Here is a 219,970-nt window from a genome sequence, read left to right on the forward strand (position 1 = left end):
AAGAGTTCAAGAACTTGTAAAAACATCCACCTAAAGAAATTTCTAGCTAAACATATTGTAAATTATAAGTAACTAAAGAAGACATGCTATTAATGAGACCAGGTATCTACCAGTTTATGTTTAAAAAAATATATAGTAATTTGTAATTTAAGTAGTCAAATTAACATTTCATTCCTACAGTTATTAGCTGCCTGAGTTGTAATTTAATGGCAATATTCGTTTGATACTTTGTGGAAAATCTGGTTGACACGAGGAAGGGAAAAAACACGTTAGTTTTTCACGCGAGTCTGATATCACCAATCAGCTGGTAACTGCTGCATTTTCATTTATAACAGTTTAAATGACACCGTAGCGTTAACCAAATATTCGATTTACTCGACAGAATGGGCTTAATTTTTTGTTTGCTTCTTCTAGGTTCAAAAATCACATATAATTGACTGCCTGTAAAATTTTGAGAAAATGCATTAGTCAAATTTCAGTCAAATTTGAAACAAAATAATTGAAAAGATAGACAACAGTCCTGATCCAAATCGAAGTGATAACATCCCCGGTCAAACGGACGTGGTTGTCCAGTAGTTCATTAGATATCGTGTCGGTATTTCCACAACTTTTCATGAATATCGAAAGAATCGATACTTGCCAGCTGGTACACAGACACAAGCATGATCTACAAAAAAAAGGAAGTAAACTTTCATGTCTTCCATCTGTCAAAGTAACATACTCAACCTTACCACTCTTTTGTCCCTTTTTCCCATTTCGTTTCTACAACAAGGAAGCAAGACCACCAGTGTTTTTGTAGACGAAATTTTTGGTTGGAATCCGTTTCACTCTACACAACAAGATCAGCCCTCTAAATAGAAACCGCTGGAAGTGTCGCTAGAAGTATCACTAGAAACTCTTGCTTCCAGTCTTTCTCAATTCTTGTTTGGCCGATCTCGAATAAAAATCATACATTCTTTATCTTGAGTGTTTGACTGATCATCGAATGTTTTTCAAACCGTACCTTCTCAGTTCTAACACTAGCCTGTCGTCAAAAGTTTTCTACTGTTTTAACCAAACATGCTAACGGAAGCGAAAAAAAGTAGATAAAAGGTGAAGTACAACCAAACCTAGAGCGTGTTTCCTTAAAAAAAGTCACTGAGATAAATACTGGTTCAGATGTTTGCTTTTACATGTCTGAACTGTGTACATAAGTATTAAAATTTTATATTCAGCTTCATTCTGCGACTGGACATTCTGAATGAGTACCAAGTCCGGTTAACGAATCTTTTTATAAAAAAAAATTGTTCTGTTTGATGTAGAAAGAAAGAAAGTTGTCCACCTGGTTGCTGTGTGAACTAACCCTAAGAACCAAAATTTTCTAGACTAACACTAAAGCTATTTAATTCGACCCCCGAGGATTTGACCCAGTGCGGAGAGGTGGCCATGTTTACATGTATTTTTCATTGAGATGTCCATACGTTGTATCGAAAATTCAGCGATTTGTGAAATCTGTGAAAATGGTTAATGAGTTAGTGTCAGTAAGAATTAAACCCTTCATCCTTTTATGAACTTGCACTTCGCTTTCTGTAACATTTCTAATGTTTTTTCTTTTTTTAACTTAATCTTCCTTTGTTTTGATCTTGGTTTTGTTTTAGAAAAAACAATGGTTCGTTCCCTCGCCTTAAACCTCTTAAGTTGTCTATCAGTTGTTACACGCGTTACGAAGTCATTAAAAATTGAAAGTTATTAAGCATGAAACGTCCAATCAAAACAATGTCGAAGTCAATCCGAGGCTAAATCTTTGTTTGTGCCATGACATCGCCCACTGACAATAACTTTTCTGTGACTGAAATTTAATTCATTCAGTCCTAGAAGGCAGAAGGTCTTGAAAATCAAACTGAAAAATGCTATCTGAAAATGACGGTGATTGCCAAGAAAGGATAAGCCGACGCGTCGAATTTAAGACAAGCTACAGTGTTGAAAGTTTAACATCAGGAAGTAGCGACGGAGAATCCTATTCACCGCGTTTGCCTCATGTAAGGAGAAGGGACAGTCTGTTACAAAGAACAAAATCCTTCAGTCAGATCATCCACGAAATGGGCTCAAACACAAAGAAGTTAGAAGAAGAAATGTATGGACTTCTACGCGATATGGTAAGCTTCTGCTTCAATAAAAACCTCTTTTGTTGCCATATTCGACCTTCTTGTACCAAAACATAGCGTTATGTCTTTGATAATCGCTGCGCTTAGAGGCGAATCTCGCGTTAGATTGTTACCAGAAAGGATTTTTCTTCTCCACTTCTATTTTCGGAATGATTTTGACTAGTAGTTAGTTATGACATGAAGCTTCTCGAATGTGATGCGGCGGTATCACACAAAGGATGCTTTGCGTAACACTGGTGATAAGAAGCGTTTTGTCCGACAAAAGCCCTCGTGTTTAATTATTACAGCAGCCATTGTGCAAACATCGACAACACTAATCAATTCCATTTCCCATAACATATTAGAGTCGTATGCAGATTTACAAAAAAATTCATGTAGATATATTCAATTTAATTTACTTTAATTTTTTTGGATCAGTCCAGAATCAAAGAAATTGCGAGGAATCTCAATGTTTAGATTAGTGTTCTTGTCAGAATTAAGGTTTAATTTCCACCTGCTTATCACTTACATCCCCTGGGAATCTTCTGTTTAAGTCTTCAGCTCGCGAACACTAAGATATGATTTATTGTGTTCAACTTGTATCATCCTTTTTAATGAAAGAATATAAGTATGATTGGTAAATGACGGCGAGATTTTACTGCTTAATAACTTTTAACATTTAAGTTATTATGATAAGTTGTTAGTTCTATTTATTTTTTAAGTTGATTGGTTTCGTCTCCCATTTGCAAACGTTTTTCAACTCTCGACAATTTTCTCTTTGCTCAGTGCAGTGTATAGTAAAACAAAAGAGCTTAATGTTCTCAAGAATAAATGTTTTGGGCCCAACTCAGACTCCTTTTTGGCCCGAGCCGCTATGTATCAACCACATCTTGTAATTGATTCCTGTTTAGTACTAATAAAAGGTAGCATACTAGGTGTTCTAAATCTTTCACTTGGTTTGTGTCACAGGATACCCTTCGTAATCAGAACCTCAGTACTGGCCGGCGGCTTCAACGTCTACAGAGAGTGTCGGGAGCGATGAAAGAACAACTACAGGCCTTCTGTCCTGTGCGGTCAGCAGCGAGTCATCGACATCTTAATCACACGAACATTATGACCATGAATGAAAAGAGAAATTGTTACTCAATAGAAAATCTGCCCACAGAATCAACTTGAGTCCGAAATAAGGGAAATTGGCTATTGTAAACATCAATTTTATGGATCAGCTGGCTTTGTTTATTCAACAATTAAAAGAATCAGTAACACAGGATTCCAATAAAAACAGATGTAGACAGTCATCTAGTCAGTAGACTGTTTTCGTGTCCATCTTTGAGGTAAATTCAATCCGAGAAAGGAGTCATAGTTTTATTAAGTTTTGATAAAAGTAAATGAGGGGACTTTCCGTGGTTTTCTATGTGTAGTTATTGAATCCAGTCAAGAAGTTATCTACTTGTAATTGTTTAACTGGAGTATTTACTGATTAAAGTGAAGTGTGACTATAGCCTGGCGAGAGATTGTAAGATCATTCTCTGCGACACCACTGTCTTGGTTAGTGTTGGTAGCAACATTCACATTCAAAGGGCCTGGTGGCTTCTGGGACAATTGTCGCCCTCTGGGGTGACCGCATGTTGTGTGGGACACCCCACTGAGCGAGAGTTTGAAGAGTGTCCTACTTGCTGTGCGTGATAGAGAGTGTTATGTTCTCCAGATCATGGCTAACCACACGCTAAGAGTAAAAAAGCGTGACTAGCAGCACTTGAGATGTGACGTAAGCACTTGAATGGGTTACGCGCATCAAAAGCTCATTTCCCGTTTTCTAAAATATTCTTATAACTCACTAACAAGAACATTTGAGGCTACTTCAGAAAGAGGAAGCATACATCACGCTGTCTAGATCTTCAACCCCCTATCTATAATACAAACGAGCCAAAAAGCTAATCAGCACATCGTCGGAGCCTTTGAATTATAGGATACTAAGTAAAATCTCGTTGATATTGTTGGACAATACAAGCCGCCTTGTTCACCCACTTTTAAAAAATTCGGACATTAAGCCTTACCAATATCATTACTGACGTTTCGAACCCCTCCTATCGCTCTGACGAAGGGCTCGAAACGTCAGCTTTTAAACTCTTTACGGCAGCCAATTTACGTTATCAACTCAGTTGATAATACTAAATTACCCTGTTATACTCTCTCACCGACGCAGCACCACAGTTTCTTTAGAAACTTACCCCCCAGTATCATTACCGACTGTCAGCTCCAGTAAAATCTTAAGAGAATTTTTCATTCAATGAATGTCATAGCTTTTCATTAGTTCATCGAAAGAAAAAATAGATTCAAACCTCCTTTTTCTAAAAACAATATAGCATTTTGCACTCTAGAAAGTTGTTGACCTTTGTTTGCTGAACACAAATGAATTTCCTGTCAGATCTGTGTTTTTTTCTTCACCCAAGCAGAAAAGCTTACATTAGCTTCTCAAGAGATGTCTCTTGAAGAAAAAAACAGAGAAAGTTTTATCGGCCTGATTATTATATTTATTTTGACTTGAGAAAGTGATTCTCCCGCATAATATTCCTAAATTAATTGTTAAAAGAACTATCGAAACTGTTGAAATTGAAATTGATTACAAATCAAACATTTCAATCAAACGCACTTGATATAGTTCAGCAAGAGAGAATCAAGTTTGATTCTTCAGCGTTTACATTATTTTGTACACGCTCGCATTCAAAACAAGCGTGGTTTGTTTTTTTTTTATGAGTAACGTACACCTTTTTCCTTCCTCTCAAGAGTTTTAGGGTGCGTCAAACCTTATAATTAGCATGTGAAACTGCTGGACAATAACTATATTAGCTGAAGCAGTCTTTCATGTTCACAGGCGTGTTATTAAGGCTTCCCTCGGGGACAATTTAAGTGTTATTAATCATACGGTCTCGTGACACATAACTAGTAGATATATCGCCACAAGCCAGGCCGTAGATCACTTTTACATGGCCACAGATTCCTTGCGGATAATTTGGCGATGAAGGGTGAGACTTGTTTGACAAGTTCCTTTAAACAGATATGTTTTGAATATTTCTGACTTGGTCAACAGATAGCAGGGAAACTTCATTTTCCTATGGCTGAGAATTTCAGCACTAACCTCATATTTGTCTTTTACAGAGTACAATTTTGTTGAGTCAGATGATGACTCAGGTTTCAAAGATGATTCAAGCGTCGCATTCTCAGTGGAAAGCGGCCAGTCAGAGCGAGTTGCCACTTACAAAACTAAATCTTGGAACTGCTTCGCCACAAAAAAACAGGAAGCTAAAGTAAAACAAGAACAGGAAGAAAATGGCACCGGGTATGACAACCCACGAAAACAAAACTTCTTTAAAAGAGCAACCAGGAAGATCTTTGGCAAGACCAGGCGGATGTTTAATAAGAAACATGAAGATAACAAAATCAATACCACAGTGAAAACGGAAAAGAAACTGAAAGAAAATTATACGGAACAGGTGGCCATTATAATACCGTCAGACAGCTGTGCGAGTGTGAATGAGGAGCCAGCACCTTACCCTCAAAATGTTAACTTCATTCGAGCAGAGAAGATGCGATGCTCGATTCGAGAATCCCGCGGCTTGAACCCGCGGGAAGCTTTGCGGCTTCGCGAGAGACAAACTATGCTTCGAGTTCTGTTTGATTTTCAAGCATGTGATGACGATGATATTTCCGTGATGAGAGGAGAACTTGTTCAAGTACTCAACAAAGATGATAAGGATTGGTGGTGGGTTGAAAATGAACATCGACAGAGAGGATTTGTGCCGCGAAACTTTCTTTGGCCCTGTGGCTGTTACGGTAAGACAACATCTTTTATATAGAACTAACATAACTTAACTAAGTTTCTCCTTTTGAAGAAACAGTACATAGATGGCTACTTTTTTCAAGTAATTTTCTTGTATGAGTTGGCATATTTACAAAAACATCGGTATAATAAAGTCAATATATATCAGCGATGCTTAAAAGTAAAAAATCATCCAAAAATGGGCCAAAACGAGGTTGTCAAAATTGCTAACAGATTATTGGACACCTTTTTGTTTTCGTTCATTCAGTAGAAGGATAATCCAGGTCGAGAATTTATTTTTCTGAGGGAAAAAAAGAACAGAATTGACTCTGTTGATCTTTGGTTTTGTCATCAGCAAGAGAAATCTTTATTGCTAAAGCTTTATTACCTGCGACACACATTACCCGGGAGATGTGCTTGAGATAGCACACCAATGAATAAATGAATACGTTGAGTCCGATATCACTTCGGAATTGTTTGAAACTCGCTCAGTCGCTTAAACAAAGAAGAATAGAGATGAGTGGTCGGAAATGGAAATTAAAATTTATTCAGGTTCATGGCACCTGACATGCACTCTGTCGATATTTTTGAAATGTCATGCTTACCGTGGGAAACTGAAATGGAATTAAAATGCCACTGTGTTACAACCGAGTATCAAAACATTGACATTTCTTAACGACTTTTATTTTTACCTCATTAGTATCTTATTCCCGCGTTCAATTCCATCATAAGAATGCTTTTATAGTATTTGCCCATTATGATACATATTTATATTGAGAGATCAGTGAGAGTATTATCACATCGTAAAATACAGGCACGAACATTGCATTGGGCGCACTCCTCTGTGGTCGGGTGGGACATCAATACTTCGTAGAAAATATTCTTAAAGCTAACTTCATTGATTCAAGATTTGAAAGTAGATTTTATGGTATGTAAGATCATTATAAGGACAAATTGAGGGAAAGTTATCGCTCTCCTAATATAGAAAAAGTGATATTGCTTCTTAGATCATTTTCAGGATTGATGACGACTCTTCGCTTATCTCACAATGTTCTTGTATTGTCAACGGCTATTAACGTTAAAACGCTAAGCATCATTCACAAATGTAAAATTCGAGACACAAAGACTAAATGTAATGTCGGTTTTTTGAGGGAAGGGGTGGGTTTGCTTTTTGGTGAGGTATTGGTAACTAATATGAAGATGAAAACTGGCGCAAAGTGTTATCGTGCGCCAGTGGGCACGAGGAGGGTTAAAACTTGTCATAGCTAACTCTCTATCTTTAGGTGCCTATGTTAATTTAATTGCCTTTTAGCTAATTAACGTTTAATTTGTGATATAAATGGTTGAACAGCTACAGAGTTTTCAAATGCCTTTTTTTCTGCTGTAGTGTGTCAACAGTTTATTTTGGACAGAGTGACGAATGTGGGCCCAGTCCTCAGCGACCAGAACATTGAACAACAACGGTTCCAGGCAACTGATCAATTCATCAGGGAGGAATCGTTTGGCGAAAGAACACGGCTCATTGGAAACAAAAAATACACGAGTACATGGTGCTGAAGACCTGGTCATGTAAACCTGGAAAATCTGCGCAAGAGATTTAAAACAACACCTGATTGAAAGTGTTGGGCTGAAAAACGCTAATGACACTGCTTTTTTCGCTTTGTTGCTGTTCTGCCGAAAACACACTCGAATAATTTTGAATTTTATTCATGTAATCTGTTTTATGGAAAGTGGATGAATGAGTGAGATAAAGTTAAAAGTGGGCAGCTGGCATAAGAAGCCGTTAGTTTTTCATCTGGTCAAATGTTGTTTGTAAAAAATTTCAGTGCTTTGAGAGGTTACTTAAACAGATGCAATGTTGAGACATTATTTCGAGAAAAGTGTGATAGAAATCAATGCAATTTTGTTTAAATGTTAATCTCTATAAAGAGGGGATTTCCCACTATATTTCTGATATTTGTCATGTGGCCGGTCCTAGGGTAGGTTGAAATACGAAATTTGTCAAGTTTTGTATTTTTGAGAAGCGTATGTAACTGAAAGCGCCTTTCCACCAGTCTGAGTCAGGTTTTAGAATAACGTGAATGTACCGTTCGTCGATATTCTCATATCCTATAAGCAGGCCCTCGTTTTTTCTTCGACTTGTCTCAAATCTGCCCGCGCGCGGAGAAACTCGTGTAATGCAGTGAGTAGTTACCTTAACCTACGCCGTTTGAAAGCGTAACTTTTGAGGGCTATTGCAATAGATATTTAAAAATTGGAAAGTTTTTCCTCCTCCAAATGTATAAGAAATGACGGCCTAACGATTTAAGATTTGGGATGAAATAAATGGCTTATAAATAGCTTCTCATTCGGAGCACCCATGATACCTATGAAGGACCGAGATTTTGTATATTTTTAAGTATTATTATACTGTACGTAAATTGCTAGATTAGTTTGTAACTTTTATTTGTCAAAGAACCTTATTTTATTGTCTTGTACTGAATTAAAATACAATAGGGTGATTTTACAATTTATTTTGTTTATTATTTCACATTTTATTAGTTAATTGTAGGTCCGCATCAGCCTCATGGCTGCCACTTTTGTAACCTGCATCACTAAATAAAATGACTGATTGATTGATTAATGAAGAAAGGATGCTAGAGTCTCTTTCTTGGTATTTCGTGACTGTCTATCATGTAGCATAAATCGCAAATTCTGGGCGTGTTCAGTGATCACGTGACATTCGCGGTTATTGTAATCGCTTTGCCTGCAGATTTCTAGTTGCGTTGTATTGATTCGACTCAAAACCTTTTTTTCTCGGTTGACATGTCGAAAGGACCAGCAGTTGGAATCGATCTTGGTACCACGTATTCTTGTGTTGGAGTTTTTCAACATGGGAAAGTGGAAATTATCGCAAATGATCAGGGAAATAGAACAACACCAAGCTATGTAGCGTTTACTGAAACGGAACGCCTGATTGGAGATGCTGCAAAAAATCAAGTCGCAATGAATCCCTCAAACACGATTTTTGGTGAGAATTCAAAACATATACATTCTTTATAATCGAAGAGCGATGGCTGAATGTGTGCCCATGTTCCTTTGCAGATGCTAAGCGATTGATAGGTCGACGATTTGACGATCCTTCGGCGCAGGCAGATATGAAACATTGGCCCTTCAAGGTGAAAAGATGTTGGCTTTTTCGGAATTTGTTGAGTCTTGATTGAAGTCTCAGATTTTAATGGAACATCTTATTAAAAACTGATATGATTATTGTACAAAGTGATACCATTCTTTCTTAACTGTCAGTCAAAAGAAACGTTACCTTTATCTAAGTAACTTACTTTCGTTTTCTAGATCATTAATGACTCTGGGAGACCTAAAATACAAGTGGAATATAAAGGAGAAACTAAAACATTCTACGCTGAGGAGGTATTTAAGAGATTAATTAGTTTCATCGAGGAAAATATTATTTTCTGGAATACGAACTCATTATATCAATAGCCCCAGCCATGCCTGCTAGTCATACCTCCCAAATTTTACTTCACAACCAGTAACCGTCGATGAATTATTGATCTGCAATGACTCAGCCATGATTGCAACAATTCACTAAGATTTTGTAACTAACATCTGTAACAAATTACTTAAAATCAGATATTAGATAGATGGGTCAAGCTTCTAAAACCATGATAGGTTTTCTCTGCAACATCAGAAGTTATGTAATATTTTTAGGGCCAAGTAATCCTACTCCTTGTTTTGGACGGTTACCTCCAAGCTTTTTATCAAGATTTATTGGGTATTCTTTAACTACCAACAGAACCCTCCTTTTATCATTTGTCAATTTCTTGTTTACAGATTTCCTCTATGGTGTTGACAAAAATGAAGGAAACAGCTCAGGCATATCTTGGAAAAACTATCACAGATGCTGTGGTGACTGTGCCAGCGTATTTCAATGATTCTCAGCGCCAGGCTACAAAAGACGCAGGTTGGTTTAAGTGATACAAATAATGGGAGATTTTACAAACTATAGTAATGATTTAACCTTTTAACTCTGAGTAGTGATTGACATGTAACTTCTCTCTATGATATCCATACATTATCAAGCAAACAGGTAATTAGAATACTCTAAATTATCAGGTAGAATTTGGTATTTTGATTTAATACAAAATTCCCATTTATTAATTTATAAATGTGTAATGAAGTGTGTTGTAGCTAGAGGGGAGAATAACCAATCAGATCTTGGTAATTAAACCTGAATAACAGGCCCAAACAAAAAACTTAACTGAGGTGGCTTTTGTTGGTTATTTTCAGGTAGAGTGTGAAGTAATAAAGTATATAAAGTTTTATGATATGATGAGCACACTTGTGTTTAATGTGTTATCTGAACCTTGTTCTACTTTGCTCATCCTGTGCAAGTAAACGTGAAATTTTAATACGGAAAAATTCCAAAGTTGATTTGGAAAATTACGATGAATGTAATTTACAATGAACTCATGATGAACCTAATTTGTGCTTTAATGTTCTTTCTAAGGTGTGATTGCTGGCTTAAATGTCTTGCGTATTATCAATGAGCCAACTGCTGCTGCCATTGCATATGGTCTGGACAAGAAAGTTGGTTCTGAACGCAATGTCCTTATCTTTGATCTTGGTGGTGGTACATTTGATGTCTCCATTTTGAGCATTGAAGATGGTATATTTGAAGTCAAATCTACGGCTGGAAACACTCACCTTGGGGGTGAAGACTTCGACAACAATGTTGTTGATTTTTTTGTGGATAATTTCAGAAGAAAGTACAAGAAAGATCTTTCAACCAATAAACGCGCTCTGCGTCGCTTGAGGACAGCCTGTGAACGTGCCAAGAGGACCCTCTCCTCCAGCACCCAAAGTAGTATCGAGATTGATTCCTTGTATGAGGGAATTGATTTTTATACCTCACTTACTCGTGCCAAGTTTGAAGAATTGAACAGAGATTTATTTGACAAAACCAAAGACCCTGTTGAGAAAGCTTTAGGTGATGCTGGATTGGCCAAGAACCAGGTTCATGAGGTTGTGTTGGTTGGAGGATCAACTCGCATCCCAAAGATTCAAGAGAAGCTGCAGGATTTTTTTGATGGCAAAGAACTCAACAAAAGCATCAATCCAGATGAAGCTGTAGCCTATGGTGCTGCAGTTCAAGCTGCAATTCTGAGTGGTGACAAGAGTAGTGAAGTTCAGGATTTGTTGCTTCTGGATGTAGCACCATTGTCACTTGGAATTGAGACTGCAGGAGGAGTTATGACAGTTCTTATCAAGCGCAACACAACCATACCCACCAAGAAGACAGAATCCTTCACTACCTATTCAGACAATCAAACCAGTGTCCTAATCCAGGTAAGCAGTGGTGTCAGGGAAGAAAAATCAAAGAAAAGTGTAACTGTTCTCTTAGAATTCAGCTGTTGCCCTTAACCCATTAAATCAAGAAGAGCTCCCCAAAAAACCTGTTGGCAGACAGTTGGTCGTCTGTCGGCCGACAGACAGCTGACAGGTTTTGCCCGAAATATAGGCTACCTGTCAGCCGACAGTGGGCCGACAGTCGGCCGACTGTTGGTAATGTGTCAGTAACCTGTCGGTAGCTTGTCGGTAAAACGTTAACACAAACCTTAATGTTTTCTCTCGGTTTTCGCTTGATACAACATCCATCATGTGTAATACATTGACAAGAATAGCCTTTCATAGATTTGGTGGCTCCTAAAGGAGCCGTTTTGTGAGTGGTGAAATATACAAGATACTTCACTCGTAGAATCGTGATTTTAGCGGCGTACACCTAAATCAATTATCGCATCACGCATCCAAGTCTAATTATCGAATTGTTGTGTATAGTAATTTATTACGTAACATAACGAGTAGAAAGATTCACAGTTGTATCATTTATTAAATTTGAAATTGGAAATAGCAATTCATCCCAAACCTGCAAGATAGAGGACGATGTTAGCAACACAAATGCACAAGGTAAACATCATTGATACATACATAACATACCATAAGAGGCAGCGTTGCATTGTTGGGCGATTTGAATGAAAGTGTTTGTATTGATACGTAGCTTATGGTTATCAGAGTTTTTGGCCGAGTTTTCAATTAAATTATCTTCCAATGCGATTCTTAGATTGTCTGGTGTGTTGTAAATTACGCAAGTGATATATCCTATACGCATCTGATAACAACATTTTGGAAGAAACGTTTCTTTACATACTTTCAACTTTGCTGTCGATTGGTAAGTAGGTGAAGTCTGTCGAGTCATACATCACCATTACGGATTGTTATGTCATGTTAACTGTTCGTTTTTAAAACAATTTTTCTTTTTTCTTAACCTGTCGGTAACCTGTTGGTTAGCTGTTGGTAGACTGTCGGTAACCTGTCAGCCGACAGTTGGCCGACAGTCGGCCGACAGGTTTTTTGGGGAGCTCTTCTTCACAATTATCCTAACATTAGTATCTATATTCTCCAAACTCTTCTCTAGACATTTCATTTTGTACCTGACAAGAAGAATTTGTTTAACAGTCAAAGCTTCTTAGGTTGGAAATCACTTTATTCTCATGATGTTAATAAATGATTCAGTAATATTACTGTAAGGGGAAACTAGATGCTCGCTGCTCTAAGGGCTTGAAGGTTAAAGAAATCACCTCATATTCTGAGATGACATTGAGGCTTTATATTTGTACCTCCTTTTAGAGTGAGACAGTTCTTCTTTTAACTAATCAAAAGAAATACAAACCAGAAACAAATCAATAAAAGAGCTCATAGAGCAGTTGTAGTAAGTCTTAGTTCCTTGTTTCAAATTCAGCCCAGAAATAAATATCAAAAGAGCATAAAGAGTATTTGTAATAAGTTTAAGTTCCCTGTTTCAAGTTCAAGGAATTACTCAGTGTCTTTGCTAAGGGAATGCCACTGATCATGCCATTAGTAAAGTAGTCCCTCATATTAACAGTATACCATAGGAAAGAACCTAATAGGGGCTGGTTTCCTTTCTGTTGTTAAAGGTCTTTGAAGGAGAGAGAGGAGTGACATCAGGCAACAATCTGCTTGGAAAATTTGAGCTGTCTGGCATTCCACCAGCCCCACGAGGAGTTCCACAGATTGAAGTGACTTATGACATTGATGCAAATGGAATCTTGAATGTTTCAGCTGTTGACAAGAGCACTGGTCGTGAGAATAAGATCACCATCACCAACGACAAAGGCAGATTGTCCAAGGATGATATTGATCGCATGGTGCGTGAAGCTGAGAAGTACAAAGCTGAAGATGATTTGCAACGTGACAAAGTCCAGGCCAAGAACTCACTGGAGAGTTATGCATACCATATGAAGAGCACAGTGGAAGATGAAAAGGTGTGAACTTACTATGATTTTCAGTTGAGTCAGGGGTGAGATGGAAATTTGGCAACATGTATCGACATTAAAATTGTGTTGTTGCCAAAGGCAATTGGTTCCATTTCCATCAGGTTCAATATGTCATTTGACTTCTTTTGGGGTTTTCACGTGTGATGGTTGATGGCACACAGCTCTTGAGATTCATTTACCACTGCAAGTAAGGAGGGTTGTCCATGAAAATTCAGTTATTTAATAGTCAAAAGACTTATCACCAATTTTTTTCTGGGCTTCACTCAACTGAAAATTTACCTGAGTAAAATTAATGTAGTATGCATCAACACTTAAGTGTGTACTGATATACTACTTGATCTCAAACACATCATTGGTCTTGTGTCATTTAAAAAATATAGGCATCTGCAGCATGCAAGAATTGTTTTTTTAGCTTGATATGTCAAGATAGAACAATTAGTCTTAATGTTTTCATAACTTTCAAAAGAACAAAAATCTTGCATTACTTTACTTTAAGAGAAAAAACACAATTTATCTAAACTTGCACAGGTATTTTGTGGTCTCGTGTCTCTTTTATCCAAATACTTCTGAGAAAAAATAAAAAGTATCAGTGCCTTGCTTAGTGTAGTCTCCTTTGCAGCAGTTGTTTGGTCTTGTCACACAATACCCTCTATTCCTCATTTAGGAAAGAGCCATTGTGTGACAAGACCAAATAACAGTTGTTAAAGAGACTGTGCTTACAGTCCTTCCTCTAACAGAAAGAAAACCAATATTATTCATCAACAGTTAGTCACCACAAAAATATAATTCCACATAATTTTACTGAGAAAAGCTGACTGAAACTGTTGTATCTCCAACAGACCCTAACCAAAGATATATTGCAATCTTGTATAAGGGAAAATGCACTGAGCAGGAGGAAAAGATAATATTTCAAAGAGGGCTCCTTGAATGGTTGCTGACTTTTTGGATTTTGCCCTGTGTGTGTGAAATAAGTGACAAAATTCAGGTTGTTTACAAGGAATTGACAAACAATTGGGTCATTTTTAACTCGTGAATTGCGCGCATGCGCAAGAGCGAGTTATAGATACGATGTGGGGAATAGCATTCGCTCGCTCGATTGGTCGATTCCTGTAAACTTTTTTTAGATTTTAGTCTTTTGAGTGCATTTGATAGTTTTTGGCGAGCAATAAACAGACGAAATGGCGACCTTTGTTGCTAAGAATAGTGGTGGGATGAAAAAGAAGCCAATGATAATCTTAAAAGAGTTTTTTTTTCCTTTTAGTTTCAACAAGCGGCGCCAGCGACTGGCAAGCATTCAAGGATTCACACTGAAATAACAGAACAACCTTCGTTTTTCATAAAATTGTAATTTACAATCCTTGAACTTGAAAACAATCCGAAGATTCATTGAAAATATCACTTACTGCGAAGCGCTCGGAGTTTACAGATGTTCAAAAGCTTTTTCTGTTATAGCGTGAGATTGAGGACAAAATTGATCATTACGTTTCGTCGCGTGTGTTTTTCCTGTGTGAAGCAACGAAAGATGCCGGCGACTGACGAAATAACAAGTTAACACGAAAATCAAATAACACCTAAACAAACAATTTTAGCTACCGATTTTCAGTGAATTTTTAAAGAACAATTTTCTTTTAAGTTTCAAGACAATTTGAAGATTCAACATACATACAACGTACTAAAATGCGAAAGTTACACACCATAAAATTGATAAATAGGCCTGAAATGAAATTCTATCTTGTTATTGATTATACGTTGCCTAGCACGTGACTTAAATCTACCCAGGCGGAGATCTAAAATGACGGTGGCAGGCTTGGCTTAGTTATATCACTCAAAACTCGTTCCCGTTTGTCTCATTTGATAAAGAGGGAATCGTTAATGTTTTCATTAAGACAGTATTGCCTTGATTTTCTAATATTTACAACGAAAGCCAGTAAATTTCACTTTTCACCCACATTTACTTCCAACCTTTTCTTTTGAACCAGAAACAAAAATGATAGACGTTTAAAACACATGACATCATCCACCTTGTCAAATGTAATAGCATGATCGTTTCAATTGTAATGCCTTCTTATCCCAACGTTACTTTGTTTCTTTGCTACATTAGCGAACACTAAACTACTGCTCGTACTCTAGATATGACAATCAACCACAAAATTCCCTAAACCAGATAACATTAAACATAATCTAAAAAATCATGTGTCAATTCACGAGTTTGCTCACAGAGCACTTTGATTCTTTATTGTTGAAAATATCAGTTGAAGTCTGAGATTTTTCCTTTTAAAGATATTAATGTTTTTTATTTATAATTATTTCTTCAGGTGCGAGATAAGATCTCTGAAGATGACAGGAAAACAATTGTCGACAAGTGCAATGAAACTATTAGCTGGCTTGAAAGCAACCCTGATGCAAGTAAAGATGAATATGATAAGCGACAAAAAGAATTAGAGAGCATTTGTAATCCAGTGATTACAAAGTTATACCAGGGTTCTGGAGGTGCCCCTCCTCCAGGGGCAGGAGGCTTTCCTCAGGGGGGTGGGGCTCCTACCTCTGACTCAGCTAGTTCTGGAGGACCAACCATTGAAGAAGTTGACTGAGGAAAATGTTGCCTGAGGAAGGAGATTTGTTCACTGAACTTTTTGAGATTAAATTGAGTTATTCAGTGTTTCCTGTATGCTTTAAGGTAAAGAGAGCTCAGATTGTTTGAAGTTTAATGTGGTGAAGCTCCAAGAGTAATGCATGAAAAACAGCAGAAAAAGCATTCCTTGAAAACTAGATCAATCCTGTCTCATTTGTACACAAGTTTTAGAAACACCTTGTTTTGATCTCTGGTGGCTTAGTTAGGTATTGTAGCTTCTCTATTTGTTAAGGACCATGACTGAAAACTTTTTGGCCTCAGAGTTAAAGAGCCATTCACTCTAAGTTAGGACTGGAACATTGGGATCCTCTGCTTAGCAGGAGCAATTTTGATATGGATTTCTGAAAGTTGATTTCATAAGTTTGTAGTGTGTATTTTTTTAAACTGAATAAGAGGGCAAGAGTTTGTCAGGTGTGTGAAACACCTTAAGTATTCTGACAAATATTAAAACAAGATATGCAGCAAAGAAAAGAGGGGCTCAATCATAACATGCCTTACTTTGTGTTCATGTTTGTTTGTTGTGTGAGGGAGAAGGGGGTGGTGGTGGGGATAGAGAGTTTACTTTGGGAGGGTCACAATCAACTAGCTTTGGTAATCGTTGTCTTCCATTTGATTTATTTTTGCATTCAATTTTAACAAAGATGAACCCTTAGTCACCAAAGAATGTATTCCATACCATAAATTGTACTTTTAAGGGTTTTTTTTCTCTCAAGGGATTTACACTGTTGATTAGGTTGTACGTGATCCCCACATACGTGCTATTCCAGCAGTCCAGTTGTTCCCTTGTTCCAACCTTTCCTGGATATTCAATTATTTCTCCCAAACTCCGTCTTAGCAAAGTAGTATTTAGTTTACCTAAAACTGAGACAACACCTAGTCACGTTTTGGAGCTGGAAGTCGACTTCTTTTTGTGCTGATGCACCTCTTGTATAGCTCATAATTTGGTAGAGAACATAGGTGGCAATGATTCCCGAAAATTATGCGTGCCTCTTTATTGGTAAGTTTTACTTTGTTCGACCTAGCCTAGTGACCGTCATTTAAACTTGTGCTGTTACTCGATTGTTGTACGAAACTAGTATGTGACTGATAAACTAGTGACTATCGAAGACTTCCTTCATTCTGTAAAGTCGTCGAATCCCGACTTGGATTACTGTTTAACAATCTTTACGATCATCCATGAACCAAACAGTCGAATTGTTTTAAATCTGAACTACGACGTAGTTTTTTTTTTTAGTTTTTTTTTTCTCGAGACGTGAGCTTGGGCCGCCTGTGATCTGAAAACCCTTATGCATGAAGTACGCTCCAAAGTTGCTGTTGGGAATGGGCTTGATAATTTTTGAATTACAGAGTAGTCACTGTTGTAAGATTTTCGTAAGTTTGAGCTTATTTGTCTGAAAGCTTGGCCAATTTTGTTTTAACTTAAAAAAGAGTGAATGTTTTAGTAGGTACACCGAACAACATACGCGCACGACAACGCAAATTTCGAAATCTCATTCAACACGATGAACAATCTTTCCGATGCGCTTTTGTCAAAATTGACAAATTTGACATAACAAGAATCACCTCTGCAAATTTTTCGTTTGTTATGTTCCCTTAAAATGAAAATTACAAATTTAATGACACGAGGAATTAATACTAGCAGCTTGGGTAAGTACCCTTATATTTTTGGGCTTTCAAATTTTACTCCAGCAGTTTGTCGTTCCAGCAGTTCAGTTGTTCCACCGTTCAAACCTTTCCGGAATATTCAATTATATTACCCAGTCCCCCTCTTAGCGAAACAGCTTTTAGTTTCACTAAAACTGAGACAACACCTAGTCACGTTTTGGAGCTGAAAGTCGACTTCTATATGTGCTGATTCACCTTTAGTACAGCTCATAATTTGGTTTAAAGGGTAGATGGTAGTGCAATGACTCCCGAAAACTATGCGTGCCTCTTTATCGGTAAGTTCTACTTTGTTCGACCTCGCTTATTGACCGTCGTTTAAACTCTGGCCCGGGATCCGATTATTCAGCGAAACTAGTATGTGATTCCTAAACTAGTGACCTTCAAAGACTTCTTTAATTCCGTAGAGTCATCGAATCCCGACTCAGATGACTGTTAAAAACTCTTTAAGGTCATCCATGAAACAAAAAGTCGAGTTGTTTTAAATCTGAAAACCCTTATAATAATTTACCTTGCAAAGTTGCAATTAGGGATAGGCTTGATAATTTTCGACTTATAGAGTAATTACTGTGGTAAGGTTAAGCTTATTTGTATGAAAACTTGGCTCATTTTTTGTTTTAACCTTAAAAGAGTGAATGTCCTAGCAGATACACCGAACAATACTCGCGCACGACGACGTAAATTTTGAAATCTTACTCATCACGATTTACAATCTTTCCCATGCAATATTTCCGCTTATGTCAAAATTATCAAATTTGACATAACAAGCAACATTTCTGAAAATTTTTCGCTTGTTCCGTTTTCCTGAAAATGAAAATCACGAACTTAACGACACAAGGAATTAATACTAGCACCTTGGGTAAGTACCCTAAGATTTTTGGTCCCTCAAAATTTATTATTGTCAGGTGTTTATCATACGATACCAAAGACTAACTAACGGCTGGCGTGTGTCTGACTAAATAAAACATCAAGGTCTTGTTTTAGTTAGATACTCTATTTGCTCAGTCAAGCATCAATCGTCAGTAAGTCCCACATCATTAAAAAGCGAAAATTCTTGTAAGTACACTTACTACCATTCCTGAATAAATGCAGCCTCAAACGAGTACTCTTGATTTGGTTATCTTAGAAAAATTTTAAAGAAGTTGTTGTTCACTCGACTGAGTTGTGACAGTTTCTCCAAAGTCCATTAAAAAGAGACCTGCATCTGAGAGTAACAAGATTGTTCAGTACTTACCACAAGTAAATGCTGCATATAAATTTTAACAATAAATTTTGTCAGGTGTCATTTCCGCAAGCATACTGTATTTGTGCATTCAAGAGCTTCTTTTAGAAGCATGTGGGATCAATTGTGAAGGCCAGTCCTGACTAATTGCCTCATCTATGATTCCCTAAATATTGCAATAAGGAGATTTAAGTTCCATAGAAGGGACTTTTGTGGATTTTGTTTCTTGGGATTTTCACTGTTTGTCTAGTTGTACTCCACATACCTATTATCCTTTCCAGCAGTTCAGCTGTTTCACCACTCCAGCCTTTCCTGAATATTTGTGTACTCTACTCAATATCACTCGTATACAAGGCTTTACTTGTTACCCTAAAACTGAGACTGGTAGTGTAACTGAAAAAATAACATGGTATGTTCTTGTCCTAAATAGCCCTGCTGAAGTCTTAAGCTTGGATAGAGGTTTTAAACAACAAAATAGATTTGTGGCTGGTATGGCAATGTTGAATAATAATTCTTGAGATGTTTGTGCCAGAAAATGTTTAATGTTTTGTTGTAGTTCCAGCCTACAGGTAATGCAGAACAGTTAACCCTATAACTTCCATGAGTGATCAAGACAGAATTTCTCCTTACTATATCACTACAATATCAAGTAGACAAGAGATAAGAATAAAGGAAACTATAAATTAGGGGATTTTTAGTTGATCCAATACCAAATTATAAAAACTAACAATATGAGAATTGCATGGCAGTGAGTAAGGGGAATTACTGATGAGATCTTGGGAATGAAAGGGTTTGTCCTGCATGCAGCAATACATGACTGAGGTATAATAGGAAAGACAAAAGTATCTTGAATATCATCGTCTTTTTCTATTTTTTTCTTCAGATGCAACATGGAAAGACATCATAGCTGCTTTCCGTTGTTCAGCTGTCAACAACAGCTCTCAAGAGAGAAAGCTTATTCAAGGCAAACTTGAAAAACTGTTTGGTGGCTCAGAACAATGGCTTGCATGCCTTTCAATTCGAACTGCTTTAGATGCATTCTTAACTGTTATGAATTTTCCTCATGGATCAGAAGTAATATTCACTGCCATAAATATTCCAGATATGGTATCAGTAGTTGAAAGGCATGGCCTTAAGGTTGTACCAGTGGATTTAGATCTTGATTCACTAGCCCCCAAACCTGAACTTGTTGAACTTGCTGTAACAGATAAAACAGTGGCAATTTTGGCAGCTCACTTGTATGGGAAGTGGATCAATTTAGACAAAGTGTTCGAAGTGGCACATTCACATGGACTATATGTATTGGAAGATTGTGCTGAATCATTTCAAGGCCTGGGAAGAAAAGGTCACAAACTGTCTGATCTGACATTTTTCAGTTTTGGTTCAATCAAACATTACACCTCTTTTGGTGGGGCCATGGTCAGGGTGAAAAACTCACAGATTCTTTCAAAAATGAGAGCAAAGATACACGAATACCCAGTCCAAAACCAGTGGACCTACTTTAAGAAACTTTCTTGTTACTCTCTGTTAATGGCAGCTGGATTAAACAATTCACTGTCCAATTGGTTCTTGGTCAATTTGTTTCATCTAATGGGTTTCAAGTATAAGGAATATTTCATTTCCCTTCTGCGAGCATTTCCTGGTGGTATAAGTTTGGACAAACTTCGTCTTCAACCATCTGCTATGCTTTTGGAATTCATGTTATACCGGCTGAGTAGAGTGAAAAGTAAAGACTTCCGTATGATCAAGTTAAAAGGAGATTTTGTGAGCAGTAATCTGCCAAGTAATGTGTTTGTACCTGGTCAAAGAGCAGACATAAAAAGTTATTGGTTGTTTCCCCTGATAGTGGTGAGTATGCAATGTTATGATGTGTCAGACCCCTTCCCTCTTCCTTTCTCACTTGGATTTAACCCTTTTCACCCTAAGATCAGTATGCATATTCTCCATACTGTTCTCTACATACATTTTGTAGGGTGTTGACAAGGAAAATGTGTCTCACAATCAGAGCTTCTTTTGTTGGTGATCATTTTCTTATTCTCCTGACCTAAATGTATGATTCAGGGGTAATTGTGTAAGGGGGGATTTACATGCTTGTCACTCTGGAAATTTTAGTAAAGCAGAAGCAGCATTTTCTGATATTACAGAAGGAAAACTAAGTTGACCATCAGCTTTAAACAGGAGAATTTGCTTCTAATTGAAAAAAAAAGGTTTACAAAAAGGTTGTCAATTCTGATGATTCAACTGAACCTTTTCTCCTCTGGGATCTGAATTTCAATTCTCGACACTGTCTATCACACAGTTTTTGCTACTTTTGCACTGGAAATTTGTTATTTTAGCAAACAATATCATACAGTTGATATTTTTCTTTACATCTCACTGCTGCAAATTGTATTGATATAGAAATAAAAAATTACTTTCTCTTCATTCCTGAGAGTGAAGGGGTTAAGTGGCTAATAAATAGGAAAAGTACAGCCTGCCAGCCTGCCTGCCTGCCTGCAGAATGTAAACTTAGCCTGTCATTGTTTTTTCTCTTTACATCCTTACATCAATATCCATATTTTCCATACTCTTCTCTAGATATTTTCTTTGTTACTGACAAGGAGAATTTGTCATCAACTCAAAGTTTCTTAGATTGGTGGCCATGTTTTCATTCTAACTCCTAGGAGACATTACTAGTGTATGCTGGTCACAGTTAGGGTTTGAAGGGTTAAAAGTTATTCAGAGAAACTAAATTCAAAAACATAATGCAAAATGTAAAGCAGTCCTTATCTGATTTTTTTTAAGGATGACCCAGATGAAGTTGTTACTGCACTTGAGAAGGAAGGTGTTGAGGCATACAGAGGCGCAACGCAACTTTCCACTGTTTACAGAACAAAGCCTACTGCAGCAGACCAAAAAGACAAGGCTAAGATCAGGCAGGAAAATCAAACGGAAAAGCTCCTCTATTCTTTCTCAACATCTCAACCAGAAGTAGCTGCTGGTTCTGGTTCATCTAAAGGAAATGCTGCCAGCAGATACACTACAGAATTCATTTGCTCTGCACCAGTCAACACTGCAACCACAAAACACACCTTTAGCAAAGAAAAAGATGATGTGCTCTTTCCTCACAATGCCAAATACCTGATTGATCATGTGGTGTACCTGCCAGTGCACAAGAGAGTTTCATTTTGGCATCTTGAGCATATATGTAATTCTGTGGAGAAAGTTATGAAAAACCGAGTAGGGGTCAAAATTGCCAATACCAGCAATGTGTTATTTAAGTCCAAGTTGTAGATTTCAGAAAATTTTATTTTATTATTTGAAGATGTACTATATTTCCTTGAATAAGGGCCCATGCTCTACTATTAGCCCTCTGCCCTGAATAAGTGCCCCCCCCCCCCCTCCTGCTCCCTTGAAAGAGTTGGTATTTGTTTCATAATAGTTATTGTTTTTATGCAGAGGAGTAAACTTAAATATGAATCAAACATTGAGCTTTTTATCCATCATGAGATAGATAAGTAGTATCAACAAAATCACTATTAATGAATTATCTGCTATTTTCCAAGGTTTCTTAAAAATTATATTCATGGTAAAAAGTAAGAATTACAAAGGGAATAAGCAAGGATTATTTTAAAATGTTGAGTAATATATGCACCAGAGAGGAGAGACAAAAATGTCCTTTTTCTTATTATTGAAGTACCTCCTCAAAGCACAATGAATTAGTAAGTTTTAGTAATGTTTTCTTCATTGTTTTCCTTTTTTACATTCAGGTTCACAATCCAGTGTTTCCTTTCTTTTAAATATTTATTAGCAAAATGAATCTAATAAACAGAAATCTCAAAATGATTAAAAATAACAATTGCTGTGAAGCCTCAGTACTTTTTTTTGCTAAAAGGGGTTAGTTTCTAAAGAAACTGTGGTGCTGCGTTGGTGGGAGAGTATAGCAGGTAATTTAGTGTTAACAACTGGGTTGAAAACGTAAATTAGCCACCGTAAAGGGTAAAAAAGCTGACGTTTCGAGCGTTAGCCCTTCGTCAGAGCGATGTTGTGATCTCTTCTTGAATGTGACTTTTCCTTCATATCTTACTTTGAAACTTTAGTAGCATCTTTTGTGCTCCTCAAAATTGAATTTTGGCAGCCATTTTGGTAGCCAGTAATTAGTGCTATAGTCACCTGGCAGGAGGTGAGAGATGATGCAATCCTCAACCAATAAGAACACAAGAATCTCTGTAATCACTTGGGCAATTATGTTAATATTGTATAACTATTTTCTGAACAAATTCAGGTTGTTTTTGCGTAATTGCCAGTTACAATAAGAATACTATCAACAGAACAAAGTGCATGAACATCACCACAGAAACTTCCTGGAATGTACAGAAGTTTACAAAATGCTGAGGGGGTGGGGGGGGGGGAGCAAGGCTCTAAGACTCTGCAGGGGAGCATGTGGGAAAGGATTGCAGCCCAGGTAACAAAAAAATCTAAGTTACAATGCTCCACATTTATTATAAATACAAGAAATCCATATAAGATTGCATCTCAACATTTGGAAAGATACAAGGGAAAGGAAATAATCCTAGCACTCAGATTTGTACTGGGGGTGCCATATGTACAGTTATTATTGTTAATAAAAAGTAAAGGACACTCTGAAGACCAAATTATAAATACAGCCTAGTTTAAAATGTACATCAAAATGGTCTAGAGACACTCGAGGACATGTTTTTGCTAACTGATTTTCTTCCAATGTACAGGATTGAATTTATTTCACAATCTCCCCACACACTATTGGTGTAATCCACCTGTTATCTAGTTGATTTGTTTGCCCTGTTAGGTGGTAGAGCTATCACTCTGCTCCGCAATGTCAAGTTAACCTCTCCACAGTTTGCTTCTGTTAGCAAGTTTAAAATGGAATTTTCAAGAACAGATTCCACCAATGACTCAAACTCTGGCAATCTGAAACACAAAGAGCGGTTATAAAGTGTTCAGTAAGGTTTGTCTTTTAGTAAAAAATGTGTGTTATCTTAGGGCACAGGGGGAGATCTGGAGAAGGGTAGCAGAGTGTGCACATCCCCTCCTCCCCCCGAGATGAATTGCAGCCTTCTAATACGATTAATATTCTGTAAAGAAATTGTCTATTTCATTTGTCAGAGATCTCATTCCTTAGTGGAAGCACGCCCCTTCTAAAAAAAAGAAAAATCCTGGATCCACCACAAATATTAGAGGAACTAAATGCAAAAAAACTATTTGTGTGAGGGAACAATTGTTTAAACAAGAGTGATTGTAATTTTCTTGCTGCTAAAATGAACCACAACAAATGATATTCACCTTGAGGATGACAACAAAAGTAACTGTTATCAAAGTGTCATAAACATAGATGAGTACACAAAATAAAAAGAATAAAGTATCAGTTTTGTTCAAATGAGAACTGAGCTCTTGGGTGTGATTTCATAAAAAACTGCAGTAATGAGGGCATACTTTGTCAGGCTGTGATTGCAAAAAAGAAGAACATAGTAATGACAAACCTTCGCACTGCCTGTCTTTGAACAGTGCTTCTTTCATGATCTCTGTCAGCATCTGTCAATCTATCAGCTATGGACAGCGATGACTCTGAATTATGCTGTATAATCTGATGAGTTCTACTCATAACTCTCTCCTCTGTATTTTGATCCACAACAGCCTGTCATAGTACACAAATACAGCAGTTGGTATACATGTAAATAAAGTCACTTTCATTGGTGGCTTCATTTATTTAAAGCAACTGTTTATCAGCACCAAAATAAACTGACAGTGTGTTCTTATTTCCAGCTGACTATAATGTCATTATTAATAACAAAAATTGTTTTCCACATGTTACCTGTCTGTTGAAGGGAATTTGTTCCAGGTCACCTCCAAACTCACCATCCACAAGAGATTGGTCAGAACTTTGACTACTGGCTGAGGAGGGCCTAGAGCTGGTGGTGTATTGGGTTTCACAAAGCTGTCTGAAGTAGGGCACAGGTTCCTGGTTGATCTCACTCATCCTCTGATAGAAATTGTCATCATCAAGAAGACCCCTTGAGGAACACACACCCACAAAAAAAAAATAAAGCTTTAATACACACTCTTTAAAAGAGGCTGACGTACAATGTACCTAAATATGCACTACATTGCCATATAAAAACCCTTCAATCTAAAAATGGATTAAACAATATTGCTATTAATAACATTATTTAAGGGAGCCCTGATTGAAAAGATTGCACATGTGAGATTTTCTCATACATATCAACATACTGATTTGACAGCATTAGAAGTATATATAATTATATGCAGCATTCCTTTGTATGGCTTATCCCTTCAACTCTTAAGATCTGATTGTTAATTCTGCCCACCAACTGCTACACATTTCCTTGTGAATTTGCCATGAGAATCTGGTGCTAGATCAATACAACACCTTCTACCCCACTCCTGATAAGTTTGCCTTTCTTATTACCTGTTTGCTGGATAATGTATGGATATAATAAGGTGAAATTACATGTTAATCACTTCTGGGAGTTAAAAGGGTTAATCATTGAGCAAACAATTAAAAAAGGGAGCCTTTACCTGAATATAACAGAGAGTACATCCTGGATAATCCCTATCTCATGTCTGGAGCAGGAAACTAAAGCAGACAGCTCTTCTCTCTCTTTGTCACCAGTCCCTTGTGATAATACATAATGTCTGCAAAGATTTAAGTCACTCTAATGAAATCAACATTTCATGTGCTTAGAGACCCCACAAATAACAGCTTCAACATCTACCTTGATTTTCTGTATCAATTTACTTGCCACATCAACCACTACCCTCAACCATCAACTAATTACTCCCTCTGACACTTTCCAAAAAGCAGGAGTCATTCTCTTCTTTTCTCTCTCTCTCTCTCTCCCTTTCTCTCTCTTTCTCTCTCTCTCTCTTTCTCTCTCTTTCTCTCTCTCCCTTTCTCTCTCTTTCTCTCTCTCTCTCTCTCTCCCTTTCTCTCTCTCTCTCTCTTTCTCTCTCTCTCTCTCTATTCTCATTCATCATTTCATTTCTCTTCCTCTATCATCGTCCTTGGTGATCAACAATCCTTCCTCAGACTGCCTCTCATGTACATGACTATGAATATATGCAGCCTTTTTCTAGATAGTGTAACTCTACAACACAAATACAGCTACTCACTGGTCAATCATAAATTTGTTGATTGCAGATGGGAAGTTGCTGTAATACTCTCCAATTGCATGAGTCCTTGCAGTGATTCCCAGATGGAGAAGGAAAGACTCTGGAGGTACAGGTTGGGGGGGTGTTTCTTGTCGATCATAGTTGCTTGCTTTTTTTCTTTTCGTTTCTTTGGGTGAACCAATTGGTGGCAAAGCCTGATATTTTTTCAAATCACCTTCAGAATGAGACACAGGTAGGTGAGGGTGGCTGATGGATTTAAGGTGTGGTCCAGAATGAGGTCTCTTTATATTATCTTCAGTTATTGTAAAAGTGTACTGTTTCTCTTCCTTCATGTTGGTCCAGTCAATCAGGAGCTGGTTGTACTCTGCCATCTCAGTTTCATCTACAATCTAAAATTCCAAAGACCTTAATTGTCAACTAAATAAATGGAAGAGCTTGGATTAAACAATAGCAAAGTAAAAACTGACAAACCTCGCATATTATATCCATATCATAAAGTGATGGTGTGCCACAGGAGAAGAAAGAGACCTAGAAGGTTTAAAGAACAATTAAGCTGAGCCTTGCTTCCTTTGAAAATACGACACAAATACCAAAGAGAGGTCCATACAATGAAATGTAATTCAGTGCATAATTGAAAGACTTAATATAATGAGGCCTATACCTTAAGCAATACATTCTGCTGTGGTTTGAGGAAGCCATGATCAGGTTCTATCATTACCACCTAAGATAAAATTCATTACAAGTTGAGATCAACAGAACCAGAGACAAACTGAACCTCAACCACCTAAACATACAAGATAATGCTAAGTTGAGGAATTTCAATTCAGTGTCGAAAGTAATCTGACATAACATTGGTTTTGCTTTACTTCACTCTGTGATTGGTCCAGAAAAGTTGTGCCACCATCTCAACCAATCAGATACAAAACTAAAACCAATCACAACTTGGTTGCTCACATTTCCCCATGCTTGTGACAGTTTGGTGGTTCTAATACTGTCTCATTGTTCTCATTCGCTGTAAAGATATTTTCTTTTTTCTCCTGATTGGCCACTGCAATTACTTTGGGTCTAGATTTATGACAATTGAAAGGCGTTAAGAAATACAATTTTTATCAATTAGAAACTGATTGCTTTGTTTGTTTAGTACCTGGTCTACAGCTGATACCCATCTGAAGGATATGATATGGTCCTGTGATGTGTTTGTTAGAAAAAACATGCGACGAGACATGGTGTAAAGAGGAACATCACCAAATGGAATGCACTCTACTGACAAATAGGCCAGCTGAAAAAACACAAGTCAAAGTCATTAAATATGATAATACGTACACCTCAATTAATACATAAAAAGTTCATAACTTCATTTTACCACTTTTGACTTTAAATTCTTGTTAACTCTGAAAGGCTGAAGTCAGAGTGAATCATCAGACATTGAAAGCCAATCAAAGAACCAGCATGTCAAGTAATGATGTCTTTTGATTGACTTGAGACCAATTATGGCTTAAAGCTTGAGGCATAGTACTAGCTGCGGCAAAGACAGTTAAGAATTAACAAGAGGATGGCCTGTAATTTGGTGATGGCAGTAGCAACACCTTAGCTGAGGTGATACCAACCTGTTTAGGCACCTGGACAACCTGCTTGTCAGGGACTGTGTTACTGGCAACATCCCTGATAGGAAGAGTCTCTCCCATGATACGTTGGTCATATCCCACTCCAGTGAATGTTACCAGAACTGTCTCACCACCAATAATACGCACTGGTATATCAACCTACATGTTAAAGACACACCATTTAATAAGTTTGCATCGTAAGTGATGGACCAGAGAATCTAAGATTAAAAAATTTTATAAACTTAACTTAAACTTATTAGGAAGAGCTTTAAAGCACAAACATTTCTTAGAAAAAATTTTAGGTCTTGGGAAACTCAAGCCAGTGAGTGGTCTGTAAGGGTCTAGCACTGATAATTAGTACCAGACCCCAGTGCTCAAACCTTCTCCCTGCCTCCAGTCACTGGTCCAAAATCTTCCTCCAGGGAGAGAAATGCTTGTCTTGAAGGGGTAATCAGAATCTACACACAGGCTACCATGAATGACAACTTACCATGTATGTCCTGGCCTCCAATGGAGCAAACTGCCAGTAAATCAGAGCAGCACACCCTGGGGGAATCTCCCCTGATGGATTCAGACATTCAAAGATGCGGCAGCCATAGTTTTGCTTTGAACAAACGAAACATGAAGTCATTAAAAGTTAAAAAAATGTTGGCAACATACCAGAGACTTGATTGGCCGAAATTGATGTCATAAAAAAGAGCCCAGGGTGGGTACCTAGGTCAATTTTTGTTGGGTATGTGCCTGACTGGCCTCTTAGAACCCCAAGCTACCCCATTATAGTTTATTCTCTGGCTAATTATAGACTCCATCTTAGTCAGTTTTGGACAAAACATTTTTTTCAATCCCAACTTAGTCACTTTCTGTTTGTGCATCTACTTTATCAAGCCTTTTAAGTTGTTCATCCAAAAACAAATAGGCACAATTTTGTCAAACTGAATTTCTAGAATACTTTTCACCTACAGCACAAACATTCTGATACATTTGTTAACTGTAAATACTTGTAAATTTAATGTACCATTTTTAAATGCCTATTTACTTGAATTTTCTTAGCCTAAAAATCCAGAAAATGTGTGACCCCACTCAAGTAACTATATTTAAATGGCAACCCCATTAGTCAATCAAGCTGAGGAAGTTTGATCTCATCCAGTGGCACATCTCCATAAGCCTATTATCAGCAGCACATCTCCATAAGCCTATTATTAGGAAGTAACCCCCTCTTCCCTGGGAAAAAGGTCTCAGTGAAAGGAGCACAGTGATCATAGTGATAAAGTAATACTAATACTAGTAATACTAGTAATACTGTTGTCAAACAAAAAACTTAGGATCCTTGTGTCTGGCTTTTTTTGGATAATAAATAAATGTAATAAGTCAAGTAATGCATCCATAATTCATTCTGTCAATATCTCAAAATCAAATGACGATAATGAATCCTGCTGAATTAACTGAATGCAAACATTAAGACTTACAGCCTGAACTTGTGCAAGAGGCTCCATATCCAGCTCATACTTTACAACTCTGGATCCTCCATTGTACAGTTCATAGACTTGTACTGGTGGTGATGTCCCTCCAACAGGGACTGGCTCAAAAAGGTGCCTTGTACTGGCAAAGTGAACATAGTAACTGTCAAGGTCCACAGTCACACCAATGAAGTTCAGCTGGGCAAGTAAGCAAATAAACAAAGTTATAAGACAAAAATTATAGTGGACTGTGACAAATTAAATGAGATTTTTGTTTCAGATTTAGACTTATTTAAGTGAAACAAAGTTACTTCCATTTTTTCAACTCTGCCTGACTTGAGGTGAATTTCTACTGAAATTTACACAAGGAGTATATTCATTTAATTTGTAGTAATATATATCATACCAGGATTTCTCTTCCTCTCATCACCTTGAACAAGACAGGAAGCTTGTTGGTGCCAATAAATGAGTGGCTGCAAGCGTGATGAAACCAAAGAATTGATAATCGGACTAAAGGAGAATGACAGACATGTGTATGGCTCATGGGCCCATGGCTGTTTTATTTAATGATGATCAAAGTAAATATATGGGAAAGTTTTCCTGCATAAACAGTGATGTAAATTGTGACACTGTGTTTTATAGATACCTGTATGTAAGAGTAACAGTGTGACACTCTCCAGCCAACAACTTTCCTCTTCTGGGTTCAATGCTGAACAACTTATTATCCATGACCTGCATCTAAAGGAGTATACAATTCTTAACAAATGTTAAACACAATTAAAATTCCAAACTAAAGTATGTAAAACTCATGTCCAGGTTCCCAGTTTTTGTACTCTTGTCTGTACCTCGTGCAGTTCATCTTCATCATACTCTCCTGTTTCTGCCCAGTATTCTAACTCAAGCTGAAGATCACTTGGATACAAGAATGCCCTGCAAGGTAAAAAATTCTCTGTCATCAGTTCTTGGGGATTCAATACAACTTCTGATAGAAGTGACCTGATTTGACTTGGGGGATTCATTGACATAATTAGCCATCAAATATATTAAGTTATGAAGTTTACTATAAAAGCTGTCTTACAACAGTTTAAGCAGTGCAGCCACATAACTGTATCTTTTATCATTTGATTTATATTTTATAAGCTGAATATAAACTGAATGCAAACTGCAAATTAAAGTCTGTAAATTAAAAGAATATCTTCATTTTCAAATTGAAGTAATTCATCAGAAATGACAATCTTGGTATTAAAATGGATTGAAAAGGGCAACCTATCATTACCTACAGATAGAAACTGACCAATCACACTTGATTCTTATTGCCAGTATATTATAACATCAAGGCTTAACTGACTTATTAGTTTATGTGAACTGGACTTATAACATGTGACTGCTGACAGCAACTCTCCTTTTGAATCTGATGACTTCTGCCTAGGTTGTCAAAATGTCAGTCATTACTACCAACAACAGTCCTTCTCAGGACTACTCTCACTTAGATGATCAGACTACATGATCACTTGGTATTATCAGGAGTTATAATTACCATTCAGCAGGAACTGTGCCTGTGTTTTGTAGGTTTAGATGCACCACACATGGATCTCCATTCAAAGGTGCAGCTCCAAAGTTTAAGTCCATAATCGCTCGTGTATTGACAGGGACTCTGCGCCTGGTACTGTGTAAATTTGGATCACTTTATTTTAATATTCATCAGCATGATTTGTGATTGAGTTAATTATTACTGACAGTCTGAGGTGTAACTTACCTGTGCCTTGTGACTGCAGCATAAAGGAGTTCTGATGGTGACGGATCTGCCTCCAAACATTCATTGAGACTGCAAGTTAAAACAGTAAAGTTTTGACAAACACAGTAAAATGACACAACATTGATTCAAAATTAGTTTTGATAAGATATTATAAGTAACAATGTATTTAATCTTATTTTTGTTGACAAATACTCAATGACATCATCCCATTATACAAAAACAGAAGAGTTTTCAATTTCAATTATTCCCTGCTAATAAATTGACCGAAGAATTTTAGATAACTTGACTTGCTGCCTCAAGAGCATCAAAGACCTGACAAAGACATTTAAACATCAGAATCTTTAGAGGATCCTGAAGGAATCTCTACAAGGTCTTCAAAGATCTCTTACCAGTGAGAAGACACTGAAGACTTCCTTAAGATTCTTGAGGAAATAATAAACACACTTCAAAGACCTTGCCAAGATCCTCACAAATATTTTTGTAAAGACCCTCACAAGGATCCTGCTAGGATCCTTCAAGATCTTCAAAGATTTCACTTGGGATAATTATGAATAACCATTTAAGTCTACCTGTCAAGTGATAGGAGATTCCATATCTGCACTTTGCTGTATGCTTTGCCACTCCCCAGACAACGTACATCAGTCACAGACAGAGTAGGATACACTCCCTGACACTGCAGTTCAGCTAGTTGTCTTTTGGGGCAAGTCATCAGAGGTTTTCCACCATCTGCCAGAGGAAAATCAACATTTGAATTGGATGTGTCTGCTGTTAACACTCAATTGCAAAAATGTTGACATCTAAAAAGAATTTTCAATAAACAAAGACACCCTACAGCTATATGTGTCTACAAGGTAACTAACATATGTTGCAAATGGTGAAATATGGAGACTGTCCAAGCTTTCCTGAAAAGGAAGCTAGGAATATTGTGAAAAAAGATTTTACATGGATTGAATAATAAGAAAAGTAAATGAATGATTATGTGTCTGTGCAAACAATTCTCATGAAGCTAAGTCTCATTGTTCGTGGATCATGCTATTCAGGTGTCAATATTATTAGTAATCAAGAGTAAAATAAAATGACTAAAGAAGGAAATGTAAGGGTGTACCTGCCAAGTCAACGATATAATTTTGAGTGAGTCAGTGAAAAAAAAATTTAACATACCACAAATTGAGAGAAGTTCATAAAAGAGTTTGAACTTGTAGGAAACACGGCGTGAAGGATAGGCAGTTGCTGTTATTTTCTGGGAAGTTCTTGCTGGAATAATCCCATTTTGATTGCTTATTTCCATTGCTGCAATACACAAGAGAACAGTTAAAAACACTTCCATCAAACCGAGTATACTTCTTTCCAGATATTTTTATGCAGTACCAGATAAAATAACATAAAACTTAAAACAAAAAAACCGAAAAAAAACCCAGATATGACGAACTTACCCAATACATCTCTTGCAATCTGTTCATCATCATAGGGTCCCAATATCTCCTGGTCAATAAGTAGGTTATAGTGGAGACTGCAGTCACTATTATTATGGATTGTTAGCTCTTGAGATGCAGAGCTTCCCACAACAATGTCTCCAAAAGTCATAGCCTCCTCTAGACACTTTAAGATGAAAAGAATAAATTAATGCTCATATATATGTAGAAATAAATAAAAGGAATGATGCCAATTGGAAAGACATCCAGTGGAAAATATATATGTTGACTTGGCCCTTTAACTCTGACACACAAGTGATTAACTGCTCCCTGTGATATCCACACATTATCCAATGAAAGGGTAATAGAAGGGCTCAAAATTATCAGGTAAAAGTTGTTATCTTGATCTAGCGCTAAACTCCTGTTAATTAATTGACAAATGTCTAGCCCCTAGAGGGGAAAATTAACAATCAGATCTCGGGAGTTACATGGTTAAATGCTTACCACAATTTCCCCAAGAGATCCTTCACCAATAACTCTCACTAGATAGGACTTATCTTCTTGTGCTCTAGAGGTAAAAGACAACCCAAGTCAACTACTTGGCTTTGAATAATTTTCTGCTTTAGACAACAGTTAAAATGATGAAGAGTTCTCTCATTCTCTGCATGTAGCCCTGTTACATTCTCAGTAAAAACCAAAACTACTCCACAAAAAGGTTGCATTATAATCGAATTAGCTTTATCTAATTGATTTAGAGAAACATTATAATGACCAAATGATGATCAGGTTCCAGTTGACGTTTTATGAACTCCTTACTGTTGCTGGGATTCTGGTTGCAATCCTTTCACAGAGAGTTTTGTCTTGATCACATATTTTTCTTCTTCATGAGGTTTAAAGCTAAAAGTGTGAGCCTATGAGAAAAAAAGGAGTTGTTTACAACACATTGCTTATGACAGCTTCACATTGAATTCTGCAAAAGATGATAAAACTGATAGAGGATAAGACATGTAGATAAGACCAAAATTGTTTTGTCCTACTAGTAACACTGTGATAATTTACAGGGATCTTGGAAGACAATTAACAAAAAAAAAATCATTGCAACACACTGCTCATGCCCACCTGAGTTTCATTGGGTAGAATGACTCCATCAGAGGGATCAATGCTAAGACTTTTAAAATGAGGTCCAGGGATCTTCCATGAAAACCTGATAAGCAAAATTAGGCTTGTTGATGTTATAATCATATTATAATAATGTAATTATCAATCTTATACATTCAAACACATTGCTGGACTCTCGTTCTAAGAAAAAAGATAGATTTTATTTCTATTAATGAGAAAAAGGTGGGATTTAGTTTGACATTTAAAAAGGTTAACATAATTGAACAAACCTCAGTGGAATCCTGGAGGTATTCTTTACTTCAAACAGCCTTGTTGATGCTGTACCCAAACAAGTTGGTTTGAAATAAACAGTTCCCTGTAAAACCCAAAAAAGTTACTGTCAGATGAAATAATCATGGAAAGTCACTAGACAGATTCAATCAGAAATCACCTGATTTTCAAACTTTTCACACTTACGAAAACAACAAAGATACTTAAATTAAGATTTCATCCATAGCAGTAACTGATGTGTAAAATCTGATCAGTAAATCTCCTATTAGTGGTTTAATAACAAATATAATTATATGAGTATAACCTGATTATTGAGTTTTAGAGATGGAGTCTCTGCTGATCCAACAAGGTTGATTTCCTGTTTAAACAAAATTGTAAAGTACTCAGTATAAACTATCACATATTATACATTACAAAATAAATGTACTTGCCAAAAAAATTTGGATTTAATTTTATGAACAAAAATTCGTATCTATAAGTATGATACAATGTGATGAAAACTCATTTCACTTAATTTACAAAAAAAGTTAAAATAACCTGAGTAAACTTGTTTGCATCATTCAGCTTACAATTGACTGTGCACTTAAAGGCTTTTGCTTCTGTTGGTGCCATTTTGAAAATAATCAACTGGAAAAAAAAAGAGAGGTTTGAAGTATTTAGAAAGTTAATCATCCATGGCCTAAATAAACAAGTTGACTGCAGATCATTAATGAATGATGGGGGAAGCTTCTAAAGAAACTGTCAGTGGTGCTGCATTGGTGAGGGGTGTTACAAGATTATTTGGTTTAACCAGATGACAGAGTAGATAAATAATGTGAACTGGCCACCCAAAAGTGTTCCCAATACTGACATTTCAAGCCTAAGCCCTTCATCCGAACAAATCATTATTAACCATCATTAAAACACAATTCTAACCTGATATTTATCAGTAAGCAATCCAGTTCTAGGTCTACATGTAAACTCTCTGAAAAAAGGAACCAGAAACACTTACAGTTAGCTCAGCATGAGAGATTTAAAAACCAGAATTTATAATTAAGTTTGTTCAACTTTAATCACAATAATTATTATAATTATAAATACTACTAAAAGCTCTTAGGAGCTTCAGCCTTAAATTTATAGAACTTATTCTGCTCAATTTTCAATAAACAGGTTCACTTTCCCCTTTGATATAATTGTCAAATGCATATTTAAAAGGAAAAATCTATTGATCATTAATATTTGAATGTCATAAGCTGAGTATTTTGTTCACAACAGCCTGCAAATTAAACATAGGCCAGTTTGATTTGAGTACCAAATACTAAACTACTTACTAACCTTGCTTGCTTGAGCCACACTGCAGAACATTGGCCCCCTGTTGTTTTTGTACAGACTTTGCAATGCACTTGGTCCACACTGCCACAACCTCAGGCCAATATTCCACAGTAATAACCTCACACTTAGTTAGTAAAAAGTTATTTTTTAACTTATCATATATTATTAGGGTTAATTTTTTTTAAAGGGTTGCACTTATATTTGCCTTTTACAGACTGCTATAACTTTTTCCTCCTCTAGTTTCACCCACACTTGGTCTTTGACCTTTTGTGGAAAAGTAAAAGTAACATATTACAATTTATTTTGTCATTACCCTGATGGATCATCATCAAATGCAAAATGGATTGGATTCTGCCCATTGTTGCTCAACAGCAATGTTCTGTATGACATGCCATCCACAGTGGTAGCTGGAAAGACCTAAACATTGCAAAAAGGAACGAGTTACGAATCAAGTTTAGAAAGAAAAAGATAAAACAGCAACATTCTAATAGGAGTAGGGTAGGGTAGAATCTTCCTCATTCACATCAGCTAGGGTAGGGTAGAATCTTCCTCATTCACATCAGCTAGGGTAGGGTAGAATCTTCCTCATTCACATCAGCTAGGGTAGGATAGAATCTTCCTCATTCACACCAGCAAAACATGCTTTGTTAAATCAGGTTGAACTGAACAAAAATAAGGAACAGAAAGCTGAAAAACTAAATTTTAAAGAGGGTTCAAGTAATCACTAACTTTTAATTTCATTGTGCTAAATTTGAGGTCACCAAACATCAGTTTGAGCAGTTTAAATGGAGAAAACATTTTGACAAAACAGCTTAAAAGCTATTAGCTTTACTTTACATTCCCTTATTATCCCATACCAGCTGTTTTACATCCCACTGACTTCTGGGGATAAATGTTTCAGTCCCCATTGCAAATGTGTGTCCTAAAAATAATTTTAAAAAAAACTTTTTTCAGTGAAACCAGGAACACAGATTCATTGATGTTTCCTCAACAAAAATTCTAGAAATAACATTAAAACACATATATAAGAACTCATTAAAGTGTATGGCAACAAAAACAGAACTAAAGCACCATATCCTTGAATCTAACCACAAACAGAGTTCAGTTCATTACTAATTACTATAGTAATTAAAGTTACGTTCAGCACAAACCTGTAGCACTGAGTGAAAGGCACCAGGGAGGGCACAAAGTGGTATCCTCAACCAGGCGATAATCTCTCATACTCTGTACCATGATAGAAATAACATGATATAAAATTTCATCTAACTATCAGTGTGTGACACAATAAGATCAATCTATCAAACATTGTCAAAAATGTACTTCAATGGATAAGCAAAAAATTCTACTTAAAAAAAAATTAATGACATCATCAGAACTCTTAATTAATGACAAAGAGTAAGATTTTCCACAGAAGAGTGTTCAATTGTGATGCCATGGGCATCACCATCTGGGAAGGGGTGGGGGGGGGGGGGGGTAAAAGGGCATTCTCCTCCAGGAAATTGTGAAAAGAAATAGTTATTGCAGTAACTGTAACTAACTGTGCACTCCTTCATTCTGAGCTATAACTTCCACTGTTGAAAAGTGTTTGAAGCAAGCACAAAGGGAACAAAGAGTAAATTACATTTAAATGAAAATGAATTTCAAACAGTGGTTTGCTATCTTGAACTCAATATTTTAAATCAGAAGCCTTAAATGCATGAGAAATATGTTTGTTATGAGCTTGGAAAAGAAACAATCAAGTTAGGGTTCCTAACAAATTCACAAGCTCTTGTAACAGAACCTCACCTTATAAAATGCATAACACTCCAGGTCAGCACTAAAAAACTGATTGGCAGCATTCTTTAAAAAAAATACAGTCATAAATCACACTGTAAACAGAATCACAGTAATAGAAAAAGGAACCAAGTGAATGAAAAAAGCACTAACAATGATTATTGAAAGTATCAATAACTTACTGGTCTAAATGTCACTCGGAATGATGCAGTTTTTAAGGGGAGGATGTCTGCTTCATCAGGGGAAACAGAAAATATCCCTTTTGTATCTATCAGACAGAAAGGAGCAAAAACATTAATTGAGTATAAATCACAATACCACTTGCAATAATTATAATTAGTCTTAAACTAGAAATGGGCAAACAACAATTGTTAATGACCAACAAATTACAATTTAAATTAACTATAACCACCTTTCATCCACATGCATGTGATTTTTCCCTTTGTGCGATTTGTGATGTTTACTGTCTGTAAGTAAAAATAGAAAAAAAAGTGAAAACTTGAGCTCATAATCAAAGAAAATCAAAAAAGTGTTCTGAAACTATTTTACCTTCTGCTCCACAGCTTTAGGATCCAGCAGCTGCCCAAAGTCTGTGTGGTGAACATCTAAACTGACATGAGGAACAATGGCAGTCTGCAAATCATGAACATAGTGATTACATTGGAATCAAGCTTCAAATAGTAAATTTAAATGGAAGAAAAACATGGACCTTAACAAACAAACTACTTACAGTTTCTCCAACTGATGCATGACAAAAGAACTCTTCCATAGGTGAAAGTTCATGAACTGATGGCAGTAATTCTCTAGAGGAAGTACTATGCTAAAAAGAGAATACATTGAATGTTGTAATTAAACTACATCCTTTATTTCCTAAAGGCAAAACTCAAAATGAAAGGGATGATGTAATATTATAATAATAAGTAGTATATGTTTTAGCTCTTTAATCCCTGAGAGTGACTGACTTCTTCGTTCTCCTTATTTACAGTATTACCATTAAAGAAAATTTACAGGGCACGAGAATAATGGAAACAATCACCAACCTAAGAAGCTCCTGATGGTCACATAAATTCTCTTTCTCATTACCACAGGAAATGTCAAAAAAATGGTGTGGAGAAAATGAAAACTTATTTTAGGGTGTAAAGGGTTAATGTCACATCAACCTTAACTCTCAGGGTACCAACCTCCAGTGCCATTAGAGCTCCTTCTTCATCAAGTTGAAGTTTGTTTGTTCTCAGATCTTCATTAAGTTGCTATAAATAAATAAACAAATTAAGCAGTTAGGTTATTTGATACATTAGATGTACATTTAGATTTTGTTGAGGGCTGTTCTAGGGCAAAAGCATTTTGAAATAACTTAAATTCAAATAATTATACATCATGTTGATCAAAATTTATCTCTAGATCTCTTTTAGCAGGAACACCACCACTTACCTCTGGTGAGATTTTTGAGAATCCACGTCTAACATGGATGTGATACCTGTCCAGATGTTTCTTCTGCAAAACAGCTGATAAACGGATCAATTTATGGTAAGCCATTTTTCTTGTTTCATGTAGTAATTGCTCAGTATCCCCACAAGCCCAATTGTTCATTTTATGTAAATATGATAAAAAAATGTAAGACTGAGTTTCACGCTTATTTAAAAGTAAAATGCATAAACACTAACCCATTCACTCCCAAGATCTCATCAGTAATTCTCCTTGTGTGTGCCATAAAAATTCTCATCGAGCTAATTCTGAGAATTTGGTATTGGATCACCTAATAATCTCCTAATTGATATTTTTCTTTATTCTCATCACTTTTCCGCTTGATATTGTATTGATATTGTTGGGAGAATTTCTATCTTGGTCACTTACGGGAGTTAAAGAATTTCTAAATTATAAACATAGACACTGAATGTACCTGGTTTAACTTGTTCTGTATGACAAGTTCCAAACAAATCAACATACAATGGATCCTGAGAAAATCAGATGAACAAAACTTAATATAAACACTTTTCAAGATTACAGTTTGGACAAACAGAAAAATATCACCAGCCTAATACTAACACTGACCTGGTTTTGCACTAGACAAGTTAGTCTCCTGTAGTAATTAATTGGATTTGTTGGAGAAAAGCGTATAATTATGACTTGAGAACCCTTGCCAGGTAATAAACCACATGTTGTTTCCAGCTTGAAGACACTTTGATTGCAGTCGATCATGAACTAAAATATACGTTACAACGATTATCATAAGTACAAATGAGTAACTTTTAAACTTAAGTTTATCTGTTGATATCAAGTTATCTCTAATATTTCTTTTCCAAAAAACTGCCATTAAGAAGAATGGCACCTCTCTGAAAGGGGCACCTACAATTTATTTGTAAATCCCTTCAGTGGACACTTTCGGGCAACAAAAACAGGAAAACATCTTACAAAAAACCTGAGCTGATTTATTTCTTCATTCTAAAAAAAGAAGCATCTGTTGAATGTAAAACATGACAGTTAGCTTGAAAATTTTAGTGACCTGTATCTAGTAGCAATAATTACAAAATACTGTATGGATTTCAAAGGCTTTAGGGACTCAGTATGTATTTTTTGCTCATAATTAAGTATGAAATAATTGGACTTGATACTTTTTCTCTAATCTAAATGTGACGCCATTCCTTTAATCATCGAAGTTGTCAATCTCCCAGATATCATACACCACACTAACACCATTCAGTACCCAAAGGAGCTGACTTTGCACAAGTAGAAAATAAAAATATATCAGAAGGTCAAATAACCCTGTTTTTACAGAGAGCATCTGAGCAGTTACAAGTCTAATATTTACCTTTTGCAAATAATTGTTAAATATTGAGAGTTGTATTAATCTAAAAGTGTTTGACATCAATAATCCTTTAGAAGACAAAAATTTGCTTATTACATTAATTACCTGAAAAGCTGCAGGAACATCTGAATTGTTAACAACCTTGAAACTTTTAGCTGAAAACTTGCCAGATTCTACAACTCCCATATCAAGATAGTCACAGTCAAGAACAACTTCAGGCCCTAACAAACAGAATTAAATACAAAATACTGATTTGCACTGGAAATTAATTGATTAGACGGCAAGGGTGGTTCATAATATAATGCTCATAGTTATTATGAGATTACAGCTGACCTAGAATGAGGGTCAGGGGAAAACTTGGGTAAATTTTTGCTGGATATGTGCCACTGGTCCCTCAGAATTCCAGACCCATAAAAGTTTATTCTGTGGTAAACTAAAGATCCCATCTTAGTCACTTTTGGGCAAACATAATTTTTGCGATCCCAAGTTGAAGTCACTTTCAGTTCATGCATCTAAACACTGCACCCTAAAAAGGCCTTTTAAGTATATCATCCTAAAATAAATTGTAGTACCCCCCCCCCCTTCATGTAGCGGACAATGTTAAAATTGACATGTCCCAGTATAAATTATTTCAATTAATCATTTTTTATTTCCAAGTTCAACTTCATGAACTGTCAGAGCCTGTAAAAGCACTAAACATATCACTACCTTTGCCTATTCCTGTGCATTTAATAACAGAACAATTGGTAGCTCCAAGAGCTATAACTTCCAGATAATCCACTGAGTGAAAACCAGGATTCTGTGGAGTAAATGACACCTGAAAAAGAATAACGAGACAGAAAAAATACATTTTACAGATCACATACATGTGAGCCGTTTGCAAGAGAAGTAATATACTCAAGTGAGGATACAAGAAGAATAGAGAGAAAAATCTTCAGTTAAAAATTACTGTTAGCAAAGAACAAAGCAATTGAGTCCTTACTGGGTAATATAAATAAGCAGATTCACCTGCAACAAAAAATTACCTTAAGTTTGATGGTACTTTCTGCTGGGACAACACCATGATAATGTGAACATGAGAACACCATGTCCATATTGAAGGTAGAAGACGGTTGTAACACTTGGTATGGTGCATTAACCTATAAATTAAATTGAAAAGCTCCAATATAAAAAAATCAATGATAATATCTCTTGTATTTAAGGAACTGGTCAAGAAGAATAACTCTTACTGGAGAGAAGTTATGTAGCTCAATCCACTTGACAGCTGTTGTTTGAACAGGGACTTCACCAAAATTTAAATCTAATTCATCCTTGGTTGTGAACTCAGTAGGAGTGTTCTTGGTCTGCCTGGATATGCTGGCTACAAGGTGGGGAAATTTACCTGATGCGGGAGATGAAAAATAAGTTCAAAGGATGATAATGCAACCACTGATCAAGAAAACAATATGGCTTGGGGACATGCTGTGGCCTGATAGTTAGAATGCTGGACTACAGGTTGAGAGGGGTTCGAGACCTGGCTGGGTCAATGCTAGTTAGTGCACTGGACTGCAGGTTGAGAGGTCTGGGTTCAAGACCTGGCTGGTTCACCATGTTATGCAATTGAGCAAAACACTCTACTCCCACCACGCTTATCTCCATTCAGGAGTATAAATGGATGCTGACAATCATCAGGGAGGTCTGATGAAATGCTGGGGAGTAACCTTGTGATGGACTAGCATCACATCCAGGGAGGAGTAGTAATACTCCTAACTGCTTCATGTAAAGGAAGGTAGGATAGGCTTCTGCTGGGTGTGCCACTTGGCTCAAGTACAGACTTACCTAACATAATATGCTAGAAATGTATGTTGATCAGTTTACCTATTCCTTCCAATCTGACATGCTTTGTAAAAGGAACTTTTTGCTCAGCACCATAAGAACACACTGCAGTGCCTTCATAAACCAATGCTGCCTACAAAATAATGATCAGTAAAGGAATCAATACAAGATTCTGAGAGAGTTAAGGCATTGGAATCATTCAAAACTCCACATTGTAATCACCCAATACCCAATAATCAATGCACACCATAGACATCTTGAAACATATACCTTTGGGCTAAATGTCGCTTTGATATTGCATGATGTTTGTGGTGACAGAGTACCACTTTCAGGAACAATTGAAAATGGCTCCAACACTTTCCAATGGAAATTTGTTACCAGTTCACTGAAAAACAGGCAAAGAGAAAGTACAGTTGCTTGTCATCAATAATATTCCATAAAACAGAGAAGTAGCTAAAAATTTTGTTTACATAGAAATATATATATACACAACAGGTTAGTACTAAAAGCCTTGAGGATCTAATTCTTATACACTGTTATAAGCCTGAAAAAGGATTTTGATCAGCAAATGTTTTGCTTGTATCCAGTAGCTACATGTATATTTATCAAAAATACATATACCTGGTATTTGTGATTTGAAATACAACTTGCACACAGTCCTTTACAGCACACATGTTGAACTTAAGTGATTCTGGTACTGCTATATCTGCTTTTGGTAAGACTGCTTTCATAGGAACTGAAAAAATTCCCTCCTAAACAAACAACAGAGTAAAACACTGTAACATCAAAAAGCAAATTATAATAATCAAACAAATGCAGGACATCTTCGTAAGCAAATTTATTTATAGTTTTTCATTAGTTTGTCTTTGTATTAAATATTTATCATGCCAGTAACATCCAAGCTGGGACTCAATTCACAGTAACTTACATTTGTTTCAAATTCTATGCAATCTTCATAATGTCCCTACAAAATAATAATGACAGATCTTGTAAAAACAAAAATGAAGCAACTGTTTCAACTAAGCTCTACAGATATTAAATCAACTCGGATAGTTTAAGAATAACCACATTATATTATACCTTTTCAAGAGGTCTGAATGTAACAGGCAAAGTAAAGCTGGTTCCAGAGCTTAGCACAATTGGCTTAGGGTAAAGTGTTGTAAAAAATCTACTAGATGGAGACCTGGAAATAGAAATAATACAATGTGATAAGAGAGTAATGAAGGAACTGTTGGCTCAACACAGAGACGTGCATATGCATAAACTTTTTCCACTTTTTTAATGCAAAGGGAAAAATGCTTAACTTACCCCCACGGCTAGACAAATAACAACTTTCTTTCCTTATTCAAAAAATTGTTCATGGTATTTATGTACTGATTAGTTGGAAGCTTCAACATCCTCTCCTCTGGCAACCCGTGGGAGTGGGGAATTTGAACCTTGTCTTGGTGGGGTGGGGTATTTCAACTATAATATTATTGTCCAGTCCTTCCAGCCAAATACATGTCTTGGAAATCAGAGTTTTAAGGTAAAGAGTCTGTTGTTGCCAGCAAATTGCTTAGAAAAAAAATTAACATCATAAAATGATACTTACAAGCTAATAATCCCACAGAAGCACAAAAAACTAATACATGCCTTTCCTAAATTCTAAAACAAATGTTGATCATACAAAGAATACTACAACAAATTTTGCTTGGGTAGGTCATTTGAAATCAACTCTGGCTTGGGAGTAGAGGGGGTGGAAAATGCTAAAAATCTAATTGAATCATTGCAGCATTTTAATTGAATAAGCTCTGAGGAGCAAAGTACTCACTTGTAGTGCAGCTTTTTAGTTTTAATCTGCACATTCTTAAGCACAATTTGCTGTGTGTACTCTCCACCAGGCTCCCATCCTTGCCATGTGATGCTGTTGGCAACCTCTATTCCAAAATGATTGACACTTTGTTCTGTTTGTACTGGCATGGTGAAAAATATAAGACCCTGTAACTGAAAAAGAAGTTAAGTTTGGTTAGGTATTGTAGTATGACAGCAGGTGGGGAAAAATGCAACACTGCAAAGGGTCAAAGAATGATAAAAAGCAATCATACTAAATAATACTATAGCACAACACAACTACCAGGTGTTGGAGCAAGTTCTCACCATCATAGACATATGAATGTAATTTCTAGGAAATGCAACAAACAAACCTGGTGGCCCCACCATTATATAAACAAACTCATCTCATCATGACTTATATTTTCAATCAATTTGCACTTCAATCCAATCAAAGAAGCCTTTCTGGCCTGGATTGCGCATATTTGCAGTCCTACAGTAAGCTCCAGTTTCGGTAGCGAATAGTATCTAGACATCGAGATCTGTGCATGCACCGAGGTGCACAATATACAATTTCCACTTTGCATTGCTACTGCGCTGTATTCCAAATGCAGGAGGCAATTTTCCCATCTCATCAGCTGAAGTTGTATTTGTACAGTTCTCACCAATCCTTGAAGGAATATTGTTCATCATTTAGTTAAACAGCATCATTGAATGAACTCACCGACTAAATTAGAAAACCATTACTCTCTGCATACAATAATCGATATTCTAGGCTGTTCTCGATGACAGTACACGAAAGATCAAATTCGCTCCAGATTTACAAAGATGGCGCCTACAAAGTTGTTGTTGAGAATCACCGTAGTTACGAAATTACCATATTTGGCATAACTCGCTCCAGGTCTCTTGCTACATTTGACCTCGGCCGCGAACATAAAAACATGGACTCATCATCAAAGGAGAGTATAGAGGATATCCCGTAAGTTTTTTCATTTTAACGCTGATTTCTTGTAATATAGAAGAGGATTAAGGCAAATAATCTCAAATTGATGTCAATAGGACGGGATATCCAAATATACAACGAATGTGGTTAACGTTTACGAAATGCTCAAACTTTTGTAGTTCAGCATATTAAATCAGCTGTGATCTTTGCTTCTATTCTGTATTTTTTACGATAGTTTGAATCACAGAGGTAAAATTGGTGATCTCGTGTTGTTTTTCATCAGAGTGGCATTATTACTGACTGATCCTATGTTTTAATGCGATTTTAAAGCTTCTATATTGCGTTGTGCACAGATGTTGATATTGTCAGCTGTACATCTATTCTCCAGTCATGCATATATTTAACGCGGTTTCCAGGAGTTATAAAAACAAGTTCAGACAAGCAGCTGATGAGTACCTTATATCAGTCACCTGATAACTTGATATCTTAATCTATTAATCCTGATGATTTTTAAGTCAAGATCTTAGAGTTGATACCCCTAACTAATATTTAAACATTTGGTTTTTTTGCTTTAGAAAGTACTGGGAGTATATTCGAAACTAGATCAGAGGGACATTATTCTTTTATGGTATCTTCTCAATCATGAGCAGTCTTACTACACCTGTCTGAGCGACAGGAAAAAATTTCAAGTGAAAGAATTAACTCTCTTTTTTTGGTCTCAAGCCTTAATTTTTTGGGTTTGGTTTTAACTTTTATTAAATTCCTTATTTTGTTGAATTTGTGCTTTTGCACCTATGATGCAATATAAGTAACGTTGTTGCCTGGGTAAGTGACAGCTTTTTAAAATTGAATACTGTCAATTTTTTTACATACTTTCTCTTTCCCCTCATCCTGATTTTCTGATCTTTCACATATGAAGTTTATGTTGTTCATATAGCTACTTCCTGGTTTGGGGTCTTTGATCATTATTCATAGTGCTCTTGCTCAATCCGAACAGATTCTCTTAAAAAACTGAGATCTCCTTTAATGAGGTTTCTGATCTTTATAGTATGACCTTAAAGGTAAATTCTGATCTGTCAGATGGTACCACGCTAACCTGACAAGGAATGGTGCCGAGGTGTTGCTGCTTGCTTATGGCTGTGAAGGAAGCTATTTACTGAGACCAAGTAAAAACAACCCAGGGAACTACACTGTATCAGTCAAGTATGCTCTTAATTTGTAATGTCAATAGGTTTACCTAATGTGGCTGTTGTTCTTTTATTTTGTTTTCACAGGTTGTACAATTTTAGGCCCAGTCTTAATTAAGACACAATTTGATCTTGACAAATTATGGTGAATAATTGATGATTGTCTCTTTCTTTTAGGAGTGTTGATTCAGTAAGGCACTTTCCACTGGTTTATGATAAAAGAAAGTTTGTCTTTGGAGTTGGAGAATTTTTTAATGTTGAGCAGCTACTGGAACATTTCCAGAATTTTCCAATCATTGCAGGAGATACAGGTTTGGTAATTTGTACACATCTCCATTTGAAATCAATCAGAAATTAAAATCTACTTTTGTCTGTTATTTAATTCTTTGGCATTCATGTGAAGCCTCTTTCAACTTCTTAATCTCTTATGTATAATTATTGAAAAAAGGTTGGGTTTTTGGGGCATTAAATTTCTTCCTGACTGTCTAATTTTTATCAAGTTGATATTTAGACTGAACAAACAAGCATACCTACTAACATTGCTTAATATTCAAAAGCTTTAAGGTGATACTACTGTTGGATTATGAAATCATAATAACAAAATAATGTAAACTGAATTGACCAGTATCTTGCTAATTTGATGATTGTCTCGTACAAACAGGTCAAGCTGTTACACTTGCTTATCCATATCCTTCTACGGTTAAGGAGCCATCAGTATATGAGGACATCACTAGACATGTAGTGCGCGGGAGCTCTTTAAAGTGTCACACCTTTTCCAACCCAATTTCACCTGAAAAGGTATCATCAGACATGGATTGGTCGGTGAGTAAAAAACAGTATGAAATTAGCAGTAATTCAATGTTTAGAAATGATTTAACCCCTTAACCCCTTAGGATAGCTAGCAGGTAATATCAGATTTGAATATTAAGCCCTGAGAATAAAGGAAATGATAACCAATTATATTAGCTCTCAATGGTTAGACAAATTCTTCTTGTCAGCACCATAGGAAATATATAGAGGATAGAATGGAGAATATGCACACTGATGTTAGGATAGAATGGAGAATATGCACACTGATGTTAGGATAGAATGGAGAATATGCACACTGATGTTAGGGTAGAAAGGAGAATATGCACACTGATGTTAGGATAGAATGGAGAATATGCACACTGATGTTAGGGTAGAAAGGGTTATGGTCCAAGGTTTGCAGCAGAGTTCATGTAGAAAGTTAAGTATTAGAGTTTTCATTATTTTTTAATGGGATTGCTGTATCCAGTTATGTAGGGAAAAAAATTGTCAGTAAATTTTTTCATTGTGATTTGTAGGTTGCATCAAAGGAAGGATTTCTTACCAAAAGAGGAGCTGTTCATAAGGTAAACATTCTCATCATAGATTCATTTATTTGTTTTGAAATGTTTGATAGAAAAAAAAATCACTCTTCATTTGTTTCTTATGGTCTATGAAAGTACCAAAGACTCAATAAATAAAATGTAAAAGTAAACATTCAAATTTATCTATCAATTCAGAAAAGTAGTCAAATCACACTATTTGATTATGAAACCATGTTATTTTCTTGTAGAACTGGAAGAGACGGTGGTTTGTCACAAATAGATATATGCTTCAGTACTATAACCAACGAGGGGTAAGGATTGTGTGTAGTAGCTATTATGCATGTTGTGGTATTGGTGCACATTGGTTAAAGTTTATACTATTTTTGCAACTACTACTACTAGATATATTATGTTTAAACTCTCAAGGTGGTTATAGTAATTTAATACAGCTTTAATTTTTAATGTACAGTGTATGATTGCTCTTGCTAAAATTGGCACTCATTCTTGATCAACACACTTGAAAGGAATATCTAAATATAAACTTCAACTGCCTCTTTGCAGGATAAGAAACCTTTAAGAGTACTTGACCTCCGCCTAGCAGAAGAAGTCTTTAAAAATGACACATGTGGAAAGCCTAATGCCTTTAGGTAATTTGTTAAGAAGAGGAAATTGTAATGTTGATTACATGTATAGCACAGAAACCTGTTCATCAGGTATTTTTTAGTTAACAAACCAGGATAGTTGATGTGGATTTGAGTATTAGTGGAGAGTCATACTGTTGGGGGTTAACCCTTTAACTTCCAAGATCTGATTGCTAATTCTTCCCTCCAGCTACCACACATTTCCTTGTAGATTAGTTAGGAGAATTTGATTTGTTGATCAAGCTAGTTAACAACTTTTACCCCATTAGTTTGAGTATTCTCATCACCTGTTTGCTGGATTTAAAACAAAGATTCCTTTCATAAATGAGCCTTGTTTACCCTGACCTGTTGTGCTTTGTTTTTTTATTTCATCTACCACTGATAAAAATTTGTGAATTTTTATTTTTTTTAGCTTAGTTTTCCCAGACAGAACGTTTTTTCTTTATGCTGACTCTGTGCGGGAAATGCAAGAATGGATTGAATTGCTCAAATGGAAATTGGTAATTTTCTTTTGTGTGAAATGTGTTTGTTCTTCAGTTTGGTTGTATTAATTACCTGATAAATCTGACAATTCTTATTACTAGTTTGCTGGGTAATGCGTGAATTTTAAAGGGAGGTCACATTTTATCCTCTTTGTGGAGTTAAACAGTTACTGGATACAGTCATTCCTAATTGTAAGATTGAGACTGCATCTGTAAAGTTACATGCAGCAGCAACCCTTATCAAATGTGATTACTTTCTTACCATTTTTTTATACAGAAAAGAACATTATTTTTAGCCAAGACCACATTTTGTAGAGTTGTATTGTTGTAGTTCATTTTGTTCCATTTGAGTGATAAATTGATGGTACAGAATTTGATAATACAATAATTTCAGCTTCTGTAGGGTTTCCTCATTGCACCCCTCAAAATTGCTAATATTACTTAACTGCTTTAAATTTGAATAAAAATGATAGTCACTGTGATCTCTGTCATCTTTGATATAATTATGAATTCTATGGCCACTGTAAACTTCCATCTTTTTATGTTATGTGGAAAAATAAATGTATGAATAATTTCAAATCATTAATTTTTCCTAACAGAATAAAGTGAAGCTAAAAACTCGCTGTGGTAAGTATTTTGTAGCAAGTGCCATGATAATGAAGATGTATCTTCTCTATGCCCACCTTGGTAGGCCTTGTACTGAGTGTAAGCCTGCCGGGGGCAGTGTGGCTGTGTGTTGCAGTCGCTAGTCTTGTAATCTGGTGGTCTCAGGTTCAAACCCCCCACCTTGCTACTTACTGGATTTATTTTCAGTTGCCCTGTTTATGGCTAACTGGTCTGCATCCTGCCAACTGGGGTTCCTAAACACTATTTTGATGTTTATTTACTATGTTTATTTCCAATTTGTTTGAATCAATTTTTTTCTAACTTTGTAATTGCACTGAGACTTGTGAAATGAGTTATAAGAATGGCTTTGTTATTACTAGTATTGTTGTTATTATCATTATTATTAGTTTCCCTAAAGTATACTCATCACACAATGTTTCTCTTTCTGTATGGTGTATTACACATTTTATGTTCATATTGTTCTCCACATACAAAGTTGTTATAATATTTATTTTTTTGTTGTTTTCAGACACTTTATAAAAGTGAAAGGAGGTAATTAGCTAGCAGACATCAAAACACTTAGGAAGTTTAAAATATTCAGTACATACTATAGCTAAGTTATTATGTAAATATTGTTCTCAGAGTTTTTTATATACTTTTGTAAACATTTAATACATTTACTTAAAAGTGATTTTGAAAAAAGTTAATATTTCCTATTTACACAGACATCTATTGATTAACTATCTGTTGCACTTAAGTGCAGTTTTTACAATAAGAAAAAGAATGTTAAAATTTTAAAATAAATTCTAGAATACACTCTAAAATGTGGTTTGATGATGACAATAACATGGTGACATGATGATGGTTTGACTTTTCAAGGTAGATTATTGATCTTGTGGGGGCACTGATGTGCTGGGTACAAAAATCAGAGCCCTCTTTTAACCAGATTTTTATCATTCTTAGGATTAAAGGGTTAATGCCATAAACTTCCAGTCTGTCTACTTACACCCAATGGTCACCATACCTTCATTATTTGCAGGGTGGGAAATTTTTTTATAGATTACTCGTATTTGCTTACTTAGCTGTATGCTACAATCTGCAGGTATTGCCACATGTATTATAAAAATTATTGTTACTGTGTATATATACATATTTTAGAAAGATAATATATTAAACAGTTGTTTTGAAATCTGACTTGTAATAAGTCCCTCACTCTTATCCTTAAAGGTATGAATCTGTCTCATCACTATTTGTATATGTTGTGGTTCAATTTTATCCTTTGTTTAAATTTTATGTTCTTTTGATTTTGGGTATTGTAATGTATAATAATGAGTTTGAAACAAAGGAAAATAAAATTTGAACCAAGGAGAAAATTGAACCACAACAATATTTATTTGGTCATTTGAAGAATTTGCTCCTCATAAGCTGTTTCTAAGCAATTCACTCAAGAGAAGCCTAGTGTGATTGGCCATTTCCTGTTTAGGACATTGACTGTCCCCCTGTCCCTATTGATGTTACCCTGCGATACTTCTCGACTACGACGACAACAATAAACAACTGTTATAGCATACAAACAACCTCTCATTATGTTGTTGCTGTTGGACGAGGATCTCGAGCCCCATTTGGGTAGTTCTCTTGGGATGCTTTCTCGGTCTAGTAGCAATGAGCAGGTTATAAATTTATCCAACTAACGTAATGCTAAATCCCTCGCAATGGGAAAAGAAAAAGTCGACAAATTAAGTCCATTACATATTGGTCTCGAGCATCAATATAGGTAACTTATTTTCAGAAGTAGTACCAATCTCCAGTGTGTTCCAATTTGCATTATGTACTTCGGCTGACTTCCATATCCAGAATATGCCCCCATGTGTCGGCACTCAGTGGTCCAAGGTGGTTAATATCACTAGGAAGTTCGTCGAGTGCTTTTGTTTGACTGTATCTTCCCTCAAGCCATCGCTTTTTTACCAGATTTGTCCCGTAATTTCGGATGAAAATACTTCGCCACCACAAACCAGATTCAATGTCTTGCTTTATATCCTCTTGATTGAGAGAATAACATTTCCCCTTCCAAAGAAGATCGGAATTGTAAATAAAGTCATACCAGTCTTTACAAGTCTGTGATGCTTGACAGAGACTGTGTGTATCCAAGAAAGAAAATATTGCTAAAATCATTTCAGGTGGAAGTGAATTAAAGTCGCACATCTTACAAATCTGACGCTTTTGATTTCTATGGAATCAGGTGTCATGAAAGGCGCAAATCAAGGTGTATTTTAGAGATACCATGTTGTACATCGAAACGACTTCGATATTGTTTTGTTTCGCTTTGTTTACACGCGTACTCTTCCCTCAGCTGATCACTACAATAATAACAGCAGTTTCTTGGTCAGCGGTTTTTAAAAATAAAATTTTGGAATTTTATTAAATATGGAATGGACTACACAGCTCTGTGAACGGTAGAACTCATAGCGATCTAAATTTTTTTTCTTCAGTCTTTTTTATTATCACAATTACCAGCTAATCTTCTTCCCTGTAAAATAAGCTCCGGTTTGGATTCCGATGGGGACTATCTCTTTAATAAAGTCTTTCGTGCTAATACCCACTAGGGCTAACACTAGTGGTCATCTTTTGATCTCTCAATGGAATTTACTTCAAGAGAAGAGCGCTGTCATTGGTCTTACGTGTTTGTAGGTATTTAAAAAGTATTTATCGAATTATTTTTGATATGATAGACCACCGGTAAGCGGTCACCGAACGGAGAAGCCTCGGTTTGGGTGTGAGGTCATTTACAGTCACGCAATGAGTTCAGCGGTAATTTTGGAAAATTGACACCAATATTAGATCAGTTGACGGTGATGAATATTCTGATATTCAACAAGAAAATCACTGTTTAAGCTAGAAAAAAAAAATGAAATTAGACTCGTTAAAACCGTTGCTTAGTGGCCATTATATTTTGAATCCTATAGCATGCTTGTTGTACGTGATATTACGATGTTTGGAACCGTTTTGCGGATGGCTTTTCCCTGGTGAGGAATGTCAAATCAGCTGGGTAAGTTGAAGACTCTAAGGATATCACTAACACTTTTTCATACTCACGCATGTTTTCGTTCTCAAGCCTGTTTGATTAAATCTGCCTCGGTTCTTAGCAATTCAATCTATGTGTTTACTATAAACTCATTCCTGACACAAAATAAACGTATGATGGTGGAAATAAAATTTTCGTATTCACGCCTTAGCCTGTGTATCGTGTCTAATAATCAACACCTTTTTTTCAGTGGTAGTATTTCAGCGTTAGTAACGTCCCTTAATTCCTGAAATAGAATTCATAATTTTTTTATCGTCAAATTAACGGGAAAGAGAGTGTAGGAAATTCATTCAGGGTGTTAAGATCCTTACCAACAGTTTCAATACGTTTTTCAAGATCGTGTAGGGGTACAAAGAGGGGGGGGGGGGGGGGTCAGATCTCTCTTCTTGTTTGTGAGGTTTCAGGGAAATCTTGAGGTTTTCAAGAAATGAAAGAAAAATTTATGGGTTACATATACTTCTAGAAGCAAATCGCACCTCACTCTGGTTCATAAATTTACAAATCATGCTCACCAATCAATTTGGTCTTAATCACTCATCACATATAAACTCTTTGCCATCCTCATTAGTTTCTGTTTACAAGGGAAGTATCAATGTGACCATGTATCAAGCATTTAATGAAGAATTTAAAGAAATCATACAGTATTCATATTAATTTTAATAATGTTCTAATGCTTATTGTTACAAGTGTTGATTTGATCAGCAAACTATAAAATTGAAGTTAACAAGATGTTCCTTCTATAGCGGGACTTTGAGCTGTTGTCTTTTCTTGTAATTGTCCTCGCAGTTAAAAACAGAAAATGGAAGCCAGGTATTTAAACTCTCAGTATTGATAAACTTAAATCAAGGGTAAAAATCCTTGCCTAAAAGCTCATTGGCAAACACATTGCCCAATTGCAAAATTGTTCCCCTATAGGCTCATCCCTACTACAAGTTTATCATGTGGATACAAAAAGCTTGCCTTATAGCCTTTCTACTCTTTGAATTTTACCTATGAGAAAAAAGTTTTTTCTATCAGGAAATCATGATATGGACATGAAAACTTTAAGCTGCAACCCAGATTTATGCAACTTGTTAAGAAACTTTTTTTCTGTTTTCTTTCCTCCTTTTTCTGGATCTGACCCTAAATTTAGATATCTCTTTTTTTGACAAGCATTCAGTAGTGGTGCAGTGTCTGTTTATAGGAGTTTTCAGTTTTGTTTTGTTTATTTTTTTTTTCAGCCTCTTGGCAAGAGATAGCATCAATGGTGTTCTTGTTTAGCAAAATTGCAAACTTTGTTCTTTTTGCAAGGTCAGATCTTAGGCTTGGTCTCATTTACCTGATAATTTGCATTGGTGAGTGACTTGAGGTGCACTTTTGTTTCTTTTTTAAAAATTAAGAGTGTATATTGTCATATTTAAGTGGACTCAGCATTGAATAACATTAAGATGTGGTACATTTGACCCCATATGCATTTTTATAAAAAACATCTCAGGTAAATTCTCTTGTGAGCACAACAGGTTGTACAATTAAGGTGTTCAAGTTATTAACAAATGAAATGAATCAAGACTAGTTGTTAAGTTGTAATACTAACATTCTAGCCAAACTGATTTAATGGTTGTTACCAATGGTTATAGTTAAATGAAAAGCCCTAACAAACTAATAAAGATTAAAAGACTTCAAGAGTTTTGACTAAAAATAATTGATGCCTATCATTAGTTTTCACATTCTTTATTGTTTTTTTCTTCATCCTCAGTTTTGTTTTTGTTGTTTCCTGAGCCATCATACAGTGGACCTGATGAAGTATTCTTCTTCAGAGGACCAGCACTTGATGTAAGCTTTCTTGAAATATAAGCTTCACCTAACCTTATAACATGGCAAATTAAGTGAATAACATCTTAAAAGATTATTATGAATGATCATAATGATTAATTTAGTTGTTCTTGTTAACTTCATGAGGATCAGATATTTTTGTTTATTTCAGGATGCCTTACGTGATAACCCTTCTGTCACATGGTTGGTAGAATTTTATGCCCCCTGGTGCCCTCCCTGTGTCAGATTTGCTCCAACATTTGCTGAACTATCACTCAGGTAAATGTTCAATGTATTCCTGATACCAGGCAGGAGTAGTAATCTAATAAAGGTTTTTATGGGAATGTAAGAAAATTTTCATGATTTAAGATTGAGATGTGTCTTAAACAAAGACTGAGAATTTTGATATATGTAGGTTCAGTTTGGGTAAAGATAGTTTTACAAATCAGAATTTTGGCCTTAATTGCCATCAGGTAGAAGGCACTGTTAACTTGATTATAAAAAGGGTTTGATTAATGTTTTTAATTGTAATTTTCTTTTTTTTTTTAACTCCATTAGCAGTTCATGTAAAAAGAATAATCAACCAGATAATAATCTTGGATATTGATATTTATGACAATCATTCTTACCTTCAGTAAAAGCAACCTTTTTTTTCTTTGTCAATTAAGATACAATCACAGTCATCTAAGGTTTGGAAAATTAGATGTTGGAAAATATCCAATTGTAGCAGAAAAGTGAGTAGAATGATGAGAGATTGATGAAAAAGTTGCTTATATCATAGTAACAACAGTTTGAGGATTGATTAAAACACTACCAGTAAATGAATTTCTTCTTACTGTTTCTTTATTATCTGAATCAGCCACAAAGATTCCATATTTTGGGTAGGGGTAAATTAATTTATCACTGACCAACTTTTTTGAACTGCACTATCATAACATTATTAGTCATGAAATCATAAGCAAACTTGAAAACCCTGCAAGTTTTTCTTCTGATGACAAAGTGGAGAAAATGTATTGGTACCTCAACTAGGAATATTCCATTTCTAGTTCTTTTTATATTGGAAAGGATGTCAGTAGTAGTTACTTTCGGGGCCTAGTATTTAGCATCTAACGATAAGACACACCAGTTTAAATGAAGTTTTTAATTTTTTCCTTTCAAGACACAGGGTAGATGGATCTGCCATTTCTAAACAGCTTCCAAGTTTAATTCTCTTTGAAGGTGGAAAGGAGACAAAAAGAAGGCCATTGGTGGACAGGAGAGGTGTTATAACTCCTTACACCTTCACTGAGGTAGGTTATGATCACTGAACAGAATACTATAGAGCTTCATATTGCTTGTCAGAGTCTATTAACCCTTTCTCTCCCAAGATCTCATTGAAAGTTCTCTTTTCTGTCAGCTATACAATTATTATGTTGTTCCTTGGGAGAATTTGGTGTTGGATCAACTTAAAATCCCTGAATTGATAGTTTTCTTTATTCTTGTCTGCTTGATATTGTAAGGAAAAATTCTGTCTTGGTCACTCATTGGAGTTAGAGGGTTAACCCTTTCTCTCCCAATATCTCTTTGGTAAATCTCCATACTGTCTTCCATACAATTCTAATAATGTTGGTTGAGAGAATTTGGTATTAGATAAACTAATGATCACCTAATTTATGTCCATAATGTTCGCTTTGTAAAATGTATTCTGTATACAAGGCTAAAAAATTAAAATGTTTAAACCAAACATTTTCGGCTGTTTGCCATCATCAGGATTGATTTATATTTTTTTATTAATTCTAATTCCTTGTCTGCTTGATTTTGCATTGATATTGTAGGGAGAAATTCTCTCTTGGTCACTCATGGATGTTAACTCTATTGTAAGGGTGACTAGCATTTAATTTCTCTTTACAGTATTACCCCTGAATCAAACATTAAGGTAATGAGAATAAAGGAAATTATCACCAACCAAACAAGCTTTTGATTTTCAAGCAAATCCTCCTTGTTAGTGCCCAAGGAAATGTATAGAGAACAGTAAGGAGAATATGCATACTGATGTTATGGTGCTAAGCATTAAATAGTTGACCTTTGATAAGAGGACGATTCACAGAGCAGACCAAAAATATTGATTTTATGCATTGCTTAACAGGTCAACATTGAACGAGATTTCAAATTAACAGAACTTAAGAAATCTGCTGAGGACAGGCAAAAACTGGAAGAGAAGAACTCAAAGAAGAACAAAAATAAGGAAGATTAACTAACAAGAGAGGAATTGAATAATTTACAATTTTATTAACAAGCAGCATCTTAATGGAGGAGACACTGGGTCTTGCTTCTGGTTATACCGCTGGCGTATGATCAAAGAAAAAGGAAATGATTTTGCTCGTTAGAACCGTACTAAGAGTGCAGAGAAAAGAAAAAGAATGGCAGACTCTTCTTATTTCCCTCACACCTCTGCTGCTAATTCTTAAAAATGTTTGTGTCAATCTTTTTATTAGGTAGTGCTCTCAATGGAGTAATTTATAGCTTAATTACGCTGAGTAGGACCGAGATTTTTCCGTATTTGTAATAGAAATCTGTCATCGCTACTCTTGAATGCTGTTGTTCTTGGAGGTGCATTTCTAATTACGTACTGCAGAGTTAAAAAAATCGTTGCTTCTCGAACATTGTGTAAACCCCAAACGAGCTTCATTTGGCTCATTTCTATCGGGAGGGGAATTAGACAGTAGGAGGGAAGGGAGGGAGGAATGACACAGTCTGAGGGAGGAGTGAAATAACTCAGTATACGGGAGGGGTGGGTCAACACAGTGTAAAGGATAAAGGGATGAAACTCTATAATGATCAGTTCGTAAGGAATGAGAGTCTTACGTTCGGCCTAAACTCATGCGTCGCTGTAACACATTTCGACAGCAAAGAAACCATAAAATGACATAACGGAGAAATAGCTTTTGGTCCAAGGACTGAGATGCCGTAGGTTGGTTATATTAAAGTCGTCGTCCACCGTTGGCGACCCTCTACGTCTCTCCTTTAGGAACACGCTAAAAAGAACCATTTGAATGTCATTTCGCGGTCAGATAAACCTTTTAAACGACAACACAAGAACAAAGAGTCGTAAATTTTTACTCTGTTAAGGAAATGAAGGTTTCGTTTTTCGTTTAGGGTGTCTTTTTGAGAAAATCTGAACAATTTTTCGCACTAATTTGTTGTGTCTTTCAAGTAAGCCGCTTTGCAACAGTGTTTACACAGAGTGAAACCGACAAAATGCTAAATCCTCTGTAGATTGCGCTAGATTCTTTTTGATGATATGTTGACACAGCTTTACATTACATGAACCAAAATTTGTAATTCTTTCATTAACATCATGTGTGGTTTTTTCACATAAATCGTTTTTGAAAGAGATTTTTTCCTGGTTAGTAGTGCAAGCTCCCTTCTCAAAGCCATACACAAACTTAAGAAACATAATATTTGCCTGTAGTCAATATCTTTGAACAGATTTGACTAAGGCTTAGGGTTGTTTCATGTGGAAATATCTCAAGACAGCCCATGAGGTTTACAGACCAAAATCGAGACAGCTATTAAAATTATCATTCCAGTTGTGGAGGAGTAAGATTGACATTTCAGGGATGAAGTCGAAATGAATTAACCAACTGTCGGTGTGGCACCTACATGACAATAGCGCGAGAGAAATCATTTGAAGCCCTGAATAAACAAAACTTGCAGGTCGAGGTTGTCTTTCCATGACTAACACCAAGCGATCGAGTCTTCAAGGGTTCACCCCTTCTCTGCATTATGGCTATCGAAACTTCTTCAGTGGAAGCTTCCTTCCTTTAAAGTCCCTGGAGACCTCACAATGCGCAAGTGTATTGTGATCGTTCCCTGATAACTGCAATTAATTGATTGTGAAAGGTATGTAATGTGTTGTGTAGAAAACAGCTAATTACTCCAACAGTTTGTTTTTGCGCCGGCGAAATTCCGCCCACCACAATGAACAAGTTACGCATTTCCGACAAATGCTGACATGGCGGTGATTGGGAATCGAAAGAACGTTAGCGCGCGACAAAATGTATCGACGACCAAACATTATTTGGGTGATTTAAACTTAGAGTTAGTTTTGCCTCTCGGCTTTCCACCATTTTCTTTTAATCAGCATGATTCTTTTAAAGCGTCTCCGATAATGGCAATTAAATCGATATAATTTCACCTTTCGTGTGAAATATTTTTAAAGCGTGTTTTTTAATAAACGCTTTGAACCTAGAACAGATTTGTTACCCAAAGCAAATTGGCCAAAGATTCTTTCTATTACACATTTTAATAAATCCTTATTTAATAAGAACGGAACAATGAACTCGGTTGACTTTAATTCGAGCGCAGTCTGTAAAAGGTCCCATAAATTGTTTGGAGTGCTGAAGACGTTGCGTCATTTTAAGGCCTAGTTGATTTTGGTGGGTTGTGCGATTTAATCACTTTTTGAATACAGGTTTTATTAGCTGGTTTTAATGACACTCTCGTAAACTGTTGACACCTGCTTAATTCCAATTCCAGCCTTTTATTCGGTATTTAGGAAAAGACACCTCGTCCATTGAGTTTTAAGATAAAAAACGTGTGCTTCTTCGGGAGAAACGGGAACGATTTAGAACGAGTTAGGTTGGAAAACCTGCGGCCACTCAACCAAGCGATGAAGATGAGATTTCTTTGGCTCTGCTTTATTTGTTTAAGTTTCTCCAACCTAAGCGAGTCAGTTTGGTGGTAAGTGAGCAATTGATCCTTTAACTCGTTTTTGTCGAGTCTTCGCAGCCTGCTTTTCCAAATGCCTTCTACGAAATGTCTCTTAACTCGACTGATTTTTTTTCTTGGGCTTTCTCCAGGACCTTAGGAACACATACCACACTGTCAACGGATCCAGCGAAGAAAGCAGCTCTCCTGTGCTTCACAACTCCTCAGCTTAACACAAAACAACGAGATATTTGCCGGAGACACCCAACTCTAATGGCAAGTGTGGCCAAGGGAGCCAGAGAAGCGGTTGAAGAATGTCAGATTCAGTTTCAGCACAGGCGATGGAATTGTTCGTCTGTTCCTGACTCTGGAACACTGTTCGACCCGATCTTAAAGCGAGGTAAGCGAGGTCTGCTTTGAGCCGTGAGCATTACATATGTCTCACTTAAAGGTGACAGCTTCAAGATCTGTTTACTTAAACCCAAAGGGTTCGTTTTCTTAGGATGTAGATTATTTGTCAGGGACAGAATTGTAAGTCTACTTTGAAGCATATTTGTTTTTCTTCGAAAGTTGCAGCATTTATCGACGGTTAAGTTGGGTTCGTGTTTGTCGGCTCCCATAGGAAACATTCTAATAACTTTATACCGTATTCATGGGCGCTATGCTTGTGATCTTAACTTTCTTTTGTTCTGAGAAAATGAGACATTGACCACTCTATTGATTGTTTACAAAAGGAAGATTCCTTGTTTCTTAGCAGTCTTTAAGGCAGTTCACGACACACATTTTGTGGTTGTGATTCTCTCTGACTCTTTTCAAAAACCTAAGGAAGTGATCTTATTGTTAGAGACATAAGGGATAAAAAGATGTGTTTTGTTAACCCCCTTTGAAGTTCTAAAAACCGAAATCTACTAAGAAAAACAACTTCTAGAAGTAATGCAAAAAAAGCCAAAAGTTCAGTGTCGTGACAAAATTGGTTCTAATTTTATTAAAGACAGACTCAAGTGTACTTGGACACTGAGCTCTGAATCTTACACAGAAAAATTGTTCAATCTGAACTGTCTTCGGTTTCACTTTGCCAGCGTAAGGTAAAATCATTAACACGTAATTCTGTATTCAACTTTACTGACGATGATATTCCGTTTACTAAAGTTCAATGTGCAGTGCAGGAAATGTGCAGTGCAGGAATCATATCTCATTATTTAAACCATGATAATATTCCGCCATAACATTTTACCTGGCGTTGTTTTAACTTTTTCAATTCTTACTTGGAGACTTTTCCTTTTTCAACTATGAGTGCAAAATTCGTTCGACTTCAAGTAAGGTCGTTGGAGGGAAGCAATAGTAAATACCTAATGCACAGATCCCTAGAAAGGGGAAGAATGACTACGATTCTCGTGAGACAATCTCAATGTCATAAGCCAGAATGACACACAGCTATAATTCAGTTTCGTGATACTCAGTCGTGTCTGTACAGAAACTACAGACACCATGCTCAATGGATGCGGTTAGTGTCTTAAGCCTTGTTTCCTGAATGGAAATGACCGAACTACGATGTATTTCCTTCATATATAAATTTGCAGTATAATCACTATTTAGGCAGATGTTTTGACGTCAAAAGTTGGAAAAACATTTTTAAAGAGACCCTAGAAAAGACAACTATTACAGCGGATTGAAAAGAACTTTAAGGCAGCAATGTATTTTCTTCAGTTGAATAACTTTTTCATAATTTGTCTAAGGAAATCGGTTGAACAGCGACAAAACAGCCATGATATAATTTGATCGCTTTACAATTGCACCCGTTGTGCTGTCGGCAAATTTCAGTTTAGGTCTCTGAAATTCTCTTTTTTTAAACCCTCTGAGTTTTTCATTTAACTACAGCTTTAGAAGGGCTGATTAGGTTCTGCTAGAGCGCTACCCTTCTTTTTCTTGCTGATATCTAGCACGGAGGATTGTTTCTCCCCATTGAAGGTGACAATGACGAACATCCTATTGCGGAAATGCACTCTCTTTGCGTTCGTTTGATGAACACCACAAAATTAATTTATAGATTTATTCAAATTTTAACTCCTTCCAGAAACTGTTTATTCCGGATCTGTCAGTGTTCCGAGCATACTCTGGTGATACTTACAGTTTAAACCCCCAGATTTAGACTAAACATAACACACTGGAAGGTGTCATGGTAATGTGGCTTTCATCAGAGTGGGGGCCTGTGGGGGGGGGGGGGGAAAGGAGATTTTTCAGGGGGAACAGAGGGAGGATCAGTCGTGGCAAACAGAGTTTAAGGCATATAAAAGGAGTACTGTAGAAAATTGACTGCCAATGAGGGGGGAAGGGGGGTCGTAAGAATATTACAGAGCCCTATGGGGGGATCAGTTTAATTTTACCGTCAGACAACCAAACTCCTCTGACCTCCCCCCCCTCCCACCCCAATCAATAATGGTTCCTTATTTAACTTCTCGTGCACATCTCATGTGCACAGCTGAATCATCAATGTCCGTGGCTGTGGTTAAACCACAGGTAGCCCAAGCTCACGTCTCGAGAAAAAGCCAACGATAAATTCATGAACGCTTCACACGTTGTGTGACTCGGTGTTTAGTTACGAGAGGAACCGTTGAGAAATAGTATTGGGAACAAAATGTGGTCGATTTACAACGATAAATATTTCGAAATATGAATATTTTGCACGTAAAATCAGTAATACTTACATCCTGTGAGTCCGATGTAGTTTCCGGCGATTTCTGCTGTTTTAAGCTTGCTTTACTATCACTGTTGTCAAAAGACATAAATTTTTATGTATTTTGACATAAATAACAGCGATGGTAAAGCAAGCCTAAAACGGAAGAAGTCGCCAGAAACTTCAACGGACAGACAGGTGGTTAGTGAGTGTTATTGATTTTAGGTGTAAAATATTCATATTTCGAAATATTTATCGTTGTAAATCGACCACATTTTGTTCCCAATACTATTTCTTATAGCGTGTTCAAATTTTCAACGGTTCCTTTCGTAAGTTAACACCGAGTCTCACAACGTGTGACGCGTTCATGAATAATCGTTGGCTTTCTCTCGAGACGTGAGCTTGGGTTGCCTGTGGTTAAACAAACTCAGGTGGGGACAAGAAAGTGATTCACGCAGTGTAACTCTTAGAGCGGAAATAAAAAATTTCTTGACCGTTACTTGATTCTGTCATCTGCACACTGAGGGGAACGGAAGAGAAAACCTCAGAGGAACATTAAACAGCTGAGGCAGGATAAAATCTTAATCATGACATACGGTATTGTCTTGAATTTTTTCACTTTCTCCTGTTTGGAAAATAACATTGAAAACGTTTCGTTTATTATTACTTGACAAAAATTCATCTAAGAGTTCGTCGATATCAAAATGTCTTATAAAAACCAACAGATTAAATTCAACAATTCTTCCTTGGACCAATACCAGCAGTTAGTCTTAATTTGTTTTCTGTATTTGTCTCCCAAAATCGTGAAAAAGTAATAGTTTGTGGAAAAAATTTCTGTGAATATCTGAGATTCAAAATAGGATCAACTCCCTTACATATATGCAGCTGCTACGACTGTTGGAATCATTCTTTCAGATAAGGGTATAAAAATGCCATTGCACTCGACTGAGACAGTTTAAAGACCTTTAAAAAGAGCAGCACATGGCACCGAGTGCTTCACAATGTATTTGCTAACGCCCACGACATACTCCCCTTCCCTCCCCCCCCCGAAAAATGAAACACTAATCACATATATACATCTAAGATTTTGCCATGAATTGTGGGACCTGAAATATTTCTTTAATAAATTGTTAAAAATCCTTCTCGTGATTATCGTTGTTACATTTGAATAATACTCACTATATTTAAGATATTGCATGGCATAGTGCCAACGTAATAAACAATTCAATTTTAATAAGCAATTCGTTGTTTGTACAACTGTTTTTAAAACTTTGGAATTGTGATTTGTTAGCCTTTCTTTATGAGTTATTTCAATGAGACTTTGTGCAGTCTAGTTGAATATTTTACGAGAACCTACGCGGTATGAATTTCTATCATTATGACTATTGGTATTGTCATTTTTATTCAACCCTGAGCGCAGAACTTTTTTTCACCGTTAGTATTTGTCCAAAATAAATGCAGTTATACATAAAGTGATTATCTTTTTCATAGCCATGTAAATATCTCCTTATTTTCTTCTTAGCCAGTCGCGAATCAGCCTTTCTGTACGCCATCACAGCAGCAGGAGTCGCCCATGCTGTCACGGCTTCATGTAGTGCTGGGAATACCCAGAGTTGCGATTGTGACCGATCACCGAGTGGTCCCACCCAGAAGGGCTGGACATGGGCAGGCTGCAGCAGTAACATCAAGTTTGGAAGTTGGTTTTCAGAACAGTTTACTGACGCGCGGTCGAAAGGCAATAGTCCAAGGGCTGTCATGAACAGACATAACAGCAAGGCCGGACGAAAGGTTACATTTCTTGTCTTTTAACCCTTTCATTCCCAGAAATTATTAACATGTAACTTCTCCCTATAATATCCATACATTATCCAGCGAACAGGTAATAAGAATACTCAGACTTATCAAGTTGAAGTTGTTATCTCGATCTAACACCAAATTCTTGTAGCTCATGACAAGGAAATGTTTAGTAACTAGAAATGGGAATTAACATTCAGATCTTGGGAGATAAACTGGGAAGAAAGGAGGACTATAGAAAATTCATCGCCAATGAGAAGGGATCGCAAGAATACTGAAAGGTGTTGGGGAGGGGTCTGGTGTATTGTAATGTGACACAATTAAAACTCTCCGATCCCCACCCCTCCCCTCACGGCAATAAATAATGACCTCCTAAAGGTTTGTCTCTCAATTATAAAGTTAAAACTGTTCAGTATTGAGATTAAAATGGCTGATTGGTGCGCTTTACTTTATAAATTGTATTTATTTCCTAAGGCCCTTTCAAAACTAGTCTGGAAGAAATGCAAGTGCCATGGTTTATCCGGTTCGTGCTCAATGAAAACATGCTGGATGCAACAACCCTCATTTCGGGAAGTTGGGGATCATCTTAGACAGAAATTTGACAGAGCAGCAGAGATGACAATCAAACTGAACAGAAGAGGAAAAGAACGTTTGAAGCCTAAGAACACTCGCTTGAAGAAACTCTCGGACTCCGATTTGATATATTACCAATCGTCGCCAAATTACTGTGACGCAGACGTCAACGAGGGAACTCCAGGAACTTCGGGAAGAGCGTGCAATATTTCGTCAAATGGAATCGATGGGTGCGAGCTTTTGTGCTGTGGGCGTGGTCATAATATTCAACAGGACAAGGTTGTTAGAAATTGTAATTGTATATTTCTATGGTGCTGTCAGGTAAAATGTCAAAAGTGTCGAGAGATTGTTAACATCTACACCTGTAAATAAGTTACACCGGACTTACTGCTTAGTACAAAACTAACGTAGATTCTTCTAGCTTTATTTCATTTTTATATACATAGATATTTTGGGGAACAACTTAGTGGAATGTGGTGTATGTTCGTGGGTATAAAAAAAAAAAGAAAGAGTTTGTTCGTCTCTTTCCAAAGGGGCGATAATCGTTGATTTTTCCTTTTCCTGCCAAATAACGGTATGCATCGCATATAATAATAATAGTCATAATTATGTTCTTCATGTAGAGAAAATAATCGAAGTGTTCTTGTAAATTGATCGTGACACGACATGCGTGCCGCACCTAATGAAGTGCAAGATGGAATACAAATGTCTTTGTTTGGAGAGTTTTCCGCGATTCACAACGCATCCATGAGGTAAAAGGGACAACACAAATTGTATCACTGCTCATAGAAAGTAAAATCAAATCAAACTGAGGGGTTAAGCAATATCCTTGTGGGTTCGATGTGGTTCTTGAAGGTGCGTGAACAATAGACAACGGATAATCTCTCCTTTTCTGGAAGTCCGTCGCGCGAGTCAAATAACAAAGGAAAAGCACTCAAAAAGTGCATATGGTTATTGGTAATTATGAATGAGTACGTTAGGTAACCTTTTAGGTGTGTTTTTGTATGTTTCATGGGTCAGCAGTCTCCCTCGCAAATGAATATTCGACGATAAATGTAAGTGAGGGTATTCTTCCAAGGTTAGTATGGATTTTGTAAGGGAAAGTATCTGACATTTGTAGACTTCACACTAAACTATTTTTATGCAATGGTGTTGCTAGAAAATAAAATGTAAATCATAATGGGATTAAACTCGAGGAAGGAAACTCGAAATCTTTTTTCTTCAAAAAATTGGTAATTCATGGGACAATATTAATTATTTTTGTCAAAACTTTTATTGTAACCGTAAAAGTAGTCTCCTTCACTGATTTTTTTTTAATCGTGCGACGAACGTCACCAAAAAGGAGGGAATACTTGTAGTTTAGCCAGGGAACAGTTTACATCAGTGAAGTCTGCCGGTGGTTTTATTTAAAGAAAACATAGAGGTTCGCAAACGTTCATATGGGTTGGTAAGATATAATTACAGGCCTACAGCGGTCAGCGGTTGGTCGGAAAATGAATTGCATATAGCAATGAGATTACAGTGGCACTTGCATGTAGATATTGTAATATAGCGTTTTAAGGATATCTGTCTGAAATAAAGATAAGTTTGGGCAAAAATGAAAATTTTGTTTCCCAGGCCTCTGCCGGAAGTACATACTTCCTACTAACCTCGTTTCTCGGTTCATACTGTAAGTTATGGGTTTGTACAACCTCGTCTTTCCTTTTGGTCGATGGCCCAGGCGCGCAGGGTATGAAAGCGAGCAGAAAACGCGATGTTCCATGAAACTCCTATAACCACGGAGCCCAGTTAGTGCCATGTAATTTCTCATCAACTTTATCTTTCACCCTCAGCTTTCAGTCGTGCCAGGAAAAGTCTGCCACGACTTTTTCCGGCACGACTTTCTGCGGCACCACTTTTTTCCGTTAAGCAGAATGAAATGATTATGTGCGCACACATCTCGGTATCCCAAGATGACGGACGAAGTCGGTATGATCCTATTTACTTACTGCTTTTTTAAGCCACAGTTCTTTATCCCAGTTAGTACATTCAATTTTTTTTTTCGTTTTTTTCGTTTTTATTGATTTTTTTTTAATTTGCGAAGGAACGGGCTGGTTCCCGACACCTTTCACCAGTTTTTCATTAGTGGTTTTTATTACTTTTATATCTTAACGTAGAGGCACGTAGCGAGTGTTTTCATCTGACGCTTGAATGAAACTGCCACAAGAAAGAGAAGTACCAAGAGAAAAGAAAAACTGGGAAAAAGTCGAGAAGAAAAATCGAACGCGAGAGAAAAAAAAAACCAAGCGCAGAAAAAAAAAACCAAGCGCACAAAAAAAAAAATAGAGCGCGCGAAAAAAAAAATCGAACGCGAATTTCGCGAGGCACAAATTGGGCTCCGTAACGATACAACGTTTCTTTGTGGTATCCATCCCTCAGCGCAATCAGCCTTAGACCAAACTGTTTGCCCAACGAGCTTATTATTCATTAGTGTGATTAAATGAGCAGTCCAAGATACCGCATTCCGAACCAGATTCCATCTTTCCGTACTTTTATGCACCCAGTCTACACGCAGCCAGCTCTTGGAGATGTCAGCTTAAAGATGGTGGAGAGAACGATACCAGTGGTGGACTTTGCTGTGATGGGTTTAAATCGTGAAAAGCCTCCAACACTCGACGAAGAATCCGTGAGGGTACTGGCAGATAAAATTCACAAAGCGTTTAGTACAATTGGCTTTGTATATTTAACAAATCATGGAATATCTGAGAAGGAGGTAGGTAATCACAAAATGGTTTGCATATGCCTTGTAAAAATAATTGTAACAAGACGCCTAAAGGCGTTTCCGTGAGATGCGTTGGCTACTGAACGTAGCATTGAAAGGAATTCTGCAGTTACTGTAAAATACCACGACTAGTTAGATAGATCAGCCGAAGAAATCACTGCAGGAAATTTAAGTGTTGAAGAGATTGTGACATGACTATTTTTGTAATTGGCTGAAAATAGCGAAGAGTGGCAGCTCAAAAACCTTTGGATTTTTCTGAGACAAACTGCAACTCTACCCACTGGTTTCCTTGTCCCATCGCCTGTTTCATCCCTCCCAAGAGCAACAGCCCGGTTAAAACAATTTCCATCTCCGCTGTTGTTTATCAAAAAAGTCAGTAAGTTCGTAAACAGGCTGTATACACTTTAATACCAGTAAAAGACTGTACTGAGTTATTTCCTAGAGATTTGTAGTTAATTTTGTGATATTTTAAGACCACTGCGCGATGTCAATTCCAAAATCACCTTACGTAAGGTGAGGGGTTAATCAGGGTTCAGTAATCACACAAAAACGTACGCTTCCCTCGGAAAAAACGCAACCTTAATTAATGAATATGGAATAAGGAAAAACAACACACACAAAAAGGAAATCGAATAAAGCACCACAACATGTCAAATAAATTCGACTATTTCCTTTATCTAATCAAAGAATACTTATGGCCATTTCGTGCTTAAAGTACTTAATCTACAGATGAAACATGGTTGTGAACTTCTAATTATTGGTCTTGCAGCAGTGCAAGGTTGCTCTACATTATGGCGCTCGTACAAATAGAATACAAAAACAGCGCAAAATAGTATCCTGCATTTTTTGAATTTCCATTTGCAAAATTTCTTCAAATTGAGCCACTGGAATCCAAATCTTACTTTGCCTACACAGTAGCTCAATATATATTTGCTTTGTAATGTAATGACCTTTGTTTACTCGGTTTTCTCCAGCTTTTATACAATAAGTTTTCTGCCTTGGAACGAAAATACCTCAGAACCACTCTCAATGTGACTGCTCTTTTTATGACTGAGTGAAATAAGGTATACGGAAACAAATTCCACAGGTTCTGTTTTGTCAGTAAAGCAAAGGATTATTGTTGTCTGCTTCTGATCAATCCAACTGCCAATGTTTACATAACATAAAAATCAATAAAGATTTTACGTGTTCCTATTGGCTAGCTTTTCAATTTGTTCATGAAATGAAACAGAAACCCAGCTGGATTTTTACCCTAGTATGCTACAGGCATCCCACAGAATGAGTAGAGAAAAACAACTTATCAGATATTTTAAAAGTGAGGTATCCCAGGTTTCAGACTTCATTTCTTTTTAATAGTCTAACAACTTAAAGAACAAATTACATAACATTGTACAAAGTTGTCATGTGAATTATTTTTTGAATCATTCATGTTCTGTTTTGATCGGAGATATGTGTGCTAGATTGCAGAAGTTTGCCAGGCAGGAGATGGATTTTTCAATCTCTCAACTCAGGTGAAAAAGCCTTTCATTCGACCTACTGATGGTAGAAACTTTGGCTGGGTTTCACTTGAGAGGGAAAGGTAATGAAAATGGTATTGATGATTTAAATATATTGAATGTAAAAGTTTTATTGTTGAATTACCCAGGGAGGGGGTGATTTCCTATTAACTGCAGCTGGATGAGGTCACATTTTTCACAACTGGGTGGACTTTAGTAAGGTTGCCTTTTTTACTAGAAAGGAGTCACATGTTTTCAGAATATTGGGGGTAAGAAAATAATAGTATACAGGCAGTTTAACAAATTTGTGAACTCATTTTAGAATGAGTTACTTTATAGACTTTATAAGATAATGCATAAACAGGAAACCAACTAAGTTTGGATTGAAAGTTACATTTGCCCTAAAGTGACTAAGACGGGGTCTTTAATTAGCCACAGACTAAACTATAATGGGGTAGGGGTCCTGAGAGGCCAGTGGTACATACCCAACAAAAATTGACCCAATTAACCCCCCCCCCCCTCCCTCTCCTAGGCTGATTTACAGTTTGAAATAAGTGATTAGAGTGTAGGATTGTGTAGGTTTTCTTCTTTTAGACAGGAGGGGTCTCTCATTGGATTGATTAATGCATGTATTTTATGTTAAGTAAACTTTCATATGTTGTTATTGAATATTATTCCAGGTGGGGGCAATTAAAACAGAAGCTGTTTTGATTTAAAACAAGTTATCCTTGCAACTGTCAATTATCTAGTTTAGTGGTTAATTCCCTGTTTTTGATGTAAACCAATAATCATTTTTTCCTAACAGCTTGAATCCTTCTCGACCTGGTGACTTAAAGGAAGCATTTAATGTTTGTGAGCTTCATGATGAAACACAGGTCAGTGATACTACTGAAAGAAATATGTATCAATAATTTAAGTTACCACCTGACGTTTTAGACTGACAGCTTTTCTGACAAAACCTTGTGATGAATGACTTTTTAATGTTGGAAATTCTTGCTCTGAATAAAAGAATGCATTTACTCTCATGTGGTGCTACATCAGTGGGAGAGCACAAAAGGATACTTTTATTAGTATTATCTACCATTCACGTGCTTATATTTTTTACATTCATTAAAGGCTTTAGTATAATAGCCGAAAGCTCATATTTTAAGACCTTTTTAACCAGAGAACGTTTTTTTACCTTTTTCACTATGTCATATCCTGGTTACAGTTCAATTTTTAATTACCTACCAAGTTGATAATGTAAATTGGCCACTGGAAAGAGTTTAAAAGCTGAAATTTTGAGCATTAGCCCTTTGTCCCATCACTCTAAGGAAGAGCTACACTTGAATTGTCAGCTTATAAAGCCTTTATGGTGGCCAATTTGCATTGTCAACTCAGTTGATAATACCAAATTACCATGTTAATTGAATATTTGATATTTTTAGAAGTGGCCTGATGAAGAGGTACCAGAATTTAAGCCTGTGGTGACTTCATTTTTCAACAAATGCAAAGATCTAGCATTTAGAATTCTGGATGTTGTTGGTGTTGGACTCAATTTACAAGTATGTATTTAAAATATATAAACATATATTATATATATGCTGACATTTTTAAGTTGACATTTCGAGTATTAGCACTTCATCAGAGTGATTGGATGAAGGACTAACACTTGAAATTTCAGATTTTAAACTCTTTCTGGTGGCCAATTTGTATATGTATATATATGTTTATGTAGATATATATATAATGGCATCCTCGTCTCGGAGAGGCGATGGTCAGCGCATCAGTGTTGGTGGGCTCTTGAGTGGCTCAAAAGCCCGATTCTTGAGTGGCAATCTTTGTTGCAGCTGGAACAGATGTAATTGGTGGCCTCTTGATCTGATCTTTGACGTTTCTTTCTCGTCCCCCTCTTGATAGTCGCCTCGGCCCTGGCCTTCATCTCAGCCCTGTGAGCCCCGTCCTTCACACCCCGACGCCAGGCTTTCCGGTCTGTCGCAAGGATCTCCCAGGTGTTGGGGATGATTTTAGTGAGTTGCAGGTCACATATATATATATATATATATATATATATATATATATATATATACATACATAAGTTAAAGAATTAAAGAGGATGCATCGATTCTCTGTATATAGTTTTCTTTGTTCAGATAAAGTGCCACCTTAATTAGCTTCGGTGGAAATCGAAAGTGAATATAGTTATTTATATTTGTAATCAGGCAGTCCCTTACAGAGAGAGGTCTGGGTCAAGTCATGTAGTTTCACCATAATCAATGAATAACATGGAGTTTCCTTTTTTCCCTACACAATTTAAAAAGTACAACTTTTCACTGTAAATATGGTACTGGCTGCTGCACAGGATTAGGAAGATGCTGGAGAAACAGACCCAATGTTATTAATTGTAACTGTAGTCTCTCAGTACATTTACAACTCACAGCATTATAACCAGGCATTACAATGATATATCTAGAGTAACAATAATTGTAGTGAACTTAATTATGCCAGCTGCCCATCACAAAAAACCTTATTGTTGGGGAAAACCTGAATCCTCTTCCACATACAGTCAGGCAAGACCCGAAGGAGAGAGGTTGCTGAACTATAAAATGTTTGAAGCTACAGACTCCAATGGAATGAATTTTTTAAAAAAGAACTCAATAGATGAACATGAGGCAGAATGATTTCCCACAATGAAATCTTGCAGAATGTACCCTCGTTTATGTTGCTCTAGCAACTGTTGGTTTCAGTGTAACATGAAAAGGTTAATTTGCAGCTATTCTGTGAACCACAGCAAAAAGCAAAATGTTTCTTGTCTTATCAGCTGTGCATGATCATTATGTTTGATAAGATGTAAAAACCACTAGAGAAATACTTGTTCAAATATTTTCTGGCAGATATCAGCGTTTGTCAACTCTCTTGATTTGTGTTATTTGTTCATAGTGCATCTTTAAGATCAGATCCTTTATTTAGGTGGGTCATTTTTTTTATTCTTGCTTCATTCTTTCCTTCAAAGGATCCACACTGGTTGTCGCAAGTACATGGTGCCATAGGTACCTTGGATAATGCAACTGCCTTACGGCTATTACACTACCCACCCCTCCCTGACAAGTATAACATCAAGCCTGGACAAGTGCGCTGTGGGGAGCATAGTGATTATGGCTCAATTACATTGCTTTTTCAAGATGAGATCGGTGGATTAGAGGTATGAGTTAGCAGGGGGAATTCTGTTAAGGATTTAAAAATGGGAAGATTCACAATTAGATAATGACTTGTGTTGAGATTAAGAAATTGCATTTGCCCAAATTGACTAAGATGGGGTCCATAGTCGAGTATATAGAATGGGGTAGGGTTTCTTAGAGTGCAACATCACATACCCAGCAAATATCCACCTGAGAAAAAATGACAGAAGAAACTCTTTCAACTTCTATGTTTCCATAATTTGTCACATTAGGTGCTCCCAGTAGATGGAGAATACACTCCGGCTGTACCTATTCCTAAAACAGTGCTGGTTAATATTGGAGATCTCATGCAAAGATGGACAGCTGACAAATTGATCTCCACTGTAAGTGGAAACACACCTCCTAATTTTAAAAAATTATAAGTACCAAGAACCACAAGAAAAGGCAAGGTGAAGTTTAGCAGAAAATTTAAAGCTATCTTGTTATGTGCACAGAATAGCAGTTAAAACTATTTTAGATGCACCTTGCTGTATAGCAAGAATAATTTGTGACAAGGTATTATGATTCATTCTCCCAAGTGCAACTCTCTCGAGGACCCCTTATGTTTTGTTTTGCTCAATTCTTATTACCAGCTTTTCTTCCCCAAACTATTTGAGTCGGTGGTAGTCAGAGAAGAATTACACCATTGCAAGCTGTGATTACTGTCACTAGAAATACTAATAGTGCAACATTTGTCAATAAATTGTCTCCTTGATGGTTTTCAGAAACATAGAGTACTTATACCAGAAGAAGAAGTGAAGCAGAGAATTGTACGCCGTTCTTTAGCTTTCTTTGTTCACCCTGATAATGAAGTCATGATCGAGTGTCTTGATGGATCAAATAAACATCCTCCAATCACATCAATGGGATATCTACAACAGAGATTTGCTGCAACTTATTAACTTAGTCACAAAAAATAACTCAAGGGAATTTGTAGGTTCATTAGAAGCAGCTCAGGGTTGAAACCATGATTATAATAATTAGAGGTATCATGACACATACCCTGATGAAAAATATGGATCCAGAAAAATTCTGCTATACAAGTAAACTGTGTTTCTTTCTTTTTTTTTTAATCGATGATTTTGATTGCAACATTACTTTTTATTATTGAGTTACCTTTCAGTATCAAGTTCAATTTTAGAAAGGGTTGTTCCTAGTTAAATTTATCAACACTGTTACTTATGTGAGGATCAAACCCTTTGACTTACAAACTATCAAAGCTGTTGTCACTAAGACAAAGTACTCATGACAACTTAGTTGTACATTCCTTTCGAGAGTCATCCTTATTTATGAATGGAAGGAAAAAACGGAAACAAAGGAGATACAAACCAACCCTCGTTACACCAAGAACAAACATGAGTAAATTTTGGAGATGCCTAATGGAAGGAATTTAGATCATTTTTAGGAAAAAAGGTTCCCAGTCCTTTCTATACCAGAAATACACAAGTTCAAAACATTTTAAGAAACTCCCAAAAATAGCCAATGTTATAATGTCTCTGTTTTTGTTATTGGAACAATGTCCAAAAAAACTCCCCACACTTTGAATTCTTAAATTAAAGATAAACCTCATCACAGTGGTAAACAAACCCATGACCATGCATATTAGTTTATGTTAAGAAATGTGTTTTTTGTGCCATTTGGTTATCCATCTTTGAATACACAATCTCAAAATAATATGTTTTCAAAAATAAACGTTTACATGTAAAGATGACATAATGCCTCATTCACACCAACAAAAATCAGTCCTAGAAAACCGCGAGAGGGAATTATATATTGATAGTAATTATCTTATCACCAACTTTCAACTGTTAACTTTGATGTTGACAAACACCAGTTTTTCAAAATGATGTTTAGAGGCTGGGTTTATTTTAAGAAAAAAAATTCAAACTTTTTTACAAAACAACTTTGAATCTTATTTCAGTCTTGGTGTGAATGGGGTAGGCATCTGATAAAAGTAATTGTCTGAGACAGAAAAACCACATAAACATGCACCTTACAATTCTTAATTCCTCATAATAACACTTTTCTCCCTCTGTTAAATCATTCTGTCTTTAGCATGATAAATATTACTGTTCCCAAGGAGTTAAATACACAGAAACCAAGCACAAACTATTCTTCATTTCTTTTCAACCAGTTACTCACCTAGTTACCTAATTACGTACAATGGATAAAATCCCTGTATTAATTATATTTATCCATTATAAGTGTTTTTCCAAGGTTTGATTGACATCTCTTTTCTTCTTGAAGCAACTATTTGAGTAATGTTATCACTTAATTGTTGATATTGTAAATTTTTTATTTTAATCACTGATTTATTGTTAACTATCATAGCACAATAAATGTGATGAAACTCTCGTTACTGATATTTATATAATGTTAAATTAAGCCAAGAAGAATTGAGATGCTCAATTATAAACTAATAGCTGTAAAGATTTCCCTTCATCAATGTCCCTATGCCTAGACAAGAACTTTATTCAAAAACAAAACAAAAATAGTATTCACCAAATCTTAGAATAATGAATATTTCATGTTTCTCTTGATATTTAGTTTCATTTACACTAATGACTCTTGATGGTGAATTAAATGTTTTAAGCATTCATTGAAATTCAGATGTCAATTTGTTCTTCAAAGATGATTAGTATAATAATATTCTGCCATAATATAAAAGGATGAACCTTTGTAAGTGCCCCACCCCCCCCCCCAAAAAGTGTATCTGAAGAAAAGTATGTGATACACCAGCTTCTAATTTAATTGCAACCAAGATGAATTGTTATAACTCAAGTTACTATCTTGATCAAATTCTTGATCAAATTACAGTTTGTAGCACTTAAGCTGACTTTCAACAATACTATCCTGTCTGGTATTTGCATCTTTTAAAAAAATTTAGCAGTTGTTAGTAACAATTATGGTATAACCTATAACATAACCGATTTCCAAATTTTAGTCATGTGTTTGACACAAGCTTGTAACTAAAAGAATGTATAAATAAGAGGACTTTGCGCATCCACTGGCGATCATCACATCACTGCTCACCAGATGTGACTATCTAACATGAAAAAGGACTTGACACATTTGACAGCACTTTTAACAGCACTGTTGGTTAGAACTGCGATTGAAATTTAATATAATGAAACAGGCATCCCAAAATTTCTAACAGGATTCTTCTGAGGGAATAATTGTGTCACTTACAAGTAGAGGAAATGACCAAAGTTCTGTTTTTTTTTTTAAAACCGAAAAAAAAAAAAATTAAAAATAAAAGTGTGTTGAAGTCCCTTTACATGAAAGAAAGAAAGAAAAAAAAAAAACAATACATGTTACAATGATTAAATCATAGCTAACCCAGTTGTAAAACTATGATATCAGCTGGGGTTGTATTTGTAAGAAAATTTCATAAAATGGCAGCAAACCTACTTGTCCATCATCACTTGTCTCTTTAGAAGAGGACACCAAGGCTAGAGCACTTTTAACTGAGTGGCAAAAGTAATCTGGAATTGCTTTGTCTTCCCTTTACTTTGCTCTCAGATTGATCCAGAAAACGCACACAACTCTTAATCAATCAGACATAGAAATAAAAATGTAGAACTAAGAACAATTGTGACTTGAGCATTCACATTTTCCTATGCTTTAAGCAGTTTTCTTGTTTTTCACTTTGAGTTTTCATTGGAAAATGTAAATTTTGTTGAGATTGGTCCTTGAAATTACTTAGGTTTCGCTTTTTTGACACAGTTGAAAACAGCTCTAAAATAAATTCACTAATCTCTTTTCTTTTAAAGCCATTATTGCCGGCCAATTTTTTACTTTACCTTATTGTTGCTTCCATGACAATGTTATTGTTTCTTTTTTTGAAACTAGAGAATTCTAAGTCTAGGAAAAGTACAAATGAAAACTATTGCCACAAGATGTGCTGTTAAAGAACAAATAAAACATCTGTGGACATTTCATGTTCTTCTGTCAAAGGACTTTGTAAATGCACATGATTAATATATAAATTAAAAGCAACTTAGGTTCCAAGATGGCTGATCTTAACCCTTTGACTCCCTTAACTCCCATATATGACCAAGACAGGTTTTCTCCTTACATTATCAATGCAATATCAAGCAGACGAGTGATGGAAATAAAGAAAAATGTCAATTAGAGCATTACTAGTTCATCTAACACCAAATTCTCCAAACTAGCATTAGAAGGATTGTATTGCAGACAGTAAGGAGAGTTACTCAGATGAGATTATGGAGGTGAAAAGGTAAAATGTGTAGCAAGAGTAATCATAGCACTGAAAATGCATATGATAAGAATTGTATGCCAGATGCTAAGGAGAATCACCAGTGAGATCTTGGGAGTGAAAGGGTTTAAGATATTTAACAAGTATTGTGCTATTCCACTTGTTTAAGACAAGAGGAAACCCTTTGGACTAAAATTTCATATTTTTAGCAAAGAAAAAAAATGTTGGTCATGTTATAGATGTTCCAACATGTTAGAAACCACAACTTATTTCATTAAGTAACACTTAATCATTTCCACATCCAAAGAATCATAATTATGATAAAAAAGTAAAACATTCCTAATTTTTTTTGTTATTTGATTTTTGTTAGCAGCCTTATGTTTTCAAAGGTATTTCTTTTGTATCAATTGCATTTGACTGAAGTTAACAAAAAAATTAACTATTGGGTAAAATTTGCTTCCCTTTGCCAAAGTATGTATTTGTGTGACTGTTTTTCACTCTTTTGTCAAAAACTGTCACAAAGTCAAGGGTATTTACAAGATGCAAACAAGTTATTTGTAAATTTTGTCACAAGCACTACACTCTTAGTAAATGTTGGCTGTAAAATGAAGGTCATGCAATACATGATTATTTTTTTATGGCAGAAAAACTATCATTAGTAATGATAATAATAGTCCCTTAGTCAGATGAAGAGAGTAGACCATGTGTAAGCCTGGTCAGTCACCTCTGAGGCTCTCCGCCTTTGTAGAAATTTCTTTTCTAAGAGCTCTCTGGTGCATTCCTTTTCTTTGGATAGATTGCTGTCATAGCATTTGGCAAAGATTTCTGAAGTCCAACCACTTGCTTTTCCTGGAAGGTACATATGAAAGGCAATAGCATAACCTAGGGTCACTTGGTACTTAGAGAAATTAAAATATTAAGGGAAAAATGAAAAAAATATATTCAAACATAAATAAATGCATAACCATGTATAAATATCCAATGTAATGAAACATTCGCAACCCCCAATGTATTCAAGGCTTGTATCTCAACTAATCCCCCTGTGTGACTCTTTTCAGGCACCCTGCCAGACTATTCCCTTTCAAAATGAAGTTCTCACCTTCTGTTTACTGTACACAGAGAATTTGACTTACCTTTGAGGTTGTAATACATAACACATCTTCAATATGAACAAAAACCCCATAGTTTGGTGGACAGGAGAAATAATGAACTCCATCCAAGGATCCACTATGATTTCCAACTAAGATCAAGAAAAGGGTCAGACAATGAAATTTGAGCAGCAGTACTGGGAAAAAAGAACCACAAAAAACTGCCACATGAACTTTTATAAATTATTCCTGTTGTTTATAGCTTTGAATCTTACCTGGTGAATCTAAGTGGAGTCCAATGCAAGATTCTTCCCCATTAACAGGACCAATGTATTTCACTGTACCTAGAAATAAAAGTACATGCAATTAGCTGCCTAACAAATGATGGCAAAATGTAACTTGGCAATAGTATCAACCATCCATTTTCTATCATTGTTTATGATCTAGGAGACTAAATACATACCAGTAAGATGACTTCGTACAACAACATGATCACCAATACTTGGCAAAATCTCTGATCTTAGAATAAAGGAAACCAAAATTGAGACTCTATAACTTACATCACAATGATCCTAAACAACAAAATGAAGTAATTTTAGGGGACAGTCATTAATTGTTGCTTGACCGAGGCTGGGGGACTTTGGGGGTGGATGGGAGTAGTTTTTGGGAGGAATGGAGGGGATCACTCACCCCCAACAGAGTATAAAGGGAGACTGACAAGTAATGTTTCTTTTTGAAAATACAACTTAACATTTCAAACAAACAACTTATTTACCACAATCAACAACAGCACCACCAAAACCAACAGCAAACAATACTTATAATTAATGGCAATCACTCATACTTATGAGATTTCTTGTCTGTGTGTCCATCTAATGTTACTCTGCTTTCTTCGGCAAGGGCTCTGACACACCCTTGACATTTACATTGGGAATACATTTCATTTGGTCTGATGGGTTGATGCTGTGCACCAAACAACAAATAGATTAGAAATAATTCAGATCATCAGTAATTACCAAGAGCCGGCAATGCTGAATCATCAGTAATTACCAAGAGTCAGCAATGCTGAATCATCAGTAATAACCAGGAGCTGGCAATGCTGAATCATCAGTAATTATCAAAAGCCAGCAATGCTGAGTAATATTATTTTAATCTTGTAATACCTTGTACTTGAAGCTTCAATATCTTAAATATACAATACAGTAACAAACTCCTTTTCACACTTGAAACACGAGTTTCAAATTACACTCACAAAACTTGCATAACACCACAATCTGTCAGGGAACAAATTAGAATCTGCCTTTCCTGAATGAGCCATCACAATTTTACCAATTAACTAAATTTTACTTTATTAATTTGTTATTTTTTGTATATGGCAGCAAAATTGGTTAGGTGATGTAGTGAACTATGTGCAGTAAACTTGAATGTAGGAAATTAACTCAGCATGTAGGAAACCAGCATAAATCAGGTAAAATCTCACTACAAAAAAGGATCAAAAGAGACAAGAACACTTACACATGACCCTTTTGGTGGAGAAGAAAGTGATTTGAATCCTATCCTTCTTTGTTGATTAACTAACCTATGGAATGAGGAACAAGTAACATCAAGTTGATATCAAATCAAACTGACTGATGTGGGAACCAACACTGAGTCAAAAGAGAAGAAAATGAAATAAACTTCTCTCCATAGATCTCAAATGAAGAGGGAAAATCTCCACCATACAGTGCCACTCACATCTTTTTATTACAGTCCACTAATTGACTTGGACTTTTTGCCTGTGGAATATGTGGCAATTCCACTTGGTGGTCTGCCGAATCCTGCAAATAAATGATAAAAGTAAACACCAGTAATTCATTGACAGCAGTCAGAATGCCACCTGGAGAAACAATTCTTAAGAAGAGAATGTAAAAGGGAACACAGTGCTAATTATACTCACTGTTGGTCTTTTGGCCGCAGACATTGGCACACTGTAAATCAGTAAAAACAAATTTCTGTTAGGAAAAAACATTACTCTTCTGGCTAAGAACTGGTTTAATTGAGATCACATTTTCAAAGTTGTATTTGTCCTTTTGTTTTTAAAAACTGTAATAAACTTGAAGGCCAGAACAAAGAAACCAATGTGACTTACGTATTTGTGCTCCTTTTTTGATGGTCTTGTTGACCCCCAGCTTTTGATACACTTTTCTGGCTTCTAACAATCATCTGTACAGAACATACATGTGTAAAACAGATTACCATGAAATAGTAACACATTGGTATTACAGGTAACTTCATTTTCTTGGTCCATATAGTAAGTTAAGAAACCTATTTTTTTCTGCCTGGGTTTATGGCTTGCATGTTTGGCACTGGAGCCATAAATTCAAGCTGAAAAAATCTTTGTCTGTAACTTAAAGTTCAGACTCGAACCTGGTTAGTAAGAGGTATTTTTATCCAATTAAAATCATTCTAGAAATGAAAAGCTAGCGAATAACATGCTTATTAAAAGGAAAACCTACCCAATGGTTTGACCCCTTTACATTAAGTTTCTCTTATAATCTGAGTTTGTGATGTACTTGTAAGTTGGGTTCCTTGTTCATTTGTTTTTCACGTCCTTAAATCATGTGACCTCAGTGACTCAGAATGTTCTGTGTAATGGTGGTTATTTGGTTGTGTTGTTATCAGTACAAACATTGTTATTTGCATGCTATTGCACCACATGTTCAATTGAAGTAATGAGGTCTACAGCAATAAACCACAGGCAGACAACCCTGTGGGTTTGAGGCTGTGTGATTAAAGAAGAAATTCAGTGAAGTTCTGGAGGCTTTTGGCCCAGAACAGTCCCGAACTTGCACCCCTGTGTTTTTCCTTTGCCTTTGGAGGGGCATCAGTGCACAGTGGCAAATTAACCGTCCCGAAACCCCTGAAATCACTCAAGACAACACAGAAAAACAAAGGTTATTGGACTTTATTTATCTGACTGCCATTAAGTGGATTTTGGGGATGAAATGTTACAATTTGTGGTATTAAAGAAACATTTCTCAGGATCACTTGCATCTTACCAAGATCAACCATTGCAAATTACAAACAATGTAAGAGTTTGACTAGCATATCAAATAACTGATGTCACCCTGCCTCAAACCCACAGGGTTGTCTGCCTGTGAATAAACTTGGAGAAATTTACATCAGAGGAATTTTGTTCATTTGGTCCTTATAGTACCCATCCCTCAACTCAATAGGCCATCAAATTTACATCTATCATTAATAATTTAATTATTTATCTTTACTCTTTTTAACTTACTGGAAGTATAGTTTGTTTCTTCCTCAGTTCCTAAAAGGAAACATATTTGTTGTATTGTTACAATACTGTTACATAATTCGAATTAACAAATTCATTAATTTGGGAAATTTAGACAGGCTGGCCCTATTCATCTTCAAAGTTGGTTTAAAAGCTACACTCCCTACTCTTTGCACAAAGTGCCTGGGTTCTTTAACATTCTCTGTTAACCAGCACTGAGAAGAAGCAGGAGACAGGGCCAAGGTTTACTATCCTTATCTGAGAAGACTACAATGTCTAACCATTTCCAGAAGTCATAGCAAAGGCAGCACATTCAAGATCCTGAGTGTTGGTATAGCCTGGGGCTTGAAGCCCTTGACCTTCCCCATCGCAGTCTAGCATTTCACAACATGAGCTAACCAAGCAGGACCAACATAAATCAACAATCACAAGATTATACCACAAAACTATTCACAAATTGACTGTTTACTATCCCAAAGGTTATTATTGTTAGCTAATAATACTATGACACTCTAAGAGAGAAATTGGTGCACAAGTTGTATTTACCTCCATTTCTGTTCTCATAGAATGCAACTGCTTCTTGAGTCTAATGTTTTCTTTTTCTTAAAAAATGAAATAAAAGAAAACAATGATAACCATTTAATTATAAATTCAACAAGCCATAGCCTTATTGAGCGCTTAGCCGTTATCATATGGAGCATGGAGCAAGCAGATGACAGATGGCAGGGAATCAGTGAAGGATGAAATCAGAATCAACTTTCAAGAACAGATTTCATAATGGTAAGCTTTATGTTATCTATTCAAGGTATCTGCAGACATTGTGCATCAATGAAACAGGGCAGAGCCCTCAAGTTGATTTGCTGCCAAAGATTGAGATTTTGAGCACATAACCATTGATTGTGATGCCACAGAGGGGAAAGGGGAGGAGGAGGAGGAGGGGTGAAGAGGCACACCCCATTGGAAAATTGTGAATGATAGAAAAGCTAAGATATGCATTCCCTTATTCTGAGCATTTTGTGGAGATAGTCCATGTTACCGGTGCTCTCTTGCCATGGACTTCTCTGTTCAGATTAATTTCATACCTGTATCTGAAGAAACTTCTGTCTGACAAGCAGTAGTGTTTGAATTCTTTATCATAACCTCCTTTAGTAATGGACTAGTACTGCGGTCTGTCAAGATTGGCTGAACTTGGATTGTCTAGAAAAGAAATTATACGGTGAAATACAGCCACCTAGACTGACCAATCATAGCATGCAAACCAAGCGAGATAGATGACCTCATCAATTATTGACTGATGTATGATGTGAAGTCTGACTGACTTGTCATCTTGAGCAAGCAATGATCACCACTTTTATACTTGTCCTGATAAGTTGCTTTTAAGTTAAGATAATCCCCCTTCCCTTCTAGCAAGTAGTTTACCAGCTACCTGGAGAATTCATACAGTATGTATTGTTTGCATCTGTGATGATACTCACAACAGACACACAGCAACTTGGAATCTGTTTGCTAAACAAAATGTTTTGATCACAATAGTTTATATCAGCACAGTTTTTAAAAGGTAATCAAATGCTCAACATATAATAGAACTATCTATGTTTGTTGCATTGAATCTACTTGTTTTTCTTCTGAATTCTCCAGTTTATTTTTGAACATGTCTAGCTTTATAACTTGGATTTAGTTCACATGAAATTTTTTTTCCTTTTGTGACCTTACAGCACATTATATCTCACCTTAGTTTGTGTTGGGTGTTGATTCTGTGACTTGTTTGATGCAGTAGAACTTATTGATGAAGATCCAATGCACCCACTTCCCTTAGAACCATCTTTATCTCTCATTTTCAGTACTATAACTTGATGTTCAAGTCTGCAAACAATTTTTTTATGATAGGCTGAACTGTACACACATTTTGATTGTTTCTTACCTATGATCTATTGGAGGACAGACTCATAGATGACATCAACATTAACAAAATTTTGTTTTTTTGTCACATAAATCAAATAGACTTCATGTTGCTGTGAGTCTGTAAAATAACAGATCATAGAATATATCAGTGAGAACATCAGTGACACACTTGGCTGGGCCTCATGTGCCACTATTTTGTTCTTGCACACAAATGCCTGGTTTAATCAAGAGTCCTGTACAAAAGCTGTATCTTTCCAAGCAATCAAAAGGACTTTAAGTATTTGTGCCTTGCTACAGACATGAAGCTAAGATGATGGTAATTATATCAATCCAGTAGTAAGCCATACAGTAAGTTTTGGGGAAGGGTTTTCCCCATTTTCTCACAACAAAATTGTCAAAACTACAGAAATAATTAAACATTTGACATGAAAACATTTTTTTTTTGGTTTCATGCTATCTAATGACATATTGTATTTGTTTTGTGGTCTAATATATCACACCTGTGTCTCAAGAGTGAAACACATGGTAATTTTTTCTTCTTGGGGTGGCTGCTTATCTGCTGTGATTATTTGCTTCAATACACCTTATTTACTGGAACTTCTAGTGGCACTTTGATGACTCCTGAGCATGTTGAAGCATCAAACATGTAACTCAGGTATGTATTGTTTCTGAGTAAAGACAGAGAAACTGTCTCAGTCAAGCTCTTTGGGGATTTTTGGAAAGGTAAGGAAAAAGATAAAGTGTGCATGGTCATTAATTCAAATGCTAATGTTTTTTCTAATCCCATAAAATATACAAGGGTGAGCGTCGACCGGAATGTTTCCTTTTGACCAGACGGAGCCTACAGCTCTAACACAACTGGATGATTCCTTCACCTGTAAACCTTCGTGACAGTGTTCTGTGCACTAAACTCATCAATATCTGTCTAAAGTACGCTATTTTCATTCATTTTGGTTGTGCTATATCTTTATCACTCTGAAACTGTATTTGCAGGTTTGTTTTTACGCTTCTACCTGTTGTATGATTTTTGTGAATCATGTCTTGGGTTTTAGGGGATCAATGGTTCAAAGTTCATTATTGGTTTCAATTTTTGGATCACTTTGGCAGCTTTGTAATTGTGCTTAGCACATAAATTGCTGTAATATCAATAGTTGTGTTTGGGACATGAAATTTAAATAACTAGCCCTGACATTCTTTTTTTTGCAAGACAATTTTTTTTTGTGCAAGACATCTTTTTTTTTCCCTGCAGGAAGTGATTAGGCAGGGGGAGTGTCTCATGAGAAAAGTGTCATAGTCTACAGTTTAAGTCCAATTATCACCATCGTCTGCTGTTTTTTTTAATAACTACAAGTATGATTACATTATTTTGTGGTAAGAGAAGCTTGCCTGAACAGTGGATACTTGTATGTACAATTATAATATCCCGTCTTGTGAATAGAATATTTATTACTTGTTATAGTCATTTCAAAGATGTTTTCAGAACACTGAAATATGAACCAAGAACTATTAGGGGCATAACCCTCGACTATTTCTGGCATGTTTTAAGAAAAATAGAACCACCTTATAATGAAACCTATTGACAGAGGTTCATTTAGCATTGCTGGAACACATTTATAACAGAACATTCACATGAAACAAAAGATACCAACTCGCTCAATCTGAAAACAAAAAACTTGCCTGAGATCTAGTCTGACTTCATTTGTTGTAGTTACCTAACTGTTCTGCAGTTAACAAGATAACCTTAAAACATGCCTTTTTTTTATTCAACGCTGGAGCAATCAATGCTAATTAATCAGGTCCCATGGAATGAAGAATTAATCTGTAACTGTTGCATAATTACAGCCTACAGTTTGGAGTTCTTTTTTATTAGAACATGAAGAAGAAAACATTCCCAATCTTTTTTAGAGGTTGAAAGTTGTAACTTTACCCAACTGAACTTTTCAAGACTGAGACACTTCTGATAAGAGAACCTAAAAAATGAGGTGAATTTAAATAAGGACAAAGTTCACTGGGTAAATAGTTACAGGGTTGTAAATAAAAAATAACAATGGCCCAAACGACCTGGAAAAAAAACAGGATATTTTTTCCTACAATTAAATAGGATTTCAACAATAAATCTGCTTTAAAAGAGAATAGAATAACCACTCCGTGCAGAGACCTATCTATTCGGAATTTCATTTCAATGTCCTTTCAGAAGTAGAGTGTAACCTAGTATCTCCAAAGTATTTCTACTGGTATGTGTGCTTTCAATGGTCTGTCATTTTGGTGTGCATTTGTCTCTAAAGCTGATTTCCAATAGAATGTAGCTTTCTACAACATTGATAAAAATGCTGTATCAAAGAAAATCATCTTGTAAAAAAAAAAAATAGGAAAATTTAATCTCTGACAGCACAGCCTGATATGATTGGAATAAATATTTTTTTTCACTGCCTTTCAGGTAAAAAATTCCAAATATTAACATGAAGCAGAAACAATAATCTTAGTATTATGATGAAGTAATTTTGACTGGAATTAAATCTATTTTTATTCTCAACATTTTTTAAGGTAAAAAAGACTTTTAGAAGGACCAGACATAAAAAAGTGTTACTTTGGGCAATGATAGTCTATCCCTGCGGGATAGTAATATCTCCCCTGAGCTCATCAGCAGATAAAGTAGTTTACTTTTATAAACAATCAAGGTAGTAGTTTGAAATTTTCAATGAGAATAAATTGAACTCCAAATTTGAAAATAAGAGAGAAACATTCAGAAAAGATGAGATTATAGCGCCATGATCAAGTGTGGGTTTGATCTAGACTTCTAAGTACAATTTGGAAAAAACAATCCATTTATTGAACTTGCACAAGCATATCACATTTCGTTACCTGAAGTAAACAAGTTCATTTTTGACAAAGGGCAATCTTGAACTCATGAAGAGCATGCAGAGAAAAAAAATAAGGTTTGGACATTTTTTATCAACGTGGTGGTTAAAATCACGGTTCCCTATCGCTGTAATTCACGTTCGCCTCCCAGTCTCGACGATTCTTTATCAAAAAGGCGAATTTGTGACCAGCCGTGGCATTTGTGATTTGAGTTAGCGAGGAAAAAATACGTCCGCATTTTTATATTGCGTATAGTTTATGGATCATCTCAACACGCACACGAAAAAAGCTTTTCAGAAATCAAAAGCCTTTGATCCCACAATGGAGTCTGTTTCTCGGCAGATTGAGGTCACGTACGGAGCAAATGCTTGCAATCAGTCAAATACAAGAAAGTCTAAACAACATTCAGCGATTCCCATTGTTTGCCGTGGAAAGTAATTTCCGGAATATTCTACAAAGGATCATTCGCAACATTTCACACGAAATTGTTTATGATGCTGGACACTGAGTAATTGGAAAAACAATTTTCACCTCCGGCTAATTTTCTTTTCAGGGTCAATTTTGATTATGGATATCCAATATTGATGGATGCATACCGCTTTCAACGTAAGCATTTCCATGACCTTTTGTCCTCCAACCTTCGACATCAAAGGATTCCACTCACACAAAAGAAACTTGAAACTATTAAAAATATCCCTTTCCTGAGACGCACAAAATCGTTTGCATGCATCAAAAGTCATGAACGGAGAACCTTCCCTTGCACTTTCAATAAGTTCTCAGTAAACGTCCACGAGGGAATTTTATCTTACAACACAAAAGTAGAACAAAACACCTTTTAATTAACCAGTTGACGAGGTAAAACGCTGGAATCACAACACCCGATTGAAGTGCTTTAACAATGGCCAGTAGAAACTTATTGTTCTTACATAAGAAAGCGGAACGACTTTTATCGCTGAAACATTAAAATAGGCCTTTCTTGCCCATACTGCAGCTTTCATTCGCAGGGAATCGTCGAAGCAGATATTGCTACCCGATCACATTGAGTAAACATCGGGTTAATTGCATATTTATGTGGAACTAATAACCTCTTGAAGATTTTTTCTTTACAAATACAATCCATTTCCCTCTAGTTCCTCAGGAAATACAGTACAACTCCCTTCGTAATCGTTAAATAAGACCTACAACGGGAATTTCAGCTGTGTCAAAATAGAAAACTCTAAGCTTCAGCAATTAAAAAGCTAGCAAGTTGGAAAGTGGTGTACACATTTAGAGCTCGCTACAGGGCTTTCTACAAAACGTGCAGAAACTCATCGATGCTCAAGGGTTTTTGTAAGATTAATGGCAAAACCAAGAAGCTCTTAAAAAGTTTTAATAATTATTATGCCAACTAAAACATAATATAAGTGATCGTACCTGCTGATGTCGTCCAAAAGTTTAGCGACTTCTGTGCAAAGGGAAATTGCTCCCTTCATCCTGTGCTTTTTCGCCGTTGCGTTCAATACAATTTCCACAGCCTGCCTTACAGTTTCTCTGTTCCCTTTGAAGTGCTGAGCGGCGTTTCCTTTAAAATAAAAAATAATTTCGTAGATGAAGTTTATCTAAAGTTTTGCGACTCTCAGTCAATATATCTCTGATTTCCGCCCCCAAGTTTGTATAATTTCGCTCACCTACTAAACTTTGCTCGTCAACTGAGAAAGACATGGCCTCCATTGGAGAATCATTATTCGTCAACTTCGGATTTGAGAGAAGACAATCTGTGCGATGGATCCTCCTGGAATTTCTTCGTGAATAACCACTGCCTCCGCTTTCACTGCTCGTGGAATCAGTCATGTCACCAGCATATGCCATGTACTAGTCGCTTGCAAAATTCAGTACGTGACTTTTCAAAGGCTTGTCATTCGAGTCGTGCATATTCATAACAGGTTTAACACAAAATCCTCACGATATAGCTACAAGAAGTTTTGTCAAAAATCATGTATCACCTATGGAAAAGAAATCAAAGGAACTTATTATTACTCTGGTTATCGTCCCCTGAAGCAAATTGCACGCTGCCCACTTCCGAGTCAGGATTTCTTTTTAACTGGGCGCATTGGGGGCTTTATTTGGAGAACAATACTGTATGAGCCCGCGGTACAAACCGTAATCTACACTCGTCTACTCGTCCTGCAGAAACTCGAAATGGCGGGTAAGTCGTGAAAAAATCCAGATATTTGAAGCTTAAAGCTAAATTTGCCATCAATTTGATTAAAGAACTTGTTGTTAATGAAATTAAGGAGTTTATTCTGGAAAGAAATCGCCAATTTTGGAAATAAATTCAAGCTCAGTTTAATGGTATGGTTGGCAACTGTGAACCAAATACTGTCTTCATAGTCTTTGAGAGAATATTGAAATCAATATTTTTATTCAATTTGGCGGCCAATGATTGTTGTATGAATTGAGTGTAGTATATTTTTAATGACTGTCTTCAAAGAAACCAAATCAATACGATGAATATGAATCTTGTACGCGGTTGTAATCACTAAAATAATTTGCTCATAATCTGAACCCGTGTACACTAAAGAGTCATTCACGCTTGAATCAAACATCGGTCGCACCAAATAGAATTAAATGTGGTCGAAGATTTTTTTTTAATACCATTACTGAGGTGACAGAGACATAACCAGTTCTGGACGGTTTAAATTCGTCGTGAATAGTACTATGGTAGTCCTAACTGTATCCATTTACAATAGTGAAAGTTTATATACCTATGTGGTTTAAGTGTAAGATGAGCAGCATTTTAATATGGAAACGTGTTTGACATGGTAGAAGAATTAAGCTCTATGCAATGTTGGGTTGAAGGTACCTCTGTAGAAAATTATTGAAGTAAACGTTCCTGAACTAAAGTGATCAATGTTATGTTTCTCCCCCCATTAATATATACTGTGCTATATTGTAAAACTTACTATTAGTTGTGATGGATTCATGGAAAATTTCATTGTTGGTTTAGGTAATTGGAAATGACTATGTATTAAAATCTTGGTAGATAACTTTGCCACAGGTTGACTAGAAAACAGCTGATTCTTAAATTACCTATCAAGTTTCTGAGTAGCTGAAATCATGCAGAATGATTGATCTATTTTACAAATCACATCTGATGTACTTATAATGCTTATAGCAACTAATATAAAAATCAAAGCAGGGCATTGCTTCAGGTGGGTGGTTGATGAGGTTCTGGGAGTATTTCAGGGGTCACAAAACCACAGAAAACTAACGCGTCGGCAATTTGTTGACAAACAATGATAACTACTACTCACCCTAAATTCCACCAAGATACAACCAAAATTTGCTATAATATATTGATCTTGTTTGTGCTTTTGGTTATGCTTAAATCAAAGAATTGCAAAATGTTTAGATCATGCTAAAAGCAAGGAACCTCTCTGAAGAAAAAGCACACCAATCTTGCCTTTGATACGTATATGGTGATGTAAAAATGATGCTAAGAGGTCCGATTTCAAGAACAATAGGAGATAAAAAACATTGATAAATGTTGCAACCAAGATCAAAAGAGCATGAAATTGTGCAATCAAAGTAGTTGATAATTGGCATATTCAAAAATAGGTCATCTGGCTTGTATCCATAACAGTGATGGTAGGAATAGAATAAGACTTGAAATTGCAGCTCTAAAATCTGCATCAATTGCAAATGGATACTTTTTGTTATGTATAACGTCTTATTGCACTAATGTCCCAAAGGAAAAGAGGATTTTTGTCTTCCAAGTATATAGGAACATGTAGGAAGCATGTGGTTAGCAATACTGACTTGAGCCATGTAATCTTGTTAAGAAGTTTATGCATTTGTGTATACAGCTATTTGTTATTTTATTTCACTATTGAACCTGAAGTAACAAATCTCTAAGACGCCAAGACTGAAATGTATTCTTAATGACTTAGGAATGAAATGTTTTGACAGTTCCTTGGCACAGGTTTATATCACAGTGGTGCATAAAATGCATGCCGAGTTGAACATTTCAAGACTTAAACAACTTACAGTCATCTAGGTGTGTTATACATGAATAGTAATGGTAATTTAATTCTCGAATTTGATGTATTTATAACATTTGATTTAAGTTTATGTGTTACTTTTTATTCCATTTGTTTCTTGGAGTCACAGAATATCAGTAAGGTCATCGCTTTTCTTCGCATGTCTTAACTGGATTGAGTTGCACGATAAACTGTTGGCAAATTGTCGGTGACTATCTGTTACCTCTCCTACCTGCTTATGATTTATGTTTTAAAATATTTTCCTATATTTGGACTTTTCTGGTTGCCCTTTAACTTCTCACTTAGACCTCTGTAACTAATCCACCAGAAATAGGAGAACATTGATTTAAACAGATTTGTTAATTACGTCTAATGCATTAAATGGGAGTGACCAGGATCAAATGACACATTTTGTAAAAGATGGTAAACACTCTTTAATTGAATGCTTGTTGAGTGATATGATGCAAATTGGAACATTTTTACTTCTGATCTTGCTATGAAGCTACATTTCAGGAGAAGGGCACTCTTAGGAGGGTTCTTCTTTCCAGTGGAGGAAATTTATTTCATAAAAAATTATGATCAGGAAAATGTGTTACTAACCAAACTTGTTTCATTTGTTAGATTCAGCTAATTTATCAAAATCAGCCTTGAAGAACAAGAAAAGGGCAGAGAAACGATCAAAAGCCCGAATGGAACAGATTAAAGAAAATGGTGGCATTCTAGAAGCAATACAAATGAAGGATCCGGTTGATCTTTTGAGAGAACAACTGCAGGAAGCAAAGAACAACAAGGTATAAAATGTGAAGACATTATGATGTACCCAGGGTTGTCAGGCTATGTGTAGGCAAGGGCTCTGGCATCCGTCGAAATTACAAATAGCTGGGGCAATTTTTAGAGTCGATGATGATATGTGCCAGTTGCTAGCTTATTTTGACAACCCTGTGCAACCATTCTCTTTGGGATATTCTTGGAAATATTTTTGGTACAGACAAAACAAAAATTTGGATCTCAAAATTATCAGTGGCAAAGAAAAGAATTCTTTCTTTGGTTATCACAGCACCAAATGACAAGAGAGCTGATTCCCCATGACTTCTGAAATGTGTTATCTAAGCTGGGTAAAGTTCATGAGTAGGGTTAATTTGGAAGGGCTAGAAGCTAGCAACTGAGTATGTTAATAAAGGTAATAACATGATTTCAAGTGCAATTTGGGTGTTAATAAGCATAGGTAAATTTTCTAAGACCACAAAATTACACGAGTCCTCAGGGCACGTGCAATTTGTAGTCTTTGAAGTATTTAGAAATGCTTATTACACCAAATTGCACGAGAAATCATGTTGTTACTAATACTTGTTAATAATGTACATCAAAAAGCATGACAAAGTCAAGACAGATATAAATTTTGACAGCATGTACCATTTATAATCTGCACTCATGTTACAACTTTGCACTCATGTTATGCAAGAAAGCACTAGTTTTCAGCCAATCAGAAGTCCATAATTTTTTCATGTCTATTTTAAGCAAATTGACACTGTTTAGCTGGACAAAACAAAAATGAAAGTTTAGAGCTATGGTAATAATACATTACGTTCTTCAACACAATACAACTACCAAGGAATTTCCAATCCTTACTTAGCGTAGCGACTCCATTTCAAACATTTTGTCGTGGATTAGCTAGTGACCCTAAAAGCCTGTCAGGCATTACTGTGTAAACATGAAAGGAATCCAACACAATTCTTTCATGATCCACTTACATAAAATGACCTTCGTGACTAAAAACAAAATCAATAGTGCATAAATGTGTGTCATCTTTTGACTTTTGTTGGAGGTCAAAGGAGAGTTTGTATAGTTCATGCAATTAATTTGATCTCTTGACTTAACCACTACAAGTAAAAAATATCCTAAAGTGGGAGGTTAAGTCTTCTTCCTCTAAAATTCTTAGAGTGGCCATTTGCCTGCTTGGCTAATATTGTACTTGTCAAATACTGTTCTTGTTGAACTAGCACCTTTTAAAATAAGTGAAAATTGTTTAACCAGAAGCTTACGAAAAATTTACCAAGAAATAAGCCTCTTCCGATTTACTCATGTTTAGTCCAAAATGAAAGGACTTTAATTAGATTCTTAAATAACCTTGGACTGATTGGATGAAGTAGATCTTGCTCTCTTTTAATTAGTTAAAGATAGACTCTGTTGACCATTGTTATCTCACGGAAATTTTTATGGAAACATAGAATGCTTGAACTAATTTGTACCTTCTTACATTCGAAATGTGTTTTTCTTCTATAGCCAGCATCTTTTTTTTAAAGGAAAAATTGATTTCAAGCTTGGATTTGATGTCTTCAGGAAAAAGTGAAACCTTCACAGTTATTGAATATGTGATTCCTCAAAACATTTGATGATACTAATGTAGACGTAGAAATTGCGATGATTACTAACTACCACAATTTTTTAAGGTTTTCATTTGGGGTCTAGAAAGTCAAGAATTATAACACATCATACTTCGGATTGGAAGAGAATGGTTCTATAAACAACTTTCCTTGAATAGAGCAATCTTTAGGTGTGTCCAAAGACCACTTAGTTTGCTTGAAATCTAAGTTAGAAAAACTTGGGTTCTAGAAATCTGTAAAAAGGCAAATACTTGTCTTATGTAATCAGGCTGTTGATTCTGGTCTTATGTAATCAGGCTGTTGATTCCTTACACAGAAAACATCGGAAATCAAGGGAAAAATTGGTCCCTACATGAAACAATCAAACCACCGCCCTGAGTGTATTTCGCCAATTTGTTTGTCAACTGAAATGTATCATGTTTTACTTACATAGGATCATAAACTTGCAGCCAGGTTACGTCAACAGTTGTGGATAGCCCAGGACAGTGCAGCTGGTGTCAGGTGAGATCCGAATGGATACTTAAATCAAGAGTGTTGACTTCATACTGTGAGCATACCTGAAAAACTGCACGCTTACAGATACGCTTTCTACGGGATCACCCGTAGTTGAACCCGATCCTGTCAGATAAATACTCACGTTACACTTACAATGATTGACGGGTTCGTATTTTATTTTTACCTGATTTTGAAAGGAGAAGGCGATATATGAACACATCTATTTGCCTTGGTGTTTAGCCTTAAACAACCCTTCACCCATACCCTGATAACTGCGATCATAAAATGACAGCTTATGTGGGTAAGGGTTATTCAGGGCTAATAGTGTGTGTTTGTAGTTTGGTTTGTGAAATTTTTATGAAACAATTCTTGTGGAATTCTTCAGACAGCTAATACTCATAGATGAAAGATCTTCAGTTTTTTTGCTTCTATTAATAAAGGAGGACGACCGGGCGTGCTCGCGTGAACAGTTCGCTTTTTTAAATTCCAGACTGATTTGAACTTGGCCTAAAAATGTGATGTAATTATATCCCATCCTCCAGTAAGTTCTTAGTCATTATTAGGTATCACCTCGCATGATGCAGACAGACTTCTCTTCAGAGATTCAATCAAATAATAGCATTTTCCGAAGTATGAAATCTGTAATTGCATTAAGTGGCTGTAGGTTTCGTTTATGTCGAGTACTTTTCGTTTTCTTCCCCTCTACGTGAAGGCATGCGTTGTCTAGAACTTTATTTATAGGCAACCGAGGCTAGTTTTTACATCTCAGCTGGAGGTATCAATCTATCTTTAGTCACGAACAAGTCTAGCCATTCACTACACGAAAAAACGGGAAAAGGCAGAAGTAGTGGCACAGGAATATCGATATTTCCTTCCAATTTTTTTATCTACTTTAGTAAGTTATGCCTGCCCCTTCACTGTTCAACAAGTATAAAGCGATTGAAAACAGTTCATTCTGCCATGGCTTGACAGTGAAAGAACAAATAAACAAAGTAAGCGGCATTCAGATGATTCGTGTCTGATATAACGTTGAACTATTATTGTTTCAAGTATTGAGTATATCCGGCTTCCAACATGCAACCATTCGCGTTTCTACCCGAGCTAACTTCATGTCTACTTTGTTGTTTTCTATGTTGCCTTGTCGTTATCGTTTTGCTTCTCCATTTGCGCATTACGTGTTCTGGTTAAGTGTTTTTTATTTCAGCAGATGTTATCATTATTTGATCTTTTACTAGGCAGATGATTCTCGCAATTCAATCGGTCAAAGTTCAAAGTTAATGCTTGTCTCTGCAGCGTGTGAACAAAAGCGAGCAGTGTTGGATTTTGGTAGATAATCTATGTGCCTTTTGTGTTTCACTCACTCTTCATCAATCTAAAGGTTTTGAATTTTAAAAAACTTCATGGTTTCTACTTTTTCGTTCGACCTTAAGTCATCGTTTATATGATCAGCGTGCCTAAAAAGGTTATCTCAGCTTCTGATATCATGCCCTACCTAGAGTAATAAGTTTATCTTTCGAAAAATCGCTCTAAACGAGATATAAAAAACACCCTGCTGTTTAAAATTCTGCTCACGGTTTTCTGAGATTCCCTTCAGCATGCAACTTTCCTCAAAGATTTCAGTGGCTTTATTTTTCAACCGCCGCGTGATGTAAAGTTTTCTTTTGCCTGATGATTGGTTTGATTGACATAAACACGTGGTTCGAATCTTTGGGAATCACGAATGTGCCTTGTTCAGCAAAATGGACTGACACGTCCGTTGTGGAATAGTTTTAAAATGCTGATCAAATCTTGTCTTTTTTCAGACAGAATGCGTCGGACATGAGAACTAAACACACGAGCATTAGAGGGATTTTTAAGTTTTACGAAAGCTTAACCTCTCAAAGCCATTTAAGGAATGTCCCTGTCTTTTTTGACATGTGGTTCATTAGTTGTCCAAGTTCTGTGTACGTGACCGGCCCGACCACAGACTTGGAGAGAAAATACTATTTTTTTCGGCGCGGGTAAGGGGTTGTTTGGGCCGGGTGTCTGCCTTCATCTAAATGGCATGCATTGGCTTATAATTTTCATGATTTTTCTCCTTGTTTTAAACAACACGATGAATTTCAATCCCTTTTTGATTGTTTGATTGTTTGATTTGCTTTAAATGATATAAAAGAAGATGGCATTTGTTCTGATGCACAATACAAAATTACGTGTTGTACAAGTAAATAGTCGGGACCTTAAGCAAACCACGAAGGCGACGGCAACGAGGTCGTGACAAAACAAGAGGTCTAAAGAACATAACAATAGCACAGCACGTGCGTTTTCAAACTTTGTACATTTCTTAGCCTTCTTCAGCAAAACAACAACTTGAATTCACAACAATTTGCGTAGCCCGACTGCAAGTTGTTATGGAAGTTTCCATTTGCTATCGTAACTTATGCTGAAACTGAGCTGTGGCGAACGAAGAGAGGATAAACACATTCAACCATTCGCGAAATTCAAACTTTAGTTACAAATTTATTTTTGAACCAACGTCTTCCTCAGCGTTACCGTCCAGACTGCCTTAGTGTAACACAACATCGTGTTTATCCCTCTTGTTATTTAGGTATTTTAGATATTACAATTTATCAGATCACACAGATTTTGTTGTCTTGGTTCGTCGGCACCAGATTCACCACCGATCTATCGTAAGTTTGATAAAACTTTACACTCGTGAAATTTTCAATGCTCTTTACTTCGAATAAACTCTTTTAAAGAGATTTTTTTGTGGAGAGAGCTCCTTTGTATTTTAGCGCCTGGGAAGGTTATTCACATAATTTTTTTTCTTTATAAAATGGTCGATAAGTCTGAAAATAACGTTTAGTAATAAGCAACAGCCAACAACGATGGGTAAATATTTCTGTTAGTAATATGGGCACAACTCACTCCCTAAACAAATATTGCACAAATCAGAAATAGAAAGGCCAAAATTTCGCATCAGCAGCCCGTCTTTTCACTGTACCATAAATATTTCTTAGAGTTATTAGTTATTCTCGAATCAATGTGGTAGCATTTTCATGACGGTTTCTGAAGCAAGCTAATGAGGAAAATTTAGAAAATAACCTTAAACCTGGGGCAAGGAACATGACATCTGAGAAATATGAGTGATGTGGGGCGAGCTAAAATTGAAACATGATGAGAGGTCCAAAAAAAATGTGGAACTTACCTGTGTGTAGCTCATGTAGTTCTGAGCACGTTTTCGTTCAAGAGTTGTTTTGTACGAGACTCTTGTCACAAGAAAGTACGCTGATCCGGATTTTTGTCGTCACAAATGACGAAGTCATCAAATTCCGTTCATACGTAAGTCTTCACTCATGGGTGATACCCCTCACAAGGGGTCGGGTGGAGAAGGGAGGTGCCTCTTTGAAATTGAACAGGACATTTATTGATCAACTAGGCAACAAGACGCGAGGTAGTTGTTTCGCACTGGTGAGATATTTGTGCCGATAACATTTGTTTTGAAACTTTTTGTTAGAGACCGAAACCAGGTCTAAAACACCACAATAAATCGTTCAGTTTTCTGTACTAATGATTGTTAGAGTTACAGAGTTATGTTTCACATCAGTGATTCTTTTAGACTGAGCACGTGCGCAGTCTCAAGATGATTTGTGATTTCGTTCACGTGACGTATATTGCATCGCGTGTCGAAGGGTTGGAAATTTGCAACCCTGCTGCACGCAATGAAATCATCAGGAAATTAACCAAACCACGATATCGACAGGGGTGCAATACAGTAAACAAGTGGCTGATGAAACACATTTCCGAGCTATGTTTTCAAGGAAATTAAAAAAAAGGCGGCCTGTGTCTTGTAGATTCACCTATGTACAGATTGATACGATTTACAGCGGTTTCGCCCCATTGCAAGTTATCTCTTACCATCTTTGGGAGATTCCCCCATAACGTAAAACAAGTTCGCCCTCTCTTAAACAGTTGGCCCCGAAATCTTTCGACTCGTTTTCTTACCAGAGAACGTATTCATTTCCTGTTGAAATCGTGACATGTTTCGACCAACATGACATGACATGACATGTTTTGACCGACATTTCACTTCACAGCGAAACCAGAGCAAAGTTCGATCAACATGCAAATTCCTAACCGTGTTAACTGACGCATGATAAGAAACGAGTTGAATGATTTGGGAGCAAACCCGTTTGACGTTGGGGGATAACTAGCCAGGGTGGTTCGGAGAGAACTTGTTATGGGGCGAAACATATAGTTATCATTGACACTAGTTCGATAAATATGTGGCGAAAGGTTGTGATTGCCTTTAAGTCCAACCTTCTTTTTCGCTTTTTGTGTTTCTATGTTTCAGCATGAAGGAGTTTGAGATGCTAGGAGCTGATACTTCAACGTGCTTTGAAACAAAATTTGTCCAAGAAACAAAATCGGTCTCTGAATCACCGCCTTCAGTCTTAGAAGCCAGCGGTCTTACCCCCACAGAGAAAAGACTACGAACTCTGAAGAAAAAACTGCAGCAAATCGAATCAATAAAAGAAAAAAGAGAAAAGGGAGAGGTTTTGGAGACAACACAGGTTAGTTGTTCGTCGCCAGTTCACCAAATGTTTCCATACAAAGTGGATTATGGTGAAACTAATTTCAGATGATATACCAGTGATTATTAATTGCCTGAAGGGGGGGGGGGAAGAGTGGAATGAGGGAAGGGAGGGAGGGGGAAAGAGGAAGATTTTGGGGGATCACATGACATTCAGGGTGAACGGAGAGGGGATCAGTAGTCGCCAACAGAGTGTAAAAGGAGAAATATAGAAAATTGACTGCCAATGACGGGGAGACCATAAAAATATTACAGAGCCTTACGGTGGATCAGGCGAGCGACAAATAACCAGCATTTCCTTTGTGAGTTTGTTGGAGTCAGTTGTATTTTAAGAACTCCTTGCGGCCGCCCTCTTTTATGGCGTACTTTTCACGTCTGTTTTAAACACGATTTCCATTACTGTTTCATTTTTTGTTTACAGCTCGACAAGATCGCAAAAGAACAAGAAATTCTTGATGAACTCAGAAATTGAGTCGCTTTTGACCGGTAGCTAGTGAAACTCGCATAGTTATTCATAGACTTTGAATAAAATATTTTATTGATTATAAATTGAATAATTCTATCAAATCGTACTCTTGACTAGTGGCTAATATTGCGGTTGAAATGAAAAGCTGGGAAGCTCTGTTTTTGCTACGTTTTTTCGACTTGCGTGTTATGCATGAACTGAGAATTTTTTTACTGATCATCACTTGAGGCCTTTTTACCCAACTACTCATCGAGAGATTTTTTTCGTGGGGGGGAGGGGGGGAGAAGGGGTCTACTTGAGATCAGTTTTTTTCAATGGGGAAGTGGGTATGGGGGCAGTTGTGGCGTTGCACGAGGTAATTGTACTAAACCGTTACTTAACCTCACTCGTGCATCAAGTAAGACTTAAAACTAAGGGAAAGTGGCGATAAAATCGACACAATGAAGCAGAAAAACAAATAGATCTCAGATGTCCTCTGTAAAGTTTTTTAAATGTCTCCTCATTTTTTCGGTTTAATCAAATAAAATGTGGTGATCGATTGTTTTTTCCGTCTGGTTGTTAATTGCTACTCGAGTTTAATACTGTTTACGTGTAACCAACACTACAAATAGAACGTAAGTAGATTAGTAGAAGAGGTAGTACTTTGAAAAGCGGTATCAGTCTCAATGTTTGTCTATTGCCTCTTTGTTGTCGCGTATGATTGTGGAAGATGCACAGAAGCTTTGATTGTCTGCTTGCCTGTAAAGTATCTTACAGTGAAGGAAACGGCAATTATTTTGCAACCAATCAATTGTACGACAGTCAGTTTGGCTTTCATAAGTGAATGTACCATTGTACAGAATTGTTGAAGTACATTGTCAAGATTTTTTTATCGTAAAGCTCTTTTAATTTATTATTATTTACTTTTCATCGCAGACTCATGAGGTCCTGCCTCTTGCTAGAGTTAAGAGGTCAACGTTTTGCTTGAGAGAAACATTCATAAATACATATTACGGTATAGTTTCAAATATAACACGCACGAATATTTTGCTATTTTAAGATAGGGACGATGGACAAAATGTCCGCGCATGCTTGATGTTAAACCATTTTGGCTTCTAGTTTTCGATACACATTTTGCATGAGGTGCATGAAAAAGATGAAAGAAACACAATACAAACTATTTAATTGACCGTCATGATGAAACAAATATGTTTCAGGAAGAGTTCGGCGCTTAATGAGTTAGTCAGTCGGCGCCTTAAGGACCTTTGAGTTTGGGCATTCTGTTTCTTTGCTTACCTTCCGTGTTTTTTCCCTGTGTGGTAGTGTATCATCGGCTTATACTTTGCGTGTTCTCCTGTCCTAATATGGTAAAATGGCGCATTAGTGGAATAATAATATGAAAATAATGTATTACTCATAAAGACGCAGTTGCCTTGTTCTTTTATCTCGTTATCTATCAGCCTCGCATTGTGTCCACAACAATCAGGTGTAGTGAAGAGTCGAGAAGCGCCTTTTGCTGGGAAAATTCCCTGCGCGTACAGTTAATAGTCGGCTCCTTCACTCGCGAAATGAAATATACTTATTAGTCAATATTTCATCGCAAATTCGTATTGCCAATCGATTAATACGCTCACGAATGAATTTCGAACGAGTTCTATCTCTCCGTTTGACTTGTTTTTGTATCTCAGCAAATGTTCTAACGTAGCTGAAGACGAGATTAGCATGACTGACAGAGGAACTGAAAGAAAGCTTTGGTTTGATAGCGTGCAATATACACAACGGATATATGATATGTACATAGTTATGAATCGATACTTGAACATACTAATATACATAGGGACTAAGAGTAAAAATTCTGTTTGTAAGAAATCTGCTTGTTCACCCGGAAAAGTGGCCAAAACTGATTTGGTACGGCCACCTGCACTAGTCTGCCAGGTGAAATCAGTCAGTCACTGTGGGAGTGTTTTGATGACCTGGGTTTAGACAAAAACTGCAATGATACAGCACTCAAATGCGTTTCGCTGACAAGACTCAGACATTCGATAAGACTTGAGCTCCGTCTACTATCCTCTGGCTCTTGAGCGGCGAGTCCTTCGAGCTCGCAAAAAAATTCACGTTATCAACCTGTGCAAAAAAAAAAAAAAAAAAAAAGGGTGGAGCGGAGTGGGCACCTACCACTGAACTTCGCTTAGGAGAAGACTGACGAAAGAAGGGTTCACCTCTCTGTGGAAATGCTGGTTTGAAGTCATGTGATCTAAGGTTTCTTTTTGTGAATGATTTTGATGTGGTATTTTCAAGAGTATGTGTAAACTATTGGATAACCTGTGACTAACAAAATCCGCAAAGGATAGGTGAGTATTTCTTAACATCACCTTTATTTGAGAGGGTCAAAGGAAAGGAAAAAAAAACAAAAAGATCAATCGGATAATGTTACATGCTCGCCGATCGCAAACGTCGCCAGGCAATTTTAGGTCTTGACATGGGAATACCGTGTTAAATGTAAGGAAAAGGTTGGGCTCTGGCACCTGCGTGTCAAGAGGTTCACCAATTACAAGAGTCAGCCACTTAAGGCAAATGTGTCACTACACTTGATCTTCTGAGAAATTGGGAGAGAGGAACAGTTCTCTGCTCTCAAAGAAGGTGTATGATGCAAGCAAGTCAGAGAAAAGCACCGTAAAATCGAGACTACGGAACAGGATGCGCTCTTTGAATCATTTCTGCTAGATATGAAAAGAAGCAAACAAACAAAGGATATTTTGCTGAGTCTAAATGGAAAAGACTGAATGGGGAATACACATTACGATTGAGCAATGACAGATACACCGCAATTATTGATCATTTTCATCGGGGTTGATCCCAACCGGCATGAACAATACAGGCAATCATATTACCTAATCTAACCAAGACTAATCCGGAAGGGCGTTTTTCAATGAACTCGTAAGATGATTAATTTTCACCAGAAAAAAGGGATTCAGTCCGAAATATTTAAAAAGTAGGTGGAGTAACAAGCTTAACGGTTAAACTGTACGGGCCAAAATACGTAAGTGAAACCTGTCTCGCGTGACTCTTTGTCAGTTTTTAAAATAGCACGCGAACATTCCATCTCCTTGAACAGGCTGCGGATGATTTGTCCCCTAGAGGATATGTCATGAAGGAGTAAGTGTTCTCTCTCAACATCTCAGACCATATCAGCATCTGGCTGGCCTCCATCGGGACAACACTGCATGCACGTGTAGGCCTTTTGTCAACACATGGAAGGTTGAAGCACATTATAAACAGCTATTGAGCAACTCGCTTATCTTTCCAGTGTTGACGTTGTTTGAAAAGCTGTTCAAACTTTCTAATGTTGCCTAAGGTAGTAAGGCAGTTCAAGCGGAATATCGTCAACCCTTTAATCCTTGAGGGTGACTAGCATCTAATTTCTCCCAACAGTATAACCCTTGCATCACACAGTAAAGTCATGAGAATATAGGAAATGATCCCCAACCAAATATTCTCTTAATTGATGAACAAATTCTCATTGTCAGCACCTTAGGAAATGAATAGAAAACAGTATGGAGAGTGTGTATTCTGATGTTGGGGTGTAAAGGGTTAATTATCCGATTACTTCGACGTCTCTTGAGTAACAAGTTGTAAATCTTTGTATTGTTTGTTTGCGGTAAGTAACACCAGCATTCGATGAGCCAGCGGGGGTATTATAAGTGAAGTGTTTTTCTGTTGACAGAACGCGAAATGTGGAGTTTGAGTTCTGCTCAGTCTCCTCGGTGCGCGAATATCACGTGAGTTCGTGCGGCAAAAGAAGAAAGAAAAAGCTTTTTTTTCAAACCATCTCACCTTGAGATTCCATGCAACACAAGTTAACCACATGAGTTCAGAAGAAGACTGGAGACGAGTGACGTTAAGTTTTTGTAACTAACGCTAACACCTTAATTAAAAGTACTTGTTTGCAGACTACCCGTGAAGGGACATGGACACAAATACGTGATAAGCCTTCTTAAAAAATAATAATAAATAAAAAAAAATCAAAGTGCTCTGTGAGCAAACTCGTGAATTGACACATGATTTTTTGGATTATGTTTAATGTTATATTATCTGGTTTAGGGAATTTTGTTGTTGATTGTCATATCTAGAGTACGAGCAGTAGTTCAGTGTTCGCTAGTGTGGCAAAGAAACAAAGTAACGTCGGGATAAGAAGGCATTACAATTAAAATGATCATGCTATTGCATTTGACATGGGTGGATGATGTCATGTGTTTTAAACGTATATTATTTCTGTTACTGGTTCAAAAGAAAAGCTTGGAAGTAATGTGGGTGAAAAGTGAGATTTACTGTCTATCATTGTGAATATTAGAAAATCAAGACAATACTTTCTTAATGAAAACATTAACGATTCCCTCTTTATCAAATAAGACAAACGGGAACGAGTTTTGAGTGATATAACTAAGCCAAGACTGCCACCGTCATTTTGGATCTCCGCCTGAGTAGATTTTAGTCACGTGCTAGGCAACGTATAATCAATAACAAGATAGAATTTCATTTCAGGCCTATCAATTTTGTAGTGTATAACTTTCGCATTTTAGTACGTAATATGTATTTTGAATCTTCAAATTGTCTTGAAACTTAAAAGAAAATTGTTCATTAAAAATTCACTGAAAATCGGTAGCTAAAGTTGTTTGTTTGGGTGTTATTTGATTTTCGTGTTAACTTGTAATTTCGTTAGTCGCCGGCATCTGCTATTGTTCCTCACAGGAAAAACACACGATACGAAACGTAATGATCGATTCTGTCCTCAATCTCACGCCGTAACAGAAAAAGCTTTTGAACATCTGTAAACTCCGAGCGCTTCGCAGTAAGTGATATTTTCAATAAATCTTCGGATTGTTTTCAAGTTCAAGGATTGTAAATTACAATTTTATGAAAAACGAAGGTTTTCTGTTATTTCAGTGTGAATCCTTGCATGCCTGCCAGTCGCTGGCGCCGCTTGTTGAAACTAAAACGAAAAAAAAAAAATTATTTTAAGATTATCATTGGCTTCTTTGTCACCCCACCACTATTCTTAGCACACCATTTCGTTTGTTTATTGCTCGCCAAAAACTATCGAATGCACTCAAAAGCCTAAAATCGAAAAAAAGCTTACAGGAATCGACCAATCGAGCGAGCGAGTGCCATTCCCCACATCGTATCTACAACTCGCTCTTGCGCATGCGCGCAATTCACGAGTTAAAAAAGAGGAAATTAAAAAATTGTACAAATTGATTTTTTATTTTCGTGAATATGTTTGCGACACTGGTCTTTCAAATGTCAGACGTTTTGGTGTTCTAAATCGAACTTCCAAGCTAATCAGTGTACATAAACAAGAATTATAATCCAGAAATATTTTCGTTCGCGCGCGAGTGATATAAATGCGTCACGCGATTGAATATGCTCCAGCAAACACAGGAAAATACACCTCAAGTGAGCATTAGAGCATTGAATCAATTGCGATGAAGGTGATCCCTGTTTAAGTCAATTATGGTTGAGGGAGAGTTTCGTGCGCTGTGAAAAAATACTCAAAGGGAAACAAACACAATAGCCTCCATTTGGCTTCAAAATATTCTAGAACATTTGTCCTTGGACACACTCTATTCCTCGCAACTCGCAATTTTCTTCGAGCTTTGCTCTCGCGAAATTTTTCGCTGAGAGGTCCACGGACGAATTCCGAGAACGTTTCCGCACCAAATGAAGGTTATTGTTTATATATGCATCAATGTAACGGGCCAATCGAATGCCGCCGAGACACATAAATGGAGGTCACGGGTTACAAAATTCCTGTCCACTGAATTGTAACTTACACCTACCCTTCAAATGATTCTAAAGGCAGATATAAATACAGACCAGTGGTAAGGTTCTTCTATGGATACATACTGAACGAACGGCATGTGTTATGTCTGGTTAAATAAGTGTTCAGTAACTTTAAAAAAACAAAACCATCGAACAAAATACGCCAAGCTAAGAAGTAGCTATATGTCCCTTGGGTTTGCCTCTGAGCAGACAGGTTTCGTCAGCTCTCGTGTTTTCTTTTGTTATACCACGGGTCTAAAAAACAATGAAAACATAGAAATAAAAACGGTATCAATAGAGATAACGATTAATCTTCTCGCCAAGCTCAGCACTCTCTTCGCGTTTTCGCACCACAAATTAGTTGATTCATCACTAACCTGTCTCTTCACATTGTCGACCAGTGAATCCAAAGATACATGCGCAGACACCTGGGCGAACGCACTGGCCCTCGTTCAAACATGGCTGATTACAAATAGCTGCCAATTTGAGGGATAAAAACGTCAGACCTGTAGCTAGCTCAAACTAACTAAAGTGAGACTAGTTATCAGTTATTGTGTACCTTTTTCACACTGGACGCCAGCGTATCCAGAAGGACAGGTACAATGGTTCGGACGAGCACACCTGTGGAAAAGAATCTGTTAAATATATTTACGAGTTTTGGTACTCACTCCGTGGCTTGTGTTCACGTGCTAGGCATTTTAGAGGAACAGACATTAATTTTGTAAGGTATGCCGCTGCCTTCATGGCAATAAGTAATCAGTTATAAAGTCGTCGATATGTTTTTCAGCCCCTGGAAGTAACACAGCGGTCAAATGTCTGCGCATGTACGAACGTTGTAATGACTAAATGGTGTGATTTCAGGCCGTCAGAGCGAAGTAGTCTCACAAAACAATCGCACAAGCCACTAAGTGAGTAAGTGTCTTACTTGCGCATAACTTTTTCGGTGGAGCTCAATACTGAATGGTGAAACAGGAGTATACCTATACTTGAATAAGCTATGTGCTCGAAAAGTCTAGAGTTTTCCTCTTCCCTATTTTTGTTTGCTTTAACAGATTTTTCACAACGTTTAAATTTTTTTTGGCTTATTTTGCGAGACAGCAGTAGTTTCACATTTTTCCTGAGAAATTTTGCGCGAGAGATTGGCGTGTGGGCGTCCAAAATTGAATCTCTTGCGCGTGCCCTACGTTTGACCGGTGTGTTCCTGGAAGTGCGCATTGCGGATTTTTTTGGATAGGAATACATACTTTCCTCCATTCAGACAAGGGAGATGGCATACTGGCATCTGGCAGCGATTTCCTTTCCAGGCAGCAGGACACATGCAGACATTTGGTCGAACACAGTCTCCGCCATTAATACACGGAGGTCTACACAGAGGGTATTGGCATTGTTCGCCCATATATTCCGCTGGACATTTACAGACATCACGGGCAACACACAAGCCCCCATTTTGACAACTAGGAGTACAAGGGGCTGTGCAAGTAAAACGATAAATACAGGAAATGAAATAAGTTAATAATTAACGAATGGAACGCCTCATTTTTTTCCTTCGATAAAAAACAATTTTCATATAAACTACGGTGTTATACAAGGATTTCCAGCCCTGAGAAAAGCCGTAAGAAGAGAGGTGAGAAAATACGATATTTTTCGTGTCTTTGATATCACTAATCAGCTGCTGACACGTCACTCACCCTTCGTGCCACTCGATCAGGTTGATGAATGAACGGTAAAGTCTTCACCATTCTCAATCCAAGGTTGTTTGTCGAAATTTTCTCGGATCATGGCTGCTAAAACACCGAAAACCCCGTATTGCTTACAGACAGTTATGTTTAAACTTTTCTAAAAGGGGAAGAAAAAAGAATGCGAAAAGAAAAATCGAAAGTTACGAATTCAGTGGCTTTGGTAATGGCATCTCTCGTCGCTAAAAACGAAAATCGACTCCTGGAAGATTAGCCACTGGCCGAATTTGACCGTGTACCTGAAAGATTTCTTCTGTCCGTAAGTACAAAGTTAATAACAGGGAATTTTGTATATTGAAAATTACGCCCATTGTTGTTTCAGTAATGATTTTGTAAAATTAATGAAAACTTATATAGGGATTCCCTTTGAGAAACTACGAACTTGTAGTTGTGTTTCTTTTACAGAGAAAAACAATTTTACCAATTTCACATCTTTGTCCCGAGTATCCCGGCATGCACTGGCAAACATAGGGTCCACGACACCGTCCACCGTTCAAACACGTAACCAGGCAGCTTTTTTTCTCGCATCGCGGGCCTGTAAATCCATGTGGACAGCGGCACTTTCCCGGGCCGATACAATTTCCGTCATTCCTGCAAGGGGGCCGACACACAGGCGACAAGCAGGCGGGTCCCTCAAAACCCTCTGCGCAAACGCATAAGTTTGGCATAATGCAGGTACCGCCATTATAACAACCAGCTCGACAAAATGGTGTTTGGCAGCCAACGCCTTGGTAACCTCTCGGACACCTGGAAAAATGAAATCATCGACGTTGGGTGATAAGGAGTACACCGCTGATTCACGTGAACCGAATTAACGATCACCTCGGTTAAAGCCCAATTGTGTTTGACAATGCATTATGACAAAATATTTTTGGAAGTGCAAGTTCCGATAGGGAACGAATTTCCATATTTCATAGTTTTGGAACAAGTCACCAAATTCATTAAAGTCAAAGTCGTTTCCGCAACTTGTGGCACAGTTTTACCAGCTCATAGCTAAATTACCTTACCTGCAACCAAAATGTCCAATGCACTCCATTCCATAAGGGCAGGGAACAGGGCACAAAGAAGTGCACGTGATTCCATTTCCCTTGTAGCCTGTAGGACAAGGACCACAACGAAACCCCTTAGGGGAGCCCTTCTCCTGGATGCACTGAGCCAGGCGATGGCATGGATTAGATGAGCAGGCATTTATCTCTAACAGAAAAAAATAATATGCTTATGTATCCCAGAGTTCCTTTCAAACTGTGCTGGGTATCGCACGTTTGTCCATTTGTAAAACATCTCTGTAAGACGGTTTTCAAATGAATGACAAGTGTTATCGTTCTCGCAAGAGCACAATTTTCACATTACTTTTTTTTAAGTAAAGATTTCCTCTGCAAACCCTAAGTGTCTTACCGCGTTTGGTATTTTAAATCAGAATCTAAACATTTGAGTAACAAACATACCAGTACAAAGAACACCATTTCCTGTAAACCCACGCGGGCAATTTCCACATTCGTAACTCTGACCTCTTTGGACACACGGTACGTCTCTAAAGCAGTTTAACTTTTTGCAAGGGTGAGTCATCTTCTCACAACGTAAACCATCGCCATTGAAACCAGCAGGGCACGAGCCACAACTGTAGTTCCCGGGATAATTTGTGCACTGGACACCAGCAAAACAGGGAGCCTCTAAGCACTCGTTGATGTCTGTCTCGCAGTATTTCCCACGAAATCCCAGCAGGCATTGACATGAATATTGAACACCATGCGCTATACACTTCCCATGCTTACAGTGGTTATCGGAACAAGGGTTCATCTTCACTTGGCAAAGTTCACCAGTGTATCCCTTGTTACAGGTACATTTGACAGATTGGTTCGCAAGTGAACATCGGCCGTGTTTACAAGGACTTAATTGACACGGATCAATCTTATTCTCACAATAACGACCTGTGTAGTTCTCTGGGCACGCACAAGTGAACGAATTGCCTGTAGGAAAACAATTACCACGTTTACAGGGTCGAGATTGGCAGGTTTCAATTTTATCGCAGAGACGTCCACGGTAACCAGGATAACAACTACACCGAAAAGACATCCCCAAGTTAATGCATGCACCATGTTTACATGGCTGTGACTGACACATGTTGATTTTCTTATCGCACTTTTTACCTGTGTAGCCCAGTTCGCACCGACACGAAAACCACGAAGAGTATCTATGCAAACACGTGCCGTGTTTACAAGGGTTTGGCTTACATGGGTTCACCTTTTGGTGACAGAACTTTCCAGAATAGCTTCGTTTACAATAACATTGAAACGTTTTCCCTCTGTCGACACAAATTCCGTGCTTACACGGATTCAAACTACAGTTAGTAATCTTAGTTTGACAAACGTTTCCGGTGTATCCTTCGAAACAAGAACATTTGAATGATGTCCCGTTTTGATGACAACTTCCATTTTTACATGGATTTGGCCGACACATCTCTACTGCTTGATCACATAACTTTCCTTTGTAACCCTGGTGACACAAACACTCAAAAGACGCATTGCTGGAAATACACGAACCATTTACACATGGCCCAGTAAGGCAGTGATTGATCTTCGTATCACAAAGAACGCCTTGATATCCATCAAAGCATGTACAACGAAAACCACTTTCATTTGCTGTTTTGCATAATCCGTGCCTGCAAGGATTGGTAGTGCACGGATCGATAACTGATTGACAGTATTGCCCAGTAAAACCTTCACGACACAAGCAATAAAATGACGGAACACTCCTTTTCAGCGCTTGGACACCAACACATTTGCCATTATCGCAAGGATTCTTATCACATGGGTCGAAGACGATCTTTTCATCACAGAGGGTTCCGCCAAAGCCATAATGACAGTCGCATTTAAAAGAACCTTTCACGATGATACAATTTCCGTTAAGACAAGGATTAGGCTGGCATACATCAACAGTGGCATTGCAAGTGTCGCCACTGAAACCCGGTGGACACTTGCATAAATATGTGCCCTGATCATCGACACACTGTCCATGGTTGCAAGGATTGCTTAGGCAGTGGTCTGCGGTCTCGTTGCAGAATCTTCCTTTGTAACCTTGGTGACACAGACAATGATACCCATCTGATTTTCTTGAGCAATTCCCGTTAACGCAGAGATTTGGAACACATGGATCACTAATGTGGCAACGTTTTCCACACGAATTGTTCAAACATGAAGTGGAATTATGATCGTCATGGACAGATGGTGGATCAAAACAGGAACCTATCTTAATATCACAGAGAGAGCCAGTGTATCCCGAGTTGCACACACATTTGGTTTGCCCTTCTTTATCAACACAAGAACCGTTTTTACAGGACATCAAAGCACAGCCTCCTAGCTGTGGTACCTCGCATAATTTTCCTGTGAATCCCTCCTCGCACATGCAAACATGGTTACCACTTCGAGTAACGCATTTTCCGTGACTGCACAAGCAACTCTGAATACTTGTTGCACAATATGGTCCGGTGAAACCTTCGTCACAGAAGCAACTAAAGTGTGTGCCATTAGTGATGCAACTTCCGTTGTTGCAGGGATTTGAATAACAAGGGTTGACTGGCACGGAGCATTGAACACCAGCGTATCCCGGAGGACATTGACATCGAAACGTCCTTCCAAGTTGAACGCAGATTCCAGTTCCACAAGGGTTAAAAATGCAAGGATCTTCAGGAATATCACAATTTTCACCAGTAAATCCCTCATCGCAGAAACAGAAATATCTCCCCATGGTTGTATCTAAGCAAACACCATGCGCACAAGAAGAGGCATTGCACTTGCCATGTTGACATGCTATGTCGGTCCATACCTGCTGGCTATTTATCGGCGAACACCACTTGCAAGGATCATGAGGACTAGATTCACCTTTTTTGTAACAACGTCCATCAATATGGCATGTTTCACTCTAAATATAAAATCAAGAAACAATTTACGTTACTCTCACAGCTTCTTTCCTGTGTTTATTTCCATCACTAGTTGTATCTGAGTTAGACATTTTTATTGCTGGTTTTGACTTGCCTTTTGTATTAAGGTTCGTAACATGCCACAGCATTCAAAATCTATAGTTTCTCTCGTTATTAACTGCGGCTATTAAGTGGTACTCAACTTAAATCTAAACAAAAGTTCTCTAAACAGAGACAAAGACTTGATTTTTCGAATATGAAGTTTTCCGAAGTCGCCGTAGATGTCTGAAGAAACTCACTTTTAAGAGAAAAAATGTTGTTTATACTTACCAACCTTAATTTCACAGCCCATGTTCCGAGTGGTACATTTAAGACAACCTCCATCAAAGATAAAGAGGGGAACGGGTTGGCTCCATAACCTACCATCATTACTCACACGTACTTGGTAACTTGTAAATGCCTTGTCTGTGTCATGTGACCTTGGCATTTCGCAGGTGACACCACGGAAGCTCTCATATGTGGCCTTGGACAGGAAGGTCTGAGTTTCAAATGTGGCATCCTTGATAACACGAGAGGAAATGAGAAAAGAAAGAGGGGCTACATCACTTAAGTACAGGTGCAATATATGAATACAGCTTCCCACCGGTTAGCTAGTTAATGCTGGTACATTTATAAGCGGTCCTAAATCATTACTAACTTCAGGTTATGCTGGAATGATTGTGGCTTATTAGAAGCATATATTTACCTTGACTTCTAGGAAGGAGCACATTAGTTCTCTTGAGTTGTGAAAACCTTCACCAACCAGCCTGACTTGCTTGCAGTGAAACGCCTTTATATCACATGTTCCACCATTGTGTACACCGATGAGTTGAGGTGGACTTCGGGAAGGAACAGAGCAATCATCGCTTGTGTAACCTAATAGAGGAAACGTCGGGGTGAACATAACACCAACAATATATAACAGTGTTGATCTCTTGCGATCATTTTAACTCTTAATTAACGTAGAAACTTTCCGTAATGCCAGATAACATATCGGGCATCAACGGAGGTTCTCCCTTTAGGTGTCCAGTGAAGTACCACGCGCGAGAGGCTGTTCCTTCCACAGGACATGTCTGATCCATGTCCACCGCCTCCTGAGGAATGGTTCCCATATGTTCCTGTTGTCACTGAGCAAGAAATTAGTCGTTGGAGATGCCGTTACTTAATTAACGTGGAAACATCTAAGGATTCTTAAAACACTGGAATACCTCGCCGACATTTACAAGCTCCATTGATACACCTTCCTCGATCACTACACAGTCGCGGGCACATAACGTTTTTTATCCTTTTGGGGGGTGTCAGCCCTTCAGCTAAGAAAGAACTCTCCCACAGAGAGGTGTCTTTAAGAAGTGTTTCTTCACACGTGTCTTGTAACATTGAAGCTACTCCCCAGGCCATTCCTGTCACACCTGTGAACTAAAACCATACTAGCGTAAGAAGATAAGAAGCGTCAAACAAGCTTTTATTTACAACTCACACTTTAATGGACACAAGTAGAAGCATTAGTTGAAAAATAAAGAGATTGAGAAGGGTCAGGAAAACATGAAGGAAAGCACATGCAGATAGGAGTGTATACAAACACATCAACATACAAAGCAGACACAGTCACTAGCAAAGAAAAAAAAAAGACAATGGCAGTACCCTAGTGTCTCTTATGCAAATCCTCTGTAGTTGATCGACAATTCGCTGACCAACTAAATGAATACAAGCTTTTCCCAGCGGGGTGTCAGTCAGCAGCCTCTTGCAGTAGCTAACCACAGCCAAGACAGCTAAAAAGGTGTCAGGTTTTCCTTCATCTGACAAGTTCAACTGGTTTGTCAGATGGTATCGAAGATAGTGATCGCCCTTTGACTGGTTGCTTCTACGCTCAAGAACGCGGCCAGTTTGTAGCGCGAGAACTCGTTTGGTGATGTCTCTTTCACGGAAAAGTACTGGCCATATCACATGCTGGTGTCTTCTACATTTAGCCTCACAGGAAGCACATTTTTTTTTCTTTTCAATATTGCTGTTTAAGGTGCACAAACAGAAGAGCTTTTCTGTCGGGTGGAGTCGGTAATGTACTGGTTTATAATTAAATAAACTATGGTCGTCAAGTATCCTGTCAAAACGAAATATCGATGTTGTAATGATGGGTTGGTTTTTCTAAACTATTAAGCCTTTACCATCCATGAGTGATTCTCCTCGCTATACAATATCAGTACAATATCAAGCAGACAAGTAATGAGAATAAAGAAAAATATCAGTTAGGGAATCAATAATTGATCCAATACCAGACTCTCTGAGCTAACTTCATAAGAATTATGTAACAGACAGTAAGGAAAATTACGGATGAGATCTTATGAGTGAAAGGGTTAAGTGTTAAACTGAACTTTTAACAGAAACGCATGTGAGTGATTAAGATTTCAATTAGCCGTGGAGGGGGGAAGAGTAGGGACAGGGCGGTTTTTACCTCCACTGTTGTGTGTCATTCAACTCAGGTAGTAAACCTTCGTTTTCTGTTTGAAGAGAACTGCCGACCTCACCGAGGCTACATAAACCTGTCACTTGATTCAGATCTCGTCCTGATGATTGTATTTGTAAATTCAATCCCCAATTAAACACGTCCACCCGAACATAAACTCCTGAAGGAAAATACGCCTACAAAGGAAGAAACAGATCAAAGTTACTGGTCACAGAAAATGGTGTCTCAGAAACTTCCATTTTCTTCAAGTGACGAAAACCTAATTAGGTGAAGTCTGTGCTCGAGCCAAGTGGCCCACCCAGCCGGTACCTATCCCGGTTTCCTTAGAATGAAACGACCAGGTTATCACTCCTACCCCCTGGATTGGATGTAAATCCATTGCAAGCTCACTCCCACCTTCCAGCATTACATCAGGCTTTCCTGACAGTTTGCCGGTACCCATTTATACTCCAGGGGGGAGGCACTGTGGGAGTGAACTGTCAAGTCTCGATCCCAGACCTCTTGACAAGGCATCCAGCCACTAATTACCACCGCGTCTCCTATGAGGAAAATCCAATTATAAGAAGAAAACATTCGTCGCTTCACGACTTTTTTTTGGTCCCAATTGTTGGTGTTCATGCACCCACCGTGTACCGTTTTCCAGTTATAGCCTCTGTTATCCGTACTCCTTTTGCAAGAGGTAGCCTGGACCTAATAGATATTTGGACACTGGTCTCCTTAAATCTTCCATGGCACATATCGATCTCGATTACGTCATCCCCATCTCTTGCAGCGACTCCACATGCGCAAAATCCCTGGTTTCTAGACCTGCTACAAGCCCAAAATCGCGTGTGAACCTGTAATGGATTGAACAAACAAAGACATGACACTTGTGCACAGGACCTTCTAAGAAGAGTGAGAGGGGAATGGTATAAAGCTGCACCTAAATATTCCACTACAACGACTACTGCAAACCTCAAACGGCCTAGTTGAACTTTTATACAGCAGAAATGTCGTCGCTCCGGCTGAAATCCGGTAATACCTGTCAGTGAGTTAGCAAATAGGAAACACTCATAAGTCGAAAAAGCCTTTGTATGACAGTAAGGCACAAAACTATTCACACGTTTTAATGCTGTTTATTTTGCCTACGATGTATTCAATATTTACTGAATCTACTTCTTAACTTGATTGTCTGCCTATTTAATGAAGTAAACAAAGAAGCCTAGATCAGTAACGAAACGGAAAAACGATACAAATCGCTCTGTACTTCAGAAGCGACCTACTCTAGCGAAAACTACCTTCACTGATGAGCTGTTACCTGCCGGTGAGTGTCCTCATATGAGATTCCGTGAATAGGTAACATCGTGGGGTTTTCACATCCTTCGAAAGAACCTGTTAAAAAAGAAATGCCAGGACAAAACCTGAATGACATACGACCTTGATTACGAAAGAAATGCTTTTCATTAAACAAATATTTATATATATACGTACACACATACATAGATATATATATATATATATATATATATATACATTTTTTCCCTTTCTCAATATATACACACACACACATACACACATATATATATATATATATATACAAATATAGCATTTGCATCTGAAATGTAATGCTTACAAAAACATCAGCTGGATCGTAAGATTTCCAAAGCAGCGACTGGCTCCGTGCAGGCTCCGTTATAATACGTGTCCTGCGGTCTCCGTCATTAACGTAGTCTGAAACAGCAACAAACCGAACAACCTTGCGCCCACAGTCACGGCGAGAGCAGGGTTGCGGTTTCAGTATCACTTCACAGGTGGATAGGGCTATATCTGAAGTTAATAACGTCTGTAGATGGTCTACTGAGTAGAGACAACAAAGCAGACAGACTAGTTAGCTACACCTAGGCATCGATGTTTCTTTCACGCGGGAACTGACACAACGTGAAACGCGTGCACTTTAAAAGGACTCTTGTCCGTAGTAGTGATTGAGGTTTCGATAGCCCTAGCGGAAGTCATCATCAGAGTCAAGTGAAGATTTGCTGACAGTCGAGTGCTTTAACTCCGGTTCGTGTGAACTGATTGGTCAGTTTAGCCGTGATATTAATGGCAGTAAGACCCACGTGGCGTAAGGTAGTCGTGATTGAAGGGGGTACGTTTCTGAAGAAACTGTGTTGCTGCGTCGGTGGGAGAGTATAACAGGGTAATTTGGTGTTATCAACTGATTTGGTAACGTAAATTGGCCACCGTTAAGAGTTTCAAAGCTGACGTTTCGAGCGTTAGCCCCTCGTCATTCGCACTGACCAAGGAGCTAACGTTCGAAACGTCAGCTTTGAAACTCTAAACGGCGGCCAATTTACGTTATTAGCTCTGTTGATAAAAACCAAATTGCCCTGTCGTGATTAGTCGGTTTCGACCCATCGATAATGTTTAGTCGTCTTGTTCGGTTAGTTTGTGGTATAAATGTCGTGAATAAGTCGTTTGTAGGTTGCCATTTTTTGTAAACTATCATAGTTGTATGCTTCATACCTACTGGTACTAAGTGCATTGATATCCGTATCGTGCAGTTGGGGTGGTCCGGCTGACAGATAAGGGGCACTGTTAGTCTCAAAACGAATTCCCTGATTTTATGGTCCTCTGAGGTAACAAGAGACGAAGGTTCAACCTGTCAGAAATGATGATATCATTTGGTTACTGCTGGGCACGAGGTAGAGAGGAAGCTGAAATGGTGGCAGTGACATGCTGTATGCTCGAGCTAAATGACCCATCCAGCCGGAGCTTATCCAGGTTTTCTTTCCATGAAGCGACTAGGGGTATCCATATCCAAACCCCCCCCCCCCACCTCCCCTAACCACAAGCTTACCCTCCATCAGTGCTTGGAGAATATCATGACAATAACAAGCAAATCGAAAAGTAGATATTTTGGTATTCGCGCCGCTAATTTTGAGCAGGTAAACTAAAGCAAAGAAGAGTTGACATTTGTTTTACATTTTTAAAAGGTCTATTTTTTTACGCCCAACCGAGCGCCTTGAAAAGATGTCACTTCCTCTTTGATTATGACTTTTGCTATAACTGGCGTAAAGGGACTACATAACTTTACAAAGGGCTCAAAGACCTAGTTTCACTCTTCACGTCTAAGTCAATGACGAGGGGAAGAGTGAGACTTACCTTAATTCCAACGAAGAAATCATCGCTGGAGAAAGTAGGACTTGTTCGTTCTGGACTCTCTAAGAAAAACGCCATCACTTCACAAATGATCTGAGGAAAAACAAACAATACTCATGACCTTCAACAACAATAACCACAAATTCATCTTATTATCAACATCGAGCAGCACTCACTCTGTCGCCGAGGTAAAACTCAGCTGACTTGGTGCTAATCACCACCGCGGTCTCTTCTGTCCTGTTGGATAGCAGTACCAATTTCCCAGGCTTTCCACCCAAGAAGCTTATGAGTTTATACCATGTGACTTTGTACCCAACTCGATAGGGTCCTGGAGCCAAGATGTCGTACGTACACAGAAGATGGATTGATTCACCTGCCAGGATGTTATCCGGGGGGACTACTGGTGTGATCTGTGGGGGACCATCCAAAATGGGATATTGTTCGCGAACTGTGAAGAGAAATTTAAGGTGATAGTATTTGGTGAAGATTAGTTTATTGACTGTGTTGTAAAAAAATTACTACTTAGCTTCTTAAAGTTCCTTCTTCTTAGCTTCTTAAAGTTAAAGCGGCCACCGTCGAGATATCACATAGCTTACTCCTGTTGTATACCAAATTGATGTGGTCTCTCGTCTAACCTGCTGTTGATATATTACTTACCTCTACATTTTGGTGCATATCCTATCTTACCGGGTCCACAAGGAACTTTGTCGGCTGAAAAAAAAATTCTACAATTACTTTCTTATGTATATTTTTGGCTTTTCGTTCTTCAAGTCAACCAGCCAACGGAAAAGGAACCAAAGAGGAGTTCTACTAGTTGGACATCGTGCTGTGTCGCTGAGTGAGTGCACAGCGGAGCTGGAATAATTTTGGCTTTTTTAGGGAATATATGAGGTAGTGGGTGCACCCCGTTTGGTCCGAAGGCGTGTTTAAACGAGAGTATGTAAACACAATGGTGAAGTTTTAGTTTCACAGATGTTTTTAGGAATGTCTAATAAAAGCAGGGATGTCTTTCATGTGTTTACATAGCCTCATGGAAACACTCGCGAGGTTGGCAGATTACGAGACAGTCATAACAACCCAAGACACTTCACTGAGTTTAGTTTGAAAAAGAAACCTACAATTATACTTGTACCAAGGTGGAGTTGCTTGCCTGACAAATTTTAATCACCTTCTTTAGCGCAGTAAGCCGAACAATCGTCCGTCCTCTTTAAATGATAAACTAAGAAGCCACCACAGTGAATCACGTGAACAGGTAACCGCCACAAGCAACAAAACCTGTCCACTCCCTCCCATGCTACGCATGCGCTGCCATTCTTCTCCTCTCCAAACTCGGGATGTCCCGCGGGTTGCAACCAAATCTGAGCATGCGTACCACACGAACCAATCTCAGGGCAGCTCGTAGGAATTTCGGCGGGAATCCCATCAAGCTCCAACTTGTACCAAGCCTCCTCTAACTTGTTATCACACAGGGGGAGCACTGAGTCCACTTGATTGGAATGTGCACGTGCAGGAATGTCGAGAATTTTGTGACCTGATGGGTGACACTGTGGTTTGTCTACGGCATAAATGAAGACGACAATTTACTGTGACGTCGCTGAAGAGCGAGTGTAAATACTAATATCTCAGTCACCTCTTCTAAACTGTCGCTATCAAAGAAACCTGTATCTTTGCAAATGTTTTAAACGGAAGAAAAAGAGCGTAACAGTCAAGATATCGGTGAAAAAAAAAATGTTTGAGTCAAGTTGATGGGTCTAGTATTGAGTATTAATCGAGTTTCCTGGTGTGAGGTCAGTAATCACATAGAAACTACAGCAACAACCACAACAACACCAGATAAGAGGACATTTGACCTTACAGAGCAAATTGCTCATTCTTTCACTGATATGACCATTTCAGTTCACAGATCATCGTGATGATTAGATAAGACATGTCTAAACAACGGAAATTCAATAAAGTCGTTTCCGATGAAATCTTCCGTATGAGCTCCGGGCATGCGCCTTGGCGTTCACGTTTTTCCCTATTTAAATACACACGGCTGCACATGCACGGAAAAAATTATCAAGCTTCGGAATAAAATTTAAGGGAGTTGGTCCGGAGCTACAAACCAAGTCGTCGAACGAAAGTTAAATCAGTTTTGTAGAGGAATATCTAAACAAGGAATGATTATGGGGATAGATCAGCTCTTTTACACAGAGCGACAAATCGCGGGTTTCGTTCATGGTACGTTATACCATTGGTACCTTATGGTTCATGTATCATTTCTGACCCCAATATCCACACAATGGATGAAAGGTAGTGATAATAAAAACTGTCACCCCGATAAAATGAACTACTATCGTAGGAAATTCTCCTAAATCAACGAGAAGAAATTAGTCAAGATGCAAAGGAAAGTTTGTATTCCTCCAAGGAAGAAACAGAAATCGGGGGGGAGGGAATTTGGGTCAATTTTTGCTGCGTTTGTGCCTTTGGCCTCCTAGAACCCCTACCCCATAACTGAAGCCAGTTATAGACCCCATCGTAGTCTTTTGAGCAACTGTAATTTTCGCACTCCCAAGTTAGTCACTTTCTGGTTATGCGTTTACCATATGAAGCCTTTTAAAAAGGAAAGCACGACTTGAAATACGGTAACAATCTTTCACGCGCGAAATCACGAAAATGTGCAACCTCTTTCTAGTAACCCTATTGAAAATGCAATTCCACTATAGTCAATCCAGTTGTGAAAATACGACCCCAATCAGAGGCACATTCCCATTGGCTTATAAGGAAGTACTCCTCTCCTCCCCTCCCCCCCCCCCGGGGATATAAAGCAACCTGGTTATTCATTACTCCTTGTTTATATAACGATAATAATCTTTCTCCCACCTCCAACTGTGAAGAGCTTTTCAATCCATTGACGCACTTCATGGTCAATTCTTGAAAATAACGCGACGTCCCTAGTAGTGGAAGAGCAAGTCGGTCCGTACGTGTAAACACCAACTACAGCCCAATGACCGTCCTGCTTGATAACAACCGGGCTTCCTTGATCAGTTGAACACATTCCTTTAGTTCCAGCTACAGCACACCACGATTTATCTAACAGTTTTCCCTTGCTCCTGTCTCTGAAACTCCGATGACAATCCCGGCCAGGAGTTAACAAAACATCACTTTGAACGAGCGTTTTAAACTGGGAACTTCGCCCAGATAAGTGACCCCAGCCCGTAATCTTTCCGAGTAGACGGCGCGAGACGTTGTTGGTCTCAAAATCTGGCAGTTTCGCGTGTGATACGGGAAGATCATCAGGCAGCATAACTTTTCGTGCAAGATACAGTAGACCGAAGTTACCAGTTGAAGCTGAAGCATTATACTTAGGATATACAAGCGCTCTCAGTACCGGTGCTGTGTCTTCGCCTCGTGCTTGAAGATCGACATGATGATTGCCAACTCTGATGAACACTGTCGAGTGATCGCTATCCACATTGTGTTTTGAGTTCAATTTCGCTTTCACGAGTTTAGTACACAAGGCTGATGATAAAATCCATTGCTCCTGAATTAAAACTCCGCTACACTTCACAGAACTCACGAACACATGCCAAGGAAATCTTTCTCTCAAGGGATAATGCGTTTGCTTGCGTGTATTGAATGAATGGCCATAGTGTACATCGTAAGAGGATGTTAACGGTAGAAAACAAAGAGCCAAAAAGATGTTAAAGGCAGCCATTGTACATGGTATCTCTGTCTACGTGTTCCGCTTCCGACGTTATGCTGACAGTTTATGCCCTTATGGTTTTGTTATTTACCACACGGGGTAATCGGTAAATATTTGTAGGTCGTCACCGGCTATTCCGCTAATCGGCTCTCATTACCAAAATAACAGCTCTTTACAGAAGCTCACACTTACTTGATGGTTTGCAAAGTGATATGTTTCCTGGCGGCAGATCAAATAAATATGTTGAACATTTGCTTACCATTAAAATTTATCACTGATAACAGAAAAGTATTCTTGAAAAATTTGCTCTCTCGGATATTTCCGCAATCGATGGAGAGTTTAAAGTTTCAAACTCAAATTATTGCATTAAATCCGTGTCATTTTTTGACCACGAAACACTACGAAGGGTCACGAAAGGTGAAAAACTCCTTGTCACGTATTTTTATGTAACACACAGAAATAACTCAAGTGAGAAGACTTTCCTCACTCCTATGACACGACAAAAAAAATAATAAATATAAATAATAGTTGACTCACACGAAAATTTACTGAACAGCCCAAAGATTATACCAACAAGGTTTACGATGGTACAAAGTGTAAAGGTGTGTGGGCTCTGAATGTCCTGAAGTAAATTCAATCTCTGTTACAAATAACTTGAGACACAACGGGAAGAAGTCTTCAAGATAGTTAAAGAAAACAAACATCAGAAGGGAAACCATTTTAGTGTTTTAATCGAGAGAGAAGGTCACCGGCCATGAACGCATTGAAACGACAGCAAATTGAAGAAAGAAAAGCACAATAGGATGGTCAGGCTGTTTGCTTCAGGTTACGAAGACTTCTTCACAGGGGTAAGGCGTGGTTGACTTTTATCATGGATCATTATGCCACTCTTTTATTGATTGAGATTGATCAATTTCTTCAAAGGCTTTTTTTTGTGGGGAAGATAGTATTAAAAATGGTCAGGTTTTGCGCGAAAAGAAAATTCACTTGAATTTTGAGGTAATATGACTGTTTTTACAACAAAAGTTAACAAGCAGGAAGGCGTTGAAGCGTGGTGTACATTGCATGACACGAACTCGGATTTCCGTCTCCGTTCAAGATAGCATTTCAGTATATGATACCCAAGAAGTCTCGACATTTAAACTCTGAAAGTACCTCTGAGATAAAATTTTTCATGTTTCGTCACGCAAATTACTTTTCTGATTTCTAGCGGTGAAATTTATCGACGGGAGGGAGGGGGGGGGGGAATTTTTGTTGTCACATAAACATTTACCCGATACCCCCATGTAAGACTCTCCCCTTCCCACAGTTATAATTCTTATGATTCCCCCCTCCTTTGGGGGTTATGTACAAATACTAATATTAAAAATCTATACAGGTAATTACAATATAATTTTAGATAAAAATGTTTGACATTAAGCAAAGCCGGGTTGTTCAAAGCTGGGTTAAGATAACGCAGGGTAAATGAAAAATCTGATTTCAGATCTGGAAACTTTAAAGGAAAATTCAGTATTAGTCTTTTTGTCCACAATTTGGTGATTGGATGCACTAAAAAGAATAGAGAAAATTATGCCAAAAAGGCTCTTTAAAAAAGGAATGAAGAGACTGGGATTAAAATTTAATCCTAGAAATTTAATCCAGGGCTAGCGCTAATCAGCCTTCGAAACAGATGGCTGATTAGTAAGTTCCTTGTATAACTGTACGACTACTGAGCTTGTCAAAATGAAAATTAGCTTCAAAGACATATTTTCTATATTCCACCAATGCCATATGGATAATTTACTTTATTGGAAAACCGTAGCTTGCATAGTCAAGCTCCTGAAGGAAGGAGAAGGAGAAGGAGAAAGGGTGAATGGGATAAAAGAAATACTCAATTTTCTCTATTCCCACTTTTCTATCTGGTTGCGACGACTGATCCCCCCACCCTAGGCTCCGTTGTTCTGCGTGTTATACATCAGTATCGCTAGATGGCTGAGGGGAGAGGTTGAAGGATTTTGGTTGTGTCACACAATAAAATTTACCCGATCCCCCTCTAGGGTCCTGAAGTATTTTATTGATCCCCCCTTATTGACCTTCCATGCAAGAATTGATTCCCTCCGTTCCCCTTGAAAACCATGTGATTTCACCCCAAAATCCTTCCCCCCTGCCATCCCTGGTGATAAATAAACACCGGTTTATATATATTCTAGGGTGATCAGATAAAGAAGCGAATTTTCCTCACAGGATTCAGAGGCAGGAGCTCCTGTCAGTGACCAGGAAGAACCGTCTAATGTCTCATTCGTTTCCCTTTTTCATTTCATTCTGGAAAAAAGCGCGTAAAATTTCTTGAATGAGTATTCAATCAAATTGTTTAAATGATTAAGACGAAAGAAATATTTCCTGCGGTGTTACCTAAGTTCAGCCACGACTTTACAGACTATTGATGACTTAATATTGGCTGCATCTGAGCTATTTTCACAGCGAGTGCACTTTTCTCCTAGTCTCTTCTGTTTTGACGTTTATCTCTCTTCCATTTCTAGTATACTTTAAACTGATTTCATCAACTCAGTCGATAACGTAAATTACCCACCGGAGAGAGTTTCCAAAGCTGACGTTTCCAGCGTTAGCCCTTCGTCAGAGCGAACGGAAGATTTTTTGTACGTAGTGTCTGATTATATGCAGGAAAATGGAGCTACGCTGGGAACATGGTAACTTGGTGTAACGTGTAATATTGTTGAGATGAATTTCCGAAAAAAACCCTAGAACTAAAAAGTTTGTGCATTTAAACATTCACAACCAATAAGCTTGAGACGTCAGCCTTAGAAACTTTTTACGGTGGACAATTTACACCAACAACTCAGTTGATTAAACCAAGTTATCATTGCGTGACACGCAGCCAGAGGCGGGTCTCATTTAATCTTCTATCAGGCTACAATACATTTAGAATAAAATACAAAAGTTTGGTTTGTTTGTAAATTAGTGTGGTCATTCCACTGAATGTGAATGTTTTAAAATTTATCCACCGTCACAATTGTATAATTTCAAGCCTATTTTTGTCATAAAATTCCCACAAGCGCGTAACCAGGTAACTATTATTTGCGATGAATGCGTCAGAGCAATGCTGGTACATACGTAGTTATAACCTGCACAGTTTGAGAGGTTCCATGTTAAACTTTAATTGGTCGAAACAAGACAAAGACGTTCCTATGGAAACTCTTTTTAAAGGACAGGTCGACTCCCCCTTTTACTTCTAACGAAAGCCGTTACTCTCGTCGGAAGGTCTAATCGAGCACTAGATTTTTAACCGAGTTTTCGCTGTGGTAAATCATTCGTCATCATGGTAAGTAATTACAAATAACATTTAAAGTACCGATCCATATGGTACGACTTTCTTCAGCTGAAGTAAAATTGTAAAAATTCAAAACTGGTGGTAGCTTTCATTCCAAAGTGTCGATTTTCATCTGTGATCTTACTTTAGAGGTTTTTCTTCATTTTTAGATTAATTCTAGACAGTATTCATCGGCCAAGTCGAGTTAAGAAACCGTACGTGTTGTTTGTTTATAGCGTGAATGTATTTCTGTCCACGTTGGCCAAGCCGGAGTTCAGATCGGTAACGCGTGCTGGGAGTTGTACTGTTTGGAACATGGAATTCAGCCTGATGGCCAAATGCCTAGCGACAAAACCATCGGCGGAGGAGACGACTCCTTCAACACTTTTTTCAGCGAAACAGGAGCAGGGAAACACGTTCCTCGTGCTGTGTTCATCGACTTAGAACCAACCGTTGTCGGTAAGATCAGTCAAACCTGTCCTTTTCAAAATTAATTGTTTTTTTGTGACATAAACACAAAATTTTATATTGCCTCATCAGCGACTTACATCGTTACTAAACTTTGCGCAATGTAATCGAGGAGTGTGCTCTTGACATCGCGTAACTCGAGGGGATATCTTTAGAATTGTTTAATTTTGTCCTTGAAGACATTTTGGTTCAAATCGGATGTTTGAATTTAAGTTAAATCCACCTCTTATGTTCCTTTTGACCCTGGGCATTATTCTTATTGCGACTTAATGTGGTAAAATTGATCTTCTTCAGGGCACTTTACGAGTTAACTTTGTTGCTTCACAAACAGATCTCACGACACTTTAGGCTACGGGGAAACTTAGGATAAAAACATAGAAATACAGACCTACTATCGCGAAAAAAAAAACAAACTAAACAGGCAAAGAATTGAATTATTGGAAATGTGCATCCAATTTGAAATTTTTAGAACGAATTTCCGTATTTTACCTACAAATAACTGGATTCGATAAATATGATTAGAGGCTAACTAAAATTTCATGTTTAAGATGAGGTTCGCACTGGTACCTACAGACAGCTGTTTCACCCTGAACAGTTGATCACTGGCAAAGAAGATGCTGCCAATAACTACGCTCGTGGTCACTACACTGTCGGGAAAGAAATAATTGATCTTGTTCTGGACAGGATCAGAAAACTGGTTAGCTCCCCTTAATATGCTAGTTACATTTGCTTTCTTTACACTACTAATTGACTCTAGTGTGATCTCCAATATCGGAAGCTTAAACCTTTGTTTTGAATTTCTTCTCAGGCGGATCAGTGTACTGGTTTGCAAGGTTTCCTTATTTTTCATTCCTTTGGTGGTGGTACTGGCTCTGGATTTACTTCTCTGCTCATGGAGCGTCTGTCAGTTGACTATGGCAAGAAATCCAAGCTGGAATTTGCAATCTACCCTGCACCACAGATTGCTACAGCTGTTGTAGAGCCCTACAACTCTATCCTGACAACTCACACCACTTTGGAGCACTCTGACTGTGCCTTCATGGTTGACAATGAAGCCATCTATGACATCTGTCGCCGCAACCTGGATATTGAGAGACCCACTTACACCAACCTGAACAGACTGATTGGTCAGATTGTGTCATCAATCACTGCCTCACTGCGCTTTGATGGTGCCTTGAATGTTGATTTGACAGAGTTTCAGGTATTTATCAGATGAAGAGTACTTTTTAAACTTGGTGAATCAGCATACTTCTGATGCAAGTTGAGGAATTTTTTCCAGTAGATAACCAGTTTGCTCTTGTGTTTGTAGACCAACTTGGTACCATACCCCCGTATCCACTTTCCTCTGGCCACCTATGCCCCAGTGATCTCAGCAGAGAAAGCTTATCATGAGCAGTTGAGTGTTGCTGAAATCACCAATGCCTGTTTTGAGCCAGCTAATCAGATGGTTAAATGTGACCCACGTCATGGGAAATACATGGCCTGTTGTTTGCTGTACCGTGGTGATGTGGTGCCAAAAGATGTAAATGCTGCTATTGCAACAATCAAGACCAAGAGGACCATTCAGTTTGTGGACTGGTGTCCAACTGGCTTCAAGGTTTGTGTTTGAGTTGTTTAAAATTTCAAGGAAGGATCATCATATTTTACCTGTGTCAACTACAGAAAGTCTCGTGTAGCTTTTTTTTCCAAGGGAAACTGCTTCTAATGGTGATTTTATTAATACTGTAATTCCTATGCCCTATGGCAGGCTGTCCTGGTAAAATAATTGTTGTTTAATGTGAGAAATTCCCTTTTTAACCCTGTGGAGAGTCACTATAGTTTGAAGGAGGGGACTTATTTTCATGTTCATATCCTTAAAAAACTTCAACTGATCATTATTTATGTGTATAGAAAAGGTAAGAAGCCCAAAAACTTTTTTGTTGAAGGGGGTTGGAGTATACAATGGTACAAAAAACATACTTATGGAAATTATGGCTGGTGGAATGGGTCTAAAGAGTAGTGCCAAATTGAATGGCTCACTTTTGACCCTTTACCTCCCTGAAGTGATCAACCTGTGACTTCTCCTTATATTATCTGTGCATTATCCAGCAAACAGGTATTGAGAATATTCAAACTTATCAAGTAGAAGTTGTTGACTTGATCTGACACAAAATTCTCCTAAATTAATTTACAGGGAAGTGGGTTGCTGGTAGAAGGGAGAATTAACAATCAGATCTTGGAAGTTAAAGGGTTAAATGGCACACTAAATTGAAAGACTCACTCTTGAGTGGCTCACCAGATTGAATAGCTCATTCTTGAATGGCTCATCAGATTTAATAGCTCACTGTTGAATGGCTCATCAAATTCAATGGCTCACTGTTGAATGGCTCACCAGATTGAATAGCTCACTATTTAATAGCTCACACTTCACAACACTCCACCAATCTCGCCTGCGAGAGACTGGCATCAAGTATACACCACGCTTTCTGCCCAGCATTCAGTGAGCTGTGAGCCATTCAATAATGAGCCATCCAATTTGGTAGAGAGTGACTCGTTAGTGAGCTATTCAAATTGGTGAGCAATTTAATATCAAGCCATTCAATTTGGCACTACTAATTTTTATACAATCCACTCACCATTGGAAATTTGTTTGTAAATATGTGGGTGTAAGTCTTTCCAGTTAGAATTCAATGAAAACTCTTGTATGCAGAAAAGATAACCCTGCTAACATTAAATTTTGAATTGCTTTTTTAGGTTGGCATCAACTATCAGCCTCCTACAGTTGTTCCTGGTGGTGACCTGGCCAAAGTTCAGCGTGCTGTCTGTATGTTGAGTAACACCACAGCTATTGCAGAGGCCTGGGCCCGTCTGGATCATAAGTTTGATCTGATGTATGCCAAACGTGCGTTTGTCCACTGGTATGTGGGTGAGGGTATGGAGGAAGGAGAGTTCTCTGAGGCTCGTGAAGATTTGGCTGCATTGGAGAAGGACTATGAGGAAGTTGGAGTGGATTCTGTGGAAGCTGAAGGGGAGGAAGAAGGAGAGGAATACTAGTCATTTTTCATCTCAGTAAAAAGGACAAAAACTAAAAAACTTTTTAGGACTTTCATTGTATATTTTATGATCTTTAAAATACACTTTGACTTGCCCTCCTTAGCACCTTGTCCCTAGTTGTTGTGTCATATATGGATTATTTTCAACTGTTTTAATGATGGCCTAGTTCCGGACATCATCTTGTCTTCCTCTGAATTATAGAAGTGTCATTCAAAAGATAAACAAAGAAAAATCGTGCCAGGAAAGAAATAGAGGAAAGTGAATTACTCAGAGAACCAAACAATTGCACAAGGCGGAAAGAATCTTTGAAAGCAGCGCGCGCGCGAGCGAGACGTCACGCGTGTAAAAAAACATTGGAGGGCCTTGTCCAGAGTTCCTGCCGAAAATAGTATTCGAGCAGTTCCCTAGATGGACAGATCCCTTTTTTTTGTGTTGTGCATCACATATAAATGAATCAAAGAAACCTACGACCAACTTATGGATAAATTAATCCTGAAATGACACATGTTTGTCAACTTTTTACAGTGGTCCAGTAGCATGTAAAGTTGCTCTCTCCTCCAGAGTTAATGCGCTTGCTTTGCTGCACCCACATTACGTGCAACATTACAATGCATCACGTTACGGACTTTTTGCACGTTCCAGCGAACATACATATCGGAAGCTCGCTCGCTAGTATTAAAACCTAAAGTGATTCAACCCTCTCCATATAGCAAATGTCGGAGGAGTGTTATTATGGAATATTTTGCTCACTTTCCGATCGACCATAAGTCCTTTTAAATGGCTATGTCGGGGTAAATTTGCTTCGGTGTGCTCTTGGTTACTCCAAATCTTTCTGGAGATGTGTTACATAACAGGAGAAGATAAATTATTTTTATCAAAACTTGCGTTGTAAAATCAAAGATGCTGAAAGAAATCCAAAAAAGGCCTAGGGTTTTTTCGGTATTACTTTGTAACTTTGCTCCAGAGATATTTAGAATGTTGGTAACGATCTAACTCCGCAGAATAATAAAGATATACCTCGGGCAGTCTACAAAATCAGTACGAAAGGAAATCATGCGTTCATCATATTTCTGTTAAAAAAATAAATCAAATTTAGACGCTGCGATTCAAATCTTTCTTTGCCAGCGCGCGATCCAATTTCCTCGGTATTTCCAGTCCATTGTCACGTTACGCCGCACAGTCGCTCAATAAATATTTGTGTTGTAAAACGATGATATTTGTTTACTAGTTTTTCTCCCTCCTACATCTGTTAACAAACCCAAACCTCTAAAGTTTTCTGCCTCGGAAGATACGCATTTTAGGAACTTGTCATTATCAGGCCTGTGCGGAAAGATCAAAGCCCCACACCCCTCCAAACAATGTAAATAGCAAGCAAACCCTTTTCTTTATTCAATAGTTATGAACCCCCCCCCCCCCCTCCCCGTCACCTCATATTTCCTCTTATAGGGGCAAATACATATACCAGCATTATTAACTAATGAAAGTGATGTTTTGTTAGAAAACATTTCTTGATTTTGGAAAAGTGATAGATTCTACAAATTATGGTGAACACAAATATATTAGTAAAGTAAATGGTTTGAACCCAGGAGTATCAGTAGTTTGTGTAGTGTGATCGTCCGGGTGAGTGTAGTTCTGAAAAGAACTGTTGTTGGTGACTGTTGGTTACTATTGTTTTTGTGACTTTGTCCCGGAGAAATTACAATTATAGCCATGCAGAAAAAGCTATTTTCCAGTGATTTTCCTACAGTTGTAAAAGGGCTACTTTCTTGTTGTGATATCATGTTTTAAAATTGCTTTCATGACGGAGCGGGGGGAGGGCACGGCTACACATGGGCTGAGTATGTCTGCATCTTAATGAGTGAGTGTGTGACCAACTTGCATAGTACTTCGGGTATCCACAAGTGAAAACGCGTCATTCTTATTTCAAATTGCATGATGTGGTTCATATATACTTTCATGGTTGACTGAACAAGTAAGCAGTCATAAATAATGCAGGAAAAAAATCAAGTGAATCCCTTGAGACCTTCGTATCCCTGGTTAATGCGGCTAAATCTGTCAATACAGGAAAGGTGGGGCTCATTGAAACTGAAAGATACAGGTTTTTGATTGGACCTTTCGTATGACGGAGTAGATTGCCATGCCAACTGCGGTTTCTTGGAGTACCACCTTTTTAGGAGCGCGCAAATCGAGGATTGGCATATTGTACCGTTTCTTTCTTCTATCGAAAGCCGTTGCCTTTCCGAAAGAAGTTTCAAGCGCTTTATACAGTATTTTCCTACCTGAAATCTAACACTACATCAACATGGTAAGCACGAATCTATTGACTGAGATTTTGCGAAGATTTCGAAGACATTCTATTTAATTACATTGGATTTCAAAGTAATTTATCACGTTCTTTCTCGAAGTTTCGATTCGATTCTTTGAACCAGTCAGTTCTTCGGGTTCCACCTTTCACTTCATTTACTGTTTTTGAGTTTAACTTGCGACATTTAACATTTAATTCTCCTCGATGCTTCTTGTAACGTACATAGCGTGAATGTATTTCTGTCCACGTTGGCCAAGCCGGAGTTCAGATCGGTAACGCGTGCTGGGAGTTGTACTGTTTGGAACATGGAATTCAGCCTGATGGCCAAATGCCTAGCGACAAAACCATCGGCGGAGGAGACGACTCCTTCAACACGTTTTTCAGCGAAACAGGAGCAGGAAAACACGTTCCCCGCGCTGTGTTCGTTGATTTGGAACCAACCGTCGTCGGTAAGTTTACTAATATGTCTGAAGTGTTCCTCCAAAAGTTGCAATTTCGCAGTTATCAAACGTCAAAAAAATTATTTAGCATTTTCATTTTATCAGAAGCGTCATTATATCCAGTGCATAAACTGTGGTAAAAGCGAAGGTTATGGTAGCATTCAAAGATATCCGCCCAAATTACCTCCCGCCGAGGAGTTAAACGCGGCCCGAATTATTAAGTATCAGTTTAGACTTGCTGTGTCTGTATCCTCACTTAACTATCTTCTTTGGAACTTCTGTTTCGCTTGCTCCTATGTTTTATTACTCTTGATCCAACAAACTGAGCCTTTTCTTGAGACGAATATTGATTAGAACAGCGAGACGGAGAGTATTGTGCTTGGCAACAACTGTAAACAGAGTGTACTATGCGTCATCAAAAGATACGAACAAAAGGGGAAAGAAAATAGATGTTAAGATTCGTTGGTTAAATTTTCCTTCCCATGTGGGAAAACATATACAGAGAAAGTGAAAATGTTGGCCTTGTTCGTCTGAAATACGTTCATGTTGATGGAGTTGTCACTCGTCAGTCTGATTTTGAAGAAGGGCATATTTCTACGAACACTGGCGGTGGTGGTGTTACAAGATAATTTAGTATTAACCGAGTTGAAAATGCTATTTGGTCACCGAAAATAGTTGCTAAAGCTGACATTTCGAGCGGTAGCCCTTCGCCAGAGCAAATCAAAGGCGAACTAAAGGCTATCATTTGAAAGATAAATTCAAGAAACTTTTAAGAGTGGTCAATTATATCAACTCCATTGATCAAACCCAATGATCATGTCAAAGTCCTCACGAAGTATTTGCTGTTTCAGATGAAGTTCGTACTGGTACCTACAGACAGCTGTTTCACCCTGAACAGCTGATCACTGGCAAAGAAGATGCTGCTAACAACTATGCTCGCGGTCACTACACTGTTGGGAAAGAAATGATTGATCTTGTTCTGGACAGGATTAGGAAGTTGGTAAGCCACCTGTCTTTTTCTCAATCAAGTGGTGTCTGACATGATACTGTCTAAACTAGAGTACAAAAATTAAACAGATACCAAATTTTCCTCTTTGATATAAAATCCCAGAATGTTAAAACAAATATTTATGCTTTGAATTCCCCCTTAGGCTGATCAGTGTACTGGTTTGCAAGGTTTCCTTATTTTCCATTCCTTTGGTGGTGGTACTGGCTCTGGATTTACTTCTCTGCTCATGGAGCGTCTGTCAGTTGACTATGGCAAGAAATCCAAGCTGGAATTTTCTATCTACCCAGCACCACAGATTGCTACAGCTGTTGTAGAGCCCTACAACTCTATCCTGACAACTCACACCACTTTGGAGCACTCTGACTGTGCCTTCATGGTTGACAATGAAGCCATCTATGACATCTGTCGCCGCAACCTGGATATTGAGAGACCCACTTACACCAACCTGAACAGACTGATTGGTCAGATTGTGTCATCAATCACTGCCTCACTGCGCTTTGATGGTGCCTTGAATGTTGATTTGACAGAGTTTCAGGTATTTATCAGATGAAGAGTACTTTTTAAACTTGGTGAATCAGCATACTTCTGATGCAAGTTGAGGAATTTTTTCTAGTAGATAACCAGTTTGCTCTTGTGTTTGTAGACCAACTTGGTACCATACCCCCGTATCCACTTTCCTCTGGCCACCTATGCCCCAGTGATCTCAGCAGAGAAAGCTTATCATGAGCAGTTGAGTGTTGCTGAAATCACAAACGCTTGCTTTGAGCCAGCTAATCAGATGGTTAAATGTGACCCACGTCATGGGAAATACATGGCCTGTTGTTTGCTGTACCGTGGTGATGTGGTACCCAAAGATGTAAATGCTGCCATTGCAACAATCAAGACTAAGAGGACCATTCAGTTTGTGGACTGGTGTCCAACTGGCTTCAAGGTTTGTAATTTGGATAAGAAAGCTATTTTAGATGTTCCCAAAAATTAAGTCAAATTTCTGGCTTGTTAGAATTTTAACTTTAGAGAAGTTGTACATATATTGAAAACTTTTGAATTACTTTTTTAGGTTGGCATCAACTATCAGCCTCCCACAGTTGTTCCTGGTGGTGACCTGGCCAAAGTTCAGCGTGCTGTTTGTATGTTGAGTAACACCACAGCTATTGCAGAGGCCTGGGCCCGTCTGGATCATAAGTTTGATCTGATGTATGCCAAACGTGCATTTGTCCACTGGTATGTGGGTGAGGGTATGGAGGAAGGAGAGTTCTCTGAGGCACGTGAAGATTTGGCTGCATTGGAGAAAGACTACGAGGAAGTTGGAGTGGATTCTGTTGATGCAGAAGGGGAGGAAGAAGGAGAGGAATACTAGTCATGGGACAGTTTGTCATCTTGTCTGTTTAAGTTTTGGAAGATAAGCAATAAAGAGATTTTGCTTGGAAAATGGTGTCTTATGATTAATTTCTAAATCAGCTTTATTGTCAGGTTTTGTTTGATTTTTTCAACCATTCCCCGTTGAACAAAGTACTATTCGATGAAGCAACACTGCTAAAACATAGTTTTCTTTACCTTGAAATGTAAAATATTAGAGTCTTTTGCACTTAAAAGTGATCACAAATGCGAGATTTGGGTCATATTATTTGGAGGCGAACTATAAATTCTTCCCTCAAGTAAGCTTTGACAGTATTTGAGGCGAACTTTGGGTCAACACTTAAATTAAGGTGTTGGAGACTTCTTTTTTACTCGTTTGTTTGTAATTAAATTCGCCAAATTTTCAAACTTAAATTCAGTGGAAATGTTGGGACCTCTTCCTTAAGCTACTCTGAATGCTGCTGCATCCATTGGCGAACATCAGTAATTGTTTAGGGTGACTAAAATCATGGAATTTAGGTCTGGCCTCTGGAGAATCAGCAGTCTTTCAAAATGTGCAAAGCAATGTAGATCAAAACTTGAAAAAATTAACCGAGTCAATTTCATTAGAAATAAACATCACACTTTCCATGCTCGCGGACGTTTTTTTTAACACTTAATTTGTGACATGCATGTTTGTGTGCCGTTTGGAATAAGCCGATCAGTTCACTTGCTTTAGTTACATGGCATTTTCCAAAGAGTCGTGGGAAATCGTGGAATTTTCACAGCTCAAAAGTGTGTGAACCCTTAAAGAGCTAGGAAAAACTTGGTAAGTATTTATACCCCCTACAGTTGAAATACCATAGCCCCATGGTTTAATATCCTTTTTTTTTTTGTTCAAATTCTAGCCTGAATTAAGGCGAAAGCTTATAGGCCGCACTTTACCAGGAACGTCTAAGAGACGGTTTAGTATTAATTGACAAATAATTCTCAACATTGCAATTTTAATTTCTGTACTATTGCGGAAACGTAATCAATAAACGAAAAATATTATCTAGGCGATAAAAACCTAACATTAATTGTTTATTTAAAGAGTTGCAAAAAATAATAATAATAAATTAAAAAAATTAAACAACGGTCAAAATTTAACAGTTTTCTAAACTCAGAAGAGTTGAGTTTTGCGTTATTTGAACTCATTCTCCAAATTATCAGAGTTGTGTAGGTCACGCTGTCACGATCTAAGTCGAGCATCACATCATTGTCTGGCTGTCACGATATTCCGTGGATTGGATTGGCATCCGCTGTATCGTGGGATTCTGAGTTTCCATCTCTTGCTTTCGGCACCTACGGCACGAGCAGAACCCAAACCAATCTTTCCTAAAATTGGGTATGTAACAAGCAAAAATTAATGGATTGAAAAGTGAATTTACAAACTTCATCAGTTCCGTGATGATTGTAAGGACCAGAACAATATCGGGGTGCACTTCAGCCAGGACGTTAAAGGATCGAAGCATGGAGATGAATACAGAAGGGCCCCAACAGATGACCACGCCCATAGAAAGTGCGCTCAGCATGCGTGTGACTTTTCTCTTCGCGTTGGCAGTCTCCTTACTGATGGTACCATTTTTTACATCTTTCTTGAGATAAACGAACGTCACGACAAACAGGAAAACCATGACAACCAGAGGAACAGTAAAAGCAAGTAGAAAATACAGGGTAGTAGAAAGCTGCCCGCTCCAATTCCGATACAAATCGCACAGTTTGGGAACGCTACAGTTTTTTAGCTCCTCTGTTAAATTTTGATCAGCCTCTGGTATCTGCGTATAGAGGATACTCTGTGCGCTGTACATTAACGGTCCACTACAGATAACAGCGTACAGCCAAACGACGAAAACCACAACAAAGGGCGTACGGCGTGACATGAGACCTTTTAAAGGGTATGCCGCGTCACGATACACATCAACAGAAATCACTAGAAGCGAAACAAAAAAAGCCGCACCACAAGCCGAGGAGAAGAAATGTAGTAGCTTGCATGGAATAGTCCCCTCCTCTACGCTAAATACTGTGCTCAAATATATCAAGGGTCCCGCGGTTAACAACCGAAATATCAAATCTGCTACAGACAGATGAAATACAAAAAAGTTTGACAAGTTCTTTAGCACACACTTGTTTTTCAGCATGACTCCGCAGACTGTAGCGTTGATAACGATTCCGATGAAAATCAGAAAGAAAACTGTTGCTTCAGATGCCTTGGCAATTTGTTTAGCCGTTACACACGTCATCTTGAGGATGTCGGCTTTGTCATTTCCTAAAGTCTGCATGGTGTCTGTCTTTCTTGGTTTTAGAGATATCTCAGTTTCCTTTTAACTTCTTTCGCTGAAACCGAAAAAAAAAAAAAAAAAAAAAAAAAAGAATTAGTAAGTATAAAACGGTGGTGCATATCAATTAAAAACAGGAGCCTATCGGGCTCTCAAGATTTTATGAAGGGCTTTGACTTTTCACTTACGAATAAATCGCGGTGGAAGCCGTCAACTTAATTTGATAGTTGCCTTAGAAAACCTTGCGAGACAAAAACTGTGTCAAACTTTTTAATGCATTTCAAAGGTCTTATTTGTCGTTTCGAAATCATCTTCTGATTGGTTTAAAATCATCTGGTGGTCCGAGGTTTTTGTCGTGACCTTGCATCTGTCAGTATGGTATTAAGATTATTTGACCATCATATCATGTAACATTCACAAAAGTTCCCTCCACTATTCATTGTTGTTGCGAAGCAAGCAAGGTTCCATTGACCTTTCGGTTGCGCCACAGGCATGACATGTTCTTGTTTAAAAACGATTTCGTCTTGTTTACCTCTCTATCTTTGGTATAAGGACTTTCATGGAAAAAATGCAGAGGCCTGTACTCGACAACTGCATCGAGTAATAGGTAATATAAATAGTGATGGGCAATGAAACAATGTTTTTTTTCAATGATCAAGGTTTATGGGCTGTCGATAAATGGCCTGTTCGTTCGTGATATTTTTCTCATAATTCCTTGATGACGTTATGGAAGATGAGATAAATGATGTATTCCACGACTTCCGTCAAAGAAAATCTTAGGTCGCCTAGACAGGAATTAATATACGCACTCAATCAGTTTTCAAACAACTCACAAACCTGTTTCCTCAAGGTAAGTGCGCCAAAGGTGGACAGTCTCTTGAGAGGAACTTATAATACACGGGTTGAGCGAGTGGAGTTCGCTGAAGACTTTCGATAGACTGCTATTTACGGACGGTCAACCGAGCTCAGTTATTGCGAAACCGAGTGACCTTACAGAAAGCGCAGCAATTTGACACCGTTTTGTGGTGGCTGTCAATTATGGCATAAGATATCAGCATATAGAACGTTTTCACTGTAACGCAACGAAAATATAAATATTCAGTATAAATATAAATATTCAATAAATGAGGTCAAGAAGATGTAATGTTATACATTACATTATATGCGGTGCACCAACATGGCGGCCGGAAGATAGTATAAATATCTGGAACTTACTTTTGCAATCTAGTCGAATGATTATCTGAAATAAACAAACAGACATTTAAAAAAAGCATTTTTCCTAACTCTTTAACTCCTAAAAAGGCTAAAAACCAGAAGATCAATGTATATTTTTTCACAAACACGATCGGAGCTGCATGTCACTTACCGCCACAACTCTGAACTTCAAACTGCGCTGGTTTCCTAACCAAGCACGGTATTAAGCTGAAAATTTTATCACAAGTATTAATTTAGACCCTCTTATGCCCGATGAGGATAAAAGGTCTCGTGGCTCTCTAGTTTTGGATTTCGGAATTTGATGCGTTACGTGAAAATGATCTACAGACTTGACTTGAAATAAATACTACAGTCGAACCTGTTTTGAGTGGTCACGCAAGGGTAAAGGTCTTAAAAAGTAAAGACAGGAAATGAAAGAATAACGTCATCCGATGACAAAACCGTCAGTCTGTCAAAGACAGTCTGTCTGTACTTCCTATGAAGGAAGGGAGATTGGTGGGACTCGAAGAAGGTGAAACTCACGAAAGAGAGAGCTTCCTCCTTTGAAATATTGTGCATTGAAATGCTCGTTGGAAGTGTATTAATTCTGTAGCTAACATCATTTGAAGCCCCCGCATGAACTTCTTCCTTCCGCCTGATTTGCTAGAAGGCTCTGAATTGCGCTGCGACACAAGCGGCGAGGCTCACGTGTTTTGAGCCGGCGAGAGATGCCAGCGCGCGGGAGGTCTGCGAGGGGTCTCGCACGAAAATGACCCAGACCCCTTCATTGATCTCTCACCCGCTTACTTCTCTCGCTGCCTCTGCTGCGACACTAATGAGAAACTGAACGCTGGGTTTCTTCCTTCCAAACTTCTCCTCCGTAATAACTTCTTCCAGCAGCGCTGTATGATCATAGCAGGTTTCCTAAGACACCAATATGTGATGAGACAGTTTGGCCCCTCGCTCAACGGAACGACTTTTTCTGTCGCCAATTTGTATCTCCTTGAATACGAAAACAACCGAAAACAGAGAGTTGGTGATTCACTCCGACGGTTTTTTTTTCCCTTACCTTAAACTGATCTCGCTATTGACCAGAAAATGCCGAAATAAATCTTACTCAATATGACCTCTGCATTTTGATGACGGTGAGCAATTTTTTTCCAACACAGCACGCGACAGGCTGCTAAGGAATCGAGTTCGCGCGAGCAAAAATGCCGCAAAAAAATAAAGCTCATGTGAACTGAATAACGGTTACCTTATTCGATATCTATGACATTTAAGTGAAAAAGAAAGCGGAGGTACATCACCTCCGTTCGAGTGTTTATCGTAAAGAAAACCCTTGTTGTCTCCCTAGAAAATATGAACCTTAAGAAAATGACGATGCTGTTTCGTAATTCGGTGACATTATTTCTTTGATAATATTGCAAACTACTTATTTTTATACTCAACTTAATTACTATAAATATTTCAACGACGTGTCAATTACAATTCAGCTGTAGTGGATTCAGCTGGGATGACAATACTGCAATATCCCTGCAGTGAACCACCTCGGGTAACATTTGCCCACGGAAGGCGAAGTTGAATGAAAACTTACAAGACACTGGGTTAGGTAAGCAGCATACGTATTTTAAAAGCTGATATATTCCCATCTTTGTAAATCTTTCTCGTCTTCCTTACTATTCCCTCTTGATGCAGTCTTAAACGTATGGTCGATGTGGAATGCACAGCCCAGCAGTTTAAAATGGCTTATTATGATACTACAAAATAATTTTCCATTTCAAAAAATCTAAGTGTATCTATGGTTGTCAAGGAAGCCACTTCAACACCTTCATGTAGCTTCTTAACAGTTTTTAAAAAGAAGCTCGCTTATCTTAGTTGTGTTTACCAGAAAAAAAAACTTCCTAAAAGTGGTATTGTGACTGTTCAGGTAGAAACAGGTAATTTAGTGTTAACAACTGAGTTGAAAACGTAAATTGACCACCGTAAAGAGTTAAAAGGCTGACGTTTCGAGCGTTAGCCTTTCGTCAGAGCGATTGACAAAGGGCTAACGCTCGAAACGTCAGCCTTTTAACTCTTTACGGTGGTCAATTTACGTTTTCAACTCAGTTGTTAACACTAAATTACCTGTTATGCTCTCCCACCGACGCAGCACCACAGTTTTTTTAGATACTCACCCCCTTTGTTCAGATAGAATACGTGCTTGGAGTAGGATGCAAGCTTATGGTCTCAAAGATAAGTTTGAACTTATTTCACAGATGAGATTGATTCAAAAGTATGCAAATGTGTATTGTTTATTCACAATAGTACATCGTGTGTTTCATATCTTTGTAACGTGGCTCGACCCAAAGGTGAGATATACTTAAAAGTAACCAAGTCTACAAATACCAGGTAGGCCTTTTCACAAACATTTTTGTAGATCTAGAAGGTAATGAAATGATCAGAAATTTTCATTTTCTACTCAAACAAATGAAATGTTTGGTCTGACTGTTAAAAGACGCTTTAATTTCACAGCAAAAGTAATAGATATATTGAGAGGTTCTAAAAATAATTTTTTGTGATATTGATCAAAATTTTTTTGCATTCTTTATAGGTATTCAGTCACTCTCGCGTGATATTTTTGGACAAGACAAGAGATAAAGTAGGCTGAAACACTTAATTTTCATTTCTTTCGGGGCATCTGAGTTCTTTTTCGAAAGTGGGAACATCACAGTTTTAATGGGACAAAATGCGATTAAATTTTCAGTGTAACCAATGAGTTCTAAAGATGATGTAGTTAACAAGGATATTCGAAGATCACTTTCACATTCAAGGATATTCGTATCCACCGATCTGAGGAATTTTCTGTCTAAAATAACATCCTTCTGCCATTATTTTCGTTAAAATCAGAATCTGCATTGCGGCTTCAACAAAATCGAACCGGATCGGATCACGGATCACGGATCAAATGCTAAACAACGTACAATCCGCTAACCGGAATGAGCAGCAAAACCGAAAAATCGAAGTTTTTTGGCAGAAAACCGATCTAAAAGCAGCCAAAACTGCAAAACCGAAAATCCCAATGCCTCCTTCCCGCTTGCCTTCATCCATGGCGGCACTGTAAATTTTTTGAGTCCGATCCATGATCCGTGATCCGATCCGTGATCCATGATCCGGTGCGGTCCGATCCAGATTTTGTCGACGCCGTCCGCAACATATAAGAGAAATTGGATTTGCTAAATATCAAGCTTAACTGTAACAAAGTTACAGTCGATCAAAATGATAAAATCACTGTAACTGACTAAAATGACTAATTGAATATTGGCCGTAAAATTCCTCGCTATCTCGTCAAACATTTGAGAATAATGATCAAACTTGGTGGAAAGATGCGGTTCAAGTTAATAATTTGGCAGATAAGTTAATATGCAGTCTGCTGATGAAGTAATTTTCGTCGATGTGTGAACCTAGCACCTTCTACTACGGTCCTCCTAAAATAGAATCAAGGTTTTCAGTGCATTAGTTAAATAGAAACAGATGAAGAACAAAGGAAACAAGATCTAGCTGTAAGATATCTGGTATAGGTACTGAAACGTTATTTCACTCTCCTTTTCCCCTCAGTATTTGGAGCCAAAACTTCAGTTGAAGATCGACACGCATTCGCCATGGGTTACGTGAAACAAAGAACGTCGCACCGAATGTATCTATTGGTTTTTATTTTAGCATTTGTATTTTCTCTATTTTCGGTTGTTTACGTTCATTACTATACTTTGGTTGTGCCGCTGAAACAAGGAAGTCCATCATTTGTCATCAAACAAGATGTAGATGCCTCGCGCAGCTACACAAGTGCAGCCAGCAGTGCAAGTATCATGCATTCCATAGCAAACAAGAAGGAAAGTTTTCAGCGCAACACAGATGATCTATCATATTCAGGGAAATCCATTCCTCTGATGGACTTCAAGGACTTACAAAAGAGAAAAAAACGATTGCTTTTATTGGTTACTGTTGGCAGTGCACCACAAAGATTCGACAGGAGGCAGGCAATAAGAAATACATGGTGGAAATTTTGTTACGAGAAAAAGGTGAGACACGGTTAATTCACACACCATAAATAATCGATCAAACGCCGCCCTTAAATGAGCGCTTCACTTTAGAGGAAAAATGTAAAGGTTATGTCCCACCTTCAGAGGTTTAAAAAATCGATTTTTCTTTTATTTGACGAAACTGAATTCAAACATTTAATTTAATGTATCCATAAAATAGAAATTATTGAAATCTTTTAAAGCACTTGAGTTATTTAAAAAAATGTATTTTCAACTAAAAGTTATTAAATTAGGAAGGTATCATAATCTCGAACCTAGGCGAATCCCCTGGGGGAATTTTCGCCGCAACCTCTCATGCTGGGGTTCGTTTTTCGTGTTATTTCCATATTTTGTTTACATCGCGCACTTGACAAAATTCACATGTGGAAGCTCCTTGTTTATGAAAAAATCTTTGCTCATGGAAAAATAAAAAGCGGAAGAAAGTCCTCGGTAAAAAAAAGAAGAAAAATAAAAGAAGGCCCAGAGAGGAAGGAAAGAGTACCACTCTGTCAAGTAAGGAAAACATTCCTTTGTATTCCGTTGTGAAAGCGACTGGTACTGGCGGAGCAGGCATAGGGTAAAATATGGACTAGACTATTTTTTTGGACCATTTTTTGGACCATTTTTTTTACTATTTTTTTGGACAATTTTGAAGGGGGGAGCACACCATTAGTACTGAGGAAGGGTAGGATGAAGTCTATCAGTACTAAGGGAGGGGTGGGAGGTGGAGTGTTATTACTTAGGGAGGGGTGTGAGACGGATTATTACTACGCAGGGAGGGATGGGAGGTGGTTGTAATAGGAAACACTGCTAGCTAATGGAGCTTTTACTCGATCGTACAAACAATTTTAATTGGTTTTTCGACTGAGTTTTTGTATGTCAAAATTTTAGCGCTGGGTCGCGGCGTTTCTTAATATTTTGTCATGCGAAAGCGAAACTGCCACGTAAACACTGGACTTTAATTTGTATTGAAAATATCGCGTTTACGATCCTCCACTGTTTAATGATGCGTGCGCCTTTTAAGTCAACTTGTGCACCATCAGTTGCTTCAAATTTCCCTTTGTGTATACAGTATGAAATTACTAACTTAAACTATCTTCCTTTTGTCATTGATCTTATCAAACGAGATCACGGAATTTCCGGTCTTTAGCCCTTGACTTAGCAGCATTTAGAATTCACAAGCGCTATCGAAGTTTATACCTTTACTATATAAAATCATGAGCGAACGATTTCGAAGAGGAATCCATGTTCTCGAATGGACCAAAAACACTGCTGTACTCTCAAAATGGGAAAGCGCAAATATCGATTTCATCTGTTTCGCAAACAAAGGAGATAATCACCGACACCGGAAATCGCGACCAGGTATTCCTCGCGACTCCCCTAGGTTTGTTTTCCAATTTGCCCAAGCCGCTGTCGATCAGTTCTTGCGTTAAAACCTATGAAACCTGCGAAGTGGAACTATGTTGGCTACTGTTGCTTGCCGATAATTTCCGTCGGCAAAACGTAGAAGTCCAGTGTTTCGTGGCAGTTTCGCTTCCGCATGAAAAAAAAATGAAGAAACGCCGCGGCCCAGCGCTAAAATTTTAACATACAAAAACTCAGTCGAAAAACCAATTAAAATTGTTTGTGCGATCGAGTTAAAGCTCCATTAACCAGTAGTGTTTACCATTATAACCACCTCTCACCCCTCCCTGCGTAGTAATTGTCCGTCTCACACCCCTCTCTGAGTAATAACACTCCACCTCCCACCCCTCCCTTAGTACTGATAGACTTCATCCTACCCCTCCCTCAGTACTAATGGTGTGCCCCCCCCTTCAAAATGGTCCAAAAAAATAGTCCAAAAAATGGTCCAAAAATGGTCCAGTCCATATAGCTCAACACTGGCGTCCAGATTTCGAACAAAGAAGTCGCTGTCATACCAAAATTTGCCATACACAATGTTAAAAACGAGGTTTTATTTTCTTTATGCAAGTACCAGCCTTGATACAAAAACATTAACAATCGCCTCGAATCGTAATTTTGAAAGCTGCCTGTCGATTTGTTGTCTTGCACCTCAGCACATTTTCCGTTTTTTTCATTTATGCCGCGGATTTTCTCCTTTGTCTTTGGCAACTTTGCTCATTGTTAAGTCGTCTTCTTCAACGCTCTACTGAGCGATCGAGATAAAAAAAAAAAAACGTGTCTGCGAATGGTTACTTTTCGCGGGAAATCTTGATCCATCGTCATTAGCGCCAGGAGGTTCCGTTGTCCCATTGGTTTGCGGTTTCAGGAGGTGAGGTAATCTTCTGGTGTGGCGCGAGTTGTTTGCGAACATTCAAGTAATATATCAAACACGAGGAAGAGTGTTTCATCCGATATCCAAACACCGAGAAGTGGTTGAGAAAACGAGGCGCAGCCGAGTTTTTTTTAACCAACTTCAAGGTGTTTGGATATCGGATGAAACACCCTTTCGAATGTTTGATATAGCTTCTCAAACCATTAATAATTCTTGGAGAAAATCAAAGCAAAAGTTCACCATATTTTATGATAATTAAGATCACATATCCAAACCTCCTTCACGGTTGTAATTTCCTTTGTTTTCTCAGCATGAATTATTAATGAGTTTGAGAAGGAATAATGACAAACGAAAGTGTGTCAGGGAATTTTGATATTTGAAATTGTTGATTGATGCCTTGTGAATAAGACTGTGCAGCCATTTTGCTCGTGCTGCGGCATCTGATACCCGATAAAGTCAATACTATATTATATTTTTATCGTAAACTACAGTCATTAAGCTTTCTTCTGAGGTGTAGTTTGTTAGGATTTTAGTGAAAGTAGCGCGTACGAATTTTTTCTCGGACACCCGCGAAGGTGAGAAGTAACCTTAATAAACGCCGCCCTCGAATAAACGCCGCATCATCATGCGGCGTTTATTCGAATGATAGACTCAAAAAGCACACAGCGACAATTGCTTCGATCGCAGTTGGAAATTTTGAGTAAACCAGACAAGTTCTCTTGAATGAACCAATTCTGATGTCGAGAAAGCAATCCGACATACGATCTTTATTCACTCTATATATTGCAATAGTATTAACATGCAAATGATGAAATTGAGAGCAACATGAAAAATGACTTTTTAGACAAACACAAAAACATGTTTTTTTTTTCAAAAGTAAAATGGTCAGTTACCATACTACTGTTTGGATTTTAAATAAACGCAGCCCCTCGAGTAAACGCCGCATTCGAATCACGAAAAATTTAATAAACGCCGTGGCGTTTAATCGAATAAATACGGTTTTAAAATTTGGAAATGTTTCCAAAGACGATGGACTCTGACAATGGACAGCAGTGTGTGTCCATCTGGTCCCATTGCCTCTTGCAGCCAAGGAGGCCTGGTCACTTAGAAACCTATATATGGCACCATGTATGGCAGTCGCTTTCACGCTTCCTTCGTTCCATTTCCATGTCCGCCTACCTCGTTAGCTAGTGTACGTACCATGCTTCAATGTTTCTATGTAGCTTTAAAGTTTATTTTCTCGGTAGAACCCTTCCAGTTAATCATGTAAAACTGGACTAGAACGGTATTCCTTAAATGAGAACACGCCATGAGTACAGTGAAACCCCTTCACTTGATTCCGGTTACCTCGAACCCCCCCCGCACACTCTTTAATCGCGTTTGATACGAAGGCGATAACATTTATGGAAACGTAATACGTTTCGCTTAACTTCCTAAGCTAAACATAGCTCCGACATAACAAAGTAAATGTTCGAAAATGACTGTTGATTGTACAAGAATAGTAAAAACAGAATTCACACCAACCCCAATAACTCGAATTTCCGCTAACTCGAACCACTTTTCGTTTCTTTTGTGGATTCGAGTTGGTAGGGTTCTACTCTACAATTAATTTGAGAGTGGAGACTCTGTCGCCTAATGTTGGCTGATTATTTCTCTTCAACAGGTCAAATGCGTCTTCTTTACAGACGGCATCATTAAGAACCAAACTCTCCTTACCCTTCTACTCCAGGAAAAAAACCGCTACAAAGATTTAGAGCTTCAACCGCTTCCATCTGGTGTTCAATTCGGGCAACGCTTTCTAAATTCCATCAAATGGGCCACGGCCAAATTTGACTTTAAATATTTTCTCAAACTGGATGACGACTATTTTGTTTGTCTAAAAAGACTCCTATTTGAACTTCCTTCGCGACCGAAGCGCAATCTTGTATGGGGAAGTTTTCATTGTGAGTTTGGAATTTCTTGGGCAGACGAAGCATTCGTAATATTCTCTGCTGACATGATCCGCAAATTCTTGATGCAAGATAAGAAAAAGATGCTCTGTCACCCATTTGCTGACCAACAGTTTAGTATTTGGATGAAACATATGACTAAGCTTTATTTTCATGACACAAGGCTTCACCATGACCCACCAGCTTCCTTTACGCCTGAATTTAAAGAAATGAAAAACCTATGTGACTCGTATATTGGAATACATGGTACATACGTAGAAGAGATGAGGAAGTTTGCGAAGGTTGCAAATGATGGCGCAAAAGAAGTAGAAACTGTCCCTAAATTTTCAAGATTCTGCCCATTCAAAAACTTTGATTATCGAAAGTTTTCACCTAAGTATTATTTTCGTCCTAAACCTTGTATACAGAATCCCACTTGGAAGAATTCTACATTTACTGGTCGTGAAGACGAACACATACTGCGTCAGGATGATCTATAAGACGAAGAGCATCGACTACCGGGGTTTTATTTCTAAACGCCAGAGTTCCAAGTCTCAAGCACAGTTGATGAATATGTGATAATCTCAAAAAAAGGTTTAATTTATGAATTGCAAACCAGTTCTCAAGAATAGTTTAAAACGCTTATTCACAAGATAGTGTTAATAGCTTAAAAGAAGAGAAGGCCGTGATAGACCTATTTACCTAATAAATGTTATTTTGATAGATTGATTAATTTATATTTATTTTTTCCAATTTAAGAACCATTGTAGAATATAAGCTGGGCTAGTTGCTTCAAAATTTTAAACTACCGTGTAAACAAAAATTTCTGTTCCCGTGCGCTGCGAAAAATATTCGCAGAGTAATTAATAGAATAGCCACTGTTTGTAACTAAAATGCGTTCGCTTATTTTTCCTTACACATAATCTCTTCCCATAGATTCGCTTTTGCAGAGATGCGTATTTGCGCGAGGAAAGTTGGGGCGAGGGGTGAGGGGGTACTTGGATTATTTTGTGCCCGTGCCGCTAGCCTCTCTCAACATTGTTGTTGTGATCCCAACTTAGTCACTCTCTTGAGCCTTTAAGGTAATTCATCTTAAAACAAACTGACGCATTTATTAAACTGAACACTTAATTTTTCATCTACAGTACAGAAATTTAGGTACATTTGAATCTTCCTAATTTTTAAATCCGTTCTCACCCCTTACCCCTAAAGTCCTGAAAATGTGCAACCCTGTTGTAGTAACTCTAAGAAAATAGTCTCATTATAGTCCATCCAGTCGCCAAAATGCGACCCCACCCAGTGGCACATTCCTATTAACCTATTGCTAGAAGTTACCCCCCCCCCCCGACGTAATTGTTCTTCTCGGAGCAAATAATGTCTGCGTATAAATAGTCAAAACAATCATCACAAACGGCTTACCACCAAAAAATTTTAAAACGGGAGGGGTTGATTTCTGGAAAATTGTAGACGAAAATATCAACAGTTTAATAAGGATCTGTAGAAGATCTGATGAACCAAAGATAGAATAAAGATAAAGTAATAAAAACAACGAATTTGTACTTGCCATTTGTACTTCGTCACGAACTGTATCTAACTTAACACGAAGACTGAGTGATTAGTCTGAACTGAAAGTCAGAAATGCAACTGTGGACCGCTTAACCCTTCAACTCTCAAGATCTGATTGTTAATTCTCCCCTCCAGCTGCTACACATTTCCTTGTAAATTAGCTACGAGAATTTGATGTTAGATCGAGGTAACAACTTCTGCCTGATAAGTATGAGTATTCGCATTTCCTGTTTGCTGAATAATGAAGGGATATTACAGGGAGAAGTTAGATGTTGATCACTTCTGGGATTAAAAGTGTAAACTACATAACATCACAGAAAAATATAATACAGCGAGTTTGGTTAGACATCAATACAACCCCTTCCTGACTCCTCTGATTAACACTGAATGGAAATTTTTAGGAGAAGCTGAATATCAAAAAGTTATTAAAACAACATGCAAGCAACAGATCTCGAGATCGGCAAGAAGTAATGGAAACGCGTGTTTTTCTACCCTCAATAATAATTCGCGTAATTCTTAGGAAATAGGCAATAATATTTTTTAAGGAGGATGCCAAAAATTTCCTTGCAAAGTATCCTTGTATTCTGTACACTGCTCAGATACTTTTCCTTCTTCCAGCTTACTTGTCAGAGACATTATTCACATCTTCTTGCAAAACTTTATTCTTCATGCGCCTGACCCCAGACTCCTCTCAAATTTGTGCGCCTGCCACTATTTTAGATTTTACCCTTTCACGCACGTGAAACAGTTGGGTCGCAATTCGTCGTATTTTGTAATTTTCTTTGTTGTAAAATGCCTAAGAAAAAGACAGGAGCTCGAAAGAAAGCCGAAAAACAAAAAGAACGCCAGCGAGGAATAAGAGAAGGTCGTGATAGACCTATTACGGAATATTTTTGCAATGTGATAATGGTGGGTTTATGCCCTTCATGTTGAGGTCTGAAATTGTTTTACTATTGGGATACTAATTATTTGTTGTTATATTTTCATTTATTAACGAATCAACAGGAATGTGATAAGTGCAAAAGGTAAGGGTGATAGCTCTCAAATCGCTCAGAATATTATGTAAAGAAACATGCTTGTTATTGTGAAGAAATAATTGTAACGATAAACTGTTTAATACTGATTTCCTTTCATATGCGCATGGATAAAAACTATAAAATCTCTTTCTTTCCTTTTTTTTTTATAGACGACAGAAAAATCGAGCTTTCTGTTATTTTTGCTCATCAGTCCAGAAGTTACCTATCTGTGGAAACTGTGGTAAATTTAGCTTTGTACTGTAACAATTGATATTATTTTGAGGAAAGTATTTATGCTGTCCTGAGGAGAAACAAGGAAACTGAAGTTTATTTTATTCTTCTGTGTTGTAGGAAAGACAAAATGTATGTCTAAGGGTGGGGACTGTGTTGTTAAACACGGAACAACTTTTACAACTGGCTTTGGGATGGTGGTGAGTGTTTTTTTTATTTTTGCTGAAGAATTTTCAGCTTAAATACCAGCCCCCAAGATCTCATTGTTAATTCTCATTACTGGCTGCCATATAAGTCTTATGACATTACTTTGGAGAATTTGGTATTGGATCAACCCTATTGATACTTTTCTCTATTCTCATCACTTATCAGTTTGATATTGTATTGTTGTAGTCACTCATGAGAGTTAAAGAGTTAAAAACACTAAAATTTGTGTACTTTTAATTTTTTAATTACAAATTGCAGCATGTAATTTTTGTGAGATATATTTTAAGGAATTTAAAGGTCAGCTGCAGTATCATAATTTATCACAATATGTCTTTCCTCTGTTTGTAGGGAGCTATTTGTGATTTCTGTGAGGCTTTTATCTGCCACGGCAAAAAATGTTTAACCACTCATGCTTGTGAATGTGCCATTAGAGATGGTGAATGTATTGAGTGCGAACGAGGTGTCTGGGATCATGGTATGTGTTATATTGCAAAGAGTCAATAATCATGACTTCTTACCAACCAAGCCTTAGTACCTTAGTACTCTACTGGCAAATGTTGGCCTGTGGTTGTGGCAGTACAGGGCAGTATGGATCCAGCGCAGTGAGGTCCATACAAAAAATGATGAAGTTTAAACAGCATTTCATTTATCTCAAATATTAGAGGGAAAACTTTAAATCTGTCTTCTTGTGTGCAAGGTTTCTGGAAAATCTTGAGGCCTGAAAGAAAAAATTTATGGGTCATGTTGAATTTTAAGTGTCTTATGTTAACTCTGATGTTTATATTTATTTGAAATATTTGTTTCTCTCTTGTAAAGGGCTCAGAGGCTTGCAATAAGCACTATTTAAATTGTAAATTCATTGTTTTATTTATTTTATTGCGGGTCATTGCTCTTCTTGGTTCTCTGTAGCTGGAATAGTACCAAATCTTCAATTGCTCTTTTTCTTTTCTAGGTGGACGTGTTTTTGTGTGTTCTTACTGTGCATCATATTTGTGTGAAGATGACCAATTTGAGCATCAAGCCAAATGCCAAGTACTTGAGTCTGAGACATTAAAATGTAAGTTTTTAGATGAGTTGGCAAAATACAAGGATTTGTTTGGGAATAAACAGTTTCACTCTCAACTTAAAACATATGATCTTGTTTTGAATAAAAACAAGCTTACCTAGCTTAATTTTGTATTGTGTGAATTTTCTGGGCTGATTTAGTGTAGTTTTATTTTATCTGCCTTTCCCTCTGTACAATCCTTTTGTTTGGTTGGTATTATACAGAGTCCTGTCATGGGAAAGGATTATAAAGAGGGAAAAACAGATGAACTAATTTAGACCAAAATTGTCATAAATCAGCCCAGAAAATTCACATGATACAAAAAGCCAGGTAGGTTTGTTTTTATTCAAAACTCGCTGAGAAGTTTTAGGTTGGGAGTGTGCTATTAATTCCTCAAAAAATAAATTGTTATATTTTTGCCCATTGCACAACATAAACATCTAGTATTTGTACATTTAAGGAGGCTCACTGATTTTTTTAACTCTGGGCTTCCTGTGGCATACCTGGTATATAAAGGGTTGGTAGCAAGAGAAATCAGTTGGAGTATGAAGTAGAATCCAGGTAATCTGGCTTTGTGTTTTATTTCACATAAACCAGGTGGTTCCTGTAACAGATTAGGTCAATACTCATGCCTCAAGTGCAAGGTAAATTTTCTTTATTTTGTATTGAAAACATGGCATTTTACTTTTTCAGTGGAAAAATTTTGATCATTATTTTCCTCATAGAGTACATCTAGCTGCCATACAGGCTTTTTTTCTATTAAGCTGTCGATAATAAATAACTTTTTAAACAGTGTGTTAAACAAAGCTCATTCAATCTTTCCTTTTACTGACCTGGTTTGTCACCAAGAGTCTGCAGTCTTGTAGCTCAGTCTATGCAGCTTAGTGAGTTTGAATCCTTATATGGGACTCAAACGAATTAGCTGATGTACAAAGGACCCACTGACCCCTTCCCTCTCTGAAATAGTGTTGAACACCACTTGCAATTTATGTTGCTACTGAAAGTAACTAAACAGTGTCACAGCGTTCCGTGATCAAAACAGAAAAATCATCGATAAACAGAAATACAAATACACTGTTGCTTCATTTTTTTTGTTCACTAACCTGTGTCCCAACGGGTTTGGAACCCCTCCCCTCCTCCGGTCCATTTCTGCCAGCGGATTTGGACCTCCCGGCCCAAAATGGACCCTGGCCTGAGTGAATGCTTTCAAATATCAAAATTCGTACAGGCATGTTACTGCGACGATCACGTCAAAAGAAAAGGAGTCAAGTACGTCAGAGGACAGCCTATACCCTGTCCAAAATGTGGATACCAGACCAAAGAGACCAAAGATCTGAGCATGTCCAGTAAGTTAACATTTCCAATTCAAAATTCTTTGGCGTTTTCATGGTGTTGTACGTTCGTTGTTTCAGATCATCTCTTTTACTTTTAATTTCAGCTCGTAACTACGCGTATTCTCGTCAACGAAATGATGTGGACGACGACGACGATGATGACTACGGGTCCAGCGGTTTCAGTTACGGGTCAGGCGGGTATGCTTATGGGACATCCCACTACGCAGGTAATGAAGACGAAGATGAAGATGATAGTGATGAGGATGATGACGAGGAGGAAGAGGAGAAAGAAGAAATTGATGACGATGATGATGACAAAGAAGACAAACAGGATAGAAGTGACATGGTGGACGACAAGTTGTCTGAATTAAAAGTTTCAGTGTCTTGACCAAACTCAAAGGTTTTCTTGGAATTGGACGACTCTTTGTTATCTGCAGAAACTGGCGTTTATGCAAAGAATATTTTATTATTGCAGAAGAATAAAATAATGAATTAAATAACAGAGAAGAGTCAGTAGAATCGTACCGGTCAAAAGTTTGAAAATGAACTGACATTTGTAATGTTTGTCCTTGCACATGTACGCATTGTAAAGACTTATAACGTTTTTGAATTAGCGCCTTGACTAGTGGGAAATTGCGCGAATTCTTGTCTCATTCGCATGGAAAATCTTTGATTACGTGGGGCCCGAAGACTGGCGCGTGATCCTCAGAACCAAAAAGGCAAAATAATCTCGCTTAAGTAAACAGCTCTACTTCCGCGCAGTGTTTCTCTCTCGAATTGCTGTTTCAGTTGCCGACAATTTAAACAGAAATTTAATACTCAAGAGGAAGAAAATTGGAAAGGTCGATTGTTAATGAAAAATTTGACATGGTGCGATGACTTCCTTTATATCATATTTTAACAGGGGCTCAACAAAGAAATGTATCTTTCTTTAATTGTTTTATTTTCGGAAAATAAACCAAATCAAAACAAAAAAAAAACCATTTCAAAAGTGCAAGAACAATTTTCAAACTGGATACATGTGATTCGCAAATTAGCCCGCGGAAAACCTGAATTAGCAATCCGTGAAGTAGCCATATTATGTTCGTTCGACATCGAATTTTTACAGTTTACAACAATTTTATGTTTTCGTTCAAAACATTTAGATCGTGAGTTCCAAAAGATAGGCAGTGTGTTTGATTGGTAACACTGTGTGCCTCTGCTAAGATACTTGACAAAATTTTAAATAAGTTTTTGTGTCGAAAATAAATAATCGATTTCATTCAAATAACAATGAAAAGCAGGTTTGTCGGCTGTAGTACATTTGATTGTCATTCTTAGTTTTATTTATTAACAATTTTACAAGGTTACTTTAACACATTCATTTAACCTTTATCGCAGCAGAATTTTTAATGTTAACGTAAAGCGAAGAAATAAATCTAAACTGTGCAACAAGCTTTCTGGATGATACTTCTCATTCCGAAAATACACCTTGTCAGTGGTCTTAAAGAGTTAAATGAATTGGTAATGTATGAAATCATTCACGGGTTCAATTTTTGTATTCTTTGTGTTGGCGTGGTCGACATCTCCTAGTTTCCTACAATGAATCTGTTTGACACTTTGACAGGCGACGACAAAAGAAACCCAGACTGAATGACTGAAAATTGTTACGAATCTAAACAGAGGTACAGATGTCACAAAGTCAACAGTGGAAGGTCAACAGACGCATAGGTTGCCAAAGATTTGATCAACGCAAATAATGAACAGAGGAAAGCTTTGATCACGTCCCTTTTCCCCTCTAATTTTGTCCTGTTTTTTCTTTTTAATTAGCGGTGTCGTATAAAAACAGGTTTATTCGTATTAACCGAGGGGATTTGTTCTCACCTGAAAGTGTTGACAGCTTTCATCACTTGACCCGCTTTAAGACGTCACAGGGATTGCTCAATAACAGGCTTGATACAGTGTTACAAATTTATTTTGAACACGGCATGGACTGTAACAAAGCTAATTACAGCAGATACTTTCAAACTGTAACCTCCATGGATAAGAACAGTACCTCGGCCCCTGGACTCGGGTCACAAGCTCGTCTTCTTGAAGGTTTTGGTCTATCAATCGTTCTCTTGGTCTCGCTGGTGTTAAATCTCTCCGTTTGTGCGATTATCTGGCGAACAAAATCACTACGTGAGAAGGCGACTAATACATTTGTGGCAAACCTGTGCATCGCTAATTTGTTACTGACTGCCTGTGTGATTCCGTTTAGCTTGGTGACCATCGTTGAAGATGAACATGCATCTTATTCAAAACTTTTTTGCCAGGTAGGACTGTCAATATTATTGGAATCAATTTGAATTTTAACATCTTTCAATGTAATAGTTTTCACGAGGCATTGCAGTTCTGTTGCGAAACGCTTTTAATATTTAACATGGTTACCACACGAGAGATCAGTAATCAGTTAACTTAAGTTTTTTTCTTAGTGCAAATCGCTGCAAAATATATTTTTTAACTATTTGAATGCAATGTTGCCGCAAATGCTTTTATAACTCGAATATTGAATGAACTAATTTTGTGTGTGGCAACCAAGTTTTTTCTCCTCGTCCTTACGGTGTTAGTAGTAAGTGATGGGCGAGCCATTGTAAACTGGAAATTTAGCGTACCTTAGCCGACCAATTGTTGCTGAACAGGTAAAACTGTATTTTACAGTTTTCACCACACACAAACAAACAAAGATAAACAAACAACAAAAACCGCAACTATGGTAAGACTTCGAAAAAAGTGACAGTGCGTAACACAAAGGACCATGTCTACTAGAAGCTCGTATTTGGGACCATCTTAGCTGGCAACAATACAACCTGCGTCTCTCTGCACTCTCTATCTTCTTGACTGTTTCCCAACTGAAATTCTACATCAATTATGGTCGAACAAGATTCCTTCTTTCCAAAATCAATTTTAGTTATTGTTAGTATGTTTTTTAGGGATGATGCTTGACTTGAAAATTGTACTGAATCTGCTTATATTTACGCAGCACACGAAAAGTAAAACTTTCTCAACACTTTGCTACCTAACATCAGTATGCATATTCTCCATTCATTTCCTAAGGTGCTGACAAGGAGAATTTGTTTAACAATCGAGAGTTTCTTTAGTTGGTGATACACTTCCTTTATTCTCATGACCCTTTCACTTGATTCAAGAGTTACTCTGTAAGGAGAAATTTTAAGCCAATCATTCTTGGGTGTCAGAGGGTTAAGGCAACGGTGTACACAGAAATACTGTATTTGATCAATAAAATAAATTTTCTTTGTATCTATAATTTATCTTGTAACAGATGCTTCCTCTATTTTCAGGCAAATGGTTTCATAAGTGTTGTGTCGAGTGTTGCGATTGTCATGACTCTTTGTTGTATAAGTCTTGATCGATACATTGCAGTTACCAGGCCAACACGTTACAAGATCATCGTCACGGTCAAACGTGCTTGGTATACTTTGCTAGTGGTCTGGGGACAAGGACTCTTGTACGCCACGTTTCCCATATTTGGTTGGTCCAGGTACGAGTATCATCCGGGGACTTTACACTGTTCACCAGTATGGACATCAGAGTGTTCCCTGTACATCTATCTGGCAGTTGTGGGATTTGGAATTCCAATGACTGTCATGGTGTTCACGTACATTCGTATTTTCTTCGTCATACGTAGACACGCGCGCAAGGTTTCCACTGTCAAGCGAACGCGACCAAAGGTTCAAAACAATAATTGCAAACTGATTTCTGTGAAACAAAGAGGGAGTGTACAGCCACACTCGACTCAAAATTCATCGAATGAGGACAAGTCCTCGAGTACTGCCGACAAGCTAAACTCTTCAGCTGCAAATGAGCAAATGTTATGTAGCTCTACGGCAAACCTTTCAGAGTTAGACAGCTGTGCCAAGCAATTTGAACTGAATGCGAAAACTGGCGTGGTCAGTGGTTTATATTTGCAAGAAGGCGAAAAAGTACTCTTCGCAACTGAACTGCCGTCTGTTAACACTTGTGACCATGGAGCGCAGTCAAACAGCAGCAACGAGCCTTCAGATGTCCAGCGGAGCAAACGTGGTTTAATTCACGTTACAAACACGCTCAGAAAATTCTGGCCGCGAAAACGCAGGCGCAACCAACGACCGTTATCCAGAGAATTCAAAGTAGCAAAGACTGGTGTGCTGCTGTTGTTTATTTTCATTGTCTTGTGGTTACCTTACATGGTCATGCATATCTGTTCCTCCGGAGTAAAAGCTCCACCAACTGTGTTTCGATTGACAATGTGGCTTGTGTTCATGAACGGGGTTTTGAATCCTATAGCTTATGCGTTGGGCAATTCGACGGTGAAAATGAAGTTTCAACAGATGTTCGCCTGCAAGTGTAGGAGGACTGTAGAACAGCGAGCGACTCCTCGCATGTCAGAAAGAGTCTGAATATTTTTCTCCACGTTCAAACATATTTGCTTGGACAAACGTTTATCGGCATCGAAGGTAGTCACAAAGACACGTCTTGAAGAGGGGCGATGAACATCTCTCCACCGCCAATATTTCCTCTCACGCTTTCTCTACCCTCCTGTCCCAGCTTATCTTTCCCCTTCTTATCGCTTTCCACCCCCACCCCCCCCCCCCCAGCTACAATCTGTTCAGGAATTCTGAACAATTTAATTTTATTCGACTGAACTGAAGGAGTCTTTTAAATTTCTGAAAAACGGCTTTATTGCCAACATGATTGATAGGAGACCCAAATGCTTAGCTGAGCTAACGTAATACACGAATTACTTTCAAATGACTTAACTACAGTTGCCAGGCAATTGGAAAAAGATATGACCTATATTAACTGTGTTTGTTAGGGTGCAGTATTCTATAGCTTAGCCACAAAAAACTACTGTACTCCTGCTGTGACTTAAATGAAAATGATATAATTTAACAAATATGTAGGATACATCTAGCCAATATTATAGACAAAATAGTCTGTGACAACTTGGGGGACTCGTGTACAATCGAAAACAAAAATGCAAAGCATTTGAACATAATCACAGAGCGCAAGTATTTTCTTCGAGAGCTTCGTCGAGCACTGTCCAAAATAGTCACCTCGAACTTGACTGAAATCTTAATGTTAGTCAAATCCCATTTCTCTCAAATCCCCTAACAACATTTGTAGTTTCAAATTCCACTTACGTTGTATCCTTCAGAGAGGAGGAAAAAAAATATAATGTACACATTAAGATAGTCAGAGTGATATGTTAAAAAAAAAGATCCGTCGCGATTGAAACACGTAAAGCCAGCGGCTTCGTTTGTTGATTGTTCCGTTTTGACCTCGCCTCCTCTTTGTAATTTACCAAACATTGTTATCTTTGTATCATCCTAATAGAAAATTTTTAAATTTAACTGTGACTCAAAATTTAGTTATCAGTTGATTTACATATGAACACGCAGTTATCTATCTCTGAAAATACTATTTTTGTCTCGGTGCCCCAAGCGTGATTTCTATATCAGTGACGCAAGCCACATAACCTAATGCCTTTGGACATGTTTGCAGCAAAGTATAGCTACAACAGTTCTGAAGAGTAATTTTATTGTTGTCAAAATGCGCATAAATTATCCACACTAACTCTGAAAACACTATTTTATTTTCTAATTCAGCCGATGTTTTGATCTAAAGGGTCGACAAAATAAGCTACATTTCACCGTCCACTCTGAAAAACAAGCCGACCTGCTATTCCGAATGCTTATAGCTCAATTTCGGCATGGAGGCATAATGTTGGTGCTTAATTTTTATCACAGTCCGGTTTATTTAAAATCTTTTAGACATCTCTACCAGAACTCTACTTGTCCCACTTCCCATCAGCAAAGCAAGGAAGTCGAATTTGTGCCTTATCGATATCTGTCTAGCCGTTTACTTTTCTACAATGTAAGTGGGAATTTAGAAATATTTGACCGACAAGTGTTTTTAAAATGAATAGATGCAAAAAAAATCGGGGCGCATTAATGTACAGTTTTCACAAATGCAGTTATTTTTCATTTTTAAGATGAGGGAGGATCAAAAACTGGCCTATATAAAACACGATTTCGCCGTAAACTTCCTCCTCGGCAAAGACACTTGCCGGCACAATACACTAAAGTGATCACGTGACCTCTAATCCGCTTTTATTGCCGGTGAACCAGTGGCTTACTTTTGTATCAGTAATACTAACAGTACCAAGCTTTTACATTGGAAAAAAGTATAAACTCATTTCTCTATTTTAAAGTGTTTTTTTCACCTTCTCTGATTGTAAGGGAAAGACTATTATTGACTTAAACGCATCGCACAAATTCATTACCATTTCAAAATGTTACCGCTTTTGTTTTCTTTTCTAAAATATAAACAATTGGCACTTTTACCAGTCTGAAAAAACAGGCCAAAAATAGGCCTCTAATAACTATGTTTGAATTACATTAAGTTTCATGTCATTGGCTGAGCAAGGCTGTTTTTCTCCTTTGCTGCAAAATGAGTATGTAAACTTTTCACGACTGTGTTATTAGCATCCTTTGGCAGCGGCTAATTAGACACTGAAATATTCAGATTAGAGATAGTGATTTCCTGAAGATTGTACACATTTGGCATAATGATTGTTTCGTAATGACAAGCTGCTATTATCGGTAGCCAATCTTGAGCGTTCTTTCGAAAATTGTTACAACAAGACCACTGATCGGTGAATGATTCTCCCGGAAACCTTCGAGTCATAAAACGATTTCTCTCGTTTAGTTACAGGAAATATCCTTTCAAGTGCTTGTTCAACAAAAACCGTCAATATTCAACAGTATTCTACGCCAAAACGAGCATTAGACATTTACAGTTGATTTTGGCCGACGAACTTTGTTTGCCGCACTCGCCGCCAAATGGCGGAGCTTACTGAGAAAGATGACCCCGTTACTTCGTCTATTTTACACTTCGTTCAAGAAGTCTTTCTCGTATTTGTCATAGCCGCAGCCATCGTACTTAACTTTTCTGTAGTTTATGTTATTTGCAGAAACAAACATCTCAGGAAGATCACCACTAATATATTCATTTTAAACCTGGTTGTGTCTAACGCGTTAATGGCAATATTTGTGATGCCACTGAGCTTGGTAACGTTTAAAAGATTGGGTTGGACCATTGATTCATCGCTTTGTAAGGTGAGAGGAATTTTTTTCAATTTTAATCAGCTTTTCACAGTTTCTTCGCTAACAAAATATTGAATAATGGAATTCCCAGTCGGAAAAAGAAGCACGTTTTTCATTATTTCAGTAGTTTACTAGAACTGGGAAAACTTTGTTAATGTACCAGTAATGCCAAGCCAGCTGTAAGGCGTTCTTTTCTACCATTGTCAGTTCTGCTTGCGATGAGACCTACACGGGAAAAATCGCCTTCAGCAGTATGTTTGAAAACTGAATTGTAAACATCCTTTTGTTAGGGACCTGTATCATAACGAAAAGAATTCTTCTGCTTTGTTTAACTCTCTCATTTGCTTTGGTCTGTAGTTGTTATTTTGTACCCAAAAAGGAAATAGGTGACCGTGGGTAGTGAAAAATTAAAGTTTGCAAATTAAAGCAGAGATGGTCTACCCGACTATAGAAATAGAGAAGTGCTAAAACTTTTCACACTTAAGAAATTAAACAGAAGTTTGTCATAAATATTCAATCGCTTCACTGCCTAAAAATTATTTCACCAACATGCAAATTAAAAGAGAATTTTTTTTTCATTTTTCTAACTGAGATTAGCCGTACAGATTTTGACGTCAAAGAAAGAAAAAAGAAGTAATCCAAAAGGATGTCTGCGGATTAGATACTAGTCATTTTAGTCAGTGCAAATAGGGAACTCGTTTATATTGTCATCCTATGTTCGTGACGAAAGTTTATCTCTGAATGAACAAACAAAATAGCGAAAAAATTCATTTTCAAGAAACGGAAATTTGAGCACCTAATGGTTTGAAAAATTTACCTTATTCAAAAGTGGCGCTCACGAATTCCATGTTTTCGATTGTTAATGTGAGATAAAACACTTCATGACATATCAGGCGAAAGGAAATGGCTTAATCTTATTACTGATAACTTAAAATCGTTTTTGAAAATCCCGTAGGAGGCAGGTATTGCTTGATATCGAATCCTACGCATCGCTAGAGGTGAATATTCATATCGGGAGCAAAGAGGAAGTAAGAGAATCTCATCATCACATTTCCTTAACGAAAACGAGATTATACGGCTTTTGTTTTAACCAAAGAGACGGATTCGAAGACCCTGATTGTTTCATGGCAACATAAAACTGTGTAAATTCCAATTCTATAGAGAATAAAATGAAGGGCCATTATGTGCCACTTTCTGAGTCTGTTCACCAAGGAGCTCCAGCGCGTAAGCTCTAGGAAATCCAACAAGCCGAAGAAATTTGTTTATCACACTTTGGCTATACGTTAGTCGATACGCAAAGTGTATTTTGCGCGAGCAACTACTTGCATTATGTAAAAATTCGAATGAAGTGAAGAGCGTCGAAAAAAATAAAATAAAATAAAATAAAAAACTGCACTGTTAGGCGCAGCTTGGTCTAATCATTTGCCTGTTAATTACAGATGAATGGAATTTCCAGTACTATGTTGTGCTTTGCATCCATCTCAACTCTATGCTGCATCAGTGCTGATCGATACTTAGCAGTGGTCAGACCAATGCGCTACAAGCATGTGCTAACCCCGAGGAGAGCGTTCTGCATGCTCATGCTGGTTTGGTTAGGGTCTCTGTCTCTCGCTTGTTTGCCACTGATCACTAACTACGAGTTTCACCCAGGAACGAACCACTGCTCTCCTGCATGGCATCGTAGCTGTGAATTATACGGATTCATGACTGTTTTAGCTCTCGGAATACCTTTAGTAACTCTTCTTTCCACTTATGGTATGATATACTCGTCTGTGCGTAAGCATGCAAAAAGAGTTTCTCATTGGAGGGTTTCAACCAGTGGCGCAAGCGGGCAGCGGGACAGCACGTGCGTACGAGAAGCTGAAATCACGAGACATGAAATAGACTCGTTTCTCTCTAATTCAGCGCTTGATGAGGAACATACAAAACGTAATTTGAGTAGATTCAAAAAGTATGTAGATCAGAACAATTCGGAAAAGTTCATTGCACCTTTACGAGCTTTTGGATGCAAAGGAGAATCTTCTAAGTCAGAGATTCCAGACAGACATCAAGACAAAAAGTTTCGATCGTGTTCCGCAGGATGCGAGCACGCTAGAACGGACGAGAATATTCCTCCTTTCTCCTTACGAATGAAGTTAGCTGAGGAAGCGGATAATGAGCCTGCGAGACCGCGATCGTGCTCTTTCAGCGTGAAATTTTCTGTCAGTGAGCTCGTACCAGGAACAGTTTCACCTTTTTTTTGCCCGCATGACCTGGAAGGAGAACAATTCCACAGATCGCTGAGGATGAGTAGTTATTGTATGCTGAAGGAAAAAAGCTTTACTTTTCCAGAGCCAAAGTCGTGTAGCTCTTTAGAATTGCGCCAGAACATTGATTCAATCAAGGAAGGAATGCCTTCTCATTCAATTAGTTTTACGGTAACCAGCGCTTCCACTCCTGCTGTAAGCCCTGACTTAAACATTCCAGTCCCGTTTACTTTGAACAGAGTTATTTTTCCAGATCAGAGGTCTTCAGGAAACTATAATGAAACGTCACAGTTTTCAGATGAGTCGAAACAAGCGTGGAATTCAAAAACCAGTCCTAACCATCTTCAGTTACCGCCCACCCCCATGTCTATTTTTGTTAAACCTGTCAATCCGGATGAACCCGTCCGTAGTAGGAAAGCAAGTTTACCAGAGCTGATCTCTCGGCCGAAATCTCGTTCGCGATCTCTCAGTTTTGGAACGTTGTATGACGCATCTGACAAGAACCCCACATTACTTAAAGCACCTACCACGCAGAAAATTAGTTCTCCCTTATTACGACTTCGTGCCATTTCAAAATTTAAAAGCAAACTTCGTGTTAGCGTCGTACCACGCGAGTACAAGGTGGCTAAAATCGGGTTCATTCTCGTGATGGTTTTTTTCTTATCTTGGGGTCCGTACATGATGGTGCATAACTGTCAGCCCTCCTCCAAGACCCCTCTGTGGGTGTACCGAATAGCCATGTGGTTGGTGTACTTGTCGTGTGTATTGAATCCTATTGTGTACGCATTATCAAGTAAACATATCAGAACAGCTTTTAGCAACCACATGAAGTGCTGTAAAAGGCTAAACGCTCGTATATCGATGCGTCGTGCGCGACCAAGAGCGGCAACAATAGCCTGAAAACAGTTTTACGCTTTCACATTAAATTGATGAGGACACTAATAGCTTTTCACATTCACTAACACCTACACCCTTGAACAGGGGTAAGGGATGTTAGTAATGAGCGAGAGTGACACATGGATGAGACCAGGCAAAAGACGCGAAAATTGGCGTGTTCGCGTTGCATATTACTCATTGTTTTCATTTATGGACTTAATGTGACAAGAAAATCTGCTTCAAACGCTACTTTGGAATGTTTATTACAACGCTGACAGAGAAGTCGGTAGAGAGTTGATTCAGAGTATTCTCTGTAATCTTTTTGTGGTGATCTTGAAATTGTGCAATTTAAGGTCTTTATAGATATAGTCTGCTTTGAGTGATCATATTCACCACGATGAAATAAAAAGCTACCATGAACAAGATAGGATAAGCAAAAATGTACGGATACGAATACCCCAAAATTCTGCAGTTGGAAGATTTCTCTGTTTGTTGCCTGGTAAAATCTTTCACGTAAATAAGGGATGAAAACCTATAAAATTAGAGGTTTTAACGATTTTAAACCAAATTTATTCGAAAGTAGCCAGCTTTGTTCATAAAGAACAAGCAGTTACTTCAGGAATGGATCTTCAAAAATGAGCAATAGTTAGTAGTTGTACCTTGAGACATTCAGTTTCAGATATTTTATTGCTAAATCCTTGATACATGGTGCTATAAGTAAGCAAAACCGTTTCTACAACTTTTTCGTATCATTCCAAGCTTTAAAATCTTAACAAGTTCCTCTTTTTCAATAAAAAAAATTTACAAAAGCAGTGTAAGAATGTTTGAACCAATTTTACAAAGAGCTTACGATAACATGATCAGTACACATGTACTGCTTATAAAACCTTCTCATGTATAACTTGGTCTAAGTTTCCTTACATGAACTGGTTTTAAATGGCAACTTGGGCCAATTAACCCTTTGATATCCAGAAGTAACTAACACATAACTTCTCCCTAGGATATCAATTCATTATCCCACAAACAGGTAATAATTTTACTCAAACTTGTCAGGTACAAGTTGTTATCTTGATCTGTAACCAAATTCTTCTGACTAATTTGCATGGAAATGTTTAGCAGCTAGAGGGGAGAATTTACAATCAGATCATGGGTTAAGAACTGGTCCACTTGAGCTCATTGACAATTACAGTTTTCAGAACACATAAACTATTTGGGTTTCTTCCTGCATAAATTGTTGAAGAGATAGGTGGTCATCTAGATGAGAGAATTAACTACTTGATCATTCATGCATGTGTAGTGTTAGTGACTCCACAAAATTCACATACCTCCCTAAAGCCTAATAAAACACCACTTTTTCAAGAAGTACTTAAATTAATGTTCAATGTAAATCTCTTATGCTCAAGTCTAAATTTACCTTCTGCATCAAGAGGAAAACCAGTAGTGTTATAATCATATGATATGTACAGTGCTTTGGTATCTCTCGTTGTGTTGTTTGAATTGATTGGCCAAAAGTTGGGTGATAGAAAGTTTTAGCATGCGCTAAAAGTGCTTATGAGGTGGAAGAATGCCATCTGTGTTCTCACTTGATTCCTGATTTACTCATGCTAAAGTGCACCAAGGATACTAGACTGTGAGCAGACCCTAATTATCAGCACTGCAGGGCATTAGTTTTGCCACCAGTGGGAAGATTTGTGACCAGTTGCCAAAGTTAGGGAGAGGTTTACTGAGGGTCTGGCACTAATGATGAGTGCAAAACCCTTACAGACTTCTTGCAGGCTCCAGTTGCTTTAGGCCTCATGTTTATGAAGAAATGCTTCTGCAGAAGAACTGATAATAAGGAGTTGCCAGCAGGCTAGATAAATAATAGCTCTAGTCCTATCAGTATTAATGAATCAAGTAATAGCAATGATTTGAAATGAAGAATATTTGCCAAAATGAAAAAAAATGAAAAAAAAAACCACAAATTTTCTACATGTTAGTACAATAGTCCAAATGATGCATTTTAGTCAAAAATGATGTCCAAATTGTATGAGGAGATAAAAACATTTTTTCATCTCATAGGTACTGTAACAACTACTTCATCTTTGTATTACTGGTATGTAGAATGATCACAACACACAAAGTGAACAATATAAACCATCCATGTGACAAACCATGAATATATCAAGTTTTCCTTGACATCAAGCTGCTCTGGTAGCGGGAGAGAGGGGAATGGAACCAAGGTCTAAGTAACCGCTCACGTGGTACTCTGATTGATTTACTATTCACCATCTTTTGGGGTTCCACATTATTCAAACGCTCTGATGGAAAAAGAAACATTCAGGATCAGTTCTGATCATATATCAAGAAATGTAGTTGTAGGAGAGCAGAAGGAAAAAAGGAAAGTATTATCTGGTAGGTAACAGCTCCATTTCTGTATACAAAAAAATAGCTCAGGCAAAATTTAGCATGAGAATTCTCTGTAGTGGAGATGATTATCTTTTTTCTATTGCCTAATGAACCTCCTGTCAACAAAACCCCTTTAACTCTCTATAACCTAACATCAGTTTGCATATTCTCCTAACTGTCCTCTGTGCATTTCCTAAGGTGCTGACAAGGAGAATTTGTTAAACAATCAAGAGCTGCTTTAGTTGGTGATCATTTCCTCTACTCTTGTGACCTTCATGTCTGATTCAGGGTGATTTTGTAGGGATAAATTAGATGCTAGTCACTCTTAGGGGTTAAATGGTTAAACAAAAATCATTGCATAGTAGCATCAGTCACTTAGCAACCAACAACATTCTTCTTTAAGACTCTCATTCCCTAGGAAATGGTACAACATTTCTCTATCAAACATATTCACTGAAGTCTTACATCCTAGCATATGGTTAGGAAATTGGACCCCTTGGACAGTGTGGGGCCTAGATTAGTTCTTGAACAAGAATGTTTTTGTCACAAACATTACAGAAAAGATCAATTCATCTCTCAGAATGAGGATGAAGTGATACATATTTTTGATATAGAATTTACGTGTTTGATCATGGTCAGTTATGGGGTAAGAGATTTTGAAAAACATATAACCCACCTCTATGAATCAAATAAATACTTGTGTCATGAGGACCATATGGATAATTTGCCAGCTTACAATTCTGAAAAAAAAGGGAGTTGAGCTTATTAACAGGACTAGGAGAAGCTATGCTAAATTTGTAGTATGAAAGACTTTTCATATTTCTTGGAATTTATGACTTAGGGAGATGTGGTAGGCTAATGGTTAGTGCCCTAAACACCAGGTTGAGTAGTTCTGAAACCTGGCTGCATGATTGGACTATGTTCTTGGTCAAGACACTTTTCCCTCACAGTGCCTCTCTCCACCCAGGAGTATAAATAGGTAACATTGAATTATCAGGGAAGCCTGTTGAAATTCTGGGGGAGGGAACCTTGCAATGGACCAGCATCCCATCCAGGGGGAAGTAGTAATACCACTATCTGCTTCTTAGTAAGGAAAGGGGGATAAGCACCTGCTGGGTGGGCCACTTGGCTCATGTACAGACTTAACTTATTATGAGCCTTGGACAGCACTTTAAGGGATCTTACAAAAAAAAAAAATCAGTTGAAATCTGTGGAAACAAGGGGTTGTTGTTTATGGCTCCGCTGTAAGTTCCACAAGTTAGGTTAGGTTTCAGCAAAGAATTCAAAGTGGTAGCAAAACCTTGAGCATTGCCATTTCAACCTGTGTAAATAGCAGCCTGCAGAGATTGCTTTAAACTTGATGATATTTCACACATACAATGCCATTTTTGCTTTAAACTCTGTGATCATTAGGGGAAAAGCACACTGCACACTTCTGTAAATAAAGTAACAGTTTTGGAGGTTACCTTAACCATTTTATAGAAGCTATAGAAACCCCTGATTTTTTGTACAACAACTGCAACAAGATATGCTTTACATAAAAAGTAACTTACTTCCAGAATAAGATTTCTGTTCTGCATATCCTGTGTCCATTGTGGAACATACCTCTGTGGAATTTGAGGATGATAACGAGACCACACAGGTATGCTAAGTCCAAGCACACAAAAAAAATTGATTTCAATATCTAACCCATCTTTGGAAAGTGGCCCGATCTTAGTTTTTATACGCTTCTAAAATCAGGGAAATTTCCTTTAGGAAAAGTCCTCTTGATCATTAGTTGACTTGACTTTACATTATGTTCATCTCGTAGAGTATATTTAAGTAATTTGGCCAGAAAATGTCTAGTTCCTCGCATGATTAGCTGAATTAAACTTCACTGAAAGACAAAAAAGTTGTTTTCCTTAGCTTAGAATATCGATTCAATTCAGACACAAACTTATTTTAAAATAAAATTTCCGACATATTTGAACTTCGTGCATGTCAATTATGCACTGTCTTAAGCTTCTCTGATTACTTATAAAGTCCAGACTTCTTGCTCTTAATGATATATCAGTCTAATTTAAATTCTTCTTTTAGGTTGGAAGTTTATTAGAATGTCGTCACACGGGCTGTGAAGACGTAAGAGACTTGATTCATGGAATTTTCTGTCATCTTTTTAAGGTAAACTAGCTTGAAATTATGCACGCTAAAAGTATTTTAAGAGTTAATCTGCTCTGAATAACCTAGAGCATGAATGTTTGATCTTACAAAGGATTTGCTCAAACAAGCTGAGACTAGCTAAAATACTAGGATTGCTGTGTGAAATACACTGCAAAACTGGCACTCTTAAATTATTTTTGTTTGTTACCTAGTGAAATCATTCTTGTAAACAAACGGCGAACGCTTGACAACCTACAGAAACTGCGCAAATCGAACGTGACGAACTTCTTAATTTACCTGTGAGTTTGACTTTCAGTTGCCATTATCTATGTAGTGGTTCGCTCGGCTTTATGCGAGAACTTAGAACTATTCTAGAACGAATGTATTCACGCTCGCTTCGGCGTCAAGGTTTGAAGGAAGCCACTGAAAATACTGTGACACAGCGCTGTAGAGGGACTGGGTATCATTCTCAGTCCCATTCCTCCTTTACAAGTTAGGAAGATGTATTACTCTTCATCACAAAAACATGGTTGGTTGGAATTTAACCTTTTTGTCAGCAGCACCGCTTGAGACCGAGGACGAAGAATAGGATAAAGACTTTTAGAGAAAGTAGCGTGACATTTTATGTAACCAGAAGTTTTTTTTTATTCATAGGTTGTTATGAGAATTCAATATTGTGCTATTTGTTGACGCCAAAGTACTCAGGGCGAGTGGGTTAGAATATACCACAAAAAGCCTTCAGGGAGCACTGAGAACTCAATTTAATATCACTTAAGAGAATAGCTTCACGGCATTGAAATCACAGAATTTGTGCATTTCAATGTGCTCCCATTATAACTGGGAAGTGTAGATACTCAATCCTAACACATTCGCACTTGGAAGTTGATGTTCACCTAAGCGAGTTTTACGAAGCCTGATTTTTGCTAATCTTGTCCTGTTGATCTTTAATTTAGAGCTGGATTGTAGAACACACCGAAGCGAATTAGTCCAGATATTCCATTAGAAAAGCTTTCGGAAGAACGCAAAAACTTAATTTGAAATCATTAACTTGATACATACGTAGCAGATTCATTTGAAAAAAAAGTTATCTCCTTGATCCATTGTGGGCAAAGAATACAGGGCAGAAATTTGCATTAATCTTTCCGCCCACAACAGATTTTAAGCGTAATTTGCGGGAAAATGATAACGTTGTTTTAATTTGCACTTCAATGACAACTGATTTCGTTACATTTCTGATATTTGGTCGATGTTCGTCAGTCTTTTTGGACGTGAATCTTGTTACGAATACGGTAATCATCTAAGCAGTTTGTTGGTTTATTTCCTCTTGCACTGGTCTCACTCTTAAGTACCCTGTCAAAATAAATACACGCAACTGTTTCAGGAGTGGTGGCCTTGGACTTATGTAACTGTTGAATAAATCTTCCGGTCCTCCGCTCTATCCATAATTATTTGCGAATCGACGGAAGCTCATGAATAATTGATCAAACACATTAGTTTAACTTGAGAGAGTGATTCATCCCAACGTAATTATTCAGTTAAATATCCTAAGAAGACTTAACAGAGGTATAGCCATCCCGAAGTCGATTATGCTTTTTCACCAGATTGCGGCATAAGACCAGTTAATTGTGACCCAAACGATCAATTATCCGAAAACTTCTCAAGATTATTTAGGAAACCGATTGCGGTCCATTTTGAGAATCATTTAGCAGTCGTTAAAAAAGAGCTGTTTAAGTTGAGGTCCCAGTAAAACTGCAATGCACACAGTAAATATGTTAATAAAGCTTTTAACTCTTAAGCTTCTTACCTTGACCCCTGCATGTTACTCCTATGAAGGTGACTGTTTGCTTCTTTCACAGTCGGAGCTTTGAAGTCTGCCTCCCACATTGAAACTTTTCAAAACCTACCGAAATTAAGTATTAATAATGGATGAAATAAGTCCTCGATTCTTGATTCGTGAGGATTCATCTCTAAGTATCACTTAACTCAGACGCAAAGCTCTTTTGAATAACTCTCTTCTGATGGCTCGTTTCTTTTAAAGTGCGTGATGATAAGTATCTCTATGCTGTGGACACTCAGTGTCCTATTTTATCGAGGAAACTACTACAGATGTTTTACTTCGTCTTCAAATCTATTTTTTCCGGTGTGTTAAGAGGTAAAAAGGTGTGTAAACAGTCAGTTCATTGGTTGTTTTCGTTTTATTTGAGTTTTAGCCGTCAGGTCATTAGAGCAAGTTGTACTAGGGAATTTAAAAAGGTTGAGAATTGTAAGTTTCAAATTAAGTCGATGTTCATCGCAGGCCACTGACTCAACGTTCGGAGTCAACTATTTGTGGAAGTCAGACTGGTTGGAATATTTAACAGGCCTTTCATGGCCCTTGTAGACTTTATTGCTCCTTAGTTTAAATTTTACATTAACCATAGGAGCGGTTTCTTGTTTTGGACGTTTTGTTTGCTGTTGCGTAGCTACCACCATCTTAAAAACTTAGCAGATGTACTGAGTCAGAAACAATGTTGAGCTTTCTTTTAAGCATAGAATCACAGCTCGGTGAAATTTATTTTTCTGTCTCTCGTTTGTTATCATAAACAAGTTTTCAGTTAGTTTTAGTGTCCGAGTTTTTGAAACCACCTCGAAAGCAACGCAAGTTATTATTGAGTAATTTATACAACTTGTGGGAGATCTGGGTACGAAGATAGGTAGCCAGCTGATCATGCGGATCAACGAGCCTCTGGCCTTTAGTCTGTGCTTGGTTCAACCCGCTCAATATTTGTTTTTGTGCTAAGTTCCAAACAGTGCCCTGCACAGAGAATAATTTAGCAGCAACGTTTTACTGCGGAGGACTGAAGAACGAAAAGCGTTAAGTTTCCTCTTCTCTGTACAAACTCTCTGAAACGATTTAAGAATCAGTAGAAGAGAAAGTAAGTAGAATGTTTATTTGTTTTGTTTTTTTTTCTTTACGCTATTGCCTCATCGCAATGGTTCAAAACATTTTATGCCAACATTCGTTAAAGTACAAAAGCCCATTTGTCTGATAGACGAGCTATGATGAAACCCGACGTAATAGCCGCGATCAAGCTCTACTCAACTGGTTCAGTCCAGATGTCTTAGTTCCGCGTTTTAGAAGAAAAACGTTTTAATTTTAAGAAATGAATCTTTCGTTTTTTGGATCAACAACCTGGCATCTGGAATACAATAAGAACTAATTTTTAATCTTAAAACTAGCAAAATTGATTTTGGAAGGTAAATTTCCATTTCAGACTCTGGTGAAATGTAAATAGCGGAACAGTCGAAATTAAAACTTGCAAATTTACAGCGGAGAAATTGCCTTGGGCGAAGAATAAGGTGTTTTCATGTTGGCATCCAATGGAAATTTTTTTTTATTTTCCGGTTCATTTATTGCATATGGGTCTATTACAAAAATGATAACAATCAGAAAAATTTAAAATTTTCTCTAAATCCCGATTTGAGAAAAAGGTATCGGTTAGCGATGCAAAGGACTTTTACAAACTTATCGTAATGCAAGAAGTATTGAGACGAGATTTTGAAACTCCAGGGTAATCGTTCTTTATCGGATGCAAAGTCTTACTGAAATATCATGTTGAAGTTCTACACATATAAGTTTGTTCTGTCTCACTTTGTAATTTTCGTGGCACTTTGTAATGATCATCACGCTATTTAAAATTGTCGCTCTTTCTGATGAAACTGTCACACTTTGTAATGACACTTATTGCACCTTGTTTTCAACTTTGTATAGATGATCGAGAACACGTAGACCTCATGATATCTGTCATATCTGTCAATGAAAATAATGATGATTATTATAGTTATGATAATGACGAGCATAAAATATTCAGATATTATAGATAACACGAACAGTGAAGAATGTGGTTTCGTGTGATAACTACAAACTTCATGCCGCAGGGACACCCTACTATTACTTAGAATCAGATAATGTGCATGGTAGCTAATTTCCAATCCAAACTCCCGTTCCTGTGGAATTTCGCTATTATGGACACAAACTCGAGGTTTCTTGATTGTCCCCTCAGTTGTATTTTACAACTGATTGATGTTATTATTGTTATTATTATCGTCATTTTTATACCAGTCACTTTTAAGATTACTATCATTATCAATACCATTATTATTGTCATTATCACCATCATTAATATTATTATTATTACTATTATTATTATTATCATGGGCAAGGATCATGGTTATTATTGGGTCTACCTGCCCTCCGACGATCTATACCAAATTTATTACAAAGTGCAACAACTTTTTTTATGCAAACTGCGACAATTTTTTTCTATTACAAAGTGAGACAGAGTGAGATGATTCATAACAAAGTGCAACAATTGTTACAAGTGCGATGATTGTTAAAAAGTGCGACAGAACAAGATTTCTCGTCACTTTAAAGTTCAATTTTGGTGTTCATATGCGCTTAAAAGAGGTTTCAAAGAAACTAAATTCATTTAAACCTGAAAATATTCGAGGAAGTGTTCGTGATTCGGCCCAGTAGCCAATTACTTTAAGGATAGGTGTGTACTTTGTGTGAGGTCCGTATGACAACTTTCACTTGAAAAAGTTCTTTAATAAAGAGAACAGCTGGAGGTAATTTGAAATTTTGTTGAAACAGCCAATATGCTAATGACGGCTTATTAAACGGATCGGAGAAACTGACTTAGTGCCACATTTAAACAGGTTTCTTGTTGTAAAGTATCCTTAATTGTCATACGATTTTTCATGAAATGTAATCTCTTCATTTTAAGTATGCAGATGACGAGGATGCTATGTTTTGATTATCGATTTAAGTGAAATTTAGCATCCCTTCACCGCAGATGTTCTTACCAACTTGAGAGACAGTCTATGTAAATACTTATTTTTCTGGGAAAATATAAACTGGCCCGCAATTAGTTAGACGACAATCAACTGAGCGCGCAGGCTCTAATTGTGCTTAACGAAAGAGTAAGTTATTTCCGCTGGAAAAGAGAAATTTTTTGTCGAGTATGAATAACATTAGTATCTCCAAATTAATTTATAATCTTGGGATATATACTTAAGGTGAACGAAAATTTAATCCTTTTTATTAGACTACGAAAAACTTTAAAATAGTGTGAATATTATCATCATTATTATTGCTGTACTGATTACTAGTAGAAATGTTGTTATTACCAGTACTTCTATTACCATGCAACTACGTGAGCAAGACACAAGCCTTTTAATTAATGTACTGTTGACATATCCCAGCTCTGATTTTCAAGTAAACGTTCCCAAAAGCTAGTTGTTGCTTTACCATGATAAACTTATTGATGTTTTAAAATTTAACAACTTTTTTTTCACCTTTTATACTTAAAAAATTGTCAGTTTTAAAATTTAATAAGTTGCTGTTTAATTTGAAACTTTTATCGGCTTTTCAGAGACTATTTTACTAAGTGCATGCACAGGTAATGTAGTCCTTGAATATTGTGGCAAAGAAACATGATTATCTGAGCTCTTATCTGGCCCTGGGCACCAATTCGTCGCTCATTTAAGATTTACATTTGGCTGTCCCTTTGATTGTTACAGCGGAGATTATTATACAGAAAGCCCGCCACAATCCGAATTCATAATCAGTTTAGAATTGTTATCAATGCGACTGAATCACCCCATTAGCGCACAAGGCGGCTTAACATATCGAGGTATGAGTATTTCAGAGGTAAATGAATCAGATCACAAACTTTGTTTTACATCAGGATGGTTCTCAAAACAGTGAATGACATTGCTGATTAGTAAACAAATAATGCTATGTAAAGAATGTTCATGTACGGGTTTTTTCTTCGCCTTGGATTTCAGAACACCTGAGTTCCTCACCGACGCGTGGGCCTTTAGCAGCGGACCACAAACGGTGAGATTTTGAAACTTTTTCAAATATTAGGCTTCATACTTTTTATCTGAGCGAAAGTTAAATCATGTAAAGCTTGACACTTTCCTGTCATGTAATCTGATTTTACTTTTTTCGTATTTTTTGATTGCGTACCATTAATAATGATTGTGGTACAGAGAAAAACCCACGTATAATATCACAAGTTAGATAAGGTTTCTTAGAAGTTGAGTTTTACATGCAAATGAGAATTTTTTCCTGTGAATTGGGATCACGCTGCCTATGCATCATTGGGTTTTTTTCGTGTTTCGACTATTAAAAAAATCGAGAAACGAGAATAAACCCGAATATGAATAACAAGGACGGGAAAGGAAATTTATTAGAGAGCTAATTTATTTTTATGTCATTCGGGAAAGAGAAGTTTATAGCCTAGCTTTTGCGCAAGGTGGTATGACGAGGGAGTCAACGTTGGCTCCTTAAAGTTTTTCAGGACATGTAGCCGGCTGTTCTTTGTAAACGCTCGATCTCCATTTGAAATTTTTCGTTTATAATCATACTTACGTGTAAACTGTTGGAAAGTCATGAGTGGCCCTTGGACACGCTTTTTTAATACACGTGAGCTTTTTACTGTCTTTCTCGCCTACATAACCAATGGTAAAACACTGGTAATTAATGGAGACTAACTATAATCTTGTTGATGGAGATTAGAATTGAAAATGACTTCGCCACTGAAAGAGATCCTCACGGACTAACCGCTTACGGTAAAATCTGCTTAACGTTTTCGTTTAGCATACATGGATTGCAAACCTGAGGATGAATTAAACTCATAATCTGAATATTAATGGTAGAAATTTGCAGAAAAATTTTTTCATCCCGATTAATGCTTTTGACACGTTCTTTGTAGTTTACTTTCTGAAAACGATTTTGGGCTATTAAAGCTTTTAAAGCTTTTAATTTTACACAGGTGGTGTAGGTCTCATGTCGAAAATGGATTAATTTTTTACAGAAATTCTTAGAACTGGTGCCTTAGTCTTTTTTGTTAATGGAAAAATCCCAAGTAGTTTTAGCTACGAAAATGAGTTGGCAAAAAACCTTTCATTGGTAACTGACTTGTTTGAAGTTAGTAATGTATACTTTTAGAAAATGAGTTGAAAAAAAATCGATCTCAATTAGTGAAGTCTATATTACTGAACTCTTGCTTTTGTTTCGGGTGATTTCCCCAATAAATGCAAAAACGATTCTTGATTTTCGTCCTCACATTAGTATTTTATTTTAATTTAAAAGCGTTCAACATGCATGCAGCACGCGACGATAATCGCGTCTCTAATTGACAACCCATTTTTGGGTCTTCCTTTGTCATTTTTCATCGACAAACATTGGCAGACGCAGTCTTGTTTTCACCAAATGACGATTCATTCAATTCAATTGCACTCAAAGTGTTCTTGGTCCTATTACTACCAAATACAACATTGATGAAAAGATTTAGTATCAACAATTTCCAGTATTCTAGAGATATCGGCAAAGTGACCAATCGCACCTCTCTGAATTAATATAAAACATTTGTTTAGTTTTTTGAATCGGAAACACTAATCTGGCAGCTAATATCGCAGGATCAGATGCACAGTGATGGACTTGATTGAAATTTTGACATACGTCGGAACATTTCAGTCATAAAAACAGATCGAGCTGTAGACATAACGGAAATGGAAGAAATTATACGCCAAATCCTTTAGAGTTCCATACAGTACGTAATTTGCTAATTTACCAAAGATAAAAAGCTTTTCGGACAAACAAACGAAAACATCTTTAAATTCAGACCAACTTTAAGGTATACAAAGGCGTGCTGTGATAGTAAAATAATCCGTCACCTTTTATTTATAACGCTTACATCTTGCAGCTGGCTCTAAGTATGTTAATTCGTGGTTTGATGTAAGTTGTCTTTATATGTACTTACCTGAAAGCCTTCAGGTCTTTGTTCAAGATAATTTATTTCGTTTAACCGCCCGTGGGTTATAGTCGCCAACAAACTGGACATCGATTATAAGTCATTGAATAAATATTCGCGAAAAAATCCCCGAAGGCTCTGTTCACTCAAACAAGACATTTTCATCATCTTACAAATGTAGGTAGACAAACTCGTGATAAAACTTGAAGTTTTGTGATTTTTATTAATAAATCAGTATAGGAAGTCATGTCATAAGATATTTATAACGTTGTGCATTTTCATTAAGAAATTTTGTAACTAAAAAATGCTGTATCTAGGCGTCGCTCGGTTATCAGGTTGGCTTCAGGTGCAAAGTTTTGTTTCTGATAGGAGAATTGATCTTATCGAACGGAATATTTGCGTGTATCGGAAGACTTAGGGGATAGAAAAAGTACAGAGTCCAGAGATCGAATACGTTATTTCAGTGCTTTTTTGGACATCGAACACTTAAGAAATGGATCTTGATGACGAAATTCTACCCCCCGTGGAATGCAATGCGTTGTGATTGGATTGTATTAAAATGGAGACTGAAAAAGAATTTCGGAAAGTTCTTAATTCACTGTATGCACAAGAGGAAAAACTGCATGAGGTTAAAGCAAACATTATTATATATAGGCTAGGTGATTATGGTGATTCTGACACGTTTTTCGTAATTGGAGATGAGAATGCTATAGTACTCAGCCGGAAAATTAATTTATCTTGAGGTAGGAACACACGCACTCATTCAAGGAGAGTAATGGAAAAATTTCTGACCGTTCACTTTCCTCCACTTTACCAAGCAGAAAAGGTGTAACTTCCTAACATCAAACTTGTTATCATATCCTGTCGCCCGATGAAGATACGAGTCCATTTTCACTAAGCCTTTGAAACTTCCTGAATATTTTGAGCGGAAGAAACAGGCTCACATTACCGCTCTCTGATTATAACAGCCTGAATGTACAACATTCTATATTTTCGCCTATCTCACTCGGCTTGAGACTTGTTCCAATTCTACTAAACCTGGTTTAATTCAAGTTGCACTTAAAAGTTTAAAAGGGAAGAATTTTACAAATAAGTCCTGTTTGTCAAAAGTTAAGAGTATAGGATTTAGAATAACGATGTATTCATGTATAGAATAGCGTAGAGATACCTCAACAAAAAAAGAAACTGACAAGTTGATCGCAGTTTTATTGGAGCCGGTCATATTTTTATGGTTAGTAGTGCCGATGAAACAAACATTTTTTCCAAAAAGATCTGAGCAGTAATTCGAACTCTGGAGAAGAACTGAAATCGTTTTGACTTCTCTTCAACTAAGACACCATCTCAAATCACCTGTTCGTAGCTGCAAAGCGCAATTTTCATACGATCCTGCCTTGTCAGGGAGTTTTTTTTGCTATGTTCTTTTTTACAGCTTAAATGTCTTCAAATATTCACCGACAGTGAGACAAAATAGTTCTGAATAAACAAAGGAAGATAACTTTTTACCTCTTGAACCTTGCACTTTCCGTGTGGTATATTTTGTTAACCTTTCCACTAAGAAGTGTAATTCTAACTGAGTAAAATTAATTTGGCTTCAACTCATAACAAAACAATAAGTATTTGCTCTATGGATCGACTGAGCATAGTCGCATGGATCTTACAGCTATTTCAGTTATTACTTTTTAGAGATTTGTTCAAACATCGGACATTTCCACTCTTCATGGCTTCAGCAAACCATACAAATCAAGACTGAACTCCAGTGTATTGAAATATCGATTTTGTCTTATCGCTTTTCAGGCTTAGAGAGGATGGCGGATGCCGTGTACACATTTTTCGCTATTTTGGCCACACTCATTGGAGGAAGCGGTGTGATCCTTAACTTTCTCGTGTGTTTGATGTACTTCGCAACTCCGAAGTTTTTAGATGCCACTAACATCTTCATGCTCAACATGGCGGTTGGAGACTTAACTTACTCAATCGTGGCTCTTCCGCTTCTGGTCGCTTCCAACGCTCGGGGTGAATGGGCATTTGGAGAAGCAGGTTGTACTGCTTACGCCTTCATCACATTTTTTTTTGCACTTGGCACCATGATGCTACTGGCGGTTGCTGCTTACGAGCGTTACTTCACGCTATGTAGGTTGTACAATGACGGTCAAACTCAGTTCAGTAAGAAAAGAGCAATCGTTCTGTGCGCACTGATGTGGTGCTATTCTCTGTTCTGGAGCGTGATGCCGGTTCTTGGTTGGTCCAGATACATCCCGGAAGGTATTGGTACCAGTTGTTCAGTGGACTGGACTTCAAAAGAGCAAGGTAATGTGTGGTTCACCATCCTTTTGATCCTGGGCTGCTTTCTGCTTCCTGTTTCCATCATTATCTGCAGTTACCTCAAGACCTTCAGGGCTTTGAGAAAGTTAAGCCAACAAGCGTTGCAGAATTGGGGAGAAAACAACCGTGTCACCCAAGAAACCCTCAAGGCAGAAAGTAAGATGATGTGGATAATAATCGCCATAACAGCAGGATACCTCTTTGCCTGGACGCCGTATGCCTTAACTGCAGTAGTGGCCATTATAAACCCAAACAGGATCAGCCCTATTGGGGCCACGATTCCAGCTTATATGGCCAAATCTTCAGCTTGCTACAATCCAATAATTTACGTGTTCATGTATAGAAAGATGCGAAGCAGATTGTGGGCAATACTTTGTTGCAAGAAATCTCAAGTTCATCCAGACGCACAAATTGCTTCTGAAATGGCAAGCTATCAGAAAAGTGCAGCGGTTACATATGCTGGACGAGGAACTTCATTCGTTGATCAAAACGTAGACTTTCCCCACTCAGCCTGAATAGCCGGCGGATCTTGAGGGGAAGGGGGGTCAGAGGATTTTGAAGTATCTCTACAAAATTCACTGATGATCCCCCCTTAAGTCTCTGCAATATTCTTTTGAACCACCCTCATTGGCAGTTAGTCGTCTATCAATTGGAAGTAGTCCCTCCTGTTTAGTCTGTTGGCGACGACTTATTCCCTCTCATGTATCCCCTGAAAACACGTGATCCCCATAAATCCTCCGCTCCCCCTCCCCCTCTCAAGTGATAAACAGTGATGGTCCCTAACTGACATCAAGGAATATCAGTGAAAGAGTTTGATCTTGTTTCCGGGTTTTTCAAAATAACGTGAACTTTAACTAACACAAACAACGCCTATGAGGAGGTTTCCAAGATTTCCGGAGTTCTAATGGAACTCAACTGAAAATTTTAGCATTCTCTCAAAACGATGCGTACTCTATGCATTTCGACAATGTTAATCTGACTCGTCCTTGTCGGTTGGTCTCGAGAAACGCGAGGAAGATGGGTACAACTCATGGACGTACGCAACAAACTACACATTGAAGGGGACGGTGAGGCAAATATTCTCTCCTCCTTCTTTTGCGTGCGATTTTCACGAAAGGAACAGGGACAAGTTCTATATTTGTTCTCAGGCGTTACTTATTATTTATCACGAGGTGAAGGGGGGGGGGGAGGGGGAGAAAGAAGGAGGTTTGGGGGATAACATGGTTTTCATTGTTGCCAGAGAGTATACAGACGGGACTTTGAACTAACTACCAAGAAAGGGGGGGGGGGGGGGTCATAAGAATGTTACAGAACCTTATGGGGGATCAGGTAAATTTTAATGACACAACCAAAATCCTCCAGCCCTCCCCTGGTGATAAATATTGAACAGTCACTTAGGAGATGTGACAAACTCCATATATTCATAAAAGGGATCCTAAAGTTGAAAAAATCCACAGCCAAAATAGATTTTCCATTACTCTTAAAGGAATCTTTAGTTAACTGTTGTGTCATGAGAGTTCACCAGAAAAGTAATGTTCATTGAGTAAACATGTAAAGTGGAGTCGAAATAATTGAACTCACTACAACTTAAATTACTTTAAAGTTATTTCCTTAAAAAATACCCTTTGTAAAATCATATTGCCTTTTATGGTAGATACTCAGGATATCAAGTTTGTCAAAAAATAACGTAGGAGGAGCAAGTTTACTTTTTAGTGCAAGGAAAATATATGTTATTCAAATAGAGTTCTTTAACCAACTTTCAGTGACAACATCAACATACACACAAGGAATCAATTACGAGCACTTGAATATTTTCTTCAACATTGTAAATCCCAAACTTGGGTCACACCAATGACATTACCTTAAACCAAATTTGGTTCTGAATTAACACTGCATTTCTATGTTTAAAACATTCTTTGCCTCATACCTTTCATTATGACCGCAGTCCCCAACACTAACATGGTTGGAACTTCAAAATGTTTGAGAAACCAAGACCAAACAATATATTGTGGAAGGCTCCAAGCCATGACTAAAACCCTCTCATAGCTTCCATCTAAATCTAAGAATTCGACTAATTCAACTGCACTTGACAGGCAAGACTCCAAAATAAACCACTTTACAACTGGCCTTGCCTTATTTTTACAACTCTATAGATTCAGTTGCTACTTAGAAAAGAGTTATCAGGAAGTAGAAGTTGTCCCCAGAGATCTGACAGCACCCCTAGTTTTTTACTATTGATGTGGTTCAAAATGATGCATCACTTCCTAAGCTACACAAATAAGACTGCCATTTGCATGGCTTCTCAGCCAGTCACTGTGTCCCATTGCACCTGAGGCATTTGATAACACAAAGCTAGTTTGAACATGACCTGATGTGAAGCTGTCCATAACAGAAACTGAGGTACATGGGTTAAGCAAAAGAAGCTTTTGTGATAATATTTGGGTAAAAAGGGTGGAGGAAAGTCTTAAGTCTTCAGTGGTGTCTTTAGGAGTTTTCAGCTTCTTCATTTGGACTTTGTTTCTTGAATCCTGCACTGCACTGTTTAATACAAATTCTGAGGGTTTCCAATTGCAAGAAAGTGGAGAACTGCTTTCATTTCCCAGCAGTCCTTGTTGGGTCTTGATGTTTCTAACTTGCTGTAGTAGAGTCTCAGAGTGGTTTTGCCGCATTTGAATTCTCTTTGCAACCACCAAAGCCACTTCTGTTCCTCGCATAGGCATTTCTGCTAAATGATGAAACCTGCAGGCAGATTGGGTGGTTAAACAGACTGGTGTCTGCACAGAGGGAGTGAAGTTCTGACGAATGTCACTACTGTGGTGACAATAATGATTGGTGATGGAAGTGACAGACAGTGCCAAAGACAAACTGAACACATACGCCAAGGCACACGCAGAAAAAACCTGAAGATTAAATAACAAAAGAGCTGGGACCAACCTGCTACAAGTTTACAGTGAGGAAAAGGCTACTTCAAAACAGTTAAAACAAGAGCGAATGGGTATTCTAGTTAACTTAATGATATGCCCAAGGCTCTTATTTACATTTGGTACCTCAAGGGAGGGTCCTTATTTGAGAAAGTATGCTTATTAATTTTTTTAAGAAACAGCAGAATAGCAAAATATGCAAAACAAATCTTTACAGTTAAGTTGAAAATAATTATGAAGACCAGAAAAACAAACTTGGATCATTCCTGGAAAAAATGACTGGTGAAGCAATTGTCACAAAATTTTTAAGACAAGATCATTTGTACGAAGGAACTGTGCTCTCACATGGAAATAATAGTTGTCATGAGGCAAAGACTTCTTTATAATTAGGCTTTAAGTGAAAAATCAAAGGGAGATGAACCACGGTTGTTATCACAATATCCCTGTAATCTAACAGTGCTGACTGAAACAAAATAGGGGCACTTATTGGAATAGGGGTGCTTATTGGAATGGGAGTACTAACTTGATGGACATGCTCATTAACAAAAACCAAAGCTGAGGGGGTGCTTATTAGAGAGAGGGGGCTTATTGGAACGAGGTCACTAACCTGAATCATTACTGTGCTTCTAATTGACCAAAAGAAAATTCAGTGTGAACTGCTGTATAAAACAGTCTGTCCTCATAATAATTATGAGTAGTTAAAATGTCTTGTCAACACCTTCCAAAAATATGACATACCTTCAATACTTCAAGTCTAAAAACACCCAAAGTACCAAGAAACCTGGTATTATCCAGTAATGTGCTCAAGTCACCATAAGTGAACCAACCACGGGAAAGTCCATGAGTAGTTGCAACTCTGCACAAGAGAGGTCAATAACTATAAGCTAAGGATAAGTTATACAAGTCCACTAAGAATTAATTGAATTCCCAAAACTTTCTTTTTAATTATGAAAAATATTTCAATTTCTTGTACCTGGACTCCACTTTGTTGACAAAATCCAAAAATTCTTGATTGCTGACAAAAAGGTTCCAGTCCTGACATTGAAGAGCAGAATTATCATCAACCACACTTAACTTTGTGAAAGAATACAGATGTTATCTTTCCATCTAACTGTTAGTTTGATCCTGTTGTACTTACTGTGATACACTCTGAATATTGCTACAAAACCAAAAAACAAAACAACCAAAACAGAAAGGAAAGAGGTGTAACTTGAAATATAGCCTTGTACTTACAATGGATGCTAGGAATTCCACCTCAAGCTTGTTTACATCATTCACAGTTTTGCTCCCTGAAGAAAAAAAAACATGACAGAATTCTGATCATTCCCCATACAAAATTTCCATGGTTCTGAAACTGGCAAGAAGTTATTTACTTAAATCTAAGCTCTGTAAAATTCTCTTTGCTTCATTGTCTTAAATTTTTCTATCAAACCACAAAAAACCCCAAATGGCTTACCTGCTCTGGCCCAGTCATCATTAAACACTTCCTCCGTCTCTCCTTCATCATACAAATACTTGGATGCAACCATCTATAATTAGACAAGAAATATTACATGTTTGGTGTTTCCTTGAATAAGCCCAGGCTGTTGGCTTATATTTCAAAAGGAGGGGTACTTATTTGAACAAGGCAGCTTAGTTCCTGGAAGGGGGGGGGGGGGAGAGGAGGGGAGTGCTTAATAAGTTAGGGCAGCAATAGGACAAATATTAAACACAGATAACACACATAAAGGAACTCTGCAAACACATAGGGAAAGAAATAACTGAAACAGAAACAAAACTATTCAAGTGTACTGATTCAGCTGAGATTGAAACTTGTGAAATGGCACTACTATTTATGAAAGCAAAGGAGGAGGGTGCACTTATTTCAACATTATGGCCTTGGAGTGGGCAGTTATTGGGGAAGAGCACTTATCATATTTATTATTTAACATACAGCACATGCCACACACGAGTGGAAATGGGACTTCCCTACTGTCAGCATTAGAATCTTTTTAATGAGGACAATTAACATATTATTAACCAATTCCGTTAATAAAACAAAATAATCTACACCTTACTAACCATTGAAATCAGGAACAAGTCAGAGGATGAAACTCGTTTGAGATACTCAGGATTCTTCTGACGTAAACGCTCAGAGTAAAGAATTCCCATCATCAATGTGCAGGGAGATATCTTGGCTCTCCTGATCAAAACAAGGTTGCTAGGTGTCAGTGATGTATGCTTGACAGTTTTTCTAAGTACATTGAACTTAAAGGAAGAACATTTACTTGAAATTACTTTCCATGTGACAAGAGAGAGGATGTGTTTACAGTATTCAGGGGAGGGAAGGGGGAATTTAAAGATGGGGGGAGGGCTTATTGCGAACTTGAAGTTCAAGTCAAAAACCAACTTGGACAGGGGAGGAAAAGGCCTCATAGAGCATTTATTGTAAATTTATATGAAACTTACCGTGAAACTACCATAGCATAGCTTGTATCCAAGCACTTTCTGTCTGTGGGTGCAACAGAACCAAGGACCTCCACTGCAACATCTGCAGGTGAATATTTGAAGAGATCACAAACAGTTATGCTGCAATTTCTTCTCTGTTTTATGTATTTCAATGTTATCCTTAAACGGCACAAAAAGCTACTAGCAATTTTTGATCATTTTAGAGTACGGAAGTCATACTAGCCCCCAAATGCCGCAAAATAATTATGAAAACACGTGTAAGTCATCTGCAGTCTACTTCTCCTCGTGTGCATTATTTGCAGAAATAAAAATGGCTCTTCAAGTTGCTATTGGGTTTACACGGAAGGAAGAAATTAAATACCACGCCAAATTCTGCCTTATTTTCAATAATGTACGGGTTAAAATTTCAGTAATAGCGCGAATATGTTAATTATGCAAATTTCCGAAAAATCATACAGTAAGGCCAGTGCAGTGCTTGCATCATCACTAAATATTCCCCGCTCATGAATTCACTTCTAGACAGAAATTACTAATCATGACTTTAAAGGAGTAGCTTTATACCTGTGACTGCCAAAGATGGAAGCGATCCGTCCGAATATTGGCCATAGTAAAGAGTTTTACGGACACGATCTCTGAATTCAACGTGATTGCTCGACTGCATAGCGCCTCTTTCCTAGAAAAAAACAATCATCAGCGAAATATTCCTACGATCTTCCGCGATTTTAAACCAAATCTTGTGCTAATAATAACTTAGCTTACCTCCTGATCTTCACTGTTCATACCAGTATTCTATGGCAGTCAACGATAGACAAAATTCGATAATGAATTACCACTCCTTGCTCAATCAAACGCAATCAATATATAGTCGCCTGGTTCCCAAGCAACACCGATGTTTGCAACCGAGAGAAGCTGGGAATAGTTTACAAAAACAGCTGGGGCCTGGGCATACAAAGTTTTTTGTTTTTAGTTTTTCGAGTGGGAAAAGGTTATTTTTTTTCTGTCATGAAAAAGGGATAGAGAATGGAAGGAGGTTGTGTGTAGAGGGACTTCTTTTTATCGGAGACCCGACGTTGCCCTAATAATGGGCAGAGAACTTGATTCAAAATTAAAGCTCCCCCTTTTTTCTCCCTCTTGGAGAAATTTAAGTACGCGATGAAAATTAGTTATACAACTTTAGAAAGTGCTAACGGTGGCCCATGAAATTATCAACTTAGTCGTTAAAACTAAATTATCATTTAATAGCCCTAACCGACGTAGCACCACAGTTTCTTTAGAAACTTACCCTCTTCATCTTATTTTCTCTTTCCCTCCTCGTGGGCTCGTTCTTTTTAACCTTTGATTAGGGTTAACAAGTTTCTTTGGCATTTCTAATTAGTTCAGCTGGGAGTACAACTTCAACTTCCTGAAATGGTGACCCTTGTACTTCTCCCGTGGAGAGTGATCTACTCTGGGAAAGAGTGTGTACTTGTACAAAATGATTTTAAAGCACTTAAAGACACTCTTAACTCTAAATTTTCCATTTTCGTTGGCTTACGAGATCGGTTCAATGCATCCAAATGATTACATTTTACCGGAAATGGATTTGAACTCATTACGAACCTTTTAATAACAATTTTAAGCACATCTGATACTCTTAATCTCACGCGCATTAGAATAACTCCCACGCAATGTTGTTGTTGTTTTTTTTTTATTCAGTGCGAGAGAATTAACACTTCACCAAGGATTAAGTAACCTTATTTCTGTCAACTCTAATTTTAAAATCAAGTTCCTAAAAGAGGTAAATGTTCACCCCTCAATTAGAAAAACATTGGGATTTGATTTATAAGATGTTTCTTAAGACAGTTATTTAAGGATAAAGCGACCTCAACTAAACAATGGAAAGGTAATTTGTTATTACAACTGGGTTTAAAACGTAAGTTGGTCACCGGTTAGAGTTTCATAGCTTTAAAACTCTTAACGGTGGTTAATTTACGTTATCAACTCAATTCATAATACTAAATTATCTTGTTACACTCTCCCACCGACGCAGCGTCGCATTTTCTTTACAAACTTACCCCCTTTAATCAATGGAAACTCAGTTACCTCCTATTCCTTGACGAGAATAATTCCAAGCACCTTCCCCGTCCCGCCCATCTAAGACCTCGTTTGCTAACTCACCTTTTTGAATTTTTAAAGAGGCGTTTTTCGAGAACCAATTGTCTCATTTGCAAAGAGACGTAATTTTGAACGATCAGTTTCAAAACTGAAATTTAATATTTGTTCAATATTTTTTCCTTATTACTTCAGATTAATAAGAGTGATCAATCAACGGAATAGTTTTAAAATTCATGACCAGCTCAGTGATGCTTTCGAGCGTTACACTTGTAAACTTTCTTTTTCTTAAAATCACCAACTACGTAATCACGTAATGAGATTTTCGTCACTCCCCTTGATTAAACGACCATTTCCGGATTTCTTGGATGCCTCATTAGAATGCAATTTTGGTCAGTAAATTTTAACAGTAATGAAATTGAAAGTTACTTTGCTTCGGGTGTTCATGTCCACAGTATCTTGAACTTGTCATCGCGCGTTGGATTTGTAACAGCGCAATGCATCAAAAGATCGTCGGTCATATCTTGACAACCCGACAAGTGCACGAAAATTCACGAATGGTGACGAATAACGTTTCCGAGTACTTGAAGAAAGCAGAGAATGTGACTCTTTCATCATCATATGAAAGGTGAGAATTTGTATATTCCATGAGTATGTCTGTATTTTGTTTTATTTTTGTTAGTCTTCGGCGTTTATTTTGGGTATAACGGGTAGGCGAAACCCCACTCGACTTAACAGCACATTTTACATCGTCATTCATCTGTGACAGATGAAAGGACGTGCCTGAGAACAACACATTGGTGAAGATTCGTTCGTTCCGCACTTAAAATTCATAAACTGTAATCGAAGTCCAGAACTGACCTATCAGCTCCGGCGTAGCCGCTTTTGTTAGTAAGCTGTTCTTTATGATCAGTATTGATTTTTGCGACGGTCCGTGTGATTAGATTCGCTCGGAATTTAACTGGTCGACCGCATCATTAGAATGTTTAGCTCCGAGAAACGCTGATCAGAGCGACAGATACCACGATTTAGCTACGTGGACTTAATTGAATTTCAGCTAACATATTTCAAACAGCGGTTGAACCTGGTAAATACCACAGGGCTTCAATTCATGAGCGTTTTGCTGCAACTGTCAGAGAGTTTACGTTTCTTGCGGGTATTCCAGAATCTCCTAATTACATGTTCTGAGTGAGCTGCTATAAACGAACAGTGACTGATTGCTCTGATATAGCTTCAGAAGCCTCTTGCTCCAACATCTGTACACGACAGTGGCAAATTTGGTCAGCTGAAGAGCCAATTGCATCGTCTCTTATTTCTACTGGTATCTACAGGGACTGTTCGAGTTTATTTCATTCACCTCTGGTTATCATAGATACAAAATGAAATGAGGGAATTATGTCATATGTGGAATAATTTCGGAGCAATGACAGAACACGAAGGAACACCACGAGGATTATTCGTGAGAGCGTGTTTATTACAGGGCTAAAATGGGTTACACGAATTTGAGAGATTTCTGCGGATAAATAAGACTACTTCGTAGAGAAAGAACACCATAAATGTGCTTTGTCTACTTCTAAGAGCGGCAAGCAAGCACCCGTTTGAAACGAAGGTCTGCCGACAGACACGCACCGGAAACGAAACTCTTCGCGATATTAACTGCGAGGGAATGACCGAGCGATTGTCTCCAACAGCGAAAGAAACACGTCGATTTGTTTGGATTTTAGGAAAGTCGAGAACTCTGTTTTTGTGATGAAAAAGACAAGGTGATTTGGTTCCTTGTATTGCTTTGTATATATATTTACAATTCCGAAATGTTCTACTTGTGGGCAGAGCATTCGAGCATTGTATTTCAAAACCATAACAGACATTGTCAAAAGTTCGCTTTAGTTGTTTTATTTATTTTATCATAAAACAATGTGTGTATCGTATTCGACTCATGTTCCTCGATCTTTTTTGTTTAAATATACATTTAAACGATAAGAATTAACTATTGTCTTGTTCATTTGTTGGTCTGGTATGTTCTCTTCAAGTGTCAATTAATTTACTAGAATTTCGTGATGCCAGAAAAATTATTTGCAACGAAGTAATTTAAAGGAGGGGAATTAGCCGTGATTAACCCATCAAGATGAGTTCAATTAAGTAAACTTTGACAAGGATATATTTTTTTGGAACTAGATAGACTGTTGGTATTAATTCTTGGCGTGTAGTTGGAGCCTTTTCTACATGCTTATTTTCCTATTTTATCTCTAATTTCAGGGCAAAAGACGATTCAGAAGCTTACCAACACCATTACATTTATAACAGAGATGATGAAATCCGCAGAAGCACAGGGTCCATTTATGGAGGTGATAGCCCATCAAAAGTGAAACCACAACCAATGCATGTCCGAAGTAACAGCGACACAAGTGAAATAAATGTTTCAGTGAGAAATAACTACATCGATGGGCATGCTGCAGAAGCCCATTCTCCTACAGGAGAGAGTTTCTTTGCCATAATAAGAAAATTTGAGCAAAACATTCAAGATGGACAGAAATCGGTTCAAAAGTCCTGGTTTTATGACAATGAAAACCAGAATTACCTTGTTGATGGGCTCAGAGGAAAGACCAGTACAAGCTCTGCCAACTCAAGTCCCTTGGTTGAAAGAAGAACTCCTCTCTTACGTCGTAGAAACTCTTTGAGAAACAACAGTTATTTTGGGAGAGTTTTTAAAGGTTCAGGGGATGCGAAGGGAGGAGAGGAAGAGGTTGGAGATGAACCATCTAGAAAATATTTTGCACACTATGACTGTCGCAGTATAACAGTTGATTTTGATGAGCTGGCACACACATTTTCTGCTCAAGGTGATGGACTTAAAAGGAAGAACACACGCTCTGGTGCTTCAGCAGCATCAACTCAGGTTACTGCAGCAACACTTGCTGACAGAATGCAAAGACGTGGCTCAGACTCGAGTGCAGGCACAAATGAGGACAATCTTCCTGACATGGGAGATGACAAAAGTAATGGGCTTGTTCTGAGCTGTCCCTATTTTCGCAATGAACTTGGCGGTGAGGAAGACCAAGACCCTCAGATTGGTCTAACTCCAGATAATGTGGCATTTCAAAATCTTCATGATCCAATGCATCCCAAGGAACCAAAATTGGACACATTGAGGAGAAGGTCAACCCTTGATATTCTGTTAACTGCTTACGACTCGGCACAGGTTGGAAATTTAAGCAGTGGAACAGGTGTGACAATTCTTGACAACTCAACACCCGAGAGTGGTTTTTTATATCTTGGGGAGGGATACTACAATGAAGATGGAGGAGTATTTGAGCATGTGGATCATGGATCCTATTATTACAAGAACTTTTTCCTCGGTCAAGGTATGTTAAGCATGGCTTTGGTCAATATCAGGTTTGGGTAACACATTTTATCTATCTTTTGCCATTAAAACTGGTTTTGTTTAACTCCATTAACCCTTTAACCCCAAAGAATGACTGGCTTCTAAATTCTCCTTACATTATCACCCTTTAAACATATATAAAGGTCATAGGAATAAAGGATATAATCACCAACCAGGAACCTCTTGATTGTTAGACAAATTCTCCTTGTCAGCACCTCAGGAAATGTATACAGAACAGTATTGAGAATATGCATACTGATGTTGGGGTGTAATTATTTAAAGTGTTAATAAAACCATGTGTCTAATCTAATTAAAGCCAAATCAGATCATTCCTTTACTGTTTCTGATCTGCTTTGTGCTTAATGGCACGTAAAGTCCTCTGTCAGACAAAGTGTATCCCATAAACTTAGTTATTATTAATTAATTGTTAAGAAAGGAGTGTTTCTCTTTTTGAAATGAAGTCTTCACTCCATCATTTTTAACCATCTTAACTATAAAGAGTGACCAGCTGTAATCAATCATTTAGGTCATGAAAATTAGGTCAATGATCACCAACCTACATGTAAGAAGCTGTGAATGCATGTTCTTGTTTTCTGAACCAAAGGAAATGAATATTCATCTGTAGTAATATTAGGGTGATCAGTAATAATGTTAGGGCTAGAAATTATATCCTCTTACATTCTTTTTCTTTTTGTAGAACATCTGAATTATCTTGGTATGGATGAGAGATTTGGCCCTGTTGCGTTGTCCTTGAAACGAGAAAAGCTTGATGAAAGCACTTCTCTACTAAACACAGGGGAGGCAGAAGGCAACACTTATCAATATCGCATAATTGCTCGATCTAGTGAAGTAAGTTTCTAAAAGTTTTGTTTTTCTTAAAAAAAAAAGTGAAATTTAATGTTATAAGAAATCTACATTGTTTGAGGTCTGTGTTGAAATCTTTCACACTATTTTTTATGCAAGCTATATATGTTTTGTGTTCATTATCATTCCCAGAAACAAAGAAAATGCTTCCACTACTGCTTGAATACTTTGCAAGTTTGATGATCTTAAAATGCATTCTAAGCACTTGACATGTAGGGTAACAATAGGCTCTTTTAACCTTTTAACTCCTGAGATCTGATTGGTAACTCTCCCCTCTGGCTGCTTCACATTCCCTTGTAAATTAGTTACAAGAATTTGGTGTTAGATCAAGGTAACCAACTCTAACTGATATGTTCAACTGTTCTCATTACCTGTTTGCTAGATGATGTATAAATATTGTAGGGAGAAATTACATGTTATCACTTTTGGAAGTTAAAGTATTAATTTAGGTTTTATATAAGGGTTTATCCAGGCTTCTTTCAGTAAAGCTTGTCTAAAACAATAATTAACAATTGGTTCATATGTCAGCGTGCGTTCATCAAGATATGAAGCACGCGAGAAGTTTGGAGAGCACAAAAGATGCGTAAGAGTTGCTCGAGGCGTAGCCGAGGGCAACTCTAGCTTCTTGAGTGCTCTCCAAACTTCCCAAGTGCTTCATATCTTGATGAACGCACAGCTGACGTATGAACCAATTGTTTTATAACATTTTCAACCCGAAGGAAAATTTTTTCCTTGAGGGATTTGTTTGCTCACATCATGAGCGTGCACAACAGGAATATAAAGCACACTCGCGCAATTGAATTTGATTAGACAAATTTACTAGCTATGTTATAAAGAATTTTAATACAGTATTTCAAGAGTAGAATGAATAATTATTAATTAGTTATTAATTCTTCATTTTAACAAATTTGTAGTTGACAACACTGAGAGGAAGTATTTTAGAGGAAGCCATTCCATCAACTTCAAGACATGGTTCAGCACGTGCCCTCCCAGCTAAGGATATCCTTGAACATGTGATTCCAGAGTTTCAGTTAACTGCTCTTAGGATGGCACAACCTGGTATAAAGGTACAGAGCTCTACTGGAAGATATGAGACTGTGCCTAACAGAGTTTTTGCATGAATTTTTCATCAGGAATATTACAGCTATAATCTCATTGGGATCTGGGAGCAAGCCAGTAATTAGTAGTATATCATACACAGTACAATACTACTTTTCATTCTGAATGGGATCAATTGCACCGTGGGCCCTTCTTGGCTACTCCCTTGCTTAAACAATGACGAAAAAAGGGATTAATATTTTTATTGGCTACAGTTCTTGTTATGGTTGTCTTGATGTACATGTTGGTTTTTAAAATCCTCTTGTGTTATAACCGTCACATGATATAAATATATAGTTATCATGCAACAGCTGCTGTTTACATTGATATTTTTTCCTCTAATTATTCCTTTGCAAAGAAACAAAGCCATTTCGTCTTCATTATTTACATTTTTGTAGAGTCCAGTGGTTGTGGCATTATAAAGCTGCTCTCAAATACAGCATGGGAAATGACAAAAAAATTTCTTCTTTCTCCTTTTGGCTAGCTGGTATGTTGGCTGATAATGTCCTTGGCTAAGAGATTTCCCTCAAAATTTTACATTTGCCATTGAAGCTTTGCTTGTTTGTCAAATGTTCATTTTGCAGACAATATCTCAGGGGTGGATATTATTAGCCAAAGTACCAGCTGCCTAAAGGGTTTATTTACTAAATATTTGCATCTGAGTCATAAAGAAGTTTTCGTTGGTCAGATGCTGTTTTTGGAGGCTGTTGGCTCACACAAACTGATGTCTTTATAATTAGTTATACTATATTTACTTGAACAAGTGTGGTGCTGGTTATTTAACTTTTCACACCTCCCTAGTGGTTAGTGGAGTTTCATGTTTTCATCCAACTTGCTCAGCTGACTGGTTGGATGACATAAAGTGTTAGTGGCCTTCTAGTTCACAAGTGGCAAAAGGGATGAGTAAATGATATTGTGCTATTTCTTTGCACTTTTTCAGGTTCCAGAACAGCTTGCGAAACTTGATGAACAAGGGGTGAGATACATCTGTAAAATTTAATCACCTTCTGTGTGCAATTCAAGGACTGGTCTTATTTAGCAATTGTCTGACTTTTTTGTAACATTTTTTTTTGTTTTTTTGTTTTTTCAGATGACCAATCAATACAAAGTTGGTGTGTTATATGCAAAGAATGGCCAGGGTACAGAAGAGGAGATGTATAATAACCGTGAGTGATAGTCTAAATTCAGTGGAAACTTCTGAAATTTTATTCACAGGAATGAAGGCTGGTAATTGTGTTTAGAGGTTTGTGCAATATCTCAATGAAACTCAGAAAACTAAGGACAAAGAGGCAAGGTGTGTTTAAAGAAAAAGTGATGCAGTGTTAGTCATAGTTTGTGGAAATAAAAATAATAATTTTTACTCTAGACTACATGTAGCAATAACACAAAATAAGTTCATGAAAGCTTGCTATTACAAAACTACCAAACAAAGGTTGCTAAATTGGCGACTTGAACCCCAAAGTACATATATTGATTTTGTTTTTCTACTCTCCAAGGGGACCAAAATGGTCACAGCATGAAACTAAGTTGGTGTTAATCACTTTGTATCTGTGGGTTACCAATAATCAAATTTTTGTTGTTTTGATTCTGTAGAAACATCAGGCCCAGCTTTCGAAGAGTTTCTTGACTTGATTGGTGAAAGAGTTACCTTGAAAGGATTTGAACGTTATAGAGCCCAGCTGGATAACAGAAGTAAGTTGTACAATGAGTGAAGAAGTTCCTTTTTTGAACCCGTAAACCCATAAGGGTGAGAAGGATCCAATTTCTCCATACAATATCACCCATTAAAATCAGAAGAATAAAGGAGATGATCACTTACTAAAGGAGCTTTTGATTGTTAAACAACTTCTCTTTGTCAGCTCCTCGGAAAATGTATTGAAAACAGTGTGGAGAATGTGCATACTGATGTTAGGGTGTAAAGGGTTCATTTTTTTCTATTTTTGTTGGGCAGATGACTCCACTGGGGAGTATTCAGTGTACACACAGTTTCATGGACGTGAAATTATGTTTCATGTATCAACGCTTTTGCCTTGGACGCCCAACAACAGACAACAGGTAATGCAGCTCCATTTGTAGATTAAGGTTAATCAATGAATAACGCAGTAACACAACCAATATACATAGTCAATCATGTATTTACAGTATGTGGATCTTGGTAATGTGGGACAAACATTTTTTTTTCTAAATACTTAATTATTTCTTTTCTTCTTTTGCAGCTTCTGAGGAAGAGACACATTGGAAATGACATTGTGACAATTGTGTTCCAAGAACCTGGTGCTCTTCCATTTACACCAAAGAACATCAGATCTCACTTTCAACATGTTTTTATTGTGGTCAGAGTTTTCAACCCTTGCTCAGATAACACATACTACAGGTATTTTTGTTGATATTCTTCTTAATATGGGAAACTGTTGTACCCAATGTTGTTTTAATATGGTAGAATGTAGCTAAGATGGGGCATTTTCTACACAGCCACCTCTTTTTCCTTTAAAAAATGATAATTTGTGATTATAGCAACCCTTATACCCTGCAATAGTAATCATTTGAGAAATTTCCCAACAATTGCAATACACTGTCAAGCAGACTGGTGATGAGAAGTAAGGCAATTATTCTTTAGGGGATATTGTCTTAATAGGACTTCAAATTCTCACAAACAGCCAACAAAGAAATGTAGGATCATCAGTTCGGAGAATTCACTTTCAGATCATGGGAGTGACAGGGTAAAACAACCCAGCATGCTTCCAAATGCAGATAAAATGCTAGTATGGTACACAGCCTGTGGAAAATCTTGCTCATCCTCCTCCCAATACTTTGACTTTCTTGGGGCTTGAGATATCTTGGGGTAAATTAGTGGGTTACAGTAAAAAAAATCCACACACAGTAACATGACTAAGATATTGACCAACATTGCACTGTACTTTGGTTTGTGACTGTCTCTGTTCCTTTCTGTACCTAGGGTTGCTGTAAGTCGTTCAAAAGATGTCCCTCCATTTGGACCTAATATTCCTGCAGGTGCAAAGTTTGGAAAGACACAAGCCTTTGCTGACTTCCTCTTGACCAAAGGTAGAGAACATTCTAGTCTATTGCACTGATAGTTTAAAATATTCCTTATGACAAAACCATAGAAGGAAAAAATTTGTGGGAAAAAAAATGTGTGAAAGGAAAGTCTCAGTTCACTTTTTTTTTAAATGGCAGTCATAAATGCAGAAAATGCTGCCCACAAGTCAGAGAAGTTCAGTGCTATGGCCAGAAGAACCAGACATGAATACCTGAAAGATCTTGCCACAAATTTTGTCACCAACACCACACTAGAGACTGGGGCTAAAGGAAAAGGTATGAGAAGGCCTCCATCATGACCTTTAAAAAGCAGTTGGACATGTTCATTGACAACATATTTAACATGATACTCAATATTGATTAGTACAAAGTTGCTACAGGTGAAGTGTAATTGTTTTAAAATGATGAAATTAGAAGATCCTCGCAGCTAAGAACACTACTGAAACTAGTAGTTGTAAATAGGACCTGTAAAAAATTCAGGCCCGTACGGGATTTGAACCCATGACCTCTGCGATACCAGTGCAGCGCTCTACCAATTGAGCTAACAAGCCAACTGGGAGCTGGTCAATGAATTGGGTACAAATAAACATCCAAGGCACCAGTATCGCAGAGGTCATGGGTTCAAATCCCATACGGGCCTGAATTTTTTTCAGGTCCTATTTACAACTACTAGTTTCAGTAGTGTTCTTAGCTGCGAGGATCTTCTAATTTCATCTCTCCACCGCAGTGCAAATATGTGAATTTTCATATATCTAAATTCTTCCAGCTCCCAGTTGGCTTGTTAGCTCAATTGGTAGAGTGCTGCACCGGTATCGCAGAGGTCATGGGTTCAAATCCCGTACGGGCCTGAATTTTTTTCAGGTCCTATTTACAACTACTAGTTTCAGTAGTGTTCTTAGCTGCGAGGATCTTCTAATTTCATCTCTCCACCGCAGTGCAAATATGTGAATTTTCATATATCGAAATGTTTTAAAATGTTTGATTGTATAACCAAGGAGTGGAATTATAAAACAAATGGTTGAAATAAACAGTGCATTGTTTTTGTGAAAGTTTAGAGATGGACAGTCAAATGTTTGGGTCAAGGGCCTTCAGGAACTGAGTTACTCATCTGAGAGCACAGATTTTAGTGATGATTAACCCTTAAACATCCAGAGGTGATCAACATGTAACTTCTCTATCCATAAATTATCTGGCAAACAGATTATGAGAATACTCAAACTAATCAGGTAGAAGTTGTTATCTTGATCTAAAACCAAATTCTTGTAACTAATTCAAAAGGAAATGTGTATCAGCTAGAGGGGAGAATTAACAATGAGATTTTGGGAGTTAAGGGGTTAACAGAGACTAGAAGAGACTTTTTTCTTTTATAGGAATCTTGAGATCAACCAAGAAGAAGGAGAAAGTTCGTCCTCCAATTTCTCCAGAAAAAGTCTCCAGAGGTGCATTGGTTTGGAATGTGCAGGTACATGTGTAAAATATGTTGGTTAATAATGTTGTGGTTGTATTGGATGGGTACCTGTAGAAGACATGAGAGGAGCATAGAGAAGTGGTTAGCAGCATATTTAGACTCAGTGGAGGAATGATGACCAACTGAAAAAGCTCTTGATTGTTAAACAAATTCTCCTCGTCAGTACCTAAGGAAATTTATAGAGAACAGTATGGCGAATAGATATTCTGATTTTAGGGTGTATAGGGTTAAGGACATGCATGTGTGTGTGAATTGCAGGTTGAAGATTACAGGAATGCCTCTATGATTGAGTGTAAGATGGGAATCTCTGCAGATAGTTTGGTGCTCATTCACTCCTCAAGCAAAGTAAGTGATCAAGAGCCCCTTGTGTGCTCTGGTTTGACTTTACCTTACTCTGCAATTACTCAGTTTAAATGTTTCAATTATCTTGTGTAATTTGATTCATTTATTTAATTATTTCCCTATTTATCTCCTTTCAGGAAGTGCTATTTAGCATTCCAGCCAAGTCTGTCATAGGATGGACATCCTTATCACAAAGGTATTTTTGGAGACAAAGCCTCTTGTTTTTCTTTACACTTGAAGTAAATTTTGCTGTCCTTGTGTAAACGTACAGGTTGAAGTCTTTATTTGAGATGTCATCTTTAAGCTCATAACCCTTAAGAGTGACTAGCATCTAATTTATCCATTCAACATCAGCCCTTAACTAAATATAGGTCAGACAAATAAAGGAAATGATCACCAAATAAAGGCACTCTTGATCATAAAACAGATTCTCCTTGTCAGCACCTTAGGAAATTTATAGAGGACAGTTTAGAGAATATATGTACTGATCTTTGGATGTAAAGGGTTGATATACTTTTCCAATTTCTTTTTGCTTTTCATGGTATTTTCTTATATGTGATCATCACATCTTTTTTGAACAGCATCAAAGTGTTTTATGGCAGTGGTTATTGTCTGGTGTTGAATATTCCAACACGTGATTCAGATGACATCCCAGAGATTGTCAGGCGACTGGAAGAAATTTCTATTGGTTGTCAGGTAAAACAGCATGTTTGTGCACTCAAATGTCAAAAATGGGATGTTAGAGCCTTCCTTGATTATTGATAAGCTACAGAAGTTTAATTGAGTGTAATTTTTCTGCTCGGATGATTGTTTTATGTGTTATTTCCCGTTGTGTTCTGTGGTGGTTTTACAGGGCTTTGGGTTGAAAATGAAAAAGATTTCAGTTGAACCAGGGTAGATACATCTACATACAAATTAACTTTCGCAAGATTAGTGTTGGTCGAAAACGATACCAGATAGAATTTGAACCACAGCCTCACTTGATTAACAGTTCAGTTGTTCAACACCAAGCTGAAGAGTTCTCAAGTGCGTCAGTGAACAGAACTTTCTTTAACAAATCCGGAAGAGCATATTGGTTTTGTATTGTTTTCAGACTCAAACAATGACTTTGCGGCGAAATGGTATGGGACAGTTAGGATTCCATGTACGGTTTGAAGGCCTCATTGCGGATGTCGAGCCTTCTGGATTTGCTTGGCAGGCAGGGCTAAGACAAGGATGCAGGCTTGTGGAGGTTTGTGAGTTTGTGATTGAGGATATACGATGTTTTGTGCTCATAACAATTTATGTGGAAGTTTTTTTTAATTATTTCCTTTAAAAGGAGAGCATTTACAGCATGTACATCCTCATGTTGCGAGAATTTGAATTTTTGCTTTTCAGATGTTTGATTATAAAAGTATGTAAATGTAGTTTTCACGGGTGAAGATGGTGTTTGGTCGATGCTCAATTTAATGTACATGTACTCTTACAGCAACATAGTTATGTATTTCATACAATTGAGTGGACATTTTTCCAATGAATTGCTACATTCTCTGTTTCGCGTATCTGATTGGCTGAAAACGAGTGCATCTTTCACGTAAAACAAGCGCAAAACTGTAACGAGTGCAAAGTTGTAACACAAGTGTAAATTACAAATAGCGCGCGCGCTGCTTGAATTTCGTCTGTCTCGACTTTCTGTGATGCGTTTTTCATGTAAACTATAAACTTATTAAATTATTGTTGTCTTTGAAAAATTTACAACTGCTCATTTACACCAAATTGTACTAGAAATCATCTGGTTACTTATAATTACTATTTATGTAGATCAACGGGATGATAGTAGCCACACTGAGTCATGATCAGATGATTGACATCTTGCGTAAGCCAGGTTCAGTGACGGCTGTGATAGTGCCACCATTCCAGAGTGGAAAGCCAAGGAAGTGCGTATTTCTAGTTGTCTTCTTGTTTTCAAACTGAAGTGTTCTTTTACGTCCCCCCCCCCCCCCCCCAGCTTCCTGCTGTCTACTGGGTTATTTATGGCTCACCGCGTGCTGATATTGTACCAAGGAGTATCTAGTTACTCACCTGATGTTGCTTATTACCCTAGGGGTTAACTACTTGTTTGTATTGCCCTTTCGGCATGCAGTGACTCGATCTATGTTTATTTACCACCTCAGGGGTATGCAGTGACACATGTACACCCATTTTGTTTCTTACCCCAAGGCTATGTAATGACTCACCTCTTGTTGTTTTATTAGCCCAGGGGTATCCACTAACTTTCCTTTTTTTTTTTTTTTTTTTACACCGGGAGTACATTGGGACTCGCCCTATGTTCATGTTACCATGGGCCTGTAGAGTAACTTGCTTCCTTTTTTTTCTTACCCAAGGAGTATGCAATGACTCACTCTAGTTTTTTTTCTCACCCCAGGGGTATCCAGCCGACCACTGGTTCCTACTGGAGCTCCTCCAATCGTGCCTCGGTCACAACCATGTCGTCATTCGGCAGTGCGTCATCAGTGGCAGAGGAAGGCGAGTCACGTGATCACTCGGCAGCCTCGTCTTCATCCATATCAGCCCCTGACAATAGTAGAAAACAGCCGCCAAAAGGTTTGACGTCCAAGAACGAAGTGAAAGGGAAGGAGAGTCCATGGATCATGCGCTCGAATAATGCGGCTTCCATGGATGGCAGGTAAGAATGAAATAGTGATACTTTTATGATGTGTTTTGAGGTTTATCTTTTTTAACAAAAATTCATGATATGACATATGATAGTTCTGTGCAACACAGTGGATGGTCGACGTATTATAGATTTATAGGTGTCAACCGACTTGTTTTTACATGTATTTATACACAGTCTTTAGTGCGCTGTTTGTGTTTTCTGATATCATATCTCGTATTCCATTTTTGTTGCTGGTGGAGAAGACCTTCGTCAAATCGAAAAGTGCCTTGTATCGTGAATTTCAGAGATATTGCTTTCAGTGCACGGTCAATTGTGTACATGGGAAAGCCAACTTTGCAATGCATCTTTAGCCGCTTTCAATGTATTCATAGAAATCAGTTTAGTTCAATTTTATTCATGGCTCGAGGCGTTCTGTTGAAGACGCCCTGACACGAACTTTATTTCGCGTCTTTCAGAGCTATGTACTCAGTCTCCCGTCCTCCTGACCCACCGTTGTCGCCCAGTGCGAGCTCAGCCTCGTCTGTCAGTGGCAGCACGTCAACGCTTCACGAAACATCACGACAACAAGCTGCTACCTACGGGGCTTCATACACTGTGACAAGCATTACTCCAACAGATCCTAGACACCAAGCGTCCTCTGAAGCACACGTAGCGCCAAAATGGAGCGGGCATTTAGCGGTAGATTCAGACCCACGGCCAGCCAAGCCTGTTGGTGTGACGTTAAAGGCCCATACAGCTTCAGGCACCTTATATGCCATCGCCAGCGGACCCTCGTCTCCGCCAGCGTCTCCGCGTACTCCAGAGACCCCCATATTTGGAAGTACTTCACAGAGACATCGCAGAGTGGTTCTGAATGGTCAAGGGGATGGAAACACTCCTTTAAGGATGGAGGGAAGTGTACAGGATGGAAGACCGCTAGCGGACAGTTATGGTACTATTCGTGTGAACATTGAACCGTCAGTAGCGTCAATGCCAAATGACAAACCACGAGAACCAGATGTTGCTAATGGTGAGGTGATGCAAGCTGCTGCTTTGCCTTTTAAAGAAACAAGTCTTGGAGCAGTTATTACTACTGTCAACACTTACAAACAGAAACAAAGCTACGAAGACATCAGCGAAGCCTCTATGTCTGACACTGTCGATCAGATCGAACGCGCGTTTGGTTTTAAAACACCTGACATGATCTCGAACGGAACTGGGAGCCTGGAGCGGAACAGCAGCATGCGAGTGAAGAACGGAGACAGGAGCCCTTCCGATTCTATGCAGGACATTCACCTGACCCGCCGTGTGCAGTCAGGGGATTCACTGAATCGATACAGTGATGATGACGAAACTCCCATAAATATTCTGAAACGACTGTCAAAAGAAGCCAACAGAGAGCAGGACAGAGTGAAGCAGAGAAAGAGCGAAGGAGATCTGCCACATAATATGATTAAAAGCAGGACAACCACTGTGGTCGAAGCATCACCAACATCGGTTGAAGTTAAGAAAGAAGCCGGAAGGAAGTCTGAGTACGAAGCGCGGATAGCCGCAAGAAACCTGCTTATAGAACGCTTAGAAAATCACAGGCAATCACTCGAAAGCCACAACGTAGAGGGAATCAAAATTTACCATGCTAAAAGTAGAAGTACACCGGCTGATGGGGCGAAAAGGTTAAATGGCGAAAAATCGCACAAGGCGCGGCAGACCTCGCAAGATGACAGTGCAAAGACTTCTTTAGAGAGGGACGGTGTGGAAGGAGTGGGGAAAGGTGATCATTATTTAAGGCGGAAGAAATCTGCTCCTGAATCACCAAATGTTAAGACAGTTCGTACTCCAGATAATTACCGAGCAGGCAAACCAGTGGTACGCTCTGAACGAAAAATCCGCTTGACAAGTTCTGCGAGTTCGAGCGGTCAGACACCGGAAAAAAGTCAAACAGTACCCCGTCAGAGATCAAGCCGGCGACAGAGGCATGCGTCCAAACAGATGGCTGCTGCCAATGGTGGAAATTCAGATTCATCTGATGAAGGACGTAATAATCGATTTTCGCGAAGTGGAGATTCCGTCGATGCCAGTCCATCCGTAGTGGAAAAGCTTCTTTTCACGCCCGATAGCAACAAAAAGTCGAAGAGTCTCCCGCGCGAGTTGGAATCAGGAGCGATGCCTCACGCGAGTGACTCTCGCGAAATGCGGAATCATCGCTCGCATTCTCATTCGCACTCATCACATCTCAAAGGAGCGCGTATTACCAAGATTAAAATGAGCGCAAGCGAGGAACCCAATGATTCTATTGTGGATCAGACCTCGCGGCTGTTACACGCCGCTAAAGCTGTCAAATACGACAAAGGATCTTCCCTTGTCATAGCTGAAGATGTGTTGCACTCACTAACTCGCGCGTCTGATCTGCTCCATCATCAGTCGTCGGCTGCCAGGGAGGAGAAGGAAAGAGACAGGAAGGATAAAGACAAGTCACTTAACAGAATAAAGGCACCTGGTAAGTGTCGGGCAGGGAGGGACAGGAATTGGGGTGGGAGGGGGTGGTAAAAATAGGAAAACGTTCAGAAAGGAGAGGAGACAGGATTAGGAAGGGATAATGTACGGTGTAATTCAAATTTCCTCTTTTCTTTCCAACTCTTTTTTCTTTTTTTTTGAGATATACTTCTATAATAATTTAAGATTAGATTTTTTGCGTTTAGTTACTCATGACACTTGCGGGTACAAAGCTAGATAAAAATTACTCTGGAGGATTTGACAAGATCGAAATGGAATTAAGTTTCATGATTTTAGACTTTTTAAGGCGGCCACCCTCTTTGTTTTACATCTCGTCCTTGTTCCTTTTCGTCATGGTCTGAAGAGTTTAAAATTACCGGAATATAGGCTAGTTGTTTGTATTGTGTAATCGCCAAAAATAACTTGTCAATATAACTTATGTTGGAGTTGGCGTGACGGCTTACACGACAAGTTGGATGCCGTGAGAAGCCGCGAGAAGCCGCATTCGATTTCGTCAACAGTGTCATGAATGCGGGTAGATCAGATCGAACTGCGGGAGGGAGAAAATGGGATTTAAGTACTATTTTTGGAGTTCCAAAATCATGTCTGCATCTACAATATCCGAAAAGTTTGGGTAAGGAACCATAGATGTCTTTTTGCGATTACTTTTGGATGAATGTTACAAGTTTTTAAGTGGGTCAAGTTCACGAGCTAGATGTAGTCGCATGAAATAATCAAAGCTCCAAGCCTGAACGAAGGCCAGTCTGTGAACAAGGGATTCACTTCTAATCCTTGTTAATGTAGGCAGGTTCTCGAGAATATTGAATTGATTTTGTTCTTCAGGGGGAGAGCTGTTAGTTGGCCTATGTTTTGTCGGCCGTATTTGATTAATTAAACTATGGACAAAGAAGTAAGCGAATAGTTTACATGACATCTTGACTCGAATTTGTGCAGAATTTACGAGCTTTGTGCATCGTTAATTGCATTTTTTAGTTGAAAGAAACTAATCTCGTCATGGAATTCCGCTGATCCTTCAACTTAGTGTCTGAGATGTAACTTTAGGTCGTAGATATTTCCGTTCGATATCTGAGGAACCAATCATGCGGATTTTACGCTTTCATCACCTCACTGTTCGAGATTTACAGTACGAAACTATTTCTTGAGCCATTTATCGTCAGAAGATAAGTTGCCCTCGAGCATTTACACCATTTTGGAAAGGAATTCTAGAATGAGCTAATAGTGAGGAAACGGAAACACTAGTTTCGCTCCAATCATTATTTTGTTTTGTTCTGGCGGTAGAAGGTTTTCATTTTCAAGTTCGATTTCAAACAAGTGCTAATGTAAATCTGAGAAAACGTTTAGTCGGTTGGATAACTTTGGCGTGGGGTGAAGTTGCTGACTTTTCTCTAATGGACTCATATTGACATGTGTGGAAATCAAGATTCATCCGATGAAGGACGTAATGGCATGTGCGTGTAATCTTTTTCACTGAATAAAATTAATGTACCTTCGCTGTAATTTTTACCATTATGTCCAATTTCCTGCTGTGATAAACGCTTCCTGCATAATGTACTATACTGACTTAGTCACTTACGTAAATCTCCCGGTCGATTTGTTTCATACGACATTATTTTGGGCGCGGACTTTGTGTTGCCATCGGCATTGTTTTGGCCTCTTAACTTGCCTCAGTTATATTGTTTTAGAGTTTATTTTTGTCGTAGATATCTTACCCACTTACATTCGCTTATTTATATTTTCTTTGCGTCATGTTTGTGTTTTGCCCCGCACGGAGAGGTTTGTCTGCTCTGTTTGATCAGTTGGTGACTTATTTTCGCTGTTTGAATCTTAATCACGATAATTAACGCAAGTCAGTTTTAAGCTCAGTCCCAAAACACCGAATTCGCTAGATTTGGTGAAGTCAGATTCGTCTGCGAAGACATTTATGCAGCTTAATATATTTATCATTGCCTCCCACTTACAGTGCGATTTGTCAGGTACCTTCGCCAGCGTTGTGTGATGTTTGGGCTGTGTAAGGAAGTCAGAAGTTTTCATTACTTATCACTGACATATCTCGGATGCCTTCTGTTTATCGTAAAACAAACTCACTAAATGTACACAGTGATGGAGGACATCAACTCTCGTGACCTTTTCTTGGCTTGTCACTTTTCACCGGAAATGGTGTGTGCAGTGCTAACGAAGAACTTTGCACCGGAAGCTGTTTCAGTTTTAGATGGCCGATACAGATGTGTTTCTCGTGGATTGTAAGAATTCAAAGAAAGAGCTACTACAAAATCTTGATATTACGTTTTTTCTGAATTTTTCAATATTTCTATTTGTTTTGACAAATTTGTGCCATTGAAACAGTAGCAGTCCAACATTTACGATGTTTTCTTTCTCCAACTTATTCTTGTCAATATTGTGAAGAGTGAAGAGCATAAATTTTAACGTGTTCTGTGAAAAACTTCCTGTGAAGAACGAAAATTTTTGGTTCCTTACAATCACACATCTAAAAATATCGCGATGCACGGTAGACTATTCATTTCATTCTTGCAAAGAATGTCTTTCGTGACAAGTAAGATGAAGTCTCAAAAAAATCCACAGAAAATAATAATTTTGCAACAGAATAGACGACAGAAGGTGTAATGATTCATGTGGATTTTTAGTAGGAAATGCGAAAATACAAACTCATCTTTGGAATTAACTTTAAAAAGCATTAATCAGTTGTTGGAATGTGAAGACTGTTTTGTGCGCCTATTTTTGTTGTAGTGCACCTTTTTGCCTGAAAACGCAGCCGAGGTCAGTTCTTTCTCGAACACTTCAAGTGCTTGCGAAACTTCCTGCCGAGAGAACGTGTTTCTTATAAATGTTTTTCTGACTATCTCAATTAGTGAGAAGATAAGAGAGCTTCTCACGAGGGTTCATCAATTTATATAATCCACCCCTTCTCTAGAAACGTCAGGTGCAATCATTTAATAAACCTGCGACCGCCCATGGTTTATCTGAATAGACGCACTGTAGCGTAATAAACAAGCTTCCAACCTTCATTGTGACGAGCGCCGCGTTCTGAGATGTATAACAATGGCGCCTCGTGAATTGTTGTATGTCGTTTTCAGTTCATAGTCCTCCTCTCTATCTCCATGCCTGTCTCCAACCCTCTGCATGCCAAACCTGTCCGAATCCTCTGGCGAACGAACGTACGGCCGTCTTCGGCCAATGCAAGTGAGCTACCTTAATTAACGATTAAACGTTGCAGATTGTAACTTTGTCGACGTTGTTTTTCTCGTTGATTTTCAGGCCGTGGTCGTTCACATGGACCTCACAAGTTTTACATCCCTGTTGTGCCCAGGAGACACAGCTTCGATGAAAGAATATTCGCCGCACCGGTTAGTGAAACATTTCATTTCCGTTTGTAAAAATGCCAGTCTTGGAGTGTTTCCTTAACGTGTAAACTGATTCAGTCGATGGAAGAAGAGCGGCACTAAATATTCCATATTAAACTGCTTTAATTGCGAGCGTTGTCACTCACAATTGTAGAGCGATAGATTTGAGAAAGATCTACTCGGAAATTTCCCTCTTATAAACAATGACCGTTACATTATTTTTGTCCAGTTTCAAACAAGTGAAACAAATTGATGTGTTGTTATTTGTGTGCATTGCTTCACTGTTTTGATAAAGTTACTCAAAGTTGTGTCCTTTTCGTGTGAAGTGATGGTTTAATCAGGTTTGCAGAAGACAGATAAGTCAAAGAATGCTGGCTCATTTGGGTGGAAAAGATTTTAGCACAAGTTAATCGGACGTTTAGAGCGAGTTGAGTAATTCAGGCAGAATTCGAGAAATCTGAACGAACCTTTTCGACCAAAACAACACAATCTATTGTGTCTATTATTTTGTCTTTTCGTTGAAATGGCATCACATATCATTCTCTTCCTTATTTTATCGCTTCAGGCGTGTCTGAGGTGTGTACCTAAATATACAGCTAGTTAAATATACAAGTTCCTTCTCGTTAATATTTTGGTTCGCTGAGTGCATCTGCCAACTTTCTAACTTGATTGTCAACTATCACTAAGAATCTTCTACTTAATCAAGCTGTAGTTAATTCTGTTTTATAAGAAAGAACCGAAATATTCAAGATTTTACGAGTTTGAACGTTTAGTCATACCTTTAGATCAAAAGATTGTTGATGGGGTAGAAAACAATTGTTGAAACCTTAGACAACGCCTCCCAGTGAAAACGAAAGGGAATTTTGACTCAGGAATATTTAACTTCTAAAAGAACATAGGGTAACAGCTTTGTGTTACAATGCGTTACGTTTGAGAAACCAATAGTTCTGCCCAATAATTTTTTTTACTTTAAGTTCACATGATGAATTTTTGTCTTCGAGATAAAATCTTTGTAAGCCTCATCAAACTCGTTAATTAGAGTACAAGAGTGTAAATTGTGGAATTATTTTAATTGGATTTTTATCATTCTTCAGTTGTGTAGCGACATGGATTTCGCTAAGTAAACTGTATGTGATCTCGGACAGCCACACATACTTATATTACTTGACCTAACTTGAATTATTTTTTTTGACAAACCAGTAGAAAAACTCTAGCCGTCTCTTAGTTGATATTTTGGTCACGCTCGGATGCTTGTTTTCTGATGTTGTTGCTTGCTGACAATTAAACAATGTGAAAGAGTTATTGCAATTCAAGTCACGACAACTTTGAAGACCTTTTTGTTTATTCTTCTTACAGAGTGCCAAAGGCAATTCTGGTGAAAGGTGAGTGTTGTGTGTGCACTTATTTGTACATCTATAGTATTTTTTATGTTATTTTGATTATTTTCATTTTACTCAGGTAAAGCAATGATCCTCGCACGTGAGTAGAAATAATCCATTTTACAGTTGTGTGCTTGGTGGCCAAGCCTTTTAACAAGAGTGAGGCTAAGGTTGACCTTCTTGTGATACAAACCTTGCTGCTTTTCAAATGCAAAGGACTTTGTTATCATGCCAACTAGAGTCTGGTCTCTATCACAACAAGGTCACCTTCAGCCTCACTCCAAATCAAAGGCTTGGCAACTAAGTACACAACTGTTAAATGGCCTATTGAAACAATTGTTAGAGAGAAGCCAGAAGATAAATTAAAAATTTAGACTTTGACGGGATTCGAATCCAGGTCTCCCAGGTACTAGTTGGGCGCTACTTCCAACTGAGTTACGAAGGCACACTCTTCCATGCAGGGTCCTCTTTCCCGTGAGGATTTAAATAAACTGTTTTTATCCTTAAGTCAGTAAGGCGTGGCCTAGCTAATTGTTAATGCTTAGTTCGGTCAAAAAGTTATTTTCTGTATAGGATCTTTGCTCTGTCTGGCACTGCTTTTAACTCGACATTAACTGGTTCTTTTGTGCAAAGTTCGATCAAAAATTTTTGCAATAGTTTTCTCCTCCAACATTTTTAAAATATTACTTCTTTAACATAGTCCATCACGGACTTCGGCTGTCATAATATTAAACTTAGGGAAGGAATTTTTTGTCTAATTGCTTTTGCTTTTTTGATATAAATTTCAGTCTGCTGACAAGAGAGAGTATTGGAAAGGAAGCAGAACTTGAGATGAAACTTGCAATCGTGTCAAACGCCTTGATGAAGGTACAGTATTCTCCTTTGCAAAGACTATTATTAATTTTTGCTTTAGCCCCCATCCTCCCCCCCCTTCTTTTTTTGGAGGACGGCATATTATTTTGTGTTAACATAAGGTACGAATGAAGATTAAGAGACAAATAAAAAAAAATAAGAAAAGATTTAAAAAAACTACAACCTCATAAGAAACCTGTCACAAACTTTTCGACAGAAATTATCCCATGGATAATGTTAATAATAACATTTCCGTGCCTCTACATCTTTAAATTTTGTGGTGGAGGATGGCCCCCTTCTCTCCTTCAGGAGAAAATATGCCCCCCCCCCTCCTTGTGAAAAGGAGTCCAGAGATAAACCAGAACAGCTGACAATAACATGTTCGTGCGTGTGAGTCTTATTTACAAGTATTCGTGTCCTTTTTCACAGGAAGGAGAAGAGAGACACCGAATGGATGTTGAATTAAGAAGACTTCAGAGAGAAAACAAAAGACTTCAAGATGATCTCCGGACCGCCTCGCACCAACTTCGGAAATTTTCCGAGTGGTTTTTCACGTCAGTTGAACCAAGTAACACGTGATACAGACACCATGAATTGTTCGTTGGATAAGTTTCTATTTTAAAACGTTTCTTACATCGTTCATAGAGTTAAGCCTTTTAAAGTATTATTGAACAAGTAACTTTTATTAAGAGAAAGGTGCTATTCTTTACATATCTAAGATTGAACTGGTAAAATAGCTTGAAAGATGTTGTATTTTCATAGCGTTTGATATATTAAGGCAAGTAGTATATGTAACAAATTGTCAAATATTTTCATTGGTTGGTTTTCGACTCAGGTGTCCAATTTTCAACGACCGCCGTCTGCATCATCATAGGGACCTGTCATTCTTTATTGCCTTGCTGGAAGAGAATGAGTCGCGGATTTCGGTTTAGTCATAAAATTTACCATATATGGCTATGGTTTTGTAGTCCTCCCTTTATACTCCCCTCCTCCTCCCCCCTTCCCCCCTTCCCCGCCTAAAAGAAAAAAAAAAAAAAAAGAAAGAAAGAAAAAAATCCTTCGACCTTCCGTTCAAGGCGATAAAAAATGACTGGTCCTTAATAGCAATGCTTTCTTCGCTCTTTATTTATGGATCTTTATCCTTCACGATAGTCTTTTTCTGTTGGTTAATATAATCCTATGTATGATTTATACTACAGATACCTTTTTTGACCTCTGGTTGAATTGCACCATTTTTTCTTTTGTCGCTATGTTAAATAATTATAGTTATACTGAATGGTTTGACGTGGGTACGTAAAACCTGGGTGAGAGTATTCCAAGACAGGATTATTGTTGGTGAAAGTGAACGTTTGGACATCGTGAACTTAAGAGTTGTTTGCCAGTCTGGCTCATGAAATGTGATTAGTCAGTCCTTTTTTTTTTTTTGTTCGCTAGTTATGGTGATGTTGTGATTGAGTTCTTTGTCTGATAACGAGAAATCTATTGATAGTCACTTTCACCAAAAGCGGTCCTTAGCAGGCTTACATTTATCCTGACTATCAAATCACGTCTTGAATTGACAGCGGTTGTGGCAGGTTTTAAGTTTCGAAGTCTACGAGGGAAATAAACCTCAGCACATGTAAGTAAGGAATGAAGGCTCTTTTGCCTTGCTGAAATGTTTGGAGCAACTGTTTGTTTATTATTTCGTTTACACTTGAGTTGAAAACTTCTTTTCTCCTTACAGTACACCATCGATTACTTGTGATGAAGCCTTGGGGGAATTTTTATCGACACTTCTTCAAGGTTTTCGAGCACGTTATCCTAGGAAAGTATAAATATTTTCAGGAAAGATGGGTTCCTTTTGGACTTGTTAGGGGAATTTAATACGTTAGTAAAGTAAATTGAACATAAGTTTAGGTCGCGTGCATTTTTAAATTTTTGTCGGGAAGTAATTCGAAAATGATCTGGAGGGATAGAAACATTTAGCCACTAACAGATTTATTCGGTGGAAAAGCCATTCATTGATCAAATAATACTTTTATCGTCAGCTGATGGCGTCACTGTCCGGATAATTTCATAGTTTTTCTCGGGCCTTTGAACTTGATCGATTTTTCCCATAATGACTTCTATACTTGTTACCTTAACCGATACAGCATTATAATATATATACATTTGGTCTTTATTTTTACCATTTATATATCGTTTGTTAAATACAACAAGTATCCTATTTATAACTTTGGATTTCAAATATTTTATACTTCCATTTTCCTTTTCACTTATGCGATTTTCAGCTTATTTTGTAACAAAAGTTATGAATCGTTACATTTTGGAATACGGGGTCTTACAATTTTCATTGTTTCAATTGTTCGTCAGTAGTTTGTGGATAGCTCGTCCAGTTATACTGAAGGTATTTGTGGCTTTCATCCCATAAAATCGTAAGAATGATTCACGTGTAAGTTCGTAGAGCAATTTTTAATTCAATGTCGAAAATTATCTGAGGTTGGATTGGTTTTGCTTTACTTCGCTCTGTGATTGCGTCAGAAAACTTGCAAAAACTGAAACCAGTCACGAGTTGGTCATCGGCATTTTCCCGCGCTTTAAGCCGTTTGGGTGGGTTTTCATTTTGATTTTTCATTGGCTCTTAAAGGTATATTCCTCTCTTCTATTTAGTTAACAGATAACGAGAGTAGAACATCATAACAGCAAAATCTCCCAACTAACTTACAACGAAACGATCACAGCTGGAAAGGAGATTTTAAGTTTGGTCTAGCGCTTGTTTTCCCGGGAAAACTCTTTTTATCTTAGCTTCAGAGTCAATGTCTGTTGTGCTTAAACAATATGTGTAACTTTATCTTTCATCCGCGCTGCCAATTTAAGGTAACTTTGTATCAAGACATCTTTCTCTCTTGCTTTCATTTGCTGAAAAACCGAGCGGGAGAATCTGTCGGATACCAAAATCTTTTTAATAATCCTTGAGAGTTTTGTGGTCGTGATGATGAATTGAATTGAATTGAATTAAGGAAGCATTAGGCTTCAATAATCATGCATGATAGAGAAATGAAAATAAAGCTTGACAATCTCTAAGGAAGATACGCAGATTTGCAGCCGCCAAAGAGGGGCTCATTTTGTAAAATTTCTTTGCATAAGGCCGTCTTCTACACAGTTTCTGGAAAAAAAATAAAGAGACGTAAGAAAATCTTTTGTTCTAATGTCCTTTATTCTCAATTTTCTGAGAGATAAAAAACGTCAACATAGTAACTATAGAAATTTTTTAGTAAGCTTTTGGAAACTTAAAGGGGACCAGTAGTTAAACATAATTATTAAATTCAACCAAAGTATTTTATAGTTTGAATATTCAGACGGTAATTTCTCAGTCTAAAATTGCGACACTTGCACATATTACAGACCTAATCACGCCCTTTCTAACGCCCTATTGTTAAATTGTCTAAGAATTCTCCCTTTTCACCGAGAAATTAACGCAGAAATGCTATAACAATAAAAAACCGTCGATGAGCTTTTGGCATCTTGTAAGAACCATTAGCTTAAACTACAAAAGATTTCGAAGAGCATTTTCTAGGCCCAAAAAAGAGCTGAAACTTTGAAATTTGCATACAACACACAGCTTATCACACTCTTTACAACGCATTATAAATTGTTCCAGATTTCTTCCTTTTCACAAAGATATAAACGCATGACTATTCAAAGAATAGAAATTGGTGAATGAGCTTTTGACATCTTGTAGGAACAACTTGCTAAAACTAGCGTTTCAAACTCATTAACAAAATTCTATTGTTTCAATATTCAGAGGGGATTTTCTTGGCCCACAAAAGAGCTGAAACTTTAACACTCACACACAATACACAGGTTACCACGCTCTTTCTAACGCACCATAAATTGTTTCAGAAGCCCCCCTTTTCACAAAGATATAACCGCATGAATATCAACACAATAGAAATTGGTTAATGAGCCTTTGGCATCTTGTAAGAACCACTAGCTAAAACTAGCGTTTCAAACTCATTAACAAAACTCTATTGTTTCAATATTCAGAGGGGATTTTCTTGGTCCACAAAAGAGCTGAGACTTTGACATTTGCGCACAATACACAGCTTACCACGCTCTTTCTAACCCACCATAAACTATTTCAGAGTTCCCCCATTTCACAAAGATATAAACGCATGAATATTGAGACAATAGAAATTGGTTAATGAGCCTTTGGCATCTTGTAAGAACCACTAGCTAAAACTAGCGTTTCAAACTCATTAACAAAACTCTATTGTTTCAATATTCAGAGGGGATTTTCTTGGCCCACAAAAGAGCTGAGACTTTGACATTTGCGCACAATACACAGCTTACCACACTCTTTCTAAATTTCAGAATTCCCCCATTTCACAAAGATATAAACGCATGAATATTGAGACAATAGAAATTGGTTGATGAGCCTTTGGCATCTTGTAAGAACCACTAGCTAAAACTAGCGTTTCAAACTCATTAACAAAACTCTATTGTTTCAATATTCAGAGGGGATTTTCTTGGCCCACAGAAGAGCTGAAACTTTAACACTCACTCACAATACACAGTTTACCACGCTCTTTCTAACGAACCATGAATTGTTCCAAAATTCCCCCTTTTCACAAAGATAGAATCTCATGAATGTTGAGACAATACAAATTGGTTAATGAGCCTTTGGCATCTTGTAAAAACCACTAGCTAAAACTAGCGTTTTAAACTCATTAACAAAACTCTATTGTTTCAATATTCAGAGGGGATTTTCTTGGCCCACAAAAGATCTGAAACTTTGACATTTGCGCACAATACACAGCTTCCCACGCTCTTTCTAACGCACCATAAATTATTTCAAAATTCCCCCATTTCACAAAGATATAAACGCATGAATATTGTAACAATAGAATATCGTTAATGAGCCTTTGGCATCTTGTAAGAACCACTAGCTAAAACTAGCGTTTCAAACTCATTAACAAAACTCTATTGTTTCAATATTCAGAGGGGATTTTCTTGGCCCACAAAAGATCTGAAACTTTGACATTTGCGCACAACACACAGCTTACCAAGCTCTTTTAACGCACCATAAGCTATTTCAGAGTTCCCCCATTTCACAAAGATATAAACGCATGAATATTGTAACAATAGAATATCGTTAATGAGCCTTTGGCATCTTGTAAGAACCTTTAGCTAAAACTAGCGTTTCAAACTTATTAACAAAACTCTATTGTTTCAATATTCAGAGGAGATTTTCTTGGCCCGCAAAAGATCTGAAACTTTGACATTTGCGCACAATACACAGCTTACCAAGCTCTTTTAACGCACCATAAATTATTTCAGAATTCCCCCATTTCACAAAGATATAAACGCATGAATATTGTAACAATAGAATATCGTTAATGAGCCTTTGGCATCTTGTAAGAACCTTTAGCTAAAACTAGCGTTTCAAACTTATTAACAAAACTCTATTGTTTCAATATTCAGAGAAGAATTTCTTAACCCACAAAAGAGCCGAAACTTTGACACTTGCGCACAATACACAGCTTACCACACTCTTTCTAACGAACCATAAATTGTTTCAAAATTCCCCCTTTTCACAAAGATTGAAACGCATGAATATTGAGACAATAGAAATTAGTTAATGAGCCTTTGGCATCTTGTAAGAACCACTGGCTAAAACTAGCGTTTCAAACTCATTAACAAAACTCTATTGTTTCAATATTCAGAGGGGATTTTCTTGGCCCACAAAAGAGCTGAGACTTTAACACTCAAGCACAATACACAGCTTACCAGGCTCTTACTAACGCACCATAAATTGTTTCGGAATTCCCCCTTTTCACAAAGATATAAACGGATGAATATCAACACAATAGATGTTGGTTAATGAGCCTATGGCATCTTGTAAGAACCTCTAGCTAAAAGTAGCGTTTCAAACTCATTAACAAAACTCTATTGTTTCAATATTCAGAGGGGATTTTCTTGGCCCACACAATAGCTGAAACTTTAACACTCACGCACAATACACAGCTTACCACGCTCTTTCTAACGCACCATAAATTGTTTCAGAATTCTCCCTTCTTACGAAGATATAAACGCATGAATATCAACACAATAGAAATTGGTTAATGAGCCTTTGGTATCTTGTAAGAACCACTAGCTAAAACTTGCGTTTCAATTTCATTAACAAAACTCTATTGTTTCAATATTCAGAGAAGATTTTCTTAACCCACAAAAGAGCCGAAACTTTGACACTTGCGCACAATACACAGCTTACCACACTCTTTCTAACGAACCATAAATTGTTTCAAAATTCCCCCTTTTCACAAAGATTGAAACGCATGAATATTGAGACAATAGAAATTAGTTAATGAGCCTTTGGCATCTTGTAAGAACCACTGGCTAAAACTAGCGTTTCAAACTCATTAACAAAACTCTATTGTTTCAATATTCAGAGGGGATTTTCTTGGCCCACAAAAGAGCTGAGACTTTAACACTCAAGCACAATACACAGCTTACCAGGCTCTTACTAACGCACCATAAATTGTTTCGGAATTCCCCCTTTTCACAAAGATATAAACGGATGAATATCAACACAATAGATGTTGGTTAATGAGCCTATGGCATCTTGTAAGAACCTCTAGCTAAAAGTAGCGTTTCAAACTCATTAACAAAACTCTATTGTTTCAATATTCAGAGGGGATTTTCTTGGCCCACAAAAGATCTTGAAACTTTGACATTTGCGCACAATACACAGCTTACCACGCTCTTTCTAACGCACCATAAATTATTTCAAAATTCCCCCATTTCACAAAGATATAAACGCATGAATATTGTAACAATAGAATATCGTTAATGAGCCTTTGGCATCTTGTAAGAACCACTAGCTAAAACTAGCGTTTCAAACTCATTAACAAAACTCTATTGTTTCAATATTCAGAGGGGATTTTCTTAACCCACAAAAGATCTGAAACTTTGACATTTGCGCACAATACACAGCTTACCACGTTCTTTCTAACGCACCATAAGCTATTTCAGAGTTCCCCCATTTCACAAAGATATAAATGCATGAATATTGTAACAATAGAATATCGTTAATGAGCCTTTGGCATCTTGTAAGAACCACTAGCTAAAACTAGCGTTTCAAACTCATTAACAAAACTCTATTGTTTCAATATTCAGAGGAGATTTTCTTGGCCCGCAAAAGATCTGAAACTTTGACATTTGCGCACAATACACAGCTTACCACGCTCTTTCTAACGCACCATAAGCTATTTCAGAATTCCCCCATTTCACAAAGATATAAACGCATGAATATTGTAACAATAGAATATCGTTAATGAGCCTTTGGCATCTTGTAAGAACCTTTAGCTAAAACTAGCGTTTCAAACTTATTAACAAAACTCTATTGTTTCAATATTCAGAGAAGAATTTCTTAACCCACAAAAGAGCCGAAACTTTGACACTTGCGCACAATACACAGCTTACCACACTCTTTCTAACGAACCATAAATTGTTTCAAAATTCCCCCTTTTCACAAAGATATAAACGCATGAATATTGAGACAATAGAAATTGGTTAATGAGCCTTTGGCATCTTGTAAGAACCACTAGCTAAAACTTGCGTTTCAATTTCATTAACAAAACTCTATTGTTTCAATATTCAGAAAAGATTTTCTTCGCCCACAAAAGAGCTGAGACTTTGACACTTGCGCACAATACACAGCTTACCAGGCTCTTTCTAACACACCATAAATTGTTTCAGAATTCCCCCTTTTTACAAAGATATAAACGCATGAATATCAACACAATAGAAATTGGTTAATGAGCCTTTGGCATCTTGTAAGGACCACTAGCTAAAACTAGCGTTTCAAACTCATTAACAAAACTCTATTGTTTCAATATTCAGAGGGGATTTTCTTAACCCACAAAAGAGCTGAAACTTTGACATTTGCGCACAATACACAGCTTACCACGCTCTTTCTAACGCACCATAAGCTATTTCAGAGTTCCCCCATTTCACAAAGATATAAATGCATGAATATTGTAACAATAGAATATCGTTAATGAGCCTTTGGCATCTTGTAAGAACCACTAGCTAAAACTAGCGTTTCAAACTCATTAACAAAACTCTATTGTTTCAATATTCAGAGGAGATTTTCTTAGCCCGCAAAAGATCTGAAACTTTGACACTTGCGCACAATACACAGCTTACCACGCTCTTTCTAACACACCATAAACTATTTCAGAATTCCCCCATTTCACAAAGATATAAACGCATGAATATTGTAACAATAGAATATCGTTAATGAGCCTTTGGCATCTTGTAAGAACCTTTAGCTAAAACTAGCGTTTCAAACTTATTAACAAAACTCTATTGTTTCAATATTCAGAGAAGAATTTCTTAACCCACAAAAGAGCCGAAACTTTGACACTTGCGCACAATACACAGCTTACCACACTCTTTCTAACGAACCATAAATTGTTTCAAAATTCCCCCTTTTCACAAAGATAGAAACGCATGAATATTGAGACAATAGAAATTGGTTAATGAGCCTTTGGTATCTTGTAAGAACCACTAGCTAAAACTTGCGTTTCAATTTCATTAACAAAACTCTATTGTTTCAATATTCAGAGAAGATTTTCTTCGCCCACAAAAGAGCTGAGACTTTGACACTTGCGCACAATACACAGCTTACCAGGCTCTTTCTAACACACCATAAATTGTTTCAGAATTCCCCCTTTTTACAAAGATATAAACGCATGAATATCAACACAATAGAAATTGGTTAATGAGCCTTTGGCATCTTGTAAGAACCACTAGCTAAAACTAGCGTTTCAAACTCATTAACAAAACTCTATTGTTTCAATATTCAGAGGGGATTTTCTTGGCCCACAAAAGAGCTGAAACTTTGACATTTGTGCACAGTACACAGCTTACCAGGCTCCTTCGAACAAGCTAAAATGTGATTCAGAATTCCCCTTTTCACAAAGATATAAGCGCATGAATATTGTAACAATAGAATTTTGTTAATGAGCTTTACGGCATCTGGTTAGAACCTCTAGCTAAAACTAGTGTTTCAATCTTACAAAATTCTATTGTTTCAATATTCAGAGAGGAATTTTCTAAACTCACAAGAGAGCTGAAACTTTGACACTTGCGCACAATACACAGCTTACCACTCTCTTTCTAACGCACCATAAATTGTTCCAGAATTCCCCCTTTTCACAAAGATAGAAACGCATGATATTGGTTAATGAGCCTTTGGCATCTTGTAGGAACCATTAACTAAAACTAGCGTTTCAAACTCATTAACAAAACTCTATTGTTTCAATATTCAGAGGGGATTTTCTTAGCCCACAAAAGAGCTGAGACTGACATTTGCGCACAATACACAGCTTACCACGCTCTTACTAAGAGTGGTCTAGAATTTACACTTTTCACAAAGATATAAACACATGAATATTGAAACAATAGAAATTGGTTAATGAGCTTTTGGCATCTTGTAACCATTAGCTAAAAGCAGCGTTTCAAACTCATTAACAAAATTCTATTGTTTCAATATTCAGAGGAGATCTCCTGGGCCCACAAAAGATCTGAAACTTTGACATTTGCGCACAATACACAGCTTACCACGCTCTTTTTAACAAGCTAGAGGGTGTTCCAGAATTCCCCCTTTTCACAAAGATACAAACGCATGAATATTGAAACAATTGAAAATTGTTAATGAGCTTTGGCATCTTGTTAGAAGTACTGGCTAAAACTAGCGTTTCAAACTCATAAACAAAACTCTATTGTTTCAATATTCAGAGGGGATTTTCTTGTCCCGCTAGACAGCTCTAACTCTTACATTTTCATACAATACACAGCTTATCACGCTGTTCCTCACGCACTTTAAATTGTCTGAGAATTCCTCCATTATTCAGAGATATAAACGCATAAATATTAAAACAATAGAAATTCGTTTATGAGCTTTTGGTATCTTGTAGGAACCTGAAGCTAAAACTACTTTTCAAATTTATTAGAAAAACGTCTATTCTTTCAGTATTCAGAGGGGCTTTTCTCGGTCTTTCAAAAAGCTAAAACTTTGATACAAGCACACAGTCCAAAGCTAGTCATGCTTTTTCAAAAGAGCCAAAGACTTTTCCGGAATTCCCTCTTTTTACAAGAAAATTAACGCATGAATATTGAAACAATAGAAAATCGCTAATGAGCTTTTGGCATCTTGTAAGAAGTATAGCTAAAAGTAGCTTTTCAAATATCATTAACAAGATTCTATTGTTTCAATATTCAGAGGGGATTTTCTTGTCCCACTCAAAAATTGTAACTTTGACACTTGCACACAATACACAACTATACTGGCTCTTTCCAACTAGCTAAAAGTTGTCCCCGAATTCCTCCATCTGACAAAGAAATAAAAGCATGAATATTGAAACAATAGAAATTTGTTAATGAGCTTTTAGCAACTTGTTGGCTGAAATCTAAAAATACTTTTCAGACTAATTAACAAAATTCGATTGTTTTAATATTCAGAGGGGATTTTCTCGGCCCACGAAAAATAAGGAATCTGTTCATGAGGTTTCAGTTACCATTGCGATACCCCTCGCTTTAGCTCCTCCAGAGAATTTTATTGTTTCAACATTTGCAAGTGAAAAATCTGTAAAGTAATGAAAACACGTGACTCATATTATGGTATTCTTAACCTTTTTATTTGCATATTCTACGTAAACTACCATGTGCAATGTGAATTTTGTATGATTGATCTAGCATATGACACTTTCACCTATTTTGTTTCCAAGGTGTTTAAAAAGGGTTAGAGAATTAGAGACTTGCTCTAATCACATTACAAAAGACTTCTTCCAACTTTTTTACATGAAACGTTAACGAGTGTGTATTAAATATGAAGGCCGGTTTTTTTTCAGGAACGCACACATTCACGTCTTCCCGAAAGGCTCCTTCATCAGTGGCCCAATCCAATGTCCATTGTCATCTGCTTAAATCATAAATACTTTCCTATGTTAATAATCTTCATGGTTATATCCATAGCTTTGGCACATCCAGAAATTCAGGTAACGAGGGGGGTGGAGGGGGGGAGGAAGGCGGGAGGGAGGTGGTGGAGATCAAAGACAAGGAGGGGGGTCTCCACCGGCACAATATAAACTCAGGAAGAGAGATAGGGGTTCTACCCTCCATTCCTAATCTGCCAACGCTATATAGACTGTTTTAACAATGACTAAATAATGGTGATAACCTTTTTACGAATCTAAAAAATTTAGTGTTTCATCTAAGCTCAAAAACTTATGAAAATGTTTTATGTAATATTTTTAAAAGCACTGGTATTTAGAGCTCTGCTAATAGAGGTTAGTTTACCTTTGACCTACGGCCTCGTAATCGCTATCATGCTGACGAGATTGGCGGGTCATTTGCATAATACGAAAGGTTTCAGAAAAATTATGAGATAAAAGTTGGCAGTTCTTTACGTAACGCAGGAAATGGCTGCAAATGTGGTAATGGAACACTATTTACAATGTAGGGAACGTAACAGGCTCCTGGCCTGTTAAAAAGTCCAGCATTAGCTTAACGTATTGACAATGACGAGAGACTTGGGATAAAGACGCTTACACTCCTTAGTTTGGTTTAAAGGTGCGATGTAAGTCTAGAGGCAAACGTCGTTTGCATTTATGTCACTCGTTTAATACAGGTTCTACATTCTTCTACTCGGTTGTTTGTAGTGGAGGAAACCTCAATGCAGTTAACTACAGTGTCCTTCAGTTTCGAGTTTCGATGCTTATCTCGTAAGTTCGTCAGATCTACGCATGCTCTGACCATTAATAGTTCCTAACAGTAGCCTATGAAAAGTGTTGTTAATAAATGCTTCGCTAATGCTGACCGTGTCGTTCCCGCACAGCTCTCATCACATGCTTCTCATGTCGCCTCCACTCACCCCCATACCAATTACATTCACGTCACCTGGACTCTGTCCGTTGCGGCGCTTTAGTTCTTCCAGTTTCTTGTTCCAAGCGATGTAAAATCGTTGAACCTCATTCATCATGGCCTCCTCGATTTCTGCACACTGCATGGCCACTAGGTTTTCGTAAGAGGTTTCTGGTGTCACGATCCGTTCAACCTCTGAAATAAAATGAAAAAAAAAGCAAAAGAATTAGCCACCATAGGAAACTAAAAACAGTATCGCTGCGACAGCAGTCCGACTCCATGAGTAAGTATTGATTAAGATGCCTTCTGCTGCACTGTAATATTGCTTTGCGAGATTTCAAGCCAAGAATAATAACTCCCCATGCGTGAGAGTGTATTATTGAATCAAAGCTTCTTACCTGTCTTTGCTTCTTTAGGCTGACGTGGTCGCCAATATAGGAACTCCCAAATGAGCCCGCATATGGTCAGCGCACCTACAAGTCCGATACAAGTGTAGATAGCTTTCCTGAACATTGGCGATTTGGCATCAAATAGATTGTTTGTTTTCTCCACGGCTGCGCTCTCCCCTGGTTCCTGAGTTTTTATTTTTTGGTAAAAAAAACAATTCAAATTTCATGCACATTTTTTTCATCAAGCGTTGATTATCCTGAGTATATACTCAACGCTAAGCTGGGAGAGCAAGGAACAGGGCCATCATCACGTGATGTGCTCATGAGCAAATCTATTTTTATTCTTTGAGTTGTGGTTCTTCCCGAGTTCACAAATTGTTTTTCAGCTCGTGAGTAACAACTTCCCTCCCTCCTAATAGCTAAGCTATTGGCAAAAGAAGTATTTATCAGTAGGCAACAAACATACCAAGGTGGCAAAGGAACCTATTGCCCCACACCACCTGATCTAGTCTTTGTGTCTGTAGGATGAAGTACTGACAGCTTAAAGTGTTGTGTATTTCACTTTAACTGATGTTTAGCCCGTTGAAGGTTGCCCCACTTCCACCACATCGGTTTGGAAACTAACCCCTAGGCGGCAAGAGGCGCTTTATGAGTTATGCTTTTTACCCGAAGGTACGAAACTCTGCCTCCTACCAGAACAACAACCAGGTAACCAAGCCAATTATTTATACTGGAGTCCAACACACTAACCCTAATATGCACTTCTTCCCCAAACTTCTGACTGTCAAAGAAGTATGGAAAAACCAAATGTAAAAGAGTTCAAGTTAAAAGGCGTGAAACATTTACCTCCATAGTTTTTGCCTGCTCTTGGATGATTCCCGTTATTTCGGTTTCCATGCTGTTAAGCTTCTTCCTCATACATTTTTCTGCATCTTTCAAAGCACCAGCGATAACGAAGCCATAAGCGAACTGATGATCGAGCACAGTCCCCACGCGGAGATCCGGGTTCTTTAAAACAGGGTCTTCTGCTACCTTAGCCCAGTAGCCTGCGACATAACTATCTAGCAGCGCTCCAGTAACTTTTGGTTCCTGGTTTATAACACTATCTTTGAGTTCACTGACGCTGTTTAGTTCTGAAATGTCAGAATACATATGTAAAGCTCCATTGTTAAATACTTTAACTGCACTTCTGATTAATCGCTGTCACAACATTTCTGCGAAGGAACACGATATGTGACGGCCACTCTAAAAGCATAGAATGAGGATGACATCAACCTGGAAAAAAAATGGATCTGCAGAGTTGCCTCTGGACTGGCAGGTGCGATTTTAGATGCAAGTGTCTTACTTTGTTAACGAACACAGTGAATTTATTACACGAGAAATCTTGTCACCAACCTGTAACTTTAGCATTGTTTCGTACACCAAGCCTTTGCTCCTCTGTGTTCTTCAAAGCGACAACCTAATAGAAATTTCGCCGGTAAACAGAGCACATTTTGCTGCGTAAGTAGGTAGATAAGTCAGCGGATAAAACCCTAATTTTTGACCTTTTCAACGAAAGCAACTGAGCAGGTCTTTCAAGTAGTATTGCAAGTTATGGAGGCCATCTTGGAGGAAAATCCATATGATTGGTGCATTAGTACCATATGATACAAAATACTCTACTCTGATTGGCTGTGCGCCATAGTGCCACCGTTTACTACTGAGGTGGTTGTAAGTATTACGTACGTGGATCAAACTGGTCAAAATTTGACGATTTCTTTTCAAATATTTCTATTCTCAATTGGAGCTATTTTACTTACGTCAGAGCCGTACAGTTTGATTTCGTTGCTGAGCGATATGGCGGTGAGCGACGTTGTGACTGTAGCGGTAAAGATTGATATAATCACGAGCCCAATGAGAACCCAGATGAAAGCAAACGTACGAGCCAGCACTGATCGTGGCGCACGGTCACCGTACCTGAAAGGTAAACAGAGGCGTGATTTAACCTCTAGTTTTCAATTTTTTATTCCTTTGATCTCAATTACTTTGTTGTTGAAGCTGAACAAAGTTTTGATCCACAGTTTTTTTCTGCTGCTGAGTTATGGATCATAGTTGTAACCGCAAAGCTTTGCTACGGTTGTAGAATTATAATTTCGCTTGAATACTCGTGCCAGTCCCTTTAACAATGAGACGCAGAACCAAAATCAACGGCCGCATGTTCACTTCCTTTCCGCTGCGCTTGTGGCCGCTGGCTTGCATTTTCGTTCAGATCGGCTTTTATAGGATTTTTTCTAAAATGACATTTACTCAGAAAGCTCTGTGGCAGTGTGGAATGCCACTCTATCAATTTAACGTTGCTCTTATCAGAATCTACTTAAGCACCACTCCTCATTTATTGCTGGGGACGGGAGGGGGAGGGGTGGTTGGGGGATTTTGGCTATGCCACGATAAGGTCTCCCCCCTCGACGATAAATAATAACTTTTCACTATATACGACCATTAAGTTAAAAATATACGCTAAAGCAACGAACAACGTTCTCACCCAACAGTTGTCATGGATACAAATGCCCACCAAAAACCTTCCCATGTTCCTTTGAAGAACGAACGCGGGAATTCTTCAGGATTCCAGTAAGTGTCCTAAAAGAAGAAGAAAACACCTTGATGAGGAATTTGTTGAAAAATAGAGATTAAATGAGGGTTAAGGTTTCGAGCCACCCGTGTGTCGGGGAAATGGGACAAATATGTCTCCAAAAACGAATTAATAATGATTACTTGGAAGCTTGGAGTGCTTCTTAGGAAAGTTCGTGTGATAAATTCCATGACCATTGCAGTTTTATATTTAATGTAAATTAAAATTACCTGTTAAGAATGTAACACTGTTAGCAATAGCGTCGTGTCAGTAAAGAAGTATTATAATGTACTGCAATGTACTGCTGTGAGTATTCTATTATTGTCAGATAATGCAATGTTGTCGAAAAAAATTGTGTATTTTTGTTGTGTTATTCACGAGACTCAAATAATGATAATGATATTATAAGAATAATTTTATTTGGTTAAACGTAATCCTCAATTACGGAGCTTTCACTCCCGAGAGCAACCATTAGAGAATTTCTCCCCACATATCGATACATTTTGGAAAATGATTTGAGAAAATAAAATATGACCTCTTCGTTATTTTTTGATCAAACATCATATTTTCTGAGCCAAAACTATAGGAAATATGTGACACACAGTGCTGAGAATTGATACTCAGAGTTGAGAAAGAAAGCCTCGTGTACTAACCAGTGCCCAAACTACTATGCCAGACAGCGCGGCCATGATCAGCGTGAGGAGGAGGACAGGCCATCCCTGGAACACAGCCTCCATGACAGCCTGAGCAGCATTGGATGAATCTTCCTTTTTGACGATGAACACAACGCCAGGAGACTCGACGACTGGGTAATATGGGTGGGTTTGAAAAGTCACGTCTTTCATGTCTCCATATACGGGCATGCTGATCAGTGTGCCTGTTATTTTGAATAATATTTGTTCTTTCACTTACAAGCTTGGTAGATTATTTAATCATTTTAAGATCAGTCTCTATTCTTCTTGTTTTGAGTTTCTCGTAAAAAGAACATAGACACTTAGATTTCCCTCTCAGAGAACACAATATTCGAGGAAGAACGCTTTTCGATTGAGTGTCGTAAAACCGAACCCAAAGTAACCACAACAGCCAATCAGAAGAAAGAAAAAAAACCCTAAAGAGCCAAAGAGAAGGGAAGAAAAAACAACCAAACTTCCTCATGCGCGGGAAAACGCGGGCGACCCTTCTGATTGGTTAAGAGAATGGTGCAAGTTCTGTGGACCAATCCCAAAGTGAAGTAGGGCAAAAACAGAACAATTCCGAATTACTTTCGACAATCAATTGAAAACTCGTGACTCGATTGTTATTAAAACACTAATTTGACCTTTAATCAAGAAAGAAAAGCAGAGTAGGAAAGCACAGATGAAAGGAAAAAATATTGAAGCAGCAGAGAAACTGACAATAACAAAGTAAGTAAAAAGATGTATGGAGATGTACCGTTCTTATCGATTTGCTTTTTAACCACCTCAGAGTCATTGGAGGGAACTTCACTAAAATTGAGCTTCACGCAGGTTGGTTTATCTGTGCCGCCATCACAACAATCTTTTACAAGCTTCTCCAGAATTTTTGGAAAGATGCCAGTTACTTCTTTTTTTGAGTCTTTGTAAATGTATGGTGGAATCTCCCACCAGTCGATTTTTAATGACATGGGACATTTGTTATCTACTTGCTTTTGGCAGCTTGTAGCTTGGGGTGCTGCAATGAAAAAATAGATATTTGTTATCGTATAGAATTTATAACCAATCACTTCTCTGTAAAACGATAGGTGACAGTGATATTCACAACTTCTTCGTCTTGAAGAATTAGAAGCAAACTTTTCAAGCTGTTGATTTTCCCCAACTGCAACCTTTTTTGGTCCAATTCAATCTCTTTATGAATATTTAATCAGGTCATTAACTCCAGGTTTTGTTCAAACATTTCCAGTACTGGTATATTTTCTAAGGTAATTATGCAGAGGGATGATTGCTGGGCAACCGGGCGTACGTCACTGAAAAAAATGTAAATCACCATGATCATGAAGAAAACAACATAAAAAGAAACAAACGTGCCAGATTAATATTCTTCCTCTTTTATTTGCACCGCATGGAAAGATGTGTTATTTGGCCACCGTGATCTTAGACTGTTGAACACATAAATTGGAGAGTTTGAAGATCTGAAACTTCACGAATTAAGATTACTCTGTGAAAGGGGCGAGGGACAGATGAAAATTGCAAGGAATCCTGAGAACAGGAAATGTGAAATAATCTACTATAAGATCTATAATCTTAAACACAATGTTAATTTAACTTTGCAAATTTCACTCTCATACTCGTTCTTTAAGATTCCAATTGCTCTACATAGTCCAATTCAAGATCATGTTACTCTGTGTCATCAAAACCTACATATGTCTCTATTTTAAGTGTCAAAGTCCTTTTTCCGATGTGAATTGACACAAACAGATATCTGAAAACATAAAACTACAATATTTTAAATCGCGAGAACTAATTTGGGTGTCCCTGTTACATATCGATGGTATTTCTTTGGATTATCATTTTTCTCTTTCATTCAATAGATCTTTTATTAGCTAAATCGTGCGTTGCAGTTTTGTTCTTTTTTAAACCGTTTTCATACAAATGAATTTTGAAACGACTGTCCTTGGCAAAAAAAAAAAAAAAGGCCAAATAAAATTCAGCTATCTTAACAATTCGTAGCGGAAAGCATAATAAGGATATTGCCAGAATATACTACACAAATCAACTTTCTTTTCATTCTCTTTAAACTTTTGTGAAGCTTGATTTTTCTATGAAACATACTCTTATCATTTTCGTTTGTGTATAAGTGAGGGCTTGTAGAATATTCCGGTTTAAAGTATCGTACAACTTCCTGTAATTAACAACCACGCAATTAGGAAGCCAGTGAATGTCTTCGCAGAAAAACTTCCCCACCATTTTACATATTTATGTTAATAATGTTTTGAATCATGCAAGATAAGCTAAAGCCTATTTATCTTCAGGATTACTTCGACTATCTTCTAACAAAAACGGTTTTGTATCTAAAAATAGTCTCGCGGTTTCTACCGTTTATTAAAGGGAGACTTAAATAAAAAATGAACTTTATTTACTCCTGAAGAACTGTTATCCTCATGTTTGTTGATTGTCTTCCAGATTTTGTCATGTATTTGCCAAAAATGTATTTGAAATTGTAGGAGGGACCGTCAGTCGTACAAAAATCAACCGTAAAAATATTTCATGTGATCACAATTTGAAGACATCAACCGTTAGCTGTAAAGTGGCCAAAATTTTTAAGCTTTAGCCGTAAAAGCCATTAACGCATCGAGACTCTCTTTTAAGAAACGAAAAGAAGTAATTTTGACCATTGTCGAGAATGTCTTAAATTTTAGTCTAATCGGCAAACCTGCAGAACCATCTAAACTACCGAGAAATAAAAAACGGACGGAACTGAAGTTGGTAAGTTTAATAGAAATATATTAAAAAATTCTCATTATCTCGTGTGTCTTCACTATCTTCGGAGAAGACATACGAATATTAATTATTAAAAGCAAGAAAAATTTCGGATTTGTGCAAGTTCTCTGATTCTGAAGAATGGCACGTTAGCCTTTGAGTGTGTTGCACCTAAACGAATGCCAAATTTCTTAGATGAAGAGCTTTTCCAAAACGTTTTAAAAGAACGCAAAAATTCAACGGTGACTTTTCTTAAAGTCATGTACCACCAAAGCGAAAATAAACATTGGCTGCGCTTTGGGCAATAAGTTATACCCGTTTAATGAACAAAGCTGAAAATCATTTCGAGAATTGTATCCAGTGGGATTCTTTCCAAAAATTGGATGCATTTTTATCGCAGAAAACCTCCTGAAGAACTCTTCTTAGTGGGAAATCGTTGCTTAAACCACTATCGATAAATACAAGGTTTGTAATTAACATTCTTGCTCGCGAATAATAAAAATGTATACCCATTTAAAGCGGCGTTTAATTCGTCGTATTTCGACGCTTAGCGTTCCGGCGAAAATTACACGAAATTTTGCAATGGTCAGTGGATGAAATGCTACGAAAATACCTGGCGATATTGAACTAAAAATATACTTACCGGATCCATTAGTGCCGTTGTTACTTGCCACTACTTCAACATGGCTGAGTATAATGAAGGATACAACATACACAAATGCGGGACAACAGAAAACCCTCATAGTTTTACGAGAATTCTTCAATAGATCCTCGTTTGTCCGTTGAAGATAAGGATATTCTTTACAGAAACGAATACTTATTCACAGAGGTATCACAGCGCTTTCTGGTAGGACTTGAGAGAGTCGCTCAGTTCGAATGGAAAATTTGACAGGCTCTGCGAAAATGCAAATTTGTTGAGTCGAATCACATATGCTGGACGTGTGTATACCTTGGGGATTAGACTCATTTATTATTTATAGTTGACACACGAAAAGCCTGTTTAATTCAGTAATACTTATTCTCTTTCGTTTTTTCTGAATATTTACATCGTTCCTTTGCTCAAGTTATTAAAATAGATCGGATCAGAATTTTGCAGTGGAGAAGTTTATGTTGGAAAAGTAAAATTCTTTTGTCTAAGTTTGCGCATGAGCAGAAAGAACAAAGACAGGTGTTCCCTTTCAGATGCTTAGAGACGTATGTAAACTGTTTTTGTATTTCAAAACTGAACATGTAAATGTGACGATTGTTATTAGAATCGCCTAAAGCAGAAAGAAACACACGCTGAGCATCGAGAAACAAGACGATGAAAAAAAGAACTAAACTAAACACTTGAAAGCACACCTATTCTTCAAATTTAACTCATATCTTCCCAATATATTTTAATTTTTTGCAGAATTTTGATCGAAATACTAGGTCGAGGGATGATTTTTCTAAATCTTAAAGAGCATGCCAAATAGTGAAATTTCAAAATGGTTGTTATAAAAAATATAGCCTGAATAGGAACGCAAGTATTAATTTCGATTGGATGTTAAGAAACTTCTGACAGAGGAGAACTTCGAAGTGACAGTGCAAAGTTTCTGTTTGCTTTCCAAATAAATAAATAATGATTTACGATGATTGCACAATATTCTTATAACGGGAAGAAGGATTGATGTTACGTCTATAGATGCTGAGGGTGGAGAGAGATAACCATTACGATGAGCTTTAATTCCTACAAGAAAGCTAAACATCTAATCCAATCTTGAATGGTGAACAAGAGGGGAATGTCTCCATCATTAATTCTGAGAGAGTTCGTTATGTGTGCCATTAAGCAACTCGGAGCATATGGTTTGTCCCAAGCGAAGGTTCGAGATAATAGGACTTCTGTTCTAGAAAAACAATGAGGCGGCGATCAACCAAGAACTGAGAGAGTTGAAAAATACAAGGCAATGACCTCTCCATATCTCCAACAGTTTCCACCACAATTTATGGATATGAGAAGCTAACTTTTCGTAAGAACGAGGAGTGAAGTGGCCCAATTGACGACCAGTCATTATTGATCATGAGGGGGTCGCAAAATTTGTGGGGAATCACATGTTTGTTCGGGGGGGGACAGAGGAGGGATCAGTCGAAAATTGGCTGCCAATGAGATGGATCATTTAAATACTACAGAGCCTTATGAAGAATCAGGTGAATTTTTTTCAGTGACACACAGCCGAAATCCCCCCTCCCCCTCCACTTCAGGCGATAGATAATGACCAGTCTTTTGGCTAGTAGGGCCACACTGCGCATGCACCAATCCTTATTAACGCTGCGATAATCGAGAAGCTTTCAAAACAGTTTTACTTTGCTCTATTGCACCAAACTACGCGTGCGCACATCACCCGGCAGGTAACACATTGTTTTGACGACAAAAACCACTGAGACGTGAAGACAATGCATACTGGAAGAAGTATGTGAAAGATACTTTGCAATATTGGAAGTTTTTGATATTAAATGAAATTAACTTTAATTAGAAGTTTTCCACCTGAGAGACACGATTTGATAAAAACTACGTTGAGAATACAACTCTAAAAGCGAAGCTGTGAATTTGCCGCCAAGATCCAAGGTTGCCACTGAATTTCAAAACGAATCGCATCACTGAAGCGAAAAGTGTAATTAAGATTACTCGCATTTCTTGGTTAAGAAAATTAAAAACAATTCAAACCTCTACCACTTATTTTAAGGTAAATTTTATCTTTCGAACTAAGTAAATTTTGTCATTAAACGAATTATAAAACGAATTATAATAATTTCCCAATTATTTGTTACACTTCGGCTCAAATAGGAAAGAAAATTCGCTAGTTTTGGAAATTCATCAAGCCGTACCCACTTCCTTACTC

General features: G+C 37.6%; 23 protein-coding genes, 1 long non-coding RNA gene and 1 other non-coding gene across 54 annotated transcripts; 17 read left to right on the top strand and 8 right to left on the bottom strand.

Annotated features, from left to right (window-relative positions):
• The first annotated feature begins 1,768 nt into the window (after positions 1-1,768).
• LOC113671492 (uncharacterized) lies at positions 1,769-3,624 on the top strand. The gene is made up of 2 exons (XM_027187704.2): positions 1,769-2,135; positions 3,093-3,624. The coding sequence occupies exons 1-2, from the start codon at positions 1,887-1,889 to the stop codon at positions 3,297-3,299; spliced, it is 456 nt and encodes a 151-aa protein (XP_027043505.2). The 5' UTR covers positions 1,769-1,886; the 3' UTR covers positions 3,300-3,624.
• Positions 3,625-4,833: 1,209 nt separating this feature from the next.
• Positions 4,834-8,574, top strand: LOC113671491 (uncharacterized). Its single transcript, XM_027187703.2, has 3 exons — positions 4,834-5,149; positions 5,283-5,957; positions 7,331-8,574. Exons 1-3 carry the CDS (start codon positions 5,143-5,145, stop codon positions 7,498-7,500), a joined length of 852 nt encoding a protein of 283 aa, XP_027043504.2. The 5' UTR covers positions 4,834-5,142; the 3' UTR covers positions 7,501-8,574.
• An 80-nt stretch (positions 8,575-8,654) lies between these two features.
• Positions 8,655-16,398, top strand: LOC113671487 (heat shock cognate 71 kDa protein). Its single transcript, XM_027187700.2, has 7 exons — positions 8,655-8,953; positions 9,028-9,101; positions 9,277-9,351; positions 9,775-9,904; positions 10,451-11,289; positions 12,936-13,283; positions 15,611-16,398. Exons 1-7 carry the CDS (start codon positions 8,749-8,751, stop codon positions 15,884-15,886), a joined length of 1,947 nt encoding a protein of 648 aa, XP_027043501.2. The 5' UTR covers positions 8,655-8,748; the 3' UTR covers positions 15,887-16,398.
• A 1,293-nt stretch (positions 16,399-17,691) lies between these two features.
• Positions 17,692-22,659, top strand: LOC113671488 (uncharacterized). Its single transcript, XM_089194031.1, has 3 exons — positions 17,692-17,867; positions 19,695-20,659; positions 21,596-22,659. Exons 1-3 carry the CDS (start codon positions 17,834-17,836, stop codon positions 22,082-22,084), a joined length of 1,488 nt encoding a protein of 495 aa, XP_089050157.1. The 5' UTR covers positions 17,692-17,833; the 3' UTR covers positions 22,085-22,659.
• A 614-nt stretch (positions 22,660-23,273) lies between these two features.
• On the bottom strand, positions 23,274-43,961 carry LOC113671486 (cilia- and flagella-associated protein 65). The gene is made up of 49 exons (XM_089194030.1): positions 43,817-43,961; positions 43,094-43,266; positions 42,364-42,466; positions 42,212-42,247; positions 41,905-42,035; positions 41,554-41,668; positions 41,326-41,416; positions 40,698-40,849; positions 40,494-40,607; positions 40,177-40,285; positions 39,574-39,689; positions 38,715-38,864; positions 38,563-38,617; positions 38,094-38,167; positions 37,844-37,912; positions 37,393-37,482; positions 37,212-37,295; positions 37,075-37,129; positions 36,845-36,930; positions 36,675-36,728; positions 36,041-36,113; positions 35,747-35,811; positions 35,203-35,306; positions 34,494-34,542; positions 34,116-34,205; positions 33,883-33,936; positions 33,578-33,663; positions 33,309-33,393; positions 33,006-33,100; positions 32,694-32,757; positions 32,211-32,376; positions 31,939-32,067; positions 31,347-31,503; positions 30,778-30,846; positions 30,559-30,687; positions 29,867-29,951; positions 29,668-29,759; positions 29,428-29,494; positions 29,031-29,219; positions 28,055-28,168; positions 27,568-27,723; positions 27,105-27,239; positions 26,622-26,681; positions 26,432-26,488; positions 25,961-26,349; positions 25,367-25,483; positions 24,642-24,840; positions 24,310-24,464; positions 23,274-23,740 (listed from the first exon to the last, which is right to left on the bottom strand). Exons 2-49 carry the CDS (start codon positions 43,240-43,242, stop codon positions 23,590-23,592), a joined length of 5,214 nt encoding a protein of 1,737 aa, XP_089050156.1. The 5' UTR covers positions 43,243-43,266; positions 43,817-43,961; the 3' UTR covers positions 23,274-23,589.
• Positions 43,962-43,995: 34 nt separating this feature from the next.
• Positions 43,996-49,476, top strand: LOC113671489 (dual adapter for phosphotyrosine and 3-phosphotyrosine and 3-phosphoinositide). Of its 2 annotated transcripts, XM_027187702.2 has the most exons (10): positions 43,997-44,071; positions 45,116-45,238; positions 45,400-45,533; positions 45,884-46,044; positions 46,548-46,595; positions 46,802-46,864; positions 47,115-47,200; positions 47,607-47,694; positions 48,276-48,303; positions 48,812-49,476. In XM_027187702.2, exons 1-10 carry the CDS (start codon positions 44,034-44,036, stop codon positions 48,820-48,822), a joined length of 780 nt encoding a protein of 259 aa, XP_027043503.2. In that variant the 5' UTR covers positions 43,997-44,033; the 3' UTR covers positions 48,823-49,476. The 2 variants fall into 2 exon arrangements, with proteins under 2 accessions (XP_089050159.1, XP_027043503.2); XM_089194033.1 differs by lacking the exon at positions 48,812-49,476 and having other exon boundaries at positions 43,996-44,071; positions 48,276-48,569.
• Positions 49,477-51,086: 1,610 nt separating this feature from the next.
• LOC113671596 (thioredoxin-related transmembrane protein 2-B) lies at positions 51,087-56,267 on the top strand. The gene is made up of 8 exons (XM_089194043.1): positions 51,087-51,328; positions 52,108-52,174; positions 52,585-52,698; positions 53,100-53,176; positions 53,328-53,434; positions 53,824-53,889; positions 54,315-54,444; positions 55,281-56,267. Exons 1-8 carry the CDS (start codon positions 51,188-51,190, stop codon positions 55,386-55,388), a joined length of 810 nt encoding a protein of 269 aa, XP_089050169.1. The 5' UTR covers positions 51,087-51,187; the 3' UTR covers positions 55,389-56,267.
• A 670-nt stretch (positions 56,268-56,937) lies between these two features.
• On the top strand, positions 56,938-64,489 carry LOC113671394 (protein Wnt-3a). Of its 3 annotated transcripts, none has more exons than XM_089194042.1 (5): positions 56,938-57,037; positions 57,693-57,877; positions 57,997-58,244; positions 62,041-62,306; positions 62,787-64,489. In XM_089194042.1, exons 2-5 carry the CDS (start codon positions 57,807-57,809, stop codon positions 63,255-63,257), a joined length of 1,056 nt encoding a protein of 351 aa, XP_089050168.1. In that variant the 5' UTR covers positions 56,938-57,037; positions 57,693-57,806; the 3' UTR covers positions 63,258-64,489. The 3 variants fall into 3 exon arrangements, with proteins under 3 accessions (XP_089050168.1, XP_089050167.1, XP_027043371.2); XM_089194041.1 differs by lacking the exon at positions 56,938-57,037 and adding an exon at positions 57,467-57,573; XM_027187570.2 differs by lacking the exon at positions 56,938-57,037 and having other exon boundaries at positions 57,596-57,877.
• A 480-nt stretch (positions 64,490-64,969) lies between these two features.
• Positions 64,970-72,944, top strand: LOC113671515 (uncharacterized). Of its 3 annotated transcripts, none has more exons than XM_027187729.2 (7): positions 64,970-65,637; positions 67,107-67,225; positions 67,948-68,017; positions 68,570-68,686; positions 70,135-70,323; positions 70,573-70,683; positions 71,065-72,944. In XM_027187729.2, the coding sequence occupies exons 1-7, from the start codon at positions 65,365-65,367 to the stop codon at positions 71,239-71,241; spliced, it is 1,056 nt and encodes a 351-aa protein (XP_027043530.2). In that variant the 5' UTR covers positions 64,970-65,364; the 3' UTR covers positions 71,242-72,944. The 3 variants fall into 3 exon arrangements, with proteins under 3 accessions (XP_027043530.2, XP_027043533.2, XP_027043532.2); XM_027187732.2 differs by having other exon boundaries at positions 70,573-70,749; positions 71,065-71,925; XM_027187731.2 differs by lacking the exon at positions 70,573-70,683.
• On the bottom strand, positions 71,389-93,887 carry LOC113671425 (uncharacterized). 3 transcript variants are annotated; one of them, XM_089194035.1, is made up of 16 exons: positions 93,767-93,887; positions 85,349-85,663; positions 85,095-85,242; positions 80,651-80,783; positions 80,003-80,117; positions 79,467-79,522; positions 78,924-78,953; positions 77,775-77,848; positions 77,583-77,613; positions 77,381-77,463; positions 77,162-77,225; positions 76,491-76,609; positions 76,110-76,165; positions 75,922-75,990; positions 75,692-75,798; positions 71,389-75,407 (listed from the first exon to the last, which is right to left on the bottom strand). In XM_089194035.1, exons 2-16 carry the CDS (start codon positions 85,527-85,529, stop codon positions 75,318-75,320), a joined length of 1,356 nt encoding a protein of 451 aa, XP_089050161.1. In that variant the 5' UTR covers positions 85,530-85,663; positions 93,767-93,887; the 3' UTR covers positions 71,389-75,317. The 3 variants fall into 3 exon arrangements, with proteins under 3 accessions (XP_089050161.1, XP_089050162.1, XP_089050163.1); XM_089194036.1 differs by lacking the exon at positions 93,767-93,887 and adding an exon at positions 90,514-90,650; XM_089194037.1 differs by lacking the exon at positions 93,767-93,887 and adding an exon at positions 86,975-87,195.
• On the top strand, positions 85,565-95,706 carry LOC113671424 (uncharacterized). The gene is made up of 5 exons (XR_016182970.1): positions 85,565-85,866; positions 88,322-88,491; positions 90,518-90,585; positions 94,913-95,132; positions 95,574-95,706. It is a non-coding gene; the product is annotated as an uncharacterized LOC113671424 (transcript).
• Positions 95,707-100,840: 5,134 nt separating this feature from the next.
• Positions 100,841-117,179, bottom strand: LOC113671541 (uncharacterized). Of its 2 annotated transcripts, none has more exons than XM_089194034.1 (22): positions 115,570-117,179; positions 113,876-114,262; positions 113,365-113,418; positions 112,884-113,155; positions 112,711-112,800; positions 112,072-112,207; positions 111,182-111,402; positions 110,867-110,940; positions 110,524-110,590; positions 110,196-110,405; positions 109,558-109,745; positions 108,750-109,206; positions 108,317-108,524; positions 107,815-107,984; positions 107,404-107,628; positions 104,599-107,071; positions 104,161-104,347; positions 103,575-103,900; positions 102,662-102,887; positions 101,977-102,038; positions 101,795-101,893; positions 100,841-101,672 (listed from the first exon to the last, which is right to left on the bottom strand). In XM_089194034.1, the coding sequence occupies exons 1-22, from the start codon at positions 116,402-116,404 to the stop codon at positions 101,638-101,640; spliced, it is 7,002 nt and encodes a 2,333-aa protein (XP_089050160.1). In that variant the 5' UTR covers positions 116,405-117,179; the 3' UTR covers positions 100,841-101,637. The 2 variants fall into 2 exon arrangements, with proteins under 2 accessions (XP_089050160.1, XP_027043562.2); XM_027187761.2 differs by having other exon boundaries at positions 111,182-111,405.
• Positions 117,180-119,458: 2,279 nt separating this feature from the next.
• LOC113671417 (tubulin alpha-1A chain) lies at positions 119,459-123,302 on the top strand. The gene is made up of 6 exons (XM_027187601.2): positions 119,459-119,711; positions 119,936-120,158; positions 120,716-120,864; positions 120,976-121,368; positions 121,477-121,764; positions 122,901-123,302. The coding sequence occupies exons 1-6, from the start codon at positions 119,709-119,711 to the stop codon at positions 123,198-123,200; spliced, it is 1,356 nt and encodes a 451-aa protein (XP_027043402.2). The 5' UTR covers positions 119,459-119,708; the 3' UTR covers positions 123,201-123,302.
• Positions 123,303-125,393: 2,091 nt separating this feature from the next.
• Positions 125,394-128,383, top strand: LOC113671421 (tubulin alpha-1A chain). Its single transcript, XM_027187606.2, has 6 exons — positions 125,394-125,505; positions 125,732-125,954; positions 126,797-126,945; positions 127,097-127,489; positions 127,598-127,885; positions 128,012-128,383. The coding sequence occupies exons 1-6, from the start codon at positions 125,503-125,505 to the stop codon at positions 128,309-128,311; spliced, it is 1,356 nt and encodes a 451-aa protein (XP_027043407.1). The 5' UTR covers positions 125,394-125,502; the 3' UTR covers positions 128,312-128,383.
• Positions 128,384-129,276: 893 nt separating this feature from the next.
• LOC113671423 (galanin receptor 2b) lies at positions 129,277-132,188 on the bottom strand. Of its 3 annotated transcripts, XM_089194039.1 has the most exons (5): positions 131,974-132,168; positions 131,823-131,847; positions 131,445-131,679; positions 130,456-130,665; positions 129,277-129,666 (listed from the first exon to the last, which is right to left on the bottom strand). In XM_089194039.1, exons 4-5 carry the CDS (start codon positions 130,608-130,610, stop codon positions 129,540-129,542), a joined length of 282 nt encoding a protein of 93 aa, XP_089050165.1. In that variant the 5' UTR covers positions 130,611-130,665; positions 131,445-131,679; positions 131,823-131,847; positions 131,974-132,168; the 3' UTR covers positions 129,277-129,539. The 3 variants fall into 3 exon arrangements, with proteins under 3 accessions (XP_089050165.1, XP_027043408.2, XP_027043409.2); XM_027187607.2 differs by having other exon boundaries at positions 129,277-130,665; positions 131,974-132,187; XM_027187608.2 differs by having other exon boundaries at positions 129,277-130,665; positions 131,445-132,188.
• A 1,099-nt stretch (positions 132,189-133,287) lies between these two features.
• Positions 133,288-140,953, top strand: LOC113671392 (beta-1,3-galactosyltransferase 6). 6 transcript variants are annotated; one of them, XM_089194044.1, is made up of 5 exons: positions 133,326-133,410; positions 134,106-134,149; positions 134,392-134,439; positions 135,396-135,856; positions 139,795-140,953. In XM_089194044.1, exons 4-5 carry the CDS (start codon positions 135,440-135,442, stop codon positions 140,557-140,559), a joined length of 1,182 nt encoding a protein of 393 aa, XP_089050170.1. In that variant the 5' UTR covers positions 133,326-133,410; positions 134,106-134,149; positions 134,392-134,439; positions 135,396-135,439; the 3' UTR covers positions 140,560-140,953. The 6 variants fall into 6 exon arrangements, with proteins under 6 accessions (XP_027043368.2, XP_089050170.1, XP_089050171.1 ...); XM_089194045.1 differs by having other exon boundaries at positions 133,333-133,410; positions 133,968-134,149; XM_027187567.2 differs by lacking the exon at positions 134,106-134,149 and having other exon boundaries at positions 133,288-133,410.
• Positions 140,954-142,323: 1,370 nt separating this feature from the next.
• Positions 142,324-146,887, top strand: LOC113671579 (zinc finger protein 330). The gene is made up of 9 exons (XM_027187824.2): positions 142,324-142,534; positions 142,631-142,650; positions 142,812-142,882; positions 142,993-143,072; positions 143,428-143,554; positions 144,032-144,136; positions 144,722-144,768; positions 145,353-145,470; positions 145,563-146,887. The coding sequence occupies exons 1-9, from the start codon at positions 142,418-142,420 to the stop codon at positions 145,844-145,846; spliced, it is 969 nt and encodes a 322-aa protein (XP_027043625.2). The 5' UTR covers positions 142,324-142,417; the 3' UTR covers positions 145,847-146,887.
• A 146-nt stretch (positions 146,888-147,033) lies between these two features.
• On the top strand, positions 147,034-150,830 carry LOC113671400 (putative G protein-coupled receptor No9). The gene is made up of 2 exons (XM_027187577.2): positions 147,034-147,752; positions 148,779-150,830. The coding sequence occupies exons 1-2, from the start codon at positions 147,426-147,428 to the stop codon at positions 149,874-149,876; spliced, it is 1,425 nt and encodes a 474-aa protein (XP_027043378.2). The 5' UTR covers positions 147,034-147,425; the 3' UTR covers positions 149,877-150,830.
• A 145-nt stretch (positions 150,831-150,975) lies between these two features.
• On the top strand, positions 150,976-156,516 carry LOC113671403 (uncharacterized). Of its 2 annotated transcripts, none has more exons than XM_027187580.2 (2): positions 150,976-152,597; positions 154,025-156,516. In XM_027187580.2, the coding sequence occupies exons 1-2, from the start codon at positions 152,322-152,324 to the stop codon at positions 155,729-155,731; spliced, it is 1,983 nt and encodes a 660-aa protein (XP_027043381.2). In that variant the 5' UTR covers positions 150,976-152,321; the 3' UTR covers positions 155,732-156,516. The 2 variants fall into 2 exon arrangements, with proteins under 2 accessions (XP_027043381.2, XP_089050175.1); XM_089194049.1 differs by having other exon boundaries at positions 152,455-153,387.
• LOC113671406 (sperm-associated microtubule inner protein 10) lies at positions 156,376-160,821 on the bottom strand. The gene is made up of 4 exons (XM_027187589.2): positions 160,532-160,821; positions 159,649-159,742; positions 158,772-158,835; positions 156,376-158,007 (listed from the first exon to the last, which is right to left on the bottom strand). Exons 1-4 carry the CDS (start codon positions 160,555-160,557, stop codon positions 157,871-157,873), a joined length of 321 nt encoding a protein of 106 aa, XP_027043390.2. The 5' UTR covers positions 160,558-160,821; the 3' UTR covers positions 156,376-157,870.
• Positions 157,963-172,114, top strand: LOC113671405 (melanopsin-B). 13 transcript variants are annotated; one of them, XM_089194050.1, is made up of 4 exons: positions 157,963-158,101; positions 160,172-160,255; positions 166,064-166,115; positions 169,831-172,114. In XM_089194050.1, exon 4 carries the CDS (start codon positions 169,842-169,844, stop codon positions 170,871-170,873), a length of 1,032 nt encoding a protein of 343 aa, XP_089050176.1. In that variant the 5' UTR covers positions 157,963-158,101; positions 160,172-160,255; positions 166,064-166,115; positions 169,831-169,841; the 3' UTR covers positions 170,874-172,114. The 13 variants fall into 13 exon arrangements, with proteins under 13 accessions (XP_089050176.1, XP_089050178.1, XP_089050177.1 ...); XM_089194052.1 differs by lacking the exon at positions 166,064-166,115; XM_027187584.2 differs by lacking the exon at positions 157,963-158,101 and having other exon boundaries at positions 159,732-160,255.
• On the bottom strand, positions 161,408-166,934 carry LOC149033869 (uncharacterized). The gene is made up of 3 exons (XR_016182972.1): positions 166,653-166,934; positions 162,039-162,134; positions 161,408-161,584 (listed from the first exon to the last, which is right to left on the bottom strand). It is a non-coding gene; the product is annotated as an uncharacterized LOC149033869 (long non-coding RNA).
• Positions 171,761-176,631, bottom strand: LOC113671404 (protein CNPPD1). Its single transcript, XM_027187581.2, has 9 exons — positions 176,487-176,631; positions 176,289-176,400; positions 175,728-175,809; positions 175,341-175,461; positions 174,736-174,808; positions 174,513-174,568; positions 174,253-174,314; positions 174,018-174,135; positions 171,761-173,258 (listed from the first exon to the last, which is right to left on the bottom strand). Exons 1-9 carry the CDS (start codon positions 176,505-176,507, stop codon positions 172,623-172,625), a joined length of 1,281 nt encoding a protein of 426 aa, XP_027043382.2. The 5' UTR covers positions 176,508-176,631; the 3' UTR covers positions 171,761-172,622.
• Positions 176,632-178,184: 1,553 nt separating this feature from the next.
• LOC113671595 (uncharacterized) lies at positions 178,185-201,943 on the top strand. Of its 2 annotated transcripts, none has more exons than XM_089194057.1 (23): positions 178,185-178,446; positions 180,075-181,180; positions 181,898-182,049; positions 182,979-183,131; positions 184,103-184,138; positions 184,253-184,328; positions 184,756-184,854; positions 185,114-185,217; positions 185,379-185,536; positions 186,119-186,225; positions 186,358-186,495; positions 187,590-187,681; positions 187,946-188,032; positions 188,167-188,225; positions 188,611-188,725; positions 189,123-189,260; positions 189,830-189,945; positions 190,434-190,694; positions 191,141-193,161; positions 196,452-196,540; positions 197,894-197,919; positions 198,705-198,783; positions 199,198-201,943. In XM_089194057.1, the coding sequence occupies exons 1-23, from the start codon at positions 178,316-178,318 to the stop codon at positions 199,345-199,347; spliced, it is 5,493 nt and encodes a 1,830-aa protein (XP_089050183.1). In that variant the 5' UTR covers positions 178,185-178,315; the 3' UTR covers positions 199,348-201,943. The 2 variants fall into 2 exon arrangements, with proteins under 2 accessions (XP_089050183.1, XP_089050184.1); XM_089194058.1 differs by having other exon boundaries at positions 178,414-179,581.
• Positions 201,944-209,431: 7,488 nt separating this feature from the next.
• LOC113671462 (uncharacterized) lies at positions 209,432-218,056 on the bottom strand. The gene is made up of 9 exons (XM_027187668.2): positions 217,753-218,056; positions 215,107-215,364; positions 214,329-214,552; positions 213,589-213,683; positions 212,867-213,023; positions 212,463-212,526; positions 211,914-212,200; positions 211,077-211,251; positions 209,432-210,873 (listed from the first exon to the last, which is right to left on the bottom strand). The coding sequence occupies exons 1-9, from the start codon at positions 217,850-217,852 to the stop codon at positions 210,659-210,661; spliced, it is 1,575 nt and encodes a 524-aa protein (XP_027043469.2). The 5' UTR covers positions 217,853-218,056; the 3' UTR covers positions 209,432-210,658.
• Positions 218,057-219,970: the final 1,914 nt, after the last annotated feature.

The sequence above is a fragment of the Pocillopora damicornis genome, chromosome 14, assembly GCF_964200805.1.
Source record: "Pocillopora damicornis chromosome 14, jaPocDami1.2, whole genome shotgun sequence".
Classification (NCBI taxonomy): Eukaryota; Metazoa; Cnidaria; class Anthozoa; order Scleractinia; family Pocilloporidae; genus Pocillopora; species Pocillopora damicornis.

What these genes read in the sequence shown, in the direction of transcription:
- LOC113671392 (XM_027187567.2), top strand. Translation starts at nt 135,440, where the DNA reads ATGGGTTACGTGAAACAAAGAACGTCGCACCGAATGTATCTATTGGTT. An exon ending in AATTTTGTTACGAGAAAAAG is followed by an intron (nt 135,857 to 139,794) that starts GTGAGACACGGT and finishes TCTCTTCAACAG; the next exon opens with GTCAAATGCGTCTTCTTTAC.
- LOC113671404 (XM_027187581.2), bottom strand. Translation starts at nt 176,507, where the DNA reads ATGAACAGTGAAGATCAGGAG. An exon ending in TGAACAGTGAAGATCAGGAG is followed by an intron (nt 176,401 to 176,486) that starts GTAAGCTAAGTT and finishes GTTTTTTTCTAG; the next exon opens with GAAAGAGGCGCTATGCAGTC. An exon ending in GTCAACAAAGTGGAGTCCAG is followed by an intron (nt 174,136 to 174,252) that starts GTACAAGAAATT and finishes TCTCTTGTGCAG; the next exon opens with AGTTGCAACTACTCATGGAC.
- LOC113671462 (XM_027187668.2), bottom strand. Translation starts at nt 217,852, where the DNA reads ATGAGGGTTTTCTGTTGTCCCGCATTTGTGTATGTTGTATCCTTCATT. An exon ending in CAACGGCACTAATGGATCCG is followed by an intron (nt 215,365 to 217,752) that starts GTAAGTATATTT and finishes TTTTCATTGCAG; the next exon opens with CACCCCAAGCTACAAGCTGC. An exon ending in AAAGCAAATCGATAAGAACG is followed by an intron (nt 214,553 to 215,106) that starts GTACATCTCCAT and finishes TCAAAATAACAG; the next exon opens with GCACACTGATCAGCATGCCC.
- LOC113671425 (XM_089194035.1), bottom strand. Translation starts at nt 85,529, where the DNA reads ATGGCATATGCTGGTGACATGACTGATTCCACGAGCAGTGAAAGCGGA. An exon ending in TGACGAGCAAAGTTTAGTAG is followed by an intron (nt 85,243 to 85,348) that starts GTGAGCGAAATT and finishes TTTATTTTAAAG; the next exon opens with GAAACGCCGCTCAGCACTTC. An exon ending in CTCCACCAAAAGGGTCATGT is followed by an intron (nt 76,610 to 77,161) that starts GTAAGTGTTCTT and finishes TTTGGTGCACAG; the next exon opens with CATCAACCCATCAGACCAAA.
- LOC113671489 (XM_089194033.1), top strand. Translation starts at nt 44,034, where the DNA reads ATGGACTCATCATCAAAGGAGAGTATAGAGGATATCCC. An exon ending in AAAGAGGAGCTGTTCATAAG is followed by an intron (nt 46,596 to 46,801) that starts GTAAACATTCTC and finishes ATTTTCTTGTAG; the next exon opens with AACTGGAAGAGACGGTGGTT. An exon ending in AATTGCTCAAATGGAAATTG is followed by an intron (nt 47,695 to 48,275) that starts GTAATTTTCTTT and finishes TTTTCCTAACAG; the next exon opens with AATAAAGTGAAGCTAAAAAC.
- LOC113671492 (XM_027187704.2), top strand. Translation starts at nt 1,887, where the DNA reads ATGCTATCTGAAAATGACGGTGATTGCCAAGAAAGGATAAGCCGACGC. An exon ending in ATGGACTTCTACGCGATATG is followed by an intron (nt 2,136 to 3,092) that starts GTAAGCTTCTGC and finishes TTTGTGTCACAG; the next exon opens with GATACCCTTCGTAATCAGAA.
- LOC113671579 (XM_027187824.2), top strand. Translation starts at nt 142,418, where the DNA reads ATGCCTAAGAAAAAGACAGGAGCTCGAAAGAAAGCCGAAAAACAAAAA. An exon ending in ACCTATCTGTGGAAACTGTG is followed by an intron (nt 142,883 to 142,992) that starts GTAAATTTAGCT and finishes TCTGTGTTGTAG; the next exon opens with GAAAGACAAAATGTATGTCT. An exon ending in ACGAGGTGTCTGGGATCATG is followed by an intron (nt 143,555 to 144,031) that starts GTATGTGTTATA and finishes TTTCTTTTCTAG; the next exon opens with GTGGACGTGTTTTTGTGTGT.
- LOC113671405 (XM_089194050.1), top strand. Translation starts at nt 169,842, where the DNA reads ATGGCGGATGCCGTGTACACATTTTTCGCTATTTTGGCCACACTCATT.
- LOC113671417 (XM_027187601.2), top strand. An exon ending in CTTAGAACCAACCGTTGTCG is followed by an intron (nt 120,159 to 120,715) that starts GTAAGATCAGTC and finishes TTCATGTTTAAG; the next exon opens with ATGAGGTTCGCACTGGTACC. An exon ending in TTGATTTGACAGAGTTTCAG is followed by an intron (nt 121,369 to 121,476) that starts GTATTTATCAGA and finishes TTGTGTTTGTAG; the next exon opens with ACCAACTTGGTACCATACCC.
- LOC113671491 (XM_027187703.2), top strand. An exon ending in TTGGCCCTGTGGCTGTTACG is followed by an intron (nt 5,958 to 7,330) that starts GTAAGACAACAT and finishes TTTCTGCTGTAG; the next exon opens with TGTGTCAACAGTTTATTTTG.
- LOC113671400 (XM_027187577.2), top strand. Translation starts at nt 147,426, where the DNA reads ATGGACTGTAACAAAGCTAATTACAGCAGATACTTTCAAACTGTAACC. An exon ending in ATTCAAAACTTTTTTGCCAG is followed by an intron (nt 147,753 to 148,778) that starts GTAGGACTGTCA and finishes CTCTATTTTCAG; the next exon opens with GCAAATGGTTTCATAAGTGT.
- LOC113671488 (XM_089194031.1), top strand. Translation starts at nt 17,834, where the DNA reads ATGACTCCCGAAAACTATGCGTGCCTCTTTATCG. An exon ending in CTATGCGTGCCTCTTTATCG is followed by an intron (nt 17,868 to 19,694) that starts GTAAGTTCTACT and finishes TTTTTTCTTCAG; the next exon opens with ATGCAACATGGAAAGACATC. An exon ending in GGTTGTTTCCCCTGATAGTG is followed by an intron (nt 20,660 to 21,595) that starts GTGAGTATGCAA and finishes ATTTTTTTTAAG; the next exon opens with GATGACCCAGATGAAGTTGT.
- LOC113671486 (XM_089194030.1), bottom strand. Translation starts at nt 43,242, where the DNA reads ATGCCAGTACAAACAGAACAAAGTGTCAATCATTTTGGAATAGAGGTT. An exon ending in CACATGCATGTGGATGAAAG is followed by an intron (nt 36,931 to 37,074) that starts GTGGTTATAGTT and finishes TCTGTCTGATAG; the next exon opens with ATACAAAAGGGATATTTTCT. An exon ending in AAATTCCCTTCAACAGACAG is followed by an intron (nt 24,465 to 24,641) that starts GTAACATGTGGA and finishes GTACTATGACAG; the next exon opens with GCTGTTGTGGATCAAAATAC.
- LOC113671487 (XM_027187700.2), top strand. Translation starts at nt 8,749, where the DNA reads ATGTCGAAAGGACCAGCAGTTGGAATCGATCTTGGTACCACGTATTCT. An exon ending in TCCCTCAAACACGATTTTTG is followed by an intron (nt 8,954 to 9,027) that starts GTGAGAATTCAA and finishes GTTCCTTTGCAG; the next exon opens with ATGCTAAGCGATTGATAGGT. An exon ending in GCACAGTGGAAGATGAAAAG is followed by an intron (nt 13,284 to 15,610) that starts GTGTGAACTTAC and finishes TTATTTCTTCAG; the next exon opens with GTGCGAGATAAGATCTCTGA.
- LOC113671595 (XM_089194057.1), top strand. Translation starts at nt 178,316, where the DNA reads ATGCATCAAAAGATCGTCGGTCATATCTTGACAACCCGACAAGTGCAC. An exon ending in TGGACATCCTTATCACAAAG is followed by an intron (nt 188,226 to 188,610) that starts GTATTTTTGGAG and finishes TTTTTTGAACAG; the next exon opens with CATCAAAGTGTTTTATGGCA. An exon ending in AAATTTCTATTGGTTGTCAG is followed by an intron (nt 188,726 to 189,122) that starts GTAAAACAGCAT and finishes TATTGTTTTCAG; the next exon opens with ACTCAAACAATGACTTTGCG.
- LOC113671394 (XM_089194042.1), top strand. Translation starts at nt 57,807, where the DNA reads ATGAAGATGAGATTTCTTTGGCTCTGCTTTATTTGTTTAAGTTTCTCC. An exon ending in CTAAGCGAGTCAGTTTGGTG is followed by an intron (nt 57,878 to 57,996) that starts GTAAGTGAGCAA and finishes GGCTTTCTCCAG; the next exon opens with GACCTTAGGAACACATACCA. An exon ending in ACAGCAAGGCCGGACGAAAG is followed by an intron (nt 62,307 to 62,786) that starts GTTACATTTCTT and finishes TTATTTCCTAAG; the next exon opens with GCCCTTTCAAAACTAGTCTG.
- LOC113671403 (XM_027187580.2), top strand. Translation starts at nt 152,322, where the DNA reads ATGGCGGAGCTTACTGAGAAAGATGACCCCGTTACTTCGTCTATTTTA. An exon ending in TTGATTCATCGCTTTGTAAG is followed by an intron (nt 152,598 to 154,024) that starts GTGAGAGGAATT and finishes TGTTAATTACAG; the next exon opens with ATGAATGGAATTTCCAGTAC.
- LOC113671515 (XM_027187729.2), top strand. Translation starts at nt 65,365, where the DNA reads ATGAGCAGTCCAAGATACCGCATTCCGAACCAGATTCCATCTTTCCGT. An exon ending in AGCTTCATGATGAAACACAG is followed by an intron (nt 68,018 to 68,569) that starts GTCAGTGATACT and finishes TGATATTTTTAG; the next exon opens with AAGTGGCCTGATGAAGAGGT. An exon ending in GTGTTGGACTCAATTTACAA is followed by an intron (nt 68,687 to 70,134) that starts GTATGTATTTAA and finishes TTTCCTTCAAAG; the next exon opens with GATCCACACTGGTTGTCGCA.
- LOC113671421 (XM_027187606.2), top strand. An exon ending in TTTGGAACCAACCGTCGTCG is followed by an intron (nt 125,955 to 126,796) that starts GTAAGTTTACTA and finishes TTGCTGTTTCAG; the next exon opens with ATGAAGTTCGTACTGGTACC. An exon ending in TGGACAGGATTAGGAAGTTG is followed by an intron (nt 126,946 to 127,096) that starts GTAAGCCACCTG and finishes ATTCCCCCTTAG; the next exon opens with GCTGATCAGTGTACTGGTTT.
- LOC113671406 (XM_027187589.2), bottom strand. Translation starts at nt 160,557, where the DNA reads ATGGCAACTGAAAGTCAAACTCACAG. An exon ending in ACAGAAATCTTATTCTGGAA is followed by an intron (nt 158,836 to 159,648) that starts GTAAGTTACTTT and finishes CTTTTTTTTCAG; the next exon opens with AATTGTAAGCTGGCAAATTA. An exon ending in TATTTATTTGATTCATAGAG is followed by an intron (nt 158,008 to 158,771) that starts GTGGGTTATATG and finishes TTTTTCCATCAG; the next exon opens with AGCGTTTGAATAATGTGGAA.
- LOC113671423 (XM_027187608.2), bottom strand. Translation starts at nt 130,610, where the DNA reads ATGCAGACTTTAGGAAATGACAAAGCCGACATCCTCAAGATGACGTGT.
- LOC113671541 (XM_027187761.2), bottom strand. Translation starts at nt 116,404, where the DNA reads ATGGCTGCCTTTAACATCTTTTTGGCTCTTTGTTTTCTACCGTTAACA. An exon ending in ACGATCCAGCTGATGTTTTT is followed by an intron (nt 110,941 to 111,181) that starts GTAAGCATTACA and finishes CTTTTTTAACAG; the next exon opens with GTTCTTTCGAAGGATGTGAA. An exon ending in TTTGCATAAGAGACACTAGG is followed by an intron (nt 108,525 to 108,749) that starts GTACTGCCATTG and finishes GTATGGTTTTAG; the next exon opens with TTCACAGGTGTGACAGGAAT.
- LOC113671596 (XM_089194043.1), top strand. Translation starts at nt 51,188, where the DNA reads ATGAAATTAGACTCGTTAAAACCGTTGCTTAGTGGCCATTATATTTTG. An exon ending in AAACAGAAAATGGAAGCCAG is followed by an intron (nt 52,175 to 52,584) that starts GTATTTAAACTC and finishes TTTTTTTTTCAG; the next exon opens with CCTCTTGGCAAGAGATAGCA. An exon ending in TATCCAATTGTAGCAGAAAA is followed by an intron (nt 53,890 to 54,314) that starts GTGAGTAGAATG and finishes TTTCCTTTCAAG; the next exon opens with ACACAGGGTAGATGGATCTG.